We start from the raw sequence: 262,500 nt of genomic DNA on the forward strand, positions 1-262,500 counted from the left end.
GAGAGGGAAGGGAGGGAAGGAGGTGAGCATGAGTGGAGGGTGGGAGATAAGCGAGAGGTGGGTGGGTCTCTGTGATTTGTTTTCTTGGTTTGCCTGTGCCTGCATGGTCTCCCCCTCAGCTTGAAAACCGAAAAGAAAAAAGAAGAAAAATCAATACACCCACAGAGTCTAGCATATCCCCACACGAACCGGATCATTAAAAATAAATAATCAAACACCACAACCATTATTTTTCATCATCGTCGTCATCATCACCGCCATCATCATCATCATCATCATCATCATCATCAAGCTGTCTCTGGTATTTGTGTATCGTGAGAGCACAACGCTGCGACGACAGCACGATAACAACGTGACAACATAATCAATGGCCCCCTCTAATTATTCCGGTGCCTCTAGTTAATCGACCAGTTAACGCGGCCCCTCAGCCTTGACACTGACCACAGCGTACGGAGACAGGACGCTTGTTAACAGACGCACGCGGCAGAACCGGAGTGCTGCTTGAATAAGAAGGTGGAATATCTGACTTTTTCAGCTTCACAACTCAATCCATCTCAGGGTCGCAGTGTTGCCTAGTAACGATGGCACACTATACTGACCTTATCTATGTGGTCATAAAAATGTATGAAGAAGCCCCCCACCACCACCACCACCACCACCACCCCCCCCCTCCGTTCAGTATCTCCATCACCACCCCTCACAGTCCTTGTCTTCCCCTCTCCATGAACAATCACCAGCATCCAGCCAGGGGGCAAGCACCCTCCCATGCTCTCCTACCCCAACAAGGGCAGCACTGCAGTGGGTGATTTTTTTTGTGCCTGGGAGCTCCCTTTTCTTTCATTATGGGGAGAGGGGTAGCATAGAACCTGCGCGCGCGTGCGTGTGCGCACGCACACACACACACACACACACACACACACACACACACACACACACACACACACACACACACACACACACACACACACACACACACACACACACACACACACACACACACACACACACACACACACACACACACACACACACACACACACACACACACACACACACACACACAGAGCAGTTACTGCGCTGGTGGGCGGGCAGCGGGAGGATGTGAGGATGCAGATTGCATGCTATGAAACTGATAGATAGCTGTAAGCACAGAGGGACACAGTCAAGCGCAAAGGAGACTCAACACTACACCGCAAGGTGAACCGGTACACCAGCCTCCCTGGCAATATTATTACTTGAGAGTAGAATTCTTCTCTGCTGTGGCAGACAGGAAACATGGCCGGTGCATGGAATGAGAAAATATTTAACGTTATTTTACATTTGCTTGTTTTGAAAAAAAGGGAGGGGGGGAACAGATTGCACACACCGTCTTCACTTTTATTTACAAAGGCATGTTTCTGTCAAAAGACCTTCAACAGGCAGGCATAAGAAATAACACTATATTTAGCAGTGATTCTCAACCTTTTGAATTTGAAGGACCCCCAGTTTGGTATGCATTAGATTAGGCCATAACACCAATTTGATGCTAGTTTATTTTTTTTCCTTCTTTTTTTAATCTCTGGGACTACACTGTAAAAACCTCATTGTTAATTTAACTCTGATATTTGGTTCCATTTGTACACTCTCATAGTTACAGACCCATAAAGGTCCATTTGGACGCCTTGGTGTGTTTTTCTATATCATTAGAAACAATTTAGCCCCTTTTCCCCTCTTTAAAAAAAAACATCTTTAATTGAATAGGACTATCCAAAATCGAGATTGCCAACAGACAAAAGAATATGGCATTGGTTCATCTCTAAAACAAATGGCATGCAAAAATAAACCTTCAAAAACACAAAACAATGGAAAGGGGGATACATCCAGTACAAGGCGTTTATCTTTGACCAAGGAGCTTTCATCACCCCAAAAGCAATTTGCAGGTGAAGGATGAAGTGTATCTGATCTCTGTCCCCTAATAGGCCCTCAGAGCCAGGTTCAGCTTGTCTAATTGGCTATCACCTTGGAGACAGCAATCGTAATGAGGAAACAAGCTCCAGGTGTTGCATCCTGTGCACCCTCGGGTGGTCACCAGGGAGGTGTGACACGGACATGTGCAAACCAGGGCATGCACACACACACACACACACACACACACACACACACACACACACACACACACACACACACACACACACACACACACACACACACACAGACCACAGACACAAGCTCTCTCACTCACTGACGCACGCACGCACACACGCGCGCACACACACGCGCACACACACACACACACACACACACACACACACACACACACACACACACACACACACACACACACACACACACACACACACACACACACACACACACACACACACACACACACACACACACACACACACACTCACACACACACACACACACCCCTGTTTGCTCTGCAATTAACACCGTAATTATTCATTAAGTCATTAGAACATGAGTCATGGCAAGTGAGGTGCCAGGCGACATTGACTTGGATCCGGTTGTCATGTCATTCAAGAAAATCTTGCACACAAATCCTACTAAAGTTCCCCAGTAGACACCAATTAAAAGTTTTAATAGTCACATTTATTGTTAAACGCTTAAGCCCCATTGTGTACTTTGTGGAATGACAGTGTTGTGCTACAGTAGCTGATGTACAAGCTCAATACGCACACATTGGCGTTGTGACTCCAAAATAGAGACGCCAGGTTGAAAGTAGATAAATGATAGACCTAGACCTAATCAAACTACATCAATTTGACTGGAGATAGGTCACATGATGGATGCCCATGAACATTCTGATTTGTGAGCCATAAGGCACTTGGAGGTCACAGAAACTGGAAGGTCACAGGCATCATCCTCAAGACAGCCACTGTGTCCTATGTCCTTCCCTGTACAAGCGTCCTCGAACAATGCAATGCAAGTGCAAGTGCCTTTTCAGGCCGTGACCCCCCAAACTAATCATATTTGAACTGGGGACCCCCCACCCTGACAAACATTTACTTTGACTCGGTTCCACAGATAAATATTGTGAAAATAGCTGATCTACAAGCATTGATCGTAGCTGATCTTCAAGCTCACAGATCGTTGTGAGCTTGTAGATAATTTTTTTTAATTAAAAAAGTCTTAAAAGTCCTGAAATTGTCACCTGAGGAACCCCCCAAAATCATGTGGGGTACCCCATGGGGGTCCCGACCCACAGGTTGAGAACCACTGGACTAGGCAACCCGACACCAACCAGGGACTCCTGGATCGCTGCCCTCCACTCCCTCCTATCCAGTATCAGGGTCCAGATCTCTGCCATGTTGCTAGCAGTAGCTCCGCTGTCACACTGCGGTGGCTATGTAGGTGGTGGTGTACCTCTTTCCCCTTCTAGCTGTGCCTGGGGTGGGCTCCCACAGTGTCCGTTCGCTCGCCATCAGTTTCGGGTGCCTAGCAAGCCTCATCCTTCTCTCCCTGACCTTGTCCGTGACCCACGGGAGGCCTCTGTACAGACAGACAGGATATGGGCACGTTTCTTTTTGGGCGGTGTAGCCGCCCCTATAAGTGGGGTTGGGACACCTCATTAGTACACATTTGCTGTACTGTGATTGGCTCATTAGTACACCCCTAGCTGTACTGTGATTGGCTGACTCTATTGGCTGACTCTATCCAGCACTGTGATTGGCTAGCGAGACACATGATGACATTAATAACCTATAAATAGAACTATGCACTTAAAAAAAAACATTTTTTTTAAAAGTGAGCTTCCATCACTGTGATGACCACACCGCCCACTTCACACTGGGTGTGATTTTTTTTATTGGTCAGAAGCCTGGCAGTAGCATTTTGAACCAGTTCCAGGTGGGAAATGGATTTGTGGGTTACCGTAAGCATGTGTACACACACCACACACCATTAAAATTATCTAGACGGGAAGTGATAAATGCATGTATGACCTTTTCTAAATCAGCAGATGACAGGAAGGACTTGATTTTAGTAGAAGCGCGTTTTAACGACTCTTTCGACTTGGACATTAAAACTGAGATCAGTCAATGAATATACTCCTATGTTTTTGGACACTGGTTTGAGTGGTTTCACAGCGCTGGATAAGCTGCCCAGGTCATCTTTTAGAAGGTTTGAAAATCCTTTTCTTATTTTTTTTGCCCCAAAATAAGGGCCACTGGGTTTAAAGTGGACAATTCTCACTGGCCTGCATGAAACTGGTCCTGCACTAGTCCTTAGTGTGATGATTAATATCATCCCAGAGATCCAGACTCCAGCCTCCACCAGCAAACACTTCCAAGCCAACTACCAAAGAAACATCTGCTCCGTCACGTGGTACCCAGCGCATCTGGTGGGCATCTGAGTGAACGCAGATGGTGTGCGAGTGTGTGCATGTGCGTGCGTGTGTCTGTTTTGTGTTTATGCAAGTATCTGTGTAGTGTGTGTGTGTGTGTGGTAAGACTATGAGTAATGCCTGAAGGCAAGGAACAGAAGGGTGGTAAGGGTTTCTGACTTCCACTGTGGCCTGCTTAGACACTAGCCACTATGACTCATCTAGGTGTCACTAATGCTTTCCCTGTGAATGAACAAACGGATGCGGATGTGCCGCTGTGAGACGAGGATGCTACACCGCCGTGGGGGTAAGTGTAAGTGCAAGTGTGAAGAGCCTGGCAGACTGCTAGCATGAGCCATCCTTAGTCATACAGTACGCTCGGCATCGCCATGCCATGAGAGATGGCGCACAGCTATGCAAGTAGCGTGATTGATCTCGGGGGGAAAAAATATGAATAAATAAATAATTTAAAATAAAAACCGGCTGTCTTTCATACGGCTGGAAGGATATAGTGTACAACAGAATGAGCATTGATGTACCTGGGCTCCATGCATGCACCTGTTGTCAGTTCAGTCTCTCTGATCTCATCCAGGTACTCCTCATTTAGGCTCCCGTGCTGCAGAAGTAGCTGTGAGTGCATATACCTTGTTAGGAGGCGACAGTTCTGCTGGAAAGAGAGAGGTAGAGAAGTACCTTGTTACAGCGTACAGACTAACAGTATGTCACTCTATGGTGTGTGTGTGTGTGTGTGTGTGTGTGTGTGTGTGTGTGTGTGTGTGTGTGTGTGTGTGTGTGTGTGTGTGTGTGTGTGTGTGTGTGTGTGTGTGTGTGTGTGTGTGTGTGTGTGTGTGTGTGTGTGTCTGGTGGGGGTTGGGGGGGGGGTCTCAAGTCTCTACTGGCAAACAGCCTTTGGTCTGGATGCATCTCCATGATACATTGTCATATAGGAGATTCTCTGTGCTTTTAAGTTATGTTTTGTTGTTCTGTTTTGTCACCTCAGCAGCAGCACTGCACACAGTACATATTAAATTATCCTCGGTTGTCAACGTCAGTTTGAAGCAGTGAGAAGAGAATCTCTGCCTCATACGCCATCAACACCTCCGATTCCAGGCACTGGATTTATAGGAGTAAAAAAAAAAAAAATCGATGAGTATTCAACAAACTGATAGAAATAAAATAACAAAATGATTGAGAGTGATTATTCTATAATCAAACAATCAATAGCAATAGTTGCAATATATTTTGAAGAATAAAGAGCAACACCAGTGGTGTAAAGTAACTAAGTACATGTACTCAAGTACTGTACTTAAGTACAATTTTGAGGTATTTGTACTTTACTTAAGTATTTCAAATGTTTTACTTCTACTCCACTACATCTCAGAGGCAAACATTGTACTTTTACTCCACTACAATTATTTGAAAACTTTAGTAACTAGTCATTATCATTATATTATATAACATACATTAACCACTTTAGCCCTATCTTATACCTAGGCTACTTGAAAATAGCCGATCTACAAGCTCACAATGCGTCGCATCGCGACGCGTTGTGAGCTTGTAGATCTGCTATTTTCAAACATTTTAGTACTTTTACTTTTGGTACTTTAAGTATATTTTGATGCCAATACTTTTGTACTTTTACTCAAGTAGCATTTTGAACACAGGCCTTTTACTTGTATTTTTATACTGTGGTATTGCTACGTTTACTTAAGTAAAATATCTGAGTACTTTTTCCAGCACTGAATAACACACACTATTGTAACCAGGATTCATGGAAAAAGACATTGGAAACAGAAACATGTGGCCAGCCAAATCATTGTGACCTAGCCTGAAATTATGCCAATTTGTTGATGTTCAGCTCCTCTGTGACTGTGCATGTGCTGAAATTACACTGTGTCTTGGACACTGAGCCTTCTATTGAGAGATGTCAGAGCTGGGGCATGTCTATGATCCTATTTATTCTAACAACTTGGACGCTGGTGTAATTGCGAGGCAACAGTTATTATTTTTTGTGTTTTTTCTTTCAGCCAATGTGTTCTGTAGGAATCAATGTAATGCCTAATTTATTCTCTGTCGTATGACAAACTGATAAGACTGCAACAAACCCCTCCTTGTAGATTGGCTATTTTCGGCACGTGACACTGTCGTAGAATGAATTATAAATCAGGCTTAAGACTGAACCGCAGGATCAGGACAAGGTGCAGAGTCAGAAACTGAAGTTCATACTGAACTGGGGTCACGTAGGTGGAGACGTGGGTGTGCTATGCTGTTAAGGCAGTGGAAGAGATGGTGTAGGGAAGGGCTGGGCAATATGTCTGCTGCTCTCGCTATTTTTGAGAAAAAAAAAACCCTGGGTTAAAGTGGTTAAAGGTTTTCTGAACTTACCTGACTGTTGTAGCTGTTTATTTATATTTATATTATTTAGCATTAGCCACTTAGTTAAAGGCAATAGTGATTATTTATCAAAAATCTAACTGTGTAAATTAATTGTGAAAGTATCAATGAACATCCCACCATAATCGTCACTATTAAGACGATAGGAGATTTGGCTCAAAATATTGTGATATTTGATTGTGTTTATATCGCCATCCCTAGAGTAGGGGTGAAAGAATATGTCTCACTAGCCCTGTCTACCTCTCCCTCCCTCCCTCCTTGCCTGGTTGTCTCACACCAATTGTAATGATCATAGATCTATTACAATTAGGAACCAATGTCCTGGTAAAGGAGCTTTGCACTGCCAACTTTAAAGCCGTTGTCTCTCATCAAAGCACTAATTTGCTCACTCATAGGCTATGCTACAGTGCTTTCAGATTAGATCACTGAATGTATATATTGCAGTGGCATGGTACTGTATGCCCTCTTGTGGCTAGCATTGCAACTGCATTGGGGGAAATTGCTTGTTATAATTGTCTCCCTGCCAGGCCGAAGGCATGGCCGAGACTTGTTTTGCACCCTGTTTGTCTATCCGTCCATCTGTCCGTGAGTGTGTCCGTGTGTCCGTCCGTCTGTGGACAGCTAATCTCCGGCACCGTTGGCCCGATCGACGTTAAACTGTGCACACACACTCCCTGGATGCCAGAGCAGAAGCTCTCTAATTTTTCACATCGGCCTGTTATAGGCCACCAGGAGGCCGATCTTTGCAATTGCAAAACACATTTACTCCTACAGATTTTGCCCAAACATCACTCAAATCGGTACACAGTATCTCTATAGTCATTAAACCAAACGGGTCTGTTGGATTTTTCATATTCCATCCTAATTGGATAAGATTGGCTTCCAAAGTTTGCAGGAGTGGTCCGTTTTGAACAAAATGCCTCAAATCATAAACGCAGCGTTCGACATAGGCGGCGGGTAATGAAGGCTAGGGTAGGCTAAGCCTTCCCAAATGTTTGGGAAATTCTGGGACTTGTGCAAATTATATAATATATGTGCGCAGCATTATTTAGTACTTTTTTTAATAATAAATCAGTAAATCAGGCAAAAATAAGATTAAAAAACCTAACCCTATAACCCTAACCCTATAACCGAAATAAAGTAACCAAAAACCCAAAAGAAACTAACAGAATCCGCACAGGGCGCCCGCGCGCGAACCCCAGCCTTCCCAATTGTCAAGCTCACCCGCCGCCTATGGCGTCCGATTGCCGTGAAACTTTGCACGCACATTCCCACTAGGCCGAGCAAGACATGCCACCCTTTTCTCATTGTCCTGTTATAGAACCACCAGGAGGCCGATTTTTGGTAAAAATAAATGCTATTACTCCTACAGATTTTGTCCAAACATCACACAAATCAGTACACATGATCTCTATAGTCATGAGATCAAGACGGATCTGTCCGATTTTTCATATTCCATCCTGATTGGCACATTTCCAACATTGCTGGCCCACAATAACCTACCTGACCTGGCGGAGACCTGTGCTCCGAGGAGCACTTTTTCTAGTTTAGTTATGTGCCCACTGGTATCAAAGAAGTTCACTCCAAGGGTCTCTAAGATTCCATTCTTTATACTGACCTAACTCAGAATCTGTCAGCGCCACTGTCCTAAACATTTTTAACAACAACATGATGTTGTTTTTAGGAATAAGCACCCAGGAGGAAGTGGACTAAGAAAGGAGAGGAGCCAAACCGAGCTCCTGTTTCTACACAAACAAAGGAGGTGGTGCCCCCAAAGGCAAAAATAAAGGGGAAAACTATATACCCCCCCCCCCCCCCCCCATTTCTGTGCGGAGTTTTCAACACAGAGGAAAAATTTGCAAGAAAACATTTCACAAACAGTTCTGAACCACATTTATAATTGAACTGAAATTAAACTGAAATATTTGATTCAATGAAACTGTAATTTTATTCAACATAAAATGCATTTCAGGTCGGGATATCAATTACATCCAACCAGGAGAGGGAACTCGTAAAATATAAAGGATAAACTTAAAGTGAAATTGGTAGTGACGACAAAAAGAAGTGAGCTGACAAAATTGGAACTGGAAGTGAAACACTATCAAATTGAAGCTGATAAATGGGTAGCCTACTCTCTCCCTGATTGGCTGAACATTTCAATCAGTCAATCAAACTTTATTATAGACACATGGTTCATAGCAAGTAGCAACAATAAATAGCATCCTCCTATTCAAAATTGCCTAAAGCAGGGGTCTTCAACAGGGGGTCCGGGACCCCTAGGGGGTCCTCAGAGTTACTACCGGGGGTCCGCCAAATCTTTGTGTGATACGATTTTTTTGTTTACCTCAACCACTTGAACCCTAGCATCCCTTTTCTGAGGAGAACTTTAGCCAAAAATAGCAGAGTTGTGAGCTTGTAGATCGGCTATTTTTGGCAAAGAGGTGTTTGGTGTGTAGAGGGAAAAAAGAGCAGACCAAGTAAACAAAAAAGGTTGAACCTAAAACACAGTGTTATACAATATAGAGGGGGTCCCTGCTTCATCTCTCTCTCCGCTGAGACCCCTGGCCTAAAGGGTCAACCGACGGTGGACGTCACAAATGTGTGGACCTGCGAGGCAAACCGTTGATCCAATCTGCACCAAACTTGGCAAACACTCGTTAGAGGTCTGCCATCAGAATAGCCCCATGGGTGCCACAGGCGCACTGTTGCGCCAAAACATACCAAACTTGGCACAAACACTGTTCAGGGCTCTGCCATAGTAGTCACACCAGGGGCCAGGTCAGGGTCCCCTGGGGGCCACAGGCACAGTGTTGCTCCAATCTGCACCAAAATATGACACAAACACTGTTCAGGGGTCTGCCATGACAACAGTCACACCAGGGGCCAGGTCAGGGTCCCCTGGGGGCCACAGGCACAGTGTTGCTCCAATCTGCACCAAAATATGACACAAACACTGTTCAGGGGTCTGCCATGACAACAGTCACACCGGGGGCCACGTCAGGGTCCCCCCCAGTGGCCTCAGGCACACCATTGCTCCAATCCTCACCAATCTAGGCACAAATGCAAATGCTGTCCAGAGGTTTGCCATGACAATTGTCACACCAAAAAAAAAAATTGCACACATATGGGGCACTACAGCAGTGTCTAACATTTCAAATGGCCATAACTAGGAGACCATTGCTCTGATCTGCACAATATAGGACTGGATTTTCAGGCTGTGCAGTGCCCTGAACATCTAGCTAAGTTTACAGACAAATATAAAAACACTTTGAAACAATTTATTTTATTCTCTGTTGATTATAGAGCTGGAGAGACGGGGAGAAAATGTTACTTAATAAACACTAGCAATGATGACTACTATCAGAGCTTTAACCTTTTAACAAAAAAACACACAAATATCATACACTACCCTTGTTTTTTGGGAGTGGGTGAGAACTCACCAAAACTATGCGCCGCTCCCCAAAACATGTGTGTGATGATGTTTAACTTCAATCCATCCAAGTAGTGGGAAGGTGTCATGTTGTTCATGTCGTCATCAGTCATCCAGGAAGCTGGGTTTCGTCATCTACTCTTTCGTAAGCATCCAACTTCCGGTCTGCGGACTTAAAAATAAAATAACTTGTTCAATGAATGTTGCCTAATAATGTTACACTTCTTTTTATGAATAACACATATTTGACGCAAAATGCACCGTAGAATCAGGAAAATGTTGTGAGTAATAATAATAATAATAAAATAGTAATAATAATAAATAATAAAACATCATAACGTGGCCATTACAAATGCATTTAGTGTAAATAGTTGTTTTCATGATATTTAGTGTCTGCGGGTGTAAAGGTCAGGTAGGTTAGAGGTAGCCTCGGAAACCCATGCTTTTTTTTTTGTAGGTTAGAGGTTACAGCTCACTCTACTTTGCATGCATACACAAAGTGTCAATTCTGTAACTTTCCAAATAACAAAACATTAACATAAAACCAGTGGTGTAAACTAACTAAGTACATTTACTCAATGTCTGTACTTAATTACAAATTTGAAGTGTTTTTTTTACTTTACTGGAGTATTTCCAATTTTCTGTACTTTTACTTCTACTCTACATCTCAGAGGCAAATATTGTACTTTTACAGTTCTCCACTACAATTATTTGACAACTTACTATTACTTTGTTAGATTTTGATTAGTTTTACTTACAAAATGTACATTACCCACTTCAGCCCATTTGAAAATAGCAGATCTACAAGCTCATAATACGTCACAATGTACAAAAGATTTGATACATTTTATACATTTGAACAATGAGTATTTTCTACTTTTGGTACTTTAAATACATTTTGATACCAATATTTTTGTACTTTTACTCAAGTAACTGTTGAGTTACTTGAAACAGAGTATTTTTACACTGTGGTATGGATACTTTTACAGTTAAGTAAAGAATTTAAGTACTTTTTCCACCACTGTCCATACCCTTATTTTGAAGTACACTGGTCGGAAGTTAAATGTTTACTCACGTACGGCTGACGAATGTGTTTTAACAAAGTTGACAGATCACTGGTGGCCAAGTAGTCCAGTGTTGCCATGTCCGCTTATTCTAAGCGACTTTGGGCTTGTTTTCACAGACCTGTTTGCTTGTTTCTCTCCCAAAACCTGGCAACACTGGCGAAGAAGAATGTTGTACGCGACTACACGCGAACGATCGTCCTGTTGTGTTTTTACTCTGTAACAATGGCTGCTTGCTGCGTTACTCATCCTTGACAACCGAAGGGCTGCGTGTTCAACTTAACCATGGCGACCGCACTGAAAGAGGAGTTTTTATTATGATGGCTGTGTTGGAAACTAAGAAGGAGCAAACTTGGTGCGAGGAGTTGGAATTTCTATCAGAGGTCTAAAACTCTCCCTGAGGAGTTAATTAAACACGATAAACTATGGCACTCAGCAACCCTGGCCTCCTCAGGGCATTGGTTTTCACTTTCTGCTTTGGGATGTGCAAATGTTACTATTCAATTCCACTTAAGATATACCCGGGGAGGTTCAATTCCTCCTTGGAATTGGACTTGTCGCCTCTCCAAGACACAAAAAGCCCCTCTGGTGGAGATGATGTCCTCTCCTTGGCCTCTGATCCAGCTGGTCTAGTGAACTTTTTGGACTTGGTCAACAACCTGCAAGGTGACTCTGGACGGGGCTACTACATAGAGATGTCACTTGGTACTCCTGGCCAAAAGGTATTGTATTAATTGTTTGTTTGTTTGTTGTTTTCGAGGAACATTTCAAGAGAGTCAAGAATTGCCTGACATAATTATTAGACTAGACCAAAATGTGTAAAAAGTTTGGAAGACACAGGAAACTGATTTTTGAAGACCACCAGTTCTCACACCTGTGGGTCGGGACCCCCAGGGCGGGGTGCCCACATGATTTTTTTGGGGGGTCCCCAGATGACTAAAGTGACAAATTGAAGACCTTTTTAATACCTTTAAAAACTGGTCAAACATTGGCCAAATTGTCAGTTATTGTCAGTTAAGCAAAACGATCTACAAGCTCGCAACGAGGCGTTGTGAGCTTGTAGATCTGCTATTTTCACAATTTATCTGTGGAACAGAGTCAAACTGTAATGCAACTCCTACAGTTCCAAGTGCTTGTCATGGTGGGGGGGTCCCCAGTTCCTATTTGATTATTTCAGGGGGTCACGGCCTGAAAAGGTTGAAAACCAGTGACCTAGCTAGGTCTAGACAACTAGACAAGGTCTAGACAACTCTGAAAATGTCAAATATTGAACTTCTTAACCAAAGAAGTCCCTCCCTGTCTCTTCTGTCTGAAGAAGGGAATTTCTTCAGCATGTGATCCAGAGGAGGTGGGGGGGGTTGTGTTTACCTCCAGGACATGAACTAATGAGCCAGTCCAAATTGGTTAGATTATGACCCTAATAGAGATAACACCACTTTATGATAAATACAGTAGAACTCATCACCACATTGATTGTTATTGTTTTGCTGCGTTTTAACTTCTTTCTGTTACAGTCAGTGCAGGATGCAGCAAGGAAGCTACTATATAGGACTTTGGTTGCAAAGCCATGGGATGTGTAGGCAGAATAAGCCCACACTCACATGAACTCACATGATGCAGGCAGCCTGTGAGAACCAGTGTTGCTTGCTTCAATGGCTATAGGCAGCTGACTGGGATTATGAGGCGCCAAAGCGAGAGAGTAGTTATTTCCAAGTTCAGAAAATAATATAAAAAAGAAAAAAAATTACTACATCAAAATTAATCAACAAACTATACTATAAAAATTGGTCAAACATAGGCAAAATTGTTGGAACTACACCCACTTAACCGGAAAGAAATGAGTGAAATGGCTATGGGAAACATTCCTCCCTAAAACTTACGATATAATGGGGGCTAAATTATTTTCAGTTTTTGTAAAAGTGATCTAAAAAAGTAATAATCTCAGTAGAGGACGGCTAGGCCGTACCGGTTTAATGTGGGTAGTAATACACAAAAGACATTGCCTAATAAGTTAAATCCTCTCAGTTCCACTGCTCTGCAGACTGTTGGATTGCACAGATTAGAACTTCTAGCCTAATGTGATCCCTGGCTCTTTCTGCCATGTCACTGCTACTTGCCCTGCCTCAGGGGAGAAGAATGTGCAACAAACTTGTGTACTGTAAATCCTGAGTGTTAATGAACTCTAAATGGACATGTGTCTAGTAACACTCAAGTTCTGCTGTGTAGCTACCTGCCAAGATGACGCAAAATGTAAATTTAGATTAAAATTATTTCAAAGGATTCTGTGAAACAGATGGAACATGAACTGTATACCTTTTCGTTTATTGTGAATTTTGACATTTCTAAACTGAAAATTGGATTTGTATGTAGTCTAATATCCTACTCTCCCTCTCTCTATATATAGAGTGAGTAGGATATTGGAAAGGTTTAAATACATTTTAGATTTTTGAGGAAGATGATATAATACTTATTTATAGAACATTAATCAAAACAAAGTTCCAAAGTGCTTTACATAAAAATTTATTTTTTGAATCAAAGAACAGGACAGTGTGTGCAAAAATGCAGTGTGAAATAAAAACATGAAAAGAATCAATATAAACATTTCAAGAGTGTCTAGAATTGCCTGACATAATTATTAGACTAGACCAAATGTGTAATTTTTTTTTGTGAATTTTGACATTTCTAAACTGAAAATTGGATTTGCATGTAGTCTAATATCCTACTCTCCCTCTCTCTATATATAGAGCGAGTAGGATATTGGAAAAGTTTAAATACATTTTAGATTTTTGAGGAAGATTATTTATAGAACATTAATCAAAACAAAGTTCCAAAGTGCTTTACATAAAAATGTAATTTTTGAATCAAAGAACAGGACAGTGTGTGCAAAAATGCAGTGTGAAATAAAAACATGAAAAGAATCAATATAAAAAACTGCAGTGTGAAATGAAAAGATTAAGCAAAACATTAAGTGTTTTATTGTGCCATTTTCATTTCTGACTAATGGAGTATTCTACTAAATCAAAAAACATAAATAAATGCCAAAATCTCAACCGTATTGTCAGTGCGTTCCCATTGGCAGGCACACCTAAATCTTACACACCCTTTCAATGTACTGTATTAGATGCAGCTGCTTTGCTATGCTTATCTCACAGTAAGTGTAGTGCACTATAAGGTTAGCCTGCCGTGTTTCTACACTTCTGTAGTTTTCTGGTGTGTCGTTTGTTTGACTTTTGTTGGAGTGGTTGGCTGAGAGAAAAAATGAAATGGCTGCCAAGTGGGGTCAAGCGTGGCGCTTAGTTCTTTCCTATTTGATACTGCCCCGTCAAAGGTCACCAATGTTGAACTCCAAGCTTCGTACGAGTTGGACTTGACACGCTTCAATGCTGTCAATTTGCCGCAACGGGCAGCTCCACTCCACCGTCCACCCCTTTTCTCCCATAGAATACAAGTGCATGTGTGAGCGTGCCGTGCCCCGAGTGCTGGTCGTTCCACAGTTGAGGAGCCCTGATAGCAAAGGCACGGTCACCCTTTGTCTATACTATAGCCTTGACTCGGGTACAACCAGCCGGTTCCTTCCTGAGGACCCCAGGCTGTGCACAGACTCATAAGGGGCAGGCTAACAACTCTTAATGAATGATGTCAAGATCCATTTGTTACTTATCACAGCTTTGGCTGCATGTGCAGCATCAAACATCCCCTTTTATATAAAACAATCATGACATGGCTACTATAATAAAAGAGAATACAGGGCCAATAAAGTCAAGCAGTAGAAGAGATACATCACACTTCATAAATTTGCATGTCAGTACTCATTGATAAATCCCATTTGTACAGATGAAATGGCCACACTAACGGCCGTGCTGTTCATAAATGACTAAATGAGTGGTTTTCACTTTCCACAGCAAATGTGCAAAAACAGCGTAAACCGAGCCAGTAGCCTGCATCACGGTTTTGGTGGCGTGAAAATGCCCCAGAACTCTAATGTCGGCAGTGATGTGATTACGGAGCTTTGGTGTTAAATGAGGCGCTATTCAAATGAGCCACTAATTGTCACATCTGTTAGCTAGGCCGAGGTGTCGGCTGGAACGTCTCACATCTGCTAATTGGTACAAACAGGTACCAGATGCACGCTGCTGCCGCTGATCCGCTGCCAGTTATACAGGGAAAGCTCAGCCAAGTGGTGTGTGATGTTCACACAAACAGTTTATTCAAAATAATTATTCATTTAGGTGAATCTAATTAACTAGATTACTTTCAGGAAAAAAAAATAAGATCAGTTCATATCCTTTTCTCAGTCAAGTTGAGCTCTTGATAGGTTGCAAAATTTTGATTGGCGAAAGAGCTCCTTGAGGAGTGTTGTCTCTGTTGTTCTCGGATGTACTCCGAGAACAACAAGATGTACTGACTGACTTTGTGTATCGCTGCGACACTAAATGACTTGAGTCAGTGAACGAGAACGACTAATCATCTCGTTCACTGAACTTAGGAGGCAGGCTCTCTCCCTCAATGACTGCGTATCCAGTGAATGACCTTTCTTTGTTTACTAGTTGAATGAGTTGCACTATACGTTCAGCTGTGTTTCAGCTCAGTGAGTGGGAACTACGCAGGCGGAGCTGTGGTCAAGCAATGAATCATGTGTTGAACAAATGTTTTTGATGATTTTAATGATTTTTGGTATAATGAAAAGAACAAATCCTTCCATCACTACAACCAACGCAACTGTGTGTGTTGGCTCAATGAAGGGGTGGGGGGTTGGGGGAGAGGTTTGCCCGAGGCACAGTAGCCAACGGAAGAACTGTAAAAATCCTGAGTGTAACAGCCTTTCTCTTCCTGGAAAGTTAGCACACTGAAATAGAAGCCATTGTTCTTGCATCAATAAAAAGGTGGAAAAAAGAAAAGAAGGCATGTTTCTGAACTGTCCACAGACAGCCCCCCCCCCCTCTGAGACACAGACAGAGTGAGTAGACAGACATTATCTTAACCCATTCAATCCGGGAACGCATACTGTGTCATTTTAGATTTCTTTGGCTATTAAAAAAGAGCAGATCTACTAAGCTCATAGCGTGGCACCGTGTCATGCTATGAGCTTGTAGATTTGCTATTTTTGAGGAAAAAATCTTTTGGTTTGAGAACCACTGATATATATATAGTATTTTTTTCTTTTTACTGTTTGTAGACATTTGTAGAATCCCCAGAAGCAAAGATTTGAGTTAAACATGTCAAATATTTGCCCACGATTTTTCAAAAACAATAGCCAAAAGTATAAAATAATGGTTAAAGTGTGTTCCCGGTTTGAATGGGTTAAAATGAGCATTAGTGTGGACATATTATATGAAGATAGGTTGAAAATGGGTGAAATGGTCCTTGAACCTATGATGTGAATGCAGTACATAGTGGTATGTCATTGTATATCTAAACTTAGTCCAGAGTCCATTAGCCTAACTGCTTTCCTTTTCCATAGATAAACTACTTTCAACTTGGCATTCCTATTTTGGGCATGACATTATAGGCAAATGTTTTTTTTAACCTTTCAAAAACACAGAAAAGCAGATCTACAAGCTCACAATGCATCACATCATGATTCATGGCGAGTTATGAGCACTTCCCCCCCCCCCCCCCCACTGTTCATTGTATGACAAAGTATATAGAGCGTACGTGGTTAATAAAAAAAACTGATATGAGGTTCACACACTGGAATAAGACCATTGTAATGTAAACTCAAATATTAATGGAAATGTCCCCAGTTTTCCTCCAGCAATAGGCTCAAATGTCAAACCTTGCAGGTTTAGTTTGGCTGGTTCTTTTCCTTGTGTGGGTGGAGTGATGCCATCTGCGGTGGTGGTGGGTCTTTTTGATGGCACAGCCAACAGGATGGTGCCAGGGCCAGCCCAATGAGGAGGAACTGATAAGCCTTAATCCCAGGGAAGAGCCAACTGGGGCTTCCCATGGCCAGTTAGAAAGGTCTGAAACACTATCAGGTGATAATGGGACAAAACCATTATGTTTGTGTAAATAGAAACCAGTGTTGATTTTGACAGCACATTTTTATTTAGTTTTAGTCAGTCTTTTGAATAAAATGTCATTTAGTTTCAGTTTAGTCACCTGAAATGTTTTACTGCTAGTCTAGTTTTAGTTGACTAAACATCGTGAGATTATAGTCGACTAAATCTACCGTTGATTTAGTCGACTAAAATGTATTTTGGTCGGTGCCTTGATGGCGTCGTAATGCCTGACTTTAAACCTGTTTGCATGTTGAAAATAGCCGACCTTGTGAGCTTGTAGATCTGCTATTTTCAGAGCGCAACACCCGAGTGCAACCAAACATAAAATGACTTGTCTTAGTTCTACTGGATCTCTTCTCCACTAGTACCTCCATAACATTTTAGTCTAGTTTTTATTTGTTGACAAAATTGTCAATATATTTTGTCACTATAACGTTTTTATTTAGTTTTTATTTAGTTTTTATTTAGTTTTCGTCAGTGAAAAAAGGTAGTCAACGAACATTTTTCGTCATAGTTTTAGTCGACGAAATCAACACTGAAATGAAACCATTTGAAAGCATAATAGTAATGACGAGTAACTCCTCATTGCTTCTTCTAAAGCATGGGTTTTCAACTGGTGGTCCGTGGACCACTGGTGGTCCGTGAAGGTATTGCATGTGGTCCCTGACCATGCATTTAGTAATGTAGGAAAGTGAAGATTTGTATTATATTTTATTTTATCGACCACTAGTTGAGAAACAGTATGATGTATGATGACGCATCAATGTTGTCAGTTACTTGGAAGTCGGATGTCAAGAACTTCCACAGAAATGGGAGTTAGAACTTCAAGGGAAACTGCACCGGTTTACCTGGTTGACTCATCATTAGCAGGAAATGTGCCCATATCAATCGCAAGTGCTTGCTCATACATATGTTGCAATGAATCAGTTAACATGAGTTTAATATGGAAGGTTAAGAGAACAGAATAAGGGCAACCATGGGAAAGGAATGGATCAGTGGTTCTCAATCTTTTCTGAGCTCTGGACCACTAGCATATCTCAGTTAAATAATGACTGTTAAGGGCTTGATTTAATTCACCTCGAATTAACAAATTAAATTAAGGCCTTAACAGTCATTATTTAATTTCAAGCTTTTTCCCCCACACCACACCCATATCCCCCCCTCCCAACACAACAGTGGTCCCCAGGTTGATTCTCAGTCAGGGTGGTGGTCCCTGGTTCATAATCAGTTGAAAACCCATGTTCTAAACTAAAGCATTAAGGAATGAAAATATTTTTCTTGTTATGACTGTGTCATGACATGGCTACCATGATTTGTATTCCAGTTAATGTGCGTAGTCTGCTTACATATATCAATCCTTCCTGCTCATCCGGTCTTTCTAAAGGGGAACTTTAACACAAGAATGAGGAAAGAGGGATTGCATCTTCAACTGTTGGCACTAGGCATGGCTTAGCTAGTGTATTGAATCATGGCTTATCCACAGGGAATTAATTCAGTTTGGTGACTTGGTTCATGACTAAGGTCTCCTAAGGTCGCTTACTGTAGGTCTCCATAGCTACTGTAATTATTTGGATGTCAGCCATGTCTAATGATGCCTTTCTGTCAAATTGAAACAAATATGCAGATTTTTATTTTTATTCCATCACAGAATCATGGCTAATACAATTTAAAGCTTTGCTGATAAATAAACTTCTTCTGTTTTGAGTTAGCAAAACTCTGTGGAGCTAGGGCTGTCACGATTACAAATTTAAGTTGACGATTAATTATCACTCAAATAATTGCGATAAACGATTTAATTGTGTTTCTGTCGTTGAAAATGAATGTGACATTATGAATAAAAATTACATATCTGTTTGGCTTTTAGCTTTCGTAAACAAAAGTTGCACAGGGCAGTGACAAATAACACGTTTAATTACTTTATACTTAAAAATAAACATTAATAGTGGAAATAGCCGATCTATAAGCTCAAAACGCGTCACATCGCGACGCGCTTTGAGCTTCTAGATCTGCTATTTACACTATTTTTGACATTTTTTGAAAATATAAGATTTTTTTTAACATGCTTTATGACGATTATGCAAAAATAATTGCGTTTATATAAAATAATTGCGATTAGACGATTATGTAATAATTGTGACAGGCCTATGTGGAGCATTAGTAGATTTGACCCTACCCCACCTTAATGGTGAGGAATGTCTAGTAATGACCTTCATGCAGCCAGTGGTTGTAACAGAGGTGACAGAAGTCTGTCGTTCTTATTAGTTCACACCCTCCTCATTGACATGATGCCTTCAAGATATCATCTCAACTGCTTAGGCTTAACCTGCTTAGTCCCCTAACATACACGTGACACATTCCGGGACAGGACATACATACATTCTTCTTGGAACATGTGTAGAGGTTGTCACATACAGAGTAGCTTACTCAATTCAAGCACCCCTTTTAATCAGTTTACAATTTAGGCATTTAGCAGACGCTCTTCTCCAGAGCAACATGCCAAATGTAAGAAGAGTACGCATGAACCCTAGTCAACAAATGGGCAAATAGTCACACAAGTAGCATGCAAACTTATAAAGAGAAAAATGTTGTGCCTCAAAGAAACTAGATTACCAGGTAATCATCAAACCTAGCATTTGTCTAAATTATATCTAAATAACATTCTTAAAGGACTGCTTTGCCCATTTTTAACCTATCTCCATATAATTGGTTTACTAATGCTCATAACATTAACATTATAGCTTTTCTGTCTATTCAGTCTGTGTCTCAGAGGAGGGCTGTGGACAGTTCAGAAACCTGCCCTCCAGTCAGGGACATCATCAGTAGGCAGATTTGGACATTTCAAATAATAATAATAATAATTATAATTTCTATATTATTATTATTATTTTTAACTTAATGCAACAACAATTGCTTTTATTTCAGCATGCAAACTAGATTTCTGTGTAGTTTCTATTAGGCTGGAATCCCCATCGATGATGTAATTGGTAGGCAGGTCTCTGAACTGTCCATAAACCACCTACTGTATAAGACGCAGAGTGTACAGTATGTCGAGCATTAGTGAGGACCAGTTATATGAAGATGAGGATGACAATGGTTGAAGTGCTCCTTTAACATTTGTAGTAAAAGAAAAAAAAGAATCTAATCTAAATAACAAACGGTTATAATATCAATGATCAATGATAGGATAACCACAGTAGTAGGAAAACAGTATCTACATTGTATTACATACATAGAATTTGCATTTGAAAGTTCAAGGTCAACGCCTGAACCACTTAAGCCCTATCTACTTCATTGTACAATGAATTGTGAAATTAGCCCAGCTACAAGCTCGCAACATGTCGCAGTTGTGAGCTTGTAACTAACTTGTAACTAATACATATCACATTTGACAGTGAGTCTTTTAACATCTTACTCTTGAGACTGTAGCTGTGTGTTGTTTTTTTAGCTTACAATGAATTTCACGTGCCTTTTACTTGTAATTAGTATTGTTGACAATAAAGTTGAACCTTGAACCTTGTAGATTTGCTAGTTTTGAACATCTTTGAAAATTTGCCCAGAATAATGACGCCAGTGGTTTATGGATTATGTGTGTCATTATTTGCCATGTGAGCTGTCAGAGTTCCCCAGGTTTGGGTGTGGACAGTTCTAGCTTCTATCATGTAACCTGAATGACTGATAAAGCAAACTTTGCCGTGTGTGTTTCAGCTCAACATCCTGGTGGATACAGGCAGCAGCAACTTTGCTGTGGCTGCAGCTCCACACCCCTTCATTACACATTACTTCGACACTGCACTGTGAGTGGCTTGTATAATGCTCCAATGCTGCAAACACCTAGTTAGACAAATATGTTGGGTTTGTCTGTGTTTGTCCTCATAGCATCCCTTTGTTGTCTTGAAGGTGGTGTGATATGTTTTTGTAAAATAATAATAATGCATAAATAAAATAAATAAATAATACAAACTTGTTTGTTAAAAAGTTAAAGCTATATATTCCAATATAGTAATCATTGCTGTAGAGCGGTTTACAGTAACAGGGGTAAATGGGGTAAATCTTACCCCATTTGTCCATCGCTTTATTAAACAGAAAATACATTCTCCGGTCGGCATACCAATTCTATCCAATCAGGAGAGAGAACCCCAAAGGATCATTTATCAGCTTACATTTCATAGTGTTCCAGTTACAATTGTGTGTGCTCGTTTATTTGTTTCATCACTTCCAATTCCACTCGTTTATCCTCTATCCTGTATGAGTTCTCTCTCCTGATTGGATAGAATTGGTGTCGTGACCTGAGAATGTATTTTCAATTTTCAATAAAGAGCTGGGGAGAGACCCCTGTTACTGAACAAACACTGACTATAGCAATGATTGCTATCGGAATATAGCTATTTAACACCAACTGAAAAAGTAAAAATAAATAATAATACAATATTTACACAGAAATCCTATTTTAACCGCTTAGTGTAAATCTCTCTTCATGAGTAGAATGAATAAAATGTTCCTCTGCACCCTGTCTGTGTAGCTCTACCACCTACCAGTCTACTAGGCGGGCAGTGGCTGTCAAGTACACCCAGGGCAACTGGGAGGGCGAGCTGGGCACAGACCGTGTCACAATGCCCAAAGGCCCAAATGGGACCTTCACCATCAACATAGCTGCCATCCTGTCCTCTGATGGCTTCTTCCTGCCTGGAGTCAACTGGCAAGGCATCCTGGGTCTGGCTTATCCCCTGCTGGCACGGGTAAGAGAAAGTGTGCTTTGATTGGGCTATATGTTTGCTTATTCAAGTGAAATCAAGTTGTTCCCTGTTTAAATAAAAGCTTACTCAAACAAAGCTTGTCAAGGAGCTGCTGAAAATGGGATTGAATAAAATGCTCCACGATCGTTAATCAAAACTCGTTAACAGATAGTTAATCATTAACCGATAAGAAAATGCACTTATTACAGTGGACAAAATGTCTTCTGTGACTCATCAAAAAAATTCCAATACAACACATTTTGCTTTTGGGAACTATACATGTACTGTAGGCACGGGCATAAAATGGCATAAACAGATTGTTTGCATGGTATTGGTCTGATATCCTACACCCATATTTATATTTTAGTCCATTAGAAAGATCTAAGACAAAATTAGGGTATACTAATATCTCTTAAGCTGGTCTCACACTACAGGGTAATGGGATCATCTGCCCAGTCCACAGATCCAACCTTTAACCTCCCGATCTGCTCACAGACGCATTAGGGCCACTAGGATAATGATCAAACATGTTTGATTACGTATCTGGGACGGTCACCCGTGCCCTCAATAGCAGAGAGAGACAAGTATACAAGTGCGGAGTGGAGAGAGCCGCTACTGGGTCGCATAAAATGCGCTTTGTCTAGGGCAGTGGTTCCCAAACTGTTTTGGGGGGTCCCCAGATGATTAGCTTAATGTGGAACATTGTTTTCTCACTCAACAGTAAACAAACCAACATACAGTAAAAGTGTATACTGGCCTGGGTATCTGCTTAAGACCTTTTTCATTCCAAGTTGGACAAATTGTCAAATATTACGAAAGAAAGAGGCAAACATTGTGAAAATAGCCGATCTACAAGCTTGTGAGCTTGTAGTTCGGCTATTTTCACAATAAATGTAATGCCTACAATTCCAAGCGCTTGTCAGGGTGGGGGGTCCCCAGTTCAAAGATAATTATTTTGGGGGGTCGCAGCTTGAAAAGTTTGGCATCCCTTGGTCTTGGGTGGCTTTGCAGCAGGAACGCGGCACTACCACTCTCATATCCGGGTGTGACAGACTTTTGATACGGGTCAGCAACCACGAAGATTACAACCTGTTGAACGGGTGCGTTGGACAGCTGAGATGGAGGAAATGCATGGTGGTTCATTGTTCATTGTTAGGATTTTTTTAACTCCTGTAATGTGAGACCAGCTTAACAATGCCTGCATGAATGAGGAAGAATGAACTCAACTGAGACACAAATATGTTCATACCTCCATGCGCTGATTCTAACAATCTGTGCGATCAAATGTAAATGATTGAAGGGCAGATATGCTTGCACTACCAACTTTGTACTGCTGAGGTCTCACTTGGTGTTTTAAGTTTGGCTTGCCTAAGGGCAGTTAGTCATGCATCACATGCATAACCCTGGCCCTTGACATAAAAAGCAGTTTGAGGTCAAGAAGATAGTAGAGAACATCCTTTCGTCAAGGAGAACACTGTCTCTATTACCTTCTCCCACTTTATCTTTATTTTTTTGCACACACATGTATACAGTATACAGACATAGTAAGTGTCAGGTTTTAGGACTCAGGAGTGTGTGATCTCTCTATTTACTTATCCCCCTGTGTCAATATATTAAAATAACAGCCGTAAACATTAACCTCTGTATGCAACGTGTGAGAGGATCTGCAAGCGAGTTTGCGAAAGCCGCCCTGAAAACAGGCAGATACGAGTAATATTTCCAATAGATACTGTGATCATAATGATGCCAATCTCTCGTCTACAGATAGAATTACATGAATTACACTGACGGTCAATTAGGGGTGCAACAGTTACTTCAAATAATCGATTTAGAAAACATTTAGAATTTTAAATGCAGATACAAGCTCACAACGTTTCGCATCGCAATGTGTTGCTATCTTTGCATGACACTGCCATACGACGGAGTATAAACTACTACAGAGTACAGAGTACAGACTAATCAATCAAGTATTGCCTAGTTTTTTTGTGTAGTCGATATATAAAACAATTACAAAATATACATTTAAAAATATGCTTGTCGGCTACTCAACTAATAAAAAAGTAATTGATCTAATAATTGTTTAGAAAATAATCAATAGTTGCAGCCCTACAGTCATTCCAGGTACACAGGGGGGAAATAAATGTGTTATGATGAAGTGAATTTAGTTTGGGGCATTATGACTTGACCCAGCTCACACTCACTCGACTAAAAGGCAATCCTTTGGGGAAACAAATCCCTAACCACTGATAAATAATGGCAGTATTGTGTGCATGTTTGTCTCTCCCTCGGCAGCCTGACTCTTCAGTGGAGCCTTTCTTCAACTCCATGGTGCGACAGATAGGGATTCCTGACATCTTCTCCCTCCAGATGTGTGGCGCTGGGCTCTCAGCGAGCAACACGGCCGACCCCGCGGGGGGCAGTCTTGTGAGTAGTCAGCAGGCGGCCGCCTGAGGGGGAGGGGGGGGGGGGTTGTCTACGGAAAGGAATGAATGAATGAGGTTTTGAGGTTTTCCGTTTCAACAAAGACAGATAAGTTTTTGTTCCTCTGAATATTCAGGTCACCATGTACAGATTCTATACAGAATACATTCTGTATGGATAGTCTTTTTTACCTTTATTTACGCAGGGGAGGTTGGCTGAGCACGAGTGCTCTTTTTCAGCCACGCTGTACAACCACAGTCTTATACCGTTGCCCACTGAGCAGTTTGGGGTTCAGTGCCTTCAGCGGTGTTGGGGAGGAGTAAGTGGTGGCCATTCACATGATTTGTGATGTGTGTGCGAAACTCCTTCCGCTTTCTTCCCGGACGGAATTTGCCCCGAGTACATAACAATTATTTTTCTTTTTTACGGATTTCGGAGAGACTATAATGCATTGTGTACCGTAGAAAGTAGAAGATGCTATTTCATTCAATTCAGTTGCGTGACTGTGTTAATAATACCATTTTAGTTATAGAGCACTTTTCAGGGTACTCAATTGCACTTTACATTAATTAAAAATGATTATATATGAATTTGTCCATAAAATTAATGCATTTCCTAGCGTTTAACAGTAGAGCGAATATTGCATATCAATACACTGTTCAGTGGAAATGAGGCATAAAAAACAGGTGTTGTGCCCGCGGTCTTCCCATTATGTCCTGCATCATACAGTGTTATGTCTAAACATAACATGTTATGGTTTACTGTATATCATTTTCTAAAGTGTTTAACAAACCACAGTGCATATGTAAAGTATGTAAAGTGCATACAATATACATACATGTACAGCATGCTCTATATTCTTGTCTGACTTGGGCTATTACATGGAACGTACATGGACTATAATGTAATGATGCCTTAAATGCACTCAAAGTTAAAGTGTCACCACAATGTCATACACTGTAATGAAGACATTTTGTAGAATTCACTTTTATGGTGTTAATTCTACTACGTTCAAGTAAACTGGGTCTTGACAGTCCAAACCCTTCCAGGGTGGATGAGCCATAGCAGCGTGATGCATTTTGGAAACATGATCGCAAGCAGCTTCCTCACCTAATGTGTTTCCCCATTGGAGGCCCACTCTAGTTAGCGTGGGGCTAATTAAGCTAAGATAGCCCCCTGTCGAGTACAGGTCTGTCACTGTTACATGAATGGCCAACGCTCGCTAAACCTGAGCTATGTTACTCATCCAAAGGCAGATGGGCTGGACAGTGGGGGGCTCCGTGGGTAGGTGTTGGTGTTAGTGTGTGTGTGTGTGTGTGTGTGTGTGCTTGCGTGCACGTACAGTATGCTATGCCTCGGCTGTGCGACAGGGAGAAACCTCTGCCAAAAGTATACCCTTGTTGGTTTTCACACTGTTGTTTTCACAGCACAACTATGGCTAAAATGATCGTGCAGAATTACATATGTTTTGGCTGCATGTGTAACACCGACAGTGTACAGCTCTCAGAGTTAAAGTAACACTGAGGACCTTTACTGTGTGTTTGCCATGATTTGGGGGAAATAATGTGGACCTGCTCATAGATTAATACATTGCATTAAATTGAGAAAACTCGCAACTCAAAAGTGAATGAATTTTCCTTTCCTTGCTCAGATCATGGGAGGGGTTGAACCAACTCTGTACAGAGGACCGATGTGGTACACCCCCTTAAAGGCGGAGTGGTATTACCAGGTGGAGGTTCTAAAGCTGGAGGTGGGAGACCAGAATCTAAACCTGGACTGCAGAGAGGTAAACTACTTCCCTTCTGTTTGATTGCCTGATCTTTCAAAATGCAAGCATTCACAATTGAACCCCAAAATGGTACTTGAGTTTTGCACGTTTGGATGTCATGGTATTAACCTTTATTTTGTAGCACCTTTCAACTTTCAACAATTTACCAGTAAATTGCCTCAGTCGGGAAAAAAAATACAATAAAACCAGGCAATGTCATGAATAAACTACATATTAGGCAAACATTTAGGCGAAATTCAACAAAAATAGCAGATCTATAAGCTCACAATGCATCACGATGTGAGCTCCTGAGCTTGTAGATTTGATGTTTACAGCGAAGGCGTTTGGTGTAGAGGGAAAAAGGAGGGGGGAAGTACAAACCCCTGGTCAACAAAGTACAATATAAAGGGCTATCTGGATCGTAATATGGTGATATGACATAGCGTCTTTTCCTGGTGTTAAAGGCTACATACAATTTTCTGAACTTACTTGGCTGTTCTAACTGTTCTATTATTTGCCATTACCAACGTAGTTATTATATACAGTAAGAATTACTGACGATTATTTATCAAAAGTCTCATTGTGTACATATTTTGTATGTAGCATCAATAGTCGTCCCCACAATCATGGTCACAATATTGATATCGAGTTGTTATTTTTTGCTAAGCCCTACTTCAGCCAGACAAAGCAAGTGAATAATCTTACTTGAAGAGATAATATCATCAACGTCAGTACAAGGAAATAAAACAGCAACCAGGCTATGCAGCCAAGGAATGTACCAGTCCTGTTTGTGCACATTGGTACTGAAGCAACTTCCTCCTTAACTTTGTTTACTCAAGGTTTCCATAAACCAGATATACATCGCCCTCTCTCTCTCCTGTTTCTTTCAGTATAACATGGATAAAGCCATCGTTGACAGTGGCACGACATTGCTGCGACTTCCTGTCAAAGTCTTCAATGCGGTGGTGGATGCCATCACACGTACCTCTCTGGTACGACAGCTGCTCTCCAACTGACACCGAAGAAAGGCATTATCAGGGCATACACTCTATTCCAAGGACATGACTTCATCAGATATACAGTGTATTATACAGTGCAGTTTATGCATGTCTAATGCACATGCCTTATGCAACTGCCATTTTCCACATTCACCCAATTTATAGTTCACACCAAAAATAGCATCTCCAAGCTCACAACATGTACAGTAGATCTGTTATTTCCAGGGCGCAACAAAGTATTTTAAACAATGATCTCAGTTCTATTTTTTCTTTTCTTCCTGTCACCTCACATAGACAGTGACATTTTAGGTTAATCCCACCTATACCTCCATCAGTAAATGGTAAATAAGTGTTGAGCTGCTACCCCTTTATACGTTCAAATACTTTTTTGTCTGCCTGTCATTCTCTCCATCTTTGAATGCATATGAATGTGTATTGATCATAGTCACATGTGTGAATATGGTCAGTAACTGTGCATAATTATGGTGTGCTGTCTGTTGGGATGGCGGAGAACTCGTACTAGCATGGGATGGAAGAGACATTTCTACGTGAACGGAAACGGTATTACCATTTTATCTTAGTAAGTCTTATCTTGTGATTTTATCTCTTTCCCTTGGCCTCTTACCCAGATCCAGGACTTCTCGTCAGGATTCTGGGCTGGCACTAAGCTGGCATGCTGGGCAAAAGGGGAAACCCCCTGGAGGTTCTTCCCCAAACTTTCCATCTATCTTAGGGCCACAAATACCAGCCAGTCCTTCAGAATCACCATCCAACCCCAGGTACCTGGATACTACATCACATGCACTTCACCAGACTCTCTATCTACACAAGGTCAACGCTAGGCTTATATATGTATTATATAAAAACATTCCCATCATTATTTCCACATCGTTGCTCTTTTAACCACTTTCGACCAGGCTTCACTATTGAAGGCATTTTGGGCAATATGTTTCCGAAATGTTTATAAAGGTAGCCTGCAATCCAGACTGATTGCTACGTTCAGTGTTTTTTTTCTCACTTCGCTTCTCTGTCTGGTAAACTGATTCTGATTGGTCTATACGAACATAGCGAATCACTCTGGATTCCAGTCTATCATAAAGGTTCATTAAGGAAATAAAGGATGCGAACTGTTTTGGCCATATTACATTATTTTGTTTATTGGTACCGGCCTAACACGCAAACAGAAATGTAATTATCATTTCTATGTTCCAATTTTCAATGCAAAAAAATATATAATTAAATCATTAATCACAATTATTTGTATGACAATTAATGTCAATGTCATTAGTGTCATGTAAAATGTCATGATCATGACAGCCCTGAGTCTACCAACACAGTCCCTGAAGACTCTTCCTCTTAGATCTCCACTTATACCACCAGCCTGCTCTAAATCATGCCAGCATGCATGCACATCCTCACATGAAACAATATGTTGTTGACCTACGTGTGTCTGTGTGGACCCTTCCCCAGCTGTACATCCAACCAATCACGGACGTGGATGGCACGATGGACTGTTTCCGCTTCGGCCTATCGTCATCGGCCAACGGCCTGGTGATTGGCGCCACCGTCATGGAGGGCTTTTACGTCGTGTTCGACCGCATCGAGCGGAGGGTGGGCTTCGGCCTCAGCACCTGTGCAGGTGAGCGTTTATATATCCAGGTACTTTGCAAGGCACAGGTAACTCATAGCGATGCCAATCTGTCTTTCTGCCCGCATTACATCCTACTATAAAATGAAGGAGCCTCTGTCTGATCCGCATTTTTCTCCCACAACGGGTTGAGCAGTTGATCTGAACTTGCGCACGGCTATCGATCATTGGCTTATGAATCGAGTGACGAAGCCATTTTTCCACCAGTTTCAGCTGTTCATTAGTGTTTTCTGTGAATGGTCTTTGCAGGCTATGGGATCTGTAGTCATGGATGGATGGACGGTGGGTGGACTAGTGTATTGTGATTAACTTTTCACTGTCTGTCAAGAGCAGGGACAGGCAGATGTGTAAATATACAAACATGACAGTGGCATAATAAACCAATGGGCAAAGATGAAAGACGGAGTGGACCACAATGGAAATGAGCGTCGTCTTTTTGGTGATTTAATCCACTTTGGCGTTTTTATTATTGTTGTATTTTATTGATGCCAATAAAAATGTTCTATTCTACCTACGATCTGTTTGGGAAATGACTTGCAGGACCTGCCCTTTAGATATGTGTTACCTCTGAATCTTTACATCAGCGTGAGAAATTGTTCTGTGCACCGTCTGGCCATGATTGCCTGTCAGGCAAGCAGAACTGTGTCATGTGGTCTGCATTTACCATGCTATGGTCTAATATCTCTCACTCCAATCCTTGTACTGTATTTACATAGTAGAAACTTGTCTTTGGTCTCATTGCACTATATACACACACCATGTGGACATTTCAGAAATTTGAGTGAACACTCAATTATTAACACATTGGGTGCCAGAGGTTTATTAAAATATTATACGTTGAGTGCCTGCATTTCTTCCATCCACTTGCGTTATACGTTTCATGCTGAAGAAGCCCAGACAAGGAAGTGCATGTAAACAAAGCGTGCGTGCGAGACGGCGGAGGGTCCCGACTAACGCCTGGAACAATAATATTTCTAACGCGATCCTCCATTGCAGCGTGATCGCCGATCGAAAACGGCTCGTTTTCACCACATTAAAAAGAAATGGAGATATTAAGCTTTTAGTCAAGGAGATAACATTGAAAACGCCGACCGGAAGGATTTTTGACATGGAGCCACATCCAGCCTCTTCTTCTCAGAAACTCATTGGGTGATGTCAAAGTTTCGTTTTAGCGCCCCACGTGGCCCACATGTATAAAAATAGAATTGGGTCAAAAACGGTCCGGACCGTTTTCGGCACTTCTCGTTTGGACCCTCAAAAACGGTCCGGACCGTTTTTGGCATTCAATGTGTTAAGACTCAGAATCAGTGCACATTTCTAAATGTACCATAATAGATATAACATATATATATAGTTCTCGTTTGAATATTTGCTACTACCACCAAGATCTGCACAGATCTATAGGTTATATATATATATATTATAACTGTGCTGCTAGATGAGTACACAGCCACATAAGAAAATACCCCATGACATCTGGATAGGATAAATACAGGTACAACTATTTTTTTTTGGCCAAGGTATTTTTCCTTTTCTTTTTACCTTCCGCCAAGGAAGGAGGACAACCCCGTCATTATGCTGTCCGTCTGTTAGCATGGTAACCTGAGCAGTTAATGGATTTTCTCTCAACTTGGTGGAAAGGTTAGTTATGGGCCAAGGAAGAACCGATTATCTTTTTACAACGATTGGCCCACAGGGGGCGTGGCCTGAAACAACAAGGCACATAACAGATGAACATAACGCCACAGTATTTTGAAGGGAAAAATGTTAATCATGGGCCCAGGGAGAACTGATTAACTGGTTACATCATCAAGTTACAGTATGTTGGTCAAAAGGGGACATGGTCGTGGAGTTCTGGAGCAATCAGTAATTAATGAGGCAATAGGAGTCGAGACAATATTCTAGGTGGTGGTGGTTATGCTTTAATGTTCATATCATGGGGAGAAATACAACAACACTCGGGTCGGTGGTACGGTAGTTCTGCCAAGGAGCCCAGGGATCAGACCATAGTTATACTAGCTGCTTCAAGGACAAGCTGAACCACAAGCTAGGCTGTACCAAAACAATAGCTACAGTATCAGGCCTAGTGGAGACATCTAGGCTCTTACAAGCTACCAAATATCATGTATATTATATTGGTACAATAAGTGATGGTAAAATATAAAGGTTAGATATAAGCAACCATAATAACACTATAGTATAATGAATCATTCTTCTGCACACCAGAAGCACTTAGTAAAACTGTACTGCAACTGTACTTTTTTTCTGTCAATGCCAAATCTCTTCACCAAAAATTGCAGATCTGCATGTTGTGAGCTTGTAAATCTGCTATTTTTGACTAACATTACCCTGAGAATATGGATGCTGGGGTGGCTAATAGACAAACTTCCCCCATCAACAGCAGCCCCTTCAACCCCACTGCACCTTGATTACAAGAGAGAATAATAATAAAGAAAAAGACGGAAACCAAAAAGTAAAACCTGCTCCATTTTTAGCAATCCAGGTTATGTGAAGGTCTGGTGGAGCAACAACAAATACTGTAATAGTAGCAGTAAGGTTCAATGGGTTACTACTTAAAGGTAGGGAAAGTGATTTTCTTTGGTTAAAAGAAGTGCTAAATGGCTCTATATTCTGATAGTGCTCATTGCTATAGAGTGTTTGTTCAGTAACAGGAGTCTCCACGTCCAATTTCATCCAATCAGGACAGAGAACTCAGTCAGGACACAGATTAAACATGTGCAATTAGAAGTGATGACACAAAGAAATGAGCCGACAAAATTGGAACTGGACGCTATAAAAATGAAGCTGATAAACGGGTACTCTCTCCGGATTGGCTGACATTGTGTCACCTACCTGAACATTTATTTTCTGTTTATTAAAGAGCTCTTTTTGTTCTCCTTTCTGGCCATAGTGAGTGGTGGGTTGCCGCTGTCGGAGATCGCAGGACCGTTCACAGCAGCAGACGTATCGGCAGACTGCTCCAGCGGGGTCCTGAGGGAGCCCCTCCTCTGGGTGATCTCCTACGCCCTGATGGGGGTCTGCGGTCTGGTCCTCCTCGTACTGCTGCTGCTGCTGGTGCTGCCGTGGCGACGGGGGGACCGCTCGGGGGAGATCACGGACGAGTCCTCGCTGGTCCGCAACCGCATCAAGTGACTGAGAGGGCTGGGATGGGAGTTCGGGGCCAACGGGCTGAGGGCGGCGGGCTACGAATTGACTGGTGCACCGGCGGAGATCAGGGAACGGGCTCATGGCGCTGCTCTGACCAATGAGACTTGTTGCCTGAAAGACCGTAGGTCATCGGGTTGACCCGTAGAGCTAAATATGAGAGGATCCACCCCCTCTTAAAGACAATCACAGGAGAGTAGGTATTTCTAAAATAGGACATTCCTGTTTCTGCTATCTCTGTGAGGTAATCTAATAATCATGGCTTCTTAAGCAGTTTAAATATGACTTGTTTATCTTGCACTCAATTTGCCAAATGTCATTCATTCCAGAAGGTTTGCCATAGCAGTTGCCTCAATAACTGCTTTTCTATAGTTGATGCTGCTCTCCAAAACTATTTATACATTTTCAAATTAAAGTAGGCTAACACCAACCTAATTTTGTGATAAGTGAAGGAATCTGACCAGTGCCTTTTTTTAAATTGCTGATTGATTTTGTCTTTCCATCTTTCAGGGAGTGAAATCGGTCATTATTTTCATTCAATTGATCACTGTCAACCAAATATCACCAGGTTTCACATAATGTTTACAATGCCTGTTGTGCCTTCTGAGGATCATCTTAACTCCTCTACAGGGACATGTCATCAGTGGTCTGCTAAATTGCACTTTGTTTTTATAGAGCACCGAAGTCCTGACGTCACTCGTTCATCCCCAGGTTTGCGGAAGTAATTTCTCTATGGAGAATAACATTGGGTCATCTTAGAATCGTCTCATATAAGAATTGTGGTCCAAAAATAAACACCGCGTGTCGGCGTTATTGTCAGGGAGGAGGTTCTGTATAGTTTATGATAGTCAGTCACTTATATTTGATACAGTCTGTTTCTGGCGAAAATGTAACTAATTTGGCGGAAGTAACATTATCGTTTTCTCACCGTCAGTTGATGCTTCATATCCATAAGAGTCAACCCGCCGTGGTCATTTGTTTATTTTTGGAACACAGTTCTTATTTGACGCGATATTAAATACGTCTATGGGATTCAGAACGGGGGTGGAAAACTGCGAACCAGGTAGACAAACAAAGGATGTGTAAATGACGTCAGACTTCGGCGGTCTATTGTCGATCAAAGGTTTAACACAAAAACAACTAGAAAGGTGCGCTAAGTAGAGCGCAAATCTCCGCCAGGAGGCATGCTCTAATAACAATTGTGAAGTATGCAGGTAATTTCTGACTACAGCCATGAAAGAGTTGTACATCAACTCCACTGTCTTCCTCCCTCTCTGGCTCATACACATTCAATTGTCTACCTCTCTCCATCTTTCTCTCTGCTTTGGTGATGGTTTGTGCATGTCCTGTGAAAGACTGACTTAAACCCTAAGCTTATTTTGTTTTCCAGTTCAGTGAAATAAATTACAGCAGCCCTTATAGTACACAGTGATTTAAGCCACGCAGCGGGAATTAATAATCGGTGCATAAGATTAATCCGTACGTTAGATTTGGGACTACTGTCTATGCTTACACATTGGCACACCTACTGTATTTCTAACAAACCTACTATTAATGTTATCGTCTCAGATTTGAAAAATATTCAAGCATTGAGGTGGTCTGCTGTCAGCCTGCGCAGTAGGGATGATAACGATTCACTCAACTCAAGATTTCACGATTCACGATCCTGGGTTCACGACTTTCATTGAATTTTCCATACAAACCGTTCTAAAGAACAGAAACATCTAACAGTAGGATAATTATTCACTGTCATATGAACGGTAAACCGTGCACTACTGTGTTCACAACGTTGCCGCTAAAGCCTAATTTATACTTTTAGTGCACATGCCAAAAAAGAGTGCTTGCAGTGAACAAGCTAACTCCAAACTAGATTAAGTACTTAAAACATTACAATTTTACTGATTTGAATTGTCACATTTGTATTGATAATTAACTGTCTCTGTGATGTATTGTTACATCCCTGCTGAACAGCCTTGTTGTTATGTAAGATAAACTACAGACAGACACACACACAGAGGTGAATGCATGATCTCCTGGCAGAGATGATGATCAATACTCGACAGGAGTGGAACCAGTTTAGATTCACGTACAGTACAGTAGGTGCTGCAATTTAAGAGATTCATGTAATTTTACTAATACTGTATACATGACCCTTTTATATTTAAATCTACTTGAATGCGAGTGTACAATATGATTCCAAAAAGCTACTCTTTAGACATGGGTGTGAATATTAGATTTGCAAGGATGCATATTTATACTGAAGTGTTTTTTGCCAATCAAAATATGGAGCACAAAGCAATGCTAGCTTTCTTTCTCAACTACCACTAACTGTTCTCAAGTCTTTATGAGAGGAAAGCACCCATAAGAAATTATTATTTAAAGGGACTACACCATGAATTTAAAAAAATATATATATATTTAATATATTGTTTATGTCCCTCAAACGTTTTTCAAAAGGTTTGAGCCTAAATCAAGCCTCAGATATACTCATTCCAACTAACTTCTCTCTGGCTTATAAAGCACTTTCACCTGCAATACCACATTGTCATGTTTGGCACGGGGCGCTATTGAGCCAGTTTGTATGCATGTTATCTCCTGGTTCTGTGTGGAAAAAGTACTATGGGAGGGATTGTACCCTGACGTGACGTGAAGTCATGTCACGTCAGGGACCAAATTAGTTTGGCCTGTTTTGAGACCAATTCACAGAAAACCCCAGATTTGCTGTGAAAGCCTGAGTGTTCAAACTGGGGTATTTTTGGGGATAGAAGAGAGGTAGGGGAGACCAAAAACACACAAAAAAGAAGAAAAAGTTAAAATTCATGGTGTAGTCCCTTTAAGAAAAACGATATTTGTCAATATTGATTAATTTCTGTTTTGTAAATGTGTTTTAAAGGATGTGACTTGGTAGTCAATTTGCCTCTTATCCCAGATTCTCTGTCGACAAAATCAAGCCAAATGTGTGTAGTCAGAAAAAGCCACAGCTGAAATGGTGCCGGACAATCAAACAAAACAGAAACCTGCAGTACTATTTTTTTCTGGGTCTTGTGTGCAAACTGCACTATTACTGTGTGTGCCAAATTGTAAAGTTGTGAAAATGTTCACAACTCAATCTTCAACTGTATGTTCTCGTCCTGTGCCAGATTCGTGATGATTCTGTAAATAAAATAACTTAGTCATGGATTACACATTCTGGCTTTTTAGTTGGGGGACAAGACATGTCTATGTGATTCAATGGAATTCAGTTTGTGAGTGACACCTTGTGTTTGCACTGGGTAATACATTTAATGACTTAACACAATTATGATTTTTTAATCTTTTTTAAATTAATGTACAGTGATGCATATTCTATGTACACAATATAGTAAATGGATTCTCCATGATCATATACAGTATATAAACATGTATTCAACATAGGCCTCGCCTTAATTTTTACTTACATCCAACAAAGCCAGATAGTGAGTCTAATGCAGAATGCTACAATTGTTTGCACATGCTGGTGATTAAAAAAAGAGTGTCAGAATTCCTAAAATGTAATATATGGCAAATAAGTTAAGGTTGTGTGAGACATTGACTGTACACTTCCCCACTCCCGACAGTCAAAAACTGTAAACAATAAAAATGAACTTGACAAATCACGTTTGGCCTTTCTTTTGATGCTTATTCATCTTGATATTTCTGCAAACAAAACAAAAACAGGAATCAGGATTAGTCAAATGTATTATGCAAATAAAGGATGCAAAGATAGAACTATGTAATCTCGGAGGAGCATTCTTTAATTATTTTCTAGGTAATCAAGATACAGCATGAAAACTATGTCAAACTAACTTTAAGCATGCCTGTACTGGGCACAACGTAATGATAGGCACACATTCTAACTGGGTGTGGGGGTGGTAAGGGACCTGAACATCGGATAGGGGGCACTGGCCCAAAAAAGGTTGAGAAACACTGGTCTAGAAGCAGTGGTTTTCAACCCTTTTCATATCAAGGAGGACCACTATTTATTCTGCATTTGAGCCACAGACCACCATCTGATGAGATTCTGCCTCTCAGACCCAAGACTTAGAATATTTTGTTACCGTTAGATACGATTTTGTCCACAATTCCATGCTATATTGATGTTGGTACCATAGGAGAGATAACAGGCAAACGTTGATCAAAATAGCAATGTTTAAATTAAGTAATGCAGATGTTTAACAATAATTTAACTCTTGAGAGTGCAAAATGAAACCAAATGGACCCGAAAGGGTTCATTTGGTTTCATTTTACACTCTCAGGAGTTATCAGGGTCCATTTGGTTACCAACTCTCCATCATTTAGCTGGGGACCACCTGGAACCCCCTCAAGGACCACTGGTCTGGTCTAGAGTGAAAAAAGGAGGGGGCCAAGTACAGATTCCTGGAGGACCCCAGTCAAGGAAGGTTTTAAGTGGTTAATGTACTACTCAGAGTATTTAAGCGCAACTTCTGCTCCACCCAGGGGCCTGTTCCTCAAAAGGTGAATTAGAGCTAAAGCCTGGCTTTACCACCTATCCTGGCTTAATTTAGCCAGGATTAGAGCTGAGTCGGTTCCTCAAAAGGTGAATTATCTTGAAGATTAGTTTAGCCAGTTCACCCTGGCTAAGTTTAGCCTTATCCGATTCCTCAAAAGAGAATTGAAGCAAGCCTAGCTTAGTTACCATGGCAATTTAGCTGTGAAGTTAGCCTGGTCAGGAGCAGGCTAACAGCCAAGCTTTATTAATCCAGTGCCTTGTTCTTCAAGTTTTGTGAAATAGCTGTTAGTCCAATGACTCCAATCATAAACCAATGAGTTTTTCTACACTTATTCAATTCTTATGCAAAAATCAAAGATCTACAAGCCCGAAATGTTTTTGTCTTATGGCGGCCGGGGGTCCCCGGCCCCCCATGGACCCCCGCCCCCGTGGACCCCCGGACCCCCGTGTACCCCCGGCCCCCTGTGTACCTCCGGACCCCCGTGGACCCCCGGACCCCCATGGACCTCCGGACCCCCGTGGACCCCCGGACCCCCATGGACCTCCGGACCCCCGGACCCCCATGGACCTCCGGACCCCCGTGGACCCCCGGACCCCCATGGACCTCCGGACCCCCGTGGACCCCCGGACCCCCATGGACCTCCGGACCCCCGTGGACCCCCGGACCCCCATGGACCCCCGGACCCCCATGGACCTCCGGACCCCCATGGACCTCCGGACCCCCGTGGACCCCCGTATACCCCAGACCTCTGTTGGGGGTCAACGGGGGTCCGGGAGTACACGGGGAGCCCGGCCCCCCGTGTACTCCCGGACCCCCGTTGACCCCCGTGGACCTCCGGACCCCCGGACCCCCATGGACCTCCGGACCCCCGTGGACCCCCGCCCCCGTGGACCCCCGTATACCCCAGACCTCTGTTGGGGGTCAACGGGGGTCCGGGAGTACACGGGGAGCCCGGCCCCCCGTGTACTCCCGGACCCCCGTTGACCCCCGTGGACCGTGGACCCCCGGCCGCCAAAAGGCAAGCTTTTCCCTTGTAGATCTTCGATTTTAGAAATTTGAAATTAGAAAATTATTCTAAGTGTTTATAATTATAATTCCAACATTCACTTAAACTCCTTATGTTTAAACCTAACTGAATTATATATTTATGGATTTGTATATAAATTAATTGCATATTTTTGGACAACTTGTGCATTTAATTTGTCGGCAATACTTTGCCACGCTTTCTCCCTGGATCTATATTTATTGGGGCCGTGTTTCCTTTCTTGCTTATTATAAATTTTACTTCCTTGTAAGATTCCATGAGCTGCTGCAGTGCTGCTGTTCAGCCACAGAGAAGAACGCCGCTCTGGTTTTGGGCTCCATGATTGGTCAAGTTCAAGGATTCTGCTATCGACTTTCATGGTCTTTTATAGAAATAAGTGAAGCCTGGCTTCATTATCCTGGCTCGACACAGCCTGGCTTGACAAGGCCTAGCTCGACAAAGTCGCTCCTTTTCAGCCTGGCTTGGCGTTCCAGGAACCGAATAAACCAGGCTATACGGACCCGACTTTGTCAAGCCTGGATTTGACTTAAATCCAGGCTTATTTAATTCACCTTTCGAGGAACAGGCCTCAGATCAGGAAAATTGTCTTTAGATGGGTGGAATAGTAAATTGATACTTTTTTGTTTTAAAGGATCTACACCATGAATTAAAAAAATAATAATAATATTTAATATCATATTGTTTATGTCCCTCAAACGTTTTTCAAAAGGTTTGAGCCTAAATCAAGCCTCAGATATAGTCATTCCAACTAACTTCTCTCTGGCTTATAAAGCACTTTCACCTGCAATACCAAAAAGAGAGACCAAAAACACACAAAAAAATAAGAAAAATGTTAAAATTCATGGTGTAGTCCCTTTAAACAACATCCACGCCCGCTTTGCTTCATGGATGTGTTTATGGCTCGGTGTGCTCTTAACGTTAGGTCTAGACTTTCATTTTCATATCATTGCACTGGACCTCTCACCTCCATCTGATGGTAAATCCAACCCAGGAAATAGGTTACATTGCCATAGACCCCTGGTTTGTTTCTCTGAGCACATTGCTCTCCCCAGCTAGTGTCCCCTACCAGCCACCATACACCATCCATCTCTGACACCAAAGGCCCACCGCTGTCACCCTGAAAATGACATAGTGAAAGTTCTGTCCATTAGTTATTGACCTACTGTACGTGCGCGCGCGCGCACACACACACACACACACACACACACACACACACACACACACACACACACACACACACACACACACACACACACACACACACACACACACACACACACACACACACACACACACACACACACACACACACACACACACACACAATTCTGTCAAAATAGAATGTAATAGCTGATCTACAATCCCACGTGTTGCAACACAATGTCATAATATGAGCTTGTAGATCAGCTATTTTAGGGGACGTGCACAGATAGACTCTAGGTGGTGCTAGGGCACCTGCCCTGTATGTAGCCCATGGTGACATCAATCAATTCTGGATTAAAAGCTTCTAATATATTAACAATTCCCCAAAATGTGCATTGCAATTTTCTTCTATAAATCTCACACCGCGCAAGGTGCCCTTTTTGAGTGGTGCTAGCCACTCCAAGGAGTGACTTTGTCTGTGTGTCTGTGTGTCCGTCTGTGTGTCTGTGTGTGTGTCCGTATGAGCACGGCCCCTCTGTATGTTTGAGCACAGCCTCAACAGCTGCGGCTGATTGCAACACAAAGATGCAACCAGTTACACTAATTATACACACACACACACACACACACACACACTTTTGAGTAAAAATACTTAACATGAGTAAAAATACTTAAAATGAGTAAAAATACTTAAATATTAGTAAAGATACTTTAAAGTTCCTAAACTGAGTAAAAATACTTACAATGAGTAAAAATACTTAAAATGAGTAAAAATACTTAAAATTAGTAAAAATACTTAAAAGATGTTAAAATGAGTAAAAACACGTAAAAATCTGTAAAATACTTTGAAGTCATCAAAGTCTGTAAAAAGTAACTAACGAAATGAACTCATGAAAGGCAACACTCTCTTCACACTGGGTGTGATTTTTTTTTTACTTGAGCACCTGCCCCTCAAAATGTCTGTGCACGCCACTGTTATTAGGCAATAGCTGAGGTAATAGTACTGCCATCTTTGTCCAAGCTGATGTTTTGTCGCTGCTTCACTTACTAAGACATTATTGAACGAATTGCATTTGTGGCAAATCCCGCTCGACTGTAAGATCCTAATAACACTGTGGGCTCATCCCTAGGCTGCTCCAAGATCTGTTTGTCACATTCTCTTGCTGCTCAGTCTCTCCCAAACCCATATCTCCCATTAGGGGAATATGCTAATGTTTGGTAGTAGCTACATTTGTTACTTTGACTGCTACACTCTGAAAATGCAGGAAACGACTCAATGAACAGGTGCATGCACATGCACACTTTCATGTATGTATGTATCCATCCCAGCCAGTGATGTTTTTTGTCTTCTTCCTTTTTCCTCAATGTAATCATTTTGTCAATTCCCAACTTTCCCCACACAAGTGTAGGTAGGGCCTGTCACTGCTGACAAACAGTTGGTCATACGGGAGGGAGTAGACGAGCATGTGTCTCCTCCGATACACATGAAGTCCCCAGCCTCTTCTTTTCACCTGACAGTAAGGTGAGGAGCTTCAGCGGGAGGCCTAACACATGTGGAGGAACAAGCTATCTGACCTAGTTGTTCTCCTGGCTCCGCGACCAACCAGTAAGGAGTCCCTAGTGTAGAGACAGAGATTCCCCTGCCCTGCCAGCATCCGAACATGGACTATTCATTGGAGCGCCTGCCAAGCCAGGTGGCAACCGGAGGATTCAAAAACTTCGCCTGTGTGCCACCCGGATGCCCCAGTGATGCGTCTTACCTGGCAGGAATCCACTCCCCCCTCCATCTCTCCCGCACATATCATGTCCCGGGTGATCCTGCCGTTGTAAGATATGGAGCTGTTACAAACAGTGCTGTCTATCAGGGACACCTCAGCTTCCCTCAGGCCTGGGGAGGCATTACCTGTGAGGGAAGAACATGGAGAGATTTCATTGAAATATAGTACATTTGACAAACTTGGTGAAGTAGTGTTCAACTGCTTGGGCCAGCACAGCACGTGAAGTGGGACAGCCCCTAGTGGGATTAATAAAGTTGTTTGAATTGAAATGAAATAAATTACATGTACACTATGATAACCTGAGTTTGTAACCAAAAAATAAATGAAATATTATGGGTTTACCTCCATTGACTGTCCTGCCAAACCCTGATATCCAGCACTTCTGGGGAACAGTGATGTTTAGTCCAACATTGGGCAAGCAGACAGGTCTCATGTCTATAGATGCTACAAAAACATAAGGACGACAGCATCAGCTGTTAAATATACAGTATATACTGTACAGTATAGTATTATACAGCACTGGGTTTTCAGCCCGCTACGCAGCCTTCAAATCTAGTCCCATATTGCGCTGATCAGAGCAATGGTCACAGAGTTATGGCCATTTGAAGTGTTAAACACGGCTGTAAAACTGTTGTAGTGCCCCACATGTGTGCAAGGTTTTCTGGTGTGACTATTCTCATGCCAATCCGCTGAACAGTGTCTGTGCCATGTTTGGTGCGGATTGGAGCAACGGTGCGCCTGTGGCCCCTCAGGGGCCCCTGTTCTCGTGTCATATCCCTGAACAGGGTTTGTGCCACGTTTGGTGCAGATTGTGGCCCCCTGACGGGGTGTTACCCTGCAGTTGGACAGACGTACCTAATAAAGTTCTCCTACTCCTACTGTATGTATGAGTAGGAGTAGTATTAGAATGATACCTACATGTTAGGTCTAATGGGTTGGAGAGCCTCATCAGAGAAATGTCATTCCTCATAGTAAGGCTGTCGAAACCCTCATGGACCACGATGGAGCTCACTGAGCGACTGGGGCTAAAGATGGTGCCTAGCTCATCCACTATTCCTGCATAGACCCTCCAGTCTTCAGGATTGGACCTCCTAGAGGAAAGACGTAAGTTTACATTAAGAGGAATATAAAGTATGGACATCTATAGGGAGACTGTGACGTTTACTTTGCCAAGACCTAGAGGACTATGTGACATAGATACTATAATATCGTCTCTGTCCGGTGGAAACCTCATTATGTCCAAAACTGTTAATTTTCAGCAAAACTAGCAGGTCTGCTACTTTTGATACTTTTGTGTGACGCTGTAGTATGAACAAATAGGGCATTAATTTACGGAAAAAAATCAGTTAAAATATCGAGATAAAATTATGCGTCTCTCTAAAATTGTCCTACTGTGGGAAACAGCATCCATCTGGTATTCTAGGTAGGTCATTCCAGGATAAAAGTGTCCCGCCTGTGGCATTATGTTGTAAGATCGATCAGACTCACCCAGCCACACAGTGTGCTGCAGTCACGATCCATGAGGGGCTGATGATAGAACCTCCACAGGTGTGTGACCCCTCAACCCGCAGGCTGACCTGCCAAGGCCACGCCCCCTGGACAGCAGCTTGGCCCCCGATGATTCTCTCAGAGCGTACTCTACTCCCACAATCTGAAGACAACACTGCTGTTAGAGTGGACACACACACACACACACACACACACACACACACACACACACACGCACTACAAGTAGGGAGAGAAACTAACAGCTACTGTACTGTATGTCAACATACAAATATAAATTGCACATTTTATGTATTATACAAAAAAATATTTGTACAAACACAGTTCTCAATTTTGTTATTAATCGCAAAAGTAAACAATAGAATAATCACTAAGAAAATAATCGATAGTCGCAGCCCTAATAAAAATGACAACAATTGAGCATGGCAATACAAGTTTTTGACAATGTCAAGACATTGATTGTGACATACCAATGCAACGCAACGTCACCACATTGTTGTCTGGACAAGTGTTGCTGGGGATGGCAAACAAATGAAGTTGATGTTAAATGAATGTTGGTTTAAGTTTGATCTAAATATACTGTTGTTGTTTTTTAACCACTTGAACCCTAGGATCCCTATTCTGGGAGGAAGAACATGCCAAAAATAGCAGATCTACAAGCTTACAACGCATCGCAACGTGACACGTTGTAAGCTTGTAGATTGGCTATTTTTGGCAAAGAGATTTAGTGTAGTGAAAAAAGACTCAGGTCTGTTTTACCAAGTATAGAGGGTTTAAGTGGTTAAGACAGAACAGAGCATAATGTGAGACAGAAAAATGACCTCCTGGATGTGTGGGGCCAGTTCACAAACCTGTGGTCAAGTTGTTGCAGTATGGGTGTGTCCACGCTGAACTCAGGTTTCACCAATACAAATCCATTACTAGTGGCAGCCTGCTCTTGGCCCGATGTAAAATATGTGTCCCTGTCAAAGACAATCAACTAAAAGTAAACATCACTTGGTTCATACTCACTAATCTTTTATGTACATGTTGTCAACCTATGGTGCATTTATATAGCGCCTTTATCCTAACTTGGGTGAATGTCATTACATTCGGGCAGGGGTGTCACGTTTTGGGGGCCAAATGCGGCCCCCAAAGAGGTCCAATGCGGCCCCAACATGGTTTTCATCAAAGTAAAAACATACTACCTATTATGACTCCCCTTATTGATACGTAAATCAAATAAACATATATTTAAAATATATAGCTACTGTAACACTCAAGATCCAGAGAAAATAAAGAGTGCAGAACAGAATAATCGTACATCCTTAGATTACTAATATTAGTAATATTTGCAATCTGTAGTGAAGTAATTCATTTGACAATTACAATTAAGCAATGTTACAAGTCAAAAACCATGTCTTACTTGCTATATCCAATGTGCTGACAACTTGCTTTCCCTTGCTGATCTGTCCAACCAGATGAACACACAGGCTTCCAGGATTTACTTTGTGAGGAGTAGATCTGGAGAAGGAAACTGGAGCCATACAATCTCACTAAATAGAAACAACCAGAATAAAGAAAAAATAAATGTCAAAAAGAAATTGGGAGTTAGGACCGACCATAACACAGCCTTAGATTAAATAAGCTTTCAGTCAAAGTATACTTAATTAATGTTCTGTCAGTCATTAAGATAACTCTCTGCAATTGACACTCTAAGCATGTTCAAAGGGTTTATCAGAATTTATTTTTGATGGGTTAGGTCTGCCCCAACATAAAGCTTGATGAGTACTCAGCCAGTGTTAAGCTGTGGGACAATGAATGGATGGTGTGACATAATTATGTTTTACTGCAGGCAAAGTGGTATTTTCTGTGAAAAGTCTAATGGTGTTTATTGCACAGGCACAACTTGGAGCACCGTTTTCTTATTATAGGCTTTACTTTTAGCAGATTTTCTTACTTTAAATAGACTTTCCCACGGACATAACCATTTTGTATTCTTACTGTTGGACTAATGGACTACTGACATCTACTAATTCAAGCTCAGCTACTGTGCAGCTCCTTGAATTACATTCTTTATATTTACAACAATTGAATTTAGGAATTTAGCAGACACTCTTAACCAGAGTGACTTACAAGTGCAAGATCAGTGGAAGCATAGCAAGCATGAACCCTGGAACCCATGAACCATGGCATGAACAACAGGGTAAATAGTCACATAAGTAGAGTGCAAAGGGAACACTGTAGTGCCTCAGATACCAGGTAAACATTGAACCTATCCATATAAGTCATTCTTTATTTGTTGCCAAGATAAATCAATTCTAAATAACAAAAAATTTGAACAAGTAACCAACATACAGTATATTATCTTCATAGTAAACTATCATCCATCGAAAAAGGTGATAAGAAGGGATACAAAGAGAGAGGAGTGCTTGTAAGTCTTTAGACTATGGCGGAAAGTCTATTCCACAGTTTGGGAAAGTGCTAGACAAAGTGCTAGATAAATATGAACTGATTCGTGAGTTGAATAGTGACGTGACGTATATGTATGGACAGTGTATGACCCTCCTTACAGCAGCTAGCCTCGTCCTGACCTCCTGGACAATCCTTGACCCCGTTGCACCAGTCTGACTCCCACACACAGCTCTCATCACCACATGACACCCCGTGGACGCAGCTAGACGATACTAGAAGACAAGAGGGACAAAGAGCTTTGTGTCTCCTTGACTTCAAAAACTAACGAGGAATCATAACTCCCATCTGGTCAGTCTATTGGGGGAAAAAAGCAAGTGCAACAAATATATAATTGCTGTCAGGCAGAAACCATACCATATTTCATCAATTAAATTTAATAAATTAATGCTATTGATCAATCCTTTAACCACTTCAGCCCTCTTATACTTTCTTGCACGATAGTGTCACACAAAAGTGCCGAAAATAGGCAATTATTATCGATCGATTTTTTTTTTACAATAAAGCAACGGTTTTGGACATACAAGGTTTTTGCCCGACAGCGACGATATGTGACGTAAGTATATGATAATAGCTGTTATGTGTGTACATTAGAGACACACCAGGATATCAAATGAAAACCAGTAAATGACTGTACTTACAGTAATAGCCGAGGAGGACTCCAGCCACCAGCAGTAGAAGGAGGAGGCTGATTACAGCACACACAGTGTGTTTAATGCACTTCTGTCTTCTACCTAAGAACCACAACATTGTGATTAGAACTACCTCTGACTCCCAAATCAACAGTGTGTAATCGAGGGGAAACCCCATCTAAACATACTTGATTCTCCACTTGTAGTTGATTAGAACCCTGTGATAAAACGCCATTTGATATAACGAACGCATTAAGACCTGAGGCAGATTCTACAAGTGCCCTCTAAATCAGTACTAGTTCTTCTCACACTTTCAAGATAATTTTTTTTTTGGTTCAAAAATAGCAGATGTACAAGCTCGCAGCACGAAAGGGAGTGACGCGCTGTGAGCTTGTATATCTGCGATTTTTAAATAGCCAACGCTAAAATCTAAAATGACACAGATGCTTCCCCGGTTTTAATGGGTTAACATTTTTTTAAAAGACATTTTCAAGCTGAGATAAATAATTTGCAGTAGGTTGTATCAGATTAGTGTAGGACATACAAATCAGAATGCGATAAATTATGACTGTGAATGATGACTGTCTCATGATTAATTTGAATTCATAGTTTACAGTACATTAATTGGTACTGCTCTATGGCTAAAACAAGGCGAAAAGGTGGACTGGACTACTGTACCTTTGTGGCCAGGGATGGAGTCTGTGATTTCAGGGGGAGGCAGGGGAGCGAGGTCCAGGGCCAGCTGGTGAACATACTGGGGCTGAGGCTCTGATGGGTTGAATGGAGGAGGTCTCCCGCTACCCTGAAGCCTCCCTTTGATGAAATGAAGATCCGAGTCCAGGTACTGTTAGCAGATACACGTAAATACGGATCAAAGTCATAACAAGTGCTGACTTATGTTTCTAGTAGTTATGTTTCATGAGGATTCATGCCTTTTGCTAACAATCACATCAACTACATCAAGTGACATTGAAGGTGTGCTTACCGGATTTGCTGTCATTTCCAGGTCAACACAAAAACACTATGTTAAAAGTATACCTTGTCTGTTAAAAACAATTAAATCCTCTTGAAATTATTAATCTTTAGCAAAGAAAAAAATGCCAATATCCTTGATGAAAATGATCTCTTTACACAGATGTGCGACTGAATTATTAAAAGTTCTCACAAATAAACCTAAAGATCTTTCCAGAAATGGAGCAAAGAAATTGTTTTGAGGAAGAAGAAAAAACCCCACTAACACATCTTCCACATTGTGCTCTCCTTGCATTCTGAGCAGACCCAATGGCCAATCATGAATTATGTCATCACTTTGAAGTTTGCCGGCCCCTTTATTTATATTAGAACAGATTTGACAGAGAGCACACATCATTTAGAATGGTGGGAATTTTACTGAGAAGGGTTATCTCGACATCGTCAACAGAGGTACTGTTGGTTCAGATACATGGCACAAAAAAGGCCACAATTTTGCATGACTAAGCACAATGTTAGTCAGTCATTTAGTCAATGGGTGACTTCACTTAAAGTAGAGCAAATTAAAGAAATAAAGCCAAGCACCAGTATCACCAAACCGATGTGCATGGAATAAAAAATAGTTACAATGTCAGTGAAAATGTGACTCCTTCATAAATTAGAAACACATTAACCATGACAAATGAAAACAAAATTGAAACTTAATTTCTGCTTTATTAACGTAAAACATTTCAAAACAAAATGTACAAGAAAATGTACAAGAACATCTTTCATTACACAATTGAATTACTTTATTACTCCTTTTTAGTACTATTAATTGTACTACTATTTATTTCTGAGAGGGCAAAAGTAGTAGAAGTTTCCTGAACAATGCTTGTTTCTTCCATTGTTTTTTGGACATTGTTTATTGAGGATTGACAGACAAATTCACAGTACAATGCTGTATTTACCAGTTAGCTGCTAACTGCTTGTTTTACTATTTACTGTTGTGAAATTGGATGATCAGGGAAAAGTGCATACCAGTATTTTCATGTAATATAAACAGCCAACAGCATTTGGCTTCGTGCCCTGTTAAAGTTCTACATGAAAGCATATACATGTAGACACTGAGGGACAGCGAGTGCATTTTCCTTTGCAAAAACAACTTCAAACATTTACAAAAAGGGCTTTTTAGATAATTAACCACAATACAAATACATTCCCGTTGTTTTGTTTGAACACAAACAACCAAAATGGCCACAATACATTTGAATAAATCATAACGTGGAGGGTCGCCCTCAGACATAAAAGTCAAACATTTTATTGTTCCATATGCCTCAATTTGACAGACCATACATCCTTCATCAGTGTCACACTATTATAAATCAATCAACAAACATCAGTGTCACTCTGATGAAGGCCCTGTCATCGAGATTTGTTTAAAGTCCATTCCTTCCGCATCAACCAGCACTTAATCCCATCATCTACGTAGGTAGAATTTCAAGAACGGTGGCATGTTCTTAAACATGAATACTTGAACCTGTGGATTCTATGGTAAACAAACTGTCTTGCTCCCTCGCTGAGCGTTTCATGAATAATGAATAATCTTCACTCTGTTTTTAAAGATAATGTCGCCTTTCTGGAGATATTCCAGTGTCCTTCTGATCGGAAACCTTCGCTTTCATAGGCATTTGTCACGTCTTTAATGACAAAAATGCCATCCGAAATAGTGGTACAGATGAGATAGCTGCTAACAAAGAGGGACTTGGACTTTTATTTCTGAGAGCGACCCTCCACTTTATTAACGGTTTCTTTGGGTAACACGCCAGAGCGGTCAGAGCGCGTCCTCACATCCTCATGGCCTTTGGCTGGGCTTCATTGAGTCGGGGAACTTGCTGCACCTCTAAAGCACAGTGTAGGGAACCAAACTTCACTTCAAGTAATACAGTAAGTGCCAAGCTCACAACATTAGTTTGAACACTAACATCCATATGCTGTGGCGAAAATTAACCAAAAACAGACGATTTGTGAGCTTGTAGCAGGGAGCAGACCAAGCACAGAGGCGGTCAAGTTTACTAAGTATAGTGGACTCGGGTGGTTAACAAAGGCACTCGGGTTGACATCAGCAGCAGCTTGGTTGTGGGTATCTCTCTACACCCAGGCCTGCCACCCGGGAAACAGCCTGCTGAGGTTGTTGGGGTCCATGGCCTGCTGGATGAGCAGGTTGACTTGCCCCCCCACGCTGAGCACCGTACCCTCCTCCACCCCCTTCAGCTTCTCCTGCAGCCGCAGCAGCACCCTCTCTGCCACCTTGTTGAAGCTCTGACTGTCACTGCTGGAAGAGGACACATTAGAGAGGGATTTTAAATCTGTACGTGTTTCTACAACAGTGGTTCTTAAAGTGGGGTCCGGGGACCCCTCAAATATTGACTTTTGATTATCAAAGTCGATAATTGCACACACACACACACACACACACACACACACACACACACACACACACACACACACACACACACACACACACACACACACACACACACACACACACACACACACACACACACACACACACACACACACACACACACACACACACACACACACACACACACACAGTGAATGACGGTACCTAGATTTGCGGTGGTTGTCGATGTCGTCTCCTCCCAGGGTGGAGTTGAGCGTGGCGTTGAGTTCCTGCTGCTCGTCATGCTGCTGCTGCAGGTAGAAGGCCTTCAGAGGGCTCATGGTCCAGTCAAACAGAGGGTCATACAGCAGAACCTACACACACACACACACACACACACACACACAGGGTCATCAAGTGCCTGATGTCAGATACTGTATAAGTACGTAGTATGGTAAATAAATGCTATTTACTGAGAGGGATGGAAGGAGAGAGGGAGGGAGAAAGAGAGGAGAGGGGGAGACAGAACATGGTGGTCAACATGACTGTGTGTTAAATTAACACTGTGGTTTTACTGTGTACCTCTACGATGGTCAGAAGAGCTTCTTGAGAGTTCTTCATGACTTCCATGGTCTTCTCACAGCATCTGAACATTATAAACAAACGGCAGTTTAGTTTTAGTTTTCTTCCAATTTACAAGACAGAGATTAAACGCTAAAATGTATCCTGAAAGGGGGTTAAAAGGGGGAAAGCTCACTATAAAATAGGCTTTGAGTGAACAAAAACATAATGTGCAAATATACACTGTCAAAGACAAAGATGTACGGATCATCAAGGAAACACTTGAAAACATTGAAAGCATTCATGAGGTGGGAGGGCCGCATGCATTTCAGAGCATGTTTATTATTATTATCAATCAATCAATACATTGATTGTGTTCTGGCTTGGATCAATGGAACTAACGTAGTATTCTTTTTAAGTTCTTATTTATTGGTATCACTTTTTGGAATCTGACCATGAACACGCACAAAAATCAAACACACACACAAAAAAAAGATAAACATTGTGTGACCTTCTGAAGACGCCCTCCACTCCAGTGATGCCCATCCCGTCCACGATGTCTCTGGACAGTCTGAATGGAACCGTCTCTGGTGTGGGCAGAATCTTTCCCTGCTCAAAGGCTACACCTGAAGACAGGACGGACACAAACAAGGTCAATAAGGATAAACAAAATAAATATGACATTATTGATCTGCCATTGGTCATTGGAAATATTTTTCATTATTTTAATCTTGTTTCAGTGCCTTAGGCTTTTTCTTCTTTTACTTTTTCCCCCCATTTAAATCAATTACAGTACATCCCAGAAGCAATTGTCCTTTCAGTCTTCTATACTTACAGTACTATAATTATATTCACTTTATTTAGTTAAAGGAGTAGTTCACCCAAAAAAGTACTTATTTTCTATCTATTACACACCCCATGAAGCCTTGAATTCATGGAGATTTTTTTGTTTTTGTCACATTCCTGAGCCAATAATTTGATGATCGGCAGACTCAATGGAGACTCTTTGAGACTCCGCCGGTCATCAAATTACTGGCTTGGGAATGCGACAAAAACAAAAAAATCTCAATGAATTCAAGGCTACATGGGATGAGTAATCGATGGAGAAAAAAAAGTCATTTTGGGGGTGAACTATCCCTTTAATGAATACACATCACGTCTCCTCCAACCTGAGTTGATACAGTGACTGTGTGTTGGTACTGTATGTGTTATGTGTTAATGTGGATGATCTTACCTAAATCGATGTGCACCAGCTCAGCGGTTTGCTCATCCACCAGAATGTTCTGGGGGTGTCTGTCACCCAGACCAACTATGTAGCCAACTGCCAAAGGAAATGTCTTTATTAAACACACACACAAAAACCAAAGACAAGAAATAAGCCCTCATGGAGTATTACTCAAAATGGATATCGTTGCTGTCGGGCATAAACCTCTTATCTCCATAATCTAACTTTTTGTGATTTTAGGTAAATGAATGCCCTACTTGATCATACTACAGTATCACACAAAAGCATCAAAAGTAGCAGATCTGCAATGTATGACATGCACTGGCTTAGCAACCATTATAGCACCAACCCATGTACCGACCCATTACACATCTATCCACACATTTATCCTTTTTGTACAGACAAATTAATCCATCCATCCACCTACCTATTAACCACTTAAACGCTATATATTTAGTTGAGTACCCCAGGGCTCTATACTAGGTCCGCTCCTTTTTTCCCTCTCTACACCAAATCTCTTGGTAAATAGCCGATCTACAAGCTTGCAATTGTGTTGCGAGCTTGAAGATCGGCCATTTTCACCGAACGTTCGCCCCCCAGAATAGGGACGCTAGGGTTCTCTATTCATCCATCTATACATTGCATTCATGCATCCATCCATGTACCTATGGAGGAGGTGGCAACACTGCGGGTGTAGGCCAGACGTCTCTCCATCCACACCGCGGGGTCCAGGAAGCGCTCCATGCAGAAATACCTGAAGACCGGCCTGAAGTTCTTACACACCTCGTTGTACGCCAGGAGCTTGTCATCAAAACTCAGCTTGTGAGCTTCCTGCAGGCGAGAGGACAGGAGAGGGGTTCATTCATGACACTCGGACGTGTTCAGGAACACAAGTTCAGGACTCGGTTTGTATGCAAGAGCAGAGTGGGGAGCCATTCATCTGTACGATGGACCAAGCTGGCACTGTTCTTCTCGCCTTCGGTTGACATGTGGTTCACCTTACAAATATTCCATATAGACCTCTCTGCCACGATAGTTGAAAAGCCAGTTTAAGTAAAACACACACATTGGTGTGCAATCTATTCAGGTCTACTCCCAAGTTCCCTTGGGAGTAGACTGTTAACTGTGCTTAACCCATTCAAGTCGGGAACGCGTCATTTTAGATTTCTTTGGCTATTATAAAATTGCAGATATACAAGCACAGAGTATGAGCTTGTAGATCTGCAATTTTTTTTTAATCGTGAACATTTTTGCAAATCTTTGAATATATACGTTTTTTAAAGCAAACATCTTCAACTCAAATCTTTGCTTCTGGGGGTACCTGGAACAAAATATTTTGAGATGGGGGTCCGTGGCCAAATAGATTTGGGTGCTCCTTGACATGAAAAAGGTTATAAAAAAAAAATAATTATATAGCATCATAAGGTTTTTCAAAAAACTGTTAAGAGATTTAGAAGACATTTGTACAATCCCCAGACGCAAAGATTTTAGTTACAAATGTTCGCTTTAAAAAATAGATACGGTATATACAAAGATTGGCGCAAATTTTCTAAAATAGCAGATCTACAAGCTCATAGTGCGGCACTCTGTGCCACGCTATGAGCTTGCATATCTGCTATTTTTGAATAGCCAAAGAAATCGGAAAATGACACAGATGCATTCCCGGTCTTAACTCATTGAGTGCCATTGTGTTTCACGTGTTTTACAGCAATGGCGCAACGTGCCATTGGCGTGTTTGACGTGTTTTTGGAAAAAAACAAAAACAAAACAATATATATATATTTATCTGAAGATTTGCTGCTCCATTCACTGAAAAAGGCTGTATCTGGGCTCCTGAGCACTTTTTTTTTACTATGAATTTTTGGCCCAGACATGCTATTTTCAACATCAGACAATTAATGTCAACAAGGTCGCGATGACCTCGTTGACATTTGTGAAACCACACAGTGCAACCCTCAGTGATTAGCACCCATCAGGGGATCGATTATACTGGAGATAAACATTCTGTGACTACTTGAAAATCTAAGAAATTGAAAAATCTCTGGCACTGGGATCACATAGCCAGAAATAATTCTGTCACTCAATGAGTTAAAGGGTTAAGTCTAATCTTCCTATTCAACTATATACTATATATTTATTAGTACATATACATATACATACATATATATATACACACATATACATATATATATACATATTAGGGGTGTGCCGATACACTAATTTCATGAAACGATACGATATGATATTGGGCTCACGACATCGATACGATATATGGCACTTTTTTATTATGAAAATATATGGGGTGGAAAAAAAGCAAATGCAAACAAATAATTCTGTTTTGGCATTATTCAGACATGCAAACTTGTAGCTTTTCAGCTACAATAGCCGTTTTGAATCCAAATAGGGCACCAATATAGACACCTGACCCGAAAAAAAAACAACAACAACAAACAGCCCCACCTCGGGGCTGTTTGCATGCCTGATTATTATTATTGTAAAAAAACTAAAAAAAACTAAAAAAAAAATATTTTTTTCCCCCAAAACGATACATATCGTCACGAAAACGTATCGCGATATATCGCGGGACGATATATCGGCACACCTCTAATACATATATATATACATATATATATATATCACTCATACAAGCAAATACATCACAAAACAAACAGAATGTAATGGGTGACAATATCATGCTCTCTTGCCCTCTTCTTCACACAGAGCTACAAACAGTAAGTGAGTAGGACCACTCACCATCATCTTCCTACGGGAGGCCAGGTTGGTCCAGTCCTGAGGTCGGAAGCGTTTATGGGCTCCCTTAGCGGGGTCCACCAAGAACTCCCCGATGGGCACCGTGCCAGAGCACCACTCTAACACACCACTACGCTGGGAGAACGGAACCACCTGGAAGGCACAGAGATGTTGTATGTATTGATTGTTGGTTCTATTTGCGGTAATGCGTTTGGTTTTGTTGTAGCTGGATATTTCTGACTGTAGTTGTGTTTCGAGGCATATTATACTACTACTGTAACTACTGTAACTGCATGATGCATTTGACACATCATATGGGTTAAGAATACCTTAACCCATTTAAATCCTGACCTAAGTTTTCTGAAAAACTTGAAAAGGATCACAAGAGAGCTCTCATAGTAAATAAGTACAATATCTGGGTGTATACATTCTCAGATTTCACATACAGTATTACCTGTCATTGGGAAAGCAAAGAAACAATTGACATGAACTAACAAAAAAAGTGAAACCAAACACACAAAAAGTTTGAAATAAACAGTGAACTGTAATTTGTAAAAACATCCCTCATTCAATGTTATTAATCTAAAAATAAATCAAATTCATAGACGAGCAGGAAAGAAAACAAGAGAGTGTGACATGTGGAACCTTGTATCTCCTGATGTTGAGTCTCCTCTTGCGTGTTTCACTGTTGCGATGCAGCAGCATGGAACACATGCTGAACACCTGCTGCATGACTGCATCCTGTCGCAGGTCGTCCTGACCCTGTGCACACGCACACACACACACACACACACACACACACACACACACACACACACACACACACACACACACACACACACACACACACACACACACACACACACACACACACACACACACACACACACACACACACACACACACACACACACACACACACACACACACACACACACACACACGTGTGTCAAGATGTGTGTACTTTATGTAGCTTGGCTCATAATAATACAAACAAACATCATTGCCTTTCTTCCTAGTTACCTTCGTCTAGCCATTAATTTTTTTTAAAACTAACTGGGACAATAGAAATACAATTCTAGCCTTCTTACACCCTTCATATTTTATTATTTTACAAACCACTTGACCCCCCCAATAAAAAATAAAGACAGCATCTGAAAGATGAGCCTGGACCAGTAGAGGTGTGCATGCTTTGTCTCTTTTGTAAACTAATCACATGAAATTACTAAAAAGATTAACATTTTTCTTTTACAGTGGCTCAACTACTAACACCTCAATACAATCAAATATAGAAAATAAACATTGAAAAGCTTGATCGCTCAATGAGGCCGAAGCTGGGGAAAACCTGCTATTTTACCATGATTTGCTAAAAACACCAACACTGTCGTATTGTATTGTGGGAGTGGCTACGCACGCAGGCTCGCACGCGCACACACACACACACACACAGCTCCCTGAAGAATGCGCCTATTAATAGAACATTACAAGAATGCTTGTAAATTCAACAAACTTTGTATTTGTCACAGCACAAAAACACAGAATTAACCATTTACCAACATGGAAAATAACTGAGATCACAGCTGAATGTTATCAGGTGCTCTTGTACTGCTATTCATGGATTTGTTTCACAAGATGCTTTATCTTCAAAGGTAGGCAACTTGAATGGAACCTAGCCACACGCAGCATAAGAATGTCTTTTCAGAATATGTGTGAAACACACACTCAAAAGCACTTAGCAGCACAAAAGGTATAGTTTGTTTAAAACACAAGCACACAGCGCTTGTCAAATACGCACAAGCAGTGGTTGTCACACACACACACACACACACACACACACACCTTGACCAGCTGCCTCCTGCTGATGCCATCAGAGCCAACACAGTCGATGATCTTGGGCAGGTTGACTCCACCAGCCAGGTGGTAGTGGGGCTTGAAGGACCTGATGGTCACCACGTTGTCATAGCTACCCGAGGGGTCCACCTGTTCATTTACAGTTACAGTTAAATCACTTTTGCCTGTCCAACAGTGCTCACTCTCCAGGGGTCCTTAATGTGGTTCCAGAGTGTGTTAATACATTTTAACTTCTTTATCCATATCCATATTTTATACATTGGCTATTAAAAAATGGCAGATATACAAGCTTGTACATCTGCTATTTTTGAACATTTTGGAAAAAAAAATCAAAGTGTTTGAACATTTTTGACTAATTAAAAACACAAATCTTTTCTTCTGGGGGTCCCTGGCAAAAAACGTTTTCAGATAGGGGTCCGCAGCCAAATATATATCAATATGGGGGTCCTTGGCATGAAAAAGTTTGAGAACTACTGATGTAGACATTAGAACACATACTGAAGATCAGTCATTCTATACAGTGTACCAGTGGTTCTAAGTGTGGGGTCCTTAAAGTAATACTAGGTAACTTTTTCAACAAAACTAAAGTTAAATTGTATATCTTTTGTGAGTGGCAAAAGTTTCACAACACCCACTCCATGAATTTCACCCCCGAAAGCCTTTTTTTCTATTGAACGGTGATAGGGGTGTCTTTCCCGCGAAAATGACGTCATGTAGCCGGAAAACGGAAGCGGAAATGCACCGGTTTCCTGTTTGGCCAGGAACTACCGCACCGGTTTCCTGTTTGGCCAGGAACTACCGCGCTAATAACAAAAAGGAAACTCACGCTGATTTTAAGAGATTGTATGATTTGAAGATCGAAAAACAACGGAAAAAGAAAACACAGCTCACAGTAACTAAAGCTCCACTGGCTAAGAGAAACGATCCACAGATCGTATAAAACAATTAAAAGAACGCTTTTTGAAACGCTTCCGGTGAAAACAAATGGAATTCTGGGTAACAGAGGAATAAACGAACTGCCTGAAGTGACGGTAATGAACAGCAGAGGCTGCTAAAAATCGTTATTTGTGAACCTGCATTGTATAACTTTAACATTTAAAAGGGTGAGAACCAGTGTCCTATACCTTGATCTCCATTGTAGGGATGATAACATCATTCAGGTCTTTGATTTTCATAATGGGCTGGTCGGCAGGAATAGGGATGGCTTCTGTAAAGAAAATAATGTGAGCTCTGACTAAGCAGCCATGAACATGATCCACATTACTGTACAATAGTGTAGCACAATACAGAAAACCTGCCTGAACAAAGGCTGAGATAAATGCCTCTAAATGGCTCTATTTTGAAATAAAACATTGGAAACGGTGTGAACGGTTACTGCTTTTGCTAAACACAGGTTGTTAGCTTTTGTCTTTTGGTTATTTGGAATAACCTGCCAGGAATAATAATTTGCAATTCCTAATATATTTTATACCTTTTTTTAATCTTATCTGCTATGTTTATATTCATGGAATTGAAAGAAAAAACTCCCGCACACGGTCTTCAAATGCAAGAAAAAAAGATAAATGGGAATATAACAAGACCTTCATCAGGTTATCTAATAGACCAAAAAAAACTTCTTCTACGCACCTGTCACCTTTATAGGTGTGCAAAAAAATAGCTTTTTATATATTCAGGGAATATAATAAAATAAAATTAACACAATGGTGTGTATTGAAGGTTTCCTCCTTGTCTGGTAAGTAACGGAGACTAAGAAGCCACTCTGGTGTGTAAAGAAACAATTTTGGAATTTTCATACACTAAATAGCTTATGTTGTCTGTTTGTCATTCTGCCTAAAGCACAATTTATAATCTTTTTATTAAGCGGTGCAGCCCGTGTGTACTGTACATCGGCATGTTCTGTCTACTCACTCTTCTCCGTCTTGTGTCTGCTGGCGTCCATGTAGGCCAGAGTGATGTAAGCATCACACAGACGCTCTATGCCCTTGATCATCTTGCCCTTCTTTTTCCTAATCACACTGATGATCTTCGCGGCTACGTCCGAGCGTTCCTGCACGAGGCAAAAAAAGGAATTCCACATAAAACACGGCGTGCTTCGTTCATAAAGAGTGAGGTACATTTTCAGCAGAATTCCTCCGATAAATGCACAGTCGTAAGTGATCAATACAGAATGAATTGGGTGAGTTGAACATTCAGTATGACATTCAAGAGATATATATTGAGTCAATGTATTCTTCTCTACAGCGTTAGTCCTACCAGGTCTAGTGGTGAAACCTGTCGTGAAGCGCTCTTTGACAGTCGGGATGTAGAGATAGTCTCGTCTTTGTTAGCGTTCACCAGAGCCAGGATGATGAAGAGTGTGTGGTGGGGATGCTCCAGAGATGAACGACAGATGAGCTAGAGGACAAGAAAACATCAGATAGCTTCAAAAAGGAAAGGTTTTTGATTTTGTAAACCTTGCTATACTGTACATTTGTTTTTATTTGTTCTATTGAAATAAAAACAAACAGCAAAAGGTGGTATTACATCGTTAAGAACATCATGGAAGCCCACATCTTCGGCGACACTGGAGGCCATCTTGGTTCCCATGCGAGCTGCCAGCTGGTACATGAGAGGCAGGAACTTATATGATGGGATTCTCTGAACTCCTTCCTGCAAACAAACCCAAGAGATGTCTCTGAATACTTCCCAGATAACAGACATACTGTATACCAGTCAAGTTGGAATAATAAGTTGTTGTTTTTGCTCTTTACCGTTCAACTTATGTTTTTAATTAATGACATTAACCCATTACGACCGGGAACCCATCTGCGTGTCATTTTTTGATTTCTTTGGCAATTCAAAAAAAGCAGATATACAAGCTGCTGTGCTGTGAGCTTATAGATCTGCTATTTTTGAAAAATTGTGAAAATTCGTGGCAAATCTTGGAATACATATTTTTTAAAGCAAACATTTGTAAAATATTTAGTTCCAGGGACCCCAGAAGCAAAGATTTGAGTTACAAATGTCTGCCAAAAAAGGAAAGGAAAACATTATTTTGCAAAAATCTTCGAACTTGTATATCTGCCATTTTTGAATAGCCCAAAGAAATGTAACATTGACACACAGATGCGTTCCCGGTCTTAAAGGGTTAACTCAACATAAATTGTCAAGATGCGTGTATGTATTTTATGCATGTTTGTGAGCGTGGTAGATTTAGCGGCTTTGCCTTCATCAAGTCGTTGACGGCCTTGACGTCGGCGCTCTCCAGCCAGAGTGAGGCCAGTCTGAACACCCAGGTGTCGTGCTCCTCGCCCTGCTGCAGACACAGGATGTAGTTCTCCACGGCCTTGCTGAGGAAACGCCGCCGGTCTGTCTGCAGGTTGGACAGAGCCTTCTTGTCCAGCTCCAGTTCTCGTTGCACCTTCACTGTATACCTGAGAGGGGAGAGGAGGGGCCATTACAACGGAAGGACTACACATTGAAGTAATGCTTACGGTTTGTTTAAAGGACAACTTTGTTTTTTTACAACCAAGATTTATGTTTTAGATTGTAATTAAAGTAAATAAAAGATGAGTGTTAACATTTTAAAATGTACTGCTCACTATAGTTTTAGCAATTTCCACGATATTTTTTACAGTGGGCGGGGGCATTCTGTCCGGTGGCTAAATATGTCTTTTTTTACACAATAACCCGGCGTTTTCTTTATTATTATTTACAGTAGCTCTTCTAGCCCCCAATAACCCACATCTGGCCATCAAAGACCACAGGACCTTTTTTATTGTGTAAAAAAGGCATATTTAGCCACCGGACAGAATGCCCCCGCGAGAATTGCTAAAACTATAGAAAGCAGTAAATGAAAAACAAATAACACTCATCTTTTATTTACTTTAATTACAAGCTAAAATATGAACCTTGGTTGTAAAAAAAACAAAGTTGTCCTTTAACAAGTACTCGTTTATGAGAGTACATTTCACCCCTACATGAAATTAAGTGCACATGAAGTGTAGGGCTGCAACTACCGATTATCTTCTTTTACGTTTTCGATGAAGCAAATAATCAAGAATTATGTCTATCTGTTTATCAACAAATCAACACAAAAAAAATAATCTCATAATTGACTAAATAGATTAGTCTGATTAACCACTTATGGCCTATTTTATACTTTGTTGTACAACAGTGTTGTGTAAAAATAGCTAAAATAGCTGATCTAAGCTCTCACAACCTTCGCATCATGACCCATTGTGATCTTGTAAATCTGCTATTTTTCAAAATAAAGAATTAATTAGTTTGATTAACTGCTGCAACCCTAAAAAAATGCTAAAAAATAAAAATAAAAACAGGAATGACTGACACAAGGTGTGCTGGACAACCCACAGGTTTTGCTGACCTGTTGTCGTTGACTTTACGTTCCTTCATCAGGTCCACCTCCTCTTTAGCTTTCTCCAGCAAGGCCTGTTTGTTCTCAAACTCGGAGGAGTTCATGTAGTTGTCGATGCTCTGGTACTGAGCGTCTGAGAAGCGGGCCAGAGACAGGAAGGCCTCGTTCCGCTGGCTCTGCAGCCTCGACTCCCGGCCGTTCGTGTGGGCCTCGATCACCTCCACTGCCTGAGAGAAAAGTGCAATTTTAACATGTGCTGTTGTGCTGCTCAATTTCTTTCCTGATACAGATACCTGAACTTGCATATTGGGTTGATACAAAGTACAAATCTGAATACAAAAAACATTATTTTTTAACAGCTGTATGGATATGATAGCTAGAATTGTAAAGGAAAAGGCCTGATTCAGGTTAAACCATTTGTAAAACTGTAGCTAAACAAATACAGAGAATGAATGCCATAGAACTTTCTTTTATTAACTAGTTTGAGTCAGTCATGTCTTGCGCGCGTGTGTGCGTGTTTGTCTGTCAACTTCAGGTTATGAACTTAATGGTCTTGTAGGCAGCTAGTATACCACGATCAAGTTCCAAATAGGGCTACAACAGTCAATTGAACTAATAGTTTTTAGTCAAATACGTTTTAAGAAAAAATCTACAAGCTCACAACGTGTTGCATGTTGAAGTGTTGTGAGTTTCAGCCCTAGGTCTTAGTGGTGTGATGAGCCTACCCTCTCCAGGTATTTCTCCAGGATGACTCCAGGGCTCTCCAGACAGGTCTCAGCCAGCCAGTTCCCACACAGCCTCAAACACTCGGTGTAGACTGGAGCCACGGCAGGGTTGAAGTCCACCTGAGCAACACACAGGGCATGACCAAGAAACATTAAAAACACTACCATGACAACTACAGCTCAATATCTGTTCTTCATGCACTTCAGTATTTCACTAGTAAGACAAGCCTGTGCCTCCTCCGGTTTCAGTGTGATGTAGATATTATTTAATAAAATCTAATCTCAAATTTTGTCTAAATTTGTATTGCGAGGCGTTCATGCCTGTGCACCACTGCAGAGGTTGTGGGTTCGAATCCACCGTGGTGCATCCGGCTTTGTCGAGCGTCTATACGAACACAATTGGCCCGTGTTCGGGGCAGGGAAGCCGGGGCGAGGAGGGCGATACTTGTCATTGCAAGTATTCCTACGGGCTGGGGGGCGGCACCTGTCAGCAGGGAGTGTTGGGCGGGAGGAGTAGGACCAAGACTCTACATCCTCCCGGTTGTGGCCCCTCACTGGCACGTGAGTCAACCGCAGTGACAACACACAAATGTGGATAGGGAGGAAACGATTATTGGCGAGAAATTGGGGAGAAAAGGGGTCTATCCCTGTTTCGCAGTGCGCTGGCTAGACCCCTGGGAGATGGATTGCTGAGGTGGAGCGCAACAACTACCATCAGGTCCCAGTACAAAACCGTAAAAGGTGTATGTGACCATATCTGACCTGCTCCTCCAGGGAGTGTATCATCTGTCTCAGTAAGCCCAGGGCCAGACCGTGCTCTCCCTTTGCCCAGAACACCTGAGCTTCCTCCAGCTGCCATGAAGACGAGGAGCCTCCAGCCTCATGCTGCTTCATCTGGAACACAGCCCGCTCTGCCAGCTGGGGACAGAGGACACCACACACAGACACCACACACACACACACACACAGGATGGGGACAAACAATCATGTTTTTGTTTTGTTACCCTATATACTGTACATCGGTCCATTGTAATAGCCGATCTACAAGTTAACAAAACAAATCTTGTATGAGACTCCCTGGCACAAAATATTTTCAGATGGAGGTCCACGGCCAAATACATTATCAATTTGGGGGTCTGTGACATGAAAAAGTTTGATAACCACTAATATATTAAAGCAGCACTATGTCACTTTTTATCAACTATATAGCATATTATGTTCCACAAAATTATTAAGTTACACGTTTAAGCAATAACAATCATCCTTCCATAAATGTATAGACTCAGGGGGGTCCCCTTCTAGGGGCTTGACTGTATTACTAAGTATAGGGGAGACAATGAGTTTCATCCTGGCATTTGCCAAGGCACCAAGGCAGAACTGCCGGTCAAAGCGAAGACTGGCCAATCACAGCACGTCCTCGTCGGACAGGCTTGCAGAGACTCTTGGGTAATGAAGTCAAAGACGTTGGCTGCCATGTTATTTGTGTCCAGTGTCAAGTGGCCACTGATACCCCAAACTACATAGTGCTGCTTTAAAGCATTACAATCGTGTTCTCACACTCCTACACACACTCTACCTGTGTATTTCCAGCGTTGCGAGCCACACGGCAGAGCTCCATGAGATGGTCAGTGAGCAGAGAGCTGAGGTACTTCTTGACGTCGGGGTTTGCCACCCTGGACATCAGGGTTTGCTGGGCCACAGAGCGCACAGCCAGAATGGGCTCCACCAGAGCAAAGTCACTGTCAGCCAGCAGCTGGGAGTGCTGCTGCCACTGTCTGCACACGTCCCTCGCAGTGACATCTGAGAGCGCTCTGTCAAATCAAATGAAAACAATTGATATAGTTTTGTATATAGGATAGTACATCCATAGGCAGCAGTTCAAACACACACAAATGACAATGTAATGAGTTGAATTAGTGAACATGTTGGAAAACTTATTTTACTTAAATATGTAATAATCCTCACTGAAAGTGTTATAAGGCCAGAGCATTCTGGATTCTAGCTTATGGGGCAATTTACAGTATATAATGTATTCATGTATATACATGACTTATACTCCACTAAACTGAGCAGAACCGCAAAACACACTGCTCATGAATTCCTGTACATTCTCTCCTCTGTGTATTTGTGCTTTTGCATAACTAAAAGTACTTAAAAGCAGCATTTAGTATGATAAATAAAGCATAAAATGAACACAATCTATTCTAGATCATCACCTGGAGAAGAGCTGCCTGACGCTCTCCAGTTCTCTGATGCTCTGCAGGTTCCTCAGAGCAGGGTAGAGAGAAGACACAGCCTCCAGACTGCCTCTGCACAGCTCCTCCACCTCAGCACCCCTACACACACATCATGACATTGTACTTGATGATTCATTGTCATGTCAAATAATTGCGATTAACAATTTAACAGTGGTTTTGGCATTGGATACTGGTACATACTGTATGCGTAAATCACATTTCAGTTTACCTTTTAGGCTTTGTAATCAAAACAGCACAGAGCAGGTATGACAAATAACTTAAATATAAGAATTGACTTACAATAACCGGTACCAATAATCTAAATAAATAACGCACTATTGTATACTTTCAGATTCTTCAAAAATAACCCCACAACGTGTTGCGGATGGATGGAAATGATTATGCAAAAATAATTGCTATCAGGCGATTATGTAATAATTGTCACACACACACACACACACGGGAATGGGTCCATGAAATGTTTTCTTTTCTCACTGTGCCAATATGTTTGTCATACCTGGCATATTTCAAAGTTTGATCAAACATGGAGAATTCTTTGTCCCTCAAAGCCTGCAGGGCACAGAATACCGATTCATTGAAGCCAGGGTTGGATTTCTCACTCCTAGAGCAAAAAAAACAAAATTTAAGGGAAAGAAAATGAAATAAAAAGCATTGATGGCAAGAGAGCCGCACATTCACTTGAGTTGTCTTGTTGTTTATTGGTGTGTGTGTGTGTGTGTGTGTGTGTGTGTGTGTGTGTGTGTGTGTGTGTGTGTGTGTGAAGTATATCACACCAACATGTCACTGCACACACAGTACTTGTATGAGAGAGTTACAAATAAAACCTCTTATATCTCTTGAGTTTAGAATTGCAAGTTTGCTTGCTCAGAGATGATGCTGAATGTGGACCATCAGGCAGTACCACTTGTCAACCAGTAGGGGTCCTACCAGACCACAGGATCTACATTTCTCAGTAGAAGAGCAGAGAGACCAAATACAACCACTGCAGTTGTGTGTTAAACTTTTAGGTATCGTCACTGTCTGGTGGAAACCTTGTATGTCCAAAACCTTTCCTTTTTGTCATCATTTAAAAAAAAACTTTTAAAATAGTGAAAATAGCCGATCTACAAGCTCACAACGTTGTAGATCTGCTATTTTCACAACTTGTATGCGACACTCTGACGTACTGCATGACGAAGTAGGGCATTAATTTACTAAAAAACATAAAAGTTGAAATATGGAGATACAAGGTATCTGCCCGACAGCAACGTTATACTGTATTACTAATAACACATCGGGTGCCGAACACGGTCTGAACCGTGTTTTCAGTCTTTTTTCACACGGGAGGGGCTGGAGCAGCTCTGGAATCACCCGTGGTGATTCTGACAAGGAGAGGACAAATGGATCACCGTGTCAAAAACATGGCTCCCATCCGCTTCCGTTCTATCTCCTTCTCTAAAAGCCCTATAACTCCGAAACCTTTCACGCTGGGGAAAACGACTCATTTTGTATGCACGATCGCTCCGCCATTGTTACTCGCGTGAGAGGCATGCTTTTTTTCAGATGGAATGCACGTCGTGGAGTCTACAGTTTAAACAGCGCTGCGCAGCTCAACAGTGAGATTTCGGCACCGAACGTAATCTGTTATTATAAAATGCTGGCACCCAATGTGTTAAGACCGGGAACGCATCTGTGTCATTTTAGATTTCTTTCGCTATTCACAAATAGCAGATCTACAAGCTCAAAGCGCGGCACCGAGTGCCGCGCTATGAGCTTGTAGATCTGCTATTTTTTTTTATCGTGAAAATGTGTGCACATTTTTGAATATATATATATTTTTAAGCGAACATTTGTACTCAAATCTTTGCTTCTGGGTGTCCCTGGAACAAAATATTTTGAGATAATAAAAAAACAAAAAAACATTTTAGAATCGGCCTCAGGTCTTAATGGGTTAAGCAACTAGATAAATCAAATGAATTAAAAACATACAGACGGCTAATCTCAGACAAAGCGCCTCACCTTTCTGACAGGTCACAGTCCCACTGGGTGTTCCTCCAGGCAGCTTGGAAGCGCAGCTCCCTCAGCTCAGGCCCCCACTCCACCCCCTCGCTCTCCAGACCCCTCAGGTAGGTGGCCAGGATGCTGCTTAGACCAAAGTTCTGCAGGCCCTGGTTTGCCCCATGGAGGAGAGATAAAACATCAGCCACGTATATCTACCAAACGCATTACAGCAGGGGTTCCGGGCATGTGGGCCGGAGCCCACTGGAGGCCGTCAGGATATTGTAAATGGGCCCCCGAATAATTGGCAGATCACTAAGGTTTTATTCATAATATGACATGAAAATATAAAAAAGAAATCCTTACAAATAATTAAAAAAACACCTTCAAGTATACTACGTTATGGTTCCATTGAGCCAAGCCGGATCGATTGATTATGAAAATAAACATGCTCTGAAAATGCCAGCAGCCTAACCATCTGACCACTTAACGTGGTATGGACCACTTAGTGTGGTCAGATGGGTGGTCACTGCCATCACAGGACTAATACAACAATTAGAATTTGTTATCAATTCCATATTTGAGTGTTTTTCATTAGTTTTTTTAACAACTTCAAAAACTAAATATAGGATGTGTAAGTGTCTTAACAACTAACCACAGAGAAAAGAGTCTTACCTCCACTATTCCCACGTGTCGGGTGACCTCAGGCAACGTACAGTGAAGGTCATACGAGGTCAGGGCTTTCCCCCACATTGCCTCATGCTCATATGTTCGGATCCTACAAATTATACACAGAATAATCAATTAATACGAATCATCAAACCATGGCTTAATTAACTTATATCAGGAGAGCCAAAATACAAGATGACGTGCCAGAGAAGACAGGATACTAATGTTTTTTTTCCCCAGGTTGTTTAGTTTGGACTATGTATGAATATACACACGGAACAACATTTTGAGGAACACCTACTGTACATTCCATCAAATTGACTGTGAAGTGTGAACTGACTGAGGCAATTACACGAAACAGAGAGAGCCTCATTGTGCCACTCAGGATACATACACGTGTGAACGGAATGTATCTACCTGGTTAGAGGACTGGTCAGCTTCTCTCCCTGACATCCATACAGGCTGTCAGGTTCTCCTATGCTCCGATACACCTCAATCAGCAGCTCCTGAAAATGATTGCATATTACTTTAAGTAAATAAATAACAAGCATTAATGAGTGATTGATTGATTACTGTATTAGTCAGAAATGTAAACAGCACGTGGTGCAGTCAGACACTGGTCAGAGTGGTAAGACAGTTGAAAGTTGTTTGTTAATTAAGCTGCTATGTTAACCATTAGGGATGGGCAATTGGGCATTGATTGACCCAAATCATTTTAGATTATTCTACTGTTATAAGAACTATTAATCGATATTCACAGTGCTCTTAAAGGGGACCTTTGCTGATATTCTATATGAATCCTATGGTTCTATTGGCCGTCAGTTATCAAGTTTGCGCAGACCGAAAAACGGGCGTACGCCGAGATCACTGTCACTTTCGGGATTTATCAATCTATCGTGACTTTGACTTAAGCGTACGACCCGCTCAAATCAGGTTGTGTAGGCTTTGGCTACACCAGTTTGTTTGTTGTTAAATAGTGGGCTGTTTAGTGTCATAGTGGACCATGGACATTGTCTGACACCACTTAGTAAAGCTTTTGAAAATCGAAGGAAGCTTGACCTGTAGACTGATGCCTGTGTCTTCAACACTCTTCTCTGAGAGGGCGGAGATGGCGATGTTCTGACTGTTCTCCTCAAAGGTCATCCTACGCGATATTCTGGACTTGGATCTGGGACATACATATAAGTTACTTGGATCATGATCAATCACAAAAACAAGTTTCAAAAGGCCCGAATCTAAAAGCTTCAAAATCAGTGCATACCTGCGTGTTTCCTCCATGTTATCCTTGATTTTGTCGACATAAATCTCAGAGTACAGCAGGGCGGTGAAGTGGGCCGAGCAGAACTGAGCAGCTCGAGCCACTTCCAGGTAATTGAGCTCCAGCCAGAAGTTAGCATGACAAACCGTACCACAGTAGTCACTGTGGGATACAAACAGGTCAATAATCACATACAAATTCAATAAATGCATTGTTAAAAAAAAACACTACAACACATTGTTGAGTGTGAAAAATCTTGTAAGGACTCACTAAGTCCACAAAACCATTGCACACACTAGCACCTAACATACACACATACAAAACATACACACATACAGTATGTCCACTGCTGAACAACACACAGATTTAACACATCTGAATGACTGAGGATGACACAAGACGTTAATTGGTGAGGCATAACAAATAAATTGTGTTCAATGACTACTGTAGGTAGGATCAAGTTTGTAAATGCAACAGACCTGTCAGATGCAAGTGGCCTGTGTTGCCGTCTTAGGTAGTCGATGACGGACAGCATGGTACGTAGAGATGCCTTGTCAAATGAACCCTGACTGGGACCGTCTGACTCTCCTGTCACAAGATATTACAGAGGTTAATCACACGTTTGCATGCAAAAATTACAACTACTACCAATGAGACGAGACCTATCACATCAAGAGCATCATTAGACAAACGTCGAAATAATTTCAGTCAGAATTGAATAAGTTAATGAATGGGATTGACAGGTTGTACAGTATTTAGACTATAGTCAGTTAACAATTGCTAATTATGCTCGTGCTTGTTTTGAACTGGTGTGGAATACCAGATGGTGGATTGTACAACGTCAGGACGACTCAAATAATGTCATACAAGATAACAAAAAAGCTAAATAGGAGGGCTGCCTGGATACATTTGGTGAAAAACGTGGCTTTGGTTAGGACTAAATCAATAGAAACAGAAAAGAAAAGCTAAACAACAACAACAACAAGGTACTCTGCTAGAACAACAGTTAAAATGCCTTTATTAGAATGGCATGTTCATAAAGACATTTTAACAGTTATTCTGTTTTTGTTTGTTTTTCTTGTGTGTCAGATACACTATCAAAGAAAAGCATATTATTGTACATTGGCATACCCTGTGTACTGTACTTTCTACATTTTCTTCCATTCATTGTTTTGCAGCCTGTGTTGCAGCCCTGGTAGCCCAGGTTGAAACACACTTCACTATATGCGACCCAAGGCTGATACAGTAAGTTTGAACAGACCAGAGTCAGTGATGAGTGGGGTGGTGGAGCGGCTGCAGGTCTGGGCGCTCCGCCCAGAGTAGAAGGTGAAGAATTCCTGGATGTGTGTGGAGAGAAGCTCCCTCCACGTGCCGTCAGAGTCTCCCAGCAGGATGGAGTGAATGATGAGAGGCAGAACCTTCTGGCAGAAGTCTGCCCTCACCTGGGAGAGACGCACAGGGATGCAGTGGAATCATTCATAAGAATGCTTCTTGCTTGGTCAACTGCACCAAATTACCAACTTTTGATTGCCGTTTGTGATCAATAACGAGACCTCAATTAGATTTTAAATTCCAATTTATAATTCTAGCTGTTAAACAGTGAATAATGCAATGGTATCCCAGGCCTATTTTAAGGCAATACTGACAACTTTTTATTTTGTTTGGTCTCTGGGAATTAAACCATATTCTAACAGTCCAGTTTAATGTAAAATCTGATATTTGGTATTCAATTAGATGTTTTTTAATTATTATACAAGAGCCACACTCCAAATCTATGCACTTACCACACACAGAGGTCGTGACAGAAGCAGAGCCTCACTCTTCACCCCCCCACTGTCCAACAGGGCAGTACAGAGGCTCTTTAGCCAGGCCTTGTGGTTCCCTGCCTGAGGAAGCCACAACTCCCGGCTGGCCAGCCGCTCCCTGTCTTCCGAGTTCACCTCCACATTCACACCCGCCACCTGAAGGAGCCAGGGGTCAGTGATACAACATTAATGTAGGGCTGCAACTATGGATTATATTCTTAGCGATTATTCTATCGATCTTTTCCAATAAATCAAATAATTGAGAGGCATGTTTTTCTTAGTTTGTTTTATTTTCATATCAACAAATCGACACGTAAACATTTTAACAGATTAGTCTGATTAACCACTTAACGAGGAATACCACTAATTTTCAACATTAACGTGCGTGCAGGTGTCACGTGCAGGTGTCACGTGCAGGTGTCACGTACCTTTTTCCTGGAGGTTCTGAAGGGGTTGAGGTACACCAACATAGGATCTCCGTTGTTTTTATGTTGCTCCCAGAAGTCTGCTCCAGACTGAGAGTTGAGGATGAGCTGTACACACTGGGCTGCAGCCTGCCTCACCTCAATGCTACATGAGATGAGATCAAATAGATTAGATACTGTAGATTAAATATTGTACATAAAATAAATGAAATTGAGATTATATACTGTATATAAAATAGATTAGATAGTGCATATAAAATAGATTAGATAGTGCATATAAAATAGATTAGATAGTATAATAATAATAGATTAGATAATGTAGATACAATAGATTAGATGCTGTAAATAAACTACATTAGATACTGTAGATAAAATAGATTTGATACTGCAGGCCTACCTGTGGTGAGTGAGGGCATTGTTCATGCAGTTGAGGATGATGTAAAGACTCTGAGATTCAGTGGAGGAGAACAGAGAGACAGCCTTGGTGTAGAGAGGGTCTCTGGCATGGAGCATAGCGATGGTGGAGAAATCGATTGGGCCCAGCTCCCCTAGACAGCTACCTGCTGCCTCTGCAGGGGACATAAACACAGGAACTATATGCTTACAACTTAAAATGCCACTTTTGTATAACCTCCAGCATCCCTATTCTGGTTGGAACATTCACCAAAAGTAGCCGATCTACAAGCTCACAACGCGTTGCATTGCAACTTGTTGTGAGTGAAATAAGAGCGTACAAAATGTGCTCTTTACAGGTCCGTTTTATCAAGTATAGAGGGTTTAAGTGGTAATGAATTCTGCAACTCTAATAAAGACAATTTCACGATAAATACAAATCTCCACCATATGATTATTGTGAGTGTTTTTTTTATCACGATAAACGATGATAATGGTTATCGTCCCATCCCTAGAATAAAGTGCTCCATAAAATCAGGACATCATACAAGCTCAGTCCCCACATGCTGTACATACCATAACAATTGCATATGCACACACACTTGTATGTATTGTACAATGGAACAAATTTCAGAGAAAATATGAAAATAAATAAATAAATAAATGTATTGTAATGATTTGACTTTCTTTCTATTTAGTGTATCATCCTGTGTTTTGGTTAAGATGCGGTGAATAAGAGTGGTGTTACTGTACCGAGGATGTCACTTCCTCCCGGGTGATTGGCCGCTAGCTTACAGAGCTGCAGCAGATTGAGCACCAGCTTCACCAGGACACTCTCAGAAGGGTCTTCTGCGATACGGAGGTGGAGAAACGTTTTATTCACAGGAACCAAGGAGTGAAGATGGCAAAGATTCATCAGTGATCTCACAACCTAGCACCATGTGGCAGAAGTGCTTCAGACGGGGCCCTATCTTGTATGCCGCATTATCCCTTATGCCTAAACTTTTTAGGCATTTTTTACTATTTTGAAAAAAAAATTTAAATAGTTCAAATAGCCGATCTACAAGCTCACAACGTGTCGATGTAGATCGGCTATTTCCACTAGCCGAATCCATATAAGTTGTTTGCAGGAGCACACAAACACTCTGTCCTACCATGACAGTCTTTGAGCAGCTCTCTGATCTGTCCCTTCTTAGCATGCAGTTGCCTGGTCAGTTCCTTCAGTCCCTCCAGTCTGGTGAGGGGCAGGGAGTCACAGGACGTCACTGACAGGAAGTGGCCGATCTCCTGTGGAGGATCATGGGAGACGGTTGATGGAAAACAATGTTTTTTATTAGTAAAACGGCCACAACTATCCAATATTTTCTTCGTGATTATTCCATCAATTACTTTCCGACTAATCGAATGATTGAGAAGCACGTTTTTTTTATATAAAAATATGTAACAACAAATCGATTAACCAAGCCTTATATTACACTTTGTCGCACAATGGCGTCGTACAAAAATAGCTAAAATAGACATGTTGTGAGAATGTGGATTGGCTATTTAAACTAATTTGTTTTCACATTTTATATTCTTCGCCTATAGCAATATACCCAAAAAGGGGATCGATTACTCTATTATAATCGACTAAACTTTGATAAACTTTTGCAGCCCCTACATGTGATTGAGGAGTGCAACAGAATGTAAAGTGATTGTTGGTCTGTTTCCATTACCTGTTGCAAAGTGAAGGTCCCAGAGCTGTATTTAAGCTTGTGCTGTACAGCATGCAGGTCTTTGAACTCAGGCCTGTCAGGGAAGGGCTGCAGCCTGCAGATGGCGCTCTTCAACTTCTCCTGGTTCTCTATTACAAGGAACCGCAGCAAGTCCAGCACCTGAATGGCCAGGCAGCAGTCCATATAAGAATCCATTATGAATGGCAAACCAACATAGTATAACACAGGGGTTCCCAAACGTTTTCACTTGAGACGCAAAAGATGAATTTGGTGTCTCCCGGCCGGGACACAAACTTAGAAAAAACAATACATACAAAAACATAAATTATGAGTTAATCACTTAACACATTCACTGCCAGTTATTAATTAATTCATTCATCCGCTGCAGGTTTTTAACCTTATGTTGACGATCTTTGGAGAGCCGATCTACAAGCTCACATTGCTGTAGATCTACTACTTTAGGCCATTTGTCGTACAACGAGGCTTAAGTGGTTAAGTAAACGTTTCCCCCTCTGTTTCTTCGACAAATGGAACCCTGGACTGTAAGAAATCCGCAACCGTGTCTGTGACATTAAAATGTAATGCAAAAGCCAAAGTAAAGTGTGGTGTTGGACATGGAGCTGTGTTTACCTGCTGTGAGATGGCAGGCTGGCTGGTGACCTGCGCAGTGAGAGTACCCACAATGACCTGCAGGTGGCTGTCTAGAGCATCATCACAGTACTGCAGGGCTGCCTGACACACCTCAGCCAGCAGGTCACAGCAGAGAGACAGGCTACGGCCAGACACCTCTTCAGATGGACCAGGTCTGGCGGAGTGAGAAACGCACACATATTTAACATTTCAGTTTCAAATAATTGTTTACATTGTATAATTATGTTTTTGGTGTCCCATAAGGGATGAAAATAAAAGTGATTCATTCATTCATTGTCACAATGTTGAAACCACATGACGGAGAGCCAAATATTCACCAAGCTCAAAAAAAGAACTTCTTGGAAGCTTTACGACTTAACTTTGGAGAACGATCATGAGGATATCATATTAAACCTGTTCCCACTCACTTGAAATGCCTGCAATTTACTGGTATATTTAATATACATCAATTTATCATGTCACCCTACCATGTCAGAATGTCTGCATTGTTATCCCAGTACGTGAGTGTGAATGAAAAGTGACACTTTATCCGATTTTTTTTTTGCATGTTCTATCAGGACATGTGGTTAAAGGCTCATGATGACACATACACTGGACCAGGGGCTCTGTTCAGAATGAGTCCATCCATACTTAACGTTTATGCACTTATGGTTGAGGAGGGTACTTCAGTTAAAAACATCCACCAGAGTATAGGAATAAAAATACAAGTATGTCTACTGTATATCGCCTCTGTCGGGTGGAAACCTCGAATGTCCAAAACTGTTACGTTTCAAGTTTCAAAATCCAAAGCAGAAGATCTACAAGCTCAAAACACGATGCTTCGCGCCGCGTTTCGAGCTTGTGGATCTGCTACAGTTGATGCTTTTGTGTGACGCTGCAAGGCGTTTTTTTTTTTTTTTTTTTTTGTTGAGAAAAACGTTCAGAACCCAAGATATTGTGATCGGAAGATTTGCTGCTCCATTCACTTCTTGGTTTAAAGGAGCATTTCACCCCTGGAAGAAACTGCAATCACTCAATGGTAATAGTATTTGTAGTAGATAACAGTAGCACAATTTAAAATTTGCACCCTATGGCCAGAAAAATAAAGAAATCTGTGTGTTTGACTAGGGTTTGACTGGACTGCTGCATTACTACAATGACCATAATGCTTTGGTGCACTGCGCCTCCTTGTGGGGAGGGGAGGTTGCATGTGGGTGTGATCTCCAACAACAAAATACAAACAGCATGCCAGTGTTGCCATGTCTGCTTATTGTAAGCGGCTTCTTTCTAAAATGTAGTTGATATTTGGGCTTGTTTCCAAATGTTTTGATTGTTGTTTAAACCAGTGGTTCTCAAACATGTTCATGTATTTTTCCACAGACCCCCATCTGAAATTATAATTTGTGCCAGGGAGCTCCTAACAAATATGTGTCAAAAATATTCCACATTTTGCACTTTTCCCCCCTCAAGATTTTTTTGTAAATAGCAGATCTACAAGCTCACAATGGGTCGCGAAGCATTGTGAGCTTGTAGATCGGCAATTTTCAAATATATAATATCCCATGTCTAGGTAAAGTGCTCTTGGCCTAGTTATCTTCTTTTGGGCTTGTTTTCATAGACCTGGTTGCTTATTTCTCTCACAATATCTGGCAACACTGGCTGAAGAACCTGTACCTCGCACACGTTCATCTAGTTACATATATGTCCAAGGATTCGTTAGTGATGTCATATCACTGACAAATCCTTGGTATCTTTATGCAGTTCTACTTCCGTGTTGCATAGTAGTGACATCACTGTCGAATCCTTGGTATTCTGATCCTAGCCTTTCGCGACGGTGTTTGTTTACCAGCACCGCCACTCCACGCTGTATTTTTATTTTTTTTACGCTTGCGCTTATGAAACACTAAACAGGATTATTATTTCATGTCAACATTCAAGTACAACTATCAGAAGATAACTCAGGTAAAGTAATGCCTCACTCTGCAAGGGGGGTTGCCCGCTGGCCGCAGCTAATGGGAGTGGCCGAGTGGGGAAAGAAGGTTGAACAGTGTTACGGGCTGTCTTTGGAGCTGGTCTGACTGAGACGCGTCGAGACAACATGTAGTGTGGAAAGGAATGAGACCAATCTCTCGTGACGTAAATAACGTCACGATGTATTCGAAGATTACTAGATATCTAAAAACACTGATTATACACAAAAAAAAACCCAGGATCATGTTTCTTGAGTCCTAAACTTCATTAAAAGTCAAAATCGGCGAAGTGTCCCTTTAACTTATTACTTAAAAAGGCTGTATCTCGGCTCCTTTTACTATGTATTTTTGGCCGAGACATGCTATTTTCAAAGGCGTATAAAATTGAACGGAGAGGTCGGGACGACTTTTTTTTTTTTTTTGCGGAAGCACAGTGAAACCCTCCGTGATTAGCAACCATCAGGGGATCGATCATACTGGAGATAAATATTCTGTGACTACTTGAAAAAGGTAAGAAAATCGCTGGCAGTGGGCAAACGCAACCAGTAATAAGTCTGGCAGTGAGGGAGTTAATTTACAAGAAAACACAAAAAGTTAGAATATGGAGATGAGAGGTTTACTATATATTTTGATCTGTGTGTGTGTGTGCATGTGTGTGTGTGCCAACCTGCTGTTGATGTGGTGTATCAGAGTGTAGATGATATCTCTGAGGACAAAGGCCCAAGCTCCACCCAGACCGTCTTTCACCTCTCTGAGCAACAGGCTGACAAACAGGTGGTAAACCAGCAGGACGCGGTGGCGTTCGTAGCCGTTGGCCGTCTCAGATGCCTTCTCACACACGGCCAGCAGAATCCTCTGGATGGAAATCTGCAACATCACCATTGACGACCAAGGCAGCAATAACAACAACAACCACCACAACAACAACAAAAAAGACAACACAGAGAGAGAGCGAACAAAAGTTAAGTAACACTAAGCGAGGGTATAGGCCGTTCCCATTGCACAGGCGATGCTGGGCACACAAACACTGTGGGCCAATATCACTTGCTGTTGCTATAAATCAGAAACTATTAATATCACTGGGCATCTTACCGGGGTCTTGGACAGAATGGCTACTATTGACTTATGGTTGGCACTGTGACACTTGCTGAGGTAGTCCAAGGTGGCCTTGATGACATAGGAGCTGAAGAATGGAGGGTTTGGTGCAGGGTCCAGTTCCCTATGGGGAGGTTACCAACAGAGTATTAGACATGACTTTTTCTTAATTATGCAGATTCTCTCTAAATAGATTGGTTGTTTTAAATAACTTGGGGTGAAATTTGGTATTAGAATAAGGTAAGATATAAGAAGAATTAAAAAAAGGGGGTAACATTATTTATTTATTTTTGCCAGACCCAGGGGGTCGGCCTACATGAGGCTTTGTCGGTCGGTCGGTCGGTCGGTCGGTCTGTCCCTCTTTTCCTCTTTTCCTCTGCACACACGTCATGCGAAGTCCGGCCATTCAGATTTCAACCACTAGGGGTCTGGCAGTGCTCCGAGGAGCACCTTTTCTAATTCACTTTCAGACACTGACAAATTTGACCTTTCTTACATCACTACATATTGTTTGTGAGTGTAACTTGTCTTTGGCTGACACATTTACACATACTTTGACTGGATTAAGTGTTTTAGTTGCTCCTACCCTATGAAGCGTTTCAGGTCTCCTGTCTGCCCTTCAGTTCCCGGGCCTTCATACAGAGTCATCAGCAGTTCTACCACTATGTCTGCCAGGTTACTGTGGATCAAGCTGTCAATTTGCTGTGGACAAAGAGTAATGTAATACGTAACGTAACAGTAACACAATGCAATGCAACGTAATCAGACCACTTAAGCCCTATATACTTTGTCATATGACAAATGTGACATGTTGTGGGCCTGTAGTTCTGCTTTTTTGTTATTCTTTCAACTTTGAAAACATTTTTGAACATTTTCACCTAGAATAACATGCCCAAAACAGAGACACCAGGTTGTAAATATAATATAACATACTGTAGCAATGCTCCAAATACCAATGCTAAATATATGCACTCATGAAATACCATTAAAAAAATATATATGTAAATGATGAGGTAAAGAAAAACAGACAAACACGGGTATAATAATTTTCTGATTCTTTTTTTGGTGCTTTTTACCCCATTTTTCTCCCCAATTTAGTCGTTATGCCAATTGATTCCTCTCCACACACATTTCTGTGTGTCACTGCTGTTGTATTTTACGGACTCCCGTAAAATACTCCCCTCCCGCCCGACACTCCCTGCTGACAGGCACCGCCCCAGCCCGTAGGACTACATGCAGTGACAATTTTCACTTTCCCGGCTTCCCTCCCCGAAAACAGGCCAATTGTGTTCTGGTAGACGCTCGGCAAAGCCGAATGCACCACGGTGGATTCGAACACAGGTGGTGGGCGCCACCCAAGCACCCTAATGTTCTGATTCGATATAAACTTGGGTAGATTGACCATTCCCAATCATTTAGAAGAAATACTCTCACCTGTTTTCCCAGGCAGTTGGTGTCTTTGAGCAGGTCATAGACCTTACTGGCCTTCTCTCTCTGCTGGGCCACCTGTGTGTCTTGGCCAGACAAGGCAAAGTATGGCAGAATGCTGACCATGATCTTAGGGAAGCAGTCTGCCAGCAGCTCCCTCCAATCCTTCCCAAGTTGGCTACCGATAGACTTCACCTGCTCAAAGTCATCCAGGAAGACCAGGTGAGGGACCAGCACCTGGTAGGAGGAGCTAGAAGAAAGAGACAACAAACAAAGTTATCATTAGAGGGCGAACATTCCATGTAATGACATAACAGTGATTAGTGTTCTGTGTGTCTCTGAATTGTGCTGAAAGGTTTACTATACAGTGAAACAAATAATAAGATGGCTTCTATCCATACCTGTAGAAGTCTTTGAGCGTGTTGTGGTCGAGCAGGGTGTAAGGGAAGGACTCCAGAGTGTAGCGGTTGTCATTCTGTTTCTGTCCCAGCCACTCGGTCACCAGGTAGTATAGGTGGGAATTAACAAAACTCTTCACACTCCTGTAGCCCAGGGCTCTGCATACACTGCACAACACCTGAGGAGTGGACAATTGAAAAAACAAAACATGAAATTGCTTGTTCTCTAGTACATTTTAACCCATTAAAACCAGGACACCATCTGTGTCATTTTAGATTTCAGCTTTGGCTATTCAAAAATAGCAGATATACAAGCTCAGAGCTTGTACATCTCCTATTTTTGAACATTTTTGAAAAATCTTGAAAGTGTGAGAACTACTGATTTAGAAGGCATTTGTAGAATCGGCCTCAGGTCTTAATGGGCTTCAGAAGGTGGTGAGTTAGTAGGAGATTAAGCCCATACCTTTTTAATGAGCTGTTCCTCTATATTGTTTTCTTTGTAGGATTGGAAGAGGGCAAACAGAGACTGCTTCTCACAGATGGGGCTGCAGCACAGGACCAGGGACACACTCTTCAACAGTGTGGCCTTACGGTTGAAGGCCTCGTCTGGAAGGTCCTCTGAAGCGTTGCTTTTCTGCACATACACACACGCGCACACACACACACACACACACACACACACAAAAAAGTGAACCCATGCACAGACATGCAAAGAGAGGGATATGGATATGCAACAGATTGGTGGCAAAACTGCAGGGTGAAAACAGAACTTACTGGGAAACTCATGCCCTCTTGTGCCTTCAGGTAGACATTCTCAAAGGCCATCTGCTGCTGTTTCTGGGGGAGCATCTTCATCTCCTTTGGGCTATCTGGTCTCATCTCCAGAAACAGCCTTGACACAGGGGCAATGAATGGTGATGTAATAATAATAACAATCTCTCAAAAACTAAAGGCTGGATTGCCATGGAATTTGCACCTGATGCTCCCTGGACGATGGCCCCTAGTGATTTTGGTGACCCCATGACCTTTCCTCAAGAGTCAACATTAGGCCAAAACACTTTTTTTCTTAGCTTTTTGTTATGGTACTGTAATGGTATATTTCATTTAGCATCCTTCAGTAAATATACAATATTATTGCATTGCATATTATTACTGTGGTCAGGTGGTGTATAGTCTCAAATGGTCAGACAACCCCCCACAATCTCTTGTCATCAATTCCAGTGACGGAGGGTCTGGGTTTTGCCATAAAAACAGTCATGTAACTAAGTCTGTGATTGGCTGGGCTGTGACGGAAGTCTGAGGTTGGTTCCATAGTCTGTTTAAAAAGGTCTATGTAGGGCGTAGCTGGCTGGACTTTTATACTCTTAACCCATTAAAACCGGGAAAGCATCTGTGTAACCACTTTACCAATTATTGTATACTTAGGCTATTCAAAAATAGAAGATATACAAGCTCATAGCGCGTCACTTCGGGCCGCGCTATGACCTTGTAGATCTGGTATTTTTTACATTTTAACTCGAATATCTGCTTCTCTGAGTCCCTGGAACAAAATATTTTGAGATGGGGGTCTGCGGCCAAATTCATATTATTTTGGGGGACCTTGACATGAAACTGTTTGAGCACCACTGCTATAGCAAAGAAAAAAGGCAGAAAACTGTTGAAACTGTGAATTTAGAAGACATTTGTAGAATCAGCCTCAGGTCTTAATGGGTTAAGAACTAATATATTGTCAATGTTAGCACTCTTGTTGCTGGGACCCCCATTATAGCCTACCTCTCGACAGACATGGCTGCCAGCATACGGACATGATGGTGAGAGTCTGAGAGGTACGATGGAAGGATTACGGACACCGCAAGCTCCTCCTCTCTCAGTTCTAAGACCGCCCACTTACAGCATGGGTCAGCCTAATGGGAGGAAAAAATCTGATCAGAAAATCTCAAATGTATTATTATAAAACATATTAATATAAAAACATATATATAATAAATTATATATTATTAAGAGCAAACTCATCCTCTATGCTGAGCCAAAGTGTCTATTGAAAGCTTACCTCTAGCAAGGCAACAAGACACCGCACTAATGCAGCTCTATAAGTGGCTGTGCTTTTCCTTTGTGCCAGGATGCTGCAACAGACCAGAGAAAAACATACATAACATTACATTCAAGATAAACCATATTTATCTGTCTGTATTGGCTGTCTGTCTATAGCACATCAATCATAGCCATACTGTATATACAATGAAATATTGTGGCCAAGTTATGAAGAATGGATTCATTGCATCTCTTCACAGAGCTATTAACAGACAACTGGCATATTCACAATAGTGAAACTCTTTCGGGCTATTACTATAAAAAAATATATAAAAAAAATAAATAGTGAGCATATTCAGCAAGATGTAAAAGGTTTAAGCATCTGTGTCATATTAGATTTTAGCGCTGGCCATTCAAAAATAGCAGATAAACAAGCTCACAGTGCGGCACTGCTATTTTTGAACATTTTTTTTAAATGTTGAAAGTTTGAGAACTACTGATGTAGAAGGCATTTGTAGAATCGGCCTCAGGTCTTTAGCATTCTCCAAATGCGCAAAATAAATAACCATGATTACAATATCTATAGCAAACTGACTGTCATTCTACTAGTTATGTGAATGTGTAATGTGCCACTGACCAGAACCCAGAGATGACTTTCAGCAGTGCTCCATGTACGTGTCTCATTTCCTCTGGCAGGTGCTGGGTTTGTCCCAGGCTCCTTATGGCGGGTAACAAACCCAGCAGCACGGCGGCACAGACCTCCCGGTCCTGACGGTACAGCGAACACAGGTCCCTGCAATAAAACATGGACTATCAATAACAAACCAATTTGCTATCCAAAATCTATTGGTTAATGGTGCACACACACAAAATACAGCTCACTTGCTTTAGTAATAATTTTAAGTAAATATGTTGTATCAATAATGTATTTGGTATTTTCAAAGTACACAAAAAGTAAACACAGCACAACCTCACAGGGAAATTAGTAAAAAAAAAATCCATGCTCCAATTTTCTTGAATCAATAACTACTTTTCACCTTCAAAGGTCCTAACACATTACTGTAACTGTAATACAAAAAACATGGAACATGGATATTAAAACATGTCTATGTCATAATTCATAGATTAGTGGGAGGAAAAGGCTTTCTTACGCCAGAGGTCTGAGCAGTGAATCAAACTCCTCTGGTGAGAGTGAGTCCTCGGCAGGAAGCATCTTCAACAGGACAAGGTACTAGAAGAGGAACAAGATCAACAACCAGTATTCTACCGACCTGATTACAATTCTACCAACTGGAATTATAAATAGAAATTGTGATGACTGAAGAAAAACAATGAAATGCCCTTATTAATCTGATGCTTGGAGTCAAGTATGATCAATTACACGACTCCACAAAAAAAGAAATACAATACAGATTTCCCTCCCAGGAAATGCCCCCCCCCCCCTTCTCAGACCTGAGTGGTACATGCATGAAATTGGCGCTACGCCAACTCCAAACTAGTGATGGGAAAAACAGTTCATTTCGGTGAACGAATGATTCTCGTTCAGTTCACGGCAAAGACTCGTTCAAATGATTCGTTCACGTTCTCGTTCAGTTCCGCTTCAGGTCCCGGCGGAGCGTATGCGATGCGCTACGCTAACTGCATGAAACTGTGTGCATCTTATCCCACTGACTACACTGACATGACTGCACAGTCTACTCTGTACAGAAACACAGCACTGTCATTCACGATCTAATTGCACCATCTTCTTTGTAATATAATGTGTAGAAGTAATATATTTAAATTAATAATAAATATAAATAAATAATACTTTACTTTACTTGAGTATTTTCAATTATCAGTATTTTTACTTCTACTCAACTACATCTCAGAGGCAAATATTGTACTTTTACTCCACTACAATTATTTGAAAACTTTAGTTACTTGTTACATTACATTACATTATAAAACATACATTTACCACTTTAGCCCTATTTTATATCTACAAGCTCACAACGCATTGTGAGCTTGTAGATCTGCTATTTTCAAACATTTTATTCATTCTGGTTACTATTATTATTTTGGCTATACTATGTGGTTGGCTGTACAGATTGCATCTTGCATTCATTCTGAAACGTGTTAATTGTCCGTGACCTGACAATCATTAGTTGTCTGTATTTCTTTCATAGTTAAATGTTGTGCTATCTGGTCACCACCGGTCTTTTGTACAGGAACAATGAATACAACACTAACAACAACACAACAGCAGTGCTTCATTTCAATCCACAAAATTTGCAATGCATGTCCGCCTGTCTGTCGTGGGAAGCACGCTGAAGCTCCCGTCCTCCTGTCTGTGTGTGTGTGTGTGTGTGTGTGTGTGTGTGTGTGTGTGTGTGTGTGTGTGTGTGTGTGTGTGTGTGTGTGCGTGCGACCCTGCGGATCAGGGGGGGCGGGGCATGAACGAACCCGTGAACGCAACGGTTTCGAGTCATGAACGTATTCGTTCACGCTCACGGCAAATAACTAGTTCTTATGAGCCAATCGATCATGACCGACACATCACTACTCCAAACAGCCTTAAGCCAGCACTGTTTGACCACACTGCTTCCGAAAACAGAACTTGGGCATTATACACCCCCCCAGGGGGTGTCTACAAACAGACACGATACCAGTGCTGTTTGTAAATAGATTTGCAGTATTCAACAAAACATTCAATTGCGTGGAATAATAGTAAATGACTATTATTATAACAATCACTTGTGTAACAATCACTTCCAGTGTAATGTGCATTCCTCCCAAGACAGGCGGCCACATAGATTTTGCTCAATGGACTGTGGTGCCATCTTGGAATATCATTACAATTCAACACTGAGTGATGATGTCATGTTCTCATTCTCAATATTATACCACTATCATCATCATCATCATTCATGGTTATGCCTGAACGGTTTTGAATTGGTTTCACACCCAGCCGCGCACCAAAAATATCCGATCTAACAAGCATGCGATGTGTCGTGAACTTACAGATCGGCTATTTTCGTTGTGCAACACTATCACGCAACTACGTATTATTGATCAGGCTCTAGCGCTGCTCACCATGTTGAGGTGCAGGGCCTTGCTGCAGTCTAGGTGGTCCAGCAGCAGCAGCAGCCTGCGTCGGACCTCCTGTGGTTTAAACAGGAGGCTGTGGGTCGGCAGGACAGAGGCGCACGTACACAGTAACTCCAGACTGGCAAGAAGTGCCAGGTCATGCTGGCCCAGATACTCCTCCTCTAGAATGCTTTTAGCACCTGAGAGAGAGAGAGAGGGCCAATCCAGGACATTTCATCATTCATCATTTAACGTTCCTTTGCACAGCATCTTGGAACCATCAGCTGGGTATGTCTTGTGTCTATGTCCTATGTGTCATCAGGGACACTTAGATATCGTCACTGTCAGGCAGAAAACGTATAACATCCTTTTATAATTTTTCATAAATGAATGCCCTATATTATAGCAAAAACTAATCTGAAAGCTTACAAGATGCGCTGCGTTGTGATCTTGTAGATCTCCAATATTTGGATTTATTTTGAAATGAAAAAGAATTTGACCAAATTACAGGCCCAAAACAGGGACACCGGGTTGAAAGTGGTTACCAGTAAGTCTGTCTGTGGGTTTCAGAAATATATAACAAATAAAAAGTATTAACTCATTGAATGCTATTCACGTGTTTCACGTGTTTTTGAAAAAACTTGTTTTTTTTTGTTTTTTTATGTTCAGAACCCAAGATATCATTATCTGAAGAGTTGCAGCTCCATCCACTCCTTGTTTAACTTATAACTGAAAAAGGCTGTATCTCGCTTCCTAAGCACTTTTTTTTTTACTTTGAAAAAATCTCTGGCACTGGGACAACATAGCCAGAAATAATTCTGGCAATCAGTGAGTTAACAAGAGCTTGTGACTAAATAATAACTACATTTCCTATCCATAGGTTATTTTTTTCCATTTCCTGAAAAATAACGGCTTTACAGGACATACAGTAACAGGTTTCCCCCGACAGCGACGATATGACATGACTAAAGGACTATGGATCAAACGTGTGACCTTTCAGTTACAAGAAGGGCCCTCTAACTACAGTACTTGGGGTCTGGTCAGCCCCTACCTATGCAGGGAACATCACTGCCATCTCCGCTCTGCCGGTGGGCTTCGTTGGTGCCATTGTCGCTGGATATGGAGATGTCCAACAGGTCCTCTCCCTGCTGAGTCCTGCTCAAGTCCCAGTCGTCATCCATGGGGTCGTCCTCATGCACAGGTTTGGTCAGCCTCGATGCACTGCTCATCTGGGAGGGACAAGGGAACAAGTGCAAGTGAGCTTTGTGTTTGTCAACAACAGGACACTGACTACACTTAAGACCTGATTCAACAAATGCCTTCTAAATCAGTAGTTCTCAAACGTTTTCGTGCCAAGAACCCCCATCAGTTAAATGTCATTATCCCATGTGATACTGCTTTGGTGAAACATCTTAACAAAATTAAAATGTAGTTAGTGTTAAAAAACTAATCACAATTCTTAGTGTCAATGAATTGGGAAGCAGAATTATCATTTATTTTGATCTTCTTTTTCTATCTTGTCTATTACCACCGCGACATTCCAAATAAAATATCATATGGCCATTTTAGTTTTGCCTAAGACTTCGTTAGAGGTACTTATCTCTTACCAACAGTTTGCAAATTTCTGCCAGATCACTGAGAAGTGTGGAAGGCAGAATTCTTATGAATAGACCGGAGGAGATGGAGCCAACATTATCCTGTAAGAGCGGAACAAAAGACATTCAGGTTTAAAATCAATTCCCCAAATGCTCTAAGGATCTACAACAGAGCCGTGTACTTTCCCTCATTGCATCTAGTACTTTTTAAGTATCAAAATAATCTACGGTAGACTATACGCAATATAGATCAATTCAAGGAAGACAATGTAGGTTGTTAATGTGATACATAAAGGCATCTTTAATTTGAAAACCGTTATGGGGCCACATTTATTTATAGGGCTTATAAGGCACTTCAAATGATGTGAATGCTGACAGGACCAGTGGGGTACACAGTAGAACTGATATATTAGAGTACTGTGTGTAGAGGTAATTCTGGGGGTCATCCCTATGTTCCCTGGGTTCTATGTTCCCCCACTAAGGTTAGGGTTAGGTTTAGGTTAGGTCCTATGTTCCCCGCTCTCCCTAGGAAAGCGGGGAACATTATATTAACATAGGACCCGGGGAACATAGGACCCGGGGAACATAGGTACGGTCCCGTAATTCTGTATTACTACAATAACCACCTTTACTCCTTCCAATACTACTGCAGGTGATGTCATGTCATTTCACCTTGGTGTTCCTCCCAGCAGACAGTGTGCAGAGCTTCATCACAGACTTCAGTACTTTAATAGTCCCTTCCTCGTTCATCTTCACTTTCACACTGGAGACAAACTCGCTGAAGTCCTGAGCCAGAGACTGCAATACAAAGCCACCCTTAACATTAGACATGGGGTTCTTGTATGCACTCTAACTAATAATTGCCTATTTCTGGCAATTACAAATTAAGCTTGGTGAAGTTTGATGACTTTGATGAAGCAAAAGTTAAAGAAAAATGATTTAAAGATTTAACACCATGAAAGCCCATTTTTATTTATTTATTTTGTGTTATGCAAAATAAAACTCTAAAGAGTACATTTTCACATGGGTTTGAATGCCTTCTGGTTTTTATACCCGTCATCTAGTTAGATAACCCTGTATATATATTTTGGGGAGGGGAAGGGCGCCCCACCACCTATAGATTGATAACAGCAAAAGAATAGTCACCTCTGAAAAAGGGAAAAAACTAAGACAATAACAGTGAGTTAACATAATACGTAAAGTACTTTATTGTTGACCATACAGTACCTTGGCCTTAGTGAAAAGCTGAGAATGACAGGCCTCGTCTTCTGTTAGGACTCCAGTGGCAACATATGCAGCCAGAACTCCAGTCAGAAGACTGAAACAGCGTACCAGGCACTCTGGAGACATAGTCTGAGACTGAACACAATACAGAGCACCATAAATCTCAGATTTATACACAGATAAAAACATATAATCATCACAGGTAAAAAAAATAAAAATAAAACATTCTGCCATTTGACACTCTCTCCCGCCACACACACACACACACACACTCTCACACATTCTCAAACACACACACACACACACACATTCTCAAATCTAACCACTACTTACATCAGGGGAGTAGCATTTGAGTACATTGTTGGCAACACCTAACAGCAACTGCTCCATCTTTTCTTTGAGGCTGGGGACGACAGGGATTTGGCCATCAGTTGGCACCGGCCTAGCAGCCTTGTCCTTCAGCTCTGAGGGCAGTTCATCAAAGCTGAACAGCAGGTAAAGTCTCTCAATCTCAGCCAGGGAGTCTTCAGACTCACACCCTGCTTGCTCTTGGAACAAGGCGCTATGCACAGAGGAAAAGGAAAATTGATTCCAAAGGAATTAATCCTTTAAATAATCAATCATTTTAAACCATATACTTCATTGGCCGTGGTCAACGAAAGATCGCTCAATAACAGAGTAAGGAGACCACGTCCAACTACTGCAGATGGGTTAGTAATTAGTTATTATATTATTTACATACTCTACCATATAGCTTATCGAAGTTACAATTATGTTTTATCAATTCAAATAAGTACAGATTTTCTTTTGACACATAGAAGCGTGGTTAGTGTAAGCATTTAGGACACTGTTTATCTTTTCCCTTACCTCTCCAGTACTTGAGAACCGAGAAGAAAACTCAGGCCAGATCTGGTGTCTTTCAGGGTCAAAGACACTAGAATGTCGGCTATCAAATTGTGAGGAAAATCACTGTAAACAAAATCATAATGAGAGATCAACTTTGAGGCTTTTCGTCATTAGCTGACATCAATACTTAGAACAAACATGTCTTCACACATTCACTGCCAGGGGCTTTCTAATTCTAATTCTTAAGCATTCTGACTAATTTTTCAAGAAGAATACAGAACACAGAATATTTATCTCCAGTATGATCGATCCCCTGATGGTTGCTAAGGATAATTCCTTTAACAGGTCCGTTCATGAAAGTCCTTGCGGTCTTGTTTCCAATGAGGGCCTGTGAGCAATTAGGGGTTAAGAGTCTTGCTCAGGGACAAATTTCATTTCATCGATACATTTGCTGGCCTGGCCTGGAATCGTACCTGGGGCAACCAGGGCCTCTGGCTCCCTAGGTGGGCTCACTAACCACTCAGCTATGGCCGCCCCCTGTAATCACGGAGGAAATCACTGTGCTTCCGTGAAAAGAAAAATAAATCATTGTGATCGCCCATTCTCTTGTTATACCCAGTTGAAAATAGCATATTTCGCCAAAAATACATAGTAAAACACAGGAGCCGAGATACAGGATTTTAAGTTAACCAGGAAGTGAATGGAGCAGCAAATCTTCGGATCACGTTATCTTGGGTTCTGGAAGTTTTTCCCCCCAAAAAAGAAGAAAAGAAAAACACAATTTTTTTCCTTTTTTGAAATGACAGACATATCCGTCAATGGCGGTGAAAGGGTGGATTTTAAATGACGGAGATGTCCGTCAATGGCAGTGAATGTGTTAAGAAGCTTCTCTCCTGTATGCGCAGCTTTAAGCTGTTAGGGGCAAAAGCCCCAAAGACAGGCTAAATCTAACGGAATGTTAGTTAGTGTCCCTGATGGGGTTCCAGGGGGTCCACAGCAAAATGAGGAACAGTTTAATCATTTAAACCCTATATAATGTTTTTGTTATTCAAAAATGGCTGATCTACCAGCTTGTATATCTTATAGATATGCTAGTTTCAAAAACATAAGCCAAAATAGACATCCACACTCAACGATACAGGGCCTTAAATTACAGCAGTGCTGACCTGGAGATGATGGGGTGAGGTCTGGAGCTGTCCTCCATCTCCTCGCTCTGTTCGGTCATCAGCAGCCATGCGATGAGGATCTCCTTCAGGCTGGGCGTCCCGGAGCCGTCCGTGGCTCCCACGTAGTCCCAACCCGTACCCAGGGCCAGGCTCTTAGGGACCGGACTCTTCAACAGGGCCCAGGTGAGACAGAAAGCAGCTGGTCTGCGTATGCAAAGACAAGAAAACGACAGAGATGGATGTTGCTGATGCGTGCACGCACACGCACACAAACACAATGAACAAGGCACTTTCCAGTGACAGATAACTGTAGTAGCAACTGTAACATCAAACAAATGACAAATTATACAGGAAATATACTAACGGGCACAATTTGCATGCTGTGCCAGAGAACAGCTTCCAGAACTCTCCGTCTACAGCGATCAGACCGCCTTGGACGATGGTGGTCAGGAGGTCCAGACAGAAGGCCTCGGTGTGGGGTGAGCTGACCCCTCGCAGTGCCAGGACCCATACCCGGGCCCACAACCGATCCAGCTCTGCCTTGTGGGACAGGGCTTTCCCCGGGTTGCCGGCCTGGCATCGAGCCACTTCCTTCAGGCAACGCAACACATACGTTCCCCTCTCTCCTCTGCGCTGCTCCGCCAGGAGCTGGCACATCACAGAGAGTAGAGGGATCAGCTCCTGGCTGGGAACCATGGACGGGTACTTGGAGGTAAGTATTGCTGTAATCTGGAGCCTATTTAGAAGGAAACAAATTTCAAAATAACAATGTACATACATCAAGGTGAGCAAAGCAATTGTTTTATATATATATATATATATATATATATATATATATATATATATATATATATATATATATATGTTATCCCTAAAGACTTTTTCGAGAATTAAAAATAAATCAATTAACCCTTTTAGTCAATAAAGGCCCTGACAAATTGCAAGCGTCAGACGCACGCATTGCCAAGCGCATAAGCCTCACTGGAGGCGTCAACGGTCTCTCAGAGCTCTGTTCTATTTTAGAGAGTCGACGCCTGGCACAGACTATCCAAAATGAGTTGGAGCAACGCAGAAAGGTAACCTATTTTTATTTCTTGTTGTGCGTCAGTGGTGCTTGTGTCAGTGGTGGCTTCAAAATCATAAATTATACAATCTCAAAGGTTTCATGGATTATTCTTCTACTATGTCAGACTGAACTGATTGCTCACCAAGGTATGACATCAAAGTCATTGTGCTGGGGCTGCAGGTGGTCTCGAAGGACTTCCCAGCCCAGTTCAATGCGCCTGCGCTTGCTGGGTGTGCTGTGGGTGGGACTGCCCCTCTGTGTACATCTAGAATGGACCTGGGTTACCTCCAGGACCTGAAGATCACGGTCCTCACTGAACAGCTGCACCACACAATAAACACAGGAAAAAGAAGTCAATAACCTTAGGAGATGACAGTTTTGTACAAACTTTAACAACTGTGAGATTGTATATTGAGAATCACCTAAAGTACCGGTATATATAAATGACTAAGCACGTGCTTAGGATAGTTACAGTGCTAACCATTTCAATTAGATTTGGACCAGACTTGGCAGATCAGTTAGGGATAGGGTCACAACCTGCACTATTATCATTATAAAATAAATGAATACATCAAAAGGTCAAGGTCAGAGCTCAAGGTAAATGTTTATCCCTAATATACATACAGTAGCAGTTTTTGCCTTCACCACCTAGTGTCACAGCTCTATCTGGGAAATGACAGTAGTGTGCATGCATGAATATTTCTGGATAAACAAATCCATTCAACCAAACATTCTCCGTCCCCACAGCCAATAATCGGTATAGCAATTATTTACACTTGTGTGAGTGTAACTATTATTCACCTGGTGACAGATATCAGCTGTGAGTGCTATGAGGTTGTTTTTGACAGCTACGTGTCGTGTTCCTGTGGCGTACTTCCCTCTGCTGCCGATCTGGCTTATCTCTCTGACCAGAGCGTCGTACAGGTTGTACAGCAGGCTGTGCCACTTGGTCCAGTCCTCTGCATAGGCACCTTGAACATGACACAAGTATAACCCATTAACTCATCCAGAGCCACATGACATCTAAGACGTCATGGCCTGAAGCGCCCTGAGCGCCACGTGACGTCTAAGACGTCTTTTTCTTTTTTTTTTAATGTTCGGAACCCAAGATATGATGATTTGAAGATTACAATGAATTTTGGCTGTGGCACTCAGAACCAAACTGCCATAAATAAGAATGGCACTGAATGAGTTAAGAGCTAACAAAAATGTAAAAGAAATAGCAGATGTACAAGCTCGCAGCACGGCACAAAGATTGTATATCTGCTATTTTTGAATAGCCAATGCAAAAATCTAAAATGACACAGATGCTTTCCCGGTTTTAATGGGATAAGCATGGTCACATCACATTATCATAACCACATGAGCGGCGCACAAGCGTCCCTATTCTGGGCCAAACATTCAGTGAAAATAGTAGATCTACAGGCTCAAAACGCATCACAATGTGACGCTTTGAGAACTTTGTGACGGAGCCTAGTATGGAGTTCTGGGGGACTCCTGTCGGTTAAGCACCATGGTTTTTCAACAATGGTTTAGTGACTGATTTCTTTTTACACATGGTTGAAACACAGTTAATATAAGCAGAAATATAAAAGAGGAGAAATAAATACATTGCATTTGGGTGAAATAGAAATAATACTAACATAAATGTACATTAAGTTGATGATGATCAGATTTCAGGGGATATATCCCATTATATAAATCTTAAAACGTTAAACTTTAAAAGAAATGATGACTTATGCAAAACTACGGTGTAGATTAATGGACCTTATATTAACCCATTTATCCCTGAGGCCGTTTCTAAAAACGCCTTGACCTGAAGTTTTCTGAAAAACAACAAATGTATGTTGCTATATACTGTACATAGCGACAGGAACGCCAAAAGGGGTTCCCGTCCTGAAAGGTATAGTTACAAATAGGGGTTCCCGCCCAAAATGTGTTTATAAACAATACGGTCTAACATGAAAGAAGCAGTTCAAAGACTTATATTGACTCATAGAAAGTGCAACATTTGGAACATCTCTTAATTCTTTTTTTTTTAAAGATATTTTTGGGGGCTTTTTCTGCCTTTATTGATAGGAAAGTAGGCTGACAGGAAATGGGGAGAGAGATGGGGGGTGACACACAGCAAAGGTCGTCGGGATCGGGAGTCAAACCCACGACACGCTGTAAAGCTGGATTACCAGCGTAAGTGGTATGCGCCTGGACCGCTAGGCCAGCGGGCGCCCCGCATCCATTAATTCTTCAACCAATCAACAGTAGGGATTCCAGTGCTCAGAACCAAAACGCCTAAAGACTACAGTACTGAGCTCCTACAATCCCCATTTAATACACATATGTACATAACATATGTATACAAAAAACATGGTGCAGGAATAGATTATTTACATACATGATTTACAGTACCTGTTTCCTGTGTCTTGGCTCCTTTGGGGTGGTGGACACTGAGCTGCAACTGGAAGAACTCAACTAGCTCATCTTTGAGAGAAGAGCTGGGCCTGCGGTCAGCCCAGACATGCAGGACGAGGGGCAGTAGCTCCTCTCCCAGAAGACACACTCTCATGCGACAGTTCAGGGCTGCGGACCTCAGGAAGATGTTGAGAGCTGAGACCAGGTGCTCCACCACAGTCAGATGTTTCTCCTGCCTGCAGGTGTGTCATAAAGTTAAGTCGAGAGTTGATGTTATTTATATTAGACAATTAGCTGATGTTCTTGGCCCTTCAGCTATTTATCTATTACGAAAGTACCCCAGTGAAATCATTTTAATAATATTGTGAGGTTTGTTTGTTGCTGGTGCCAGCATGGACTGAACAGTTTTGTTCTTTTGTTTGAATATAAAATATTGCTCACTTCTGTCCAGGAACTATTAATCAAGAGAAGTCAACAAGAGAACACTTAACCTCAAAGGATGGCGCTCTCTGCGACATCCTAGTGCCTAGTTAAGTTGGAAAGAGTCTGGTTTCCAAATAATAAGGCTATATACAGAATTTAAGATATCTGTGTAATTTTTGGGCGGTGAAACCGCCCCTATAAGTGAGATTTGGAAAAATGTACATTTTCCTGCGCTGTGATCTGGGCCCAGGAAATTAGTAGAATTATCCTGCGCTGTGATTGGCCAATCACAGCCTATTCAGGACTGTGATTGGCCAGTGTCACATGACACATGTGCATAGCCCTATATAAGCAACCATAACTTGAAAAAAACCAAATCTTGTTTTTTTCAAGTTATGGTTTTGTCCATCATAAAGAGTGTTTCAATAAATGTATTTATCCTTTGTACATGATTGATCGACTCCATTCAGTATTGTGATTAGCTAGCAAGACACCGCCCACTTCACACAGGGTGTGATTTTTTTTTTTATAATAACATATGAAAAGTATTAAAAAGCGCCTCTGACGAAAACTCCTAACTCCATTGGACCCTCAAACTGTCCGTCAAAAACAAACAACTCCCCCCTCCTCTCAGGCTCTCAGAGAAGCTCTGCTCTGTATGAGGCAGACAGGGAGAAGATTTTTCAATGCTTTTGGGAGAACATAAACTGGGAAGAGAATGTATGTGCAAGGTTTGATAGATGTCACCCCAGTAAAGAGGAGAAGGGTGTCTTCACAAAGGTCATCTGCTCTTGTTTTCTTTTTAAATGTTAATGGACAGAGAATGAGTGTGTGCAGGAGTTTGTTTCAAACATCTCCAAGAGCTCAAGGAGATCATGCCAAAAGACTTTCACAGCTTTTATGACAATCTAAAGCACTAAGAAACACCCACCACACACACGCAACACACAACAGTGTGATAATAAAATGTTGATAGGTATATGATAGCTAAATTCAACTGTGGTTGTTATTGTTAGTGCAGTAGGCTACAGATTTGATAGGCTACAGATTCTATTTTTCATGAATGTATTTTGTATTTATATGCCATTTATTTATTGTTGGTGTGCCATGATTGCTTTTGTTAAATACATGATTGAGTATTGAGGCAGAATTGTTTGTTGCACTCAACTGTAGAAGAACAACAGTGGTAACAGTTAGATCCATGGTTGTTTACAATGCATGTTAAAATAAAAGTTGTTTAAGTACAGAATTCAGCTTGATCTATACTTACAGTAGTATATGAGGATGGCGCTCACCATAAATAGCTGATCTCCAAGCTCACAATGTGTTGTGATGTGTTGTGAGCTTTGAGATCCACTGCCAGCTGTTCTTATCAATGATGGACAAAACCTCCTAACTCCACTTGCGCTGGATTTGTGTTTGGACAAAACTCCTAACTCCACTTGAGCTGGATTTGGGTAAAGTGGTGATAATATAATGACACATGCAAGTATCTGATAATATATAAAGTCACAATACCAAGTTTGATGAGGCAGTATTGCTTTGTTTTAACAATATAAGGTTTTCTTCATTTTCAGAAAAATTGATATTTTGTTTTTCATTTCCTGAACAATTACCATTTTGGATTTAGCTGGTTCCGGCCGAACAGCAGAGATATATTGGAGTTTTACATAAAATAAAATAAAGTAACAATATATATTTTTAAAGACTAAGAATCCTGCTAACAAACCCTAGAGGCTGTACTGCATCTTACACCCAACAGGAACAAAGTGGTTTGAGAACTGACCAACATTGCAATCCTTAGATTCCTGTGCTCTCACTATTGGAGCTACAAATCCAAATAAAGGAACATTCAAAACTATTATTAGTGACAGAATTGGGGGACATATATTGTATATTCACTAACAGAGGTGCTAGAGGAAACACCATGGGTTCACCAGAATCAGTAGGGATAATCCTGCCATCTGCCTATTAGAGGGGCGGCCATAGCTGAGTGGTTAGTGAGCCCGCCTAGGGAACCAGCTGACCATGGTTGCCCCAGGTTCGATTCCAGGCTATCCCAGCATATGTGCCGATGATATGAAATTTGTCCCTGACTCTTAACCCCAATTGCTCACAGGTTCTCATTGGAAACAAGACCGCAAGGACTTTCATGAACGACCTGTTAAAAGGAATTATCCTTATCCTTATCCTAGAGATAATCTTGTAGCAATTTTGGCCAGAGGATGGCCTTAGAAACTACATCATGGGGTCCTGGAAACGGTTAGGGTTCACCTACCACTTTCAGCAACATGGCAATCCACCAATTACATTTTGAGATATGTTGTGTGCTAATGCTAGAGGAAAGGCCCGGCAGGTACTAAAATCAGTAGGGTTCATCCTCCAGGGAGCATAAAAGGTGCAAAGCAAATTCCGTGGCAACCCAGGCACTAGCTTCTTTTTAGATGTCGTTTTGGACCAAAGAGTTGAATGGACTGACTGACTTAGCATCCTGCTGATGGTGGGGCTAAAACCTGAATTCCACTCAAGGAGAAGGCAAAATAGCATAGAGTTGAATTATCAATGAAACACAAGACAGATCCATTTTTGATGGAATTTGACATAAGGTTACCTGACATTGAGAAGTACTTTGGAGAAGAAGCTGAAGAGAGTGTTGTGGAGTCCTTCGGTTTGCATGCAGCAGCCTTGCACCACCGTGTGGATGACCCTGCTCACCAAAACACGGTTAATGGACTTGGCAGAACTGTTAAACAAGCTGCAGTAAAGATCCAAAAGACCTAGGGATAACAAACAGAAATGTAAGGTATTTAATGGGCTTATATGCATTTAGATTTTACATTTGGCATCTCAAGAAAAAGTCGAACCGGGCACTGATTTTCTTTTCTATTAGCGACATTCAATTTTTTTTAATGACATTTAAGTGTGTTCTAGTGTTGATGTAGTGTAACTGTTCATCCATAACATTCAACTATCTTAAAAGGTGATTGAGTAAATATTGAGCTGAACAGCCCACACTGACCCTGCCATTGCTGTGAGGTGATATCACACCAGTACTTGCGGATGGAGAGAATGTCCTTAACCAGGAGACTACTGTAGTCTTCTCCATAGGCTGAACATGTGTAGGAGTTCTGAAGCACCTCCATCACATGTCTCAGAAGGTCACTCGCCTTCAGACGTGGACCGCCTGGAAGGGGGTTAAGACAGAGTGAAATACATTATACAGCATTCCAAAAGAGACTGTAAAATGTAAAGCTTAAAATTAAAACATCACCAGAGACTAGCAAAATGTTCAGGATCACACTTATAAGGATTGGTCAATGACAATGAACACTGGAAACTAAATATTAGATTTGATAGATCCTAAGTAATTTATGCTAAACTTGAGACATTGCTTTTGGTGTAACAATAAACTGCTGGATACTGAGAGTGAAGTCAAAATGTGTCGTCTCTGCTGGTCCTTACGTTTGTTGGCACAGCGAATGAAGTCCTTGACCAGGCTGGACATTTCGGCCAACTTGCTCTTCCGTAAGGTCAGAGTGGATGCTGTAACAGTGGATTTAGCTGCTTGGATAGTCGCAGTCTCTTTCTGGACATAGCGCTGTAAAAACCTGACAAAAAAGACAATAGTGCAGGCAAAAATGAGTGACTGTTATTATCATTATCTTATTATAATTGTCATTATAATCTCCTGAATGTATGTATATACAAACATACATATTGATAAACAATGTTTATCTAATTGAAATGGGAGAACATAGAACTGATATTTTGTATCCCAAGATGTTTCTAACAGCATACCAGCATTTCTGGGCATCATAATGCCCCCAAAATGTAGTACAATATATTTTGTACACCCAACAGGAACAAAGTGGTTTGAGAACTGACCAACATCGCAATCCTTAGATTCCCTATTATTAGTGAGTGACTAGGGATGCAAATTATCGATTAATCCATTGATTGATAGTTGATCAATTAATCGATTAATTGATAAGCGGCATTTCTTTGGACCAAAAGGAAAATTCTTGTCCGAAACCAAAAATGAGTGAAGAAACATAATTGCCTTTGATGTATATAACATCAACGAGCATCAGCTGGACACAGACACACATGGATATTATTGGGAAAAAGACCTGAAAATCATTCTATGCAAAAAAGACAGAGCAGAACAATGAACGATATCCAGGCAATATTTCAATAGCTTATGTAAAAACAGTGTGCATGGTTCATGTGAAGCTGAGCTGCATGAAACAGACTGTGAACATCTCCCTTTTTTTGCGTGATACTGCAAAAGGCAGCCTAAATACCTGAACACACCATCCCACGAGAGTTGCTTGGAGCCTTGGGCAGCTTTGGCTTCAGAGATGCGATCCAACTCCTGCACAATTGCTGGTTGTCTGAGGAGCTGCCTGAAGCGTTCAGCCTCTTTCTGATAGCAAGAGACAATAACGTCACTTTGTGCCAAATGTCAGCTACATGGTAAACACGAGGAATGCAAGTGCTTTGTTCGACTGATACAAGAAACCACCCTCCTATGCTGGAAACACAAGTGTAATTGATTTGGTATCTACTCTACCAATCTATCTATCTATCTATCTACATGCACTGTTACACAGTACCACTGTAACAAGAGGGATGGTGCACACATGGACAGACATTATTGCTTTTGTGGCAAACAAGTTGTTATCTATGCCAAGGGTCTTCAACAGGGGGTCCGGGACGCCTAGGGCGTCCTCAGAGTTACTACAGGGGGTCCGCCAAATCATTGTGTGATAGAAACTGTTTTTAATGTTATTCTTTTACATTAACCACTTAAACCCTCGCATCACTATTCTGTGGGGAACATTTCCCGAAAAATAGCAGACCTACAAGCACACACTGCTTCGCGCTGCGAGGCGTTGTGAGCTTGTAGATCGACTACTTTCCGCAAAGAGGTAGAGGGGGAAAAAAGAGCAGACCGATTAAATGTTTACAAGTATTGAGGATTTACACATTAACATGAAGCTACACAGTGATAGTGCTGTCAAACAAGTCTATGAAGCTATCTTTTAACTTTATGAAAAAGTTTAATCTGCAACACAATGTTATACAATATGTAGTGGGGGTCCCTGCTTCAACTCTGGCATTGAAGACCCCTTATATATGCTATTATTTATGATGGCTGCAATGACCTTTCTCTCCGTAGCTTTGTCATTCTCTATCCCCCTGCAGCAGATCAGGAGTTCATGAAGAGCCAGGCTCATGATTGTGTTTCAGACTAAGGAGATGCTCCTTCCATCCACAAGATGTGGCCAGTCTGCCACTTTACCTGACAGGAGAGGAAAAAGCAGGATAGTGAGAAGGTTAATGATTGACGTCTGACTACATTAGCTAAGTGGTTCTCAAACTTAGCTAAAATGGGTCCATTTGGTTCTATTTGTACACTCTCTGAGTTACAGACCAGTAAAGGTCCATTTGGTTCCTAACTATCTATCATTTGGAACTCCCTCAAGGACCCCCTGGGGGTCCCAGGGACCCCACTTTGAGAACCACTGACTGAGCTGATCCCACATTCTCTCATTTCTTAATTCCGATTGAGGGAACATTTTATTTAATGATTTGTCATGCAAACACTAAAATATCTTAAATGACAATGTACATGTGGTAAATACATTTACCACATGAATACATTACGCCTTGTTATGTGAAGCTAACGTATAAGAACATTAGCAGGGCGAGTAGCCTTAGATCAAGACTCTCGTAGATGTATTTTATCGATTTTGAATGTCAAAATCGATTTCATACTGCATCTACGAGAATCTTGATCTTAGGCTAGCAGGGCAAGTATAAGATTCCAAACTTTGGTGAAACACGCGCAGACAGACAGTGACACAGAACAAAAAACAGTGCTTTCTAGCGATAATAACATGTTTCTGTACCCCAATACCTCTGTTGATGTGTTGGCGTTAAAGTGTTGATGTTAGTCCCCTGTGCTCCACACAGACACACAACATTGACAACAACACCAGACACGCAGACACATTACAGGCGCAGGAAGGAAATCAGAAGAAACTCCCGCCCCAGCAGTGTGACGACGTCACAACCGGGTAACCTCCAGCGTTGCCATATTCTGTGAGAGAAATAAGCAGCCAGGTCTAGAAAAACAGAGGCCACACGCCACACGAGCATACAAGCGACAACGCGTTGAACTTGTGATGCGCAGCGACTTGTTGTGAGCTTGCAGATCTGCTATTTTCAAAAATTCTTGAAATAAAATGTGGAATATTTGGAATATTCTTTTAAACATTTTAACAACACATTTTCATGGAAATGTTTGAGAACCACTGGTTTAAATAATAATTAAAAACATTGGAAGCAAGCCCAAATAATCAAGGACACTTTAGAAACAAGCCCCAAAAAAAACGCAATACGCAACTACCAATATTTACAAGCAACTTTACAGAAAAAGAAGCCCAAAGTCGTTTATAGTAAGCCGACATGGCAACACTGGTGAGGACGTCACAACTGGGCGGGTAACCTCGCATCACCTGCCTTTCCATGCTGGGTTTCTATTTACTGCTCAGTACGCTAATCCGGTCTAAAGTCCGCATACTGTATCCGGTATTTTGTACGAACACATACATAGAGATATCTTTTCCGTTTCTGCTCTAGACCCAGACCGGATCAAGATCCCAGTCGCCGGACCCGTCTACTGCGTCTACTAGCTAGTCCTACATTACAACCGGGGCCAGGGCTGCTGGCGAGTGTATCCCAGTCATTCAATGAAGAGACATGTTTAAGTATTTATATCGTTTATCCTACTATTTTACAGGTATGAAGACAATTATATCACTGACTTATTGTGCTATGGTTTAACAACTTGGTACGTTCATATGAGAACAGAGTACATCGGTACCAAGTCTTCAGAACCAGTGGTGGAAAAAATACTCAAATGTTTTACTTAAGTAAAAGTATCATTACTGCAATGTAGAAGTACTCTGTTAAAAGTCTGGAATAAAACATTTACTTGAGTAAAACTAAAAGTACAAAAGTATTGGTATCAAAATGTACTTTAAAGTATAAAAGGTAGAAAGTACTTAATATGTACTTTAGTAAAGTAAAAGTACCTCAAAAGTGTACTTACAGAGTAGTACTTGAGTAAATGTACTAGTTACTTTACACCTCTGGTTCAGAACTACAACGACCAAAATGCAACATTCTGCCATGCTAATAACGCGTCACATATACATCCGGAGCATTGCGCTTGATTTCCCCGCCTTTTGGGTCCTCCTAGACAGCCAGTCAACAACACAGGACGTCTTTCATGTTTGTATTTTTATACTTTGTCCTTTTTTTACACGTTAGACCCGTTTGACACAATAATGTGAGCGGCTGACTGTTAAACGACGGTTAAACTACCAGCTGGACATGTTGCTTCCGTCCGACGTAGGGAGGCTTGTATTGGGTAAGTATTCAAGTAAATGTACCCGAACCCGAGCTCTCTCTGGCTAATGTCAACCTCTACTTCACTGCCAGCTGGGCGGCAGGCTAAGTTAGCATTTTGTTAGCAAAGTTAGGCTGGGTTAATTTAACTCTCGAGTCTGAGCATAACACACATTGGTTCCATTTGTGTACACTCACTCAGAGTTTTCAAATGGATACATGATTAACACCTGTCTTTTACTGTCCTAATGTATGCTGCACACACAAACACAGGGTATCTACAAGAAGAAGGATTATTCTCCACCAGTACAGCCTTCATTAATGAGAGCCCCAGTTTAAAAGAGTATGCTGAACACAGCACAGATGATGGATGTATTCCTGCTTGTGTATTTGTAAGTGGGACTGTTTTTGTTTGTAAATAAATCACACCCTTCACAAACGGCATACCATAGTTGTCATCATCAACATGCACCAAACATAACCTAGGCTAGTACCCACACTGACCAATAACAACAATCAAGACTCCTGATTTTCTTAAATGGTTATAATACTTGTCTTATGCATGCATTGTGCGACTGGCAATTGACTATTAATGCACACTGGGGGAAATATCATTTCAGTCTCTGTTTGGCAAAAACCTGATCACCATCTTGAATGAGTATGTTGCTGCCAAAACTAAAGGTGAGTGGTTTTCTTTTCTTATCATTTAGTTAGTATACACAGTACAGTACAGTTTATATACAGCCTAACTCATGATTTTGTGGCTATAATGTTTGTTTGGGTGTATATAAGGTTTCTCAAACATCTTGTTTGACCTCTCAACAGAGACCAGTCATGAAGTACCTCCCATAATGACTTCGCTTTGGAAAAAGCTCGATTTTACACTCAACCAAATTAAGTAAGATTTTCTTCATGTTTTCACACATTGCGGTATACTAATGATGATAATGATACCAATGAACATTATGAATGTTATTCTGAACTTCGGGTGTAAGATGTTAATCTGCCCATCAGAGCTTTTTAGACCTCTGTAAAAAACATTCTCAATTAGATTTGTTGCCAAGCTAATTTTAACATGTTATGTCTTCCCTTAGATCATTGCAGAACTCACCAGCTTTATCATCTCAAAGAGGTACGTTTTACAAGTTGAAGTTTGAGTGAGATGTTTAGGCCTTTAATTTCGCACTGTGAAATGATTATTTGTTGATTTTTGAAGTTGACCATGTTATTTTGTTGACACACACACACACACACACACACACACACACACACACACACACACACACACACACACACACACACACACACAGAAGTGATTTCATCAGCATGCCAAACACTTTTTAGGCAGAGTAATAATGAACTTGTAGATGGAGGAGATAAGAGGGGTTTCTTTTATTTAACCACGTGCAAGCCCTATTTACGGTACTTTGTTGTGAGATGAACAGCGAAATAGATAATGTGCAAGCTCACAATGTGTCACATAATCACATTGCGACGCATTGTGAGCTTGTAGATTAGTTATTTTAACTTTAATGACGCCAGGCTGAAAGTAGTTAAGAATCAAGGCAATTGACGCATGAATTGTCAAACCTTTTCATTTTTTCATGTGTAACTACAAATGGCCTTATCTAACGAGCCTCTTCCCTTTTGCAGCGCGTTCACGGTTTGGAACGGCAAACATGAGAATACAGCAAGCCTTGACCATGTCCCCCACTGGCAGCCTTGCATGTACCACAGATACTGAGATAGGCTCAATCATCACCAGCAGCCCCCCCGTCCACACTTCCCACGGTATGCTGGGCCATTCCACTCCTGTCAACTACTCAACACATGAGACCAGAGCCTTCTCGGTCAGCAGCGCACCCTTTCAAATTCACGACGGCAGCAGATTGGTCACCATGGGCAGTAAGTACTTTGAACATTGATATTTTTGCTGTAATATTAGGCAGTGCTGCTGGTTAGGACTTGGGGGACATTTTTGTCTGGGCTTCACATAACAGCATGTCCCTGATTTCATCCTGTTTGTGGTTCAGGCAGCAGTGCTAAAATGTAATTTAGATACTCATATGTTGTCTTCCAGCGGTGGTTCTTATATTTGTGATGCACTTCATTGCTAAAATTGGTAAATATTTGCTTTAAAGGGGATTCACCGGTGCACATTCCTGTCCCTGACCCCCGAATAACACCAGCCCAGATGTCTCCAGGACGACGGAAATGGTGAGAGATATTATTTTGTTGTTGTCTTTGGTTGTTTTTGTGTTTTAGAAAGTACTAGTGAGATGAACAGCAAACTAGCTAATGTTGCATTTAACCATTTCTATTCATTTATTATTAATTCTTCACTTGATTAGGGACTGGATTTGTCCCTGAAATTGATGCACTATTAGAAAAGCAAGAGGCGATGCAATATGCTGTACCAGAAGAAGGCCAGTTGTGCGATGGTTTATGTTTATTTGTCCCTGGCGGCCATAGCTGAATGGATAGAGGCCACCTGTAAGAATGTGTTGAATGTGTTCTCAGCCTCTGTAGCAAGTAGACATATGAAATAAAAATATATTTCAGACTTAAAAGCCAAATGTTCTGCTGCAGAGATTTTTTTTGTTTTAGTATGCAGAGGACAAATTTCACGTATGTGCAAATGTACTGTAACAAAAAGGACCCCAAAGGAGTGGGGACCATATTGTATTTTTAGATCATTATTGTGTCTCATCTTATATCAAAATTGGCTTAAGGGAACACAGGCTGGCGGGCGGACCTCTGACGTCACGCCTATGTCACCATGACTCAGCCATAACCATATAATGAGTTCCCAATGCAGCTACACCCAAATATGGAGTGTGCTGCCCAACCTCAGAGTGTCGTCATGGCATAAGGCTCAAACAAATCATTCTGCTCCATATATGGGCACAAAAGGGGGCATGCCCATATATGGGCACATACTGATGACATCAGCGATCTGCTGTATATATGGGCATAAAAGTGACAAGGACTGACAGATGCAGAGATCTCCATATATGGGCATAATGGTGAGATGGGCGGTCTGTTCTAGTCTGATATCTGTTCTACTGTGTTCAGGGATTCCCCTAGGAGGAGAGGTGGTGGTCTGGGTGGGTCCAGTGGTACCATGATGAGATCCAGCATGACTGTCAGTAGCCTCGCTGTAGAGCCCCAGCCTGAGCAAGATGTCAGTGAGAACTCCAGCAGGGCGCAGGTAATGATTCCAGCCGCGTGTGTGTGTGTTCGTGTGTTCGTGTTACGATGTGTTGTTGTTTTTAGTTGTAATGTCTTTGCTGCTGCATCAGACTTAAATCTGAATTGTTAGCAGAGGAAACTACAATAACTAGTGCCTCATTAGCCATACGCTGAATGAAACCCTGGTCATACATTTTGTGCTTTACCAGCATATTTTGTGTCCACAGCAAATGGTGATACAAAATGCACGAGAGAAGATACTGGGTGACAGGTCATTACAAGAGAAGTTGGCTGAAAACATCAACAAAATCCTTGCGAGGTAACAAATATATAAGATTTTTTTTTTCATTTCCTGGTCCCGGTAACACACTTGGCATCACTTGTGGGACAGGTGACTGCTTTGTCAAATGTGACTTGAACAAAAGCCTGTTGTGAAACACGCCCGTCTTCTGTCTGTTTTCTGTGTGACAGTGATCCAGCCCCTCAGACATCAAAGACATCCTGTAGCACGATGGAGACGGACCAGTCTATAGATGAAATCCTGGGACTGCAGGTGCCGACCTTTTAGACATTTGCTTTTTTTTTAAAGACAAAAGCAATTATGCTCATAATCATTGTAACCAACCTATATACTAAGTTGACCTGAGTCCCCCAGGGGTCTATACTAGGCCACCTACTATCATTATTTTTAAACTCTGTCTAGACCAATATCTTCACCGAAAGTGGCCAATCTACAAGTTCACAACGTGTCGCAACATGTTAGATCTGCTATTTTCAGCGGATGTTCGCCCCAGAATAGGGACACCAGGGTTCATGTGGTTAAATAAGCTGTAATGAATGTCTGCGTAATTGGACCACCTTCCATTGTGACATTTCTCCCCAGGGGGAAATCCATATGAGTGATGTTGCCATCCATGACATATTGGAACAAACAGAAAGTGACCCTGCATTCCAGGCTCTATTTGACCTCTTTGACTACAGTAAGCGTTTTCACCTGACACCAGTCATATTTCTATTTTCATGCTGAAATATTTTCATACAAGAATAAATGTGGTTAAAAAAACAACAAAATGGTTAAAGAACACCCGCATAAAAGCTATAGTCTTAAGTGATTCTTTATTATAAGGTCCAACCACAAGCGCTCTTTCGACAAGAGACGTTGTGCAGTTGCTCAGGTTTTCAAAATATGTACGTTTTTGCTTGATTCCTATGTATTTGCAGATAAAACGAGAATCACTGAGGAGCCAGAAGATGGTGTTATGAGCAGTAGCCCTGAGGAGAATACTGCTGAGTCTTCTTCTACTAGCAGGATTCCTCAGGATAAAGAACAAGGTATTTCTTTCCTGATGTATGTAAATTGGTTCATACGGTATATACAGACCATAGGCTGTTCCTGGATAGCCATCATCACACATGGTTTCTTCAAAGTTGCACCAACTTAAGATCACGTGTGGGAATGCGTGTAGTTAGACCCAATAACATTTCAGAATTATAACATGTTGTGTGTTTTGTACCCAACATTAAATTCGATTAATTAAATGAGAATGAAGGACAACATTGTACAATCGTTGCAGTAATTTAACTCTTTGTCATCTTCCAGTTGCGGCTCCCAGAGACAATACAAGTGCTCAAGATACAACGTGCACCGCTGGGAGGACAAAGTATGGACAAGAGCCCAATAACAGAAAAAGCAGAAAGCCCGCTGCCCTCAGTTTGTTGAAGAAGACGATACTTGGGCCGAGTAGCAAAAGATCCAGAATAGAGGCCAGCACGGCCAGGCTGTTAATCTCTCAGCTACCCTCATCTACTGCTGCAGTGAACTCTAACAGGAGAGACGAGGACTCCCTCTTCAGGGCTGATGGAGTTTTAGCACCCATGGATGTTCAAGAACCTCTGGATCCTCCCCCACCACCTCCTATCCCTCCTTCTCCTACTTGTCTCCCACCTCCTCCCACTACCCTCCCTTCTCCCCCTCCTCCTCTTCCCCCTACTTGTCCCCCTCCTCTTCCTTCTACTTGTCTCCCTCCTCTTACTTCTCTTCCTTCTCTCGCTCCTCCGTCCCTCCCTTATCCCCACCCGCCTCCTCTCCCTCCTAGCAAAACAGCCTCTCAGGAGGTGTTGGAAGTAACAAAAAAGGACAGCAGCAGCTCCTCCACTGGCCTCAGTGCATCGTCTGCGACATCTGCTGCAAGTGAGACTATATCACCGTCAAATGAGTTCCAAATGCAGGAAGATAAACGAGCACAGAGCACAGGAGCAGGTCGTAATGCACAATTATCAACATGCCATGTTATAAGCTCTCAGTTCACTCCTGCTGTTGTTTCACCTGTGCCAGACATGACAATCAAAACCCCAGCGGAGACCGTTCATCTACCTCATGCAACTGTGGCAGTGCCCAGCGAGGCCAGCTCGCTGAATGGAACAGCAGCCGCTTCCTCATTAACTTCCCCTAAATCAGCCGCATCCACACCCATCTCTTTCTCCACGCCAGTCACAGCTATGCCAGGTCCATCGATAGTCCTATCCAGCACGCCCAGCCAGGGCCCGGTTGACCCTGGGAATATAGTGTCCCTGAAGATCATCATCAGCGACGAGCAGGAGGAGGCCTCTTGCTCAACTGACCGTGTGTTGACTCAGGCCATTTCCAGCATCTCGGACGACAAGATCCCGACAATATTCCTCACCTCCCCGGCCAATTCACCTGCCCAGGCCCAACCACACAGCACACCCTTAACAGCCAGCCAGGACGAGACCATTCTGGCAGTCAGCAGCCTGCAGAGTTCTGAGGTTCTCCAGCCTGCAATGATGGATGCTAACTCTTTTAGCAGGAAAGCAGGGTTAATTGTAGGTTCTCCATTAACTGGGACATCTCAGGTCCAGCCCAGCTACATAATTCAGTTACCCATAGATACAGTTAACCCCACCCTCCCAGGGCCCACTACCAGCTACATCCTGGTGACTGACCCTTCTGCTACAGACCCCCTCGCCAGAAATGTGTTGGTACCAACTGTGATCTCACAGGGGCAGCCATTACCATCAAGCCAGTACACTCTGGCCACACCACCCAGAGGCCAAAGCTACCCTACTGGTAAGAGAATTATTCAAACCTCAGTCTCCTGCCATATTCGAGTATCCTTGAGCACACTGAACCAAATTCCAAATCAATTATGAAGTTGTTTTTGGCAATACGTCATTGCATTTTATTGAATCGTGAACTATGCTTTTTGCACTCACTATTATTCATCCTATTGTTCATCCTCATTGTCTCCGCCAGGCCGAAAGGCATGGCGAGAGAGTATGTTTTGCCCCCTGTCCGTCCGTCCGTCCGTGTGTCCGTCCGTCCGTGTGTCCGTCCGTCCGTGTGTCCGTCCGTCCGTGTGTCCGTCATTCTGTCATTTTGTGTACAGCTAATCTCCGGCACCGTTGGCTTGATCGCAGCGAAACTGTGCACACACACTCCCTGGATGCCAGAGCAGAACCTCTGCCCCAAATTTTTTAAATTAGCCTTTTATAGCGCCACCAGGAGGCCGCTTTTTGTAAAACACATTTCTTGACAGTACTCCTACAGATTTTATCCAAACATCACGCAAATCAGTACACATTATCTCTATATTCATGTGATCAACACGGATCTGTCCAATTATCCATATTTCATCCTGATTGGCTAAGGTTGGCTTCCAAAGTTTGCAGGATTGCTCCGTTTTCAACAAAATGCCTCAAATCATGAACGCAGCTTGCGATTTCCGTGAGATTTCACACGCACATTCCCACTAGGCCATTCCCACTAGGCCGAGGAAGAAATACCACTTGAAAATGTTCAAATCAGCCTCATGGTGGCGCTATAAATGGACGATTTGTGTTTTTAACTATAACTGCACCGATCTGCATGAAACCTTGCACGCACACTCCCTAGAGGCCAAGGAAAAACAACTGACCTGCATTTTTCACATTTGCCTTTCATAGCGCCACCAGGAGGCCGACTTATGTAAAACACATTTTTTGATATTAAGCTTTCAGAATGTATCCAAATTTCACGCACATCGGTACACTTGATCTCTATAGTCATGTGATCACGATGGATCTTTTAAAATTTTCATATTCCATCCTGATTGGCTAACATTGACATCTAAAGTTTGCAAGAGTGGCCCGTTTTGAACAAAATGCCACAAATCATGAATGCAGCGTCCGATTGTGGTGACACTTTGCACGCACATTCGCACTACATTGAAGAACAAATGCCACCCTTTTAACATTGCCCTATTATAGCGCCACCAGGAGGCCTATTTTGCAACACTTTTCTTTTTTATATTACTCCCACAAATTCAAACATCATGCAAATCGGTACACATATAGTCAAGTGATCAAGATAACCATCTTGACCGTCCAATTTTTCATATTCCATCCTGATTGGCTAATTCCGAACATTGCTGCCCCACAATAACCTACCTGACCTGGCGGAGACCTGTGCTCCGAGGAGCACTTTTTCTAGTTTGGTCTTCATTCCTTGAGCAAGATGCTGAATCCCTGCCAGCACTGTTTTGTTGCTGATCTTTGACTTTTCTGTGAATAGGTGAATGAGAAGAAAGGAAGACTATTTCCTTTCCCAAATCAGTGGCACTTTTTCAAAGATATTCTGTATTATCGTTTATGCTCTTTCAGGATCAGCGCTTGTCTTCCAGTCACCTGTTGGGTCCATGATGCTGCCTGTGACTGTTATGGGTCATAATACTGCAAGCCCAGGGAAGTTTCAAATGCTTTCCAATGAGGTAAGCAAATAGTTTTTTACATTGAAATTAATGTATTAATTTGTACTAGTGTACAACATCAATAAAACGTAATAAGCAATGTCATATAACACATGCTCTGTCTTTTTCAGCTTGTTACTGTGCCTAGCCCTGTACCAATAAAGCAGCCAAAATCTGTCAAGAATAAAACCCCCACAGTGACCCAGAAACAGTCTGCAGTTTCAAGTAAGATTTATTTATAAGTCACTGCATTACATTTGTGTCATCCTGCATTGGTCATTAATTATCTTCTTCTGAATTGCAGGCAAAACAGGAACTGCTGAAGAAGAGTTGGTCAGCAAGGTGGTCAAGGTGGTCAAGGTGATCTCGACAGAGAAGACAGGACAGCAGAAGGTAGCTGCAGGCATGAGCCCTGGTCATCGTAGGATCCTCTGCTTTGACTCTGCTGCAGACCCCACACCACCACATACCACCAAATCAGCTCTACCCACCACACCTCCAACAACAAACACTCCTGTGTCACCTCCCCTTCAGCTCACTGAGAAAGCTAATACTGCACCAGTGCGTCGAGGAAGGCCTGCTATTTTGGATGGCAACAAGCCCAAAAGGACGATTAAGGCTCTCGAATGTACGGACGATACTCAGGTTGGGCAGGGGTCAGAGGTGGCAAAAGAGACACAGGAACCCCTGCCTCAACAACAGCAACAGCATACCACCAAATCAGCTCTACCCACCACACCTCCAACAACAAACACTCCTGTGTCACCTCCCCTTCAGCTCACTGAGAAAGCTATTACTGCACCAGTGCGTCGAGGAAGGCCTGCTATTTTGGGTGGCAACAAGCCCAAAAGGACGATTAAGGCTCTCGAATGTACGGACGATACTCAGGTTGGGCAGGGGTCAGAGGTGGCAAAAGAGACACAGGAACCCCTGCCTCAAAAACAGCAACAGAATGACTCTGTGAGAAAGACGCCACGCAAAGAGGGTCATAAAATCCTTGATCAAAAATCAAAAAGCGCAAGCGTCAGTGTGGTTGACGGCTCACAGCCTGAGTCCTCAAAGAAGTCAGAGTCTGCAGGGAGATCAAAATCGTATGAAAGCAAACACATCGAGGACAACGGCAGTCAGGCAAAAGCTAAGGAATCCCATAGTTCAAGGTCAGCATTGTCTGACTCAAAGAGATCAAAATCATTTGACAGCAAACTCAGCAACGATAACGACGACAGTCAGGCAAAACCTAAGGAGTCCCGTAGTTTACGGTCGGCAATGTCTGACTCAAGAAGATCAAAATCTTTTGATGGCAAATGCAACGATGACAGTGGCAGTCAGGCAAAACCTAAGGAATCCCATAGTTCACGGTCATCATCGTCTGATTCAAAGCAGCAATCAGAGAACGGGAAGGAGAAGGAGGAGACAAACGGGAAAGAGCCTGCAGAGATGGCTCCAGCCAAGGCCCGCGAGGGACGGCCAGAGAGGAGGGCGTCCTCTCAGGAATCTCCTAGTGTCACAGCTAACAAAGAGAATGAGGTGGAGGGGAGCAGGCCAGAGCAGCAGCAGCAACAACTACTATCCCCTTCCTCAACACCACGAGAGTTCAGCCCACCGCCTGTTACTCCACCGACCCCCAACAAGCAGTCCAAATCCAGTAAGACTACACCTAGGACTCCGTCTAAGACCAGCTCCCTCACAAAACAGGCATCTGAGATGCTCCAGGACTTCAAGGGACTCAACCCTCCATGTACACCAGGCAAGGGGTCAGACACAGGCTGTCCAGACTTTCCCCTGCCCCGTACCCCTGGGGTTGATCGTGTTCAGGAGGACTCAGTAGACCAACCCCGGACCCCCGCCAGACAAAGGCACGGCAGAGATGGGGAGGGAACTCCCAGGCATCTCCTGCCACCTACAACCCCAGAGCTGCCTGCCTGCAGCCCAGCCAGTGAGGCTGGCAGTGAAAATAGCATCAACATGGCTGCTCACACTCTCATGATATTGTCACGCGCCACCATTGCCAGGACAGGCACACCATTGAAGAACAGCCTGCGCCAGGATGGCACAGAAGAGATGTCTCCTACATCATCTAAGACCTCCAAGAAGCGCAAGCAGCCCTCTCCTGCTCCTGCCAGCCCCCAAGCCAAAAAGGTGTCAAAGCGTTCATCCACTGACAAAAAGAAGGAAAAGGTGAGTCTTATGTTGAAATCTGCACCATAGTGTACACTTTGATCAACCGAGTCTTTTGATGTATTTATTTTTTATCAGTGGGAGTGGGAGCAGTGCATTGAATGCAGCACTGCTTATACTTAAACTAAGAAATCTGGTGAAATTAAAACTAATGCAGCTGGGGATGCGAACCCCACCCTCACCACCATGTCTTATTCTATTTCTCTCAGTCCCTGAGATATGAAGGATTTATTTAACTTTGACCTTGCCATTATTGTGCCTTTGACTGTTGATATTTTAGACCCAAAATTAATTATCTTTGTGGCAGTCCTGCTGATCCCTCTCACCAGGTTTCATGAACATCAACCCCTCCATTCTCAGTTTTGACTTTAACCATGATTGTGACTCTGGTGGTCTTTGACCTTTTCAACCCAAAATGTAATCATCTCTTTGGGGGAGACAATTGATCATGCCCACCAAGTGTCATGAAATTCTGTTGACTTCACATTTCGTTCACAGACAGAATTGGTCCATTAATGACATTTGATGGCATGTTGTTTAATGTCTCCTTTCCTTCCTAGATATGTGTAATTTTGACCGTGACCTCTGGCCTTTTCTGCCCCAAAGTAAATCATCACTTTGGGTATAGCAAAGAAGTATCACCTTAGAATAAATAGTAAATAGTCTTAATAATGCTAATGCCAATCAGCCAATGTTATATAAATAACAATTATATAACACATTGGCATGGTGTTTAGATGGATGCTATGTTCATTGTTTACCTGGTGTCCTAGTTTTTTTTAGGCACTACACTGTTCTCTCTGCACTACTTATGTGACTTGACTAGAAGTTCATGCTTACTCCGCTTATTCCGATCTCGCACTTCAGAGTAAATCATTCTGGATAAGAGTGCTAAATGCCATAAAATTGTACATTATAATTGTAATGCTTTTACTTTTTATAGAAGCAGAAGAAAGTGTTGGACTGCTTCCCAGATGACTTGGATGTGGACAAGTTCCTCTCCTCTCTTCACTATGACGAGTGAATATGATCACTAATCACATCATGAGAGGGTTCCCGGATGCTTACATTGCTGTCCAGGAATAGAGCAAGCCATCTGCTCATATCGGTGCCTGTGAATCTTCTTGGATACTTTGCCTGAGACCTTATTTGACCCCATATGACAGATTCTGGCGGAATCGTGGACCTCTGTCGCCGTTGTTTTTTCCCTAATAAGTCATCTAAATGGCTGCAGAGTTGATCAAGAGCTTTTTATTACAGCTTGTAAATTGTACAGGATATACTGACGGTTAAGAGCTCTATTTCAGAACATACAGCTAACATTGACTTGTGCAATTAAAATAAATTCTGCAAATATCCGTGATGGTACTTTGCAGTAAAGTGAAAAATCGTATCTACTCATGTACTCATCTTGCTCTGGAAAGTCTAGTTCACTCAAAAATGTAATGTTAATATGTTTATAGATGTGAATGCAACATGTGTATATATAAAAAAAAAGAAAACGTTTTTAAATGTTTGAGAAGGATATTATCAATTTGAAAGCAGTGACAACAAACTGTTTCAAACCTGCTTACTCAGGCTTTAATTGGACTTTCTCTAGAAAAATGTTTTAATAAACAGATTAATTGAAACCGTGACTTTATATCTTTAAAATCACTGCAGTCAGTGAAAACCACCTTATGTCTTATTGGTAAAGGGCTAGGCACAGTAACAAGCTGAAAAAGACGGCATGTGTTATATGATATTGCTTATTACGTTTTATTGATGTTGTACTTTACAAATTAATCCATTAATTAATTTCTATGTAAACCAATATTGGCTTACCTCATTGGAAACCATTTGAAACTTCCCTGCGCTTGCAGTATTCTGACCCATAACAGACGTGTGCTGATCCTGAAAGAGCTTAAATGATAATACAGAATATACTATTGTCCCATACATATATGAACACTTCTGACTATTTAGGGAGAACTTGAATGCACAACAAACAATGTTTTAATTATAGTTTTTGATTAGCTCAATTCATCACCTCAATAGCCCTATCTGATCAGTCACAATCTGTTTATGGCCAGTAAGGCTCTACGCGTGGCAATCAGAGAAATTGGGCCACTTCTCACTTCCTTCACCGGTGTTAAGTGCCATTCACACTTACTGAGCACTATAACTATATTGTTCACCATTGTTTTTTTCATAGTCGGTGTGAACTCTGCCATCCACTTGACTTTTTTTAAACGATTTTTAAAACTATATTTGTATAGTTATGACCCATTGTTAAAGGGCCATTCACACTGAGCACTATAAGTTATAGTGCTCGGTGTGAATGGCCCTTTAACAATGGGTCATGATCCAACCACCCAAATTGTGAGGAAAGCTTTCGCAGAAAATAGCAGACTAATGTAAGCTTGTTGATCGGCTATTTTCAACAAAAGCTTTCCCCACAACAACAGAAAACAAAATACACTAGCATAGAGCCCTGAGGGACTCTGCTCTAACATAATGTTAAACAGAGTCTGTTTTGGTCAGGGTGCTGATAATGTGCATGTTGGCTCCCTGGAAAGACTGTGCTAAACTAAATGAAATGCAACGAACCAATCAACATTTGCCATGTCACATATATATAGAACCTAGCGTCATTGTTTTTAGAAATGAAAATTTCTGGCAGCGGCGGGATTTGAACCCGCGCCTCCGAAGAGACTGGAGCCTTAATCCAGCGCCTTAGACCGCTCGGCCACGCTACCTTGTCGCTAACGTGACAAATCATATTTATTATTTCATTATTTTTGTGACAGGGGTCTTTATAAAGGGGTATTAATTTATTGAATAAAACAAATAATGATCAAAGCATTGAATAGTTTCTGACGACAACTCTAAATTATCTAATATGATGAAGTAAATTTGTCCACCTCCTATTGGACCACATTAATGTACTTCTGGGTCGGGTCTACGTCCTTATATCAGTTTCACAATAAAAGTTTTAGAAAAAATTGAAGACTTACTAAAGGTATAGTTTAACGTTGTGCCCATTTCAACACGGATGAAAACTGTAAACGCAATGTATTGATTTACACACAATGTACACAAAGTGATGCTTATCAATAGTTTAAAAAAGCTCCCCACAATGACAGAAAACTGAAAATACACTATTATTGAGCCCTGAGGGACTCCAGTTACCCATATGGGGTTTAAGTGGTTACTTAAAGCATTGGTTCTCAAAGTGGGGTCCGGGGACCCCCACGGGTCCATTTGGTTCCATGTGTACACTAGAGTAAAATTGACATAGATTTTACAATATAAATTGCGGTCCAAGTGATAGAAATGCCATTAAATGGGGGTCTGTAGCCCTAATGCATGTCAAACTGGGGGTCATTGAAATTAAAATGGTTGAGAATCACTGCTAGAGCCGTAAAAAATCTTCTCTTATGGGGGTCCCTGGCATATCTTTTGAAATGGGGGTCCGCGGGCTAATAAGTGTCAATTTGGGGGTCCTTGACATGAAAAATTTGAGAACCACTGACTTAAAGTGGCTAATAAATACATGGCTGAAAATTATCGTGACATTTTATTATGTTAACAGACTGGTGACTGACAGTTCCTTTCCGGGTCACGTGAAGAGGATAGGATAAGGTATGACTGTCCATTTCACCATCCTTTGGAATTAATTTACCCTGTTTGTGGTTTGTCTTCTTCGTTTTTATGACCTAACGGTAAAAGAGGAGGATTTTATACACCTTTAAACAATTTTGAGGCTTCTAAATGTTAAGCCTTTGTGTTGTTGTTTACCCCAACAACCTATACTTGACTTATCGTTTTAGCACCGTGGCTAAGCTAACCCCGGTTAGCATGATGAGGAAGTTGATTATACTGTAACACGCATCTGTCATCTCGTGATACTTGCCTTAAAAAACACCCCATTAAGCTGTCTGTGCTTCATCTGTAATGTAAATGTCATCATTTTGCCCATGATTTCAGTTTTTTTTTGGAGGGATTTTAAATTTGACACAGCTAGGGCAGGCTGTCAGAAAAATAAAAAGGAAAAATGAATAAAGATTTAAACGCTCGTTTCGCAGCCGAGTATCATTTTAACGTCCTGTCTTTACCACAGAGACGTAGATTACGACTCTCGTAGATGTAGTTCATCGATTCTGACATTTTCAATGTCATCTACGTCGAGAGTCCTAATCTACGGATACCACAGAGTCACAGACAACTTGAGATATCCTTTTTTTGGTAGAACGTTGGGAAATTGGGGGGGGTGGGGTGCCCCCACTGCCCCGGCAGGACGGCACCTCCAATTCTGGATAACAATGCCTGACTGTGCTGTTGTGTGTACAGTGAAGGGGAGGTCACAGAATGGGAGAGTCTAGATATAGGGCCAGTGGTGGTGGAAAAAGTACTCTCATCGTTTTACTTATCTGCAAAGTAGAAATACTCTGTTACAAGTAAAAGGAATTCAATATTTACTTGTGTAAAAGTACAAGAGTATTGGTATCAAAAAGAAAGTACTCATTATGCAGAAGTTTTCAAATGTATAAAAAGTATTACTTTTATTTTTTTTAAATAGCCGATCTACAGGCTCACATTGTGAGCTTTTAGATCAGCCGAAACGTATATAGGGCTGAAGTGGTTAATGTATGTTTTGTAATAATCAAAATCTACAAAGTAACCAGTAACTAGGATAAGTAAAAGTACTGAAAATTGGAAATACTCCAGTAAAGTAAAAAATACCTCAAAATTGTACTTGAGTAGAGTACTTGAGTAAATGTACTTAGTTACTTTACACCGCTGACGATGTGTGTACAGTGAAGGGGAGAGTCTAGAGTCTAGCAGTGAAACATCGTTAGGTTTTGGTTGACCCCCATCGCCCCACCCACATAACTAATGATCTCATCCTGTCCTTAGATTACCTGACCCACTAGCTGGTTGACATGGCAGCAAATGGAGCAAGTTGTGAACAACGGGCGGGAGCTAAAGGCAGACAGAATGGCAACTCCGCAGGTTGGTTTCTAACAAACTAAAGCTAGCAATATATTGTTTTTAAATAAGCACGTTGATGTGAGGAAATGTCTTCAGGAGCACTTCACCCAATTTCAGCCTAATCTTCATATAATTGGTCCTCCTCACTAATGCTCATTATGGTATGATGATGAGCATTAGTGATTATAAGATGCTGATGACACAATTTCCATCTACTCACTCTGTGTCTCATCGGTGGGCTATGGAAAGTTGAGAAACCTGCCTACCAATGACATCATCTATGGGGATTTCAAGCTAATGGAAACTACAGCCTTTATCTTCCTGGGAAGTTAGCATATTGAAATAGAAGCCATGTTCTTGCATTAATTTAAAAAAGAAGTTTGAAATCTTGTATGAAATGACCAAACCTGCCTACCAATGATGTCATACTTAATCAAGTTTCTGAACTGTCCGCAGCCCTCTTCTGGGACACAGACTGAGTTGACAGAAATGGTACCATTGTATAATGAGCAGGAACAATTATAAGAAGATGGCTTCGAAAATGAGTGAAGTGGTCCTTTAAGAAAATGCTGTGGTTGTTATCAGTAAAAGCAAGTATCACTGATTACAACAGCAATACTTGCCTATCATTAACAGAGGAGGCCGTAAAAGTAAAGGAAAATATGGTTTACTTTCTGTTTTACCTTGAATTGACTTTCCATAAGCATAAGGGTATGGGATTGACGTGTCTTGGACATAAACATATCTGGTGCTGTTATATGTGTCATGGATTTAACATTCTCAACTGAACAACCTGCCCAAGATATGATGTCCGGCGGCAATGAAGAAGTAAGTATTACACTAAATCAGGGTGACGACAATTCTGATTGTGTGTGTACTCCAGATGCTGCAGCCAGAGAGAGGAGACAGAAGGATAAGGAGGGGCGCTTGTCTCTGGTTTTGTGGAAGAGGCCTGTCACCACGCTACACTATTTCCTCCTAGAGACCCTCGTCAAGTTAAAGGAGTTGACTTTAAAGTAAGATTTTGAACCGTTGGGGAGTTCTTGGAGACTTGTGGTTGTGTGTCAGACCTGTGGTTGAGCACTATTGTGGGTTAGCTTTCAGCTTGTGAAGGTTGTTGCAAGGACTCTTCTCCACAGTCTTCTCTGTCATTGTCCTTTGGGCAATGTTCAATTGAGCAGACATTTCTTAAATAGTCAGGTCTTCAGTCTTGAAATAACAGGGTGGGGGAGGGAAAAGACTTCATAACACCAGTTACCAGTCAGTAGATGAAATAGGATTATACATTTTTTCGTGATGGCCACCTATTTTACGCACGCACACACCCACGCCCACACACACACACACACACACACACACACACACACACACACACACACACACACACACACACACACACACACACACACACACACAGATACACAGTTAATTAATAAGGTCTTCCATGTATTTTATATGTTTTGATTTTGCCTGCCTTCCTGTCTAGATTGTGGCGAACCCGGGGCACAGTGTTGTTTTTCTTGGTGGTGTGTTCTGTCTTCTCCGTCACCTATTACACTGAAGGAGGCCACCAAGACGTATGTCTTCTTCCCATTTGTTTTTCTTAGCCTTGTTAATATTTAACAACACATCTCTGTCGTTTGTCTATAAAGAAGTTTAAAGGTGAAAGATAAGTCACTGTTTGCTCAGATAAACAACATTCCCTGAAGAAAGGTCATCTCATTATGACATTTTCAGGTCATAATATTATCCCTTGATTATTAAGGATTTAGGTGTAGTATCTTGACATGTTGTAGGTTGACAAATGTGTGTTTTTTTAATTAACTGCCCAATTCGAGGGACTGTAAAGTTTGATTATAGAATCTGAATGTTTCGATATGTATCACTACTGTAGTGCACAAACATTAAAGCATGGGTGGGCAACTAACCTCTTATTGATATACCAGGTGATCAGATAGGGCTATTGAGGTCATCAATTGATTTAATCAAAAAACAACCATTACTAACCATTATTGATTGCACAAATCTTTTCTCCCTAGATAGTCAGAAATTATTCTATTTACTCTATTCAAATATTGACTCATTCTTTCTTAAGTTTTATTAACCACTTAACCAATAGTAAATTTGATATTGTACTTTGTCATCGGACAAATAGCGCCGCGATGCAACGTGTCGTGAACTTATAGATTTTTTGGAACATTTACAAATTAGGCATGCTAGGTTGAAAGCAAAATGTTATGTACCCTGAAAAGGATGCCCACCCCTGCAAGTCAGAGTTACTGAGTTCAATTTCGTCTAGGTTCTCTCATCACAATTATTTCACTCTGACCCATACTAGTTTGAAAAGAAAAACAGGATTAAAGTTTGGAATATAAATTTGATCAAAAGAAGTAAAAAAAAACAAAAATATTCACCTTCAAATCTAGATTAAATGAAAATAATGAATGGTCCCAGGCAGACTAGCAGTGATGAACATGTCATGTAGTAGTCATTCCTACAGCAAGCATGTACCACAAATAAGTACTAACACGCCATACAGGCAATATTATTGAAAGCCTAAAACAAAAACGTATGAATTTAAACTTTCTTATTTTATTAAAACCTTAAGTAAAACTAGCAAACACCATCTGAAAACATCTTGAAGTGCAAGTCAAATGGGGAAAAAAGTTAATAAAATATCAAACTAACTCATAACATTGAAATAACCCTGTCCATTGTCCTCCCTCCATGCATCTGATCCTCTTCACTTCCTCCCCTGCAGTATGTCCGGCACCTGGAGAAGAGGTTTCTATGGTGTGCCTACTGGGTAGGCCTTGGCATCCTGTCATCAGTTGGCCTTGGCACTGGCCTGCACACCTTCCTGCTCTATCTGGTAAGAGAGCGCTTCATAGAGACATGTTGTAGGGTGAAAAATCTAATAACCTAAAACACAAATCTAAAATCCACTATCATTTAAGAGTCTGCACATGGGATTTTTGATTTCTCGTATCTCTCAGTTGGGCATATTGGGCTGTCCAGTGTGTTTGCGTTCCTTGTTTGGCGACTAGAGATCTTCCTGAGGGGAGGTAGCCAATTTCTGAAGTTGGTCTTGAACAGCTTCCTGGCAAAGTCGAGACACAGTTGAGAGCCCTTTGTGTATCCCGTGTACCTCCGGCCTACATATGATTTTGCAAGCCCGTTTCGGAACTCTTCCCAGTCTTTTAGTCTGGCCGTCAGTCAAGGGACTGTGCCAGACTGGGACTGCATACTCCAGCACCGGGCGCACGTAGCCTGTGTAGATCAAAACCAATTCAGGATCTTGGAACCCAAATGAAACAAATGATCAAATAAAAACACTTACGCGAGGCCATTGTTTTCTATTGGCCATTGTGTGGTCCGTTTATTTATACAGATACAAATGTGCAGCACTGAAATGAAATCTGAAGCCTGAGTTATACTTAGTTGTGTGTGGGTGTCACATAAGGGGTAAAAATAGCTGATCTACGTGCTCATAATCACAGTGTGACGCGTTATTATGAGCTTGTAGATCAGTTCCTTTTTGGTGCACGACACCAAATGTCTGTGTAAGCTAGCTCTACCAGGTACCTATTCTAAAAGCCACCACATGGTGGCCCCATGCTCCTTGTCTGTTGTCATGAACAGTGTGCCCACTGGCTCAAAGCCCTTGCATCTGTCACCCACATCTCTATGGACGTGGCCCACAATTTCAGAGTTCAGTGACATTTGTTCCCTGATGTCTCAGAATGACTTTGTGGTTGAGTCACAGCGCGATGTGACACTCGTCTTGGTTGTGGTGAACCTGAGCAATTGAGGAAAGGGAAAGATAGGGAAGTGATTCTGCACACGTGCCCACATTTAGGGAGGAGATGTGGCCTTTTTTTGTAGAACATACGCAGATGTTTCTCCACTGACTCAGCTATTTCCATTTTCATGAAATTGGTGGTGGTGGTGGGGGGACATGGAGTATGAAGTTTTGGCTCAGAAACAAGCAACTACTTACCTCTTCTGTTTATGTCAACTGTCTTGTAGATGTAGCCTCTACATTCTGTGTCCAGCCTAACTTCTGCTGCTGTGTGTGTCTAAGAGGTGTCTGCCGACCCCTTCTGGTGATGTCCATTGTCTTGTCGATGTAGCCTCTAGTGTGTGTGTGTGTGTGTGTGTGTGTGTGTGTGTGTGTGTGTGTGTGTGTGTGTGTGTGTGTGTGTGTGTGTGTGTGTGTGTGTGTGTGTGTGTGTGTGTGTGTGTGTGTGTGTGTGTGTGTGTGTGTGTGTGTGTGTGTGTGTGTGTGTGTGTGTGTGTGTGTGTGAGACCCATAGTGTGTGTCATCATGCATCTTCAGTAGGTGTGACCTCACTCGGGAGGTTTCTTTCCATCATCTCCCCCATATGGAACAACCTCACCTCCCGTAAAGCTACATTCTTTTCAGAAATGGCTCAATCCCTCAAACTAGTTTTATGTCTGATGCTGGGTTTCAATTATTTTGTCTGTGGAACCACATCCCCAAAAGGTTTTTTTTTCCCACCCCCGTTGGAGCCAAATTGGTTTTGAAGTTTATTGTGGAATCTAGTCTGTCAAAATGCAACATGTTACCGCTTTTAATTGACTGCCAATCGCGTAGATCTATCTAAAATGTAATATATATATTTTTAATTTGACCCAAAGACCAAGGAGATATGAATTTTCGAAGATCTAGACTCCTATCCACTTCCTTGTCAACTTAAAACTTAAATATTCTGTATCTCGGCTCCTGAGTACTTTTTTTTTTCAATGAAAAATCTCTGGCAGTGGGCAAACGCGGCCAGAAATAATTTTGGCAGTTAATGGGTGAAAAGGTTATCAACCAATGTATTTGTTTTTTATTAGATGTACTTTTAAAGTGGCTCTGTAGCATAACTTGTGGCTTCACACAGACTTCAGCTGCTGCTGACCTATTGCAGTTTTCTCACAACCATAATGATGTGTTCCAGGCTAGCAGTAAAATGCCATTTTAGAATAATTTGCCAGTGAGATTGTAGACTTGTGAGGAATGAGTGTAATCCCCCCAGCAAATCTTATTTTTTCCCCTCTCTCTATTTTAAGAATGTATGAGGTATGTTCATAACATGGTACCCACCGGCTCGGGGATGAGATCAACAATGGTCAGGAAACTCCCCTAATTGATTCCGAAGGGCCACAGACCACAAATGTCCCCCTGGAAGAGTTATTCCCTGGCTTAAGATCAGGGCTCAAGAATTAATAGATAACCCCATAGAGAGGAGATGAGATCATTCTCCTCTTGCGGGGGGGGGGGGGGTGTATACACACACACACATGATCTTATGATTAATCATCATTTTATGCAGGTCATTCTTATATACAAGGTAGATGAAAATGCATGTAGTATGGGAAAGGAATATTTTCCACTTTCCACATTTTTACCGTGGGAGTTTTGTCCACTACAGTCACTGTCTTTGGCTAGTAAGAGTGAATTTGGTTAACATTGAATTCTTCCAAGCTGTGAGCAATAAAGTGTAAAGTTCTCTGCCAATTTGAAGTACTAAGGAGCAACTCTTTTGGCTTCAACAAACAAAGCAGGTCACCGCTGCCCCCGTACACCCCCCTATCTGATGGATGAGTAGATGAGAATATGGTTTCAAGTAACGAAACAAGGGTTTAGTCTAGTCTTGTTACAGCTGACTCACCACATTATGGCGAAATGTGTGTGAATCTTTAATGGAGGGCCCGTCGGTGGTGAAAGAGACCTGTATTGCGTAAACAGGCTTCCCTATGTCTTTCTATTCAAAACCCTGTGGAGAATGACTCTGGCAGAGTAGCGGTAATCAACACTGACTAATTGTGAGCTGTCTGTCTACAGTGTCTCAGTGTTGGCTAGCCTATATCACTGTAAGGAGGCATAATAGAGTTGCTGTGCTATGGTTTCAGGTGAGCCTACTGTTACCTAGGCCAGGTGGCTAAGCCTAACCAGCCTGCTTCTTGATGCTGATGAATGGTATTGCATACCAACCTGTCAAAGGGGGCTAGGTGATTCAACTAGGTGTGTGTGTGCGTGGGCTTGTGTGCTCATGCATCGGTGGAGAAGATGTGAAGGGGGGTGTCCTCTTCTGAACATTTAGCAACTTTTACATTGTATTAACCCTCCCTAATGGTGTAGAAATGTGTCTATACATGCAGTGGCACATAAAACAAGTACCATATATACACACATTTTTGACGTTTAGCTGACACTCCCATCTTGGGGGCCACAACCGAGGGCCGTAGGGGGAAAAAGTTTTACATTTCGTAAGGTAAGGTGTTTGTCACCATTAAGTTCGTCCACTGCTCCCAGTCAGCCAAACGACGTATCTAGTATGAATCACTGTGTTTGTTTACAGTATGAGTGTTGCTGTGTTTAGATACACAAATATATAGTTCACAAATAACTGAATACAATTTAAAAAAAAAGAATTCCAGTCATCTTCCTGTCCTTCCTTCCTACAGGGTCCTCACATAGCATCAGTGACCCTGGCAGCTTACGAGTGTGGCTCCACAGACTTCCCTGAGCCTCCGTACCCAGACCAGATCACCTGTCCCCAGATTATTGGGTCAGAGAGCATCACGCTCTGGTCCATCATGACCAAGGTCCGCCTGGAAGCCTGTATGTGGGTGAGTATTACTAAAAAAGAGAGAAGTCTAACAGCTTGGCCTCCCTGTCCAGTCTTTAGTTAATATCGCTAGCAAAACATTGTGCAGTTTTTGAGCAAAACGTTAGCTTCTGTGCTGTTTCTGGTGAATCTGTTCTCTCCTGCTAGTTAAGCGGCATATTGATATTGTAAGCCATGGATGCAGCCCAATGCAATTAACTTCAGTGCCATTCCAAGTGTTTAAACCAGTGGTTTCCAAATGGTTTGTTTTGGGCATGTCATTTAAGGTGCAAATTGTACATCTGAATTTTATTATTTCCCCCCACAAATCTTCCAAATTAGCAAAAAAAGCAGATCTACAAGCTCACAACGCATCACAACAAGATGCATTGTGAGCTTGTAGTTTGTCTATTTTCACTATAAATACAAGGTAGGTGTGCCTTTTAGATTTTGACTTGCCCATTGGTGTGCCTTGGATACAACATTTTCCAAAACCACTGGTGAAGGCCAGAGCTATTGAGTTATTACACTCCCATAGACGTCCATTGTAAATTAAGAATATAAATTTTGTATTCAATACATTATTCCCAAAACCAACTCCCAGGTTGATTTGGAATTTGTGTCCGAGAACGAAACAAATGCAGAAGTAATGCTTGCCACACTGGGCAATCAGTAGTTCCAAATGCTAAATCCTCTTAATGGCTGTTGATGGACCATGTGATTGCCTTGCGGCAAGATCAAAGAGTGTCGTAGCTCTCTCTTTCAACGGGTCTGGTGTAGGCTATGTCTGCTGTCAGTTGCAGTGAGTTACTTTACACCGGCCATTGTTACGTTTTGGGTTTGTGATGTTATGCACGCAGCTTTGATTGCTCTACTTTTGTGGAGACATAAATACAAACCCAAACAAGATTATCATCATTATTTTATTATGGCATTCATTTTGTTTTAGGGCAAGATTATTAGCTGCTATATCATTTTATTGTGGCTTTCATTTTGTTCATTGTGTTAAGCATAAGAAAATGCCTACAGTAATCACCCACACATAGATCACAGGTGCCACAGATGTTTTTCTGAGCTCAGCACTTCTTCATTTTGCAGACTGAAAAAAACTTTTTAAAATTCTACTTTATTTGGGTTACCTGCATGTGTTGAAAGAAAACATTAAATGTTTTTATATGAATGGATCATTTCCTGTATGCGCCTATGCGGGTTAATGCAGGAAGATGTATTTCTTTTTTGAAGAGACTGATTGGGTGATGACAATCATAACTTTCATATATTCACCATAAACTGTGCAAGTGCAACCTGAACAATGCTGTTGCAAATGTTGGAGTGTTAACCACATGAACCCTTGTGTCAATATTCTAGCCATTTTATAATAGGTAAACATTTGGTGAAAATAGCAGATCTGCAAACTCACAATGCATCACGGTGTGAGCTTGTAGCGTGCCTATTTTCAGTGAATTGATTTGGTGTAGAGTGGTGTGGAGAGATTTTAAGAGGTTAATAAGTGTGTGTGTGTGTGTGTGTGTGTGTGTGTGTGTGTGTGTGTGTGTGTGTGTGTGTGTGTGTGTGTGTGTGTGTGTGTGTGTGTGTGTGTGTGTGTGTGTGTGTGTGTGTGTGTGTGTGTGTGTGTGTGTGTGTGTGTGTGTGTGTGTGTGTGTGTGTGTGTGTGTGTGTGTGTGTGTGTGTGTGTGCGTGCGCGCGTGCGTGTAGGGTGCTGGCACAGCCATCGGGGAGCTGCCTCCATACTTCATGGCCAGGGCAGCTCGCCAGTCAGGTACTGATCCAGAGGATGAGGACTATGAGGAGTTTGAGGAGATGCTGGAGCAGGCTGAGGGTGCCCAGGTCAGAATCACCAACATGCTCATTCACTCATACATACACATGCCTCGATGGTAGTCCTGGCAACTTTGAGATTGTGAGGGGATTTTGAGGTATCTTTGGGATATTCAGGTTAAATGGGAACACTTTCAGAACAAAAAGCCAATAACACAAAGTGTATTTTGTTCATTGTCTTTAAAATGAAGGGTATCATCCATTACATTAAAATAAAAAGCACACTTGTTGGTCAATATTGTTTTGGCTATCTTTAGATGAGGAAACACCCTGGTGAGGTAGCTACATCTACATCTGAACTGAAAACATGCATTTCCTCTGGTTCAGACAGGTTAAGGTTAGAGTGGATTACCACCACTACTGTATGTACCCTTGCATTTGGGTCTGTGGTGTAACTTGGTGTGGGTGTTACAAGAGAAGCTAGTAGCAAACTTATAGACACTGCTGCTCAGGGTGGCATCTGAACAATGGCTGTTAGCAGCCTAGCTCTGGTCCAGGCTAGGTGGGCTTGGGGACAAATCTCTTGAGCATCACTTCCACTAGCCATGTCACAGGCATTAGCTGCCTCACCTAAGATATTGTCTTTGACCTTGACTTTGTTTGTTAGCATAGTTGTTTATACCGTCAATGCCCACCCCATGCTATATTCTGTTGCCTGGTTTTGTCACGCTCCAAACAAAGCGCCGGAGCCATTGTCATCATTGTCCACAGCTTGAGTCTGTGTCGATTGGCCCCAATAGCTCACGTGAGTTCAGTGAAAGCCCCTCCCTCCTTACAGTTCCAGTAAATGTGTGTATTGAGGGGGTGAGTCACCCTCACAGCACAACTCCCCCTTTAATCATCCCTCAGGCCTTGCTCTCCCTCCCTTCCCTCCCTCTGTCTTATTTTTCACCGGCCTCTAATTTGAAGGACAGACGGTGTTGTTGTCAGGGACTGTGCTCACATGACTGGCAACTGCTGAGATCAGATGCTGAGTCAGCGCAATGGAAATCTGAGATACTCATCTTAGGTTGTCTTGATCACCTACTGTCACCTCACCGGGGCTCAGCTGAAGAACCCGGGGGGGGGGGGGGGGGGTCAACATCACATGAGGATGTCTTCAGGATGCACAATATGCATATTTGTCTGTTTTCCTTGAGGGTTATCTTGGAACTTGTTGTCAGATATGCATAAGCCAACAAAGTATGCATAAGCTAACAAAGCTAATGAAACGTATCGTGTCACAAGACCATTACTTTGATGTCAACAGTTGGAGAGCGGTTGGCTTCATGTACTTGATGCATTCCTTGACAAAAATGGCAAAAGTCAAGAAAACTGCACAACAGTGTTGGGGTGATGACCTGCAGAAATACATAGTTAAAGAGAAATCTTTTTTTTTGTTATCAATTGTTTTTATTATCATATCAGCAATACAATTATGTTTGAATGGATACATTTTTCAACAAAAACAAGATACAAACACATACACAACTTAAAAACAATACAGAAGGTTAATTAAAATAATAATAAAAATAATAAGTTAAAGAGAAATCTGATAGTACAGCTGTACTGTTGATGAAAAACAAGATTCGATTTTTTTAAATGAAAAATGTACATTTTAAACCAACAAATATTACAATTATTATTACTAAATCTGTCCATCATAGCAATAGGAGTGTTACCCTGATTGTGTTTTTGTAGGCTAACCCACATTTTACCTTCACAATGGATTTTCTGCATTTGGGCTAAATAATGTAAGAAGATAAGCTCTGAGCAAACAACGGCTCATGATATTCAAACATTTGGTTAACCAAATGATTCACTTTTTTCCCCCCAATTTTTCCCCCTTTTTGAACCACACCAATTAACCACATGTTTCTATTCTGAGAGGTACATTTTGTGATAATAGATCTTCATGCTAGATGTGCTATTTTCGGCAAAGAGATTGGTGTAGAGGGAAAAAAGAGGGGACCAAGTGTAGACCCCTTAGGGACTCCTGTCAGTATATAGGGGTTAAGTGGTTAATATAAAAAGCACATAAGTCAACAGTTGAGATTAATGCATCTAATTTATGTCAGAACATGAGAGCCCTTTTGGCTTATGTTAACAGACCTTCTATTCAGCATGAATGGGAATTCCTATGCGGGAAAAAGCTATGTAAATCTTGCGAGGGAACCGATTACTAACTCACTTCAGGCTTTTAGGACTACAAACTGTTAACACTATAAATATAAAACTATCTCTGCTTTAGTAAAAAATATATATATATTAGAATAAATGAATATATAATTATTATTCTTTTTTCTTCTTTTTTTTATTTTTTTTACCTAAACCAAATCTTATATCATGGGATTCAAACTAATGTCTAGACTAAAAAGATTTGGTATGACCGGAACGTGACAAATTCTTGTCTGACATCACTAGCGCTGTGATGTTTATTCAGACAATCAGCCAGACATTTTTAATAGGGGAGGTTTGACCCTCAAAGCTGCATCCTTTTATGTAGATCAAAAATGTCCCCAGGATATTGAATTTGGGAATCACAAAAAGGACATTATCTAGAAGAGGATATCTTGGCTGAAATGGATGTCTCATCAAATGAACTAGAACATTTGGACTAGAATAAAGTTAAATTTAAGTGAATAGATTATGTATAAACAATGAGCATTTGTGTCATCACCAGTGGTGGAAGAAGTACTCTTTGTAAGAAGTAATCTTTGGCTTCAGTAAAAGTAGCAATAGTCATTATTCAGAATGCCATTCAGAATCTTATATCATGTTATTGGACCATATTTATTGATCATTACTGTGTCCATTACTTCAATATTACAGCTGGTTAAAAGTAGAGCTCATTTTAATGACTTTATTCTGTGTATTGCTGAGTAACAAATATATATATAATGTTATTTGTATTAATCTAAATCTACAAAGTAACTAGTACAGTAACTAAATCTGTCAAATAAATACAATATGTAGGGAGATGCACTAAATGAAATGTAGTGGAGTAGAAGTAGTAGTTTGAAATGGAAATACCCAAGTAAAGTACAAGTACCTCTAAATTGTACTTCAGTGCAGGAGTACTGTTCGTCACAAGACTGAAATGATTAAAGTGAACTCTAAAATGGTTGCCAAAGTGAAGACTGGAGAGATGATGGGTTTTGGGCTTTGCCTATTCCCTGACCTCCTGCATGGTCTGTGATCTTCACCATGAAAACCACAGACATTCCACCACCCCACGGGTGTGGAGATGAGATCAAAAGATCTCAACACTCCAGTGCCAAAGAGTTTTCACTTGTAATGCAGCCAAAATAGCAAGGAACTGAAATTACAATTAGATGTTAGACAGTTATTGAACCACAGAGCTCTTTATAACTCTCCCAATGATATGATGAAGCTATGCTATCGGGTAAAACCCACATAGATTTATGTATTTATTTTTGATCCACAAATGAAAACAAGGTGTATTTTTACATTGCACATTTTTATTAAACAATTACACATTAGGGATTTAAGGATTTTCAAGAGCACACAGGCTAACAACACACAAATGACCTTTCATTTTCCATTCAAGTACACATTAAAACTAAGTTGAGATTTGCCTGGCTGCAGCAGTTTGTCTATAATGTGCATTCTGACATTAACCAAAGTTGAATTCTCTTTGCAGGATTTTGTCTCTAGAGCGAAGCTTGGGGTCCAAAATATGGTACAGAAAGTAGGATTCTTTGGGATCCTGGCTTGTGCTTCAGTAAGTGAGTCTTTTTTGACCCCGACTAACTTGATCATACAATCATCTTATCTATCTATAACAAATATGTATCATTTATCGAATCTATCTATAATAAATATATCATCTATCCTATCTATAAAGTGTGTGTATATATATATATATATATATATATATATATATATATATATATATATATATATATATATATACATACATACATACATACATACATACGTACAATTACAACGTCACTGCCTTTTGTGATATAATTTTATAAATAACCAATATCTATCTAATTTCTTTACTGTCTGTTTGCAATCGTATGCAATAATTCAGTGGTTGCATATCGTTATTGTCGGGCAGAAACCTTGTATTTCCAAAACTGTTACTTTTCAGTAAATGGAAAAAAGAACCTATGTTCCAATGGATCCAATGTAGCTGTTATTATTTAGCTCTTGTTAATAATACTTTTCATTAAACATTTTCAATTTCACATCCCTATTTTGGTCAAGTCTTTATAGGCGAAAATAGCGACACTGCCATACGGCAAAGTTTAAAATAGGGCATTCATTTATGGGAAAAGACAAAACAAAACAAAAAGATGAAATATGGAGGTACAAGGTTTCTGCCCGATAGTGATGATGATTATATGCACATTTTTATTCTGTTACCAATCGGCTGTATCGTTTAGGCTGGTTATTATTTGGTAAGATTGTTTGATTGTCTGTTTTTCTTTATTCTACTTTTCTTTTCTTTTTTATAGATCCCCAACCCTTTGTTTGACCTGGCTGGGATCACCTGTGGTCATTTCATGGTCCCCTTCTGGACCTTCTTCGGCGCTACACTGATTGGCAAAGCCGTCGTTAAGATGCACATACAGGTACATAGATCCTTCTACTACTAAATGTTTTGTCTTTTTAAGAAAGATGTGTACATGTGTTTGGTGTAAATGTTAAGTTTATAAAGCATGAGAGTTGACTTTTGTTTTCTAATTTATGTATTTATTGTGGAGAACAGAGTATGGTTGGGTTCTCGCCAATGGCAAGGCGCCCTGGTAGAGCCTGAAGGCTCTACCAACCCCATGAAGGCTACATCCTAACCGCAGCTGGCCCATGTTTGAATCCTACCTGAGGCCCTTTGTATTCCCATCTCTCCCTCCTGCCCCTCCTGTGTCTTCATTGTGAAGCAGAAAATGCTGGAACCAGTATTTAAATTAATTTAACCCATTAATGTATTGAAATTTATTGGAAAATTTCTGGAACAGGATGCAATCCTCTAGGCTAGACTCAACACAATATAAATATTTCTTTTCAAATTGCGACATTCACAATTCACAATGTACAACCCTTCAACCCACCCCACCCCACCCCACAAATTAAAGACCGGGAATACATCTGTGTCGTTTTTAGATTTCTTTGGCTATTCAAAAATAGCAGATCTACAAGCTTATAGTGCTTGTAGATTTGCAATTTTTGAAGAATCGTGAAAATGTGTCCAAATCTTTGAATATATATATTTTTAAAGTGAACATTTTTAACTCAAAGCTTTTGGACCCCCAAAATGATATGTATTTATCCGCGGATCCCCAGAAGCAAATAATTGAGTTAAAAATTATTAATTCATAATTTAAATTATATAATTATTAAAGATTTGCACACATTTTCACAATATTTGTTCAAAAATAGCAGATCTACAAGCTTGTATATCTGCTATTTTTGAATAGCCAAATAAATCTAAAATGACACAGATGCGTTTCAGGTCTTAAAAGGTTAAAAGAAAATGTGTTAAACAATTCCCCACACCTACAGTAGTTATATCACTAGCAAAGTTGGTTGCAAAAAGTGAAGAAAAGGAAAAAACAAGGATTATTAATATATTTTTTCCATTCACATGGTAGGTGAGAAAATATATACCACTAGACCAGTGTTTCTCACCGTTTTGGTGCTCAGGACCACTATTAAGGTGGTTCTCGTGGACCACCTGTATATATGCCCGGGACCACAAACCACTAGTTGAGAAACATTCATGCACTAGACTACTATGCGTGGGGTGTCTTAAGATCAACCATAGAACTTGTGGGTGACTCTCAGAGACTCCTAAATGCACACTTTTGGTAAACTATTTCTGCTAGCGCACTGTTCCAGTTGAGTTTTGGGATGCATCCAGACCATATGAAGGCACACCAGATGAAAGGAGAGGAGACTCTTTAAGAAGTCTTTTAACGAGAACCATGGCATTTTTTTTCTTCTTCCCCTCTCAAATCTACAAGATCAAAAAAACTCTCTTTAATTACCAAGTGTATTGTTGAGTCTGCCACACCAGTGACTAATATGAGCCCAGACGGCGAGAGGCTGACTGGGAGTCTACGAGTGACTCGCCCAGCCTCGAACCCCACCAGACCTATCCATCCCCTCAGTGGTACCAGCCAGTGACCTCACCAATAGCCTTTCTGACAAAGAAAGAGCCTGCAGGGGTGCCTGTTCAGGAGGATGCAGAGTGGACTTGAAAGGAGGAAGTGGAACAGACTATAGTCTATGAGGAGAGTCCACAGCAGTGTGAGAAAGGCAGTATTTGTTGTACCCTAACCCCTCGGACAATCACGTATCATATCCTGTCTGATGGAGTCCGGTCCTTGGGGGGGGGTGGGGGTGCGTGCATTGGTCATGCCGTTTAAAGCTGATCAGATTCAGGACAGGAGTTTAGTGTTGTGGTTTGTGACCCCCCCCCTCCCCCCCTCGCCCGCCTCGGCGCCCTGTGAACCACGTAAAGCCCCCTGCAGGTCTCAACCCCCTGCCATAGCGCTATGTCTGAGCTGTCTCTGTTCTTCAGTCTATCTTTATGATTCATCAGAGGCTTGTGTATGATGTGGGGAGGGGGGAGATGTTAATGCTTTAGGTCAACGGCTCACAAACGGCGTACCGTGAGACGAGTTCCAGGTGTGCCTTGAGACAACTACACATTATTACTGCAATATATAAAAATATGAATTTAATTTACTCTACACACTAAATACTTTGTGCACACTAATTTCCCATTGCAGAGGCAAATTATATACCATATACCATAAATATATTTTCATCACTTTCAACCTGGCATCCCTATTTTGGTCATTGTACACTACACACACACTTTTTTTTAATACTTGATTTTGACATGCCCATTGGTGACATGAGAACACCTGCACATGTTCTCATATGTCTAGTCTGTAGGCTCCAAAATGGGGATACCATTTCTACATGCATGTCATGTGCTGCTAAAACTAAAACCATGCTACGACATGTAGGAGCAAATATGCAAAGTGAGATTCAAAGTAGTGTTTTTTGTGGATTATATATATGCATGTACTCCTCGTGTGTGTGTGTGTGTGTGTGTGTGTGTGAGAACATTATCAAGAAAGTAACAATAACTTCAAACCTGATTAATCACCCTTGGTCTCTCATTGACTTCCCACAGAAACTTTTTGTTATCATTACCTTCAGCAAGCACATAGTGGAGCAGATGGTGTCACTTATGGGGTAAGTGTGCGTCTGTCTGTGTATACAGTACTGTATGTGTGTGTGCAGCAGAGACTGGGTGAAGGTGATTTGTTAGTTTTTCCTTTTCTTTTTTAATGCAGGGGGGTTGGGGGTTTACATTTGAAAACAATTTGGTGATGGTTTTTTGACCACTGATTGTTGATCATTCCATTGTGAGTGAATGCTCTTATAGTGTGCGTGTCTGTGTTCTGCATTTCCCGCAAAGGGTATTTCCTCTCCTCACACGCAAACCCATCTCCGCAGCATTGGTGGTCAAGTGTGTGGGGTCCTATCAGAACAGGCTGCGTTGTGATCGGACTCACCCAATTCAGCTTTGACTGAGACAGAATCTACCCAAGGCAGCAGGAAATACAATTATAGCAGGATTATACTTAAGCAAAATAAACTGTCACACAATACACTCCAGGCTCCTACCGTCACGCAAAACCAGTGAAAGTTGAGGAATCTTTAAAAGAAAAAAAAGGCCAGGAAAATGTGAAAAATTATGTGGGCCATTGTTGCTTAAAGAGCAGTTAGATTTCCACAAGTAGCGAGTGTGGATTGTTACCAGATAAACAAGAATTTTATCTATGTTTAAAAAACTAATATTTTACCAAATATTAGTTATTGAGGATCAGCATTTCTAAATCTGAGGCCATGGTTCTCAGCAGGAAACCGGTGGATTGCCCACTCCAGGTAGGGAAAGAGTCCTTTACCCCAAGCGAAGGAGTTCAAGTACCTCAAAGTCATCTGTGAAAGACTGAGTAGAGCCGCCACTCCTTTGCATAGTAAGGAGCCAGTTGAGGTAGTTCAGGCATCTAGGGAGGTTTTCCATGCACGCCCAGCTGGGAAGAGGCCACGTGGGCAGAACAAGGATCAGGTGAAGGGATTATTCCCCCATTCAGAGCTGGCTGATGTGGCTTGGGAAAGGGAAGTCTGGGGTCCTCCACTGGAACTGCTACCTCCACGACCTGACTTTAAATAAGCGTTTGAAAATGGATGGTTGGGTAGTTATTGACTTATCTATTTCTTGGAATAGTCATGATCAGCAAAAGAAAATGACACAGAATGTTCAGTCCAAAAATAAACCGTAAAGGCCATGTCAGTTTGTTACTGAATCTGTTTAAGTCAAGTAATGGATTAGACTTGAATCTGATTCCTTAAAAGGATCCCTGGCTAATAAGCCAAATATGCCTTAAAACATTATAATTGCCCGCTATAACTAAAATATATTTTTTAAACGCCATTTTTTATAAACAGTTCATCTTTCACTCAATAGGGGCAATGCCCGTCACAAGTTGATGATGTCATTTGCCCATGTGTGGTCTAGCCCTATGGAATTTATAGAATGCATGTGCAAAAAAACATATTTAAAATAGAAAATGTGCTCCTCGGAGCACAGGTCTCCGCCAGTACTGTTCCTGATTAATCCTGTCTTACCTATTTATATTACATAGTGTCACTTGACCAATGTTAGCTTGACCAATGTTACCTCACTTCAAAAACAAGAATAGATTTTTGAAGTGACACACCTATTTATAGGATTTTATTTTGTCATGCGTCTCGCTAGCCAATCAAAAGCATTGGTGACAACATATTGTCACGTGTCACGTGAAGCTTGACCAATGTTAGCTTGGCTAGGGGGGGGGACACACAGCGGGACAGAACGAAAACATACTCTCCACCTCTGGCGGAGACAAATATCGATTTGATGCTCATGTTAGCCTTAGGAAGTATTAAGTTGTTTTTTATGTTCACATTCATTCCATATATTCCCTAGGGCTAGACCACACATGGGCAAATGACATCATCAACTTGCGACGGGTATTGCCCCTATTGAGTGAAAGATGAACTATTTCTAAAATAAATAAAATATTTAAGGTGTTTTTAATTTTAGTTATAGAGAGCAATTATAGTGTATTAAAGGGATAGTTCACCGCCAAAATGATTTTTTCCTATCGATTAGTGACCTCATGGAGACTGAATTCATGGATATTTTTTAGTTTTTGTCGCATTCCTAAGCCAATAATTTGATGACCGGCAGTGGTTCCGGTAGGAGACACAAAGAGTCTCCTTTGTTTCTCCCACCGGAACCACTGCCTACCGGTCCGCTGGTCATCAAATTATTGTCTTAGGAATGCGACAAAAACTAAAAAGTATCCATGAATGCAAGTCTCCATTGGGTGACTAATCGATAGAAAAACTTTTATGTTATGTGTTTTGTGAGCAAAAATCCGAAATATATATTTAAAAAAAGGAGAAAGAAAAGGCCCACTCCCGGGCATCGTGGGAATTGAACTTGGGACTCGCTGCCAGGCATCAGTCTATGTGGTACGCGCCTTAACCACCCGACTGTCGGTGCCCAAGAATAGAGAGATATTTAATACTAATTTTAACAAAGAAATATCACTTACAGCACCTTGAAGCTGTTTCTCTGATTGTTTAGCATTTCATGGAACAGAACATGAGAATGTCATGGAAACTAACATTGGGTGCAGTTTTGAACATAGTGTATGACTTATCCTGAATGACTCATTATGATGTGTGCAACTGATGCACAAATGCTGAGTTGGGTTATGTGTGTGTTTGTATGTAAGATAGTTATGGTGAGTCAGTCAACTAGCTTGGTACTCTTATGAGATAAGCAATTATCCAATTTACTGAAGCTTTAAGTGTGTTTAGCAAATTGACTCATTTTCTTCTTGCTTCGTCTAGTCATGTCTAAAATAATTGTTTATATCCTGAGCTGGGAATGTTACTTAGAAGATGGCTGTGTCTGAGACTTGTAATAGCTTTGTATAGCCCCCATGATCTATAGTATGATGGCAAATGAAGAAAAAGTACATTATATTTAAATGATGCATTCATGTTTTTGTAATTGTATTAAACTGTACGAATGTTAAACCTAAATAGCAGACCTGTATTATCACCCCTTATCCATTACATGGGTAAAACGGTGAATAACTCCATTGCCGACATTGTATCCATTATGATTGGCCCCCTAGTGAGCTAATCCTCCTTTCCTTATAAGGGCATGAACCCGCCCTGATTGGATAGCTTTCCACTCATACGGCAGCACTGGTGGTAAAGGCAATGACATCATGCCGACTCACTTCCTGGTGGAAGAGACTGACACAGGCTCCTATAGAGACCTGAGGGGTATAAAGGCAAAGCTGTGGAGGTTCTGCTTCAGTCCACTCTTCTGCCTTACTTCTCACAAGGCAGTGGAGTGTTACAGATACTGTAACAGGGAGCCTAGCTTGTGTTGATCTTACTGTGGGCCCAGAGGACTTTGAAGGAGCACCGGCAGTGTTCTTTTGAGTTTTCTCTCACAGGAACTAAGGATTTGGGGTCTCAAGACTTCTCTCTCTGCCCTTTATCACAGGAAGACTTCAGAACATTTAAAAGTAAGTGAACTAACATTCCCTTTCTTTGTCTGTCTGTGTGTCTCTCTCTTTGTGCGGATGTCCCTGGGGATGTGGTGTCAGGTCTGTGCCCAGGATAGGACCATCTCTCCAGAAGCCCTTCAGTCAGTACCTGGAGGCACAAAGGAACAAGCTGCATCATGCCGGAGAAGGCACACCAGCGGTAAGAACAATGCAGACTCAGCCAAGCATCATTTTCAAGAAAAAACCTTGTATCTCCTCTTCTGAACTTATCTGGAATTAAGAAAAATAGCCAACTGTATGCGATGCATTTTGAAAGTGTTTCATAGGGCCAAGCGTTGATACTTTAAAGTTTTTAACTGATAAGAGTACATACATTAGTAAACACCACATGCCATAGGGATACAATTCATAGTATTTGTCATTATCTAACAGACATCCAGTGATGCAGCAGACACAAGCAATTTAATGGATAAAATAAATGTTCACAGCCTCAGTGGTGATGTTTAAAAAATCCTATTGCTATATAAGTTGAAAATTGTATTGTCACTTTCACGTACAATACAGCTGTGGCTGAATAATATGTGTGCACACACTGTATATACTTAATATACGGTATGTACATATCATAAACACATCAGCAATTATCTGTTTTTTAATGTCATGGCTGTTAGTAGCATCCACCATCAAACCATGTTCCCTTTTGTGTTTTCTAGAGTGAGAACTGGCTCTCATGGGTGTTTGAGAAGGTGGTGCTGGTTATGGTGTGCTACTTTGTCTGCTCCATCGTTAACTCAATGGCCCAGAGCTACGCCAAGCGGCTTCAGCAGCAGATGCACTCGGAGGAGAAAACCAAAACCAAGTGATGCTGGTAAGACCCCGAGCGGTCTAACCAACCAACTTGACTGTGTTCTTATCGCTGCTGAGAAGGGCCTGTCACTCAGCCACAGCCACTCAGACTTACAATCTTAACAACAAACCTCACCCGTCATCCATTCTTAAAAAGAGGCTGCAACGCTCAAAACCAGACGCTATTGTTTTGTGTGTGTGCTTTTTGAGGATGTATGTAAGTTTCTTTTTTCTTAATTTTTTTTGCTCGATTTGCCCTTCAGGCTAGTTTGTAGTTCTTCTTCCCTCCTTTGTCATCTCTTTTTCTCTGTATAGCGTGATCTTTTCCTGCTGATCTTAACATGTTACTATGATGAAGGCTTAACCCTTTCATAGACCTCAGAAGTTGAAGCAGCCAGCAGCTGGTTGGTTACTGCTGTCTGGAGGCCGTGCCCATGAGCTGCTATGCCTTATGCAAGAGGGAGGGCCTGACTTCCATTGAACACAGTTCTTAATTGATAGACTTGATTTGTATTTAATTTTTCTAATGGTATGCGTGTTTGGATGGAACATGGAGCCTGACTTTTGTTTGTGTAACAGTGTTTTTGAATAATATTTCTTTTTTTGTTCAGGGGTTTAATTTCCGTCATGCCTTTGTACTTTTGTTTGTGGGATTTGCCATTCGTTTTTAAAAAGAAAAAGCAATATCAAGTCGGGTCAAGGTATTGATGGTTTGCACATCCTGTAAATATTTAGATAGCTTTTTTTTTGGACAGTATGCGCACATCTATTTCTATTCAAAAGCCTGGGTAGAACTGAAGTTGAACCAAAAGAAAACGGTGATATAATTTCTAGTGTAACATTATACACTAAATCCCATTTCTATTCTGTACATTTAGTTTAAGTCTTGATGAGATCGTATATAAAATACCTAAATCATTGCACTCCTGAGTTTGTCATCTTTTCGCTTTGGTTTTCCATTGTAGAAGACTTGACCCGAAGTGTTCGTCACGGGCAGCTTTATTGCAGCTGTTATAGAAACGTTTTAGTTTTTCAATTTTGTAAACATCCAAGAGTTGAGAGAATGCATGATATTCTCTTAGAAGACCATGTCATCTGTGAGGTAAGTCAAGAGTTGTAGAACTACCATTTTGTGGATGGATTGTCATTACTATAATAGTATTTTTTTTTCTCAAACAAACTCACCTTGTGGAAAAAAAAGTTTGTGAAGTGTATAAATGCAATCAGACATGTGATTACAGGGTTGTTTTTTATATTAGTGGAATGTGTTTTCTGTACCTGCGCTGTGCTCATTCAGCTGATCTACTGAGTATCTGGGATATCTGCCTCTCTTCCTGTGACACCCCCCTACCAATTGAAACATACTGTAGTAGCTAGATTGTGTATTTGGACAACGCATACTCAAGACTTGCCGTAGTTTGTGGGTCTGGTCCATCACTCCTCTCGTCAGTAGTGTGCATCTGGACTCTGCTCGCCCGTCCTGTCAGCTAGCTTATCAGACTGGTGTTGGCTGTTAAAAATATCCCGGCAACAACAGTCTGTAAGCTGGCTGAAGTTCTGGGCCTTCCCTCAGCAAACATCTACGCTGGTCTGCCCCAAGAGGCACAATCCACATAATGTGGTACATAATGTGGTACATAATCCACATAATGTGGTACGAAGATCCTTTCACCATACTTAATTTTTGTCAATATTTGTCCTGTAAAATGTATCCTTTAATAAAAGCATATAACAAAAAAATAATTTGTTTATGCAATACTTGGGGAAAAATTCTGAATCAAGGGGATTTATTATGTCACTCATGTCTCATTCCACACACATCTTACCAGATCTATTCAAATGAAATGTATTACCAAAATATAGCTTTCAACCATAAGACTTTAAACCTAAACTTCAGCGGTACCACAGTTTTATTCTAATTACTAATAATTCAAGGAAACATCAATTTACAGGGCCGATGCTGTTGTAACCTCGGCATAGAAGAAACTGCTCAATGCCAGACCGATAATCAGCCATTATTTTGACTTTCTTGACAACATGGGTATCGGCAATTAGGCATTTAATGTGTCCTAATTTTAAAACACTTTCAACTTGGCGTCCCTATTTTGGGCATGTGATAAGGAGACATTTTTCATACATTTTGGAAAATAGCTATAAGTTCACAATACGTGATAGATCGGCTATTTTGAAAAGACATTGAGTGGTTAAAGTCATGTTTTGCATATATACTAAATGTTCTAAAACAAATTTGATAAATATTATTCATCTAAATATTTTCATTCAAATTGCACTTCTTGACAAAATCTTGTTCAAAACATATGTGATCTGAGGTCTAGGACTCAAATCGGTATCGGACCCAAAACTCTGGCTTCTGTTGGGCTGTAATGGAAAGCTACTAGACAGACACCTGAAGGAAGACGCTTGGGTCATCACATTAACCACAGGAAAACACCTGTACCGTGTCAGCAATTTAATACTCTGGCAGCTCACTTGAGTAATTGCAAGGACTTTGAGTTATGATACTTAAAAGAAACAGGAAAAGATGTATCCATTTATTTTTATTTACATAATTTATGCTCATAGATATTTATCTGTTCACTTCCATCTCCCAAGTCCACAAGCACAACCAAAAGGTGCATGTTTTGTTTTTCAAAGCAAGGAAAGCTGTAGCTGGAGATAACTTGTTCTAGAGATGCAAAACTGTCCAAGAAGTCCTCCTCAGAGATCCCAAACTTGGTGTATTAATGGATGTAGGCCCTAGGCCTAGGACAAAGACTTTTTTTTAAAAATACACAGGAAAAAATAAGAAATTTAAGTGTAATATATACAGTAGCATTTCAGGAAAGAAGGGGTTTTGGTGCATTTTTGGTCCTGGCTGGTACTGACCAGGGTTGCAGACTTCTCGTACTTTATTAAAAGGAATAGGGGATTTCCACAGGCTGAAAGCTTCTTCTGATGAGAGCCAGGAGGTGTACAGGGCTGGATCCTGAAAGCTCCCTGTGTACATTAATTCACATTCTTTAGATAATAGTCAGAAAATACTGAAACAATTTAGAATGGAATTAAATAAATGTTATTGAGAACTATTTTCTGTCATACCTATAGCGCCACCCGGTGCTTACTTACATACTCATAAACAGTAGGCTACAAAAGAAAATACACTTTTAGCATGCAAAACTGCTTGGAACAAAGGCCAATTGCTTGATTCAATAACTTAGTCATCTTCCCAATATTACTTAATAATACTTGTAGCTTATTGTATCATGTACAAAACATAGCCGATCTAACAAGCTTGAAGATCTCACCAAATCAATGAAGAAAATCAAGGAAGAAACATTACAAAAAAAACTAAATTTATAATATTTTCTGATGGGAAAAAAACAACCCAGACCAGAGGAAGCTAAGCGCAGTATTGAGGGTATTGAAATAAGTAGAGTAGCCTCCACCACATTTTTGGGAATAATGGTTGATGAAAAATACTTCTGGAAAGAACACATCCAGTTCAAAAAAAGTTTCAGTCAGTGGGGATTATCCGAAAAATCTGCCCATTTCCATATAGAGCCTGTTTAAAAACCCTATACTACAGCCTAGTATATCCTTACCTAACCTACTGTAATATTGTGTGGGCTAGTACCTATTCTTATCACCGTAAATTATATACTACAAAAAAAGTTTGTCAGAATAGCTACAAATTCTAGTCCACGGGATCCGTCCTCACCCCTTTTTTCAACACTCAATATACTAACTATATTTAATATAAATATATCCAATATATATATATACGTATATATATATATACGTATATATATGTATGTACGTATATATATGTATATATATGTATGTATATTCACCTATAAAAACAAAATACCAGTGTTTCCACCTCCCAGATAATTTCAAACAGTACTTCCAGCCAAATTTCAGCATTCATTCATTCTTACCCAACCAGGCAAGCGAATCAATTACATGTCCCACTATGTACCACCAACAGGGGGCAGTTTGCCATAAAATATAAAGGAGTTTCACTACGAAATTTCCATTTACATCTAGTAGCTACCACATCCTCCCCTACAAAAGAAGCCTAAATTGAATACCCGATTGGATAACTAGATGCATTTTCTAAATATCATCTTTACTATGACTATAAAGTAGCATCGTGTCTTTGCTTTGTCCAATGCGTCTCTTCTGCTCAGTTTGTACTTTTATCTTTATCATTTGTCCTATTCTCCTTATCATACGTATATATATATATATATATATATATATATATATATATATATATTATTATTTTATTTTTTTACGTGGAAAGAACTAACATGTCCTGTATATGTATACAAAAATTGTTGTACAAATTAATCAAATAAATCAAATCAGTATAAAAAAAAACTAAACTAAAGTGAGACAGATTCCTGACCTGTGTCTGCACTGTAAACGTCTTTGCCTCAGTATGAGCAGGTTGGCCAGTGAGGCGTTGAAGCCTGCTCCTCTCACACTCCCTCCAGTAAGGACGGGAGGAGCACGCACCTGCCACAGCCAGTCTATACCTGAAACACAGGAAAACAAATGGAGATGATCTTCAAAATGTGTACAGGAGGGATTGACAGGACGCACTTAACTGCAACATGTTTTGCAACAATCAAATAAGTGCTCCTATGGGGCGAGCCGTCTAGAAAAGCTCCTGTGTGTGCCAATAGCGATGACACCATAAAGCCTGCTTTCGTACGAGCTTTTCTTGACTTGTGTGTGTGTGTGCGTGTGTGCGTGTGTGCGTTTGTGTGTGTGTGTGTGTGTGTGTGTGTGTGTGTGTGTGTGTGTGTGTGTGTGTGTGTGTGTGTGTGTGTGTGTGTGTGTGTGTGTGTGTGTGTGTGTGTGTGTGTGTCTGTCTAGGGATAATCTCACAAACCAGAGGACTGATCAGTATCAATATTTCTAGTGCATTACTGCCAGTAAGCCAAGGACATAACTCCTCAAATATTTCCACATAATCAGGTTTTATAATTTGATAAATATTTAACAAATTTATACTGGAGTTCAACGGAGGTCACTGATGTCATAGACTGGCCACCAAGTCTTATGATTCCATTATCAGACCCTGTCTTGTTTTCTTTTTGTTATACAAAGCTTTGTATAATTTGTATTTGTGGGTAATTCAGAAATGTTTTTCCTTCCCCAATGATTTTTTTCTTTTTATATATTTTAAGGCAGTATTTTTTTATATAGTATCGACAGGATACAGAGGGGGTGAAGGACATGCAACATGGACTCGAACCAGGGACGTTGTGATTTTGTCTACACATTAACCTGGCTGTCACCTACTGGTGCACCCTAGGCCCAATGTTGTGTTGATAGTCCTACATAATGTGCTGTGTTTTGAGTTCTGTATTGAACCCAGGATTAACACCTGTTGCAGCTAATGGATATGCAAATGGGTATATTTTATATATTTATTTCAGCACTCACTTCATACTCAACCAGCAAGTACAGTATATGGGGACATTTTACTTCAATTGTCTCTAAATTCTTTCTGCAAAGAATTGTCACATTGTATCTAAAATAACTGAATTAATGTCCTTTTGTAACAAGTTACATGTTCAATGTTTTTTTCCCCTCGATTTTGTAACCCTTTTTTCACCTGGTGCCAATTTGCTAAGTGATCCTGGGCACTACACTCCCCCCACCAGCCTAGGGAGGCCAGGGCCGAGCTCATGCCTCCTTCAATGCATGAGAGCCAACTGACCTTCTTGTCACTCGACAGGGGGAAGTTTCCCTGGTTGGACGTAGCGTGTGGAAGGAACACGTTATTCCAACCAGTTCCCTTCCCCTCCATCAGGCACCCCGGCTGACCAGGGGGAGGCAGTATATAGTGACCAGGATTACTACATGTTTTTGTGAGGGTATTAACTACCCTAGGAGACACGGGGAGAACATGCAAACTCCACACAGAGTAGGCCCTTTCGCCTACTCTGCGAAAGATGTTCAATGTTGAACAGAACTTCAGTCGGGTTTCCACCAAACATACCTTCCTCAGCAGCTTGTATTCAGGATGACACACCAGGCTACTCAGCAACTCACCTGAGAGATGAGTAAGTGTGTGAAATGCAACACAAATTGTGAAGTGCTTTGGATAAAGGCGCTATATAAAACTGCACCAACATCATGACAGCCATATGACATGGCTAAAGAGCTAAATGCTGTCATTACGTGCTTGAAGTGTGTGTGTGTGTGTGTGTGTGTGTGTGTGTGTGTGTGTGTGTGTGTGTGTGTGTGTGTGTGTGTGTGTGTGTGTGTCGGTCGCTCTAACCTAAGGGGTTTCTGCTGTAGGCTCCATAGGAGTCGGTGGTGAGTGCAGGCTGCAGGACGCTGCCCAGCTGGTGAGCTATAACCCTGTTAACGTCACTAAAAGAGATGTGCTTGATGTTCAACAGCTGAGCACAGATCCTGTGCACCGTGTCGTTCTCATGCACCAGAATGGCGTCCGACAGTCCATATAGGTGGGACAGCGTCAGGACAGAGTTGTAGTTCTGAACTATCACCTAAAAGAAAAACAGGAGAAGAAAATAAATGTATCATTTGGCTTTTTCAGAGATGATCAGGGATTGATTCAGTTTAAGGCCTATACACTTCGTCGTACAACGATTAGCTTAAGTAACCGATCTACAAGCTCACGTGTTGCATCGTCGCAATGCATTGTGAATTAGCAGATCTACAGTTTTTTCTATAATTGAAAATGTTTGCCTATAATGCAGTGGTTCTCAAAGTGGGGTCCCATGGGGTCCCCAGCAAAACATGTTAATATAGCATCACAATCATTTTTGGATGCTTGTGCATCTGCTATTTTTTTATTTATTTTTTTAATCTTGAAAATGGTTGGGAAGATCTTTTCACAAAACATTTTCAGAAGGGGGTCCGCGGCCAAATACATATCAATTTGGGTGTCCTTGACACGAAAAAGTTTGATAAACACTGCTATAATGACACTTCCAAAATAGCGATGCTAGGTTCAAAGTGGTTAAATGGGATGTAGCTGAGGGGTCCCTGGTGACTCAGCCAGTTAGTGTACGGTGTACAGTATGAGCTGCAAGGAGTCAAGTTCAAATCCGACACCCTATTATCTTGCATGTCTCTCCTCTCTCTCTGCCCTTGGCTTCCTGTCTCTCAGTCTACACTCTCCTATCTGAAGAATGAAGCAGAAACATATCAGACTGAGGAACAGGATAAAACGTTAAAACATTAATTCATTATTTTCCTTATGGTTATCATGAACTAAAGCTCTCTGGAGTCAGCTTGATTTATTATTTATTTAATTCATTTTATCTTTTCAAGGTCTTTAACGTGTGAAATGTGAAATACGTCCATTTGATTAGATTTACACTGCAAGTATTTGCGTAGCATTATACTGTACACAGAAACAACAGAAACGCCTATTCATTCTTAGTTGCACAATTAAGATGCAACTTACGCAACTTAAATCAGGCACTAGCCCGCCATACCTCTCCGGTGCTATAAGGCCAGGTGGATGATGATGAAGGAGTCAGGGTACGCCTCTTTCAGACACTGGGTGACATAGGTGCCAACCCCGGATCCCGTGCCTCCAGCTACACTCATCATGGCCATAAACCCTGCCAGTCTGTCACAGCGCTCCACCTCTCGTCTCACCAGCTCCTCCACCATGTGACCATGCACACAAAACCTGGAGAAAGAGAGAGGACAGCATTACAGCGATGGGTAAAAGAATGCGTCCAACTCCATACTGTACAGTATGTACATGTACATTTAATTCAATGAAAATAAATTCAAGTTTATTGTCATAAAGGTTTCTTACCTCTGAACCACTTAGAATATGTGCTCCATACAGTATATGCTTAAGTTCTGAATCTCATGTTTGTATCTACAGCTGTGTCTGAGGCGAGCTGTCGTACATGAAACCCAGGATGGCTGTATAATAACGTCTCTGTCGGGTGGAAACCTCATTACGTCCAAAAATGCTACTTTTCAGGATCCAAATTCAAAGAAAGCAAAAGTAGCAGATCCAAAAGCTCAAAACGAGCTTGTGGATCTGCTACTGTTGAGTGATGCTGCAGTATGACCAAGTAGGGCGTTCATTTATGAAAATACAAGTTAAAATATGGAGATAAGAGGTTTCTGCCCAACAGCAACGATAAGAAAACTGTATTATGTATTTGATAGTGCTCAGCAGTGTTGCCTGCCTGTGCATGTGTACAGGGTGAACAGAGAACTGATGCTCCCCTGGGGGGCGCCAGCACTGATGATCAAGAGGTTGGTCAATAGTCAAGAGGTTGACATTCACCTAATGCAGTGTTTTCAGATGTCCTTATGAGGCATGAACCCGCCCTGATTGGATAGCTTTCCACTCATACGGCAGCAATGGTGGTAAAGGCAATAACATCATGTCGACTCACTTCCTGGTTGAAGAGGCTGACACAGGCTCCTATAGAGACCTGAGGGGTATAAAGGCAAAGCTGTGGAGGTTCTGCTTCAGTCCACTCTTCTGCCTTACTTCTCACAAGGCAGTGGAGTGGGAGAGATAGAGGCCTACTGTAACAGGGAGCCTAGCTTGTGTTGATGTTACTGTGTGCCCAGAGGACTTTGAAGGAGCACCGGCAGTGTTCTTTTGAGTTTTCTCTCACAGGAACTAAGGATTTGGGGTCTTAAGACTTCTCTCTCTGCCCTTTATCACAGGAAGACTTCAGAACATTTAAAAGTAAGTGAACTAACATTCCCTTTCTTTGTCTGTCTGTCTGTCTGTCTGTGTGTCTCTCTCTTTGTGCGGATGTCCCTGGGGATGTGGTGTCAGGTCTGTGCCCAGGATAGGACCATCTCTCCAGAAGCCCTTCAGTCAGTACCTGGAGGCACAAAGGAACAAGCTGCATCATGCCGGTGAAGGCACACCAGCGGTAAGAACAATGCAGACTCAGCCAAGCATCATTTTCAAGGAAAAACCTTGTATCTCCTCTTCTGAACTTATCTGGAATTAAGAAAAATTGCCTACTGTATGCGATGCATTTTGAAAGTGTTTCATAGGTCCAAGTGTTGATACTTAAAGGTTTTTAACTGATAAGAGTACAATAATTAGTAAACACCACATGCCATAGGGATATCATTCATAGTATTTGTCATTATCTAACAGATTTTAATTCTGTGATGCAGCAGACACAGCAATTTAATGGCTAAAATATTTTTTTCACAGCCTCAGTGGTGATGTTTAAAAATTCCTATTGCTATAAGTTGAAGATTTTTATTGTCACATGCACGTACAATACAACTGTGGCTAAACAATATATGTGTGTACATACTGTATACGTACATATCTCTTTAAAAAGAAAGCGATATGAAGTGTGCATCTGGAGGACTCTGCTCTCCCGTCCTGTCAGCTAGCTTATCAGACTGGTGTTGGCTGTTAAAAATATTCCGGCTACAACAGTCTCTAAGCTGGCTGAAGTTCTGGGCCTTCCCTCAGCAAACATCTACGCTGGTCTGCCCCAAGAGGAGCAGCACTCCATTTTCCACAATCCATACTTGATTTCTAGTCAATACTATCTGTCCTGTAATATGAATCCTTTAATAAAAGCGTATAACAAATATTTTGAATTTGTCTTTGCCATACTTTGCTACAGTAATAACTCAGAATCAAGGGGATTTTTTATATTTATCACCCATGTCTCATTCGGCACACATCTTACCAGATCTATTCAAATGAAAAGGTAATACCAAAATGTACCTTTCAACCTAAACTTCAGCAGTACCACAGTTTTATTCTTATAACTAGTAATTCAAGGAAACCGCAATTTACAGGACGGATGCGGTTTATTTTGACATTAGGTTTTGGCAATTATGCAAAAATTAAACAGTACTGACAAAAAAGATTTGAAGGGAGAGGAGAGGACAGGAAGAGAGGAGAGGAGATGAAAGGAGAGGAGTGACAGAGAGGAGAGGAAAGGAGAGAGGAGGAGAGGGAACAATTCAAAGATCAAGATCAAGTCAACCAACAGTTTCACTGGTACAACAGAAAGGGAAAATAAAATACACCATTACATCTCAGAGGCAAATATTGTACCTTTACTCACTAAATATGCGACAGCTTTAGTTACTAGTTAGTTTGTAGAGTTACAGTAGATTATTACAAAAACATACGTTGACCACTGGTTTGAGGAAATGTCCTCCAGGATGCTTCCTCAGCTGATCAAGGAACAATGGTTTTATAACGTTTTAATAATACAACCACGCCAAGGAATGATTTGGTTTTGAATATGTTGTATATATTGTAGAGTAGATGGACCCAAAGCAATGGTGCATAAGGCTCATTTATGGCACGTGACGTCCATAAATGATACCGTACATCTGTCACTGTAATAACTGCTACTTAAGTAACAGCTCAAATAAAGTCCAGGAAAGCTCGTTCTTTAAGACCAGGGAAGTCAAGCGGCATACAGGGAGGTTTGATTGATTGATTGATTGATTGATTGATTGATGTACTTTATTTAGTAAGACATGAGAACAAGTAAGTACATGGAAGTACAAATTCACAATACAAGGTCTACTAAACTGGAAGACTCATTAAGCACTGAGCTTGTTTAAGATGAGAACCCCATGCACACAAATCATGATGACATAAGAGACAGACAGATATACACACTACTATACAGAACGTCATACAATCAGCTTACAGGTTACTGGTATGAAGAGTGAAAAATATAAGAGAAGAAAAAAAAGGGGAGGGGGTAGGTTAAGACTTAGACAGGGGCCATTTTCGAATTGCAGCCTCCTGAAGGTGTATCTTTAGGGCAGTTTTGAAAGTGAGTAGGGTTTTACACTCCTTTACTCCTTTTGGTAGGGCATTCCACATTTTTGTTGAATAGCATGAGAACGAGTTCATTCCCTTTGTTGAGCTAAATCTGGGTTGAACATGATTCGTGGAGCTGCCTCTGGTGTTATGATCCTGGACTTCGTTAACGTTTTGGAAGTATTTTGACAAATACAGGGGGATCCCAATGTTGTGGTGTATCTTAAAGACCAGGCCCATTGCAAGTTTAATACCAAAGACACATTTGGGGACATTTTGTCTGCGGGGGAAAATAATGGACTGTTGGACAAGGCTGAAGTCCTCTAGTTGGGTGTATCCTGCTGTAGTCATTTCAATCTATGGCTTTTTGCCAACTGCAGACCTGCGGAACCCTTTCTTACTCCATACCTCATTGGACCACACAAAAACATCTCTGAAGAAGTGGTAAGATGGATGCGGGCGCACACACACACAGCTCTCACACACAGTTCTCCGGCACAGCCCTAGTCTAGCCCCATGTTTTGCAGTTCCCACCCGATCTGAACTCGCCGGGTAGATGCAGCCCGACTCAGACCGTACTGAATAACCAGGAGGCTAGCTTGGCCGTTGTCTTCAGACTAGGAGTCAACGATCATCACATGGTCTAGGACCCAATGGGCTACTCTGGACTCCATCCATGCAACAGCAGGCACCACGCATCCTTTCCAGAGGGGCAAGGGTATGAACTCTCCTCCAGGAGAAGTTAACTGGATTGAATTTCCACAGATCATTGAGGGTATCATACCTCTTCAGGCTGATGCCAACAAATATGTATAGCTCTCCATTCTCCTCCCGTCTGGAACAGTCCCCGAAACAGTCGGCTTGGACCATTTGTTCAGCTTGATATCAAATTCATGAAGCACGTTGCAGAAGGCGTCCTTAGCCCTCCCCAGATGTAGATGTACTTGTCTTCTACCAGCACAGCTGTGTAGTGATCAAAAGAATCCCATCTACCTTTTTTCACACAAGTGAAACTAACAGTAGTGTAATTTTGTGAAATAAAAGTAAAATGCTTATAGTAAAATAATAGCAAAAATGTTTTAATGAACATTAATTCCATTGACAAACATTCAAATTAATTAAAATGTTCATTGAGTCATTGTTTTATATTTTAATATTTAATGTAACAACTTAATATCAACCACTCACCAAAGCCACATTTTTCTATTACAGAATTATTACAATTAAATTACTCACCTTATCCATTAAGTGTCCAAAAAAACCAAAAGAAACACTTTTTCCATAACCAGTGGGAAGGACAGCAAATACATGTTCACCTACCATTAATGAACACATTATCTCTTTCTGATTCTCTTTCAGTGTGATGGGAAGAGAAGCAAATGCCTCTTCCAGAGAAACGGACATTTTGTGTCTTTAAATACAATATGATATAATAAGAAAACTAACAATTACAAATAAATACTAAACTACACAATTAAGAAAGGAAGAAATAAACAAAGGCTCAATGAAAAGTGAAAAGTTAATATGGATTTTTTTTTTGTCGTGTCGAAGTGATGCTCTCGTCTCGTATCCCCAAAAGCATGATGTTCTGACCTGAAATCGACATTGGTCAGTTGCATTGAAAAAAACACGTGACAATTTACTGACGCAATAACAGCACTATGCATGCATCCTTATTGACTGCCAGAGGTTTTTCATAATGTACTCACCCACTGCCAGCCATTTTAATGAGTTTTAATAGAAAAAATTTGAATTATTTGTCCGTCTATTTTTTAACATTGAAGTGAATGGATTTTTATTTTTATTTTTTTATATATCTCCTAATTCGTTGTGAATAACGAAAAAAAATTAAGAGGGAGAATTCTCCCTATTGGCGGTGAACAGGTGGATTTGCAATAGGGAGAATTCTCCCTATTGGCGGTGAATGTGTTAACAGGGGGGAGGGGGCAACTAGGGCATCAACCCTCCTCCAGGAGAAGTTCACTGGATTTAACGCAAACATTACATTACATTACATTACATTACATTACATTACATTACATTACAGTCATTTAGCAGACGCTTTTATCCAAAGCGACTTACAATAAGTGTATTCAACATAGGTAGGGAACGAAAACTACTAATCACCAGAAGTCTTTAGTGCATTTTCTGCAAAAACAAGCAACCAAGAGTATACCTAGCGCTAAGGTAAAAGTGCAATATATCAGCTACCTATTTCCATAAACAGATGAGACAAAATAGCTAAGTCAAATGAGCATGAGCTAAAACAATTAAGTGTATCGACTAAACAAGATCCAATAAACAATACAACAATAGAAAACAAGCGTTCGTACAACTAGTTAACAACAAGTAGGTCAGGCAGAGAGGAAGGGTAGTGTTTCCTGAAGAGGTGGGTTTTCAACCTGCGGCGAAATATGGGCAGTGACTCTGCTGTCCTAACATCAGTGGGAAGTTCATTCCACCACTGTGGGGCCAGAACAGAAAAGAGTCGTGACCGTGTGGATCGGCCAGAAGGACCCTTGAGTGACGAGGCAATCAGTCGCCCCGAGGTGGCAGACCGAAGTGGTCGGGCAGGGGTGTAGGCATCGACCATAGCCCGGAGGTAGGAAGGAGCTGTTCCTTTCACTGCCCTATAGGCTAGCACCAGGGTTTTGAACTGGATGCGAGCCGCTACGGGGAGCCAGTGTAGAGAACGGAGAAGGATGGTTGTGTGGGAGAACTTGGGGCGGTTGAACACCAGACGAGCCGCAGCTTTCTGAACAAGCTCCAGAGGTCTGATGGCAGATGCCGGAGCACCAGCGAGGAGGGAGTTGCAGTAGTCCAGGCGGGAGATGACGAGAGCCTGGATGAGCACCTGGGCTGCCTTCTCCGTGAGGAAGGGGCGAATCCTCCTGATGTTGTAGAGGAGGAATCTGCAGGACCTTGTCACTGATGCAATGTTTGCCGAGAACGTCAGTTGATCGTCCAGGGTCACACCCAGATTCTTCGCAGTCCGAGTTGAGGTCACCACAGCATTATCAATGGTGATGGCCATGTCTCGGTGCGGACAGCCCTTCCCCGGGAGGAACATCAGCTCGGTCTTGTCCAGGTTGAGCTTCAGGTGGTTTGTCGACATCCACTCCGAGATGTCAGCCAGACAAGCAGCAATGCGTGCCTCCACTTGGGTATCAGAGGGGGGGAATGAGAGGATCAGCTGGGTGTCATCGGCATAGCAGTGGTAGGAAAAGCCATGCACCCAGAGATGTAGTGTAGAGAAAGAAAAGAAGAGGACCCAGAACCGAGCCTTGGGGAACCCCAGTTGTGAGCCTGTGTGGTTCTGACACAGACCCTCTCAGCATCACCTGGTAGGAGCGATCCGTCAGGTAGGATGCAAACAGGGAGAGTGCAGAGCCTGAGACACCCATCCCCTCGAGGGTGGAGAGGAGGATCTGATGGTTCACCGTGTCGAACGCTGCAGACAGGTCCAGGAGTATCAGGACGGAGGAGAGAGAGTTCGCTCTAGCGGCATGGAGCGACTCCGTCACTGCCAGGAGGGCAGTCTCTGTCGAGTGACCCACTTTGAACCCAGACTGGTTGGAGTCCAGGAGGTTGTTCTGGTGGAGATAGGAGGACAGTTGTTTAAAGACAGCACGTTCGAGAGTTTTAGATAGGAAGGATAGAAGGGAAACCGTTCTGTAGTTCTTGATCTCAGAGGGGTCAAGTGTCGGTTTCTTCAGGAGGGGGGTGACTCTGGCAGTTTTGAAAGTAGAGGGAAAGTAGCCAGATGTCAGAGAGGTGTTAATAAGGTGGGTTAAGAAGGGAAGAAGTTCAGGTGCAATAGACTGCAGCAGAGTGGATGGGACCGGGTCCAGAGAGCATGAGGTGGGGCGACTAGAGGTAACAAGGAGAAGGACCTCGTTAGGGGAGAGGGGAGAGAAGTGGGATAGAGAGGGGATGAGGGGGGGAAGAGGAGTAGATGAAGGTAGAGAGGGGGGGGTGGCAGGCAGACGGGTGTGGGTAGTGCGCAGGGCACCAGCCGGGGGAGGAGGGAAGGAGGATCGGATATCGTTCACCTTCTTGTCAAAGAAGTTGGCGAAATCGTCAGGGAGGAGGGACGAGGAGGGAGGAGGGGGTGGTGGTTGCAGGAGAGAGGAGAAAGTTTCAAAGAGTTTTTTAGGGTTGGAAGCAGAAGCCTGAATTTTAGTGCAGAAAAAAGCAGCTTTAGCAGCTGATAGAGAGGAGGAAAAAGTAGAAATGAGAGATTGGAAGGTGAGAAGGTCCTCCAGGAGGTTGCCATTTCTCCATTTGCGTTCAGCCGCTCTCAGGCTCCGTCTCTCAGTCCGCACCGAGTCCGACAACCAGGGGGCAGGTGGAGTTTGGCGTGCAGGCCTGGTGGTGAGGGGACAGAGATGGTCGAGAGAAGAGGATAGAGTAGAGAAAAGAAGATCTGTGGCGGTATCAGGGGATAGAAGAGCAAAGGATTCAGGGGCAGGGAGAGCAGAGAGAACAGAAGAGGAAAGATCAGTGGAGGAAAGTGAGCGAAGATTGTGACGTGAGGAAATCATGTGGGTAGGGAGGGGCTGTGAGGGGGGAGAGGAGAGAGAGAGAGAGAGTAGGACATGAAGTAGTGATCAGAGAGTTTCTTACCCTTTTCACTGGAAAGAGGAGTGACAGACAGGTTAGCAATAGAGCAGCCTCTGGTGAAGATCAGGTCCAGTTGGTTGCCCGCCTCATGGGTAGGAGGAGATGGGGAAATAACTAGGTCAAAGGCGGCGAGAAACGAAAGTAGTGGGTCTAGCTGCTTCTCAGTCGGGAGGTTGAAGTCACCCAGAAGGATGAATCCAGAGCCATCGACAGGGAAGTGGGAGACTAGATGGTCCAGCTCCTCCAGGAAGCCACCAGCAGGGCCCGGTGGGCGATAAACAACTGCAATGGTGAGCTTGACTGGATGAGAAACAGTGACCACATGAAATTCAAATGAGGTAGGAGAGAATTGTGACAGTGAAACAGGAGAGTATTTCCATTTTCTGGAAATTAGCAGACCAGCCCCACCACCTGTCCGCACGGCTCTGGGAGTGTGAGAGAAAGAGTACACATCTGGCAGAGCCGCGGGCGTAGCAGTGTTTTCTGGTCTGATCCAGGTCTCAGTCAGAGCAAGGAAGTTAAGGGAGAGCAAGGATGCGTAGGCTGAGATGAAAGCAGATTTGCCTTCCACCACAGCCGAGTGGCAATTCCAAAGCCCTCCCGTTACCACTTGCTCGACGTGAGTTGAAAGAGTAGGATAGATGAGATTAGTTGTGTCGCGACATCTGGGTGTAACCCAGTGTTTGTGCGACCACCAGGAAGAAGAGAGGACAGGAATAGGAAGAAAACACATTGTAGATCACTAAACATATACTACTATACACTACTATATCTATCACACTACTATATATGTCACTAATCAATGATACAGCTTATCGTTCAGTGACTAAGTAGCCTTTGTCCGCCTGGCCTTCGTTTGCTGGCCGCCGCTTAAAAGCTGCCGCTTTCAGCTGGTGGTATAAGGCCACTTCAACTGATTGCTAATCGTCTGCCAGGAGTGCTGGCAAAACCACACACTTCACAAGGCAATCAAGTGGCCTATACAGGGTGAAACTACTTATACTACTACAAAGTGCCAATAGCCTACTGCTTGAAGCACACAAACAATACAACTATAAACTACAGACTACCACACAAGCTAATAATACAATACTAATAGAAAAGCACTTAGGGTACCACTACTAGCAGCTTGCTAAATAACAAAATAATGCTACTATACTCAACAAGCCAGAGGTCAGGAGCTCAGTTCACTTCAGATGTTGGTTACACACTGGTTACACAAACTTAAAAGACTTTGCAAAAACTACATTTCAGTGAATATTGGCATGCCATGCATGCACTATGTAGCCTGTGGGACCTCCCAGCCGGCGTCAGCTCACAGCTGCAGGCTGATTAGTTTTGGTTAGGTATCTTTTGATTGCGCGTCGGGCGAACCTGCCGTCATGCTTGGCTGGGCTTGGCATTTATTGATTTTATAGTTGTGTATTTTAACTTGCAGGACACAGCTGTATATAGTATTAAAGTAATGGGAGATTGCATTTGTTTATGTAGGGTTTGGCAACGGCTTAGGCGTAGAATACGACTCTCGTAGATGTATTTTATGATTCTGACATTTTCAATCTACGAGAGTCGTAGACACTATCCCCCATGGCCAAATGGACTCTCAGCTCCTAGCCTGTACGGGCTCCAAACATGGACAAATGCAAAAATAAAGGTGATTACCCCCACGCCCCAAATGTTAACTAACTGTCCGGAGTTCTAGTGCAATGTAATAATCCATATGTTTCAATAAAGAACTGTTTTAATGCCGTCTTTGGCCGATTCTGTCGGATATTCACAATGGGCGGTAGTGACGAAGCTCATCCGGAAATACAAAAAATGTAAACTGGAAGTCAACGGGGGGTGGGGACAGACGGGATTAAAACGAGGGACAGCGAGTGCATTTTCCGGCAGCGGCTGCTGCCTCGGCGGCGCCAGCTGTGGGAGTGTGCTGCGTTTGTGTAACGCAGTCCCCACCAATATTATTTACGATTCTGTGCCTATCGGTACATAACTCGGACGGCGCTTAGTCGAATAGCAGACCATCGGCCGGTCGTCGCGGGCACTCGCGCCTGGAGGCGCTCGGGCGCGACTCCTTGGCCTCAAGGTCTGCTGATTCGGCGCGCCTCCGTCATGGTCCAAAACTATACTTTATCGGCGGAAAAAAGAAGTTGACTGTCGCTCCTCCACCGGCAGTTCCGCGACTGCCGCTCCTCCACCGGCAGTTTCCGCGGCAGTTCCGCTGCTCCGCCGGCAGCTGCCGCTCCACCGCCGGCAGTCACTGCCGGGAGCTGCCGCTCCTCCACCGGCAGTTCCGCGGAAGTTCCGCGGCTGTTGCCGCTGCCGGAGAATGCACTCGCTCCTTCTGATTAAAACAGTTCTTTATTGAAGAATATGGATTATTACCTTGCACTAGAACTCCGGACAGTTAGTTAACATTTGGGGCGTTGGGGTAAGCACCTTTATTTTTGCATTTGTACATGTTTGGAGCCCGTACAGGGCTAGGAGCTGAGAGTCCATTTGGCCATGGGGGATAGTGTCTACGACTCTCGTAGATTGCATTTCCTGTGCACTTTCATGTTCCCTGATGATGGTCCCTACTAATTCTGGTGACCCAATATATTTTCCTTCAGGGCCACCATTAAGACAAAATTACCAAAATATATGCAAGATATATCAATATATAACAGGCATATCAAACAGGCAGATTGGCATGAAACTTAATGTGCTCAGCAAGGATGAACCTTACTGATTTAGGTGACTTTGTACGTACTTACTTACGCCTATAGCCCAACTTTGGGCATGCCACGACGAACAAGTGCTCTCCAGGCATCCCGGTCCTGGGCCAGTTTCGCCAAGATGTCCCCATGTGTGGCCTGATATCTTCACATCAGGTGTTTCTTGGTCTGCCCCCCTTCCTTCTCCCTTGTGGGTACCAGAACAGGGCATATCTTGTGATATTAGATGCAGGTTTGCGAAGAGTGTGGCCAATCCATCCCCAGCGTCTTTGGAGGATTTCTTCCTCTACAGGGTGTTGTCTTGTTCGCTGCCACTGTTCCAGGTTACTGATTGTGTGTTGACCAGCGAATTCGGAGGATTCCTCTAAGGCAGGTGTTGTTTAATGCCTGGATTCTTTTCATGGTGTTAACAGTTCTCCAGGTATCTTCTCCATACAGCAGAACAGGCTTCACCATGGAATTGAAGATCCTGATCTTGGTGTTTATGGGCAGATCTGAGGATCCTCATTCCCCAGATATTCTTCAGCTGATGGAAAGCTGCTCTTGCCCTACCAATCCTAACTTTCATGTCGGCATCGGTCCCGCCCAGTTTATCAACACTGCTGCCCCAGATAGGCGAAGCTCTACACCTCCTCTAGTGCTTCACCTTCTAGTGTGATGGGAGTAAAGCTGTCTGTGTTTTATTTTGAGGACCATGCTCTTTCCTCTGTGAATGGTGAAGCCAAGGCGTGTTGAGTTTGCTGAGACTATGTTGGTTTTCTCTTGCATTTGTTGTTGGGTGTGGAAAAGAAGGGGGAAGGCCCAGCACAGCCTCTAGGGGCTGCTAATGGGGCTAACTAACAATCAAACAGGGAATACCAAACACTTCTTTTGTGTAGCTACTGGCCAAAAGTGTTACAAAAGGTATGGCTTTCAGGATGTCTCTGTTTTTAGCAAGGAATTCGCCTTCACTTCATTCTGTTAATCTGCTTGGTCTGCACTACAGAGGTGGTGTTATATGTAGATGTATACTGTAGGTAGATGAGTTTATTAAGATCCCCATTAGCTGATCTTCCTGGGGTCCACACATAACATAAAAACATGACATTCAACAAGACATTACAGGACAATTACATTAAAATATGACAGTCAATTTCCTTCAAACAGTCAGTGATCACTGAAACCAATAGGTACCGATACCGATACGGTATCGGTACTTATTGGTTTCAGTGATCATAACCTTGTAGCAATATGTAGGAAAGCCAGTCAGACCATGTGATATCCCAGGTAAAGATATTGTTTTATTTATTAATATGTTTTTGTTAAAGACTGTGGAATTGGTATTAAATGGAAAAGATGAATGGCTCTAGCGAACCTTGGCATGAATCTTGAATGGGAGTGGTATATGTGTAACCCCAACGAGTCCTTCTGTACTCAGCTCTACTCCATCAAGGGTGGAGAAACTGAACTTCTGGAACAGACTGACGAAAAACAGGAACAACTCCATTTTTGCGAGGCTTTCTCCTAGACATACACGTTTCCCTGAAAACACACATAACATAATCATAACCTTAGCCATAAACAAAACACAAGCACACACAAATCACTTATAGTATAGTACACATAAGCATACTGTAAATACACCCACAAACAGTGGCAAAATGTCAAGATCAAACTCATTCTAGATCCATAAAAGTGGGGTTTAAGGATAGAAATAGAATGTGGCAAAATGCTCTGTGTAAAAGTTGACCCTAAGGTAGAGCTGGGCCTGGGACAGTGTGGAATCAGGACATCCATGTCCGTATATACCTGTGAACTCTTCAAAACTCTATAGTTATTTCCAATACAGCACCTCCAACTATAATCTACTGTAGTGGTTCTCAACATGTGGGTCCCCAAATTATTTTGGGGGGTCCCCACATGATTTGCTTAATGTGCAACATTGTTTTCTCACTCAACAGTAAACAAACCAACATACAGTAAAGTTAAAATTTTAAGGACTTTTATGACCTTAATACTGCAACAAAAAAAAGACTTTACTGTAAAAAGTAATCAGCAAACTATAGTTTAACATTTATTAAAACATTGGCCAAATTGTGAAATATTACCTGAGATAGAGGCAAAAACTGTGAAAATAGCCGATCTACAAGCTCAAACGCCTCGCAACGTGAGGCGTTGGGAGCTTGTAGATCGGTTATTTTCCCAATATTTATCTGTTGAACCGAGTCAAGCAAAAAGTTATGCTTCAACTCCTACAAGTGCTTGTCAGGGTGGGGGTTCCCAGTTCAAATATGATTGTTTTGGGGGGGTCGTGGCTTGAAAAGGTTGAGAAACCAATGATCTACTGTTTGATGGAGGGTTGCTTGTAAATCCTAATGCAAATTTAGATTGGATGTAGTTCCTAATAACACAAACTACCTCCAACTGTTTATGCTTCCATCTTATTTGTCTGTCTTGTTTGTGTAGACGGTATATTCAATTGATCTGTCGATATCAAATAATAAAACCAAGACATTATAGTGGGAGTGATGATGTGAATTCCTGGAATGGACTTGCAAAGTAACTTTTTTTAATCAACAGCTAAACCATGTCATGTGACATGCTACTTCAAATTACTTACTTAATTATTATTAATTACTGGGACTACAACAGACAATTGCAAATGAACATTTCACATGCAGCAATCTGACAAACAAATTGTCCACAATTTTCACACATTGCTAGTTCAAGTTCCAACCAGTCTTATTTATTACTAGAAAATGTGCAAAGTTTTACCTGCAGAGAAAGGCATGAAGGCCTCTCTCCTCACAAACTTGCCATCGGCATCTAAGAAGTGTCCAGGATTGAAAGTGTCTGGAGTTTCCCATTCGTTCTTGTCAAACAGTACGGAAGTCAGGCTGGGCAACAATGAAGTTCCCTACACAACACAGGGGGGAAAACAAACCTACTGTACTGGCTTCCATTTATTGTGAATAGATGGCTTGTAGTTACACATCTTCATAAGTATAGATTTGATAGAACATAGTAGCGACTAGCGAGATATGTATTATTATTATTGCACTCCATACTTTTACGTGGTTGTTTTTATTGCCTCTGAGACACTTTGCAAACATTGCTTTGCTGGCTAAAATATGTATGAATAGGTGGACCTTTGGCAGTGGTAGAAAGTAACCAAGTACATTTACTCAAGTACAGAGTGTTTCTACATTAATTATTGCTACTTTTACTTACGTAAAAAACTAGCTTCCACCACTGACCTTTGGTACAAAGAAACCACCCAGCGTTGTGTCCTTATTGGCCATCCTGAGTCCATTGAGAGGCAGAATATTTCCCATCCTCTGGATCTCATGGATAACAGCATCAGTGTAGGGCATGTTGGGTCTGTCGGCCATATTGGGTTGGCGGGACTGTCCAATCACTCTGTCTATCTCTGCCTGGACCTTCTCTGTGTGATGAAATAGAAGGTTTTTAAGCATTCAATAATCAAATAAGGTAATACACTGTTAGGGGGTAAGTGTCTTGCAGGAACACTTCGACATGTAGATATCATATGGTTTACATATCAACCAGTTTCCTGACTGAACTAAATTCGACTATGAGATTCTTAGTGGTGTAGGCCTTTGCATTTTCACCTTGAATATGGGGCCACTTGATGAGATAAACCAGGGCCCACTGCAGAGTGGTGGATGTGGTCTCAGTTCCAGCCAGGAACAAATCTAAAGCACATAGAGCCAGGTTGCTCTCCTCAAAGCCCAGGTCCGTCTCTCCTTTGTGCTTTTGAAACATGGGGAAAAGACTCAGTGAGTTCAATAGACTGAAAGAAACAACAGATATTGTGCAGTGTATGTGTAGTGCAGTTTGCTCACACACCTTCTGCATTTCTATGATGAAAACGTCAATGTAGTCTCTGGGATTGCTAGGATCCAAGTCAAGCTTGTGTGTCTTCACCTCCTGACGAATAAAGGCAATCAAATCCTCATAGTTGGCAAACATTTTGTTGTGAGGACCTGGCATGTGCTTCATGACTGCAGGGATTGCCTCATACAGCTACAGTGAGAAAACAGTTAAAGGTGACAAAGAAAACAACCTTACATAATGAGATATAGATAGACCTAATGTATTAATGCTACAACACATGTTTTAGGCCACTATAACACGGGCCCACGTTTTATAGGCCCGCGGTTAGATGCCCACAGTCCAAAGGTTAAACATTTATCTAAAAGGGGCATCCCTAGTGTCCTTGTACTTTGTATACGGTAGGCTACGTGACAAAGCATATTTCTTACACAGTATGAATCTGAATTTAAGATGGGAGTTATTCACACTCTCTTAGACTACATGTGCCCTGTGCTTACTACTGGAGATCAGTTCCTTCAGATTTTCTTCAGAGAGAGAGAGAGAGAGAGAGAGAGAGAGAGAGAGAGAGAGAGAGAGAGAGAGAGAGAGAGAGAGAGAGAGAGAGAGAGAGATGCCCTATACAATGAGATGAATGAGTTGGATGGATATTTCCTCACTAGACCCCAGGCAGAGCCCTCCAGTTGAATAGCTTCGTTCAGATTCTTGAGCAGGGTCTGAAAGTCGTGGTCACTATAGTCAAATCGTTTCCCAAACACCATCCGGCAGATGATGTTAGACACAGCGTTGTTGAGTAGGGATGCTGGGTTGAAAGGCTTGCCTGGAGAAAATGTCAGATTTCTCTGTTCTTTGCATAATATAATTATTCCATTTAAGGAGTTATTATTTGATGTCGTCCCATTCTATTAATGTTGTCTTTGATAAGATAAGGTAAGATAAGATAAACCTTTACTGATCCCCAGAGGGAAATGTACGTGTTATAGCAGCACCAGCAGTAAGAATGAAACATAGGAGAGGTACAGGCAAGAGTCCTGAGTCACACTAGATAAATACAAATAAAATAATGAGCTTGTAGTTTTCTTTTCAACGGTACTTTCTTCATAACTGCTGCCGACCTACCTTTCTCATTCTCCATCTCTTCCTGGAGGTAGCGACACTCCTCGTACAAACTCTCTTCCAATGAACTTTTACCCATTCCAAACCTACGCAGGGTGGACAAGGCAAAACGCCTCTGTGCCTTCCACCTTGGGCCGCTGCTCGGGAACAGACCATCTACTCAATGAAAAAACATGGAGAGACAATACACAGTTAAATCCTCAGTGTTATGTTCATTGTTATACTCTCAGTTAAATTAACACTGAGGATTTTACTCTGTGTACTGTACGTTAAAAAATAATGTTATGTTCAATCATTGTGTGTACGTGTATACTGTATGGATTTGAGGGCAGTGGTGGAAAAAGTACTCACATTTACTTAAGTAAAAGTATCTATACTGCAATGTAGAAATACTCTGTTACAAGTATCGAGTAAAAGTACAAAAGTATTGGTAAAACATATCATCTAAAATGTGTAAAAATCTTTAGAAAATAGCAGATCTACAAGCTCACAATGTGACGCATTGTGAGCTTGTAGATCTGCTATTTTCAAATGGACGAAATGTATATAGGGCTGAAGTGGGTAACGTATGTTTTAATAGTAATAATAATCAAAATCTACAAAGTAACTTCTAACTAAAGTTGTCAAATAATAGTAGTGGAGTAAAAGTATAATTTGTAGTGCAGTAGAAGTAAAAGTACTGAAAATTGTAAATACTCAAGTAAAGTAAAAATACCTCAAAATTGTACTTAAGTACAGTTACTTGAGTAAATGTACGTAGTTACTTTACACCACTGTTTGAGGGAAGGGGTGGTGCATAGTATGTGAGTCAGACAGAGAAGTTCACCTAAGCTTCCTGAATAAACTCTGTCTGCCACTGGGCTGTATGGCCGATCTGCAAAGGTCTCTCCTTGTGTCACCAGTGCCTCCTTCACCATTTTGTATCCTGACACAACCACGATCTTATCAATGCCGAAACGCACGCTGAACACATTCCCATAGACCTCGGCCATCTGTGGACATAACAAGAGCAGATATTATCGGACAAAGTAGCATTTTTGTGACCTAATACTTTATTGATTTTTTTATACATGAACAACAATCAAATCAACAAATACTAATGACTAATCAGTCATATATTATTCATTACTGTACTTACTTAATTAGTATTCATTAAATAAATTATTTGGCAAGTATGTGTTCTTAATTTCACTTTGTCTTGTGAAGATATTGCATGCAAGTTATTATTAAGCAAATTTGAATTAATTAATTTGGATTAGGGTTAGGCTTAGAATGCAGAAGGGGGGGGGGCTGGCAGTATTACCAGGGTACATAATCTTTTTCACAATTGTCTGGCTAACTTTGTAATCCTTTCTTCATCACAAACTATTCTACCAACTCCCCAAGTAGGTCTATCCTACATCCTTCAACTTATGCCTACAGTACATTTCAAAATGATATTGTTTCCATAACATGTGAAAAGGTAACTTCTATTGTGATTTGAGGGGTGGGGGAGCATTGCCTTGCCTTACCTTGGTAAAACTAATGTGAGCCCGCTCTATGTCAATACTGAACATGCTCCCTACAAAGGGAAGAGCCATTGGTCCTGGTGGATAGTTGGATGGATTCCTGTATTTGAGGTAATCAAATATCAGGAGAGAAACACAAATAAACAGCAGTATTCCCTTGAAGTCGAGGCCTGTCAAAAAGGCGTAAATCCACATTGTGAAGCTGAACCTGATCAGCAGTCAACAGTGTTGAGTGGGGTGTGTGTGTGTGTGTGTGTGTGTGTGTGTGTGTGTGTGTGTGTGTGTGTGTGTGTGTGTGTGTGTGTGTCTGTAGTTGAAAACAAGGTACAGTACGCTGAAGCTGTCCTGCCACTCCTTGTGTGTACTAAGGTGGTAGTCATAGTAATCTTAAAGGTGTACTGTACCAGAGCATTAAGCCACACTCTTGAAATACAGATATGACTTTATTTCTCATGTTTAGCTATAGTATGTATCTTATAAATGTATTTATACAGCATGAAATCAAAACCCAATGCTCAATGATTGCCATTATATAAAAAAAACAATGCATATTTCATGATCAGTACTGTGCCCATCACAGCAGTATTGTTGCTCTCAACAAACTACTTGCGATGAGATAGCTTTTTCCTTTAGTCCAGGGGTGGACAAGATTTCTTTCCAAGGGGCCATACTGACTTCCATGAAGTGAGTGAGGGGCCACACATTGTACAATTGAATTGAATTTTGAAACGCATAGTGCTGAATTACGTTAAAACTGCATGGATTTGGTAGACATGCCAGACTACTTTACAATAAGGTACTTGCTTTCACAACAATAAAATTTTTTACAGCTGTAGGCCTACTGTATCACTCGGGTGTACTCTGGCCTTACAATAAAAAGATGACTTGCATAAAACAATCCACGTCAATGCCGTATCAACTTTTAAATGAGCCTAAAATGTATACATTATCTTATCTGATATGCACCACTCCATAGGTCACTGATCAGACACATTGCATTATGTTATAAATATGGACTCAAGGTTGACGGTTTCACTGTAACATTATAAACATAAAACATTTGAGTACTCCTTCACTCTTAATTAGGAATGGAGGAATGCAGGTAGGTATAGTACTCAAATGGTAAATACTAATTCCTATTAATTGGTCAAGTTAAATAATTATTTCTAAAAACCATTAACATATGGCAGCCTTTTAGAATGTACATTTTTGTTGGGGGTCATTTTGTTTTCTTTGAGGACTTTGAGGCGGGCCGGATTAAGATGGTCAAAGGGCCCCCGGGCCGTATGTTGCCCATGTCTGCTTTAGTCCATTAACCAAGTGATTCGATGACAGATTACATGTTAACAGTGTTGGGACTAACGTGCGTAACGCAACTACTATTTGCGGTAACTAACGTAACTAGAAAGTACTCCTGAAGAAACAGTGTGGGATCGCTAAGAATGTTGATGGTATTGAGTATTGATCGTTTATAAGTGTTAACGGTGTTAAAGTATTAATAGTGTTTAAGGTTCTAAAGGTTTGAAAGATTCTAAAGGTTTGAAAGGTTTAAGGTTTGAAAGGTTTAAGGTTTGAAAGGTTTGAAGGTTTGAAAGGTTTGAAAGGTTTAAGGTTTGAAAGGTTTGAAGGTTTGAAAGGTTTGAAAGGTTTAAGGTTTGAAAGGTTCAAGGTTCTAAAGGTTCTAAAGGTTTGAAAAGTTTAAGGTTATAAAGCTTTAAAAGGTTTGAAAGGTTTAAGGTTCTAAATGTTTTAAAGGTTCTAAAGGTTTGAAACGTGTTAAAGTACTAGTAGTTTTAAACATTTTGATAGTGTTGATAGCGTTTAATAGTGTAAAATGTAGTTTTTTAGGGTGAAACTGGTTGCTAGGGTCTAATAGGCAGTTGCTAGGGTCTGATAGCCGGTTGCTAGGGCCTAATAGACAGTTGCTTGGTCTAAAAGGTGGTTGCTAGGGTAAAACAGGTGGTTGCTAGGGTTTAATAAGCAGTTGCTATTAGGGGGTTGCTAAGGTCTAATATGCAGTTTATATGGTCTAATATGCGGTTGCTATGGTAAAACTGGTGGTTGCTAGGGTAAAACGGTGGTTGCTAGGGTCTAATAGTCGGTTGCTAGGGTATAATAGGTGGTTGCTAGGCTCTAATATGGTGTTGCTAGGGTCTAATAAGCAGTTGCTAGGCTCCACTGTAGCTAAATGGCATTTCCCCCATTGAAATGAATGGGATTTTTTAAGCAATTATAAGTGAAATATCTCTAAAAGAACAAATTATTTAAAAAAAAATTATGGTAGCCAATATGTCCTAAGTAGGCCGAACGTTGGAACGGAGTTTGTAGCTAAAAGTATGTATGACTAGTTAGGGGTCAAACAACGGTGGGAATATAGTATACTGTATAATAATAATAAATTGTGAAGATAACAGTGTGATTGCTTTAGCGATCCCACAATTATGGTATATTATTGAAACTGATATTTAACACATGAGCGTAGAGTTTGTGATCACTGAAAGAGTATTAATTTACATGACATCAGCAGCCTGTAGTCAGTAGCCTATTTAGGCTGTCATATTCAATTTGGTGTGACCCAACTGGGTTTTGTGTATAGTAGTGTATAACAGGTTCACTGGATTGCCCAGGGTCCCTGTACTGTGATCAGTAATTGTACCTTGCTCTATTTTAATAATCCATTCTATCTATTGCTTTTCTAACCTAATCTATTTTTGTAATAAAGATCAGTAACATTGTACTATGATTTTATTGTCTCCGCCAGGCCGAAAGGCATGGCGAGAGAGTATGTTTCGCCGTCCGTCCGTCCGTGTGTCCGTCATTCTGTCTGTGAGCAGCTAATCTCCGGCACCGTTGGCTTGCTCGCAGCGAAACTGTGCACACACACTCCCTGGATGCCAGAGCAGAACCTCTGCCCCAAATTTTTCACATGGGCCTTTTATAGCACCAGGAGGCCGATTTGTGCAAAACATATTTTTTGACAGTACTTCTACATATTTTGTCCAAAAATCCCGCAAATCGGTACACAGTATCTCTATAGTCATTAAACAAAACGAGCCTTTAAGATTTTTCATATTCCATCCTGATTGGCTAAAAATGGCTTCCAAAGTTTGCAGGAGTGCTCCGTTTTGAACAAAATGCCTCAAATCATGAACACAGCATGCAATTTCCTTGAAATCTTGCACGTGTATTTCCACTATGCCGAGGAAGAAATGCCACTTGAACATTTTCAAATCAGCCTCATGGTGGCGCTATAACAGGCCGATTCGTGTTTTTACCTATAACTGCACCGATCGGTGTAAAACTTTGTAAGCACACTCCCTAGAGGTCAAAGAAAAACCCTTGCCCTGCATTTTTCACATCTGCCTTTTATAGCGCCACCAGGAGGCCGACTTATGTAAAACAATTGTTTTTATATTACTCCTTCCGATTGTATCAAAATTTTAGGCAAATCGGTACACATGATCTCTATAGTCATGTGATCAAGACGGATGTGTTTGCTTTTTCATATTCCATCCTGATTGGCTAAGATTGACATCTAAAGTTTGAAGTAGTGGCTTGTTTTGAACAAAATGATGCAAATCATGAACGCTGCATCCGATTGCGGTCAAACTTTGCACGCACATTCACACTATGTTGAGGAGCAAATGCCACCCTTTTAACATTGGCCTGTTAAACCCGAAAGTTGAACAAACTCGATCGAAAGTTTGACGTCATACCCACGTGACTGAAAGGGGATGCAAACATTCTTTGATATTAACCTAAATAATATAAAAGACATATATGTACAATTATGCTTCACATAAATGTCTTATATACATTTATTGTATTTGTTCTGTAATGTTTGCTCAGCAGCCAGAACCAAACACTGTCCCTCTGGGCTATGGGATGGAAGGAACAAACACTGTCCCGTGTTTCCTTGTTTACCGTCTTCATACTTCGTGCAAGACAGAGGAGAAAAGCTGTTAAAAGTTACAAGTAAAAGTCCAGAAGTCAAAATTTACTTGTGTACAAAAGTATTGGTATAAAAAATGTACTTAAAGTACTCATTATGCTGAATACGTCCCATTTCACAAATTTTCAAATGCATTAACATCGGTGATCTGAGGTCTAGGACCTAAACTCTGGCTTCGGTTGTGCCGCAATGGAAAGCTACTGGACAGACACCTGAAGGAAGACGCTTAGGTCATCACATTAACCACAGGAACACACCTGTACCTTCACTACCTTGTCAGCAATTTAATACTCTGGCAGCTCACTTGACAGTAATGTCAAGTAAATGACACTATTATTAAGACTGAGTTATGATAGTTAAAAAACTGAAAATATGCACTGTATCCATTTATTTACATAAATTATGCTCAGATATTTATCTGTTCACTTCATCTCCCAAGTCCACAAGCACAACCAAAGATGCATGTTCAAAGCTAGGAAAGCTGTCTGTAGCTGGAGATAACTTGTTCTAGAGATGCAAAACTGTCCAAGAAGTCCTCCTCAGAGATCCCAAACTTTGTGTACTGATGGATGTAGGCCCTGGGGACAAAGTAAAAAAAACAAATACAGACAAATTATACATTTAAGTATAATATACAGTAGCATTTCAGGAAAAAATCTTTTGGGGCATTTGTCATTTTGACAGATTAGAATTCCTGGGGAGGATTCCAAATTGTATCAAAGTTGAAAGGAATTGTGAGCTATTGTGTAATATTCATATTGAAAAACCTAACAACCGTTTACAAAATTCACAAAAGACCACTCTTTGCACATTCTTTGGTGAATTTCAGGGAAGGACATAACATTTGAGTAAAAAATAAGTTTAAACTGCATTCAGTTTGCAGAGATTGGGTTCATTCATATAATGAGGGACAACTCACCTAGAGGCAAACATATTCCAGGCCTTCCCCACCATGTTATCAAGGGGCTGGAGTAGAGTCTGGCTGTTACTGACCAGGGTTGCAGACTTCTCGTACTTATTAAAAGGAATAGGGGATTTCCACAGGCTGAAAGCTTCTTCTGATGGGAGCCAGGAGGTGTACAGGGCTGGATCCTGAAAGCTCCCTGTGTACATCAATTCACATTCTTTAGATAATAGTCAAAAAATACAAACAATTTAGAATGGAATTAAATAAGTGCTATTGAAAACTATTTTCTGTCATACCTATAGCGCCTCCTGGTGCTTACATACTCACTCATATACGGTCCAAAAGAAATTACACTTACAACATGCAAAACTGCTTAGAACAAAAACGAATGTGTCTGTATGTCAGAAACTGAACAATGTGGGCTATTTGCATTTTATTTTTCTTTCTGTTATTTTATTGTAATGTTGTATAATTGGTTCATAAAATAAAAGGTTCAAAACAAAGTGGGACTTCATTTTCTCTTCCCAATCCTACAAACACAAGAGACTGTGTTGATTCAATGCACAAAGAAGGTGCCACATCTGATCTTCATAACCATCTTAATCACAGGAGAGATGCATACTTTCCCATGCAAGACATACTCTATACATTTATGGTACATGTTTCAGAAAATATTTCAATTTAAAAAAAAGAAAAATAAAGAAAAGAAAAAAGGTTATTCAAACATCCACGACTTTTCTCCCTTATCTATTTTCAGAGTGAGCAGGCTAGGCACCATTTATCCCGATCTTTTATCCAGTGAGTATAATGCCTGATTTATACTACATGATACTTATCATGTACCAAAAATAGCTTAACACGCTCACAACGCGTCACATGCTATTTTTGGTGTTCAACACTAGCGGCGCAACAATTTAATTAAACAAACTAAAGTGAGACAGATTCCTGACCTGTGTCTGCACTGTAAACGTCTTTGCCTCTCAGTATGAGCAGGTTGGCCAGTGAGGCGTTGAAGCCTGCTCCTCTCACACTCCCTCCAGTAGGGACGGGAGGAGCACGCACCTGCCAGTCTATACCTGAAACACAGGAAAACAAATGGAGATGATCTTCAAAATGTGCACAGGAGGGATTGACAGTACGCACTTAACTGCAACATGTTTTGCAACAATCAAATAAGTGCTCCTATGGGGTGAGCCGTCTAGAAAAGCTCCCGTGTGTGCGTCTCAATGACTCCATAAAGGCTGCTATCGTACAAGCTCCTGCATTTCATGACGCGTGTGTGTGTGTGGGGGGATAATCTCACAAACCAGTGGGCTGATCAGTATCAATATTTCACGCTGCCAGTAAGCCAAGGACATAACTCCTCAAATATTTACGCATAATTTTTATAATTTGATAAATATTTAACTATTTTATACTAGTTCATCATAATGCTGATGGCCACATAAGTCATATGATCTCCGAGATTGCCATGGAAGCCTTGCCATTACCAGACCTTGTCTAGTATATATTATTTTCGTATCATTTGTATTTGTGGGTAGTTCAGAAATGTTTTTCCTTCTTTTTTCTTTTTATATACAAATATTTTGAGGCGGTATTTTGCAATATTTATATAGGATCGACAGGATACAGGGGGTGAAGGACATGCACCACAGACTCGAACCAGGGACGTTGTGATTTTGTCTACACACTATCCTGTCACCTACTAGTGCACCCTAGGCCCAATGTTGTGTTGATAGTCCTACATAATGTACCATGTTTTGAGATCAGTATTGACCCCAGGATAAACACCTGTTGCAGCTAATGGAGATCATTATATGCAAATGTATACATTTATTTCAGCATTTACATCACACTCACTTCATACTCAGTTCCTTCTACAACAACCAGCAAGTACAGTACACTACACTTTCTGTTTACCTCAAATATGGGGACATTTTACTTAATTGTCTCTCAATTATTTCTGCAAAGAAAGGTCACATTTAATCTAAAACAACTGAATTAATGTCCTTTTGTAACAAATTACATGTTCAAAGTTGAACAGAACTTCAGTCGGGTTTCCACCAAACATACCTTCCTCCATCTTGGCGTTGGAGATGAGCATCTGGCGTAGGTGTTTGAGCAGGCCAGGCCAACTGAACACACTGTAAGCCAGAGAGGAGCTGGCCATCTGAGGAATGGTGGACAGGCTCAGCAGCTTGTATTCAGGATGACACACCAGGCTACTCAGCAACTCACCTGAGAGATGAGCAAGTGTGTGAATGCAACACAAATTGTAAAGTGCTTTGGATAAAGGCGCTATATAAAACTGCACCAAAAACATGACAGCCATATGACATGGCTGGCTAAAGAGGTAAATGCTGTCATTACGTGCTTGAAGTTCAGAATTTCCACAGAGTGTGTTTATTCATGAATTTCACGCATTTTGTGTGTGTGTGTGTGTGTGTGTGTGTGTGTGTGTGTGTGTGTGTGTGTGTGTGTGTGTGTGTGTGTGTGTGTGTGTGTGTGTGTGTGTGTGTGTGTGTGTGTGTGTGTGTGTGTGTGTGTGTGTGTGTGTGTGTGTGTGTGTGTGTGTGTGTGTGTGTGTGTGTGTGTGTGTGTGTGTGCGCGTGTGTGTGTCGGTCGCTCTAACCTAAGGGGTTTCTGCTGTAGGCTCCATAGGAGTCGGTGGTGAGTGCAGGCTGCAGGACGCTGCCCAGCTGGTGAGCTATAACCCTGTTAACGTCACTAAAAGAGATGTGCTTGATGTTCAACAGCTGAGCACAGATCCTGTGCACCGTGTCGTTCTCATGCACCAGAATGGCGTCCGACAGTCCATATAGGTGGGACAGCGTCAGGACAGAGTTGTAGTTCTGAACTATCACCTAAAAGAAAAACAGGAGAAGAAAATAAATGTATCATTTGGCTTTTTCAGAGATGATCAGGGATTGATTCAGTTTAAGGCCTATACACTTCGTCATACAACGATTAGCGCAAATAACCGATCTACAAGCTCACGTGTTGAGTGAGTTTGCAGATCTTTTAAGTTTACTATTATTGAAAATGTTTGCCTATGACGACACGTCCAAAATATGGATGCTAGGTTCAAAGTGGTTAAATCAGGCATTAGCCCGCCATACCTCTCCAGTGCTATAGGGCCAGGTGAGGTGGTTGATGATGAAGGAGTCAGGGTACGCCTCTCTCAGACACTGGGTGACATAGGTGCCAACCCCGGATCCCGTGCCTCCAGCTACACTCATCATGGCCATGAACCCTGCCAGTCTGTCACAGCGCTCCACCTCTCGTCTCACCAGCTCCTCCACCGCCTCTCTGTGACGTGGACCATGCACACAAAACCTGGAGAAAGAGAGAGGACAGCATTACAGCGATTGGTAAACGAATGCGTCCAACTCCATACTGTACATGTACATTTAATTCAATGAAAATAAATTCAAGTTTATTGTCATAAAGGTTTCTTACATCTGAACCACTTAATATGTGCTCCATACAGTATATGCTTAAGTTCTGAATCTCATGTTTGTATCTACAGCTGTGTCTGAGCTGTCGTACATGAAACCCAGGATGGCTGTATCATAACGTCTCTGTCGGGTGGAAACCTCATTACTCCAAAAAAACGTCCTGAAAAGTAGCAGATCACTACAGCGCCGCGTTTCGAGCTTGTGGATCTGCTACTGTTGAGTGACGCTGCAGTATGACCAAGTAGGGCGTTAATTTATGAAAAAACAAGTTAAAATATGGAGATAAGAAGTTTCTGCCCAACAGCAACGATAAGAAAACTGTATTATGTATTTGATAGTGCTCAGCAGTGTTGCCTGCCTGTGCATGTGTACAGGGTGAACAGAGAACTGATGCTCCCCTGGGGGGCGCCAGCGCTGATGATCAAGAGGTTGGTCAAGAGTCAAGAGGTTGACATTCACCTAATGCAGTGTTTTCAGATGAACATGATGCTATAATGGGTTACGGCTGAATTTAAGTATATTAAAACAGTCTAGTATAAGGCCCTAGAATTCTCAAAACAAAACTGCATTCAATCTTCAATCAGGTTTTTAATTTTTTATTTAATAATACATTGGCAGAATCAACATCGTTTGCATTAATTTGTCAATCTCCAGCATATCAATATAATCAATAAATACTATCACATTCAGCAGAGCCCTTTTAAGTGTCAAACTGTGTTATGTAAATATAATAAATAAATATAATAATAATAGATTGTGACTGTGAGCACTATTCCCTTCACTTACCCATTGGCCCAGTTATTTCCAGAGCCTTGCTTCTGGCTGAAGTACGAATGATCTCCATATCTCCACCTACCAGACTTGGCAGCTTTGGCCATGCTGTGATTTATCACCTTGGGTTCCATGTCAATTAGTACTGCCCTGGCCACAAGGTCTGGGAAAACGAGAAGAAGACACATGCACTCATGTATGTTTTGACAGACACAGATACATACTGCACGTCCACGGTTGTTTGAAGAACCTACACTGTAAAAAAAATGTGTAAAAAAGTTTTAATGAATGTACAGTATCCATTTTAACTGAGTAGACCCTTAACAGCAGTGGTTGTCAAGAGTCATGTCTAAGGGTCCTTGAGGGGGTTCCAGGGGGTCCCCAGCTAAATCATTGATAGTTAGGGAACCAAATGGACCCTTGCAGCCAGGGCTGTGACTCTGACAGTGTACAAATGGAACTGTCAGAGAGTTATTATGGGGGTCCATGGCCTAATGCATTGCATTACAAAAGTTTGATAACCACTGCACAGGGTCCATGTGGTTCCATTGTGTACACTCTCAGACTCAGATTTACAGTACATTATCACACACCCCACGCTCTGTCATGTGTCCCTTTACTAGCTGTAGAATACAACTCTCGTGACGTATTTATGATTCGTTTTCAATCTACCAGAGTTGTATGGTTCACGCCCCATGGAGACATGGACTTTCTGCACTATACCCCGTAGACACTCCAAACATGCACAAATTGAAAATAAAGGTGCTTACCCCCAAGCCCCAAATGTTAACTGTCTCTACGCGGTAGTAGTATAATGTAATAATCCATATCTTTCAATAAAGAAGTGTTTTAATGCCGTCTGTGGCCGACCGCCATTTTTTCACCCTCGTTTACTTCCTGTTTACATTTAGTGTAATTCCGGGTTTCACCGGATGCGCCCCGTCACTACCCGTCAAACTTCCGACAGAATCGGCCACAGACGGCATTAAAACACTTCTTTATTGAAAGATATAGATTATTACATTAAACTACTACCACGTAGAGACAGTTAACATTTCCGGCTTGGGGGTAAGCACCTTTATTTTCAATTTGTACATGTTTGGAGTGTCTACGGGGCATAGTGCAGAAAGTCCCTGTGTCCATGGGGGGTGAACCCTACAACTCTCGTAGATTGAAAACGTCAGAATCATAAATACGTCTACGAGAGTTGTACTCTACAGCTAGCTCTGTCATGTGTCCCTTTACCTTCATCATGAGCTGTCTGGTGGAAGAAGCGCTCCACGCAGGCTTCGCTGTATCCTTTCCTCTGAGCCTCGGCTGCATCGTTACAGATGACGCCAAACAGCTCCTCACCCACCTGGTTACCACACTGTCCCAGCTGCACCGTGACTATGGACATGTTGTAGTCCGAACAACAACTGCAACAGTTGTTGGACTCATGCAAGCCTTTCCTCAGGGGAACAACGAGAGAGCGAGAAGGGGGAGAAAGTCATCATAATGCCTTGGAAGAAAAGCCAAGTTTGACATTTCTGTTGCGCGCGCGTGTGGAAGTTGTGCGCGCTTCCTGTCCTTTCCGTGTTACACTCAAAATGGTGACCATAGGTAGCTGTGTTCGCTTTGAAAACATGTAGGTCACCGATTCTTATGGCACTTGTCTTGTGCGAGACGGTGATATATTCCCATCCATCTACACTTGAACCTTTCTTTATGACAGTCCAATGAGTTTTATTTGTGAACAAAAGGATCACCGTGTTCGAACAGCGACCCCTGGAGTCACCGTACACGATGGGTCACGAGTCTCTGTGTAACACCTACAACAAAAAAATGTGGATTCGAGTCGACCCCGCCCCTCCGGTTTGGCCGCGCAGTGCGCATGCTCCGTGTAGTAGCCGGTTATGGCGGCGGTGTGTGTTTGTCCATGAGGTTGTACGGAGAGAGAGAGAGATATACAGAAAGAGAGAGAGAGAGAGAGAGCAGACTAGCTATTCTCACGGTCTCAATCCCAACCAAAACACACAGCCATGGCTGCTGTGTTCGACATCGACCTGGACCAGCCGGAGGAGACTGTCTCCGATGATGAGATTGAGGAGGTACTTTACAGTAAAACTGTGTGTGTAACTGCAGGGACTTTGACAGTAAAACTGTTCCATAGCTGTGTGGATATACTGTGTGTGAAACACAGTACAGTAGCTGTTAGCATGCTAGGCTAGCGGTAGCGGCACAGCCAGGCCCGTCTTGTTGGACTGCAGCTGATGCTAGTGTCGGGACTCGGGGCCTCTTCCTTTTTTGACAGCAGTGGAACTGTAGTAGGCTAATGTTAGCTCTGATGTTAATGCTTGATGACAGCCACCATGGATCGAGCTGTCACTTGTTCTGCGTTGGTACAGTATTATTAGTGACCTGTGTGGTACTAGTTGCTGCAAATGCTTTACAGAGCCGGGGATTTGCAATCTGACAGCTATCGATCGTAGTACTATAGTGATGGGATGCATGCCTCCTCCCTCCACCCACTGTACAGCCTGCCTGCACACAGAGCCTTATGACTTATGACCGAGGCGCTGCTGCAGTGAACAATGTGCCTTGGTTTGCTTTCTGCCATGCAACAGTTGATCTGACTGCCAGATCTGGCCACCAGACCAGTCTGCTGCAGGGGATTGCAGTACAGTAGTTTAGTGAACTCTGTGCACTCATACTGTAGATCGCTGTTTCCCAAGCAGTGGGTCGGACCCATGTTTGGGTCGCGGACCAATTTTTATGGGTCGCGAGTATAAATATCCCATTTATTTTGTTTCCTACATTAAGTATTTCAAAAGATTTTAGAAAAGACAAACACAAAAAAAGCACAACTTTTCACCAATTAAAAACAATTCCAACATTTTTCTAAAGTTTTTAATAGATAAAATCTAAAAACGTCCATACATAACATTTCTATTAAAAAAAATATGAAGTTGTGAGCTTGTCCCGGGCAAACATCTGATTTCTCTTTTGGGTCTTGAGCAAAAAAGTTTGGGAACCACTGGTTTAGTGAACTCTGCACTCATCATAGATCACAGATGATTGGGTCTGCACAGTTCACTGTACCATGGCATGTACTGTTACTGTATGTTGACTTTACTAGAAGAGTCTCTCTTCTGTTAGTGGCAGCTGTGGATTTCCTCACGGTGTTTGTTGACTGTTGTCTACTACAGTACAGAGCAGACACTCTTGCCTAATGTCTTGCATCATGTTAACATTTATGTGGCAAGGATTAAAGCATTTCTTAACAATCACAGCATGGCCAAAGTTGAACACTGTTTAACCGCTAAGTTAATCGTACGACAAATAATTACATGTTTAAAACACATGAATTGTACCCCCTCGTGTCTTGTACCCCACGTTTCAGCATCATTCAGGATATCATTACTGAAAGGACACTATTAGCATCTGTAAGTCTATACATGACAGATAAACCACTGAAGGGCCACTTTGTTTATTTATTGAAACAGCAGCTGCGCACAGAAATTAAGTGATAAAATATTGTGATGAAAGGCAATGGAGAAAGACATGCCAAACTAAATTCATTTTGCTATTCGTACGCCAGCTGTCAGGCAGTCTCCATATACTCTTGTCCCCTCAGTGGAGCTCTGTAATTAAATCATGGCTATTTTCTATTTCCTCTGCCAGGCTCAAATCAATGATTTCATGGAGCAGTGCAGCGGATTTGAGTTGTAAGTACTTACCGTCATGCATGTATTATTTATGTGTGTGTGTGTGTGTGTGAGCTGGTCTGCGAGCATGTCTGCGAGCGCAATTAATCGTCAATTTAAGTTGACAATTAATTGTCACTCAAATAATTGCGATTAACAATTTAATTGTGTGTTTGGCATTGAACATGTGAATTATGAATAAAACAACTGTTTGCCTTTTAGGCTTCGTAATCAAAAATTGCACAGGGCAGATAATGACAAATTATATTAGACATTATTGACATATTTAATCATTTTATACAGAAATAGCTGGTCTACAAGTTTACAACACGTCACAAAGAGACGCATGGAAACGATTATGACAATTATGCAAAAATAATTGCAATTATCTCAAATATTTGCGATTAGATGATTATGTAGTAATTGTGACAGGCCTACGTGCATGCATATGTACAGTTTGAGCTTTGTGAAACTGGGCGGGTATTTGAAATGGATTCAGTACTGTCGGCTCTCTCTCCGCACACAGCAACATGGACGACTGTGAGAAGATCGAGATATCGGAGGACAACGTCAACAAAGGAACCGAAAACATCAGACCTGAATGTTTTGAACTGCTGCGAGTTCTAGGAAAAGGCGGTTATGGAAAGGTATTGGAGTGGTTGATGAAAATATGAGTAAAACATGCATTAACTCACTGACATGCCTGGACCCAGCTCAGCAGTTCAGGCATCACACCTGTAACTGTAACTGTATTTGACATCACATCCTTTTGACCTGGGATACATGTCAGACATCATATCGTCTCCGTCGGGTGGAAACCTCATATGTCCAAAACTGCTACTTTTCAGGATTAAAATTCAAAAGTAGCAGATCTACAAGCTCAAAACGTGGCGCCGTGTTTTTTTTTTTCGAGCTTAGGGATCTGCTACTTTTGATACTTTTGTGTGACGCTGTAGTATGATCATGTAGGGCATTCATTTATGAAAAAACACAAAAAGTTAAAATATGGGGATACAGTAGGAGGTTTCTGCCCGACAGCAATAATATGTACTATCGGGTGTTGATGGCACTCTAGAAGCAGAATGTTCCCCCAACACAACATGCACATTCACACACTTGATTTTGACATTCTAATGTGAAGCAATTGCTACATTTTGTTGCCGTTGGGCAGAGACCTTGTATCTCCATATTTCAACTTTGTTTATATTTTCGTAAATGAATGCCCTACTTCATCATACAAGTGTCGCACAGAAGTAGTGGAAAATAGCAGTTCTACAAGCTCACAACTCGTCACGATGCGACCCGCTGTGAGCTTGTAGATCAGCTACTTTCACTATTTTAGATTTTTTTTTTGAATAGTAACAAAAAAAGAAACTGTTTTGGACATACGAGGTGTCCACCCGACAGTGCCGATTTGCAACGGTTTATTTCATAGTGACAGATGTGTTAATGCACTCTCTTCCTGTCCAGGTTTTTCAGGTTCGAAAAGTTGTTGGAGCTGCTTCAGGCAAAATATTCGCTATGAAAGTCCTAAAGAAGGTACTTGCCCCCCCACCCTCCCTCACTCTGTCTCTTGAGCAATCTTCTTCTCAGCAGCTGTTGACATACTGTACAGTACAATATATCATGGCTTTCAATTTGTACACTTAATTATAGCCCGACCGATGATGCCATATTTTTGGGTCCGTTGCCGATCCCAACTTTGGAGGGTCCTAGTCGACCGATTACTGATGTTTTCACTGATTTCTAAAATTGCAAAATCCATTCTAATCAATTTGAAAAACTTGATTCAAAGTTTTGAAAATATGGAAATATGCGTTGCAAAATGTGACATGCTGTGAGCCTTGTAGATCAGCTATTTTTGAGAATGTTTGAAAATGCTTAAAAATTTGGGTCGATAATGACCAGCGGCTGCATAATTGCAGAAACCGATGTCGTCAAAAAAGTCAAATAGTGGCCGATATATCAGCAAAACCGAAATATTAGTCTGTCTGGCTCTACTCTTAATAATATGACAACAATGACAATTGAAAATTGTATTATGTTGTTTCTGACTGCAAATATTTGCTGTCCTTGAAGCCAGTGGTTGGGTAAGATATGACCACTTGTTGGTAGATTTCCATTTGTGCAGCCCTGCTGCAGTCTTGGCTATTAACCCATTTAAACCGGGAAAGCATTTTGTGTCATTTTAGATTTTAGCGTTGGCTATTCAAAAATAGCAGATCTACAAGCTTGTACATCTGCTATTTTTGAACATTTTTTAAAAATCTTGAAAGTTTGAGAACTGCTGATTTTAGAAGGAATTTGTTGAATCGGCCTTAATCGGTCTTAATGGGTTAAAAAACTAAAGAAACTGTCTCAGTCTATTATTTTTCCCTATAGCCACACTGCTTCTGCTTGATTAGCTAGCAAAATGTCCACTTGAACATTTGATTGTTTAACTGCAAAGTGTTGTGCAGTGCTGCCCACACAGCAGCCAATAACCTTGATTTATACTGCACAATGACCATCAAATATGTAGTTGAATTACTAGGTATTATGATCGTGGTATATGCTGCATTTATTTTGCTGGGTAATGGGTATTAGACAGCAGATTGTTTTCAGCTTCTATTATACAACCAAAAAGCTTAACAATTCTTGTTTAAGTTCAGAGTACAGAGAGGTAAGGCGGTTACACACCGGCGAATGTGCGAATATACGCAAAATTCGGACTCGTTCCGAATAATTAAAAGACGCTTTTTCACTTCGCTTTTCCGCTTTTTCGCGCCATGTACGCTTGCATTGACTTTATAAGGTTTTTAAAAAAAGCGTATTATTCGCACGAAAAAATCGCCCCGGTGTGTAAGGACCTTTAATATTAAGTAAGGTGAGTAATTGATTGGAAAAAAAGTCATAGTGGGTATGAAGTATTCCTTTAAATTAGTGGAACATTTCTCAGGGTTGTTGATTTCACAATTCACATACTGCAGCAAATCTTACTGCCAAGAGAACCTGCTGAATCGGTTTCTGCCCCGTCTCTCATTTAGTTCTCTGTTGCTGGGAGATTTTCCCATCTACGTTGCCCCTAAAAAATACATTTCCGGACCTAGTGTATCTTGGCCTTTGTGACATGCTGTTTGCTTGCGTTTTGCGATCCACTAGGCTATGATTGTACGCAATGCTAAGGACACAGCCCACACCAAGGCAGAGAGGAATATTCTAGAGGAGGTGAAGCATCCGTTCATCGTGGACCTCATCTATGCCTTCCAGACGGGGGGAAAGCTCTACCTTATCCTTGAGTATCTCAGTGGTTAGTACAAAGCCACACACACAAAATACATGCAGAAACATACAGCCGCATATTTTAACCACTTTTTAACCCTGTTTTAGCTATGTCAATATAGTTTGCATTTGAAATAAAATAATGAAAAAAAGGAAATTTGCAGTCATAATGCGATGCATTGTGACCTTGTACATCCACTATTTTTATTGCGCAACACCATCGTTCAACGCAGTATAAAATAGGGCTCAAGTGGTTATGCCCTATTTTATACTTTGAAAATATATATAATTGAAATAGCTGATCTACAAGCTCACATCATGACACATTGTGAACTTGTAGATCTGCTATTCTATTGGTTTGTAACCACCAAAATGAAATTGTGTAGTTGTAATTTCAGAGATTCACCAATTCTATGGTAGTTAGTGTTTGAAGTGAACACACTCTTAACACTTGTTACACTATGATGCCCAGTTCACAACAAGATTGATGTCTAGCCATTCTTTCCACCCACTCTTCTGTCTCCAGAGATTCCATTCAACCCACTAGACATTACTGTCTCTTGATACTGATGGGCTTGTTTTCGTGTTGGGGTAGACTCATTTTAAAAGCTTTACATGTAAAGTGTCTTAAATATGTGGGTTACCACCTACTAGCACCGTATACAATCATTGGTGTATTAACTTAAAAATACTTATTTAAAAAAACAGGCCCAGAGATTTAAAGAAATAGCATCAAAAACTGCATATCGTTTCTGCCCGACAGCAACGATATGCATCAGGCAGCGAACAACCATTTGATGATATGATCTGTGGGACTGGAACCCCAATCTACGCTGTAAAATCCTCAGTGTTAATTGAACTAAATAAATAAAAGATAAAGATAAAAAATTATAACTCTGAGAGTGTCCAAAACAAACATTTGTGCCCTCTCCGGAGTTACAGACCTGTAAGGGTCCATGTAAGGGTCCATTTGGAGAACCAGTGTAGCTGATGATGAAGCTAATGCTGGTGTGTTTTTGGACTCTGCAGGTGGAGAGCTCTTCATGCAGTTGGAGAGGGAGGGTATCTTCATGGAAGACACGGCCTGGTGAGTATCTCTGAACCCATTTAGGGCGGGAACCCCTATTTGTAACTAACTATACCTTTCAAGACGGGAACCCCTTTTGGAGTTCCTGTTGCTATGTACAGTATATAGCAAAATAATTTTTTTGAATAAATATTTGAAGTTTTTCAGAAAACCTAGGTGAGGATTTAGGAGACGTTTTTAGAATCGACCTCAGGTCTAAATTGGTTAATAGGCAAAAAGTTTTTGGCCAAGTCAAAGTGCTTTATATACAGTATGACATAAGCGGGCATTTAATGTAAAAATAAAGAATGCAAAAAGTTGAGAAAAAAAATGTAGGCAAAGTAGCTACTATGCTAAGTAGCATAGTAGTTACTTAGCATATCGTTGCTGTCGGGCGGAAACCTCCGATCCATATTTTAACTTTGTTTTTTTTGTAAATGAATGCCCTACTTAATCATACTACAGCGTCACACAAAAGTATAATAAATACCAGATTTGCAAGCTCAAAACGTGGCGCTTTTTGAGCTTGTACTACTACTTTTGATATTTCTGTATTTAGTAGTAACAGTTTTGGACATATGAGGTTTCCACCCGACAGAGACATATATAAGTTACTAAACAATGGCAGTGCTTACAAAGGACTGTCAGTCTACAAAACAATTCAGCTTTGAATAAACCAAGATCTCGTTTTCTAAATATTATGAAGGACAATTATTTGGCTTTGTCAGATTCTTCATAAAATGTGTAAATCATTTTGTACATTGGGGTAGTAAGTAGGGATGTAAACATATTATCGACTATCAATGAATCGCTAATAAGAATTTAATCAACTGAATAATCAGCAGTCTTTGTTTAAGTGGAGCCACAACTAGCCTAAATGTAAACATACAGAGAGGTCTATTAGGAAAATGAACGTTCAGATCGTAGTTAAAAATATGTATTTCCATAGCAATACCTCAGTAACTTATTTGTTCACAGATCCGAAACGGGAAGCTTTCGTGTTGAATCTAATCGTTCAAACAAAATGTTGTGGTTAATAGTATTTTTTACGTCATGGCTCTGCAGGAGGCTAGCCGTCAATAAGAGCTTTTGATGTTCTCAATCAATTGACAATTGTTTCTTAAGGTTAACTATTAAGGAGGGAAATTCCTTTTTAATACGCATCCCTGCATTATTACTTGCAGAAAGTGCACATCATAATCCAAAGATTGTCACCGTTTGTGTGTAGCTTCTACCTGGCAGAGATCTCCATGGCCCTGGGACACCTGCACCAGAAAGGCATCATCTACAGAGACTTGAAGCCTGAGAACATCATGCTTAACAGTCAAGGTGTGTGTGTGTGTGTGTGTGTGTGTGTGCAGTGGCGTAACGCAGAATCGCGGGGCCTCCCCGCGGGAGTTTCACGTACATTGAGAAATAGACATTGTGAGGACCATTTTCCTAAAATCTTTTCCAAAAATCCATTTGTTATAATGTATCATTTCTCTTCCAGGGCATGTCAAATTGACAGATTTCGGCCTATGCAAAGAGTCCATCCATGATGGCACCGTTACCCATACCTTCTGTGGTACTATAGAATACATGTAAGTCAGTATTGCTCCCTGCCTTTCTCATTTGTTCACACACTTCCACACAAATATATATATATATATACCGGTACTACTCAAATGCTCCCTCCTTCCTACATGTCTATCTTCTTAACAATGTGTATTTATGCTTTTTAGGGCTCCTGAGATCTTAATGAGAAGTGGACACAACAGAGCAGTTGACTGGTGGAGTCTGGGCGCTCTGATGTATGATATGCTTACAGGAGCGGTGAGTTCAACAAATTAATTGACATATACATTTAAAAAGTTAACTACTAGAGATGAAACGCCCGCTACCGCAGAGACCTGGGTTAAAGGCTTCTTGGCTTGGCTGGCAGGGGTTCCGGGTGGGAAACCAGCGAAGGACCATGTCCATGTCACTACACAGTGACTCCTCCTGGCTGGTCACAGGGAACTAGGGAAGATAGCGTGAACCTCTGCACACATAACACGCACACCTGTGAAACTCCCAGCTGCCAGGTGAAAAGAAGCAATTGGCATCGACTAAACTGGGCAGAAAAAGGGTGAAAACTCAAATGAGAATTTAGGGGCACTGGTAGCTGACAGGTTTGTGCGTTGACCATGTGATTGCAGCGTCCCTAGTTTGATTTGTTTTGGACTCCTTTGTTATCATCTCCCCTCAGTCCCCATAGACTAAACGGTCCTGTCTGATCATTAGTTTTTATTAACTCATGAAACACAGATGACACTGCTTTATTCTAGAGTTGATTAGAGGATGTGATGGGATAAAATGTCCTTGATGTTGACAACTCCCACTTTTAATTAAAGGCCAATTTATAACACTTCTACCACTTAAATTCCATCTTGCTGTTGTAATTACATTTATTTTCCTTCTCGCTGTTGTAATTACATTACATTCCTTTCTTCTTTTTTGTTTCTTTTTTTAGCCACCATTTACTGGCGAAAACCGAAAGAAGACCATTGACAAGATCTTGAAATGCAAGCTGAACCTTCCACCATACCTCACACAAGAAGCTAGAGACCTCCTAAAACGGGTAACTGTCACACCCCTACAAACTGTTTTACTAAAAACTGTCCAAAACTAGAAAGATTGCATCTGCAGTGACTCAGGAGGTAGAGTGGCCATCTTGAAATCCTCCCGGTTTCAGGTCGAAGTGTCCTTGAGCAAGAAATTAACTGATCCCAAGCAGGTTGGCTTCCATGGTTTCCTCAATCATCAGTGTGAATGTAGTGTGTAATTAACAATGTAATTGGAGAAAATTAAGTGCCCCTTTTAGCATTTATATATGCCGAACCCTACACATTTGTCAAGATACTGTACGTAATTTCCCCTCTGAAATATGACAGACTATGTCACTTAGACCTTGAACTTGACTGTAACCATGACCTTTGACACTTTTGACCCAAACGTTAATCATGGGGCAATCTGGGGCAGCCTTCTGATCTTTCCCTGCAAGTTTCATGAAAATCCACCCTTCTGTTCTCAAGTTGTTTTGCTAACATGACCTTCGAAGAAAATGAAGAGTTTACACAAAGTTAACCATTTTCTTTTATATATTTCACATACTTTTCAATAATGTATTTGTTCTTGACTGTCCTGTGCCCAGTTGCTGAAGAGAAATGCGTCATCCAGACTGGGAGCTGGGGCAGGAGATGCTACAGAGGTGCAGGTGAGAGGAAAACATTAGTGTATTAGTGGATACATTTACTGATCAAACTAATAGCACGTTTAACCATTTTAGATAATTCCTGAGTCTCTATTAAACACACTGATTTTAACACTGAAAATATCTATTTATTACTATTATGTTTTATTTGACACAACAAAAGACAATAAAACACACATTTGGCAATGCCTTAAATACATTCACTGACTGACATTGTGGTCAATCCACAATGTGAACTAAAGTCTAGAAATAATCACTGAACCCTGTGGCGTTCAAACATAGTTTTTTCTTCCACGTACTGAATGCTTGGTACGAATGTACGCCTGTGTCTGTGATTGGCTGGTTTTCTTGCTCATTTGCAGAAAAAAGGTTGATTGGCGCATCGATTGGCCAGTTTAGCTTTGTCTTGCGTTCTCTGTGCCACCATCTTTAGCGTCTCAAATTTTGCCACTCTACACTGAAGCTGAATCTAAAGTGCCGTGTCTCTCCTTCCTGCAGGCTCATCCATTCTTTAGACACATCAACTGGGAGGAGCTGCTGGCCAGGAAAGTAGAGCCTCCCTTTAAACCTTTCTTGGTAAGTTGTAGCCAAGGATACTGCATGTACTGCTAGGTTACCTTACCATGACTTTGTTAGATATTGCGATGGATCGCGATTATTAATTTATGTGAAATTAGTTGCAAGATTGCTCATTTAGTATCAACTGTATGCTATAAAAGAAGAATATAAACACCAATACAAATACTTTATTGGTGTCTGTCTTTATCAAGGTTTTATTATCTTCTTACTTAAATAGGTTGACTGTATATATAATATTGTATTTTTATAAATTGCTGAAATCTAAATCAGATATTTGTGCAGCCCTAGGTACACATGACACTTGCAGCAAATGAAAATTTTATCAAGTCAAAAATCACTTAAAAAATTTCTTGAGAGCATACATTCATAGCATGGATCTTACCAGTAGGAAAGGTACATCTATTGTGCAATCGGTCACAGACCTGAACTAGATTGTTTGGAGTTTGAGATGGCAATTCAACCCAGGTGTTCTCCCGTTTCAGGCCCCCGCCCTTTGTCAGTGGACACACCTGCTTATGTTTCTATGTACCTCACCATGTTTCTGTTCTCTTCTCTCTCCTCTCAACTGTAGGCCTGTCACAATTCATACATAATGGCCTGATCGCAGTTATTTGAGATCACAATAATCCACTTAACCCATTTAGGCCGGGAAAGAATTTGTGTCATTTTTAGATTTCTTTGGCTATTCAAACAAGACCAGGAGACCTGGTTCTGCCAGACCCCTAGTGGTTGAAATCTGATGGCCGGGTAGGAAAAGAGGGACAGACCGACCGACCGACCGACCGACCGACCGACAAAGTCTCCTGTAGGCCGACCCCCTGGGTCTGGCAAAAATAGCAGATATAGTGCCGCGCTATGAGCTTGAACATCTGAAGAAAAAAATACGTATGTTGCTATATGAGTGGTTCTCAAACTTTTCCATGTCAAGGACCACCCAAAATTATATGAATTTGGCCGCGGACCCCCATCTCAAAATATGTTATTCCAGGGACCTCCAGAAGCACAGATCGGAGTTAAAAATGTTCGTTTAAAAAAAAAAAATAGCAGATACAAAAATTGCAGATCTACAAGTTCATAGCGCACCAAGCGCGGCACTCGGGGCTGCGCTATGAGCTTGTAGATCTGCTATTTTTGAATAGCCAAATGACGCAGATGCGTTCCCGGTCTTAATGGGTTAAACACCATATGGTTGAGCAGAGTCCCTCAGGCCTCTACGCTAGTGTCTTTTCTGTTTTCACTCTACATTAAATGTATTTGCTGAAAATAGCAGATCGACAAGCTCACAACGAGTTGATCTGCTATTTTCTCAGAATACGGATGCTGGGGTTTTAAGTGGTTATATTTTGCATAATGGTTTACGTTGAAAAATGTATAGCAGATCTACAAGCTCACAACGTGATGCGATGCGTTGTGAGCTTGTAGATCGCCCATTTTCACTATATTTAAGTATTAAATCAGTATTAGGGACATTCAGTGAGAGTCAGTTCTTTGTATTTTTAAGTTAGTTGTCATATCTGCCCAGTGCGATGTTTGTTCACGAAGCCTAAAAGCTAAACAGAAATTTCATTTGTATTGTTTATATGTTCCAGTGTTCAATGCCAGAAACACAATAAAACTGTTAATCGCAAATCATTTCAAATGTCATGATCGTGACACCGCTGATCTCCTCTTATATCTCTCCTCCTCTTCCTCTCTGTCTCTGCAGCAATCGGCAGACGATGTGAGTCAGTTTGACTCTAAGTTCACCAGTCAGACGCCAGTCGACAGCCCAGACGACTCAACCCTCAGTGAAAGCGCCAACCAAGCCTTCCTGGTATGCTGCACTGTGCACTCCAGCTGATGCCGCTTTCGTTTTGTTTTTATGGGACCACTTTTTATGGGTCGCGGGTAAAGTTTCCTACATAAAAAAAACATATAATATATTATTTCAAAAGATTTCAAAAACAAAATCACAACAAGTGATTCATAGATGAAACATTTTTTTTAATATATTTAAAAAAATGTTGTAGTTCCGCTATTTTCACTAGTTTGGGTCCCGGGCAAACGTCTTAATTTCTCTTTTGTGTCTTGAGCTAAAAGTTTGGGAAACACTGAATTATAGACTAGAGAACGCTTTTGAACAAGACGGGTGTGTCACATCGTGGCATTATGCAATAACGGCAATTACATAATCAAGCAAATGTTTTGCACTCCTTGTAGGGTTTCACATATGTTGCTCCATCAGTCCTGGAACACGTCAAAGATAGGTTCTCGTTTGAGCCAAAGATCCGCTCGCCTCGGCGGTTTTTGGGGAGCCCAAGAACACCTCTCAGGTATGCCAGCAGATTTGATTGATTGATTGATTGAATACTTTATTAGTCATAAATGTGAAGGCTTCTTTGAGTCATGGAGACCTTTCATTGAATAGTTTAATAACCAGACCTCTCCAGATTAGAATGCTCTGTGGGCAGCAAGTGTAGCGGACAGTGGATTGCAGTCTCTCTCCCATGGGTGTATATGACACAATGACAATGGCTGTGACCCATGACCTTGCTTGTGCTTTTAATTCATTAGTATTTAAGGGCGCGTTCGAAAATACAGCACTGAGCGCACTGGCCAATACAAACTAATAGTCGAGTGTGCTCCGGTGCGTAATTTCCGAACGCACCCTTAATTTCAGTTACGTCGTTGTTTAGTTTTTTTCTGTTTATTTGTTGTTTTCTGTTTGGGGGGGACTGCATGTTGTGTTTTGTTTTGTCTCGTGATGTGTAGAAAAAAAGAAAAAAATGGGGGTGACTTTATATGCAATGATTTTTGACATGCTATTGAATTAGCCCCAATAAAAAAAGTGTTAAAAAAAATATGTAAACGGCACAAAGTACAGTCAGACAGTAAGGCTAAAAGGATAACACAAAAGAGTCCTGGGGACTTGTTTCCATTGTGGTCCTATGTATTCAATTCATCAACATAGCATAAAGAATAACACAATAATGCATGTCATCAACAAATACAAAACACTACATGTAAAATGAGAAAAAGGCAGAGAATGACACCTCCTTTCTATGGGAATTTAGCATTTACCTCCCCCTGTGGTCTCCTGATAGAGGATTTGTGTTTTGAAAGCTGCCTCAAACAACTGCTATCTGGCGATTATGTAATAATTGCGACAGGCCCTAAATCTCACCAAACTCACATGTTCTGCTGTCCCTCCCTCCTTCCAGTCCAGTCAAATACTCAGGGCCCGAGTGCTGGGCCCGTAGCCCTCTCGTCCCTGGCGGAGGAGCACCCGGCCTCCTCCATGCGGCCCAGGAGCAGGGCATGGAGCTCTCCACCCCAGAGCAGATGGACGTCACTGCCAGCTCCGAGGCGTCGGCGCCCCTGCCCATCCGCCAGTCTGCCCATATGAAGCAGCAGGCGTACCCTGTTGCCGCTAAGCGACCTGAGCATCTACGTATGAACCTATGACCCGCTGCCAAGCATCTTTAGGAGAGTTTCTTTACTTTCTCTTTTCTTTGTCGATATTTCTCTTCTTTTTTTTTAAAGCTTTTTTAAAAGGCAAAAAAAACTAAAGAGAGAGACGGATACTAGAGACAATGAAAAGCGCACATCAACACGCATATGCCGTACTACCTGGAATTGGTGTGTGTTGTGTGTGTGTGCGTGTGTGTGCGCGCGCGTGTGTGTGTGGGGGGCATGGAGCTGTGACTTCATTAAGCAGCGAGTGCCACACTGACTACACCATCACTACCACATCCACCTTCCCTCCTTCTGTTCCTCGGGTCTCCTTTGGCCTTCATTGTGGCCCTTGACCCCCCCCCCCCCCAGCTGAAACCGGACTAATAATAGGACTGGATATCTCTTTGGGATCTACAGCCTTTGTACACCAGTGTCATACCTTGGACTTTAAAGAATGGTGATATTGTATCCATACAGTATGCCACTCATCATTTACACTAAAATGCAGTCTAAGTGGGTCTACTGCTCTAGACAGAGATCCAAAGCGCTTTGTGCTATTCTGAATGAACGCCGATAAGGAAATTGCTTCCATTCAAACGGGTTGGGAGATTCTGACAGTATTTCTTGGGAGAACAAAATGCTTCCTAGGTCCTGAATGAGATCAAATGATTTTTTTGTTAATTGCAAGGAAGAAAAGAAAAGAAAAAACATTTGGGAGCAGCTTTGATGAGTTGAGGTTCTGATAATGAATATAGCTTTATGTCTTAAAGATGTTTTAATGGATGCATCAACCGTGCTATGTATCAATGATGGATCAATGAGCCTCAATAAAAAAAAACACACAAATGTTAACTTTTACATTCTCTCACTATTGGTGTCATGGATGACTTATTGAATGGCTTGTTTGATGTGGGACCCACGCGATCGCTCTGACTTTCAGTGCATAACCCACTTGATCACTATCACTAGATCAGCACATAATCAGGCATAATTGTGCTTTATGTGTCAAAACTAATTGGCGCGACTCACCACAGCAGTGGTTTACAAACAATAAATCAATTTGCTGGTCAAAATCTCAGGGCAAACCTGTATTTATAGTGAAAATGGACACGCTTGTAGGTTGGATATTTTTGACAGGCACTGACCTACTCTGGGACCACGCAAGTCGGGGACGAAGCAAGTTGGGAATGCATGCCCCACCCGTTTTAGCAATACCCGTTGTACTTCTGTTTGACTGTGTCCCTTTTGTGCCCATATATGGACTTCTGTGTAAGGCATGCCAAAATATGGAGTCCAGGCCATATATGGGCATGTTACGTTCGTGACATTCACCATGGGATATGCGGGGGGGGAAATTAATAAGAAATGTCAAATCACCTATAATAATGTCCAAATAGGGACAGCAGATTGAAAGTCGTTAAAATACCGTTTTAGGGTGTAGAATTTGCCTCTGGTTTGGAAAATAGGTGTGCACAAAGTACTGATGTAGTAAATTACTAAATAAGTCACAACTCTCTGTATATTTATATATACTAGTCCATACCCGGTCAACGCAGCCGTGGGGGGATATGCGCACATGATCTGGCAACCCGGGAGGCAGTTCGTCCCATAGCTCACGGGGCTATCCCACAGCTAGGCAGCCCCGTAACCATGGCGACATTCTTTTACACAAAAACACAAATAAACAGCTGACAGTTGGGGAAATCAAAAAAACGGGCTTCGCTGTTAGGTGGCACATGGTAATGGTCAATGGCTGTGTGCAAATTCAGATCAATTGCTCCAGCCATTGAGGAGAACCGGGCAGAACAATTTTGGCCTCACCACCCTACCTACCTACCTACCTACCACTACAGAGCATTGGCAAATTATAGGAGGATTGCACACCATAACCTGTCTCACAGCACACCAGTGTGCTGAGACCACTGCACTACATGAAACCTCAGGCTGATCTCAGCAGGTGCTCCTCCCCCTCCCCTTGAGGATGCCCAGGAGACTGTGGAGTGGCGGAGTTGAATGTGGCATGTCTTTGTCACTTTTCTTATGGGTGGTGGGTTTACAGATCCCATCCGAGCTCTGGAGTGAGTTCAAACTGGAGATTAAGTGTGAAAATTGACCTGGCCGCAATCCCACCTCTAGGGAGAGAAGGCCACGGGAGAGATAATAGCCCACTGCCAAAACAGAACCAAGCAATATTTCCTGTGCTGATCAGAACTGTTGGAGTAGTACACTGTACCTAGTACCACTGTTTACCAAACAGTGGGTCAGGGCCCATTTTTGGATCGCAGACATATTTCTATGGGATAAGTATCCCGTTTCCTACTATTTTCTTTCTTTTTCAAAAGATAAAATTCTTTTTTTTAAACTATTGTCAGACTCAGAAATTGAAAATAGCTGATCTATAAGCTCACAACTGATGCGACACGTGAGCTTGTAGATCGGCTATTTTCACTATTAAATAGGAAAATATCCATGATATATTTTGTTTCTCTTTTGGGTCTCGATCTAAAACGTTTGGGAACCACTGGAGTAGTATACAGCATCTTCATGTCTCTGACTCTTGCATTATCAGCTCAAGTGGAAATGTAAGATTTATGTCCTATAACTCTCAAACCCTGGTTTCCTTCCACTGACATTTCTAGTGCTAAGGTAAGACAGAAAGCCTGTTTGAGCAGGGGAGGGATGCATTACGCACTGGGCTTCATGCAGTACCTCTTGTCAACCAGTAGTGGCCATACCCGCCCACAGGATCTAAATTTCCCACTAGAAGAGCAGGGAGACCACCTCCTTCCATCGCAGTTGTGGTACTTACATTGTATTACAGGTAGGTTAATAAACAGAAAATGTATTTTTCAGGTGGGTTGCACATTTTCAACCAATCAGGAGAGAGTGCCCATTTATTAGCTTCAATTTTATATTGTTCCAGTTCCAATTTTGTCTGCTCATTTCTTTGTGTCATCACTTCCAATTGCACTTGTTTATCCTGCATTTCTCTTTATTTAAGAGCTGGAGAGACGGGGAGACCTCCGTTACTGAACAAACACTAAGTTATTTAACACTTTTATTTTTTAAAGGAATATCACTTACCCTACCTAACACCTACCAATCTAACAATGAATAAAAGGTTTTATTCACAAAAAAAAGTTGCAGCTGTAAGTCAAATAAAACTGTTTTCGCATACAGAAGGCAAGTGCATAACTTTTTTATTACATATAGGATTTGTTTCAAATCTACTCCATACTGCATCTTGTAAATATAAAAGTTCATTTGTATTCATTTTTACAATTTACATCATCTTACTGTTACCCTGTGCTTACGTGTTCAAAGAACAAAATAATTCTGAATCCATTTCTGACTCAAGCCACTAAACAAATTACAGGTAAACGGCAACACCCAAACAAATTGACACTAAAATTACAACCCACCACAATCATATTTGTGAACAACAAAATAAATTCATAAATATACATACAGTACATCTCAATAATAGAAAGGCTATTGGCATGTAACTGGCGAAGTCCGTCATAAATTAAATTGAGTCAGATACTCCAGATTTTATTCAAATCAAATTGATTGGTATGAAGGTAAGTGTCTACTCATTGTACATGAATCTGTACGAAGAAAGATATTTATAATAATAAAACCTGACCCTGGACCTGTGGTAAGCATAAAAGGCATCATGCAACTAGAGCCCGACCGATTTGATGCCGATCCCGGAGAGTCCTAGCACACCGATCACCAATTCTGACTGATATTTTGTCAAAAATCTATTTGAAAAGCGTAAACATTTAAACCCTATTCAAAAACGTTTTAAAATAGACGATCTACATGTATCCATTTACAATTACATGTTGAAATTTTGTGGGAGCGTTTTTAACATGTTCACCAAGAATGACAAAACATAGGGCCAGAAAGGTGGAAAGTAGTTACAAATCGGGACCCATCGGCTGCATAACTGCCGGACAAATAATGGCCGCTATATCGGCCAGAACAATGTATCGGTCGGGCTCTACATAAAACCACAGACACGTTGCCATAAAACAGTATAATAATGACCTAGTGTTTTCTCTATCATCACGTCAATTTCCATCCAGAACCCTTCACCATCATTCATCCTTGCAACATAAAGTGTGGTTCTGTATTACTATAAAACACTTCCCTTTCACACAACAGCTGGCTTCTCGATGCTGGTTTTAGAGTAAATACTGCCATTTTCACTCTTATATACAATACTGTGATCATGAAATGGTTCTGTCTTTGATATTCGTCCACCAAAAGATGCCAGGTTAAGTCAATGGGAGAGTTAAGATTAACCAACATTTGGCTGGAGTAGTGTGAATTGTGGTACTTATATAAGTAATGAGACAGCCAGTGATAGACGTTACAATTCTGACAAGCTTGAGAAACACAAACACCCCATTTACCACTACCATAAAAACTATATATAAACTAGAGCCTGACCAGTGTATTGCTGCCATAGTAAAATAAAATAAAAAATAACTTCTAAATACAATCAATCACTGAATATGAGTATGTTGTAGTATTCTATTAGTCATGAGTAAATGAACCATGAATCCAGAAAGGCCCTAATCTGAATGTCACCTATTAATAATGAATCCTAGTTTGATGGTTAATAGCTGCACTGTACAATATCGCCATTTTGAGGAATAGGGAGTACATGAATTGGATTACAGTAAAATGTATAACGGGCAAGTTTTTCCACTTGAAAATCTGTTTTCCGTGAGCAATAGCAGTTGAATTACAACAATAATCAGGTTATTTTTTATTGTATTTATTAATAAGTGAATATTTGGTGAATTACTCAAAAGGTAAACATTTTACCAATTGCTGATAATGCAGATGGGGGTAACAGTATTAAAATTAAACATTCGCTATGAATTATTTTGAGTGATCCACCAAATTGTTATTAATGACATGTTTACACAAGTAGTCTCCCTACAAACCTGGGCTATTGAACTACAAAAAGGTGAACAAAGGACTAACGCCTTTTGAAGGTAGAACAAGGCACCAAAAAAACAACAACATTTTAACCCTCAATTTTAACCTGGATCAAATGGTACCTGCAAATAATACTTGGTGTTTGTTTTCAACCTGTTTGCAGTGGAATTTACTACAGGGCATTTCAGATGAATTGTCCAAATACTAAACTCTATACCGACCTTAAAATAATTACTACTAAATACTATACTGACCTTAAAATAATTATCCGGATCATTATAATTCCAACGGGCCAATTAAAACAAAGTAAGCATGAATTGCAAATACTATCTGACCCAGGTCTGGTTTGGTTTATCCATTTCAAGCAGCATAGAATGTTCTAAAAGGACACAAAAGCTTCAGTTTCCAGTATTCATTGTCTAACGTACAAGTGACTTGCTAGCCTGAATGAGTCCTTGTTTTTTCCAGGGGGACACAGTTAGGAGTGAGACTGAAGAGTAACATGTAGCCGTCCTTTCACCTCCACAGAGGGAGCGAGGGAACGGAGGGGTCTATGAACAAAATGAGAGCTTTTTCCACGGTAACAACTAGAGGTGGAACGCAGGGAGGGAGCCAGGCAGAACTGGACGACAACAGGAGCAGCTTTGTGTGGGGTGGGATATGCATAGGTGCACCATTAAGAGTCTGTTTTTTTTTCTCCACTGAAAGAGAATGGTCAGTGGATGGCTTTGCACCTCCACGCTGCGGGGCTCTGGTCCTGGAGCCGCCTCATTTTCTTCCCCAGCCACAGCCACCAGGCCAAGCCAATCACAAAACAAACCACCGACTCTATGTAGTACCCGTCCAACACCGTCACGCATGCGCCGCCCTCCTTCACGCACAGCTGAAGGATGAAGTGGGGTGGTGAGGGAAGAGAAGGGAAGAGAAGTCGATATATTGTCTTTGTGTAAATATGATATTGTTGCATAGCTCCATATTTATTTGTATTCCTTTTTTTTTTTCATGAATGAATGCCCCATTTTATTCTTCATCATATGACAGTGATATGCAAAAGTAGCCGATCTAAAAGCTCAACATGTCACGATGCGCTATGATCTTTTATATCGGCTCTTTTTGCTATTTTTGAAACGTTCTGAAAAGGTTTGATCATTTACGGCCAGAACGACATGCCCAAAATAGGGACGTCAGGTTGAAAGTGCATGGTTAAGTCTGTCTGTGGGTATTTATGAATATTTAACCAGTGAAAAGTATTAACAGGAGCTTATGACTAAATAATAACTACATTGTATCCAGATCACGACACAGGTTCTTTGTTCCGTTTCCTGAAAAGTAACGGTTTTGGACATACAAGGTCTCCACCCGACAGCAACGATTCACATTTATCTGAACATTTATAGAAATTATATTCATACCGTAAATGCCATCGCAAACACACACAATCCCCACAACCTCTCTCTCAATCTCACGTATTCTCTCAAATCTCTTTGCCTCGTTCACTCACTCACCGCTGCGTTCTCTGGGGAAACACAGGTCTGTCCGACGGCCCCCTGGCATTCCTTGGAGGTGAGGGGGTCCACCAACCACAGGGCCACCGTGGACGGCCAGTTTCCTCCCAGGTTGGTGACCGTGTTCAACAAGGTCATGTACGTCCCCCCAATCAGCGGGTCACTCACTTGAGCGTTGAAGGCCATGCTGGAAACATACATGCCGTATAGCGCCACCTGGTAGTCAAAGCAAGGGAAAAAAAATCGTTCAGATAAAAAACGTATTCATATTAAATACCGGTACTTTCAAATAAATCCAGGGCCATGGGGGCAAACCGGTACGACCGACCCCGGCTTTATGCTTTGAACTGAATGTAAATTAGAAACAGATAATAATTGCTATTAGGTCTTCTAGTGAAAAGGCAGTGGTCTATTTCAGAACTCCCCTCATGGTTTCCAAATTTGATGTAAATACAACAGAATTATGTTGGAGGGACTGCAAGCAGATTGGGGACCATACCCATGTGTTCTGGGATTGCCCTAAACTGGAGAGTTACTGGAAGGGAATACGCACGGAAGTCTGTGCTATTCTTAAAATAGATTTACCATTAGACCCAAAAATATATATTATTGGAGTGGTTCCGGAGGGGCTGGTGGACATACAGAAGGTTTATATCCTACATATTCTTTTGTTGATTGCGAGAAAAATGATTACCCTATCCTGGCTGAGACCTTTACCACCTACGACCAGCCAGTGGCATGAGAGGATATTGAAAATGTATACTATGGAAAAGATTACTGCCAAGCTCCAGATGAAGTATGATGCGTTTCTAAAAAAGTGGGCCCCAGTTATAGGGTACCGGTACTTCAATCTGCCTATATGAAAGCCTATGTTACCGTGTATGTGTCATGATAATTTTTGTGTTGTAACTAGTTATATTTGATCTCCAAGTGAATGTCCTGATATGTAAATATTTAAATCTGATTTAATCTGTTACTTAGTATGTCTGCCGAATTGTCCTGTTTGTTTTTCTTTTCTGTGGTGTTTTTCTGTTTTGTCTTTTTCTTTTTGTCTTTGTGTGTTTTTATTTTAGTTTATTTGCTTACAAATAATTGTACAATGTGAAATTTCTCTGCAGAAAAGCAAATAAACGTCTTTGTTCAAAAAAAAAGAAAAGGCAGTGGTCACACAAGTCTACCAAAAGCTTTGTCCACTAGAGGGCGAGATTAGGTGAGATTAGTCTAGGTGAGTATAAGGATGAGACAATTTGTGAAAGAGCGACAGAGAAAAGCCATACCTGGTGCAGTGCGTAGCTGAGCAGTACTATAGCGTAGTAGTAAACAGGGAAGCCCCCTTCCTCTTTCAAACTGGGGGTGTAATACACCAACAGAGCATACTCCAGACCTATCAACAACCTGCCACCAGAGCACAGGAACATTACATGTAATGAACACTGTTAGAACACAGCTACACGTGCACATAGTGCTGGAACACTGCATTAACACCAAATGCAATCATTCATGCCACTTCGATATACATAAACACTGAAATGTGAGTTTTCAATTCCACCAGAGAACAGTAGACACACTTGGAGAACACGCGCTGGAGCAAATCCCTTTCAGCTCAGTCAATTTCTAAATATAAACACACCAGTCACAGTTCAGCAGCCAGTGATACAGCATTCAATCTTATTTATTTATTCATAGGCTGGACTAAACAGATCTTGCACGCTAAGTTAGGTTCACTATAGATCCACCAAAATGCAACCACTTAAATCCCATGGACTGCTTTTGCATGCTTGCATGTACGTATGTACAAACATACACATGTCTGTCGTCTATGCAGTATGCATGTTAGGGGTGGCACACTACATTGCAAAACAAACAAAATCTCAGTACAGTCTCCTAATTCACGTTAGTATTTTGTGACTTTTACATCAGAGGAAAGGTTTTTCTGGACAGCTTCCTAAGAAAGTATTGTAGTAGAATCCCTTCCCTAGAAATAAAGTCTGTCAAAAAGAAAAAGATTCGTCACATATTGTATACTGTCAAAATCTTAAACATTCACAAGCATTCATTTCATTTGTTAAAAAAGCTGCTTCCCCATATTTCACAACTGTAGCATGTGACAAGAAGGTCTTGATGCCATACAACCCTGGAACCTAATTTATGCTCCGACAGTGTCACATGCCAAAAATAGCAAACCTACAAGCTCATGCAAGCTTGTAGGCCAGCTATTTTTGACGCGTGACATCATCGTGCGACGAATATGAATCGGGCTTAAGGACCATGCATATTCCTACCTAAAAGGGAAGGACCTGTAGTAGATATCCAGAGGTTTAGGCCCTGCCGTGTATTTGCTGATGAGAAGTGGCAACATGATCTGAAGGGGCACCATGGGTACTGCCAGTAACGCCAGCTGCTCCTTGGGAACTCCTGCCTCCACCAGCTTGAGCCCTGTCACTGCATCCGCTGCAGAGAAACCAATCTGGAACAACCACGCAGAGTGAAAAAAAAGCAGACATACGCATGCACACGCACACATGCACAATACACAAGATAAAATGCATTTACATACATTTCAGTAGTTTATGACCATTACACAGGGTCATTTAGATAAAGCTTCTTCTGGGTATGGTATATTCTCAGTGACTTACAGACACATTGTATCTAAAATCCAATACTAATTTGAGCGAATGCATGAAGACCGTTTTGTTTGTTTGTTTTTGGAATGAGAAAAACAAGCGAATGAACACCTGTGCATTTACAACAGCTTTTTCAACAGGCTAGTTTGAACATGAGGCATGCTGAATCACAGTTTTCAATTTGTTTGACAAAGGGGAATATTATCAATGATATAGAACACTAGTGAAATTAAAGTTAACAAAATCTAAGGGTAATGAAACCATACAAAGTGGTAATAAACCATAACCATTTAGGGCGGGACCCCCTATTTGTAACTATACCTTTCAAGACGGGAACCCCTTTTGGGGTTGTTGTTGCTATGTACAGTATATAGCAACATACAATTTTGTAATTTTTGAATAAATATTTGAAGTTTTTCAGAAAACTTGGGTCAACTTTTGGAGAATATTCCAGTGAGCGGACTCTATTTTTTCACTAATGAAAGAAGCCAACTTAAATCCTATATTCTTCATTGTATGTTGAATAGCACTGTTGAATAACACAATACGCAACTCGTTGTGAGCTTGTAGATCTGAAAATTTTGCCGAATGTTTGCCTATAGGTTTCACGTGGTTAAAAGATGCTTGGCTTTAAAAACTAGCAGTCAGGTACCTTAGCAGTGAGAAGCAGGCCACAGAAGGTGAACACAGCAGGCATTTTGATGATTGAAAACAGCAGTTTGTAAGTTTCCGTGACACTCTGTGTCTCCTCCGGGACTCGTTTCTTTCCTTGGACACGTTCACGTGCACTCTCCTTTTTAAATATGGCCACCAGCGTCGTGGAAACCAGGAACACCATTCCCCAAAAGAACAGGAATTCTGCAGGGAAAAAAAGCAGTTTTCACATATTGGTCTGATCACAAAAACATATTCCTCTCTTTAAACATCATGTTAGTAGAGATGCGTGGATTTGCTGGCTGTGACGCCATCCTCATGCGCATGCGTTTGCTTTTCACCCACCCACCACTGTACGATGTGGTTGAGTGTCACAGACACAGAAAGATATGGGAACTACGCTGAATCAAAAGAAGTTGCACAATCCGGCTCCAGACGTATGCAGTAGTTTATTTGCAAGTAAACTACTACTGCATTATGGAGCCGGAGTGTGCAACTCTTTTTCCTCCTTTTTAAGATTGTTCCTGAAGGGTCAGCACCTCACCAAACCCTTTGGTGTGCGTTATCGTTCCTGCTAAACTAAGCCGAATCAAGTGGGACGATCTTTGTAGCTGCACCAGAGACTCCTACAGGCTGGGGTGGCACCTGTCAGCGGGGGGTGTTGAACGGGAGGAGTAGGATGGAGACACTATGTCCTCCCGGTGGGTCTCCTCAATGGCAAGTGAGCCAGTAGGGTACAATAGCAGTGGCAACACAGAAATGTGTGGGGAGGATTAATTGGTCTAATGACTAAAAAGGGGTACAAATAATTGGCTACTCAAAAAGATCAAATAAAAAATAATAAGGTTTCCAGCGAGGTTTGTGTTGTGGTTCAATTAGCTTTATAAACACCTTTTTTATGAGCCAATTAGGATTTCAGGTTTCAGTTTTGCTGCATAGACAACTGGGGGACTCCGGGCGATGAAGTATATGGGGTTTAAGTGGTTAAAATGATGAGCCAGAGTGTGACATGGCTCCATACCTGCCAGCGTGACAATGCCTTTGCTCTTGGGGACTGTCCTGAGGTATTTGTTGCAGAAGTCTGCAGACTCCAGAGCTAAGAAGAGCACATTTCCCAGGAAGTAGCCAGCTGTCTGGCCGACTGAGTTGCACGTGGATGCGTAGCCCACGTTCTCTCTGGACAACATAGTCAGGGCCCAGCCATCCACAGCTATGTCCTGTGGGGCAGAGAATGAGAGAGAGAGAGAGAGAGAGATAAGAGATAGAGAGAGAGGGATAGAGCATGTGAATTTGTGTTTCTTATCCATCTACCACACAAACTATGTGTATCTTTCGGTGTGCGTCAGTTTGCCTTTCCTGTCTAGTGTCTACTATGTGCGTCCTCACACTGTCAGAATGTCAGAATCTATGCTTGCTGTATGTCTGCTGAGCACATGAATGCATTCATACCTGTGTAGCTGCCAGGAATGCTAGCATGAAGAAGACAATAGTTAGTGTGACCACATCAGGCCCTCGTCCCTCCTCACTGTACAGCAGTGCATCCACTCTTAGAGAAAGGTAGAGCATGAACAGACCCAGGAGGTACTGAGTAGGTATCAGCCATGACTTCCTACGGGGAAGGAGAGACAGGGGCTCAGAGTGAACAAAATGACATGGGGAGGACACACAAGAATGCAATGGACAAGAAAAGGTGTGCATTTCAACTTGTATCTTTTACGCACAAAGAAAATGATAATTTAAATAAAGCTCACTTTGGATCAAAGAGGATCGACTACAGCCTAATTACTGGTATTTTCATGTTTCAAAACATTTTCGGCAACACCGGCCAGTGAAGTGTAAATTAGACTTACCTCCTCCCAATCCTGTTAATGTAGAGTGCATCCACCAGTGGCGCCCACAGCAGCTTGAGGCTGAAAGGCCAGAAGACGAAGCTGAAGAAGGCCTGGTCCGTGTAGCTGACATTCTTACTCTGCAGGATGAGGGGGATGCTGCCGGCCAATCCCAAGGGAATCCCCTGAAGCACATAGAGGAAAAGGAGAAGTGAAACGTTCCCCAGCTCGTCGCGAATCCCCGGCCTCCCTTTGGGACGTCCGCTGTTTTCCGTGTCCGACCCTCTGAGGAGATCAGCCTCTTCCTCCACCTCTGAGCCCGAGCCTTCCCTCATATTCTCGGACTGGGGGCCGGCGCTCACTGGCTTCCTCTGCCGTCCGTTTTTGTGAGTGACCGAGTCTGGCTCCATGATGGCGGAGCAGTGGGCATCAAACCAGCTGTGCCCTCCAAAATACTGGAAATGGGCGAGGGCACGAGAAAGGAAAGCAATAATGTTCAGACAGTGCAGTGCAGCACGGCATCTGACCAAACTTAGGCTGAAACTTTTGACTGATTGGCATTCACACAATGAATCAACCACCGGCACCAACATCAACATCGATTGGTCATTTTGGCATCACCACCACCACCATATCTAGACTATCACACATATGTTGTCATTACGATTAAAGCTGGAGCTTTTAACCCCTTAAGACCGGGAAAGCATCTGTAATTTTAGATTTGAGCTAAAAAAAAGCATTATTTTATACTTAGGATTTAAAAAATAGCAGATATACAAGCTCATAGCGTGTCACTTCGTGCCGCGCTATGAGCTTGTAGATCTGCTATTTTAGAAAAATCATGGGAATTTGTGCACATTTTTGAATATATATTTTTCAAAGCAAACATTTTTGCTTCTGGGGGTCCCTGGAACAAAACATTTTCAGATGGGGGGCCAAATACATATCATTTAGGGGTCCTTGACATGAAAAAGTTTGAGCACCACTGATATTATAGCAACATACGTTTTTTTTCAGAAAACTGTTAGAATTTAGAAGACATCTTTTAGAATCGGGTCCTCAGTCAGGTCTTAATGGGTTAACCAACTAGGACAAGACAAGTCAAACAAGTTAAACAACATTGTTCTAACAATGTTGTGACAGGATAAATAAAGTAAATAAAGTGGCTGTCACCTCAGCTCACCTGCCAGCCAGGCTAGAGCGACAAGCAGGTATACATATGGTTGCTATGAATTGAATACAAGGACATCAATGGAAACAAGACCGCAAGGACTTTTTTTGTACGGACCTTTTAGTCAAAATGCTATTATTATGTACTAGTGCTGTTTTTACATTATGCCTAATAAAATATTCAATAAAAAAGGTCAATAATAAAACACCCAGGGATAGCTTGGTTAACACTTCTAAGAAGTAAGAATCCACACACACACACAAAATAAAGAAAACCCGACAATGAATCAATAACTGAGGGTATGAGGGGTACAGACAGGGTACATAAAGGGTATGAGGGGTACAGACAGACAGACAAAAGTAGCCTAAATTAAATCAATGGATGCATGCATACCTGGTGATGATGAAAGCAAAACTAGCAACATGCCAGGTCTAACGGTTGACAAATGAAAGAATCGACAAGAAAACAAAGTCACTTGAGTTTACGTTCATTCGGCTGTGAATGAATTGCATCTCAAACACAAAGCAAAGATATGAAAATAGCAGGTACCCGTTTTTAACCTGTTTTACATCAACAGAAGAGACAGTCAGACAGTCTCAACCAACAGAGAGGACCAAGGAGGAAGCTGTGTAGGAAGTGTATATGTGCAACGTTGAAATGTGTCCGTTAGTTCAGCTGACGTGTCCCTGTTATATTAGATATAGTTCCTATGAAATATAATACCATACACTACACAAATCCAATAATTGATTATAATAATGCTATTAAAAAAATAAGTATTAAAGACTAGTATATTTTCTATCATATTAGGCCTGTATTAGCCTTGGATCTAGCCCTGAAACATGACTGTCATACCATACAATTCAATTCAAAGGGCTTTATTGGCATGAGAAAACATACGTTTTCTCATGCCATACAAACCATACAAGCGTCATGTGAACCATGGCTACCTTGGATCAAGACTATCATAGATGTATTTTACTTTCGTATCTACGATAGTCTTGGCCTGCACCCCCCAGTGCGTCCTGCACTTTCACCAGTAAAGCCCGTACTTCTCCGTACATTTACCAAAAAAAAGATAGGTTGCTTAACCGGTTGCCCCAAATGTTAACTCACCCTTTGGAGTCTTTTTGCAATGTATTAGTTCGTATTTTTTTAAAATAAAGAAGTGTTTTATTTCCGTCTGTGTCGGAAGTTCCCTGTTTTCTTCAATGAGCAGTAGTGACGAGGCGCATCCGGTGAAAACAAAAATTACACTCAATGTCACGAGGAAGTAAGCAGGGGGGGGGGTGGCTTTCGGCCACAGACGGGATTAAAACACGTATTTATTGAAAAATACGGACTAATACATTGAAAAAAAGCTTCGAAGGGAAATGTAACATTTGGGGCAACCGTGTAAGCACCTTAAATATATTATTTGCACATGTACGGAGAAGTACGGGCTTTACTGGTGAAAGTGCAAAACACACTGAGGGGTGCAGGCCAAGACTATCGTAGATATGAAAGGAAAAATAAGACTCGATAAAATACTTATATGATAGTCTTGATCCAAGGCTATAGGTCTGGGTAATGAATCTGATTCAGGGATGATAATCCTTGGAGGTATGCCTATTTTATACTTGCGCCGTTTTGGAAGGATGTATCTATCTCGATATTGTTGATAATGTTGACTCTGACTTTTAAAATGTACTGGTTGGCTTCAAAAATAATACTTAACAATAAGAAAAATTGGTATTCATAATTCATTTGATCATTATTCTAGCTAAATGTCATATACATGAATCCAAATTTAGTCATTCCAAACTTCTTTCATTGTATTTGAGATTGAATTGATTGATAGATTGAATACTTTATTTAGAAGTTTGCAGAGGAAAAAAAGCACATGGAAGTACAGTTCAAAATGCAAGGTAAAATAATTAGGACCGAAAAAGCCCAGAAAAGCCATAGCTTGTTTCAAATGGGGTCCTCACGTAGGCCTACTCAATTCATGGAGACATTATGACAGACAGATATAGGCCTACACTACTATGCAGAACATCATATAAACATTTTAAAGGTAAGAGAAACAAAACAAAATGTACAGTAAACAGTTCGGGAGGGGGGGGGGGGGTAGGTTATGACTTTTACAGGGGCCAGTTTAGAATTGCAGCCAAGTCCTGAGGTATTTTTTTTAGGGCAGTTTTGAGAGTGAGTAGGGTTTTACACTCCTTCACTACTTTTGGTAGGGCAATACACATTTTTGTTGCATAGCAGGCCAGGAGAACGAATTCAACCCCTTGTTTGTGCCAAATCTGGGTTGAACGTGATCAGTGGAGGTGCCTATGGTGTTGTGATAATGGACTAGCCAAGCAGTAGGCTACTTTAAAACAATTTTGACTCAAAAAATAAGAAAGCTGCAAGAACTGTCCTTTTGTGTTTACTCTTTAATGTTTTCTAGTACATCCCCCTGGCTCTGATGTTATTGTATTGTTGTATTGTTAACTTCTTTGTTTGTGTTTGTATTGTATTGTGACAATCATGACAATATGTCATGATTGTTATAAATAAAGATTTGTGGGTAAAAAAGGCTACTAGTGGGTGGCTAATGAAGTACTAAAAACTTACTTGAGTACTAAGAACTTTTAAAAAATCTGTATTTGTATTTGTTATGACTTTCTTTCAAAGACAAATTGCCTTTTTTTCAGGCAAATGAAGTGACCCCTGGCCCTTACAAATGTTTGAACATTTCTGAAACGTTTTTTTGTATAAAGGATGATTTCACTCATTTTCAACCTATCTTTATTTACTTGGTCCTCACTAATACTCATGCAATTTGTTTCTACTCGTTCTGTGTCTCATAGGAGGGCAGTGGACACTTCAGAAACCCGCCTACCAGTAACGTCATTGTTAGGCAGGTTTTTTTTTTTAAAACAAGATTTCAAATTTCTTATGTTTTGTTGATTTTATTAACCCAAGAATAATGGCTTCCATTAGGTCTATTAGAATGCTAACTTTCCAGGAATAGAAAGCCTGCAGTTTCTATTAGCATGGATGATGTCACTGGTAGGCGGGATTCTGAACTGTCCACAGCCTTCCTCTGAGACACAGACCAAGTGGACAGAAATGGTACCATATTATAATGAGCATTAGCAAAGATGGTGAATTTATGGCATTAGTGAGGACCAATTGAAGATATGTTGAAAATGGGGGAAGTCGTCCTTAATGTATTTTTAAAAGCAAGTGCTCCAGCACTTTAACTCAAAGTACAAATTTGACTGAGCATCTTCGTAGTTGAGTAATATTTGACCAAGACTGCACCTAAACACTTCACTGTATTTCCTGTGTACTATCATAGACAATCAATGTGTGTGTGTGTGTGTGTGTGTGTGTGTGTGTGTGTGTGTGTGTGTGTGTGTGTGTGTGTGTGTGTGTGTGTGTGTGTGTGTGTGTGTGTGTGTGTGTGTGTGTGTGTGTGTGTGTGTGTGGGTGGGTGGGTGGGGGTGAGAGAGAGAGAGAGGCCCAGTTTATTTTGGCATAGATTACATGTTTGTGTGTATGTGTTGTGTTGTGTATATAAGATATACTTATATAAGTATCTTGGCTGAAAAGACTTATAATGCCACCATCGCATGAACAAGGCTACTGCTGCTCCACATTTCAGGGAATAATGAATGACTGCATGCTCCCCCGTCTGATTGCTTTAAGTCGCATGTGAAAGTGGTTATCAGTCCAGATGGCATGTGATCACGCACGGGCACATTTGGTTGCATCACCACCATGTGACTACTTTAGGACTGTGTGCTCAGATATACAGTGCAGTGGTGGGAAAAGTATACTCAAAGTTTTACTAAAAGTATCAATACTGCAATGTAGAAATACTCTGTTACAAGTAAAAGTCCAGAATTCAAAATGTACTTGAGTAAAAGTATAAAAGTATTGGCATCAAAATGTACTTAAAGTACCGAAAGTAAAAGTACTCATAATGGAAAACATTTGAAAATAGCAGATCTACAAGCTCACAATGCGTTGCATCGCGACGCATCGTGAGCTTGTAGATCGGCTATTTTCAAATGGCCTAAAGTTCTAGTATAACTAAAGTTTTCAAATTATTGTAGTGGAGTAAAAGTACAAAAATTTGCCTCTGAGATGTAATGCAGTAGAAGTAAAAGTATTGGAAATTGGAAATACTCAAGTAAAGTACAAATACCTAAAGATTGTACTTAAGTACAGTACTTGAGTAAATGTACTTTGTTACTTTCCACCACTGATACAGTGTTGCACACTGTTGCAAGTTTGTAGAATGGTTTTAAATATATTGGGATATTAGGCCTATATGTGTGTGTGCATGCATGAATGCATGCATACAGTATGTAATGTGTACGCATGTGTTTTGAGATAGGAAGTTATGAACAGCACACCAGAGTTCTCAATGCGTTCTGCAGAGTGGTGGTATCTTTATTACACAAACTCTATGCACAACACATTTGTTAGTAAACATTTAAGCAGGGGATTTGAAACCCAGGTTGCCAATATGATCTTCTATCTTTGATTTTTGTATGATTACCACTGGTGTGCATCTTTTCAAATAGAGTATACTGTTATATTGTAATTGTGCGTGTGAATAATTGCTACAGCCCATAATGGTTGTTGTCATACCTTTTAGAGTACACTTGCTGCTTTACCAGTTCTATATCCAGAAATCTTTAGTGTTTGAATGGTTTTGTGAATCCCAAGTCAGACAGCATTTCCATCTCTGTATAATTATGAGAGCAGAGAAGGCAATTCTACAGCAATCCAGAGGACCTGTGATCTGCAGATGTAGTCCGTTTACTCTATTTCTCTCTCCCCCCTGCTTTGCCAGCAGAGAGAGGGGAAAGTAATTTGGGATCAAGTGTAACGGGACCTTGTAGGGGAAATCCACTCAGCAACAGATCTTGTTGATATGTTTTCAGGATTGCAGGTTGCAGATCCCACACAGCTAATGTTTCACAAAACACTCACATCATGCAACTAAAGCCATGGCCACAGCAACTAGCAAGTTGGGCTGGGCAATATATCTATATTATATCAATATCAATATCGTGATGAGACTAGATATTGTCTTTGATTTTGGATATCGTAATATTGTGAAATGGCATAGGTGTTAAGGCCAATTTTATGCTTAAAAATGTAAAAAGATTTATTTATTTATATAAATGTATTGTATTTAAAAATAAATTGTTATTATCGTCACAATATCGGTATCGAGGTATGTGGTCAATTTGTCCATATCACCCAGCCCTCCTAGTAGTAGGCTAGTAGTAGTAGTAGTAGTTTATTTTGGTCATAAAATCTTTCATATCATGTCATATCATATGGTTTAGACCAAAAAGGTGTAGGCTGAAGCCAATGGCTTATTTATGGATCTACCCTTTTTTATTTCATTGTCCAAGCCGTTTCAAAGATTCACCCTTCTGACACTTATACATCTACCTTTTTGTTGGTTCTTGTCTTAGTCCTCTTAAAAATACCAAATCCCCTTAGGTTATACCTGCTCTCTCTAGACTCAAACAGCTCCTGCATGGATAAAGCATGTTAGCAGATGGTTATGAGCCTTAAACATTGTGACTGCAGCATTAAGGTCGACAAGATCACGTAGTTTTAGGGTTTTAGGGTGTTTGATTGAATGAAAAGTAACTATTTAGCCTGAACACACTACAATGAATGCATATTGTATAAGTTGCCCCAACTTCGTGAGAAGGAAACAGCCCCAGAAGTGATAAGAAACAGGTCCGTGTTACAGAGGTCCTCCAAACCAACCCTCCCACACATATTGTTTCATTTCACTATTACATTATAATATGGCTGGTTCAGTACTATCTGTTCTCGGGTCAAGGGGGTACAGGACTCTATGCACAACAGGCATCAATCATTGAGTTATATAATCCTTCAGAGGACAAGGTGGAATCTCTCAGCAAAGAGACAAATTCCTGGTCTAGCAGCACAGAAAGAGACAATTGTTCCATCTCATACCAAAAAAAGTTGTGGTGTTCAAATATTAATAGTGCGAAAGCATATATATAGCCTTTATAGTCAACTGAATATAAACATGTTTTGATTTTACCTCTACATTGTCAGCAACTCTGATCATCCTATTTCCATTCACATACTGTACATTTGAAAAAGAGTGAACTAGTGTCAAGAAGTATGTTCTCAGTAACAAGCCTGCACACTTGTGCGATCACTTGTGAGATCACAAATCCTCCCTCCTTAACAGAGTCCACAAGATGACAGCAGGGCTGACATTGGGCCATCTTCTTGACCACAAGTTGGGATTGTGCCAGAACTTGTGTAGTGTCTTCATTTTCTGCCCCGTCTTTTTAGATGTTGTATTATTGTGTTGTATGTATACATGATACATTTCTATGTTTTTTGCTTTTCTAGTTTTAATTGTCTCATTTAATATTTTGGTATATATAAATATAACGTATATACCTTGAGGGTGTTCCAGGGAGTCCTCAGCTAAATCACTGATAGTTAGGAACCAAATGGACGCTTGCAGTTCTGTAACTCTGACAGTGTACAAAAATGTAACCAAATGGACCCTGGACCCGTATCATTTGGTTCCTACACTGTCAGAGTTATGGGGGTCCGTGGCCTAATGCATTACCATACTTAGGATCCTTGAAATGAAAAAGATTGAGAACCACAGCTTTGAGGACCACATTAGGAATAAATGTTTCATAATACTTTATGTGTTAACCGTATATTGTGTTTTACTTGTATACATTTTTACCAAATAAAATCAATCAATCAATGTCAATTTAAAAGTGTCCATCAATTTTCTTGTTTTAGTGTAACCCAGAATATTTGTCCTGTGTAAAGTCGTTTCTGATATGTGTGGAACAATGCATTATTAAGTGCAACTTCCCATTTTGGCTTTTTGAGACAAAAGGAAACATTGTCTCTTTCCCCTACTGGAAACTTAAGTTAGCCCTAGAATAGCCTCGGAAACCCATGCCTTTTTTTTAAAGCCCTAGAATGACTGTGATATTAGCCTACATATACAGTAGGCCTGCTACATGTCATGTATTCCATATGGAATATATGAAATATCTATGTAATATCACAGCCATTCTAGGACTACTGCCAGTGCCAAGTGTGCATCCAATCAAAACGAGTTGACAAACTTAACAATTTCAGGAATTAAGGAATCAATGTAAACAATTTGGGGACACACACAGACTAAAGTGGACATCTGTATGAAAAAATAAATACATATAAAAGAAAAAGGAAAACATCTCAGTTGTGTTATGGGTTAAGTGATGTAAAATAAAATAAAAATAAACACCGAATCCGTTCATTTTTGACAAATTCAATTAATGTCAGATCCACCCCACATTCACTTATTGCTCCACCCATGAAGCCGAAAAATACATAATCCCGAATTTTTGTTCCCACGCAAGTTCTCCTCCTCTATTAGCAGACGAGCGGGCGGTGATTTACGGCAGACAGACAGCCAGACGTCTCTCCACCGACACACACAGCTCTGCTCTCCATTTGAAACAGTAGTCGGCGCGCTGACCCAGGAGCGTCTGTCTCACTCACTGAGCTGTGTGTGTGTGATCAGATCAGGGACACCGAGGGACAGAGAGAGAGAGAAAGATAGAGAGAGCTCATTCCACAACACTACAGTCAGACATCCATGGCTCTGTGCAACGGAGATAGCAGCAAGGTCAGTGGAGAACCAGCTTTACTACAACATGGACTCACACGGTGGGATGTGTCTGTGTGTGAGGGCGCCGCTAAACGGGCTGACTTGATGTTAGGACTCGGGGGGTGCCGGGTGGTGTTGTGTTGTGTGGTCTAGTCTCCCCCCCGGTTCATGATGGCCTGTGTGGGGGGAAAGTTACAGAGTGTACCGTGCACCACCAGCACCATCCTGTTGCAGTGTGTCCCGTTAACATGTTGCTGCTGTTTAGGAGATGAGATGGCTGCTGCGCCAGGCCGGGTCGCGGATCAAAAGGCAATTGATCAGTGCCATCGTTTTACTTCACTTTGAGTGACCGCACTGTGTGCTGATGGGTCGTTGAGACTAGCCGCTGTCTGCCTGTCTTTACAGCACCTCGTGGATGGTAGCATTGCTCGGCTAGCTTAGCAAGCAGCAGCAGCACACAGCACAGTACTGGCAGCTAACGATGCTAATGCTAAACACGGCTACACATTTAGAGTAAAGATGCCAGGGATTTGTCAGTGATGTCACAAGAAGGCGTCGTCTAGTGGAAGTGATCCCTTTTGTTTTAGACTAGACTAGACTAGACTTTGGGGTTGGGCATGTCATTTTAGGCCAACATACAAAATAATAATATTTATAAACATTATATTTACAAATATTTTACATTTATCATAGACAAATGTAGACCTACATGCTCTACTCGCGCTTAGGTAAGAGGCCCATGACACTACAAACGTCCCTGTTTGTGACATCACTGACCTATCCTAGGTATCCATTGTGTCTTTATTCTAACACTAGTGACACTAAAAGCTAACTCAGCTAGCTACGCGGCTAGCTAGGCAAGACAAAACAAGACAACCAACAGGATGTCATGGCACCTCATTTCAACACATCAAACTAACATTGTACTTCATTTTGTTACAGTAAATAGCTGTGCGAAACTGCGAATCAGTATTTACCAGTCGTGACTGTCCAGAGAGCTGCGGGCTGTCATGTCAGATAGTTTTGATTTATGTAGGTTACTACTTATCTCAGACTCTCAGTGGTTCTCAACCTGTGGGAAATCATTTGCATTTACCTTACAGGGGGGTCCCCAGATGACAGTGAAGTGACTTTTAAGACCTCAACAAAAATAAGGAAGAAAAGAAAAAGACCATTACTGCATCTAAAATAATCAACAAACTATACTATAAAAACTGCTCAAACACAGGCCAAATTGTCAAATAAGAAATAAGAAAGAGGCAAATATTGTGAAAATAGCCAACGCAAGGCGTTGTGAGCTTGTAGATCTGCTATATTCACAATATTTATCTGTGAAATTGAGTCAAACAAAATGTTATGCCTCAACTCCTACAATTCCAAGTGCTTGTCAGGATGGGGGGTACCCAGTTCAAATGATTATTTTGGGGGGTCACGGCCTGAAAAGATTGAGAACCCCCTGAGTCTTATATCACCAGCCAATGTCTGACATTATACAATGTCTTACTGGCTGTTAGGTATCAAATCAGAAAGTAAACCATTCATTGAAATGAAGCATTTGATTGTGATCCTGTTCCATCTGACAGCGGCGTTGATATTGATCTTCCAGTATGTACAACTGTCTTTTGGTGACAGTCAGTGAATCACAGGCGACGTTTCATTTTCAATTTTCATTTATTCACTTTATTTGTGTCGGGTACAAAGTACATTTAATCTCAAGCAAATACAAAAGATGTCATGTATGTCTTATATTTCTTGGTGAACAAACAGAAGTGTTTTTCTAAAACCACGTGGGTGCATGATATTGCTGTCCTTGCTGACCCGATGTACTCATACAGACTGACAAGCTCTCATTGCCCTAACTCGGTGGTTCTCAAACCTTTTTAATTTCAAGGACCCCATAACTCTGAGAGTGTACAAATGGACCCATTTGGAACCCCCTCAAGGAGTCACGAGGGTCCCTGGACCACACTTTGTGACCCACTGCCATAACCCCCATTCATTCCCACACACACACACACACACAACGCACATTCAAAAAGACTGGCTGTGAACAATTACCCTCCGCTAGGTCTGCTGAAGTGCTACGCAAGTTGGCCTCTCTAACAACCCTATGTGACTTAATGGAAAGTTAATGTCATCACGACATGTGATTGTAGTGAGTGGCTGAATGGATGCAGCACGTTTCACGCGAGTCTGCTACTCAGTATTTGAGCTCACATGTCCATAATTGTGTTAGGTCATTTTGTTAATTCTGAGGATGGCCAGCAGGCCGAAACGGCGTTTGGGGGAGGCCGAAACGCCCCCCTCCCCCCCTTTAAGGTCATTCCATTCTGTCACATTCCTCATGGCGAGGCCAAAGGTGAAGGGATGTTATGGATGGGCTGAAGCCACCATCACACATTGTAGACATGTCCTGGTTTGATTGATTGAATACTTTATTAGACAGAAATGCAAACGTCATGGGTACAGTCATGATGCATTTGGGTTAAAAAGATAACGTAAAAAATAGTAGAAAAGGGGCCGGGGGGTGGATGAAGGCAGTGAATGCCATCACCTTTTCTATGGGAGAAGTGAGATTTACCTCTTCCTTTGGCCTCCTGAAAGATGGATTTGCAGGCCTGTTTTGAAGGAAGCCTTTGATCCACATTTTTTAAGGGATGGTGTCGGGGCATTCCACACATTGGTGGCAGTGCTGTAGAAGGAGAATTTGCCCATGTTTGTTCTATAGGTGGGAGTTACGAGATCGTTGTTGTTTGTTGCCTCTATTATTGCGACTGTCGCTCACTTTTGTGAGGTATTTAGTCAGATATGAGGGCATTGAGGGCAAAGCCCCCCATTGACTATTTTGAAAGCCAATCCCATTTTTAATTGCTTAACCCTGTCTTCTACCCTGAGCCATCCTAGGCTAGCAAAATATGTTGGAAAAAGGTGGGTCAAATGGGCCCCAGGCCGAGAAGTAGTCGAATCACTTTGTTTTGGGAGGTCTGAAGCTTAGTCTTTAGTGACATTGAGATGTTGGAGAACCAAGAAGTGCAAGCGTAGTCAAAGAGTGGCATTGAATTAAGCCTCCGGCAAGAGTCCTGAGAGCACGGAAATTCTGCCCCAAAATCTTGTTCTTTGATTTTACTTTTTTGATCACCTTTGATGCAATGCTTTCACCATGTTTTTCACCTACGTATCAGTTTGTTGTCAAGAATACAGCCCAAATTAGGTTACATGAAAATGTTCGATCTACAAGCTCACGACGCATCGCACTGCAACACGTCATGAGCTTATAGATCGGCTATTATCGGTGTGTGACACCGGCATGCAATAAATAAATCTGACTTCATGTGTGTGATTGTGTACGTTTTCTGAAGCTTGTTATTTCCTCAATTCAGTTAACTGGAATCAAGCTGGACAATGCTTCTTCTTTTTGAATACATTTTTTCTGTGTGTGTCCACAGCTGGATATCAGCAGCAGCGCGGAGCAGAATGGGTCATGCGAGGGGGCCGTGGTGATCCTGGACGCAGGGGCTCAGTATGGGAAGGTGATCGACAGACGGGTACGGGAGCTGTGTGTACGCTCTGAGATCCTGCCCTTGGAGACTCCTGCCTTCGCCATCAAAGAGCAGGGCTTCAGGTGAGAGTAGAAGTCGTTGCTGTCGGGACAGAAACCGCTTATTATCTCCATATTCTAAGTTTTTGTATTTTTTTTGTAAATTAACGCCCTACTTGATCATACTACAGCGTCACACAATAGCATCAAAGGTAGCAGATCCACAAGCTTGAAATGTGGCGCGAAGTGTTTTCAGCTTGTTTTCACCCGACAAAGACAAAGTCATACATCCTCACTGTCAGGCAGAAATGAGAAATGTAAAAAAACTTTGCTTTTCAGGAAATAGATCAAAATAACCTGCGTTTTCAATGGATCCAATGTAGTTATTTAGTCACTAAGTACTACCTTTCATTGGTAAAGTATTTATAAAACCCATGAACAGACTTTACCTCTTTTAAAGGTAGGGTAAGTGATATTTTTGGGTTAAAACAAAAAGTATTTTTTTAAAGGTTAAAGCACTATATTCTGATAGTAATCATTACTATAGAGTGTTTGTTCAGTAACAGGAGTCTCCCCGTCTCTCCAGCTCTTTAATAAACAGAAAATACATTTTCTGGTAGGTGTCAAAATCTCAGCCAATCAGGAGAAAGTACCCATTTTTAAGCTTCATTTTTAAAGTGTTCCAGTTCCAATTTTGCCTGCTCATTTCTTAGTGTCATCACTTCCAATTTCACTTGTTTAATCTATATCCTGATTGAGTTCTCTATCCTGATTGGATAAAATTGGAAATGAAACTGAAACGAAAATGCATTTTCTGTTTTATAAAGAGCTGGAGAGACATGGAGACTCCTTATATGGACAGGACACTCTATAGTAACGAGCACTATCAGAACATAGACCCATTTAGCAATTATTTGAATAATTGCAAATCACTTACCCTACCTTTAATGTCATTACAGATACAGTTTTTAAAAAATAGACTTAGTAGATCGGCTATTTTAGCTACTTTTGCGCGACACTGATACGACGAAGTATGAAATGGGGCATTCATTTAATAACATAGAAATATGGAAATGCAAGGTTTCTGCCTGACAACAATATTAAAAAATTATGTTTTACTCCAGGATATTTAGTACCCGTATACAGTATGTAAGAGCCCTTCATAATGTAACATAATTACAATTGAACTCTTATTTCCTGCTTTTTCATGTGGTAACTGCATGAATCAATCAAGGCTGTCACAGTTTTTTCTTCCATTATTATACGGCACAAAGTGTCTGTCTCATTATGCTTTGCATAATTCTGGAAGTAGATCTAATCAGCACCATTGGGCACTATTTCATTTTTGCCATTTATTTGTAATGATTATTTTTCTTGATTTAATCTCCGTAACTTCTCATAGTGGTTACATGATAACATATTTGATTGAATGAAACAATATGTTCCCAGCTGTTTCAATAGCGGCTAGATCTTGCAGTGCTTATGTAGGTTGTTGGATATTAAAGCAAATCCATCATATGGAATGCTGCTTAAGTTCTTCAACAAGTCCTATGTTGTTAAAGAAGGCTTTTTTGCCTGCTGTGGCAATCAATACAATTACAGCATTAAAACAGTTCTATAGGCCACTTCTGAATGACTGAAGTCAAAGACAATTTACTTAGCTAGTTTACAAGTTAGAATTTTGTTAGAATTTTATTAAAGCATTGAAATAAATTGAGTGCTCCAGTCCAGTCTTTGGCCTCAGGCGTTCAGAAGAGGCCCATAGAAGTGATGTTTATCTTGTGTCCTTTCTGAGAGCAGACCTCCATTTGGAGATTGGCTGAAGCACAAGAGACCCTGTCAAAGACACAGCATTATTTAAGTATTTTTCTTTTAGAATTGCCAATCCTGGTTTCTTCATTGGGGTGTGTGCACATGACTATAATAGTTAATGACAGAGCAGACAGCCAGCAGGAAATATAAAGATATGCACCTGCCATATATTTGACCATAACGTGATACCACGTGTCTGTCAGTCATTGGCTGCTGCCACACATCTGACTGCAGTGTGCCCTTGGACATGGTGATTATATAGAGCAAGCTGGACAATGTGGTGTGAGTCAGCTCGTTGAGGTTCAGTACCCAGCATTGCCTGGGTTATTGTGTGGGTAAAACATTGTCTCTCCCGCACTCCTTCTCCCTCTGTCTCTCTATATGTGCTGTGATGTCAGGCATGTCCATATTTTGGCCACACAGACACAACCACAACTTTAATTTAGATGAGTAATTATCCAAATAATTGGTCTGTAGGATGGTTTTTAGAATGTAAATGTGAAGCAAGTGTCGGAACTCTTCAAGGTGTTGACACATCATGACTAAAGCCTGATTTATACTATGTTGTGCGACACCGTTGCACAACAGAGTGTAAATTAGGTATTAACTGTTTGAGAGTCTGACTGCCTGGTAGTTTAAAAGTTTCAGGTTTGGTCAGCTAGTGCAGCGGCCAAATACAATTAGCGTCTGGGGTCATCTGCTAGATATGTGTATTTTCAGCTGTAGTCGGACCTTGCAGAAGTGGCAGTTGACTTGACTGCAATTGGTGTTCATGGTCAAGTCAATCGATGTACAATTGAATTTTAGTAGGAGAAAGGGAGAAACGCAAGATTCGCTTTCAACATCCGGTTGTTGATCAAGCCATCATGACTCAACGATACAGTACATTTGATAGACTACTACACAAAACTATAACTTAGGAACGTATAGACCTACATTCAAATTAAGATTGATATGCCCATGTGCAACAAAACCTTACGGTATAGAATTACAGGTTTTCAAGACAATAATTGGATTGTTAAATGTTGTAGAAGAGTTGCAGGCTGCTGAAAGCACATTTTTGGGGTATTATGGTGTTCGGCGGTTCACTGGACCACAGGCGGATGGCTTTTAAAGCATCCGTTGTTTCAAATTCAGTCACGGAACCAACACGGGCGTCGTTCAGTAGGACGTCCCACACCTAAGACGTCTTCACGAGAAGAAGAATTTGAAATGCCCTGTATAGTCTCAGCATATGAGCATTAGCCTTTTTCCAAAAGCATGACCTTAAGTATTCAAACAATTTCTGCTTTGGAGAAGGTAACAGAAACATATGGTCTTCCTCTACACATATTTTTTGACAACAAAAATAAACACGCATGCAATAACAGACTGGTGAAACATCTTATTTATGAAGGAGCCCCTATGAACAATGCTTGTAATCTTTATATAGAAGCTGTAGGAATATGTATACTGTTACCTGGCTCAAGAATACCTCTGCTCACTTCCCAATTGTGTTTCAGGCTATATGCTACTTTTTTTTAAATCACCATCTTCTCTTTTCACTCCTTCTCTTCCATCTCTTTACTCTCAACTCTCCCCTCAGAGCGATCATCATTTCTGGAGGTCCTGCCTCCGTTTATGCAGAAGACGCACCCAGGTTTGACCCAGCCATATTCACTATCGGGAAGCCTGTCCTAGGAATCTGCTATGGCATGCAGGTACACACACATCGCATCATTTTAAAAACAAACTAATTTAATCAAGGGAGTAGTTGAGAGAAGAACCTGTTGTTACTTGCAAATGTCTGCATGGGGTAATTGAAGGGAGAATTGAGGGGTTTTACATTTTGATACGCTCACACCTGGATGCTGTCCAATCACACTACAGACTTGTACTGTTTTTGGTAACCGAGGAGCTATACCCTTTTGAAGTACCTAGCCGTGGTTAGTTTAGTTGTTTAGGGAGGGAGGTCTTTACTTGTTCACTTCTCCAGGGAGGATATCTTTTTCCATTCAGCCAAAGGAATCTGAACAGGCGACCCTCGAGTTACAAGCCTGCATGTCTTAATATCCAGGCTACTGCAGCAGTCACAGATCTGAGTGTGTGAGCGCTGAGAGTATCCCCTTGTCTGCTTCCAGATGATGAATAAAGTGTTTGGTGGCACAGTACACAGGAAGAGTGTCAGGGAGGATGGCGTGTTCAACATTGGACTGGACAACACCTGCTCTCTCTTCAGGTACAACGGTGATCAATGCAGATTATATGAAAATAAAGTACTATACTTTCACGTTCTTTGTCCTTACGTACTTTCTGTTAAATGTGTGAGTGCTATTTGATTTAAATTTAAAAAATAAACTAATACTCTGTGTTTGCACTGGTTGAGTATCAATATTTGATACTCACTATGATTCCTAGTGGACCAGAGAGAGATGGATAATAAATTGTGGAGTAGGTTTAGAGGCAGTTTGCTTAGCATGTCTTTGGCTTGTCCCTGTGCCATGCTCACTACATAACCTGCACACGCATTCCACTGGACACAGATGTTCCACAGTTGACACAGACAGAGTCAGACACCACAGTCTAAAATAGGAACCCACATCTTTCTTGCTCTCACTCTCTCACACACACAAATAGAACCTCCACAGGAATAAGTTATCCACATTATACCACCCACTTGTCTGACCTCCTTTAGACTCGCAAGCCAGTCTCTCTAAACGCTTCGCTAAACTAGAGACAATCTCCCAGCTTTCTGTGTTAAAACTGGGCAGAAACAATTGAAGAGATAAAAAAACAAAAAAAACCTGCATTGCAGAACCAATCCAAAGTCTTTAGGGCGATCCCTCGTATTGGGGCGGTGACCGGACTGGGTTTCAAAGCAGTAGGTGAAGGTTTAGGTTTGTTGGCGCACTTAGCAGCTCTACCAACCAACTACCAGACAGTTTGTTGGCAGAGATCTCAGATTGTTACTGTGAGACTAGACCTCTTTGTACACTGTGTGTGTGTGTGTGTGTGTGTGTGTTTGGTCCGTCCAGAGGTCTGCAGAAAGAGGAGATGGTGCTTTTGACCCATGGAGACAGTGTGGACAAGGTGGCTGATGGTTTCAAGGTGGTGGCCCAGTCAGGGAACATCGTTGCTGGTAAGACCCGGCCTGGGCAATGAAAGACTTATCTATCAAAAAATATGGTACCCAGTATATTTAGTTTTAGAATCAGAATCGGCTTTATTGTCACATCACAGGTTTACAGAAGTAAAAAAGTGGGTGAAATTCGTTGTCGTGCAAGTTCTATCGTATTGTTATTTCCATAGAAAAAAAGATAGGGGGGGAAGAAGGGTGGGGGGGGGGGGGGCAAGGGGGAAAAGGGATCAATCAAAATAAACAAACAAATGACCTACATTATATTTACACATAGTACCTGAGATGAGATTTAAAGGTGCGTGAGCATAGCAGCAGATGTATACAGTGCATGATATACTATGGACGTTAGTTAACCCTTAAAGACCTGAGGTGATTCTTAAAAATGTTTTCTAAATCCTAACAGTTTTATGAAAAAAAAATATATAATTTCTTTTTTCACGATTTAAAAAAAAATCGCAGATCTACAAGCTCATAGCGCGAGTGCCGCGCTATGAGCTTGTAGATCTGCGATTTTTGAATAGCCAAAGAAATCTCAACTCATTCCCTGCCTAGAACGTAAAAAACGTAATTATTTCCAATTACCAATTCTGCCAAGAATGTAAAACCCAAAAGACCCTTGACCCAAAGACCAAGGAGATATGATTTTTCGAAGATCTAGACTCCCATCCACTTCCTTGTTAACTTAAAACTTAAACATTCTGTATCTCGGCTCCTGAGTACCTTTTTTTTTCAACACAAAATCTCTGGCAGTGGGCAAACGCGGCCAGAAATAGTTCAGGCAGTGACACAGATGCGTTCCAGGTCTTAATGGGTTAAGGTGCTAGAAAACAGAAAAAAATACAAAAGTCAGAGCGTTGTACATGGGATTAAGGTGCAAAATGGCAGTGCATGTCGACTACGTAATCCACATAATTTGGACTGACACTTTTAAGTCAAGTAGCAAGGACCAATCGTAAGTTTTAAGTGAAGTAACAAGGACCAATCGTAAATTGAATTGCTTTGAACTTGCGATAAACATTGTTTGTTTAATGTTTTCGTTATTAACTTTGATGATCCCCTCACCTGATAATTTGTTTTTTTACCCACAAGGTATTGCCAATGAGCAGAAGAAGCTGTACGGAACGCAGTTTCACCCGGAAGTAGATCTGACGGAGCGGGGAATGGAGATGTTGCGCAACTTCCTGTTTGAGATTGCAGGCTGCACCAGCAACTTCACTGTGCAGAACCGCCAGGAGTCCTGCATCGCGGAGATCAAGGAGAAAGTAGCCAAGTCTAAAGTACTGGTGAGGAGGAATTTGTATGTGTGTCAAAAAAAGTATGCAGTCCAAGTACTTGTTGGTAAGCCACCATTACATAGAACCAAATCAAAGATATCTACATATTGTTGCTGTCGGGCAGAAACCTCTTATCAAATCAATGCACTACTAGATTATACTACAGTCTCACACAAAAGTAGCAGATCCGCAAGCTCGAAACACGGTGCGAAGCGACACGTTTTGAGCGTTTATATCGGCTACTTTTGCCGTTTTTGAATTTGAATCGTGAAAAGTAACAGTTTGGGACAGGTTCCCACCCGACAGATGATATATACACACATAGCATAATCCATCTGAACAGTATATACATGAGATCATGATAAGGGGCATAAGGTTAGGCACAGAGGTGGTAGTACTTGGGTAGGTCAAAAGGCAAACGCAGAAGAAAGCTGTGGTATAAATCAGTGGTTCTCAAACTTTTTCATGTCAAGGACCCCCAAAATGATATGTATTTGGCTGCGGACCCCTATCTCAAAATGTTTTGTTCCAGGGACCCCCAGAAGCAAAGATTGTAGTTACAAATGTTTGCTTTGAAAAATGTACATTCAAGGGTTTGCACAAATGTTCACGATAAAAAAAAAAATAGAAGATCTACAAGCTCATAGCGCGGCACTCGGTGCCGCGCTATGAGCTTGTATATCTGCTATTTTTGAATAGCCAAAGTATAAAAGGTTAAAGTGCTTAAAAGTATTGTGATGCTATATTAACACATTTTGCTGGGGACCCCCTGGAACCCCCCCAAGGACCCCACTTTGAGAACCAATGGTATAAATGCAGGGAGCAGCAGCGGTTGTGTGTGTTGGGGGGGGGGGGGACGGTGGGGGCGAGAGATTAACTCATTCACTGCCACTGACGTAAAAAACGTAATTTGTCCCGTTTACCAATCCTGCCACTGACGTAAAAAACGTAATTTTTTTTTTTTGAAAAAAATTAATTTTTTTTTTTTTTTTTTTTAGTTTTTTTTTCAAATTTGACCCAAAGACCAAGGAGATATGATTGTTTAAAGATCTACACTCCCATCCACTTCCTTGTTAACTTAAAACTTAAAAATTCTGTATCTCGGCTCCTGAGTACTTTTTTTTTTAAATGAAAAATCTCTGGCAGTGGGCAAACGCGGCCAGCAATAATTGTGGCAGTGAATGAGTTAAGTGGAGCAAATTAAACTCAAATTAAAAATCCTTCTCTGTTGGCTGAAAGCAGTTGCTCCAGTCCCCGAGCTCCTCCAAACTGGGCTTCCTCTCATGGGAGAAATTTGGCCTCCTCTCCTAGTTAGAAAAGATTTTTGCAATGTGCATTACTATATTTCTTGTATGTTAGCGTATTGGGTAATTATAATTTTAATATCCCATCAAGAGGAATATATATTTGTATCAACATTACTGTGTATCTGTGTAAGAAGACAGAAATAGCCAGCACTCCATCCGTCCATGACTTCTTCATGATTACAGAAATATCACCCGTAGAAGCAATTTTAAGATGGCTTTATCACCTGAAAGTTTGAGTTAAAAATAAAAGGCAATTTGATCATTCTAAGAAAATCTAACAAATGGACATATGCTTTCACAAATGGTTGACCATAATGTAAAATATATTGTGTATTGTAGTCAATGGGCTAAACCTACCAGGCCACTGTCCTTTTAAAGTAGTAAAATCCTTTCACTGGTTATTTACTTTTGTGACCAATAGAATAAATCAATAATGCACCACAGTTTTCACCTGGTTAATCTTGTTTCATTCTGTATAGTGAATTTATTGTGGTGTAAGCGTTGTACTCTTGACTGACGTATGCCTTTCAGTATGTCAGCTGATAATTGCTTTTACACTGTAACTTGTCGATGTGCATCCACACCCATTAACCCATTAAAACCAGGAAAGCATCTGTGTCCTTTTAGATTTTTGCGTTGGCTGTTCAAAAATAGCAGATATACAAACTCGCAGCGCTTGCACATCTGCTATTTTTGAACATTTTCGAAAAATCTTGGAACGCGTGAGAACTACTGAATCAGAAGGCATTTGTAGAATCGGCCTCAGCAGACACATTGTTTACGTTTCGTTCAGCTCTCTGACCTGTGATTGTGATGACACGGACAGGTGCTGTTGAGCGGCGGCGTGGACTCCACGGTGTGCACAGCACTGCTGAACAAGGCTCTGAGCAAGGACCAGGTGATAGCGGTTCACATCGATAACGGCTTCATGAGGAAGAGGGAGAGCCAGAGTGTGGAGGAGGCCCTCACCAAACTGGGCATCAAAGTCAGAGGTAGATGGAGCCATAGGCATTTCTTTTCATAAATAAAGTGGTTATTCTTATTTATTTGGTTATTGCGAACGCAGCGGAAGTGGAGCTTACTATGAAACCGTGCTCGGCTTGTGAGTGTGAGTGTGTGTGTGTGTGTGTGTCTGTGTGCGCTGCCTGCCTGCAGCTCCTCTGAGATAAGTAAATGTCCAATTTAGACGTACCATACATCAAATGAAAGGTCTTTGAAAACTGAACACACCTGTCAAGGTTGCGTTTAAGCCCGCCCCTTCCCCCGGAAGCCACGCCCCGGAGAAGGCTCCTAAAAACTCCCCATTGAAACCCCATGTTAAATGAAAAGTGCCCGAACCGCTCCCAAACTTTAGTGGGGGTCTACGAACAAAAACTTCGGGCTCGGATTTTGGCTCCGCCCCCCGGAAGTGGGTGAAACAGGCACTTCAAACACTTTGTTGAATTGTTCAAAAACATTCAAAGTTTTTTTTTAGTGAATTTGTATTTTTCTAAGATGCTCCTTTTAACGTAGATTTTTTTTGTATTTAAAAAAAAAAACTATGTAATATAATAATTATTTTATTTTTTTTGCGTTCGCTTCGCGCGTCTTACTTGTAAGTTAAATATTCTCAAACAAAAACTTTAATCAAATCGAAGTGTCTCGAATTGGTTTGAAAATGTTTGAAATTTGACAAAATATCTGTCTAAACATTGGTAATCAGTCAGTGGTTTAGGACTCCAAAATGGGATCGGCATTGGTCCCAAAACTAGACAAGGTCATAGTGGTGGGTTTAACGGAGCCCAAGATGGCTGTCACGTCTCAATGAAAACGTTTGCTGTGTATATTGGCCAGACCGATATCAGACATTATTTGACTTTTTTTGATGAGTCATGATTTTTAACCACTTTCAACCAGGGGTCCCTATTTTGGTCCTTCTTTTTTCAAAAGTTTTCAAGTGTTGAATGTGACTTGCTGTGAGCTTGCAGATTGTCAATGTCTGAAATATTTCAAAATAGTGATTCAGTTTAGTTTGTGTTTAAAGTAGAATGGAAACTTAAATCAAATCTAAGTTTTTCAAATTGATTAGAAAATGTTGCACTTTTTGACAAAATATTAGTTAAAACATTAGTAACCGTTTGTCTATGACTCTCCAAAATCAGGATTGGCATTGGACCCAATAATCTGGCATCGGTCTCTAGTGCTGTGCTTGAAATTGGTTTCTGCATGCTTTTTGTCCGTGTTCTGATCCGTTCATCCTTCTTTTTCTTCTGCCTTCTTTTTGACCATTGTGCTCTCTAAACATCTTTCCAGTGGTGAATGCAGCCCATACTTTCTATAATGGAACGACAACCCTGCCAATCTCAGAGGAGGACAGAACCCCACGGAAGCGAATCAGCAAGACGCTCAACATGACCACCTACCCTGAAGAGAAGAGGAAGATCATTGGAGACACCTTCGTCAAGGTGGGATTAGCCACTTGTTTATTTTTACCTGCTTGTGTCTGGTTGTTGTTGTTGATTTATCCCTCATATTTCCCACTTAATCTGTTTATCACACCTTACTTTTTTATTTACTTCCTGTATTGTCTAACTGGCTTCCTGGTTTGTGCTAATTAACATCCCCAGGTGGCCAATGAGGTGATAGGAGAGCTCAACCTGAAGCCTGAAGACGTTCTCCTGGCTCAGGGTACTCTCAGGCCTGACCTTATCGAGAGCGCCTCGCACCTCGCCAGTGGCAAGGCTGAACTCATCAAAACGCACCACAATGACACTGAGCTCATCCGCAAGCTCAGAGATGAGGTAACGCACGCATGCATGCATGCGCACACACACACACACGATCGTACAAGCAAGCATATACACCAGAAATAGCTCAATAAAGTTCTCTCAAATCCAGAATACATTGGTATGTATTCAAAGAGCCAGACTAGTATCGATCTACAAGTTCACAGATTGTAGATCGGCTATTTGTTAAAGGGACTACGCCATGAATTTGAACTTTTCCTTCTTTTTTGTGTGTTTTTGGTCTCCCCTACCTCTCTTCTATCCCAAAAATACCCTAGTTGGAGCACTCAGGCTTTCACAGCATATCTGGGGTTTTATGTAAATTGGTCTCAAAACAGGCCAAATTGATTTGGCCCCGAAAGTGACGTCACTAGCGTACAATCCCTCCCGTTTTTCAGTTTTTTTTTTTTTTGGTTTTTGCACTCAGAACCAGGAGATAACATGCATACAAACACTGGCTCAATAGCGCTACGTGCAAATCAGGACAATGTGGTATTGCAGGTGAAAGTGCTTTAAAAGCCAGAGAGAAGTTGGTTGGAATGACTATATCTGAGGCTTGATTTAGGCTCAAACCTTTTGAAAAACGTTTGAGGGACATAAACAATATGAATTTTAATTCATGGTGTAGATCCTTTAACACATCGACCGCCAGAGGTTAATCTCATAATGTACTCACCAGTGCCAAGGTGTTTTTGTTGTTTTTTAGTTTTTTTCATGTCGCCATAGATCTTGTTAAAATCCTTAAGATTGAGCCGTACAAGGTCTGTTTACATCCGCGACATCCCACTGTATCTCCCAGTGAAGACCACGTGTCAAACGGGGTATCCATGTTGTAGTTAGAGCGGATTACGTTAAACAGTGAAATGCGAGGAGAAAAAACTACAGGAAGAGAATTGAGTTTCAGTTTCGTCTGTAGAACGAGAGCGGACGTGATCGTCAAAACCGGATCCCAAATAATTCTATTTCCGGTCATCAAACCGGAAACGGAAGTGGATCAAAAAAAATCCGAAAGTGAACCCGGAAGTGAATAGCGCGAAAAGACCGTGGACCGTAGGGCTACGGTCTCGGCGCTTAACAGTTGGATTTAACGGACCGTAGGACTACGTTCTTGGCGGTTAATGTGTTAAAGAACCTTAGAAATTCAAATTTATTTTTATTTTCACCTATAATGACATGACCAATATTGGGAGCCCAGGGTGAAAGTGTTTCAATAACCATGCTTTACACGCACAGTGACGAGGTGTTCACCACGTAATACTTCTCCTTTCTACTCTGACTCTGCGTTGTTAGTTGCATTGCTGACCCCACTCCTTTGCCATCTTGCAGGGAAAAGTAATCGAGCCACTGAAGGACTTCCACAAAGATGAGGTTCGAGCGCTGGGGAGAGAGCTTGGTCTGCCAGAGGAAATCGTCTGTAGACACCCTTTCCCTGGTTAGTACTGCACACACTCACATGCACTTGCACTCTTGATGTGACCCAACGAACGGTTGGGATTCTTCAAGTCCGATTTTTCAGATATATCACAGTGCTTTGTAAAAATATCCTCTTCCTCCCTCCCTTTTGTAGGTCCTGGTCTGGCTATAAGGGTGATCTGTGCAGATGAGCCCTACGTCTGTAAGGACTTTACTGAGACCAACAACATCCTCAAAATCGTCTCAGACTTCTCCGCCAGTGTCAAAAAGGTCAGAGAACAGCTGCCCAGTGTGTTGGCCACGACATAGACGGCTCATGTTCGGCTGGAGTCCTGTGTTGCACATGTCCTTCTCCCCCTCTGATGGGACACAGTTAATATCGTGTCACAAGAACCATGTTTTATTCCATAGCGATCAGTTGTTCGATGGGACCATGACGTGCATGATGCATGTTGTTGGTCTGAGTGTAGTCAATTGATTTGTAAGAATTTCCTCCAAAGAAGTCTTTAAGCATTAACCGCACAGAAGCACTACTCCATAAAAGAGCATTTTCTGATGATGGTACCCTCACTTAAGTATCTCATTTGCATGAATTCAGTCTCATACATCAACTCTGTATCCCTCTCCTTAATGCATTTTTATCTCTCTTTTCTCTTTCCCTCCCTACAGCCCCATGTGTTGCTGCAGAGAGTCAGATCATGTATATCAGATGAGGAAGAGGAGAAACTCTTGCAAATCACCAGCCTTCATTCACTCAATGCCTTCCTACTGCCCATCAAAACTGTCGGAGTCCAGGTAGCCCAAATGAACAAAGACTCTCTGTACATCAGTTATTCCCATCTTTGTAAATTAGTCTGTTCATCAGTTAAGATGTCATTAACTGGTAGTCTAATGATATTAAATATAGAGGCTAAAACTGGTCTGGGAGTTGGGGAAAAAAACTGCATTGCTGAACCAATGCCCAGACTTTCGGGAGGTTGTTCATGATACGGTATCAGGATTGGTTTCCAAAGCTGGGCGTGGGTATGTTAGACTTAGAGATTGTTTTCTCTGCTATTTTAGCCCTACATTGAATTTAGATATCCTCAGACGCATCGGTAGGCGAAGATCTCTGATCCTCTAGCTATGCAAGACTGGTGAAACGTGGTAATTGGTGAAACAAGCTTTTTTAAATCCAATCAATTGATGCATAAATACATCGATCCATTGCGACAAGTGTCCATTAATCCGCACACACTACTATACACTTAGCCAACTTGTTTTTTCCATGTGGCCTATATACAAAAGGAAAGCAAAGATGCTTTTAAAAATAGCCAGCGTTCACTTTGAAGATTGTGCCAACATATGTTCTGAATTGAAAGTAAGCAAATGGTTACTTGGAGGGAGAGAAAAATGAAAGCTGGCCTTGAGATCGAATGAAAGCAATGGACAACTACTGTAAAAGTGAATGAGACCAGACCAGCATAGCAGTCGGCTGTGTTTGTGTGTGGAGTGTTTTGCTTAGTTGAGACGTCTGCTGAGGTATGGGCAGACACAGATGTTTGTCTCCATCTTCTTCATAAGCATAGTTTAGTGGTAAACCACCACCCGACACACCCACCCACCCTGGCACCTCCTCCCTTCTCCACTTCACTTTCATTCTTTCTTACTGTCTACCAAAGAGCTTTAAAACTGCCATGGACAGTGGTGGAAGTACTCCGTTTTGTTTTTACTTAAGTAAAAGTAGCAATACCACAATGTAGAAATACTGTTACAAGTTAAAGTCCTGTATTCAAAATGTAACTACTTGAGTAAAAGTACAAGTATTGACATCAAAATATACTTAAAGTATCAAAGTAAAAGCACTTAAGTTTTAGAAAAGAATGTCGATCTCTGCCATTTTTTAAAAGACAAAGTATAAAATAGGGCTTTTTGTAATCTAAATCTACAAAGGAAATTGTAAGTTTTCAATTCATTGTAGTGGAGTAGAACGTATACTATTTGCCTCTAAGATGTAGCAGAGTGCAAGTATAAAGTATTGAAAATGGGCATACTCAAGTAAAGTATCTCAAAATTGCAGTACTGTACTTAGTTACTTTCCACTAATTTGGTAATGGATAAGCTTTTTTCCCCCTTTTTCTCTCCACTCCTTTAACGGAAATGTGGTTTATTTGATTGCATGAGCGCTGCTCAGTCACAAACCATTTAAAAGAGGGTGAGCTTGACTTATACACTGTCCCACTATAGCTACAATAACAATAATGGTGACTACTTTGGTGATTCAGACACACCCACTCACCACAGCCAGCCGGTGTCATCATGGTGGGTGTGGCTCTGTTACTTCCTGTTTGAATCCACAGAGTGCTACATTTCCCCCAAACCTCGGACCTGGACGCAGCCAGGAGACTGTAGTAGACAAACACCGTAAACGTATACCCCTGAGTTACTGTAGGTGGAAGAAATGAGCCTAGATCAGTGACAACCAGCCAGGTTATTTCAGAAACCTTTTTTCTCCATATCCTTTTCATGTTTATTTTTATTTTTAAATGAACTCATTTAGACCCGAGGCCGATTCTAAAAACAGCTTCTAAATCCTAACCTAAGTGTTCTAAAAAATGTCAAATCTTTATAAAAAAAATAAATGACAGAGGCGTTCCTGACTTGAAAGGTATGACAACATATACAGTAGGTGTGACATGTCTAAATGGGTTAATGCCCTACTTTGTCATACTACAATGTCGAACTAGAAACTAAAGTGATAGTGAAAAGTACCAGTTTTGGACATACAAGGTTTCCACCCGACAGCGACAATATAGAACCCATTACATAGAAAGGGGAACTAGTCCCTTTTCAAGTGAGAAAATGTAGTCAAAAGGCAAAGCATATTTAATGTATGGGGTTTATTAAGAACACATTCTTCTGTTCTGAAGGGTTATAAAACAGGTTTACTATAGTACACAATTGGACGTTGGCAACTAAGCAGTGGTCGTACGTTTCTTTGCAATGTGTGTTTGATGTCGCTGACATCCGGCATGTCCAGTCCATATGTGGGAATTTTTGCGTTTCGGGCTTGTAGATCTGCTACTTTTAAGGCTTTTGTGTGACGCTGTAGTATGATCAAGTAGGGAGTTAATTTACGAAAAAAAGTTAGGACATGGAGATGAGAGGTTGCTTCCCGACAACGACGATATGCCGATTTGCACTGACGTTGGGCATGTCCAGGCAGACCGTTATGGGCATTTCGGTGCGCTCACCACAGACACCACATTGTGGTGAGCCATAATTTTTGAACTTTGTATAGTGCTACAGTACTTCAATAGTCCCCATATTTGACACCATGTGTCCCAGTACTTCAATAGTCCCCATCTTTGACACCATGTGTCCCAGTACTTCAATAGTCCCCATCTTTGACACCATGTACCCCAGTACTTCAATAGTCCCCATCTTTGACACCATGTACCCCAGTACTTCAATAGTCCCCATCTTTGACACCATGTATCCCAGTACTTCAATAGTCCCCATCTTTGACACCTTGTATCCCAGTACTTCAATAGTCCCCATCTTTGACACCATGTGTCCCAGTACTTCAATAGTCCCCATCTTTGACACCATGTATCCCAGTACTTCAATAGTCCCCATCTTTGACACCTTGTATACCAGTACTTCAATAGTCCCCATCTTTGACACCATGTGTCCCAGTACTTCAATAGTCCCCATCTTTGACACCATGTGTCCCAGTACTTCAATAGTCCCCATCTTTGACACCATGTATCCCAGTACTTCAATAGTCCCCATCTTTGACACCATGTGTCCCAGTGCTTCAATAGTCACCATATTTGACACCTTGTGTCCCTTGCTCTTCAGGGAGACTGTCGGTCCTACAGCTATGTGTGTGGTATCACCTCTAAAGAGGATCCTCCCTGGGACCACCTCATGTTCCTTGCCAGACTCATCCCACGCATGTGCCACAGCATCAACAGGTAACGCATGCACAAAGCTCAGGAACGCTACTTTTGACATATTTATGCATATACACACTTTTTCGTTCTATCTACATATGTGTATCTATCAGTCTATCATACTGAGCCTGTTTGTTTCCCCTTACAACCCCTGTAATCCACGGTATATGTTGAAGTTCAAAGATGTACAGTATGGTTACAATTTTAAAAGCTCACTTTTGGGAGTTATTAGGTTTTAATCATTTCAGCTGTGTCCGATTACAAGATGACGGATTCAGGGGTGTGCCGATATATCGTCCTGCGATATATCGCGATACGTTTTCGTGACGATATGTATCGTTTTTTTTTTTTTTACAATAATAATAATCAGGCATGCAAACAGCCTGAGGTGAAAAGGGTGACAACATGTTGTTTTTCTCCGGGTCAGGTGTCACACTATTGCCCTATTTGGATTCAAAACGGCTATTGTAGCTGAAAAGCTACAAGTTTGCATGTCAGAATAATGCAAAAACAGAATTATTTGTTTGCATTTGCTTTTTTTCCTCCCCCATATATTTTCATAATAAAAAAGTGCGTATCGTATCGAAGTTGTGAGCCCAATATCGTATCGTATCGTTTCGTGAAATTAGTGTATCGGCACACCCCTACGGAACAGTGTTGCTTTTGAATTGGTACGCCTACTGTAGCAATGTGTAGGCACCGACACACCTGTATGTCTCTCCTCTTCCAGAGTTGTGTATGTGTTTGGCTCCCCTGTGAAGGAGCCCCCCACAGACATCACGCCAACCTTCCTGACCACGGGCGTACTGAGCACGCTCAGACAGGCTGACTTTGTAGCCCACTCTATCCTGAGGGAGTCTGGTAAGGAAGTGTGTGTGTGCATTTGTGTGAAACGTGTTAAAGGCAGTGGTGGAAAAAGTACTCAAATGTTTTACTTAAGTAAAAGTATCAATACTGCAATGCAGAAGTACTCTGTTAACAAGTAAAAGTCCTGAATTCAAAATTGACTTGAGTAAAAAGTACAAAAGTATTGGTATCAAAATGTACTTAAAGTACCAAAAGTAAAAGTACTAAAATGTTTGAAAATAGCAGATCTACAAGCTCACAACGCGTCACATCGCGACGCGTTGTGAGCTTGTAGATCGGCTATTTTCAAATACCATAGGTATAAAATAGGGCTGAAGTGGTTAATGTGTGTTTTATAATATAATAATTTATATTTGCAAAGTAACTAGTAACTAAAGTTTTCAAATAATTGTAGTGGAGTAAAAGTACAATATTTGCCTCTGAGATGTAGTGGATGGAGTAGAAGTAAAACAACTGGAATCCAGTAAAGTACAAGTACCTCAAAATTGTACTTAAGTACAGTACTTGAGTAAATGTACTTAGTTACTTTGCACCACTGGTTAAAGGGGATGTGGAAGGGGGGATGTGGAAGGATGTGGTGTGTTCAATTGCGTGCAAAATGTAGGACGAAGGATGGCGTTGCTCCCCGAGAATAGCCGATCTATAATCTCAACACGTTGTAGATATTGGTTATGTTAAAGTTTATAATGAACAATGTTAAGAGGTCACCAAGCAGCACCCTTCAGTCCAGTGTTACTTTGCTAAGTGTCCCCGGTACAACACCAATACTACAGTGGGGGCTGAGGAGATGTACTTGTCAATGTAATTTAATGATTTAATCTCATAATGTAATCATACAATCTGTGACACCTTGCTCTCTTTCACTCTCAATCCTGCCTATCTTTCATACTTACAGAGCTGACTAATGAAGCAGAGATGCTCTAAAATGCATTTGAACATAAACAAGTGCCTTCTGTTTCATAATCTGGGGATAACTCTCTTCTTACTTTTCTTTGACATGATCTCCCTCTCCAGGCTACTCTGGTAAAATCAGCCAGATGCCCATCATCTTGACCCCCCTGCACTTTGACCGTGACTCCCAGTCGAAGCAGCCGTCCTGCCGGCGCTCCGTGGTGATCCGTACCTTCATCACCAGCGACTTCATGACGGGGATCGCTGCCACGCCTGGTCAACACATCCCCGAAGAGGTACTGGTGCTGTTTTAGCCTCTCAACTGAACTGCCTTTAACTGACAGTTAGACATGCTGTACATTAGCCTGCTGTATGTTAGCCTGGCTATTACTTAAAGACCCTGTAAACAGGAAGTAGGCCTATGAACAGGAAGTAGGAATATAAGCAGTATTATGTATTCACATTTTGTCAGACCACAGAATAATATGTCATAAACCACCCAGCAAAATAAAAATGATTTAGAATAATTGTTATGTATATAAAGATTGGTTTCAAAGTCATGAAAAATATTTGTAGTTTGTTTTTTGCAAAGCTGTGGGGGGGGGGGGTGTCCACTGAAGGCAGTGAAATAATTATTTTAGCCAGAAGATGGCGATGCACTCTAGGGTATAGCATGACACACTGGCCTATAATTTTTTATATAAAAATCATAAATTAGTAGCCTAATGCAGGTGTAAGACCATTGTGTTTGTATTGTGTTATAGGTATAATGCATAGTTTTCCATGCATTTTGGGGGGTTTGATCCCCAAAAACAATTTTGACGCACGCCCAGGATAGGTGTCCCTTAATTTCATTTCTGGGAGTTGGCAACCCTAACCTTGCCGCTTTTGCTGAACTGACGCCACTGCCTCCAAGTTAAGGTTGGCTGTCTGTCAAAGTGTGTTGAGGAAGTATGAAAAAAGATATTGTTTATTTTTACTCCATGTGTTGGGTGAACATTTATGTAGTAGTGCTTCTAATTGGTATTTTTGCTTCTTTTTCACATTTTACTTGCATCACAATCTCAGTGGGACTATGTGGGTTAACTCACATGTGTGCTGTTTATCTGCTTCTGCAGGTGGTGCTGAAGATGGTGAGCGAAATAAAGAAAATCCCAGGCATCTCCAGAGTCCTGTATGACCTGACCTCCAAACCACCTGGCACCACAGAGTGGGAGTAGAACCCCAAGAGAATCACACGCACACACACACGCACGCACACACAGACACACACACCCACCCACCAACACACACACACACACACACACACACACACACACACACACACACACACACACACACACACACACACACACACACACACACACACACACAGTCAACATAGATACCAGAGAGGTGATCCCCTCTCCTCTTACCTTTACCAGGTTGTCTTTCCTCCTTATTACTCCTAACACACACACACACACAGTCCCATGCCCCCCCCCCCTTCACCCCTCCTCTCTTGAACATTCCCATGGAAGGCGGGCAGTACTGTGACCAGCGGGCGCACCAGGCCGCTACTACTCTGCTTCCCCTCCATATTTATATATATTTTTGGCAATGGGGTCTGATATTGTTGTTGGTTATTGATAATATAATGACAATTCATTGTAGTTCTTTTTTTTCTTCTCATTCATGCGTGACAATGCATTTCTTTCTTGTCTCTGGTGGAAAAATTAACAGCTGCTTCCGGTTTTGAGGTTGGCTTTCGAAGGAGAAAAAAAAGCGTTAAGAAAGTGGACTTTAGTGCACGGCGTGCCTCAGGTTGTGTCATGAGATGAATTCATTCAGGAAACTAAATGGAAACATAATGTCATTGAAATGGATGAATGGCTTACCAGCAGTAAAAGAAAAACCCAGAAAAAACATCCGTCGCTTTTTGCCTTTTTTTCTGTCTCAACTTATATTTTTACTGTTATAGTTAAGGCTATTCTCAGCCTAAGACTGTTCTCCCTATATATAATATACAGTACATATATGTGTTCATTTTCCTACTGTATACTGTGTTAAGCGTGGCAGGGTCTACCTGTCCAAAAAGTAAACTAAAGAGAGAAACTATATGACCAATTAAACTATTTTTAGATTCTTTTTTTTTTGCCAAATGTAGAATAAGCTGTGTTGATATATCAGTGGTTTCTGATCTAGTCCAAACTGGAGTTATTGGCAGGTGTTGCTACAGTATAGCTACAGTATAGCTACAGTGAGCTGTGGTCCACCAGAGAATTACTTATTAACCACATGAACCCTAGCGTCCCTATTCTGGGTTGACCATTCGGCAAAAGTAGCAGATCTGCAAGCTCATAAAATGCAACGTGTTGTGAGCTTGTAATGGGCTATTATCGGTGAAGATATTTAGTGTAGAGGGGGAAAAAACAGGGGGCCTAATATAGACCCCTGGGGGACTCTGGTCAACTAAGTATATAGGGTTTAAAAGTGGTTAAATATCACAATGTGCAGGATAACCTCCAAAAACGGTGGGTGACCTTTTTGTGTGTGCCTGTTTTTTATTTTATTTTCTTGAGTTATTTTAAATGTGAACTGATCTGGACTTAATGCTCGCCTCCTGAAAGGCTGATTATAATTTGTTCCATATGCTGCAATATATATGCTTTTTATGAGAAACAAGAAAACAAGAGGACTGACTTAAAAATTAACAAAATTCTCAACTAGAGTAGAGTTGATAACTGTTGTATGCATTTGTCATTTTCATTGCCATTTGGCTGCTCCCATGTTGTGTGGGAGCAACGTTTTTGCACATTCTTAATTTCTTAACTAACCCATTAAGCCTTGATGCTTCCTGACATAAAGGATAGTACATTCATTCTCCGTAGTGTCAACGGTCCAATTAAAAGGGTTCCGTCTGTTGTCACCTCCAGGAGACCAGACTAAAATGGGCCTCCAGAAAGGCGTTACTGGTGTATTTGCTGTTCAAGCATACAGTATTTTCTAATCCCTCATCTCACTCCTATCATTTAGTCCACAGCAGGTACACTGCAGAATCCCGAGTCTTAATTTAACTCTTGACAGTTTAAATGGTCCATTTGGTTAGATTTGTACACTCTTTGAGTTGGAAGAATGAACACTGAGGATTTTACTAGGCACAGTGCTCAGGTTTAACTGAGTTTTGTAATGTTTCTCCAGCCACCACATGGATCTAGTAAAGTCTCTGACTGCGGTCTCATGGTAAATTGATGCTTGGCCACTTGTCGCTTCGAGCGTAAATTTGCCTCCACGCCTCCTGAACATACTTTATTGTCTTTGTGCCTCTCATCCATTTCCTTCATTTCAGTGGCAAAATCACTCAAAATCCAAAATGAAACTGTCCCTTAATTCGTCTAGTGTTTCCCTCCCCTGTGTTGCCTTTTTATGTGTGTGTGATGATACATGTCTCCATAGAAAACGGCTTGATATTAACAGACATTAAATTTTTTAGTTGAATTTGCAATATTGAGATAAGATTAAGTTATGCAATTTTGTCTTTGTTTTTTGTTCAAATAATGCTCATCCTCCTTAGTAATGTGCCTCAAACCAAGCCACAGCATGCAGTTTCAACTATGATGACATTTGTATAATGAAAAATTGAGCTTTAATAAAGAAGTCCACATTGAGATCATTGTCTGGTTTCTCATTTCACCACAACAATTATAGTGAAGGCCTTCATTTGATTTCCTTAACCACTTAATACTCGACAAATGGAGAAATAAGCCACTCTACAAGCTCACAATGTGTTGCGACATCTTGTGAGCTTGTAGATCTGCTATTTTCACTAGTGGTTAAGTATCAGTGGTCTGCAATATGTTATTTGAAATCGAGCTCTATATCCCACACTATTTTTTTTTCTTCTGTGTACCATGTTAATTGATTTCTTGCAGATCTCATCAATTACAGGCAGAAGGCTGTCATGTGCACTCAAAAGGATCACGAGAGCTCAGGGACCAGTCACATGACATACTGCAGGCCTATTCCCAGGCGTCACATTACGTGAGTGATGATCATGATAATCATTTAAATCCCCGAATATCGTAATGTTTCGGGTGATATGGGCATCTCCCTTTTGGTTTTAATTAATGTAACAAATATGCATTGCCTGTTGTAAACAACCGTATTATCAGGTACTGTTTGTGTAATTAATTCGATTACGATGGGCACCTGCTTGTGCACCGTGCGTGCCTCTCATATACTGACTTGTCTCAGGAGAGGCCTCGGGGCCTGCGGGTTCAGGTGTGTGTTTCCCTGCTGATTGAGACAAAGAGGACAAGCTCACTCACTTGTCAACACGCTAATAATAATTAAAATAAGCCCAGGGGACAGTGCGGAATTTGGAAACAGTATCCAGGCTGTTATTGAGCGACAAGCATCACCAGTGTCCTGTGACCACTGTTGCGTAAAGAAAATACAAGTTGCCACACGCAGCTGCCAATTAACTCTGGGCCTGTGGCAGTGTTCTATGTGTCTTGTGTCATTTACCTGAATTCAGGGGAATAATCAGATTGGTATTTAGAGAGGCGGGGACCTTAACTTATTATGTTCTATTGCTCAATTTATTGATGATTCTGGTTACAGACCCCTTGGGACCCCTAGCCTCGCTTGGGTGGCTCAAAGTCAAAAGGATATCTATGCTTTATGGTTCTCAAAGTGCGGTCCACGCACCCCCAGGGGTCACCAGCAAAATTTGTTAATATAGCATTAAAATGTATATTTTATACTTCTGCTATTTGAAAATAGTGATCTACAAGCTCACAGCGTGTTGTGAGCTTGTAGATCTGCTATTTTTGAAAACCGTTGATTTTTTTTAATTTTAAATAGTTTAATATGAATCTCATTTTATGGCGGTCCCTGGCACAAAATCTGTTAAGATTGGGATCGGTGGCCAGATACATTATCAATTTGGGGTCCTTGACATGAAAATGTTTGAGAACCACTGTCTATCTATGCCACTGATAAGATGATAACACTCTCCATCATTTGTTGCCATATCTACTGTACAAATGCATCATTAGTCTTTTCTGTCCAATGTGTGTTCTCCACGCAACAGTATCCCCGAGAGAATAGATGCAGACACCTGTCACAGTTGCCTGTTCCATTACTGCCTGGTAAAGCGACAACTCTGTGACAAGGTTTTTTACGCCATAGCATGGAAATTAGACGACTTTTGTTTGGATTATGTGCATTTTTCTACATTTACGCATCAGTTTCAGCAAAATCCACTTGCAAGCTGAAGGCCAAATTCACCTTGAGTGGATACAAAGATGTAGACAAAAAGAAGGTTGTAATCGGAGGGATGTTTCCTGTTCACCAACGTATTGCTGCCGTTAAACGCAATACCTCCAGAAGCCCTGTTTCTGCAGGGTGCGAAGGGTGAGTCCAGATCATTACTCGGACCCAAAGGTCCCTTATTTTTATTGAACAAAGTAAGAGCTGACCTAATGAACCTAACTTGGAGAGAAACTTAAAATGTAACTTCTGTTCTATTTACAACTAATAATTATGGGATATAGGTCTCACCTATATAGTGAGATCTTGTTTACTACAGACATCAAGATTAGTTGAGGAACTGTTACAGGTATATTATGAAGCTCTTTATACTGTACATTGTTTCAGGAGTCAGTCAGGCCGAGGATATTTGGCCTGCATTTAACATAATTTCACATTTCTCACAGATTTGATTTGTCTTTAAACCATTTAATTGTTGATTTCACTTGGGAACGCTTGTGTGTAGAAAGGTTTAAAAGAAAAAACGAATCTCATCAGGTTCAGAATTAGTTCTGCCGGGATTTTAATGGAAAGACACATTTCACCGGTATCAGGATATCAGGGGGAAGATGTGTCGTATATTTTGTGATGGCAAGGTTGATGCCACCTCCTCTCTCCCATTCTAATACCACCCTGTGCTACTGTCCCTGAGGATTAGCACGCTCCATAAACAACTTGAACAACAATCTCACATTATGTAGTTACTTTTACGCACTGCCATCCATCAATTTGTTTCTATTTGTTTGCTATGTTTATAGCCTGAATCTGTAGGAGGCTAGCCGTCTACAAATGTGTCTGTCTGTGTGTTAGTTTGCTTGTCTTCTCCGGGGCTAATCTCACAAACCGCTGGACTGATCAGTGCCACATTTTTGTGAACTTTGACAGCAGGCCAAGGAAGTAACTTTATGCCATTTTAGATTTACTTGCGGTTCGGGCCTTACGTTGTGGCAGACATCAGTGCATGTTATGTTAGACACGCCCCCTTCCTATATAAACCCATTGTAACTTCAAACTCCATTTTAACCATGTTAGATTCATTTAAAACACACAATCCCTGGCTCTGGTGACTGATATTGTCCTTCTAATGCGTGTGTTTTTCCAATTACTTTTTTCATAAATATTTTTTAACACACACAGGCGTAGCAAGGGCCTCCAGGGGCCACATGCACAAATCGGTGTTGTTAGTTAGGCAACGATTTCTGTTGTGTCTGTTATGAAAGGGACACAGTGTGCTTTGACGATGGCGTCCGTTTTTAGGCAACGGTTTCTGTTGGTGTCTGACATCAGTACATGTTGTCCACCGACCGACCATCAGGGGCCCGTATATGGGGTAGGCTACTTTGATGTCATCAATATGACGTAATGGTACTGATGGGATGGACTCCATATTTGGGCATGGCTAACACGGGAATCTCTGATCTCCAGCAAATTGAACCCTGCCGGTGAGAGACTTGAGGGAAACTAAATCTGCTTATTCTCCACACAGATTTAACTTCCGTACATTTCGCTGGGCCCAGACTATGCTGTTTGCCCTCGATGAGATCAACAGAAGGGACGACATTCTGCCCAATACGGACCTGGGCTACGTCATTTACGACTCCTGCTTCACCATTTCCAAGGCCGTTGAGGGCACACTGACGTACCTGACAGGCCAGGACGAGGCGGTCCCCAACTACCGCTGTGGCGACGGGGCCCCCCTCGCCGCTTTGGTGGGCGCCGGCGGCTCGGATCTCTCCATCGCCACTGCTAGGATACTGGGGCTATATCACTTCCCACAGGTAAGGCCCTCTCCTCTCCTCTCCTCTCCTCTCCTCTCCTCTCCTCTCCTCTCCACTCCTCTGCTCTCCTCTCCTCTCCTCTCCTCTCCTCTCCTCTCCTCTCCTCTCCTCTCCTCTCCTCTCCTATCCCCTCCCCTCCCCTCCACACCTCATCTCATCTCATCTCTCTCCCCTCCTCTCCTTCCTCTCCTCTCCTCTCCTCTCCTCTCCTCTCCTCTCCTCTCCTCTCCTCTCCTCTCCTCTCCTCTCCTCTCTTCCTGTCCTCTCCTCTCCTCATCTCTCTCCTCCAGGTCAGCTACGCCTCATCCTGTTCAGCCTTGGAGAGTAAGTTCCAGTTCCCCACCTTCCTGAGGACCATCCCCACTGATAAGCATCAGTCTCATGCCATGGCTCGGCTGGTGCTGCATTTTGGCTGGACATGGGTGGGCACCATAGCTGCTGACGATGACTATGGCAAGTATGGCATCAAGGCCTTCAAGGAACAAGTGGAGGATGCCGGCGTCTGCATCTCCTTCTCTGAGACCTTGCCTAAGGTGAGAAGAACTCTGTCTTGTCTTGTCTTGTCTTGTCTTGTCTTGTCTCTGTCTGTCTGTCTGTCTGTCTGTCTGTCTGTCTGTCTGTCTGTCTGTCTGTCTGTCTGTCTGTCTGTCTGTCTGTCTGTCTGTCTGTCTGTCTGTCTGTCTGTCTGTCTGGCTGTCTGGCTGTCTGTCTGATCTGTGTAACCAGTTATTACCATTATTTTATACTTTGGCTATTCAAAAAATAGCAGATATACAAGCTCATAGCGAGTGCCACACTGAGCTTGTAGATCTGCAAAAAAATAAAAGAATCGTGAAAATGTGTGCAAATCATTGAATATATATTTTTAAAGCGAACATTTGTAACTCAAATCTTTACTTCTGGGGGGTCCCTGGAACAAAATATTTGACAAATGTTCGCTTTAAAAAATATATATATATTCAAAGATTTGCAAAAATATTCACCATTTTTTAATAGCCAAAGAAATCTGACAGAGATGCGTTCCCAGATTGAATGGGTCAAAAGAGTCATTTCATGAATGACACTCCGTCCAGGTCTATTCCCCGGGGGCAATCCAGCGCATCGTAGACACTGTGGTGGAATCCACGGCCAAGATCATCGTGGTGTTCGCCTCGGACGTGGACCTCAGCCCTCTGATCCTGGAGCTGCTCCGGCACAACGTCACCAACCGCACCTGGATCGCCAGCGAAGCCTGGGTCACCTCCGCTGTCATCAACCTGCCTGGGGTGAGTTCTGGGGTGTCGCGGGTCAGGTATAAATAAAGCACATTCCTCCGTCTTCAACCGAGCCACTGCGAAAGTAGCATAAATGAGAAGAGGGCTCGCAACTCACTTTTAATGCTCCAAACTTTATTTACAGTAGCAAATAATGTGACTAGGAAAAAAACGAATTCCTACTGGGGACAAATATGATGACATTAAGTGTGTCTTTTGATATGTTTTTACCTGTAGAGAGTGTGTGTGTGTGTGTGTGTGTGTGTGTGTGTGTGTGTGTGTGTGTGTGTGTGTGTGTGTGTGTGTGTGTGTGTGTGTGTGTGTGTGTGTGTGTGTGTGTGTGTGTGTGTGTGTGTGTGTGTGTGTGTGTGTGTGTGTGTGTGTGTGTGTGCAAAGGCTAAAATGTAACTTAGATAGCATGTTATGTAGACAGATGCCAGCTGCTTATGTAATACTTTTTGTGCAGGCGTCATCCTTGAATGTTTCACTCAGAGGATATTTAGTGAACATTTTAGTGAAACAATGTATCATTTAAGGCATGTGAAACACAGCTTTGGTGTGTTTTTTAAACGTGTGAGGAGTTTTTCATCCAAAAGTCTCAAGAGGTGAACATAACATTCAAAGAATGGAAATATAACTATTTGTTCATCATACCTGATTTCATCAAATCAAAGCTATTGCTGTCCATATCCTACCTGGACTGTCAGTCAGCTATTGTAAATGATTTACAAAATTATTTGTCGGGCCGCCTGTTGCCTACCACTGCTATTGTGTGTATAGTTTCAATGTAGGCTGATGATAGGTTCTTGGTTTACGTATGTATTAGTTATTATTAGATTATTGGTTTACTTATGTATTACTTTATTATTAGATTACTATTTCTATGCATTTGATCTATTATTGATGTATTATGATGTATTATGTAGTAATACATCATAATAATTATGTATTAACTTGTGTCCTTGCTTACTGTAAGTCGCTCTGGATTAAGAGTGTCTGCTAAATGGCTAAAGTGTGTGTGTGTGTGTGTGTGTGTGTGTGTGTGTGTGTGTGTGTGTGTGTGTGTGTGTGTGTGTGTGTGTGTGTGTGTGTGTGTGTGTGTGTGTGTGTGTGTGTGTCTGTGTCTGTGTGTGTGTGTCCAGATAAACCCAGTGCTGGGTGGTACCCTAGGCTTTGGGCTGAGGAGAGCAGTCATCCCAGGACTTCAACGCCATCTATTGGACTTAGACATAATGGAAGATTCTCTCACAGAGACATTCTGGGAAAAGGTGTGTATTGGTATCCACCTACCCGTGACAATGGGGTTTGGGGGTTGTGTATCTGTCGCCATCCTCGTATTAGTCACATCCAGTATCTTTAAAAGCATTCTGAGACTTATTTGAATGTGGTGCAGGATGCTTTAAAAATCATTTGAGCAAACACACCGAAAGCTCTCAGTGGCTCTCAAAGTGGGGCCCAAGAGAGGCTCAAAGTGGGGCCCAGAAAAATGAGTTAATATAGCATCAGTTTAGCCACTTTATCCCTATTTTATGCTTTGGATATTCGAAAATAGCCGATTTACAAGCTCACAACACGGCAAAAATCTTTGAAAATTGTGAAATATCGGGAATGATTTTGGAACATTTTAACAACACAAATCTTCTCTTATGGGGGTCCCTGACACAAAACCAATCAGATGGGGGGGTCTGCGGCCAAATATATCTGTCCTTGACGTGAAAGGGTTTGAGAACCACTGATCTATGTTTACAGGCGTTTAACTGTACAATGGAATATGGCAAGGCTCTGAAGCAGGCCAAAGCCAGGGCCAGGGCGGCTAACCGCACTCTGTCCAGAGCAGAGAAAGCTGCGCCTGACGGTCTGTGTCCAGCTGGAAACGAGGCAGGAAACGAGGCTGGAAGCAAGGCTCTGTTGGACCTCAATAACACATACACCGACGTCTCACAGCTACGAATGACGTACAGGTCAGTGCTCATGATGAAGAAGTGGTTCTGAAGGTGGTTGTCTGGGGGACCCTACCCATGGCTCCTTGAGGTGGTTCCAGGGGACCCCCAGCGAAGTTATCGATAGTCAGACTCAGGACACAAATGGATCCTTACAAGGCTAGGGCTGTAACTCTGACAGTGTACAAATGGAACCAAATGGACCCGTTTATTGCATTATAATCATTGTTAATTGCTTCATAATGCATTATTGTGTGATTATCTGTCACTTTAAGTTTTCCTCTTAAAGCACCCAATTGGAATAGACGTTGATAAAGCTGATAATTAATTAACTTTATAATAATATGTAAAAAGATGGTTTGGTACTAAGACCCCCAATACCCGTCCAGTCAACACCCAAAGAAATGATAGTCAGACACCTGGTAAGTCAAAAATGATCAGTCTATATTGCTCGAGCGTGTACACAGAGACAGTACAAGTTACAGACAAGAATAATAATCACACTGAAGTTTTAACAACAGACAATGTTATTTATACAGAGTTGGACATCCATGGCATCAGATATAGGTGTATTCTTCTGATTGGTTGTAAGACCCTCATACGTAGAAGGAAGTCATCAGATGGACAAGGCGTCTGGCTGTCTGAATAATAAGTTGTTGTTCATCTTAGGGTGTCCTTGTGTACAATTCTCGGTCCCATAAACAAGTTATCCCTTCGATATCATAGGGCATATGGCAGGTTTTATCTGTGATTGGGTGACAGCTGACAGAGTAAATTAGTGACAATATCCCGGTCATACAGAGATATAGGTCATGTATAGAGATACAGGTCATTAGGACATTAGATCACACCATTTGACATTAAAGCGCAAAGCGTTGACAAGACATGTTTTAACTGATTGGGAACATTCTGGAGATAGCCACTTACGGCAGCTGCAGCTACATGGCCTTGGTTGGCAGACAGAGAGACTGAGAGTACAGAGTACTGAGTACTTTTAACATGACAGTATTACAGGCCCATTATGAGACCATAATTAATAGGACATTTTAACCAGGTTAAGGACCCTAGACACATTATGATAATTCAGATAAGAGACCAAAATGACTCTATCAATCCTACATCTTATCATGATTTGGATAGGGTCAAAGGTCAAGCTGATTGTACCTTGTGACATTATTCAAAACCAAATCACAGACAGGCAAAGATTTAAATGACTTAAGGCCAAAAATAAATGCTTAGTTAGATAACATACACATTTATACTTCTTCAAAAGGACTGTATAATTTATTTATTCAAATAGGAAGCAAAACAGGGCTATAGTTCATGAATTCCCAAGACACTCCACACGTTTCCACAAGTTTTCCCTTTGCAACTTTGCAAATAACTTTATTATAATTCAAAAAAATCTCAGCTAATGTCACCGTCCCAAGCAAATCTTTTCAACATGTTTGGTTTAACTAAGACAGACAATTTTAGCACAGTTTAATGGCATGGCAGCAGAGAGATTGTAGGGAGGGACAACTCACCAGTCTGTAAGTTTTCATATTGAAATCTGACAAGAGACCTACGTCTCGGGTCATTGATTGTTTCTGTACACGTTCAGAAATAGAAAAGTTACCTTCCTCCTTGTGGAGCTGCAGTCCTTGTGCTCTTATCAAGATACAAGTATTTAAAATGGAACGGGACACTTCTGTACTATGTAAATTTGTACATCACTTTACACTTTATTTTGGGAAAAAACTTACGTGATATCATCTTAAAACTCAAGAAATACTTCCTGATTGCATGTAGGCATGTGGCATCAAACATCTGTCTATCCAAGACATAAGTTGAAATCTTATAGTTGTCCAGGAATTGGATTTATGGGGTGGTTTACATTCTCGTTCTAAAATGAAACAAACACAAAATGAAAATGAAACACAAAACACAGCATTTAAACATTAAATCATATCATATTTAAATCAAATATTCATCAAACTCCCCTCTATTTGACACCCATATATCTATAATATAGTGTGTGTCAGATGATTTGTTGTTGAGAAAGGGGATGAAAAAAAAAAAAATAATAATAATAATAAAAAAATTAAAATTAATTTTTCCCTTTTTAAAAATGTTTTTTTTAAAAGTTATTATTACAACTTTTAAAATTAAAATATAACAATGAAAAATAAGGAATAAACATCTTTGTTCTGAAGAGTATATTGAAATGAGATCAGTACAGAAAAATAGCTTCTGAAAATTAGCAAATCTACAAGCTTACAAAAAAATCTTAAGTTAAAATGATAAAATATTTTCAAAACTTTTAAAATAAATCAAAATGACTTGATAATAAACTTAATATTATAGTTAATGTTCACCAATATTGATATAGAACAAATTGAATCTTATTAGGGTAAATTTAACGGATCTATGTTTTAAATGGAATTCAATAGTGACTCTACAGGGTTAGGTTGCCATGGAACCGTGTCTAACATACCACTAACACTTCCTGCTGAAGGAATTATGGGAAATGGAGTCTCATACCAGAAGGAATTATGGGAAATTGAGTTTTAAGAGGTCATTTTGGAATGAGTTGCCATAGCAACGTGGCTGTTACAGACCCTAACGGAAACGGAAATCTCCACAAGGGATTTTGGATATTGGAGTTTGCTTAACAGTTAAAGTTACTAAATTAGATGAACAAACTCATTCATATGCTGATGGTGCTGACATTATGGCAAAAATAAAGGAAAACATATTAATAATGGGCTGACAGTAATAAAACTGATATTATATATATAGAGATAGATAGATATTGCTATAAGGGAGTTACTGTAATTGGAAGGAATGGGTTAAAGTTATATTGAGCCCAGTGGCCCTCACAAAGTCAGAATGTTCTCATAACAATTCGGTCACAGACTTTTCTGAGACAGCAAACTGGTGAAAAATAAAATAAAATGAAATCCTTTGCATTCTACATTCTGTCTGATCACTTTCTTTACTTTCCCTACTCGACATAACTGACTTTCTTTACCTTCACTACGACATAACTGACTTTCTTTACCTTCACTACGACATAACTGACTTTCTTTACCTTCTTTCACACTTCTGTGAGCAATTATTAACCATAGCCTACTTTGTTATGAGACCAGCTGAACAAGAGAATGTAAACAGATAAGAAACTGGAGAAATGAGAGGCTATATTAGGGAGTGAGAGAACCTATGATGAATTTGATTATCTAATATACTTAGTAGTGGGTAAATTGACAATGAGTATTTTAGTGTACTCTGGGAATCTAACGAAATATCTTCCTTTTTAAGTAAATGGATATGAATTATTATTATAAACTGAGCAAATTGTACCAGGATTCATATTAATGTGTAAATCGTATTTTTTTTTTCTTTTTGGAGTTTCAGAAGGAGCACAGGAGGCGTAAGATGTTAAAATGCACCTTACCTCTCATTGTGATCCCCCCTGAAATCCACTGACCTCTGATCCCGTACGGTCTTGGGTCACAAAAAAAATCAGTAATTTGGATCTGAATGGATCTCGGCTGCCTTCTTCCGGGGTATCAGTGATTCTGTGAGGCATAAAACAGACGTCGAGAAGGTTTTTACAACAAAATACTATAGGGTGGAATTTTAACATGAAGTCAAAAAATGATGGGTAGATCAAAATAAACAAAAGGGTGGGATTCCGTTTATGCCAGAAAAGATTTCCCCGTCGTCATAAACAGGACCCCCTTACCTACCAAAAAAAATAAGATCTCAGCTAACCTCTAACGTGAAAAAATATATTAAACAGATTTAACTTAAGATCAGCCCATCAGAAACTGAACTAATGAATGCCAAATAATCAAATGGAATTAATACGCTGGTGTGCTCTGGGTGTCGTGGAGATAGTGATTTGGCTTGATTCAGCGGTACACCCTTGGTTATCACTGGTGGGGCCACGCCTGGGAAGCCGTTCACGCCATGATGCCAAGTTTCTGGTGTAGACGGAAAGTGAGACATAGAATATAGAAAAATGAGAACAAGGCACATAAGGAGAGATTAATACTTGGGAAAATATATATATGGAATAGGTATCAGATTATTTCAAGATGGCCATTCATAAATATTTTGTTGACACATATGAACCTATAATTTGAATTTCATGAAGTGAGTGGGTGTAGAGGTTACTGGTTGAGTCATTGAAATTTACCCCAAAAGAACAAAAGCATCGAGTGTGTACTGGGTTAACTGACGTCCCCAATGGGCAAATATTCTACTGGCAGTCAGCGGGGTCCAGTGAATCTGATCTCCCTGAGTCTCGAACTCGGCTTCAGGGAGGGTGTGAAGATGGCGATAGTGGGAATATATGTGAAAATTAAGCAACCCTAATTCCTTCCTCTGATCTGGTGGCAGTGTGTTACTGAAATTTACCATGGGGATGTATATGGAGGCGTTTGGGAAAGTGGTCTGAGCTGCCCTGTACATTTCATCTAGCTGGGAACAAGTCCGCTGGGATTTTTCATTCCGATGGTTGATGCCTACAGATAAGACAAGAACAGTGGCGTGGTGGTCTACCGGTGTCCTTGCAAAAAGTTGAGAGAAATGCGGATATTTTGCCCCTGAATACGCCTGTATCTGTATGTTTGACCCTGGATGTGGCATGGGCATTCTTGCCAAGTTCGAGTCGCCGATAATTAGTATGGGGCGATTACGTTTAATTTTCCAGGACAGTTTGGGGTGGGATGTCCGTGTGTGCATTTTAAAGGGAAGTTCCTGGTTTAGGTTGTAACACCTTGCCTGGGTATGTCCATATTTTCCACAACTATAACACTGGACTCTCGTATAATCTCGCGGAGCCCGACCTTTACCTGGTGTAGAAGGTCCAGCAGTGTGTCCGGTGTTTGGAGGGTGTGTAATGTTAGCCTGATTCGTGTTGGAAACCTGTCTAGGTGGTGTAAGGGGGCGAACAGTAGGACCCTGTATGGCCATAACTGGCCGTTCTGGTTTTGCCATGCATGAAGTAAAGGTTGGTATTAGACTGCCCATGACGTGAAGTTAAAATTATAATAATAATAATAATAAAATACGCTCGGCTGTATTCTACTGTATGGAAACAGGGATGAAATTGAAGGTTTTAAGTGGCTAGTTTCTGAAAAATACGCAAATCAGCAGGCTGTGTTATAATCCTAGGAGATAAGGAATAGAGATTATACCAACTGTCCCGTGCTGGTGTAATGCTGTTTTTAGGGCTGATTTGAGGAGATGGCGTAGCTGGTTTAGGTTGTCTGAAACAAAGGAACACAGAGAAGTCGAAGGAACACAGGAGATCTCAATTAATTGAATGGTGTATCTGGACTATATTTATATTATAATACTATATAATAATTCCCCTCTTGATTGGCACACACTGAAAGTTTCTGTGTGTGTCAATGTTGAAATGGTCTAAAAGATTCAAGTAACAGCGAGGCAGCTGTTTTCAGTGTATTACAAGGTCGAGGTGATAACGGGCCGCAGCATGTAGGGTTGGGAGGGCTGGGTAGGGAGAGACAGAGAGAGAGAGACAACTTTTATATGATACTATATAATAGTTTATATGGACAGAACCGTTGTAATGGCATGGATGTAACTCATAATTGAAGACAAACAAACAAACAAAATATGTACTGACCAAACAAGACAAACGAACCCTTCGTTTCATAATTGAAGACAAACAAACAAACAAAATATGTACTGACCAAACAAGACAAACGAACAACACAATGTACTGAAGTTTCTGAAGCAAGGGTGACAGGGATGACAACCTGGCAATTGTCGTCTGGGTCGAACATGTTAGTAATGTTCGGTATGCAGCTGGCTGGTAATGTTTCGTATTAAGAGGGATGGTAAGGGTGATACTGACATAGAAAACACAGATCTGTATACATGGTATTACCTGTGGCGAGCAGGTAAATGTAGCCAGGATTGGAGAGTGACACTGGAACACTCTCCTCTTATGGGTTGATATGAGACCCGTTGTGTAACATTAACCCACATATAGCAAATAGGCAGTGTGAAAGGGTGGCTATATCTGACTGGGTTAATCTTAGGTCAAATATCAGTATGGAATCAGAAAATCAGTACATTACGACAACAAGATCAACAAAACAAACAGCACATATAAACTACAAGACAAACAAGATATAACAAGTACTATAATAGTCTCCTGTGTGAGCAATACAGAACTGTCACATACCCAAAGTGTCTGGCTGCAGGGTGGTTGATAAGAACCGTCTCAGCACGCGGAGATGAGCAGATCAGCTCTCTGGAGTGTTGACTGAATGCAGGAAGTGAGGTCCAAAAAAAAGGAAAAGGGTAAAAAAAACTGAATCTGAATTCGCCGCTGAATCGTCACCCAGAAGGAATTCAAAATAAAGAAATTTTTAAAGCTGATTCTAAACAGACCGGTCGAGAGAAAATTATAATAATTATAATCTCTAATGGCTATCTAACCGTTTTCGAAGGACCAATTGATAAAGCTGATAATTAATTAACTTTATAATAATATGTAAAAAGATGGTTTGGTACTAAGACCCCCAATACCCGTCCAGTCAACACCCAAAGAAATGATAGTCAGACACCTGGTAAGTCAAAAATGATCAGTCTATATTGCTCGAGCGTGTACACAGAGACAGTACAAGTTACAGACAAGAATAATAATCACACTGAAGTTTTAACAACAGACAATGTTATTTATACAGAGTTGGACATCCATGGCATCAGATATAGGTGTATTCTTCTGATTGGTTGTAAGACCCTCATACGTAGAAGGAAGTCATCAGATGGACAAGGCGTCTGGCTGTCTGAATAATAAGTTGTTGTTCATCTTAGGGTGTCCTTGTGTACAATTCTCGGTCCCATAAACAAGTTATCCCTTCGATATCATAGGGCATATGGCAGGTTTTATCTGTGATTGGGTGACAGCTGACAGAGTAAATTAGTGACAATATCCCGGTCATACAGAGATATAGGTCATGTATAGAGATACAGGTCATTAGGACATTAGATCACACCATTTGACATTAAAGCGCAAAGCGTTGACAAGACATGTTTTAACTGATTGGGAACATTCTGGAGATAGCCACTTACGGCAGCTGCAGCTACATGGCCTTGGTTGGCAGACAGAGAGACTGAGAGTACAGAGTACTGAGTACTTTTAACATGACAGTATTACAGGCCCATTATGAGACCATAATTAATAGGACATTTTAACCAGGTTAAGGACCCTAGACACATTATGATAATTCAGATAAGAGACCAAAATGACTCTATCAGACGTGTTGCCAATTATACAGAAATACCACTACTAGTGCAGTATGACTACCAACATTAATAGTTATTATTGCTACTATTATGGTTATAACCAGTATTCCCTCTCATATGACCATAGCAGATGCTAAAGCTATTACAACAATGATGATAATAATAATAATAATAATAATAACAATAATAATGATGATGATATGTCTGTCCACAGTGTGTATAAGGCAGTGTATGCAGTGGCTCATGCCTTGCACAACCTGGAGTATTGTGTGGTTGGAAAGGGCCCTTTCGCCTCTAACAGCTGCGCTGACATCACCAACTTTGAACCATGGCAGGTATGTGTGTGCGCGTGTATGTGAGTGCATTTGTTTGTGCCTGCGTTCGTGTGTGTGCATGCGTGCATGTGATTGTGCTCACTTATATGAGTGAGTGCACATGTGTCTCAGAATAGCTTTTAGTGGAGAAATAACACATATTACGCTGAATCCGTCCCTTGCAGTGCAGGGAATCAAGCTCATTGCATTTTCCTGTGAAGTGAAGTCCACCTACCTGCCATCGAATGTTAAAAAAAACAAGTCGTTTTAAAAGCTATTTGACATAATGTGTGTCAGGTGACCTTCACTCATAACCAAGCACCATTTACTGTATACTGTAGAAGGGAATTACAGCCTCGCAAATTTACAGTTTATTTTATCGGATTACTATTCTTGCTATGAATAGCTATGTGTGAATTTTAAACCATTGTCGGAATACAGTATGCTATTTACGATTGTGAGCTTGTAGATCGGCTATTTTTGGCTAATGTTCCCCCCAGAATGTGGATGCTGGGGTTCAAGTGGTTAACAAAAGTGTCATTTTAAGCATATTTTGACGATCGTGATAATATTGTGAATTGGAATTATTGTGGCCACAATAAGCGTGACTCATCACCCTGACCACCTTGTGTTGTGTGTAGCTGATGTACTACCTGAAGAATGTGCGTTTCAACATGCCCCACACCGGAGAGGAGATCTACTTCAAGAACGGGGACGTGGACGGTTACTATGACATCCTTAACTGGCAGACCAAAGAGGACGGGACCATTCACTTTGTCACCGTGGGGAACTACAGCGCCGTGGTGCCCGGAAACGCCGATATGACCATTCTGAACAGATCCATCATATGGAATAATGAAGAATTCGAGGTGTGTGTGTGTGTGTGTGTGTGTGTGTGTGCGTGCGTGCGTGCAGGGGGGGGGGGCGTTAGCAGAAGGAATTTATACAATAAAATAAAATCAATATAAAATATATTTTCATATCAAATACAAATATATTATAATGATATCAGCTGCTATTCAGCCAGGACTTGAAGATAACGATAGCACTTGTTGACCTGATGCTTGCAGGTAAACCGTTCCACATAACAGCTGTAGAGTATGAGAACATTTGTCCTTTGCCATGTAGATTTTAAATTTGCATGGCATTAGTGCAAAGTCTGTGGATCTCCCCCTGTCAGAATAGCTGTTAACATCGCTAGCCGTAATTGCATAAATATTTGGAAGCCACATTGTCTACAATCCTGTGAAGGATAATCATTTTAATATGTGATACTGTTGGTTTTTAGCGCACAATGAATTTCCACGTGTCTTTTACTTGTAATTGGTATTGTTGACAATAAAGTTGAACCATGAACCTTAATACTCTCTCCTCCACTTGGAGGCACTTGAGGCTAATAAGGAGGGAGGAGATGTGTTCTGGGGTGGAGTTTAAGGACCAGCCGAACTAATTTATTTAGAGACGTCTGGAGCTTCTTTTTTTAGAATCTGAGGGATGCTAATGTATCAGGATATACAGGCATGACATTGAAGTGTCCCGGACAATATTTCCAGAGAACTTCTTTCAATTAATGTTGATATTTTAGCTAGAAAGGTTGCTTTTTGATTGACCTTTGAGATACCCTTTAGTGCCATACTCTCCAGATAGTTTATTGTCTAATAAGTAACGTCCTCCTTGGCTGTAACTCCATATATTACCACTCTGAACCCAGGAGACCTTTATAGTTTTGCATTAGACCCAAATGTTTTTCCAAGATGGAGAGACAACTTATAGTCTTATAACCTGATGCTGATTTTGTGGAGTCCAGCACTAAGTCATTTTCCTACCTCTAATTTATCACGATGAGAGTCTAGGAGAGCTGAATCATCAGCAAAAATGTAGCATATTTAGCACAACATGCCTGGCTCCCCCCTTCTCTCTCTGTCCTTGCCTAATACTGTATGCCTACTGTATACCAGCTGTTCGCCACTGTCCTCTCTAAATAAATCAATAAAGCGCCATTAAATGTCTTTCTTCCCTGGCAGCCTCCTCGGTCAGTGTGCAGTGAGAACTGCCAGCCAGGCACCAGGAAGGGCATCAGACAGGGAGAGCCAGTGTGCTGCTTCGACTGCATCCCCTGTGCCGATGGGGAGGTCAGCAACGCCACCAGTCAGTATATACCCTCCATCTTCTACATTAACCCCATGAACACCGGGAAAGCGTCATTTTTAGATTTCTTTGGCTATTCAACAATAGAAGATAAAGATATACAGTACAAACTCATAGCTATGAGCTATGAGCTTGTAGATCTGCAATTTTATTTGAAAAATCATGAAAATTTGTGCAAATCTTTGATTATATATACCGTATATATATATTTTTTTTAAGCGAACAACACAACTCAAATATTTGCTTCTACAAATGTTTTTAAAATCCTAACAGTTCTTTTTTTTTAAACTTATGTTATGATATAATATCAGTGGTTCTCAAACTTATTTCATGTCAAGGACCACACAAAATGATATGTATTTGGCCGTGGACCCCCATCTCAAAATATGTTGTTCCGGGGGACCCCCCAGAATCAAAGATTTGAGTTACAAATGTTCGCTTTAAATATTATTATTATATGTTATATTCAAAGATTTTCCTAAATGTTCAAGATTTTTCAAAAATAGCAGATAGCAGATCTACAAGCTCATACATGAGCTTGTAGATCTGCTATTTTTGAATAGCCAAAGTATAAGATAATGGTTAAAGTGGTTGCTTTCCCGGTCTTAATGGGTTAAAGATACATTCCACAATATACCTGACTGTTTAACCACTTAATATAAACCCTCCAGTCTACACCAAATGTCATCGCAAAAATAGGCCATCTGCAAGCTCCCAAGGCACACCCCCCCCCTCCCCCGCCAGAATAGGGATGCTAGTGTTCAAGTGGTTAAAAGGTGATATTGAGAAAATGTTATGTAGGACATTACACAAATACAATCATACATCCACTGAGCTTTAAAAAAAAAGGTGTGGAGTAAGTCAAGTATTTTGACACGTCCAAAAAAATGATTGTTTTTGGTTTCCTCTTCTTCATCATTGTCTTCTTCATGGTTCTTCTTCTTCTGTCTCCATCTCCTCCACCCGCCTCACGCTCTCAGATGCTCGTGAGTGCATCCAGTGTTACGAGGACGACTGGTCCAACGCGGCCCATGATGAGTGTGTGGCCAAACTCATTGAGTTCCTGGCCTTTGGAGAGATTCTGGGGATCATTCTCATTGTCATCTCTGTCTTTGGGGCTCTGATCGTCATAGCTGTGATGGTGAGAGATTAGCTTGCAAACATACGTACGTACGTACGTACGTACGTACGTACGTACGTACGTACGTACGTACATACATACATACATACATACATACATACATACATACATACATACATACATACATACATACATACATACATACATACATACATACATACAGTTTCACAGTAAAATTGTCAGTGTTAATTTATCCATTTGTAATTCCCAAGAGTCTCTAAACAGAGGATTTTACTGTGTAATCCACGTACGGTAATCACTTGAGGCTTATTTTATACACATACGATTGTCGCAAAATAGCTGTTTTACCAGCTCACCATGTGTCCCATCGGAACGTGTTGTGAGCTTGTAGAGCGGTATATTTTTCAAATGTCTTGTAAATCTCTGCCTATAATAATGACATGGCCCAAAAATATGGACGCCGGTTTGAAAAGCGGTTTTGAAGTATATCGTCTCTGTCGGGTGGAAACCTCATATCTCCAAAACCGTTACTTTTCAGGATTCAAATTCAAAAATAGCAAAAAGCAGCAGATCGACAAGCTCAAAACATGTCGCTTCTCATCGCGTTTCGAGCTCACAGATCTGCTACTTTTGATGCTTTTGTGTGACGCTATTTCGCTGATCAAGTAGGGTGTTAATTTACCAAAAAACACAAAGAGTTAGAATATGGACATAAGAGGTTTCTGCCCGACAGCGACGATAATGTCTATTTCTGTCCGTCCGTCCCTCGCACAGGTGGTGTTCCTCATCAACCTCAACACCCCTCTGGTGAAGGCCAACGACCCCCTGCTGAGCTTCTCGCTGCTCTTCTCTCTGGTGGTCACCTTCCTCAGCTCCATCGTCTTCCTGGGCAAACCCGAACCCTGGAGCTGCATGACCAGCCAAGTGGGCCTGGCTCTGGGCTTCGCTCTCTGCCTGTCCTCCATCATGGGTGGGTGAAGCCTGGCTTTACGCTTAAACACTTTCAACCCATTCATTCAGTCACCCGGGAACGCATTTGTGTCATTTTTTGGATTTCTTTGGGCTATTCAAAAAATAGCAGCTCTACAAGCTCATAGCACGGCCGCGCTATGAGCTTGTAGAGCTGCTATTTTTTGAAGATTCGTTGAAATTTGTGCTTCTGGGGATTCTACAAATGTCTTCTAAATCTAATCTAAACATTTCAAGGACTCCCAAAACCCCTATGAGCTTGTAGATGGTGAACTACCCCCTTTAAAGGTGTGTGTGTTTATTTCCTTCCACAGAACTTATGTATGTTAATTCAAGCTTTATTTAAATTCAATTCAAAGGAGCTTTATTGGCATGAGAAAACATACATTTACATTGCCAAAGCAAGGGTAAAATGTGAAAAAATCTAAACGTATGTATGTATGTGGAAACAGAGCGGTGTCACATTGAAACTTAATTAAAAAATAACTTCCAAAAAAGTTCATTTGCTGTAAGAAATAGTTAAATGTAGACAAGGGTAGCTTGATATAAAGCTTTTAGAACAAATAGCAGCAAGATTTTTGTTTAAAAAAATGGTACTATAAAACTCTTTAAACATCTCATTCCCATATCTCAGGTAAGATGGTAGTGTTGTTCCTCAGAGCCCGGGCGGTGAAGACGGCCCGCAATCGGGTCAAAGCGGCCGCCAGAGCTGCCAAAGCTGCGGCCGAGGCAGCAGCCAACGCTGGAGATCCTGATGTCGTAGCAACCAACACGGTCCCCGTCAAGATCGATGACAGTCCCATCAAGAACCTGGAAACTGACACTCTCACTTTTATGCACCAGAGGGTGATAGCCACCGTGGGGACACTGATACAGGTAAATGGGAGTGTGGAAACCAGATGTGTAGACCAGGGGTCTTCAACAGGGAGTCCGGGACCCCTAGGGGGTCCTCAGAGTTACTACAGGGGGTCCGCCAAATCTTTGTGTCATTTGATTTTTTTTTTTACCTTAACCACTTGAACCCTAGCATCCCTTTTCTGAGGAGAACTTTAGCCAAAAATAGCAGATCTACAAGCTCACAACGCCTCGCGCTGCGAGGCGTTGTGAGCTTGTAGATTGGCTATTTTTGGCAAAGAAGTATAGGTGTAGAGGGAAAAAAGAGCAGACCAAGTAAACAAAAAAGGTTTAATCTGAAACACGTTTTTATACAATATAGAGGGGGTCCCTGCTTCATCTCTCTCTCAGCTAGGGGGTCCTTGGCCTGAAAACGTTGAAGACCCCGGTGTAGACCATTGGTTCTCAAAGTGGGGTCTTGGGGTCCTTGGGGGGGGGGGGGGGGGGGGGAGCTTGTAGATCTGCTATTTTATATTTATATTTTATTTATATTTTAGCAAAAATGTTTTTTTTTGCTAAAATCTTTGAATATATATCCTTTTAAAGCGAACATTTTAACTCAAATCTTTGCTTCTTGAGGACCCCTGGCACAAAACAAAATCAGATGGGGGTCCGCGGCCAAACATATATCAATTTGGGGGTCCTTGGCACAAAAAGGTTTGAGAACCACAGGTGTAGACATCCAGTTAATCAAACACAATTTGTAGAACATTGAGACTGTGCAAATCGGGGTGCAACAATGAATCGAACTAATCGTTTTAATCGATTATGAAGAAATAATTGATAATCGATTATAGCATTTTCATTATTTTTGCGTATCGGTAGAAAAAGTGATCGATAGAATAATCGCTCAGACAATAATTGATAGTTGCAGCCCTACTCTGCGGTGGTTAGGATCCCTGTTTCTGGATGCATCTGGGTCTAATAATAATAATCATTATTATTATTATTATTAACTGATCTGCTATTCGAAAATCTATAAGCTAACAAAGCATTGCAGCGCGACACGTTGTGAGCTATTGGCTATTTGGGGCAAAGAGATTTGCTGTATTAGATGGACAAAAGTGGTACAAGTACTAACAGTTACAACTCAGGTCCGTTTTATGAAGAATGCAATGCGAGAGTGTGGTCTAGCCAACACCAACTTGGGACTCCGGGATCGCTGCCTTCCACACTCTCCTATCTAACATCAGGGTCTTGAGCTCTACAGCGTTGTTAGCTAAGCTGTCGCGCCGCAGTGCATCTACCCACATACAGTAGGTGCCGGTGGTACACGTCTTCTTGCCTTTCCTGGCGTTGCCCTGGGTTGGCTCATAGTGTCAGTTAGCTTGCCTCTAGTTCTGGGTGCCTGACGCAGTGCCCTGCCAGCCTCATCCTTCTCTCTCTGACTTTGTCAGTGACCCGTAGGTCCTCATAGAGGACCACATTTATTTATATATATTTTTTGGCTTTTTCTGCCTTTATTGATAGTATACGGTAGATAGACAGGAAATGGGGAGAGAGAGACTGGGAGTGACATGCAGCAAAGGTCGTCGGGAGCAGCATTGGAGCAGCGGTCCGGGCTGAGGACCACATTTCTGATGTGGTCCGTCCATGTGACACCTAGTGCCATTCGTAGCATTCTTGTGTAGTCTCCATCATTTCACTTAATCCTTACTGTCTCTCACTGTCTTTACCCGCCATCTTAAATCCCAGGCTATAGCATGTACAGTGTGGCTCTGCGTCCTCCCGCCACACCCTATCAAGAACATGGCTAACCAGAATGTGAAGATCATTCTGGAGTGTGATGAAGGTTCTGTCATCTTCATCTGTGCTATCTTTGCCTACGACATCCTCTTGGCCCTGATCGCCCTCATCTTCACCTTCGTAGCTCGCAAGCTGGAGGACAACTTCAAGTATAGTATTCATCAGTCCATCTGTGTGTGTGTGTGTGTGTGTGTGTGAGAGTGTGTGTGTGTGTGTGTGTGTGTGTGTGTGTGTGTGTGTGTGTGTGTGTGTGTGTGTGTGTGTGTGTGTGTGTGTGTGTGTGTGTGTGTGTGTGTGTGTGTGTGTGTGTGTGTGTGTGTGTGTGTGTGTGTGTGTGTGTGTGTGTGTGTGTGTGTGTGTGTGTGCATATACTGGGCCCATCAGTGTCTCAAGGTTAGAATTGAGAGAGAACAAATATAAGAAATATATTATGAATAAGCTTAAAAAGCATTAATAAGGTTTCACTGGGAATAATAATCATCCCTTGCACATACTGTACACCCATATCACATAATCATTTGATATTAATTTCCTATGCTCTTAGTCTTATTTCAGTGCTAATTTTGTTAATCTACACCTTAGTCTGGTATTTGGGCTTTCAAAGGCGTCTTGTTTTGACAGTAACATGGCATTGTAGCATTTGTACTTTCCAATCTATCTTTCAGTGAGGGGAAGTTTACGACATTTGGCATGCTGGTGTTCTTCATCGTGTGGATCTCCTTCGTGCCGGCGTACCTCAGCACGCGTGGCAAGTTCATGGTGGCCGTCCAGATCTTTGCCATCCTGGCCTCCAGCGCCGGCCTGCTTGCGACCATCTTCGGGCCCAAGTGTTATGTCCTGCTGCTTAAACCTGAGCTTAACACCGAGGAGATTTGTAGGCCCGTCCGTTCTCAGCCTAAAGATGCTAGCGCAACTGGTACCTCGGCCTCGGCGGATACTACTGCTACTACTCCATCTACAGACACTCCTAAATAGAAAAACACAGCGTAGTCTAACCAGGGCAGGCTTCAGTACGCTTTCATTAAAATGAATTAAAACAGACAAGGTTTTTTAAAGACCATTGAGGTCCCATGATTGATACTGGGAACCACAGACAAATTATGTCAGCTAGTTTCCATAGTCTCCCACAAATGCCTCTAGGTGGCATCATCACCAAGTCAACGGGCCAAGGGTCAAAGCTGATTCCTTGTAGCCTGGTTCCAGACCATAGACACCGCCCACTCTCTGAGTGGACTGCCTCTCTTGGTCTGGTGTTGTAATGTGAAAATGTATTCACAAAAAGTACCGTCCAATGAGAGTCGGAGGTGGGGGTGGGGATCCCTTGTGATTGGTTTAGGTTCAATCTAAACCAATTCTAATTGGTTTGGGGAAATTCTAATCCCCTCCCCCTTGTAATCGCCTACACTGGAGCTAATGTCAGACTGAAGCTCCACGCAGCTTCAGTCTGATAATCAGGCTAGATTCCTTTAAATATGTCGAAATTAGGATTTCATATTCAACCTGAAATAAATGACAAAGATGACTTCATCATCACTTAGCCAACAAATTCCAAATGATATGTTCAACGACGACTGAAAGTAATCTGACCCCAAACCTGGTGTGTCTTTCTTCCAAACATATTTGGCTAATACACAAGGTTGTACAGCTATTGAGTCTATGCTTTTGTCAAAAGGTATACCACCACCGACATTCTTTTCCCTGATGTACATTTAGCTTGTTTGTTCCGGTGGCTGGTAGCTACAGTACTTACGTTGTAACAACAAGTTAAATTCCAGTCGTCTGCATGTTTATTCTGTGTCACTGAGACTCATTTTAAACTCAGGAAGCAGAACTGCAACAGAACAGGAAATACTGTACAGATATTTTAGTGGTAAAGTAAAAAATTACTGCCTGGGGTCTAGCTGCTGTTTTTAAGAAACATTTAAAATGCCACCTATTTGTCATTTCTCCAGCTTTGAGATTCAAGTAATTAAAGTGGACCTGGCCTATCTGCTATTAATTGCTCTTGTGTATCGTCCACCAAAAGTTTGGGCCCCAAAACCCTGGGGCCTAAACTTTCAAAAAATACATTATGATTGAATGGACCACTTAAGCCCTATTTAACCCTTCCATTGTGTTAGGGTAATTTTTGACCCGTTTTCAAGTTTAAATAGGTAAAAGGTACCCTTTACATTTCTTTATTGGAACAAGGCTTCGTGATATCCTCAGAGACAGCTATTTTAACGCAACAAAAGTAATTACCACTATTTAAAAATCGGTGTCCTGACCTGAAAATGCATTCTCTGTTTCCCAATTAAGAGATGGAGAGCCCTGTTAATGAACAAACACTCCATAGCAATGATTGCTATCTCAATATAGAGATATTTAACATTTATTTTAGCAAAAACAATTTTACTTACTATACCTTTAACTTTAAGTCAATGGTTATATGTGATTTAGCTACCTCCTGCTCTGTACAGCACTTTGGTCAATGAGAGTCGTTTTTAAATGTGCTTTATGAATAAATTTGACCTGACTAATGAGAGCTACTGTATTTGCAAGGTTAACTCATGATTAGTTGTGTATGTTGAAGTAACATTGTTACCTCAGTTGATAACCTCAGATATATGCCAGGAATAACAGGTATGTAATTATATAAAACATGCCTCTCATATTTGATGTGAGTTACAATACAAATTCTGTATGTACTTTATAGACATGTTGGCAACAGATGTCTGTCATTTGTGCAGTAGGCTACTGTAAGCCAGACAGAACGTTTCACTGGAATGCAATTAACTATTGGAACCACTCACCATAAGCTTTTTTTTAATGATAATTGAAATGACAGAATAGATATTGAAATGCCTGTACTGTTGAAGGTGATTTGCCCTCTTAAAGCTGCAATCCGAAACTTTTTTTGTAATAATAATAATAATCATAATACATACATACGCAATTTATATAGCGCTTTTCTAGGTACTCAAAGTCGCTTTACAGAAACAGAGTAAAACAACTTTATTCAACAAGGGGATTATGATTAGGTAGGGAATGCCAGTCTGAAAAGGTGGGTTTTGAGTGTGGTTTTAAACGTGGCGAGGGTGTGGGGCAGATTTGATGTGAGCTGCGAGTGAGTTCCATATGGAATAATCTTATGAACTGAAATAAATATTTTGATATACAGTACATATTTTTGTAGTGATTTTATTCACCGTAATTACATTTTTCCATTTTCCTCTTCTTTCCAATTGGACCTCTGGGGGGCCCCCTGGTGGACAAAGCCCCCACTTTTAAGACCTACAGATGTTGTACTGTATGTCTGTGCAAACTGTGGGGCCAGTGTAGCAGAAGTACTGCAACATTAGCATAATACAACATGCAGTACTTGATATCTCAAATTAAGGTGCAATCTTGCAGCACACAGACACAAACACAGGCTGGAGAATAAATACTATACATCAATAAAATCTTTGGACTAATAGATTGATGATGATAATGCTCAAAGACATTTTATTTACTGAAATAAGGAATTTTTTTCCCTGTTGAGCAGAAACATGGGATTAGAAGAAATGGAGGTACGTAATCAAACCCCATGATGCCTTCTGGGCTGTGAGACTGCTTATGAGGTGAGATAAAAAGGCTATTACACTGCAATAGATTGATAGCTTACTGCTGAGACCATAAAAAAAAGAGGAACTTAGGCGAATACAACAACGCTTTGTGGAATGCTAATAAGTCTCCCAGAGGGATGGTATTGCGTGTTTTTGCGTGTGTACCACACACACACACACACACACACACACACACACACACACACACACACACACACACACACACACACACACACACACACACACACACACACACACACACACACACACACACACACACACACACACACACACATATACGCTTTGCTCATAGCATCATATATTATATGACTTTAATAATCCCTGTGCACGATCCAGCAAAGCAATATTCTCTGTTATTCTGCCATTATATACAGTACTGTAGCTGCATCTGTGTCCCGTTTCTCTTTTAATTAAAATGTATGTATTTTTCCCAGACTTTCACAAACTTTGCATTTAAAGTTTGTTCTAGTACTCTGTGTTCCTGTGTGCAGTGTACTAATACTCTGTGTCCCTGTGTGCAGTGTACTAGTACTCTGTGTCCCTGTGTGCAGTGCACATTGTTGCACATTGTTGCATATTGTGTCTGTCTGTGTCCTCCTGGCAGTGACTGTAAATGTTGCTGTCGGGCAGAAAGCTCTTATCTCCATATTCACATTTCTGTGTGTTCTCATATATAGAAAGGGAGCGTCTCTGATAAAATTAATATCAAATATCTATATTTACTGAATCAAGAACCTCAAGAAAAGCCTGAGTTAAAATGACCCCAAACATGTTTGAAAGTGAAATATCCCTTTAAGTTTATGACAAAATAATAACATTGGATCCATTGGAACGCAGGTTATTATTTTTGCATATCGTTCGTTGCTGTCAGGCAGAAACCTTGTATCTCCATATTTCAATATTTATTTTAGTAAATGAATGACCTACTTCATCATAGTGTCACACAACAGTAGTGAAAATAGTGCTTGTAGTTCTGCTATTTTCACTATTTCAAAATGTTTTTTTTTAATAAATGATAATAAAAAAGGACATACAAGGTTTCCACCCGACAGCAACGATATGCAAGTTGCTGTGTGTGTGCATGGTTTTCAAGGAATCTGTAAGGCTGTCAACTGTGGCACCAATCAAATGTGTCAGTGCGGGCCCGTTATAAATCGCCATGGTGACAGTACAGTGATGGAATGTGTCTGTATGATTTACTGCCAGCTGACAAGATACCAGGTCACCGGGAACCACTAGGATCAATGCTGCTAAATGTAGACAAATGCTCTGGTGTGTGCGTGTGCGTGTGCGTGTGCGCGTGCGTGTGCGTGTGTGCGTATTATAGTGTATAGGCTTTAACTGTTAAAACCATGCTACGATTCCTAGAGTATCTTTAGTTTTTGATGGCGGTTATCACGCACACGCACACACACATTACTTTGGGGGTCATTGTATTAACTGACATTCATTCCATAGCCTATACCCTAACCCTAACACCAACCCTTTGAAATTTAAGTACAAATCTAATTGGGGACCAGTTTTGTCCCCAATGTGACATGCTGACCCCAATCAACTGGTTTCATGTCCCCAAATGTGGCCTATGACAGGCATGCAGACAGACAGACAGACAGACAGACAGACAGACAGACAGACAGACAGACAGACAGACAGACAGACAGACAGACAGACAGACACGCATGCACGTTGCACGCGCGCACACGCGCCCTTAAAAGGCTAGATAGGATTAACACCATAGAAAAAGCTTCTTTTTTTGCTATAGGACTTAAGGTTAGAGTTAAAGTCAGGGTTAGAAGTTGGGAATGACCCCTATGCCAGTGGAATGTCCCCCCGCCCAGATATAGCAGTCTGTTAGTAGTTCCTCTTTGCTCCTTGTTCAAAGACATTATTATTAGTGTGGGACATTGTGAACGGGATGCCTTTAAACAGATATGTCTTTACTGTATGTGTGAAAACATGTAAGCATGCGTCTCGTTTTTAAATGAAAGGTCAAACCAAGCATGCCACTCATGCCATAGAACTCCACAACTCCACTCCTCGTACTTCTCTCTGGAACTCGGTCCACCGGCCCATCAAACAACTATTGGACTACAACACAGGTATCTCAAAAAGGCCAGACAAACTGCTGTCTGCACCAATAGAACGGTGGTTCTCAAAGAAGGGTCCGGGGACGCCCAAGGGGTCCCCAGCAAAATACGTTTAACCCCTTTATCCATATTTTATACATTGGCAATTCAAAAATAGCTGATCTACAAGCTCACAGCGTGTCACTTAGCGCCGCACTGCAAGCTTTTACATCTATTTTTTAACATTTTCGAAAAATGTTGAAATATTTGAAAAAAACAACAACACACAAATCTTCTCTTCTCTATGGGTCTGGTAGACACAAGCCAGGTAGTCTTGTAGATGCATAGCCTATGCATCATTAGTTTTGGACATCAATGAAGACAGTCAGCACTCAGCAGCTACTTACTCACTATTTTGTTGGGTTGCCCGTCATGTGTAACCTAAAACCACAGCTTTGTTTCTCACATGAGAAGTTCAGATGTAACTTCCTTCCTCTTTATACAGAACACTGATTGGCTGGAGAGCTGCTCTGTAGTCATCAGCCATTGGTTGATACAGACTTGTAGACAGGGTTGGTGAAATCACTCAATCTAGAAACTATGAAGGGATAAAAACTCATCTCAGTGGTATCATGATGGTTTCTGGGCATGGGCATATATTCATATACAGCTGATGGTGCACATGGACATGGACTATTTGCATGTGACAGACAGCTGGTCTGACTGATGTAATTTTTTTTGTTGCAACATCTAAATTTGACCAGCAGAGGAGGCTAGTAACTTCATATTGTCTGCAGGAGGTAGTTCGAAAATATATAGGAAAATGCGAGAAAGGCTACACAGCAAAATCTGGAGTGTTAATGTAAGTGTGTATGTAAGTGGTTTACACTTTCAGTGATACATTATCAAATTGTACTATGTGCTGTATTCATCTCTAGGCTATGTGCATGTTCATAGATAGTGTGTGTGTGTGTGTGTGTGTGTGTGTGTGTGTGTGTGTGTGTGTGTGTGTGTGTGTGTGTGTGTGTGTGTGTGTGTGTGTGTGTGTGTGTGTGTGTGTGTGTGTGTGTGTGTGTGTGTGTAGCAGAGTAGACCAGGCTGAAGCTCAAAAGTCTAATATCTCCCCTGGCCAAAGGGGGTCCCCTTCTTTACCTATGGTATATGTTTGGTTTCCCACATGGGGGGACCTGGGTTTGAATCTCAGGTGTTACACTTGTTAGTGTGAGTACCGTGTAGCTTTTGTGACTGCAGGGTCACTTTACACGTCCCCTTATATCATTGTGACAGGTTCATATCATATCAGAACATAGGCAATTGATTTAGCTTGTCGATCGGCTATTTTGAGAGTAACAGTACGTTTTAACAGCGGGCGACTCTCGGGCGATCCCGGGCGACATCGTCCAAAAGATAAAGAAAATCCATCTTTCATCGCCCCCCCGCCCACTTTGCCCTATCGCCAGTAGTCGCCGGCTCTCATAGACATATAATGCACTTCCGGAAAATACTATCCTGATCGCCCGCTGATCGCCCGCTGTTAAAACGCACCGTGAGAGAGCAAGACAGATACATGTCGCACTGGACATTGAACAAAGACGCGGGAGGCCCTGAGGGAGTCGACCTTTCTGCTGTGGCGGTGGGGCACAAGATGTACTCCTTTGGGTGCTACATGTACAACAGGAATAAGGTTGGTGTGCATGTCTTAAACACAGTGGGCCTGATTCACTAAGCTGTTAACACACACATATTTTGAGTGTAAACAGCTTTATGGTCCTAAATGGGGGCGTGGAGCAATGCAAAGGATCTTCCACATGAACGCGCCTCTGACCTTCAGGCAAAAATGAGGAACAACTGTGGCTCACAATCCGCACATATCAGGGATTTACACACCCCTTTATGAATTTCTGTCGTTTTTTTGCTTAGAGAAAATACGCCCTCCTTTAGTCACTTTATTTACACGTTATTTACACTGATATTTACGAGCTTAGTGAATCGGGCCCAGTGTCTTTGCACTGGACTAAGTTGCCCCCCAGGGACAATCGGAAAAGGATAACGTCCCCTTGATGCCCACTAACCTCGCGTCACCAGTCTTTCCACCTCGGAGGAAAGCCTGGTATGCGTTACTAAAGACCCATATGATCCGGTTTAGGCCACGCCTACTGAAAAAAGAAAAAAGAAAAAAAATCTCTTTCCGGATTTTGCCCATCCGGTTTTGCGGTGCCGCTTTGTTTTGGTTCCCCAATCCCTATTTAAATGGAATAGAATTTCCCTGTGGGATAATACAGACGCTAAATACTCTCCGGAAAGTGCATTCACATTTATATTAAAAAAATAAGCTAAATTATGCCGCATCAAGGATTTTATTAGGACGGACCTATTTTGGGGTGAGTCAGGGTGAAGTCTTTCCGGCCGCTTGATGACGCGGATGGCGCGCCTGGTGACGTAGAGTTACTTCCGCTCCCGACCGGATCATAGACCCGAAAAGATATGCTGCCCAGGCTAGATGCCCACACAGCTGTGCTGACAGAAGATATCCTTTACATCTGGGGCGGGGAGTTATTGACATACTGCAACATGCTTTATGCATTCCATGTTAACACCCACAGATGGCCCAAGCCCAAGGTTTCTGGGACTGTTTCAGAGGTGAGGAAACACCATAGCACCTGCTTCATGGTGTCACCCTGCCACCATAATTGGGACAAAGATGTTTGTATGTGGGGGACGAGGGGACAAGTTCTACTCCGACGACATCGGTGATCGTTACTTACTCCACCTCCATTACTATGGGGACAATATCAAAGACTACAACATCAGAGTGTTTGATACAATAACCAACTGCTGAGCACAAGAAGGCGTCAGCTTCATCCAAGAGGACGCATGCGTCATTCCGCCTTCTATCTATACATTGGAGAAAAGTCAGCCCCTCCGGTGGTTTTCACTGGTGTCACATTGTTTCGGTATCCACACAACAACAACATATCACATGTCACTACAACACTAGCCACAACGTGCACACTTCATTTATGCATTGTTTCGTCTACTTCTACAAGCGTGTGTGTGTGCGTGTGTGTGTGTGTGTGTGTGTGTGTGTGTGTGTGTGTGTGTGTGTGTGTGTGTGTGTGTGTGTGTGTGTGTGTGTGTGTGTGTGTGTGTGTGTGTGTGTGTGTGTGTGTGTGTGTGTGTGTGTGTGTGTGTGTGTGTGTGTGTGTGTTTGCATGTCGTACAGCTATAAACTCATAAACTGACATCAAAGTATTGACTGGAGCCCTGTGCTCTTCCAATCTATAAGACTTCATAATTCTACCCAATAAATCTATTCAGCACATAGGTGTATACACTGTACTGTATGATCTCAAGTGACTAAGTGTTAATTTTAGAAAGCTTTGCGTATGTGTGCCTGTGAATGTGGTGAAGTGAATTGTTTTTCTACAGTTCAGTGTCATAATTGAGGCAGAGTAAAAAAGAGGTGTGACCTCTCTGACCCCTCATATGATTATGCAAGGATGAGAGTGCATCATGTTTCTCACCGAACACAATCCTGGTTGATCCCAGGTCTATTAGGTGACCACACCATGATCACCATACATGGTCTGAGGTCATGACATCAAACAGGTCACCTCCTATAAATATCTAGGAGTACAAGTACAACTCATGTGACAAGTGTGTGTGCAAATGAAGATTCAAGATTGTAAACTTGGTGACAAGTTTAATATTTTTGGCATGGTGTTAGGTATGGGCATAAGGTTTTCAAAAACCATCGAGTTGGGCTCGCCCCCTAGTGGTCGGTTAGATGGGTCATTATATGTTTGAAATCCCAAATAATTGATCGACAAGATTTCAGATTTCAATGGATTCTGTTACTATTGGGCATGCTAAATCTAGGAAAATCTAACTTGTGGAAAGGCGTCAATTTCAAGGTGGTGTCCGCGATGGCTGCCGGAAGCTTAAAATGGCTATAAACTGGGAGGGAATATGTCAAAAATCATAAAAATTGTGCACTTGGTTTTTGGCACAGTGTTAGGTACGGGCATAAGGTTTTCAAAAAACATCGCTGACAAGTTGGGCTCGCCCCCTAGTGGTCAATGACTCCAATATTAGACGGGTCACTAGGTTGAAACCATAGACTGTATAAAATGAAGGTTGAAACCCCAAATAATTGTTAGAAAATATTTTTCAATTAATTCTGTTACTACTGGGTATGCTAAATAGCATACTAAAAGATAGGAAAATATAACTTCTGGAAAGGCATCATTTTCAAGATGGCATCCGCGATGGCTGCCGCGGGAGCTTAAAATGGCTATATCTAATTCATACTCAACCTAGAAAGGTGTTTTTTGTGTCCAACCCTAGCTCTTAAGGCTCAAGAAATGTGACTGAATCTGTAAAATTACCATCAGTTAATTATTTATTATACACAGCAGCCGAATGGCTAGATGGTGGGCCAAGTAGGCCTTTCAAGAACTTTAAAAAAAAATGCAAAACTGTATATGGTTGTCACTTAAAAAATCAAGTAATTAAATTCTGAGAAGTTGTCATGTTGGAGATAGCCTACTGCACATCATTTTCATCTAACGTCAGTAATGTCTCAGTAAAGTCTTCTGAGAATTCGAATTTTCTCAAACCTATATATCAAGGGTTAGAGAACTCAGGTTACAAACATGAGACTCCCCCTCCATTATGTGTCATTATGTGATTGGTTTGGGGAACTCTTAGAATATGGCAACAATGTATCATGTATATGTATCTTGTATAGGTAATATATCCTGTATGTGTAAGGTGTATAATTATCCCTCTATCGAGCAGAAGAGCTAAACAAGTTAGAGATGTAAAAGTTGATGAAGCATAAAAATAGGGTTCAAATGTTCAAGGTGTTCTGCCTAACGTAATACCAGATCCAACAGCTGCCTTCTGCTTTATGCACTCTGTGTGTGCATGACGTGTGCATTCAAACCTGTGTTACTACCGATATATAACGTCTTTTTTTTTGCGTTGACTTGACGCCACGTCTTTTTTTTCTTTTTTGGGGGGACATTCTTACCCCTTTTTCTCCCCAATTTAGTCGTTATGCCAATGAATTCCTCCCCACACACACTGTGTTGTCACTGCGCCGTGTTGATCCTACTGACTTAGCCTTGGATGAAGATAGATGTATTTCATCAAGTCTGACATTTTGCTTACGGTCAATTGGAAGTTACACAGGTTCCTTTTTCCATTTCCTAAAAAGTAACGGTTTTAGACATATGAGGTTTCCACCCTACTGCGACCATGTACAGGGGGTACTGTCCCCATTTCGTCAATATTCAGTTCTGTGTACATACAGTACATTCTTTTAACCGTAGAGAATGTATAGAAAATGAATTAATATCATTATTATGTTGTTGAATGGTGTGTAGAGAATAACCTTCACCACAAACAGGGAGCACATCTAGGCAGTATTTACCTGGTCGACTCAACTGTATGGATTTTAACAAAAGGCGGGGAATGAAAAAAAACCTGTGTCCTGCCCTCTCTATCCTTCGTCAGGACCAGAGTCTGAGTTTTGGGTCTGGACCTGTCTGTGGGTGTGACTGATTACAAGTTGTTACCATGTTTGTTTTCTGCCCTGAATAATTGTCAATCTCAAGTTTAGTGCCATCACCCCCACTCATCTGCTCACTCCCAGTCAGCCAGTCAGAGTGGAGGTCCACACCTGCACTTCATCCGTTTGTCACACTCAGCCCTACTTAAACCCTGTTCGTCCCTGTGACCTCTGCTCCTCAGCCCCGCCGTCCCACCAGTTTGCCTGCATTAGTTTGCTACTGTGTTTTGAATAATATTGCTTGGATATTGACTTTCCTTTTTCCTGATGGATTTTGGATGGGTACTGCTGTGGACTCTGTTCATGGACATTGTATTTTCCACCATTCTGTGAACTGCTAATTTCTCATTAAAACCTCAACCTGCTTCCGTTCACTTCTGGGTCCAAAAACCTCATCCTGACATCCTTACCACTTAAAGGAGCGATCCGCCCATTTTAAGTGTTATCTTTGATGTGTCGCTAATCACTCACCATCATTGAAAGGGACGTTGAGTTATTTCAGAGAGTCCCGTGTCCTGCAGTCTGTCGACCCCCTCCGTTGGCATAATGGGAGCCTGTGTAAGAGTGAAAATCGTCTATTATAACCGATGCAAAGTTAGTATTTTCTCTACTACTGCTCATTGTGGAGTCTCATGATACTCAAATGTGCACTGAATGTCGCGAACGAGCTATCGTTCATGCAGAACGAGATTATGCTGGTTGCTTACTTCTTCCACAGACGCCAGGTTCTGTATAGCCAATCTATGCAACACGTTGTGAGCTTGTAGATCTGCATTTTTTTGGGGGCTAATGTTCCCCCCATAATAGGGATGCTGGGGTTTAAGTGGTTGAAGTTGTAATTGATGCCCTTATTACTGTCCGTCCAGCATGTACAGTACAGGGTCTAAGCCTGTGTGCACAGAAACCACATGAGAAATTAGAGAGTGCAGTGCAGAGGTGGATGACTAGAGTGCTGTGTAGGATTTATTATGGTTTCTTAGTGATATATAGCTGGTGTGATACTTCAGTTTTCTTTGCTGAATGAAGGTGTGTGTGTGTGTGTGTGTGTGTGTGTGTGTGTGTGTGTGTGTGTGTGTGTGTGTGTGTGTGTGTGTGTGTGTGTGTGTGTGTGTGTGTGTGTGTGTGTGTGTGTGTGGGTGGGTGGGCGGGCGGGCGGGCGGTGCGTGCGTGTGCATTCACCTACTCAACTGTACCACAATGTGGTACAGTAGGTGAATGCTTGGCTTAGTTTCAGCTTTGATTGGATTTTCCCTTGGTTTAATTTGCATGGACGTGAAATTAATGGAATGTTAGAGGATGAGCCACCCTGTGACAGCTTCATCCTCATTCTTATCCTGGTCATGCACGCACGCATGTACACACACACACACACACACACACACACACACACACACACACACACACACACACACACACACACACACACACACACACACACACACACACACACACACACACACACACACACACACACACACACACACACACACACACACACACACACACACACACACACACACACACACACACACACGCTTTTAGTAAGTAGAGTTAATCTATCTGTCAGTTTATCCGTCTGGCTGCTGTCTCTGTTTCTCTCATTGCTGTCTCAGGTTTACCAGTCTCTCCCTGTGTGCTTGGCCTGTCTTGGCCCTTGACCGGGAGGGCCATTTGGCATGGATGTGTCTAGAGTGTTTATACTGTCTAGGGTATCCAGTGCTGGAAAGTAACAAAGTACATTTACTTAAGTACTGTACTTAAGTATAAGTTTGAGGTACTTTTACTTCACTGGAGTAGTTTCAATTTTTTATACCTTTACTTTCACTCCACTACATTTCAGAGTCAAATATTATACTTTTACTGCACTACAATTATTTGAAAACTTTAGTTACTTTGTAGATTTTGATTATTATTACAGTAACCCCTAAATACATTTTGGCCATTTCTCTACAAGATCTACAAGCTCACAGATCTTCTATTTTCAAAAGATGTTTATACATCTATACTACAATTGGCATCCTGCGCATGCGCCGTTGACAATTTGGACGTCGTGTGTCTGCCTGTGGCTGTGGTAGTGTGTCTGCTCGCGCGCACGAGCAACCCCCGCGCACGAGCAACCCCCGCGCACAAGCCTCGCACGAGCAACCCCAGCGCACGAGCCTAGCCGCACGGGCGCCTCTGTGTCGGATGCGCGCCCTCATCGTACACACACACAGCATTAGCTGCTAACGTGGCCTGCAACTTGGATTCTGTTGCTGCTGGTTGTTAATGCAGCCTGCTAATAGTGTCTAAAGCATGTATGTGAATGTTTATGTCCATTACTGTGTTTCCGTTAGTTGGGTTACATGGGTTACATGACTATTAGCCAAGCGCTGCCTATAATGAGCCGTTAGCGTGTAGCGTAGCGGGCCGAACTTCTAGTTTTATACATTTGAAAACTTGTGAAACGGGACATTCTGCATAATGAGTACTTTCTACTTTTGGTACTTTAAGTACATTTTGATACCAATACTTTTGCACTTTTACTCAAGTAAATGTTTAATTCCGGACTTTTACTTGTAACAGAGTATTTCTACATTGCAGTATTGATACTTTGACTTAAGTAAAACATGTTGTGTACAGTATCTGCTTGTGTCGCGTGGTCACCGTAACGATAGAGTCCACGCTAGAGTTTCTCTATGGAGACAAAGTTACATGAAAAGCCCTATCTGTATCAACCCAACCTCCTCAAGGGACGACCTTCAGGGAGAAACACAAACTTGATGGGAGGAACCCGGTTTGGGTTGTTTTTTATCTCGAACCCTTCACCCCCAGTGCCCTCAGGGCTGTCCGGTGACTGGACACCATCTCATTACCTGGATGAATAATTCAGGGTGGACACCGCATCAGTCCTCACTTCACTTGAGGCAGGAGGACACCTCTCCCTCTCTCTCTCTCTCTCTCTCTCTCTCTCTCTCTCTCTCTCTCTCTCTCTCTCTCTCTCTCTCTGGGTGTTCGCTTACATATAAAGGGTCCATGGAGACGATAAGGGCTTGACCACAAAGACTTGCTAAATGGAGCATTAGATAGACTACTGGCCACATGAAGTTGGAGTGGGAGCCACCACGCCATCATTAGACCCCCTCTTGTTTTTTATGGCATGGCTCCTCAGAGGCGAGCCGTCTAGAAGCGGGTCTGTCTGTGAGTCTGTGTGCATGCACGTGCGCGCAGGTGGGTGGATGCGTGCGTGTGTTTGTGTTTGCCTGTCCAGGGCTAATCTCGCAAACCGCTGAACCGGTCTGCTTCAAATTTCTTGTACACGCTGCCGGTAGGCCAAGGAAGAATGCACTTTTTTAAAAACGTATACTTCTTGAAGTTAATGGAGGTCGAACTGGGGTGAATCTCTGCCCAAATATAACATGAAGAACAATGGATGTCATAGTACTGATGTCATAGTACAATACACCCTGTGACTTAATGATGTGTCCTTTTATTTGAAATTGTCAACATTTGCGCTGTAAACGGCATAATTTAACTGACTATGGGATTTACATGCATTCAAATTCAATTAAGGGCGAACTACAAAGGCACGGGACTACATTGTGCTGTGCACCACATTAAAGTGTGTCCTTGTCTTCTGTACCTTGTGCTGAATGAGAAGGCACTGTACAGAGAGCTCCTCCTGCCCTCTGCTCTCCACCGGTACGTGACACAAATTAGCATCTCATTAGTATGCGCTTCCACTCTGCACCAGGAACAATGGTGACTCTACTTCATTTAATCGGCTTCTTCTTCCTTTTGGCGTGACGCTGGTGTTTGCAGCTCTCTCACCTCCCATGTCGGTGCAGTCAGGCAGCAAATCAACTTCTTGACGTGGACCACCCTGGCCAAGGATGTTTGCCAGGAAGGAAATTAAACTCCTCTCAGAAGTTTTTAGGGAATCCACAAGGATTTGTTCTGTTTGAAGTTTAAAAACTTAAAGAGCACAGAAACACACAAACAGTGTGTGTGTGTGTGTGTGTGTGTGTGTGTGTGTGTGTGTGTGTGTGTGTGTGTGTGTGTGTGTGTGTGTGTGTGTGTGTGTGTGTGTGTGTGTGTGTGTGTGTGTGTGTAAATGCGATACTGACATGATACTGACATGATACTGACCATGATACCGACATGATACTGTCATGATACTGACATGACACC

The 262,500-nt window shown here is 41.4% G+C and overlaps 11 protein-coding genes and 1 pseudogene across 18 annotated transcripts; 6 read left to right on the forward strand and 6 right to left on the reverse strand.

The window, feature by feature from the left end:
- Window positions 1-11,384: 11,384 nt before the first annotated feature.
- On the forward strand, window positions 11,385-35,127 carry bace2 (beta-secretase 2). The gene is made up of 9 exons (XM_080427826.1): window positions 11,385-11,934; window positions 20,920-21,008; window positions 21,734-21,950; window positions 24,240-24,371; window positions 26,020-26,154; window positions 27,027-27,128; window positions 27,764-27,913; window positions 28,605-28,773; window positions 31,694-35,127. Exons 1-9 carry the CDS (start codon window positions 11,638-11,640, stop codon window positions 31,933-31,935), a joined length of 1,533 nt encoding a protein of 510 aa, XP_080283952.1. The 5' UTR covers window positions 11,385-11,637; the 3' UTR covers window positions 31,936-35,127.
- LOC308085780 (transmembrane protease serine 2-like) lies at window positions 33,056-45,992 on the reverse strand (the record flags this gene model as incomplete). The annotated part of the gene is made up of 13 exons (XM_080429090.1): window positions 33,056-35,622; window positions 38,447-38,599; window positions 40,386-40,528; window positions 40,746-40,847; window positions 41,322-41,494; window positions 41,892-42,054; window positions 42,380-42,423; window positions 42,761-42,871; window positions 43,315-43,444; window positions 44,462-44,575; window positions 45,002-45,094; window positions 45,671-45,836; window positions 45,978-45,992. The coding sequence occupies 13 exons, from the start codon at window positions 45,990-45,992 to the stop codon at window positions 35,605-35,607; spliced, it is 1,425 nt and encodes a 474-aa protein (XP_080285216.1). The 3' UTR covers window positions 33,056-35,604.
- Window positions 45,993-46,655: 663 nt separating this feature from the next.
- atm (ATM serine/threonine kinase) lies at window positions 46,656-95,682 on the reverse strand. Of its 2 annotated transcripts, XM_080428902.1 has the most exons (63): window positions 95,591-95,682; window positions 94,836-94,972; window positions 93,972-94,093; window positions 93,130-93,275; window positions 92,687-92,851; window positions 92,279-92,444; window positions 89,242-89,480; window positions 87,637-87,806; window positions 86,978-87,156; window positions 86,134-86,505; window positions 85,770-85,973; window positions 84,625-84,726; window positions 84,091-84,319; window positions 83,761-83,892; window positions 83,206-83,331; window positions 82,546-82,635; window positions 81,990-82,167; window positions 80,945-81,138; window positions 79,021-79,100; window positions 78,507-78,662; window positions 77,889-77,961; window positions 77,612-77,742; window positions 76,613-76,730; window positions 76,302-76,472; window positions 75,842-76,017; window positions 75,447-75,690; window positions 74,599-74,714; window positions 74,010-74,136; window positions 73,585-73,784; window positions 70,948-71,122; window positions 70,318-70,476; window positions 69,757-69,889; window positions 69,356-69,451; window positions 68,607-68,778; window positions 68,213-68,354; window positions 67,764-67,940; window positions 67,241-67,421; window positions 66,459-66,567; window positions 65,983-66,141; window positions 65,781-65,889; window positions 65,139-65,227; window positions 64,728-64,830; window positions 64,074-64,222; window positions 62,572-62,676; window positions 62,034-62,153; window positions 61,394-61,628; window positions 60,580-60,735; window positions 59,818-59,937; window positions 59,102-59,319; window positions 57,941-58,148; window positions 57,259-57,384; window positions 56,989-57,129; window positions 56,644-56,782; window positions 55,860-55,942; window positions 54,724-54,864; window positions 53,530-53,646; window positions 52,888-53,037; window positions 50,799-50,964; window positions 50,143-50,229; window positions 49,420-49,534; window positions 48,930-48,993; window positions 48,573-48,721; window positions 46,656-48,275 (listed from the first exon to the last, which is right to left on the reverse strand). In XM_080428902.1, exons 2-63 carry the CDS (start codon window positions 94,905-94,907, stop codon window positions 48,092-48,094), a joined length of 9,255 nt encoding a protein of 3,084 aa, XP_080285028.1. In that variant the 5' UTR covers window positions 94,908-94,972; window positions 95,591-95,682; the 3' UTR covers window positions 46,656-48,091. The 2 variants fall into 2 exon arrangements, with proteins under 2 accessions (XP_080285028.1, XP_080285029.1); XM_080428903.1 differs by lacking the exon at window positions 94,836-94,972 and having other exon boundaries at window positions 95,591-95,615.
- A 1,256-nt stretch (window positions 95,683-96,938) lies between these two features.
- npat (nuclear protein, ataxia-telangiectasia locus) lies at window positions 96,939-109,069 on the forward strand. The gene is made up of 17 exons (XM_080429644.1): window positions 96,939-97,108; window positions 97,360-97,478; window positions 97,707-97,767; window positions 97,912-97,984; window positions 98,181-98,218; window positions 98,740-98,991; window positions 99,228-99,303; window positions 100,162-100,297; window positions 100,506-100,597; window positions 100,750-100,831; window positions 101,162-101,258; window positions 101,500-101,610; window positions 101,879-103,366; window positions 104,938-105,044; window positions 105,155-105,248; window positions 105,328-107,201; window positions 108,145-109,069. Exons 1-17 carry the CDS (start codon window positions 97,072-97,074, stop codon window positions 108,223-108,225), a joined length of 4,818 nt encoding a protein of 1,605 aa, XP_080285770.1. The 5' UTR covers window positions 96,939-97,071; the 3' UTR covers window positions 108,226-109,069.
- Window positions 109,070-110,796: 1,727 nt separating this feature from the next.
- On the forward strand, window positions 110,797-133,013 carry vmp1 (vacuole membrane protein 1). Of its 3 annotated transcripts, none has more exons than XM_080427937.1 (12): window positions 110,797-110,825; window positions 112,101-112,196; window positions 113,059-113,191; window positions 113,662-113,752; window positions 114,937-115,047; window positions 118,653-118,817; window positions 120,512-120,643; window positions 124,278-124,358; window positions 125,104-125,220; window positions 127,794-127,855; window positions 131,344-131,443; window positions 131,958-133,013. In XM_080427937.1, the coding sequence occupies exons 2-12, from the start codon at window positions 112,127-112,129 to the stop codon at window positions 132,105-132,107; spliced, it is 1,212 nt and encodes a 403-aa protein (XP_080284063.1). In that variant the 5' UTR covers window positions 110,797-110,825; window positions 112,101-112,126; the 3' UTR covers window positions 132,108-133,013. The 3 variants fall into 3 exon arrangements, with proteins under 3 accessions (XP_080284063.1, XP_080284064.1, XP_080284065.1); XM_080427938.1 differs by having other exon boundaries at window positions 110,819-110,905; XM_080427939.1 differs by lacking the exon at window positions 110,797-110,825 and adding an exon at window positions 110,862-110,875.
- Window positions 133,014-133,603: 590 nt separating this feature from the next.
- On the reverse strand, window positions 133,604-139,758 carry LOC308085781 (tubulin delta chain-like; annotated as a pseudogene). The gene is made up of 8 exons: window positions 139,578-139,758; window positions 138,389-138,620; window positions 138,107-138,159; window positions 137,443-137,497; window positions 136,502-136,631; window positions 134,973-135,087; window positions 134,690-134,847; window positions 133,604-133,680 (listed from the first exon to the last, which is right to left on the reverse strand). The product of its transcript is annotated as a tubulin delta chain-like (transcript).
- An 11,737-nt stretch (window positions 139,759-151,495) lies between these two features.
- Window positions 151,496-156,888, reverse strand: LOC308085009 (cytochrome P450 2J2-like). Of its 2 annotated transcripts, XM_080428026.1 has the most exons (9): window positions 156,690-156,888; window positions 156,005-156,170; window positions 155,182-155,334; window positions 154,722-154,882; window positions 154,078-154,254; window positions 153,840-153,981; window positions 153,465-153,652; window positions 152,983-153,124; window positions 151,496-151,749 (listed from the first exon to the last, which is right to left on the reverse strand). In XM_080428026.1, the coding sequence occupies exons 1-9, from the start codon at window positions 156,879-156,881 to the stop codon at window positions 151,574-151,576; spliced, it is 1,497 nt and encodes a 498-aa protein (XP_080284152.1). In that variant the 5' UTR covers window positions 156,882-156,888; the 3' UTR covers window positions 151,496-151,573. The 2 variants fall into 2 exon arrangements, with proteins under 2 accessions (XP_080284152.1, XP_080284151.1); XM_080428025.1 differs by having other exon boundaries at window positions 153,840-154,254.
- A 3,739-nt stretch (window positions 156,889-160,627) lies between these two features.
- Window positions 160,628-167,332, reverse strand: tubd1 (tubulin, delta 1). The gene is made up of 8 exons (XM_080428368.1): window positions 167,020-167,332; window positions 165,790-165,937; window positions 164,665-164,881; window positions 164,178-164,409; window positions 163,619-163,783; window positions 162,496-162,621; window positions 161,558-161,741; window positions 160,628-161,216 (listed from the first exon to the last, which is right to left on the reverse strand). The coding sequence occupies exons 1-8, from the start codon at window positions 167,171-167,173 to the stop codon at window positions 161,111-161,113; spliced, it is 1,332 nt and encodes a 443-aa protein (XP_080284494.1). The 5' UTR covers window positions 167,174-167,332; the 3' UTR covers window positions 160,628-161,110.
- Window positions 167,333-167,678: 346 nt separating this feature from the next.
- Window positions 167,679-181,887, forward strand: LOC308085415 (ribosomal protein S6 kinase beta-1-like). The gene is made up of 15 exons (XM_080428566.1): window positions 167,679-167,864; window positions 169,438-169,481; window positions 169,987-170,107; window positions 170,931-170,999; window positions 172,602-172,749; window positions 173,751-173,808; window positions 175,016-175,116; window positions 175,280-175,370; window positions 175,512-175,602; window positions 176,282-176,389; window positions 176,963-177,025; window positions 177,521-177,598; window positions 179,307-179,414; window positions 179,801-179,913; window positions 180,802-181,887. Exons 1-15 carry the CDS (start codon window positions 167,796-167,798, stop codon window positions 181,043-181,045), a joined length of 1,506 nt encoding a protein of 501 aa, XP_080284692.1. The 5' UTR covers window positions 167,679-167,795; the 3' UTR covers window positions 181,046-181,887.
- A 2,332-nt stretch (window positions 181,888-184,219) lies between these two features.
- slc33a1 (solute carrier family 33 member 1) lies at window positions 184,220-198,572 on the reverse strand. 3 transcript variants are annotated; one of them, XM_080428870.1, is made up of 9 exons: window positions 198,411-198,572; window positions 192,626-193,059; window positions 192,225-192,384; window positions 191,797-191,992; window positions 190,774-190,979; window positions 189,780-189,964; window positions 188,775-188,892; window positions 187,498-187,713; window positions 184,220-186,875 (listed from the first exon to the last, which is right to left on the reverse strand). In XM_080428870.1, the coding sequence occupies exons 2-9, from the start codon at window positions 193,012-193,014 to the stop codon at window positions 186,708-186,710; spliced, it is 1,638 nt and encodes a 545-aa protein (XP_080284996.1). In that variant the 5' UTR covers window positions 193,015-193,059; window positions 198,411-198,572; the 3' UTR covers window positions 184,220-186,707. The 3 variants fall into 3 exon arrangements, with proteins under 3 accessions (XP_080284996.1, XP_080284995.1, XP_080284994.1); XM_080428869.1 differs by lacking the exon at window positions 198,411-198,572 and adding an exon at window positions 194,325-194,405; XM_080428868.1 differs by lacking the exon at window positions 198,411-198,572 and adding an exon at window positions 194,169-194,387.
- A 2,631-nt stretch (window positions 198,573-201,203) lies between these two features.
- Window positions 201,204-226,020, forward strand: gmps (guanine monophosphate synthase). Its single transcript, XM_080428018.1, has 16 exons — window positions 201,204-201,468; window positions 204,897-205,072; window positions 208,386-208,500; window positions 208,921-209,018; window positions 209,815-209,918; window positions 211,008-211,201; window positions 213,326-213,491; window positions 214,792-214,943; window positions 215,106-215,279; window positions 216,591-216,696; window positions 216,832-216,947; window positions 217,347-217,472; window positions 220,521-220,636; window positions 221,346-221,476; window positions 222,497-222,669; window positions 223,492-226,020. The coding sequence occupies exons 1-16, from the start codon at window positions 201,439-201,441 to the stop codon at window positions 223,591-223,593; spliced, it is 2,079 nt and encodes a 692-aa protein (XP_080284144.1). The 5' UTR covers window positions 201,204-201,438; the 3' UTR covers window positions 223,594-226,020.
- A 1,526-nt stretch (window positions 226,021-227,546) lies between these two features.
- On the forward strand, window positions 227,547-248,164 carry vmn2r1 (vomeronasal 2, receptor 1; the record flags this gene model as incomplete). Its single annotated transcript, XM_080429091.1, has 14 exons — window positions 227,547-227,770; window positions 229,152-229,443; window positions 229,734-229,976; window positions 230,517-230,708; window positions 231,839-231,964; window positions 232,446-232,657; window positions 240,123-240,243; window positions 240,864-241,091; window positions 242,247-242,370; window positions 243,351-243,511; window positions 244,247-244,442; window positions 245,076-245,317; window positions 247,031-247,230; window positions 247,747-248,164. The coding sequence occupies 14 exons, from the start codon at window positions 227,547-227,549 to the stop codon at window positions 248,054-248,056; spliced, it is 2,871 nt and encodes a 956-aa protein (XP_080285217.1). The 3' UTR covers window positions 248,057-248,164.
- Window positions 248,165-262,500: the final 14,336 nt, after the last annotated feature.

Source organism: Gymnoscopelus braueri (assembly GCF_963280865.1).
Source record: "Gymnoscopelus braueri genome assembly, chromosome: 5".
Lineage (NCBI taxonomy): Eukaryota > Metazoa > Chordata > Actinopteri > Myctophiformes > Myctophidae > Gymnoscopelus > Gymnoscopelus braueri.

Coding starts and splice junctions, on each gene's coding strand:
- gmps (XM_080428018.1), top strand. CDS start 201,439: ATGGCTCTGTGCAACGGAGATAGCAGCAAG. Junction 209,019..209,814: donor AACACCTGCTCTCTCTTCAG/GTACAACGGTGA, acceptor TGGTCCGTCCAG/AGGTCTGCAGAAAGAGGAGA. Junction 221,477..222,496: donor CTCTATCCTGAGGGAGTCTG/GTAAGGAAGTGT, acceptor CTCCCTCTCCAG/GCTACTCTGGTAAAATCAGC.
- atm (XM_080428902.1), bottom strand. CDS start 94,907: ATGAGCCTGGCTCTTCATGAACTCCTGATCTGCTGCAGGGGGATAGAG. Junction 84,320..84,624: donor GGTTCTCAAGTACTGGAGAG/GTAAGGGAAAAG, acceptor CTCTGTGCATAG/CGCCTTGTTCCAAGAGCAAG. Junction 76,473..76,612: donor AAGAGGGCATGAGTTTCCCA/GTAAGTTCTGTT, acceptor GTGTATGTGCAG/AAAAGCAACGCTTCAGAGGA.
- bace2 (XM_080427826.1), top strand. CDS start 11,638: ATGGCACTCAGCAACCCTGGCCTCCTCAGGGCATTGGTTTTCACTTTC. Junction 24,372..26,019: donor ACCCCGCGGGGGGCAGTCTT/GTGAGTAGTCAG, acceptor TTCCTTGCTCAG/ATCATGGGAGGGGTTGAACC. Junction 26,155..27,026: donor TAAACCTGGACTGCAGAGAG/GTAAACTACTTC, acceptor TGTTTCTTTCAG/TATAACATGGATAAAGCCAT.
- vmp1 (XM_080427937.1), top strand. CDS start 112,127: ATGGCAGCAAATGGAGCAAGTTGTGAACAACGGGCGGGAGCTAAAGGC. Junction 113,192..113,661: donor TTAAAGGAGTTGACTTTAAA/GTAAGATTTTGA, acceptor CTTCCTGTCTAG/ATTGTGGCGAACCCGGGGCA. Junction 118,818..120,511: donor GCCTGGAAGCCTGTATGTGG/GTGAGTATTACT, acceptor GCGTGCGTGTAG/GGTGCTGGCACAGCCATCGG.
- tubd1 (XM_080428368.1), bottom strand. CDS start 167,173: ATGTCCATAGTCACGGTGCAGCTGGGACAGTGTGGTAACCAGGTGGGT. Junction 164,882..165,789: donor GGAAATAACTGGGCCAATGG/GTAAGTGAAGGG, acceptor CTCTTTCTCCAG/GTTTTGTGTGCATGGTCCAC. Junction 161,217..161,557: donor TGGAATATGTTTGCCTCTAG/GTGAGTTGTCCC, acceptor CTTTGTCCCCAG/GGCCTACATCCATCAGTACA.
- slc33a1 (XM_080428870.1), bottom strand. CDS start 193,014: ATGGAGCCAGACTCGGTCACTCACAAAAACGGACGGCAGAGGAAGCCA. Junction 191,993..192,224: donor CATTCCTGGCAGCTACACAG/GTATGAATGCAT, acceptor TCTGCCCCACAG/GACATAGCTGTGGATGGCTG. Junction 187,714..188,774: donor TCAGCTACGCACTGCACCAG/GTATGGCTTTTC, acceptor TTTGACTACCAG/GTGGCGCTATACGGCATGTA.
- npat (XM_080429644.1), top strand. CDS start 97,072: ATGTTGCTTCCGTCCGACGTAGGGAGGCTTGTATTGG. Junction 97,479..97,706: donor GTATTCCTGCTTGTGTATTT/GTAAGTGGGACT, acceptor ATATCATTTCAG/TCTCTGTTTGGCAAAAACCT. Junction 98,992..99,227: donor CAGATTGGTCACCATGGGCA/GTAAGTACTTTG, acceptor TTTGCTTTAAAG/GGGATTCACCGGTGCACATT.
- LOC308085415 (XM_080428566.1), top strand. CDS start 167,796: ATGGCTGCTGTGTTCGACATCGACCTGGACCAGCCGGAGGAGACTGTC. Junction 167,865..169,437: donor CCGATGATGAGATTGAGGAG/GTACTTTACAGT, acceptor TTCCTCTGCCAG/GCTCAAATCAATGATTTCAT. Junction 175,117..175,279: donor CATCATGCTTAACAGTCAAG/GTGTGTGTGTGT, acceptor TTTCTCTTCCAG/GGCATGTCAAATTGACAGAT.
- LOC308085009 (XM_080428025.1), bottom strand. CDS start 156,881: ATGTGGATTTACGCCTTTTTGACAGGCCTCGACTTCAAGGGAATACTG. Junction 154,883..155,181: donor AGAGATGGAGAATGAGAAAG/GTAGGTCGGCAG, acceptor CATTTTCTCCAG/GCAAGCCTTTCAACCCAGCA. Junction 154,255..154,721: donor AGGGCTCTGCCTGGGGTCTA/GTGAGGAAATAT, acceptor TTCTCACTGTAG/CTGTATGAGGCAATCCCTGC.